Below are 215,133 nucleotides of genomic sequence, written 5' to 3' on the forward strand. Positions count from 1 at the left end.
GAACTCAAGAAATTTTCTACAGAATTCCTTTCTGATAACCGTTCTAGAGAAGAGAAAAAAACCACACTCAGAGGCAATAACCAAAGACAAGAGAATATTTGGAAGACATTTTTGTGGATATACATTAATTCATCAACAAACTTGAATCAGGAGAATAGGGGAGATTTATTTCCAAACAAGATCCCAGATTCTCATATTGAAAACACCAAAATTTACAACCAGTCATAAACCACCATACTAGTGGTTATTTAGAAATTTTGATATTTCTTCTCCGAGTAATACTACGTACACTCCTACCGACATCTCCTTTCTCATATATGTGTCGGCGCCACACATTTAATTGTGAGATGTGTCCCACAGATATGTGAGAGAAAAGTGATCGAGAAGTAGTCGGTAGGAATGTACCTAGACTTATTGTTCTTCTCCCCACCCCCGCGTGGGTGATATAGATCACAGCAGCTATATTCGGAAGTTTGTACTCATGGTAACAGCAGTTTGTACTCATGCTAATAGCCTTATATTCAACACTTATTACACGCACTAAAAATATCTCTAGTGCTTGAGTTTTGATAAATCTTCCAACAAACTGAGCTCGCGAACGACGGGAAAATAAAAGTCTCAAGAGCTGAGGATAGGCAGCGTAGCTCTTAAAAGTCTGCATCTGATTGGTTGCGATTTCCCGTTTAGAACATGTCGACCTTTTCCATTGCGAAATCCTTGAGCGAGCAAAAGTTCGCAACATGAAGCTATCATCTACCCTATAAAACACAAGGGTGTGAGGATCACATATACACAAGTTGAAAGAAAGGCTGAGATTCATTTGATCGAAGGGCTGATATGTGCTCTCCAACTCTTTTGAGAAAACACCCACACTTTTACAAATATATTACCAAAATGTCATCAAATGGTGGGTAGTGCCGTAGGCACGGACAATCTACCTAATAAGCATAAGGGTGTAAACCCCACACAAATACAAGTTGTTAAAGGGCTGAGATTCATTTGATTTAATGGTGGAGGTGTAGTTTATCCCTCTTGAGTAAACTATCCACCTTCTTTAACTTAATTACACTACTACCATCATCAATGTGAAATTACTGAATTCAATTCAAATTTGAAACCCTAACCGTTTACAGCTCTCTTATCCCATCTAGGGCTGCAACGAACAGAGTGAGCGAGCGGCTCGCAGCTCGGCTTGTTAATGGTTTGTTCAAGCTCGGCTCAAAAGTTAAACGAACAAGCTCGAGCCGATTTTTGGTTGATATATACCTTCACAATCAAAATATTTTTGGTTGTATTAGGCTTATGTGACGAAATATATATATTTTTCGTTGGTCCGTTGAGGCTCGTGAACAAGCTCGAGTCAAGCCAAGACCTGCTCGGCTCGAGCTCGACTCGTTAAGTTTTCACTGAGCTCGAGCTCGTGTTCGTTAAAAACTTAATAAACAAGCTTGAACATATATAGTAAAGCTCGGCTCGGCTCGTTTGCAGCCTTGATCCTGTCACCGCCCACAATCATCACCACCATCATTACTCCCACCGCCGTCCACCACCACCTCAATCAGCCTTCCTCAAACCTTTCCTTCAGACCACTGTTCCTTTCAGATCTCCCACTCGCCGATTGACGCCAAGCACCGTTGTCCTTCAATCTCAGGTTAATTAGTGCCCAATTGGGGTGGTGATTATTTGATCAAACTCAACCCCCTCTGTCCTCCACATACACATACATAGGCAGATACGAAATGGTTGTATGCCAAAATCATTTCCTCCTATTTCAATTGGGTTCTGTTGGTTTTTTAATTGGACTTTGTCTGTTGGTAGTTTTTTTGGGTGCTTTTATGGTTCTATTTCAATTGGGTTCTCTTCGGTTCGAAATTTATGCCCTAAAGTTGTCGTCGTTTTTTGTTTTTGTTTTTTTTTGTGCTTTCCATTTCGCCTTTCGAGTGTTCTCCTCTATAGTTTTATCAAAATTGATCAGAACCAGAAGGGGTTCCCGATACCACATAGACCCATGTGGTGAATGGTGGTCTTTGTTGATTGCTGTATTTCAAGACCAAAAATGTAAGATTGGGTCTCTTTTGGTCACCAGTTTTTATATGTGCTCATGGGGATTGTTCTTTTCTATTTTTTGACAGGACACACAAGTGGGTTCCTTCGATACTCGAAAGACATCAAGGTAACGAAAAAAATCCTGTAATCGGCTGTTCAGATTATGTTTTAATCACATCCCTTGCTGTTAATTTCGTTCTTATTTATGCGAGTAACATGCTATTTTTTTGGTCTATTTAATATTTCGTACTCATTCAAGACTTTGATATGACTAGATTTTTATGCTATTACAGTTAGGCTTAGATGGTGGATGTGAATGTAACTTCTCACTTTTTGTGCGCTAACTAGGGTATATTTAGTTTTTACACTTATAAATGATTGATTCCATTCTGCAAGTGCAAAATAAAAGTGCAATTGTGCGCTATGAGGGCTATATATTGGATGCAGCTATGAGGGCTATATATTGGATGCAGAAGCGTGTAAAATAATGTATATTTTTTGGATTGATAATTTGTTGAGATGTTGGATGAATTTATGTATTGTTGGCAGAAGCTTTAAGCCATTCTATGCCATGATTGACTCTATGTTACTATTTATGCATTGTAACTTGATCCTTATCATAGATTAAGCTTGGATTGACCGTAGTGCCGTAGGCACGGACGATGCTATTGACTTTCCAACATAATCTGATTTCATGTTTATCTACATACCCTTGCTTCAACATGTCATAAAGAATCTAGGTGAAATCCATTTTCTTCTCAAACTAATGCCCTTAAAGAAATCAAATTGCACCTGTTCAATCACCCTCCATTTGAAAAGAAACCAACGTAGGCCCTTGAGTGATTCACTTTAGTGATTATGGCGGTAGAGAAATCAACTTAAGCCCTTTGAGTTCTATTTGAAACTATTTCAAGAGAACCAATGTTAGTACCATACCAGGTGGACTTAACAAATGATGATTGTGCTATTAAATTTCTTTATTGCCCGGCGTCAACCTTTGTTCATGCAATCCGATAAGTTCTTACAAAGTTCTGATTTTTGCTTTTGTTTCTTATTCTTCAGGTGTGATTGATTTTCAAGACCATAAGAGCCTCGATGGAATTGTTGGGTCCTAAGTCCAAATTATTGGTTTAGGTTGATGGGGTAAGCTTATGCACAAAGCTCTCTCCCCAAAAATCACCCTCATCCCTGAGCAAAGCTCTCCCCAAATGCTCTCAGCTTATGTATTCAGCAACCAAAGCTCACTCGCCAATGGGTTAGGGGCCTTTGTTAAGGACTGGATTTCATTCACTCTGATACTATTATGGTCAACAATATGTCATCTTTGGTTTTTTGAATTGAATGTTCTTAGGTGGTTGTGCATGTTCTTAATGGCACACTTCAGATGAAGTACATATGTATTGATACAAAGACTTTTTGGAATGTGATAAAGAGAAAATTTCAAAATAGATGAAAGGTGACAGGGACAAGTATTCTTTTGAAAAACCCAACCAATTGGATTATATTTTCAAGTGTTAGTGTGGTTTGGATCATCGTTGGTAGTGCTGTAGGCACGAGCAATGCTCTTTGGACTATATTTTCAAGTGTTATAGTGTGGTTTGGATCATCGTTGATAATGCCGTAGGCACGGGCAATGCTCTAGTAGTAATATATTTAAGGATAGTTGTACCGCTTCTTCTTTTTATACTCTGTATACTCAAAGTTTGTTAGAAATTCATTTAATTTATTGCTTGTGTTATTTGCGTAGTTTCTTATACCTCCACATGCCAAAATTAGTGGGTTCTTATCACTGGATTTTTAAATGATACTGTTTGAAAAGTTGGTCCTCGCCATGATCAAAAAAGAAACAAAAAAGATATAACACATATGTTTGGACATAGATGCACTCGTAGTCGTCAAAGAGCGAGGAACTCACTTGCATGTGTTTGGGATCCACATGCACATCAATCGATTTTGAACACATTTGTGTTTCAATTTTGTTCAATCCGATTGAACAACTATGTAACGTAACACTACCGACTACTCTGATAAACACATGCAGATGTGTTAAGTTGTTCAAAAAAGAATTGGACAGATGGTCTAAATTCGTAAAAATCTTCGTTATAGCATGTAATTGTCTTGTCCAATTTGTGAATCTGAGCCAGAATCAGTAGAACATATGCTTTTTAGATGTAACTGGGCCAAGGCTGTTTGGTTTAGCTTTAACATACGTGCTTTGGGGGACTTGGGAGGTAATGCATCTGTTCTCAAATGGACTGCAGAAATGGTGGACATGAAGCCAAGGTCAGAGGCTATAGATTTCATGGGAAAGGTGGCATTCATTGCTTGGCAGATTTGGAAATCAAGATCGAACTACATTTTCCGCCAGTCTAAGATTGATCCAGCGGCGACCATTGCTGCGATCAATAAGGCCTGGTTTGAAAGCTCAAGTATCTTGGAGATTTCTAATGTCCATATGGATACCCCATCAAACCAAGAGGATCCGTCCACTTGGAGGGCTCCGGACAGAGATTGTTTCAAAGCTAATTGTGATGTTACCATCCCCAAGGGTGGAGGAGACGGCAAGCTGGCTGTGGTTATTAGAAACTGGAAGGGTGAGATTATGGATGGCTTGGTCAGATCTGTGTTTGCTAACTCCAGTCTGCGTGGAGAGCTTCGTGCGATTAGAGCAGCCTGTGACATGTTGATCGAATAAAAAATCAAAGGGGCAACAGTGGAAGCAGATAACAGGCAAGCCATTCTTCTCAGCGTGTCCGAATTGGTGCCCCCTTGGGAAGTGAGTGCTGAAGTTTTGGACATTCGTGACCGTGCTAGAGATGGAGATATTCGTTTCAACTGGGTCAGAAGAACAGCTAACAAGGCAGCACATGAGATAGCAGCACTTGCTAGGAAAAAATGCTTACCTTGTAATTGGGTTGTCCATCCCCCTTTATCTCTTTTTTCTATTCTCTGTAAAGATCTAACTTTGTAAGCTTTTAAGACGTCTTTTGAGGATCAAAAAAAAAAAAAAGCTTGTAATTGTAGATCTGTAGACTTGGAAATTTATCACAAGTAGTAAAAACCATTGATGTAACAGCAGATATCATACTTAGGCTTGATATATTAGGCATATATGCATGTGATCAGTGATTTAATTTTCCATTCCTTACTGAGTTATTGGTCAATCTCTGTTCTTGTTGTACTTACCAAGTTCGGCTAAATAAGCCAACTGGCTTGTTTTTTTATTCTTATTCAAATTTTTTTTGCATTTGTTAGTTTTTTGTCAATTTTTTAGGGATTATTGCATCGTCATGACAAGAGGAATCTAAAAAGTAAAAAATTACGATTGAAACCTAATTTTTTTGAATAAAGACAAAAATAAGCCAATTTTTTCGTCTTTATTTCAAAAAAATTGGATTTCGATCATAATTTTTAATTTCTTAGATTCCACTCGTCATGACGATGCAATAATTTTCTAAAAATTGACGAAAAACTAACAAATACGAAAAAAAAATTGAATAAAAAAAAAAAAAAAGTCAGTTGGCTTATTTTTTAACGGGGCCTTAGGCTTGATATATTAGGCATATATGCATGTAAAAATCAATCCTTTCTCTTATTACAGCGGCCAGGTTTGAAAAAGGAAGAGAAAAGTGAGATCGAGAATACAAACTAGTCAGAGTTGGTGCGCGCGGGACGGGCATAATTCGTTAAAAAAACACACCCACTACGGTTATTTTATTGGTACCATCAGCTTAATTTCTTCTTCGAAAAAACTACTGTACTCCAGTAGGAAAAGAGAAGGCCAAAAGAACAAAAGCTGTCTCCCTCCCCCGCGCGTACACCATGGTTGATCAAATCAATGTATGGGAGTCTAGACTGGACTTATTCGCCCACCAATCACACCCACCGAATTTAGGGAGTCTAGACTGGTACAGTCACCGGACTCAATTAAAGTTGAATGTTTACTAGCAATGACTCAATTAAAATCATCCGCATGAGCTGAATCTAGAAGAGTTAATTGCACTTGCGAGAGTTTCGAATCTCAAACAGTAAAAAAGAAGTTAAACTTCCCAGTCACATGCCTTGAACGCTCGCCGACCCCTTGGCTGACTCACAAAAGCGAGAAATTTTTGGGTGCCAATCGGGTTCCACCACGTGATAGTATCTATCAACGATTCCAACCATCCAAACGTGTGTTTGAACAACCTAGATGTATTCCCTCTCTCTCCTCTTTTTTTTAAGAATTTAGACCGTCAAAAACACGTTTACTGACGAAATTCCCAGCATGCAGAACCCGCTCGACACCCAAAAACTTCTCCGCAAAAGCACGTGCAACTGTCGAGTGTCAACAACTAGCCCGATCAAATTAAACAACTCCATCGACTTTCACTAGTCCACCCCACGATGAATGAATGAACAAAACCTTAAAATTCAATTCTGAAAACACACAACTCCTACTTTTATAGTAGTTTATAGTTATAATCTAATCGGCTAAAAAATAAATTATATTTTTAAATTCGTAATAAATTTTATATCAAATATAAATTTTGTTTGATGGATCTTGATTAGTTCTATAATACAATATTTTCGAAATCACGTAAAATATTATAAATTAAAAGACATAATCGGTTGAAAAATTACACAAATTTCAAAAAATAAACTACTAAATCCGGACGAGAAAGTATAAAATAAAGTACCCCAAGTCACCCACCCCACAGTACAACAGATAACGATTCAGAGACTATCTTTTCTTTCTTCCTCTTCACTTTCGATCTCTGAACAAATGGCGACATGCCACGTAGTAGCCATGCCTTCCCCAGGTAGAGGCCACATCAACCCCATGATGAACCTCTGCAAGTTGCTCTCTTCCCGGCGTAACGACGACATACTCATTACGTTTGTCGTCACGGAGGAGTGGCTCGGCCTAATCGGCTCCGAAACCAAGCCGGATTGCATCCGCTTCGTAACCATCCCCAACGTCCTGCCGTCGGAGCTGGTCCGAGCCAACGACACGGTCAGCTTCATGGAAGCCGTCCTGACTAAAATCGAGGAGCCGTTCGAGGGGATACTCGACCGGCTGGAGGCGCCGGTGGATGTTATTGTGGCTGATACTTTCTTGCCTTGGGCCGTTGATGTCGGGAGGAGAAGGAATATTCCGGTGGCTTCGTTCTGGCCGATGCCGGTGACTGTGTTTTCGATGTTTTACCATTTTGATCTTATCGCTCAAAACCCGCACTTCCCTGCTGAGTTTCCCGGTAAGCATACTGGTTAGATCACACTTTTCGTTTTTCCCTCTCTTTTGCCACAAAATTACCTTTACAAATTACGAAAACATTTGTGGCCTGTTTTTTTCATAAATTTGTTCCAAAGTATATACTTAAAACGATATTCAATCAACATAAATTTTGGTGTAATGTTTCTTACGAATGTTTTCGACGAGATCTATAAGTTAATTAAATGGTTCTGATTATCAAAATGAACCCGAAAAGTACCTAGAAAATGGTCCGAATGAACAGCCAAGTCCAAAGAGGATCTTCCCCCTCGGAAGAAGTTCAAAGTAGTCAAATCAATAAGGAATGCAACCGAGGCTTCAGTTCTCTAGACGGCTATAGAAAGAATCATGATCCTTAAATTTGCTGTTCATCATATGCAAAATATGATCCATTATGGTCTTACTTGTTGATCTGATGTGTTCTTAATTTCGATTGGACATTTTAAACTTTACACAAAAAGTATATTTCTTGCAAGAAAACTAGACAGCAAGACTCCAACTATACATGCCTTTTTGATCGATCAAGTATACGGATACGATCGTTTTTTCTAGGAACCACCGCATTTTATGGACCTAGCTGCTAGCCGTTGGATTGTGTTTTGAATCGTTCAGATTCGCGGATGGTTTATGACCGGTCATAAATGGTCTAAGAATTCGGACGATTCAAAACACGATCCAACGGCCAGCAATCTAGTACGCATTTTAAGCTAAAAAGTGGGGATCCTCAGGGGAAATGCTCTGTTTACGGATATTCGGTCAATTTTTTTTTTCTTTCCATAGTGTAAAATAGGCATATCGAGACCTACAAAATTGAGGATTCAAAATCGTCAAATAGACCCAGCGTGGATTCCATTTTATGTGCCCACATAGAGGATCCGTTCTCATGGGGCTATGTGCCATTTGATCACAACCAAAACAAAAAAAACCAACAATGCACATATGAATTGAAATTGCCACAAACGAACTCTTTTATAGATTAAATTTTAGGAAAATGATGCGATTCATTGAATTCTTTATCAAGTAATTTTTTTTTCTTAAATCACATTGATGAATAATATTGGTTAATGCGTCTTTCTTGCTTGTGCTTGCACAACAGAAAGAGCAGAAGTGACGGTGGACAACATCCCAGGCCTATCTCCATTCCGTTTATCCGACCTTCCTAGCATCTTTCACCTTCTGAACCAACAACTCTTGCAAAGACTCTTTGACGTGATCTCCAAAGTACCCCAAGCACAATATCTCTTGTTCAACTCCGTTTTTGAGCTCGAGCCTTCAGTCATCGACGCTTTGCAAGCCACATTCCTGTTCCCCGTCTACTCTCTTGGCCCCCTCATACCTTACTTCAATCTGCATTACCATAATTCCTCTTGCCTCACCGCCCCAAACAGTGTTGACTACCTCGAATGGCTAGACTCTCAGCCTCAGAGTTCCGTTTTGTACGTTTCGCAAGGAAGTTTCCTTTCCGTATCAAGTGCCCAGATGGATGAAATTATAGCCGGCTTGCTCAGCAGCGGTGTGAAGTACTTGTTGGTGGCGCGTGACAAGGCGTCGAGTGTGAAAGAGTCCTTTTGTGGTGGTTTGGGAATGGTGGTGCCTTGGTGTGACCAATTGAAGGTGCTATGCCATCCGTCGGTTGGAGGATTTTTTACTCACTGCGGGTGGAATTCAATTGTGGAAAGTTTTTTCGCGGGGTTACCGGTACTTGCTTTTCCTATTGGAATGGATCAAGTCCCAATAAGTAAATTGGTTGCGGAAGATTGGAAGATTGGGTGGAAGGCGAAGGGCGCGAATGGTGATTTGGTGAGGAGGGAGGAAATTGCTGAGCTTGTGCGGAGGTTTATGGATTCAGAAAATGTTGGGAGGAAAGAACTGGTGGAAAGAGCAAGAGAAATCCGAGAGACGTGTCGACACGCTATTGGAAAAGGAGGATCATCTGAGAAGAACTTCGAAGCTTTCATGAAAGATATCTCCAAATGAATAGACAATGTATTAGTAACAATTATTTTGTTGAAGGACAAGAATTAATTAGGTTTATGTCATAGACGTTAACTCCCCGTTCTGCTAAGAAAAATAATTATTTATTTTTGTATTTTCTTGAAATAAAGGTAATGTATTGTGAAAAAATAACATGTCTCGTAAAGCAAAAAATAAGCACTTAAAAAATAAAAAAAAATTGACGAAACAGGGGCTCATTCTATTTCATTATGATCCTACATGTAAAGGTGACCTTGAATGTTGATTTTGCGATTACCTTACAGTCTTGGGAACTTTTTAATCATTGTGTAGATAGAGGAATAGATGTCATTGCCTGAAGCAGTGTGCAATATCCAAAAATACAACCAAAAAACATTGAGATTTTTTTAAGTGGAAAACCCAAGAACTGGAAATATTTTTTTCCTAAACAGCTCAATGATCGAAGACAACAGATTGGCGTTGGTTGAAGATATCTAAACTACCAAAAATTACCATCTCATGCTGCAATGCCTCAACGAAAATATTACCGACAAAAATAGAAGTTCAAAAAACAAATGTCTTTAGAAGTGTCTGTTGTGTGTGAATTCCAGCACATTCCCTAATGAAACAAACAGAGCCTTAGCAAAAATAAAAAGATCACCACGATACAATCATTTGTGAAAGGTTACACTTATTTATTTACCCAAAAAAAAAAGGTTACACTTATCGGATAAGAGTAAATATTTCTGTAATTCACAAGCTAATTTTGGATGATGATCACAAGAAATAGTTTCGGAGGTTCATTTTGGGAAATAGGAAAAATAGCATCCTCCTTGAGGGATACAGGTCATTTTGAGTAAATATTTCTATAATATACAAGCTAGTTTTGTCATAAGCAACTATATTATGGGGTTCACAATCGGAACTGAAAAGGCGAACCAGCAAAGCCGTTGTTGAACTCACAGATAAGGCTCCACAACTTGCCCACCAGGCTCCTGGGAATTGTGATTCTAGGACCTGCATTAGAATGGAAAATGCATGAAGAAGGTTAGGGGGTGTTCGGATAAATAAGTCAAAGTTGCTTATTTTTTGTTCTTATTCAAATTTTTTTCGTATCACTTGGCTTATTGTCATTTTTATGAGGATTATTACATCCTCACGACAAGAGGAATTTAAAAAGTAAAAAATTTTGACCAAAATTCAATTTTTTTTGAATAAAGACGAAAAAATTGGCTTATTGATTTTTTTCGTCTTTATTCAAAAAAAATTGGATTTCGGTCAAAAATTTTTACTTTTTAGATTCCTCTTGTCGTGAGGATGCAATAATCTCCAAAAAAATGACAATAAGCCAAGTGATACGAAAAAAATTTGAATAAAGACAAAAAATAAGCCATTTTGGATTATTTGTCCAAACACCCTCTTATAATGAAATGCGTAGATTCGCAGAGTATATGACAACTAACAAAGCAATTACAGCGTTCACCGAAAAAAGAAAAAGCAAGCTTCAACTCAGATACCGGACATAGAGGAAGCCTTCGTGTGTCCACCAATCATGAAATTCCTCTAAAAGCATGTTTATTTCAGTTTTTTCAAAGTTCAATAACTTGGGATCAATTCAAAAAGGCCATTTTTATCACTTGGGATCAGTCAAGCTCAAGCTAAAATCCCAAAGTTTTTTGGCCAGTTCGTCGTCTTTAGTTAGAGCGCTCAATTTCGCTATGTTACGGTCCGAAAAATGGGGCCGGATCTTGTCTCATAAATGATGAAACGGTCAACAATATGGCCACTCTCCCACGGAACAACTTATACTTGTTTCAAGGAATTCCTTTCTGAATTGTACAAGCACAAAAAATCATCACGCCATAACATCAATATATCCTCATTTCTCCAAACCTTTATTGGGATAACCGGTGCATATAACAAGCGTGTTAGATTAGATTCTAACCTGATGACGATCTCTTTCGTCCACGACTCCGACACTCCAGATGATTGAGATCAAAATTTGAGCTATTATCACACACACACACACACACAAAAACGGCCTTCTAATAATCCCAAGCTTTTATAAAGGGTTCCCTGCTAAGACCAAGGACAGAAGAGAATCCTCGAAATGATTCATTCTCAATGCGAAAGCGCATATCAAATACGGACTCTCCATATCACAAATTAGACAATGGATGTTTCTATTCAATGTCACACCGTACAAGCGCAAATCATATCCAAAACGGAACAGTTCCAATGCTTCTCTATTTGTCAGTTTTCAGTGTGTACACCTCACCTAGAGCCGGACCAGAAAACGCTTTTTGGTAAATCTGTACCAGGAGAATTATCATTGATGTGGAAAACTACAAATTTTGAATAAATATATCCCGAAATTTTGAATAAAATATCCCCAAAAAATATAAACAAGTCTTCTATACATAATATTGCTCAATATCTGAGCGTGTGTTCTACCAACTCAAATAATGTATTTTGAAATAATAACATATCTCATAAAAGGAGAAAAGTACTTAAGAAGTAAGAACTTCCTCCCATGTTCTCTCTCCACCCCTCCCCCTATTCTTGCTCTCTCTCAATTCTAATGATAAAAATAAAACATAATTTTATAAATTCAGAATTGGGGATTGTGAAGGCTCAATAGATTAGCATAAAGTAGTGTTTTATAGATAGATGCTCCACTATAGTCATAATTTAGTCACTCCCATGGCCACCTATGTTGTTGGGTTTAACAATGTTCATGTACTATATATATCAATTGTCCAGGTAAACTTGCACAACCGGACATCTCCAGAACTCAAAATGTGTTGCAAAAGTAGGCTCATTAGGCCCCGTTTTCATTAACAAAAATTACTAAAAACTTAACGCATTTTACCATTTCGTTTTCACTAACAAAAAATTTTAAGCATTTTACCATCTCGTTTCCACTAACAAAAAAATTGTCAACAAACACTGTTTTTGCAACAGTAACTCTACTCACAAACCATCAACAACTTATTCACTATTGAAAACAACTTAACATTTATTAATAATTTATTCACTACCGAAAACACCTAATAATTTCTCAACCATAAATAAAAATCTATTAATTTTTTACTACCGAAAACACACCCTAAACTAAACCCTGAAAGCCTACTGTGAAAATTCCAACCGACTGAATTGTTTTTGATTGTCGCAACCTTTTACTTTTATTAAGCGAATTGTTAACCATCTTTACTTTCAAATGGGGGTGGTCGTATGCTTGTATTCTCCTAAGTGCTTATGAAAACAAATACTTCATTCTTGATTTTTTAGATTACCCAACTCTTTTGTTCTTGACGATTAGATGGGGCAACAATTTTGGGGGATCAGATAGAGAAATAAGGACAGAATAAAAAAAAAAAAGAGAAATAAGGACTCTTTTGTTCAGGACCTCAGGTCTCTCTTTTCTCTCTCTAAATTCACTTTCTCTACTCTTTCTTCAATTTCATGTCGTTTGTACGTGTATATTCATCGATAATTGGATTCATTCTTGCCTCTCTATATTCACTTTCTCCACTCTTTCTTCAATTTCATGTCGTTTGTAGTGTATATTCATCGATAATCGGATTCATTCGTGCCTCTCTTTGTGTGCAGCCAAGGAGAGGGAGGTCATCGGTGCTAAAGCTCTTTGACTCACACAGCAAAGAACTTCCCCGGCGTTTTCTTCCACGGGAGGCCTGCAGCAGTTCTACCTCTTACCGGTCGCATACTGCCTTTTTTTGCCGGCCTGCAGTAGTTCTACATTTCCTACATTTGTCTTAACTTCTCTTTTTTTGGGTAAATAATTTGTCTCAACTTCTGCCTCGATTATGAGGACTACATTTCCTAAAGAAGCTTTGCATTTTTCTTTCGCATATGAAATCCCTGTAAATGTGATACTCCCACCTCTACCAGTAAGATTACTTTATCGTTCGTGCGTGTGTGTATCCCATCAATGTTAGTCCAAGCAAACAAACAGGCCCTCAGGTTAGGGATATCCATTATTCCGTTGATGATTGTTGAATCACTAGCTAGTTCACGATTCGACAATCTGATGAATTCAAAGTTTCACCAATGATCTGGTACGGTATATGGGTGCTAAAAATCTTCGTGGATGAAGAGGATTGGGGAGGAACCAAAAGCCTTGAAATTGGTAGATGACATCATTTTTGCCGGATAATGCTTTTGGTAAGGATGGATCCATGTTAGGATTTTGAATCTCCATTAGAGTAAAAACAGCGTTTTATAGGAGGGAGAAAGATGGACACCATGGGTAGAATTTTTTGGTCATGCACAAGTAAGGTGGCATTGAAATAGGAGGGAGAAAGATGGCACGAGGACACCATGATCACCATGGGCAGAAAAAAATTATGTCATGCACAAATAAGGTGGCATTAAAAATAGACCGTTTCTAATTAAGGTGATAGAGTTTTAGGTGGGGAGGACTAGTCGATTGCTTTTTTGTACGTTACAAGTTATCTATCACGGACACGGACACGAATAATTATCACAACACGTGTAAATAGACATATTATTCATTCCAGCCCAAATAAGCGAGCCGAAAGGCTTTTGAAAGGGGTAATGACAATATTGCTCCTCAGTAACCGCTTGGAAACCACAACGCATGGTCATTCTTGAAAGACTTGGCCAAAAAGTGGACGATGTATAGAGTCTAGATACACCTAATGGGCACCCAATAGCAATACGGTAAGACAAAAAAAAGCGGTGGGCCTGTTAAGCAGTACAGTGTATAGCAGGTGTTATATATTTTCTTGAAAAAGTTTCATTTAAATCTAGATCATCCAAAACACAAACGAATGGCTAAGATGGTGCACGACAAGGATGTTGTGCATTGATGCACAGTAGGCCCCAGGGCAGTGCTGACTCATATTTTGGAGGCATGAATCGAATTCCCTATATTGAGCCCGTTACATATTCATGAATTCCTAAAAAAAATGATAAAAGTACAAAAAATAACAAAAAAATCAACAAAGTAACTGAGTAATGTGATTAAGTTTTTTTAATCAAATGTAAGAGCACATCTTTTCTGTAGTTTTGCTGTGGTTTGTTAGCTATAAATTTTCAACAAAGTAATTGAGTAATGTGATTTTTTATAATATTACAAAAACTAACAAAAAGTAATAAATGAAAGAGGAAGAGAAGTGAAAAAATAAACATAGAGTTGCATGGGAATCAAATCATACACTCCCTGTAGCATATATAATAGCATTACATGATCACTGAATCAAGTACTTAGTTTGTGTTTTTATTTAGAAATATTCTAATATTAATATATAAGTTACATTACAGTGAGGCCTCAATTTTGAACCAAAATTCGAAGGCTGAAAGCACTTGTTTCTCTCGTCTCCCCTATGAGCCGGCCCTGCCCCCGAGTTCAAGATAAAGCCTATGAACACAATCAACGTGAGGACAAATTATTCTATGCCTCTAGACTCTCGCGGTGTTTCAAATTCTCTATACCACACATTTGTGTGGTTTTTATTACCAATTGTATGAAATCTACATACATGTGTGGTAAGAAAAATTTGGAGCACTGTCACGTGATGCCCCAGATGCACTAAAAATTGCTCCAACGTGAGACTTCGAATCCTACTACGAAAAAAGTACGTCATCGGCCTTGTTCCCCTTGATTTTTTCTAAAAGTTATTGTTTTGTCCTTATTTAAACAAATTTTGTGTTTATTAATTTTGTGGCAAATTTTTTGAAATTATTGATTTGTGTTAACGAAACGAATAAAGTCAAAAAATTATCCAATATTTTTTTTCTTAAAAATTATTATTTTTCAAAATATTTAGATATTTTTTACGTTTTAGATTCGACACAAAACTAACCGAGACGAATTTCTTTAGGACAAGTACAAAACTGTAACTTTCAGAAAAAGTTGAGGGGAACAAGGCGCGTGTAAAGTACTCCAAGGTACGGAAGAACCTAGGCAAAATCAAACAAGCCATAATTGAGACAGTTTTTTCTGAAAACTCTGTACGTGCTTCATAGATTCCAAACCCCAGTTGTCAAAGAGGGAGTATGGATGCGACGTGGTGGCTATGTTTATGCCCAGTTATATCGCATTTTTTCGTTATTGCGTTTTTCGCATCTCTGTTCTGTGGTCTCGATGATGTAGCCTCACGGTCTCCCGCTGCTTGGAAAAGGATGGAGTTTCTGACCGCAATCTTAGGTACCCATCCTTTCGTTATTGCTCGGGTGTTTCGCCGGAGTATTTATTTCGTTTCTGCTTTCCTTTGTGCTATGACTATAGATATTACGACACCATCTCCTCCCGAGATAGGAAAATTCATCTCCAAAGCTTTAGGTCAACATTACAGAACTCATGTTACGTTTTGTATTTGTGCTTGGATTCATGTGTCGGCCCGCCTAATAGCCGAAGGAAATTGGTTCCTTGTTGGTACTTGATAGGTGCTGAAAAGCACCCATTTACTCCCTCTAATTTACGCCTTGTTTATCCGTTTACCTTGTTACTTGACGCGTTTTAGTATTTCATGGTGTTTGCAGGCCTCACAGACTGATGGGTGCGAAAACGTGCAAATTGGGTTGAGTAGTAAGAAGACTAAAAGAAGCTTGGGGTCATAATGTAGATTGTCTAAAAGTTGCATGATTAATCTATAATTACCAAAAGTCCAAAGGCCTTAATGTAATTCATGGCTTAAAACCCTACACTAAAAAATATAGGGTGCCGCTATTCGCAGCCCTTTATTTTCTCCCGTGGCCCACTACATTTCGGTAAATGGTTGTTGAAAATCATAAATAACATTTCGGTAAATTGCTGTTGAAAACAAGATTATATTTCGGTAACTACATGTCGAAAATATGTTCAATTTTCGGTAAACAACTGCCGAACATGCATTTTCAGTAAACATCTGTTGAAAAAAATATTATATTTCGATAATTGGATGCTGAAAATATATCTCAATTTCGGTAACTAACTGTCGAGTATAATTGAAAATTTTTAACGGGCTATAAGAGTAAATAGAGGGCTGCGAATAGCAGCGCCCAAAATATAATGCTACTGATCAGGCGGAAATTATTCCTCGACATAATCAGGCGTGACTTCTTGCACGGGGGCTGCGGCAGTTCTTGGACGAGTGAATTTTCTAGCATTCCGACCATGATTTCATCAATCCATACATCTACGGTTCCCATTCCCATGGCCGGCTAAATCCCTTGTCTAGGGAAAAGATGAAACTTCGCGCCAAGTAACCTCTTTTATGCATGGGTTTTGGTTTGTTTTTCGGATCGATTGTAAAACTCAGAATCCTTTTCGTTTCAATTGAATGAATTGATTTTAATTCGTTCTATCGATTAAGTATTTGTATTCTAGATTTCAAATACCTAGTTTTGCAATGGTTTTCATTGATTGTGGTTGGAATTCTGAAATAGATTATGCTCGTAAGACGGATCGTGCCGTTAGGTGGCCGAACCGTGCTACTGAGAGACGGTCCGTGCTATGGGATAGTCTATGCCTTTTAATAACCCAATTATTTTCTTGACGATTATTGTTAGGATTTGCAAGTCCTAACGATAATCCCTTTTGATTCGAATAAATAAACTTAACCTATGCATATTGTTGTTACGTGGTTGGGGTGGATTCGAAACCCTAGATATTTTCCTCCATCGTTTCTAAATCTTTTAATTAAATTGTTTTTTAGTTTAATTAGCTCTTTAAAACAAATCAACCAATCAATCTTTACTTCTCCGAATTAATCTAAAAATCAATCGAATTTGTCGTAACTTAGCCATTCAGTCCCCGTTGGAACGATACTCGGTCTTAACCCCTATTCTACGGAGTAGAAGTTAATTCTTGGTTTTTATAAATTTATTTTTGACACGGAACGACGCGGTCAGTATTGTATCATCGTTATCTATGGCCTCCGTCTTTGAATTCATGGTGGTAGCATCTAGCATGGATTCTTTGGTTTTGGCAAGGTTGGTTATGGCTCAATCTACTGTGGTTGCCGTTATTCTCCTTTTTCAAGGCTATTTCCTTCAGGCTGGCGTCTCATTCATTCCTTTCCTCCCAGCAATCTATGCCATGGTGAGTTAGTATATATCTTCTTGTAATCCCTTGCAATGACTTTTGTGCTTGAAATTTGTTTACCTCTCTTAAAGGTGTATAAATCTATGTTCACCTTTTTCCCTTGCGATAGTCTTGTCCCTACTCCCTACCCAACCGGATACTCATTGATGGTTACTAAAGTTGACGCACTTTTAGTCTTTACGTCACTAGATATTTGACGCCATGAATTGTTGATTTTCATGGCCAAGTAAAACTCTAAAACTACCGCACTTTTGTATTTCACTTTTGATTCTGCTTCCTTTTTCTTTGATCTTTTCCTTTCTCCCTTGGACCGTTGTCTTTCAACTGCTAAAATTTCGTTTTGACTGATTAGGGATTCCGTTTCCACCAAAGATTCATTCATCTATGTGCAGATAGTGGTTTACATGCAATGTGTTAGTTTATGATGTTCCAAGTGTAGAGTCTGAGTGTCAGGACAAACCAATGCTGTTTATTTAATTGCGATTCCTACCGACAGAAAGAAGTGGGATATTAGGTGTTGTTTGGCTAAGCGGTTGTTTCTTGTTTTGTAAGATCTTACTAGGGTTTGTCCGTGCCCGAAGGCACAGCTCGAACGATCAGCAAACAATTCAGTTTCCTCCTCCTAACCTCTTAGGTCCAACCTTTCAAGGCTATTTTTAATTCCCTTCCCTTGAACACTAAATGGTATAAGGGTATTGTTTGATGATCAGCAAAATTGGCTACATATGATGTGAGCTCAGGTAGAAGCTATTATGTTGGACCTAAATTCCCTTTCAATTAGATTTAAGATCTTATATGTTGGACCAAAATTGACGATCAGCAAAGCGGTTGTTTCTTGTTTTGTAAGATCTTATAAACAGGCCAAGAAAACATTTTTGGTTTGTTGTTTTGGTTAAAAAATGTAAAATTTCCTGAAAAATTCTGGAATTTGATAAATTTAAATCATAGAAAGGACATTTACCCAAGCTAAAAACATGCAGTACAACCACAACAACAAGCATTTACAGTAATAAGTACTTTAACCCACTGAAGGGCAGTACACAATTACCCTACCTGCATTTTGCCTAACATTACCTTCTCATAACTGTTTACAAATATCACTAAATTCTATCTTGCACATAGAATGATTTGGTTTTTTACTCCGCGGTAATATGTTGTCTCCTTTTCAACTACTGGCTCAGGTGAGATTCAGTGGTCCGTCAGACAATGTAAGTAAGTTAAGCTCGGAAATTTTCAGTCTCAGACTAAATGGGGAAAAATGACTGATGCTGTGGCATATGAGAGTTTAGTAATGGGATACTAAATCTCAAGAGTATATGACTTTGTGGTGTTATAATGAGGTTTGGTCCTTGCAGTATATGCATGATGAGGATAAAATAACACATGCTACAGCTTTTTTTGGTCGTGAGTCATGACCTTCCTCACCCAACAAGAGTGTATGACTTTTGTTGGCATAGTCTGAAAGAGTTTTCAGATAGCTTTCTCACCCAACTGTCCCCACCTTGTCAATCATGCCTTGTCGATCACATTTGTTTTTTTCATCCTAGATCCTCTCAATCAGGTAATCCTCCACCGGTTCTTATGCATAAGGCGATAATACAAAGAATTCCTGTCCACACCACAACTCCATGAGATGCGCATGCCCTAACTGAGACCAAAGCCCCACATGATATGGAGTTTTTCTTGAGTTTTATGTATGCACACTAGTTTAAAATCATTCATCAGGTTGGAGTGCTGTGGTGATGATATAAGCAAATAGTTGGATTATACCTCATTGATGCAAATATGTGCTCCAATTGTAAGGTAATGTTAGTAGCCTATGAAGTCTATCTAAGACAATGTAGATATCGCCAGTGTTACTTTGTATGTTAATGCTCTGTATGACCTGGTATAGTCCAACTGGTAATAAACTTGTTTTAATCCCATTTTTGTTTTCTTTCCTTCCAGCATAATTCGTTGGACAAACTCTATCACTACATGCCGTTAGCCTCTGTTTCTTCATTTGAGGTAGGAACGGAAAAGAGATCAAAAACTGGTGGGCAAAATCAGAATGTTGCTAACACCACGCAAATGGCGATCAAGGTCACAAATACCGTTGACGTGTCTGCTACTGTGGCTGAAAAAGGATTAGCTTCAGTGGAAGATAAGTGTGTGGTTGATTTGAAATACTTTGAGGAAGGTGAAGGATTCTGCGGCAGCAAAAGCAATGCTGGATGTGGAGACTAAATGCTCCCAATTCTGTTGTTTCATCTGCAGCTTACTTTGAAGTTGACTAATTTAAGTGTGGCTTTTGCTTTAAACCATCGGCACCTCTCATACTGCATAATTCAGGTTGTTGAGAAAGATTACAAGTGTGATCTTTGTAAAAGGTCTCTGTTGTTATGCCTGTAGTGAATAGGCTTTCCAGAAAGGAGTTCGATAATTGCTGCTTCTGGATAAGGTTTTCAGAAATTTGCATCTCGTCTGCCATATTCACATCCGAGGTACTTTTCCTCTATCTCTGTTCCCTCTTTCTTTCATTTTACGTTTGGATTTCTGTTATTGTGTGAACTTGAAAATTAAATTGGGATATATCTTTTTGGCTGTATGTGTTGAAGTATTTCATTATTACTGGAATGCTTGTAGGATTAGCTTTGAGTAATTGTTGTTGTTCTGGAAGCCTGTGAAAAATTCACAGTTTAGGCTGACAAAAGAGAGTATCCAAGAAATTTTAAAAAGAGAAGGGAGATCTAAAAGACAAAATTCTATACTGATCAAGGCCTAATGTAAAAGACGAGACTCTCTAAAAGTGAGACTCAGATTACTCATGAGAAGAAACAATGAGCACGGTTCAAGGTTCAAGGAAAGAGAGTCGGAATGAATAAGAGACAATGATTTTAATGTCTTCTCAATAGATAAACAAAAGTAAAACTCCTTGAGCATTACTCTTCTTTACTGTGAGCTAAGAAAAACAGGTTATTCAACATATTTCTTTGCCTCTTTATGTGATATACCAATTGCTTTTATAAACATATCAAATTTGTGGCCTTGGAGCTGCAAATGAAGTGATTCATAACTGATTTTGTTCAAAAAAGTAAGGCTAAATCTTTCTTATTGGAGGAGCAAGAGAATTGTTGAAGTGTGTTTATTGAAGCCGAGTGATTTATAGAAGCTGAGTTATTTGTATGTTCAAAATTTGGAATAACTAAGGTCTTAAATTGCTGAAATTGATTTTTGATTGTTGAAATTCAATGATTAGAAGCTCAAGTATCTTCCCCAAGAGCTGCTTTTGATGTTAAGTTGCTGAAACCAACACTTTAAAGCCGGAATCATATCTTCCATGGTTGATGATGTGAACCAGAAGCCGGAAACTTTATTTTTGTTAGTTTTCTTTTTTATCCTCTTATTTTTGTTAGTTGGGAAAGATGTTTAAAACCATAAACATGTATATTTCACGGTTCATAGCATACTTTGCTCGTCTTGATACAAATAAGGCCCTTTTGGTTTGACCTAAACTGCAAATTGGCAAACGTAACATATGTTTAAAACCGAGAAAGTTATCTTTACCTTTCACGATGTGTATTATGGTAGGAGTAGAGCAAATTGTCCTTTCAAGGTCCATTTTAACAGCTACATTATTCTTGATGTTTTATCTTGATTTCTGCTTTATCCACATCACAGAAGGTAATGTGTTCCTTTCTATACCATGGCAGGTTATAATATGTCTGCAGGCCAGCTAGATCAAACGGAGGATGCTGTCTCATAATTCGTGGGATCTTTCATCCACCAAAGACCCTAAACAATATAGATCGCTTCCACATTGATCCAATCTATTTAGGTGTCTTGCCTGCTTTTTCTTTGTTTATTGACTTTTTAGCAGCAGGATTGCTGCTAGCCTACATCTGTTCTTCAATAGAGTTGTTTTGCAAAAAACTCACGCTTTGTGAGGACATCATTACTTTTTTTTTTTTTTTTTTGAAGAGGAAAACATCATTACTTAGTTCATAGAAAATGCTACATCTGTGCGTAACCAAGGGAATTGACTTCTATTTCTAATTTTTGAAGAGGCTTCTTATGATAAACGAATTTGATTTATGTCCCCTTAAAGTTTCATTTTGAGATGTGAACCAGGAGATTAAAATTTAACGTAAACACCTCACCCCAACCTCCAATGAATTGATTGATCTCAGGTTCCTTGATGTCATCGTCTTGAAATCACCGAGGAAGCCCCAATACTCTTGAACTGTACCCAAATAAACTAGAGATCAGGATGTTCATCAGTCATTAAACCCCTTCTGTTGTCTTCGACAAGAACTTTTCCTCATAATTCATGGTGGGTTTGGTTAGATGGAAATTGGAATGGAATTAAGAAGTGGAATAATGATGATCATTCCAATAATTGAAATTTAAACTCATCCCGATCTTGATGTTCTTGGTACAGATGAAGTACAACTGAACCAAGGTTCCCAGGATAAGGAGTCCACGAACCTAATCCTCCCCTACTGTCTTTCAAACTGCTATTCTTGCCCTTAAACTCATCCAAGGATTTCACCCATTCAACTTTGGAAGAATGCTTGCAAGTGTGCGTGGGTGCAACACAAAGAGCGAGTTGTACTCGCAGTTTGGGAACATAAATAATTTAAACAGACCCCCTAATTGGTAAACAACATCGCCAAAGCTTAACTGATCTCTCGGTGTTAAGCGGTTGACCTCGTTGAACCACAAGCAGCTAAACAAGTTATTCAGTGCCGTGTATGCTCGCGTATAATGATGGCTCCCTCTTGAACATCTGCATTTCACAAAAATCCGTCAAATAAAGCAAGAAATAAGCAGGATATGTGTGATAGGCTGGACTATTAATCAATGACGAAAATGGGAGAAATAGTGCAGGAAGCAGGACTCCGTGATCCAACAATCTATTACTTCTAGGCCATTTGTGGTAGGCTGGATTGCTGATCAATCGGTGGACACAGGCAGACATTGTGAAATCACTAACAAGTTGACTTCAACAACAACCCCAAGGGGTTGGCCTAGTGGTCCAAGCTTGGGACTTAAGGGTTTGCTCTCTACTAAGGTCTCATGATTGAAACCTCTCAGAGTCTTAGGTGTTATCAACTCCTTTGGGGACGGTCCATATGGAGCTTTGTTCCGGTTTTCATTGGGCTCCTTGCAAGTGTGCAATGGGATTGAGCCCCAAGGATTAGTCGATGTGCGTATAAGCTGGTCCGGACACCTAAGTTATCAAAAAAGTTGGTTTCAACAAGATGAGTGATCCTACATTCTTCAATAAAACATGGTGAGATTCTAATTTTGAAACTGAACCACATCCGCTAACATGAAACAGAGTTACTGTGTTAGGTTCATGAGATTGAAAAGATTATCCGTCCGAGTTCTCCTCCACCAAAATAAATACTGCAACAATGAAAGCCAAAAACCAGGATAAGCTTGGATTCCTTTCATTATCACTGATGGTTTTTTTCTTTGGACTCCATGGTTCCATTCCATTTGAAGATCAATAGGAGGTCGAGCATATCGCTTCCTACATTTACTTGCATCAGCCTCCTCATAGATACTGTGATGGTGCTTGTGCTGAGCAATGGCAAATGTGTGCTTCCCGCGCCACAAGTATCTGCAGAATATAACAGAATGGTCTTAACCAATTAGCCAAGGTCAGCTTTATTAGATCATCTCAGAAGCCACTGAATTACTGCAGCCTTTCTTATTAATTTGTCAAGGGCACAAGTTTACTCTAGAGTTCTAAACCAATTAGGTGCATTAAACATTGTTTTCTAGTAATTTCCTTTTCTTATGAAAATGGAGGGGAACTATGCATGTGCACAGAAGCAGCACTGGTCCTGTGCATCGGAATATAGCTGTAAATCGTCTCTAATTGATATTAAAGGGAAAACTAAATTGTTGTGAATCATCTCTAAGCAGCACTGGTCCTGTGCATCGGAATCATCCACATATTTGATGTCTTTGGAAATCATTTCTGCACCACCACCTCAATTGAAACCACACTGCACCTGAAGATAGGCTACATAGCAACTAGGTAAAATCTGGTATAAAATCAAGAAAGGGCAAGAAGGACACAGCATTCTCATAAAACTAAAGTGCACCAGAAGATAGAAACAGAATACGCAGAGACCAAAAAAATCAGATTTAAATTCAGCAGAGAAGGCACAAGTGACATTGGTTATCATTTTGGTTTTACTCATCAAAAGCCACAGCTACATCATCTGCAGGGGCACTTATACAACAGTTTTCCCTTTTAGAAAGGAATATATGCAATGCATCAAAATGAAAAACAAATAAGAATCTAAGATATGGAATCAGGCATCAAGACTTGCTCAATTGATTCGTTCCAATTTGACTGTCACAAAAGTCCTTTTGATTTCTTAAGCCTCCAATTTCCTGGTTTATCCGCTTAAAAAAGAAACACTCTCCCCCTCTCAAAAGTATGTATAGGACCAACTGGTGTATTGGTTCAGGGATTTCATTAGTATCTGGTTCCTCACTTGGCCTCCTTTTCTGCTGCAAATCTTTCAAAACTCTCCAAACACATCCAGACTAGTGGAATTATTTCTCCAGACACTTATCCGGTCTCAATGTAATCTTCAGCTATGTTACATGCACTCATCTAAACGTAACAAATAGTTTGTTACACGAGGAAATCAGATGATGGAAATAAATTATGGAAATCTATAAGTACCATCAACCATGAAAAAAGCATGGGCTAGTGGGACGCTAGCATCCCTGAAAGCATGCATGGGGGTAATTGTCCCCCTGCAGATTGCAATAACATTATTATGTTTTATAGCGGTCAATCACCGTGCAGGTTACAATGAATTAATTCCTCTAAAAAATATATAGGCTGCAATAGCAATGTTACTGGAAACTCGATCATTACAATCATCAATGACGAAAAATTCGTTGGGTCATGCTATTAGCTTAGCACACAACAGTTTTTCACCTTCATGGTTGACTTTAAGTTAAAACTCTCCTGTCTTTGCAACCAGCTTTGATGCCCTCCAAATAGTGGAGGTGAGTCAGGTGACTGAGATCTAGTATTTGTTACGTCATCCTCCGTAATAATGACAAGCCTTGAAGAACTTTTTCAGGCTGGGTCATCCGCAAGGGGAATGGGACAACCTAATTTACTATCTTATCAGAAAATGCAAGTTACGCGAGGCTCCTTTTCACCTTCTCCCTTATTTTTCTATTTTTCTTTATCAATAATGCCTCTATCTTTTGTGTTTAGATGATTCGTTTAGATCCAAAAACAAAACCATTTTACTTGGGAAACTTATAATTTCAACATACAACTATTCTTGTTTTTTTTTTTTTTTCCCTTTCCTGTAGCTATTTTAAGATAATGCGATAGTTAAACACTTTTTAAATGGGGATATGTCTAGTGCAAAAGAAAATCAAGGCATGTTAGGTTCGTCAAAAGAGAGATGATTTTTTGTTTTTCATAGCAAAGTCGCGTGTAGGAATTGTGCACCCATTGGTATAAATTTCTTAGCAAAGTCGAAAGTTTGTACTCATGATAAATTGGTAATAGCCTTTTATTCAACAATTATTACACAAACTCAAAATATCTAGTGCTTGAGTTTTGATAAATCTTCCAACAAACTGAGCTCGGGAACGACAGGAAAATAAAAGTATCAAGAGCTGGGAATAGGCAGGTTAGCTCTTAAAAATCTGCATCTGATTCTTTGTGATTTCTCATTTAGAACATATCGACCTTTTCCATTGCGAAATCCTTGAGCGAGCAAAAGCTTGCGACATGAAGCATCATCTCATAAATGATGAAACGGTCAACAATATGGGCACTCTCCCGCGGAACAACTACTTGTTCCAGGGAATTCCTTTCTGGATTGTACGAGCACAAAAAGTCGTCGCGCCATAACATCAATATATCCCCATTTCTCCAAACCTTTATTGGGGTAACCTGTGCATATAACAAGCATGTTAGATCAGATTCTAACCTGATGACAATCTCTTTCGTCCACGACTCTGACACTCCATACTCCTTCATTACCCTGATGACAAGATCAGAATTTGAGCTATTATCACACACACACAAACGACCTTCTAATAATCCCAAGCTTTTATAAAGGGTTCCCCTGCTAAGACCAGGGACATAAGAGAATCCTCGAAATGATTCATTCTCAATGTCGAAAGCACATATCGAATAAGGACACTCCATATCACAAATTAGCCAGTGGATGTTTCCATTCAATGTCACACTGTACAAGCGCAAATCATATCCAAACGGGACAGTTCCAATGCTTCTCCATTTGCCAGTTCCGAGCGTGTACACCTCCCCTAGATTCTCGTAAGAACAATTCCCTAGAGCCGGATCAGAAAGCGCCTTTTGGTAAATCTGTACCAGCTTGTATTGGCCAGAAATGGAGCTAAATCCAAACCCATAAACGATCATTGAGGGATACCTTGTTTTGTGCTTAGGCTCTGGAACTGTGACATATTGTCTGACCGTTGGGTTGCATATGAAAAGGCACTCGTTTGTGTAATCACAGAAACACAACAACCCGTTGACGGATCCAACCAAGAGGATTTGGCCATCTGGGTAGCAGATTCTGAGATCGAATTTCATGACTGGATCGTAGCGAAGATTCTGGCCGTCGGATTCATCCTGAAATTCGAGTAAGTTGACAATGTCGGAGTCGGACTCAGGAATGTAGGAACCCTTTTGGTGAATGATAAGGGAGGTGGGTGATCTTGAGAGGTGTAAGTTAGCGAAATACGGTTCGAGGAGTAGGTTGCGCCAGGATTTGCAAATGGATTTGCAACCGATGATTGTTTTCGTGGGAAGTCTGGAGAGAATGTCGGAGATGATGGACGCGGGTAAATCATTTATGGAGCTACAAAAATCCATTTTTTCTTCAATCCACTTCGAGGACACAGGTGATGCTTGTCTGTGCTTCTGGGTTATCAGTGGATTGGAATTCATGTGATTTGTGAATCAATTATTTATATAACATTAAGGAAGGAGAGGATTGGTGGCCACGGCAAGTGTTTTGGAATTGGTCAAATATTCACTGCCTGATCTTTCAACTCCATTATGAAAAATGTGGGGACCAAGAAAAAATAAATACTCAAAAAACGATTTGAGACGTTGTCATTTTTTGGAGACAACATGGCATGTTCACTATTTAATTCTTTCTCTACGTAATAATTTTGGAATCTGTTTTGTTACACTAGAATGTATCATCCCCAATTGTCTCGTACGTGGCGTTGACAGCATAATAAAATAAAAAGTTAGATCGACGATTGGGAACGATGGACACTAGTTTAACAAATCAGATTCTAAAGCTATTCAGAAGATAGAGCAAAATAGGGAACCGACAATGCCGTGTCCAGAAACTAAGATGACGATATTTGAAGATTTGAAAGTTCTTTTTCGGGTTATTTATCTTTTCTGGATCCCTCAATCCTCGGAATCGAAAGTTCAAAGAATTTGACGAGAGACCAATTACTCAACGTCCCATTTCAGAACACTCTGCCGTGGCCACCAATCCTCCTAGCTTCCTGAATGTTATGAAGAGTCAAAGACTTGCTTCGCATATTCAACTGAGAAGAAGAGCCAATGAGAAAATTCTCTAACAATACAAACATGTGCCTGGGTATCAAACTTGAGTCTTCATCATCACGTATCACGATTACCACACCCCCTTCAACTGCAGAAAACAAACCAAGATGTTCCAAGCCAAAAATCCTGGTCTACGAGGTTTCAGCCTTTAATTATTCCAGTTGTTCTGAAAATAAGATAAGCAAACATCCTTAAACCGTGCTTGGATCATGGATTTGTAGGGAATTACAGAGGATAAAGAAAATGATACGACAGCAAAGCCATAAAACAAGCTTTTTCACTGCTTCTGTACCATTCCTTTTTCGCAAAATCCCTCTCTACCTATCCCGGACTTAAACACAAACTAACCGAAAATACTTTTGTCCATCAGTATCTGCTGGGAAATCAGTCCAAAAATCTTCCGGAGGGGCACTTGTACACAAGGTGTCCTCTACCCCCACAGTTGTGGCAGATCGTCAAACCCCCATGCAATCCCGGCTCATATGGCCCGGCTGCTGGCAGTTCCGACATATAATATCTCTACAAACATAACCACCGCTGCCCCTCTTCAATAGCGTTGCCTTTTGGGCATTCCCTGGCCACATGCCCAGAAATGTTGCACAAGTTGCAAACAGGTTCATTCCGGCAATCGTGAGCAAGGTGACCAGTCTTCCTACAATTTTTGCACGCCTTGTCATTTGTACAGTCAGCAGCAATATGGCCTTGCTTGAAGCAATTGTTGCACAGCCTCAGGTCACCAGGTGGCATTGGGGGAGTGGTGCAGTCTCTGGCGCAGTGGCCCGCCTAGCCGCAAGTGTGGCAGATGCCCTCATTCGGACAACTCCCGGCCTATGACCAGGCTCTCGGCAGCATAGAGATTTCATGGTGCATTTTGACGCAAGGTGCCGGGTTTATTTTTTCGAAGCGGTTATCCCAACAGAATTGATGGGATGGAAAAAAATGACGATGACTCTATAGTATTAAAACTGAGGTACTATTGGCATTTCTTTGCTCCTCTATGATTCGGTTACTTGTAACCGAGACTCCCTCTGACCTAATCCCTGTCTCACCAACAATTCGGGAAAATGACGGTCAAGACGTGTTTTGATAATTAATACCCGCCAAGGACACGCTGAGAACATTTGTTAATGCTGAAAATGTCTTTGGCAGGTATTAATTATCAAAACATCCTTGGCGGATATTAATTATCAAAACACGTCATTGGCCGTCATTTTCCCCACCAATTCAGATGTACACTCAAGTATTTAGTGTCGAAGGGTTGTCCCATACTACTAGGAATAAACCAAATACTTGTGTACAAAAGTATGCCCCCCAATGAAGGATGCGGTGATGACCAATTCCAGGGCTCAGTATGGTTGGATGCAAAAAAATTACTGCACAGAATAGTTTCCACATACAGATTCCGGATGAAAAAAAACTCGATTTTCATTCCCTTTTCCTTATTTTGGCAAGAGTTCAGACACACACAAACGACCTTCTAACAATCCCAAGTTTTTATAAAAGGTTCCCCTGCTAAGACCAAGGACAGAAGAGAATCCTTGAAATGATTCATTCTCAATGTCAAAAGCACATACTCTCTCTGTCCCAAAATGTTTGTCCGGTCCACAAAACGGAGTCTTAAAAATAATACGATTTTTGCAAGAAAAATTCAAAAGTCTTTTAACAACTTACTAGATATCAATGATTTCGATTAATTTGTGAAATTTTTTTGAATTTTTTCTTTAAAAAATTGTATTATTTTTAAGTTATCGTTTTGCGGACCAGACAAACAATTTGGGACGGAGGGAGTATCGAATAAGGAGTCTCCATATCACAAATTCGCCAATGGATGTTTCCATTCAATGTCACACTATACAAGCGCAAATCATATCCAAACGGGAGAGTCCAATGCTTCTCCATTTGCCATTTCCAACGTGTACACCTCACCTAGATTCTTGTAACAACAATTCCCTAGAGCCGGATCAGAAAGCTCTTTTTGGTAAATCTGTACCAGGAGACTTATCATTAATGTGGAAAACTACAAATTAACACTTTTCTTTCTCCAAAATAACCAAAGCGAAATAACCATCATCACAGCAGTTTGGACAGCAGTCATGAGAGCTAGTCCGGTAGTCATCTCAAGTGAGCCAAACAGAGCATAGTGTGAGATGACGGCCACTAAGATGCACATCGACGCAATGACGACAAATATTCCCCAGACGGCGCGGCGATGTTGTGAGCGGACATAGTGAACAAAACCATCAACACCTCAAGTCTCAGTCCTTGCGCAGCGTGCGCGTTAAGCACGAAGTGATGGATTATATCCCCGTAGTTCACCAGAGTTCCAATCGTGATGTAATAAATGCCCATGCAGGTGATAATTCTGGTAGCCGCATATACGAGTGAGTAATGCTCCAATTTCATTGATACATAAATCCAACCGGTGGTGTGGGGGGAGGCGCGTTGGTGGTGAGGGTGGTGGGGAAGAAGGTGGCGGGGTGGTGAGCGGATAAATCCACGGATTTCAACTGCATTTAAATTCTAGCTAATTACACATTCCACATCGGAACCTCGCTGCCACGCTCCCATGTTAGGAACCTCGCTCCCATTGAGAAGAAACCCACTCCCAACTAGGATAGAATCTCTTAGGCATATATAATAAATTTTAAAAGAACCACTTCTATGATCATCCGCTCCCCATTCCCAACACACCCCCCACTTCGTGCAACTAAGATTTGAACTCAAATTTTTTTTATTTTGGCTTGGTACAAAATGGCTAGAACTCATCCCCATTTTACTACCCCATGGAAGACTCTACTACAAAGATATTTTTATGCAAGATAAACCTTGAGGTAATTCTAGAATTACACATGTGACTAATTCTCACAAAAAAAAAAACTCTGGATATTTCATAAGGATATTCTAGAGCTTCCAAAGCTAAATATTTTGGAGTTTCTAAAAACTAGATAATTATATTTTCTTTAATGATATCTTCTATCTTTGAGCTTTGTCAATTGAACTTGTTTGTCAATCCTCCGACTACTATTGCGAATAACATGCATCCAGTGTGACAGAGAACTCCATGTAAGCAAGTAATAATAGTCAAAAGAAGCCATGCCAATTCTGCTAAAGTAAGGTAGCAAAAGATACCAACAAGTCAACAATACCAGGATACATGAAGGTTGGATAGTCAAAAATCGCATGACAATAATTCTTACTCTGGAAAACCACAATTGTGACAGATTGCCACATTAGGACATTCTCTAGCATAATGACCAGGCCGCTTCCAGTTTTTGCACAAATCGCTCTGGCTGAAATAGATAAACAACAGTTATTCCTCTCAATCGTATGAATGGCACTGTATAACCTTTGTTCAAGGAACAAAATTCTGAAAAGCTGGTCGCTTGATTATTCAGGTGCGGCACAGCAAAGATTTAGAAATAGCATGACAGCAGCAAAATATCAAACTTGATTTCTACCTTTGTGGCAACTAACGAAGTCGAAACAAGTTTATTGCCAAGGACACGACACCGAATTCAGCATATTAAAGAAGTATATGAGACATAGATTAGTAAAGTTTGCGATGAATTCCTGTTTGAAAGTTGTACTGGGTAAATATTCTTAAGGCAAAGACCCTTATAGATCATAAACCATGCAAGTTGTGAGCTCATGCAAAAATGCGATATTCAGACAGGAATCCACATTCTTAGAAATGCAGTGTGGGCATATGAAAATAACCAATTAGTTATCGAAATCCAAACATATTCACCTAATATTTTGTTTTAATTACCAGAATCCGCAAGCAATACTATGAGACATCAGTTTCAAAGGTTGTCCGAGGCATCCATTCAGAAGCCATCATTCACCACACACATACCACATCATTATCCATGTTTGTGTGTACTAGACCTCAAAGCAAACAAGTTATTTCACTTCCAGCTAGCCTTTACACAAAAATAATCAACCACACAAAAGGAACAACTAAAAATAATGCAAACCCAAACAACCTGAAACCCCGGTGGTCCCTTCTGTAAGGTGCATCAAGATTCAGTACGGATCTTGCGACCCACCGGGCTCCTGCTGTCTGAGCTCATCCTCAACACCATCTCCACTGCCACAAGCAACACAAATCTGCAAAAACACTACCACCACCACCACCACTGCCGATGCCTCCTCCCTGTCCACATCACAACCATATCCAAGACCACATCCATGAGTCCAAATAAAACCCCAACTTTTCCATTCATATAAAAAACACCAACACCTCTACATTAAAGGGGACAGTTTCATCATGCAAGCCACCTCACGTCTTCATTATCTCCTCTTAGCTCATCCAGTTCTCCACCACTTGAAGGATCTAGCTCCATGCGAGATGCGTTGCAACAATGTATTCGGGCTGCTGCCATAATGTTGCCTACGCGGGGATCATATCATAATTCATGCATTGTTGTGAAAACAAGTATTGTAACATTATTGGAGGGGGCCTTTTTCCCCCTAAATGCCCCTCCAAGTTAAAGGGAGATTTTTGTGACCCGCTAAAGCTTAATAATTTGACATCTTCTCAAAGTTTCTGGATTTTAAAAGTTTTTGATGTCCTCTAAATATTTTCCCCAGTTGAGGGATTCTTTTGTGGTAGTTTTGGACTTTGTGTATACCTGTAGAAGTCTTAAAAATGTGCGATAAAAACGTTCATGGCTTTCAGTTTTCAGATGCTATGATCTAATTTATGACACTCTTCATTGTTAAGAGAAACACGATGATTTACGCCTGATATTAGTGTTTTAGATTTCCAGCTCAAGCATATTTTCCCCTTCTTTTATTATCAGTCATTGTTGGCATTGTCACCACTGAGGCACTGACTGATTCATGGTGATCAGTGTCATCATTGTTGGTTTAATGTTGTTTTCATCATCGTCTAGTTTTCTCTTTTGATTAATTCAGTCGTTGTTTTGTGATAAAATAGCTTGTGTGAATTGATTAGATTCTTTAGCCTTTGATATACGCCAGTTTCTATAATTTTCCCTTGTTGGGTTCAATTACCTTTTTTTTCACCTTCTGTAGTGTGTAATTTTAAACTTCGTGGTTGTTAATCCAAAGCTTTTGGTAGATTCGTTCAGAGTAGAGGTCTTAAGTAGAATTACTCTCTTATCCTTCCATATTTTTTTAAAAAAAACTTAGCATTGTGTAGCAAATAGGTTAAAATGACGATTTTGCCCTTGTAGTTCCGTTTGTTCCAAATTAACCATTTTAGCCTTCGTTGAAAATCGAGCTGCATGCTTGGGTTTTTGAGTAAATTATGGTTATAGACCAGATTTGACAAGATAACACCTTTCATTGGGCTTGGGTTGGACCAAGTTTAGTGTTGTCTTGGGCCCAACTAAGCTCTCCAACGGTCCGACGAACCAATTTCTGTTACGGGCCAAAAAGTGAAAAAGGAAAAAACAAGGAGGATCAAATTTGCTTGTTGCTATGGCAAAGTTGCTCTCAATCCAAAAAGAAGACCATTCTGATATATCTGACAAAATACAAGTACTGTTCTGTTCTGTTGGTTACTTCACACTTTGCGCCCCATTAATTCCCAGCTAGGAAGGAAGTAAGAAATGATGCGTTATTCTTGAGGTTTTCATCAGAGAATCCACTGATCGATACGATACCCGCTAACTGCTAACTAAAACAGTTGGGAGGGACCAGAAAATCAAGCAAGCAAGCAAAGCTAATTCACACCAATGAGCAAGCAACCTACCTGCATTCACGTGATCTCCCCCTTTATCACATTGCTCAAATTCGAGACTATTTTTTGTCTATTTCTTGCAAATTAATGAACTTTCTCCTCATTTTTTTTATAGGTAATTGGCATGGAGAATAGGGAAAAATAGGAATGGCAATGGAAAGCCGTAATACTGAAAATCAAATACTCCTATCACATTCAGCGGGGAAGGGCCATCTCAAACATACACGTTCAACTTGTGAAGAAAGAAAAAACAGTAAAAATAGTTGTTTTGTCGTTTTACACATGTAGGTAGGGAAGGAAAGTGATACGCCGGGCATCTTTAAGTGAGCTCTCTAAAGGGTGCATTTGTGTAAGTAAATATGAAAATACGTACATATGTGTATTTCTTATACTTTATTTGATACTATAACATATTTCTCAATTACATCGATCACTAAAATACTCATTCACTCTAAATTAAAACATTCGCAACATAGAAAATTGAGAGCCACTTTATATATTTTCTGTGATACAATCAACAGTTAACACAAAAATAACTAGCACGTTACAGATACCTTAAGAACCATTATGATTTTCTGAATAAGTCGCCAACTATATAGAGCCGAAACCTAGGTAAGAAATTCAGGCTTCCCAATAAGTATTCTCATGGAGAGATTTTTTATTGCCGAGCGGGTGTATCCCACTTGATACCCGCAAGGCGCATTCGAGTCATCCGATACACTTTTGGACAGTTCAGATTGAAACACTCTCTCTTCTCTCATCCCAACACTTTCTTTCTCATTTTCTTTCTCCAAATATGAATTGTTTAAAAATGAAATTTACGGCTCGAATACGTGAGCGGACACTACACGTTGTACCTGCTCGGCACTGAAAATTTTACCATATAGGTCAAGAGTAATTCTACCTCAACACTCCTCTTCACACCCATATACACACCCATACACACAAGTATGTGAGCTCCACACACATGAGTATGAGAATGTGTATATGAATGGGTATAAATGGGTGCGGAGGTAGAATAATTGATAGGTCAAACATTACCACACTGACACACTACAAAAAGATTCCGCAAGTGGCTGCTACTTCAAACATAAGAGTAATTACTAGTACTATATGCCTTCGATGAAAAGACAAGAATACCGGCCTTTCCCTCCTTTCCTTCTTTTAGGTGCTTAGCCTTTCCCTCCTTTTCATCTAGGCGGAAACCAATATGCCGATTGCCGCCTATCAAAACCAACCTCACTGAAAGTATTACTTACCGCCACGTGATATTACATATTATCTTAGACTTATATTTAGGAGGGATCCACACATTTGATTGTGAATCCCGAGAAAATGTGTAGTAATTGTATATATAGTGATCCGGAGTACTAAATATTTTTACTCAAAAGTATTAGTGTGCTTGAAAAGAAAATATAAAAGGGTTCATAAAATTGAAATGAATGGTTATGTGAATCTGAGTTCATTCTAATTTTATGAACCTTTTCAGACTTGTTCGTTTGGAATACTCAAAACTCCTGTACACACAGTTTTCAATAAAATTTTTTTATCTATTTCTCTACTCAATATATTTTAAAATCTCTCTTAAAACTCAAACCGAACATATACAAAGTACTGGACTCATATTCTCTTTTCTTTTTTTTGTTAATATTATATATATCAACATAGTTAGCAGAAGGTGATAATATATATTAGTTAATAAAAGATCCGGAGACTGTCCATAACCGTACACCCCAAATTCATCTCCCCTGGAACACAAAACTCTGCCTCCACTGTAGAGGGAGAGGGTGAACTCATGTTCTCTTTTCAATTTCTGTACTCTATCCCTCAATTTCACCTACAGGCTACAGCAGTTACAAGCACAAATTTGGACCCCACCACCGACAAAAAGCCAAACGACTCCATGAATACTTGAACAGGGTAATGGAGTCGTCACATTTGCATTTGCATGTGAATTTTAACTGACACTCTCTCAGTCTCCCATCCCTTCCCCTTCCCAAAATCCTTCTCTCACTCCTTCCTCTCTCTCTCTCTCTCTCTCTCTCTCTCTCTCTCTCTCTTCTCCCGTGATACCTCAAGTGCGGCAAATGCAACCAAAAGCCCCACCACGTCCGTGAAACCTCTGTGCTCATATAAAACCAAACCAAAACCTCACTATCGTCGCAAACAAATCCAAACCATGATGGCTCTTCTTCACCTTATCATCAAGTCCGTACTCGTCCTAATTCTTCTGAAACTTCCTCTGCACCATTCAAGTTACCTAGAGTACGCAGAAGCATTAGCGAAATCCATTCAGTTTTTCGAGGGCCAGAGGTCCGGTTTCTTACCGAATGACCAGAGGACGAACTGGCGGGCGAATTCGGGCCTCGGCGACGGGTCGGAGGTGAACTTGGACTTGACGGGCGGGTACTACGACGCCGGCGACAACGTCAAGTTCGGGTTTCCGATGGCGTTCACGACGACAATGCTGGCGTGGAGTGTGATCGAGTTCGGTGATTCAATGCCGGCAGGGGAGATGAGGAACGCGCTGGTGGCGGTTCGGTGGGCCACGGATTATCTTCTCAAGACGGTTTCTCAGCTTCCCGACCGGATTTTTGTGCAGGTAACGGTATACTATTTAATTTGGAAGTGTTTTTTTTCCCTTCTCATTGGGGAGATTTAATACATTAATTACTTGGTAACTATCAATAACTAGGTAATTAATGGTAATTTGTCAACAACACTTGTACTATTAATATGTAAGTTTTCACCAATGAGTTCATGACAACATGATCAGCAAAGTGGTCACTATAGCATTGTTGATTTGCGAATTATTTAGTCTGTAAATGATTTGTAGTTCTGATTAGAGAATTTCTTTTGTGCCATGCAACGTTACGATAATTTTGTTTGTAATTTGTCGAAAATAGGACTAGGTGCTTATTGGCTAGCTAGAATAATCCCAAGAGCTACAATGGCATTGGTCCTATACGTTGCTTTTGTTGAATTTCTTGATCGCAAGGGACTCCAGAAAGAGATCTGCTTTGGAATCTGCTCTTGGTTAGGTTCGAGGTTCGAAAGCTCTCTGTCAACTCTCTTGCGTTAGTCTAACAAACGATGTAATTGATACCTCAGAAATTAAAAATTGGTTCAGAAGCTCTGTATTATAAATAAATAAAGAGTACTAATTGCTTATTGGTTAAAAGTTAGTGGTGGTTACAAAATTTTGGGGTAGGGATGAGGGTAACCTGGGATGTGGATTACCCGAACGAACCCGTGAGTGAGTGAGTGAGAAGTGGAGTGTGGTTCTGTGGTGTGGAGTCGTTTGAGTCCACCCGTTTTGCTACTTAATTTGACGCTTTTGGATTTTTTTGGTCCCGCGAGTTATCTGCAGTTTTTTTTTTTATCATGTTATCTGCAGATTCCTCACATATCTTGTTGGAAATGTCCTTGCTGGTGCTTACGCACCTCAAAAGTGCGTGCAACCCAATTTCGTACGTAATGGTATTGAGAGTTCATTAATTTGTCTATGTCCAACTGCCCAAACAAATCCGTCAAACATATACTCAAACTTTCTGACTCCGTCCGTCAACATGTCAAATGCATTGATCTTAGTACTTACTTTGTTAATGTGCGTGTAATCTGATTTCGATACTTGAGTTATTAACAAAGAAAGATATTTCATTGTTCTCAAACGTGGTAATCCACAACGTTGAATAAATACTAACCAATGAAGCATCAAGTCCATCTTGAACTTGCAAAATTTCAGATTTATTGCCCTCCCATGGGATGCGAGTGTTAAGGAAAGAAACCAACTGGCTATTGGCCAGAAATCTACATTATAAATTTATAATGTGACCAAAATGTTAGTTATTGTTAGTTGGTGGAGGATTTCAAAATTAGCTGCAACAAACTGCAGGGAAGGACAAAATGTTGACAGGACGTGCTTGTTGGGAGCATGCTACTCTATTATTACTCACAAGACTTCCACAGTCCACAATGGTTTTGATCTATCAGTTCATGTGATGTGATGACATTTGCTTTATTCTTTATAGTCCCACACTACTGCAACCTAGAAGCCCCGTGAGTGAGTCCGATTGATCGATAGGTTTGTTTCTTACACAATTAATAAGAGTTCAATTCTTGAGATCAAATCGTAAAAAAATAATTTTTTATTAATTTTCTAATTTTAACGTTGATGATTTGTCTTTGACTAATCCAGGGAGGGAATCAATCAAGATCTGCACAAAGTGACCTGGACATTTTTAATCGTAAAAAATAAAAACAAAAAACAGCACATCTATAGCTAGTACAACGCTACATGACCACTTTATTGCCCCGTGGTTCTTCGTCAACATTAGTAGTACGTCCCGTGGTCCTTCATCAACATGTTCCTGCCACAAATTTCATTTATCATTTGACTCAATAATCACAAACTATTTTGAGCACCAACTCTCTTTAAAAATGTTAATCTATGGGCAGATAATTTGGGAACTGGTTGAGCTTTTTTAACTAATGCATCACTTTCACAGGTTGGGGACCCACACTCGGACCATAATTGCTGGGAAAGACCTGAAGATATGGACACAGCAAGAACTGTCTACACCGTGAATGCCCCAAACCCCGCCTCGGATGTGGCCGGAGAAACTGCAGCAGCTTTGGCAGCTTCGTCCATGGCCTTTCGTTCGTCGGATCCCGGTTACTCACAAACACTACTGAGAACTGCCGTTAAAGCATTCGAATTCGCAGACAGCAACAGAGGGGCTTACAGCGACAATTCGGATATTAGAGAAGGCGCTTGCCCATATTATTGTGATTTTGATGGATATCAGGCAAGCCTTCATTGAATTACCCTTTCCGTAGCTTCTACTTGATTTTCATAGTGAATTTGAATTCTTTTTTTCCTTTTAAAAATTGATTCGCCTCGTGAGTCAAATGATTAGTTGAGCCAAAATTCAATGGGACATTGGTCCATCTTGTGATTCTATTTTCTGGATTGTTTATTTGTTTGTACTTCAATAATTTAATGGGGTTTCTGTTTTGGCAGGACGAGTTGCTATGGGGTGCTGCGTGGCTGAGGAGGGCGACTCAGGATGATTCTTACCTCAATTACATCCAAAACAATGGCAAAACACTTGGTGCAGATGACAATATCAATGAATTCGGGTGGGATAATAAACATGCTGGCCTCAATGTGCTTGTTTCAAAGGTTAGTGAAATGTTCTACTATATTCTCTCCTCTATTGTCTCGAAACAGTTTTCCATGTAACGGTGATACCCATTGTATCATCACACTAAATGATACATATGTGGTACATAACTGTAACGGAGGTGTTTAAAGATAATTAGATCATAAAAGCATCTTGAAACCCATGTTCTTGAATTCGGCCACGGTCGATCGAGATATGGGTTGATAAGGACACATGTTTCCTTGTGAGATTTGAATTGTTACACATAATCTTAACATTACGGGAACTTAATATGCACTCCTTGGATTTTTTTAATCCACTGATTTTTTAGAATAGTGTGGAATTTTTTATTGTACTGGATATGATTGAATTACAAAATGAATGAATTTCTGTTTGACAAAAAAAAAAAAAAAGACTCGCAAAATCAATGCTCCAATCATTTTCAGATTTAAAAATTGACAGACAAAAACTTTTGTATTATGTATAGAATAACTATTGCAGGTGATGAGTCTCTCTCACAATTCATGCAAAATAGGAGTAGATGTCCATTCCATATCTAGAATAGAGAAGCTATTCGGTCCTACTCTAGTTACTAGATTCTAAAAACAATTTTCAGAACACATAGGTTAGGTACAACGTAATTGACTGTCCATTTCTCCTACATTAATTAATTAACTTGAAAAGGAAAATCAATGCAGGAAGTCCTTGAAAGCAAAACATACTCTCTCCAGTCATACAAATCCTCGGCGGATAGCTTCATGTGCACACTCGTACCCGAATCCGACTCCTCCCACATCGAATACACACCCGGTGGTCTCATCTACAGACCCGGGGGCAGCAATCTCCAACACGCGACCACAATCTCATTCCTCCTACTCGCCTACGCAAATTATCTTGACCGTTCATCACAACTCCTGAACTGTGGCGGCGTCACTGTGGGCCCATCCCGGCTCCACCGATTGGCCAAAAGGCAGGTCGACTACATTTTAGGTGAAAATCCCAAGGGAATTTCCTACATGGTTGGATACAGCAATTATTACCCACAACGCATCCACCACCGCGGGTCATCGATACCGTCCATTAAGGATCATCCGCAGTTCATTGCGTGTAAGGAGGGTTCCATTTATTTTAACTCCTCGGATCCTAACCCGAACGTTTTGGTCGGGGCAGTCGTGGGCGGGCCGGGGGAGGATGATGCTTATGGTGATGATAGGGATGATTTTCGCAAGTCCGAGCCCACGACTTATATCAATGCACCTATTGTTGGTGTCCTTGCTTATTTTGCTGCAAATCCTAACCCTAGTTAGGACTTTTGCATTTATATTTGAGTTGTACATAATTCTTCATTTGAAAGATTGGTGAAGGGTTTAAAAAGGGTCTCTCATCTTGTACTAAAGAAGTCAAGAGGGAAGAGGCTAAATATATTGTAGTCGCAATGGCTAGTTGTGACCTTATAGAAAGTTAAAGGTGAAAGAGGTGAAATGGAGAGGGAACGGATCCTTTTCTTTTTTCAAACAAGTGTAGTCCTCGATTTTCAATTTAATTTGAGAAAAGTTATGAAATTCCTAATCTTCTAGTATCTTTCTACTTCAATCGCCTACCTTCTAGTAAATAAAAGCCTACATGAACATAATGGGATGGGATGTCTTGGCTTTGCTCATCCGGCGAATAAGTTGACGGATTCGGTGCGGCGGTTTCCGGTGACAGAGTCCTCTGTCGGGTGTTTTTTTATTTTCCTGTCTCGTTTGGGTTTTGTTTGTTTTGAATATTGTTGGTTTGGTTCTCTCCCTTTAATGAGAGTTTTTCCTCTCGGTGTGGGGTTCTGGTGTTGTTTTGGTTGTCTTTGCCGCAGTTGAGGTTTGTGTTGTTCTCTCTGTTTGGAGGTCGATCATGGCCAATTAGTTGACAAAGCTCGGTTGCGAGGCTCTAGTGGATGATCTTGGTAGCTAGTCCTCTTATTTGATTATTTACTCCCCTTGGGATGATTTTCAACTTCAATGTATTCAGTTGTTTTCTGATATAATACAACTCCTATTATTTTGACAAAAGAAAAAGAACATAATGCGATGGATTTGTGTTTTTTAATGTGAAATAGATATACAGATAGATTAGTTCACATATCCACTAGAAAAGCACCACGCAGTCATGAGTAAAGATCTCCCCAAACCTATATCGCATTTAAAGTTAATTTTTTTTCCCACCAAGATAAAGAAAACTTGAACTCAAGTATTATGCGAGGAAACGAAGTACTTTACGTATTGAAAGAATTCTTCTCTTTTTTCTTTTGGTCATTACAAAGATTAAAACATATAGACTCTTTATCTTTTGATGATATGGATTTCTTGCTCTTTCTCCAAAAAAAGAGAGGTCGGGACTCGTTTTGTTAAGGGAAATAAGTACTTATTTTTTGAATTAAAAGTAATGTATTATAAAAGAATGATATGTCTCGTAAAACAATAAATAAATACTTAAAAAATAATAACCTTAGCAGAACGATACCTCAGTAGCATTGGATTTTTTGATAGCGAATCAATGCCCCGATCCTTCTTCCTTTTATGTTATCAACCCTCAACCCTCCATGGCTCCATCCATCAAAATGTCAAACAAAGAAATTGGGCGAGGGTAGTTGTGCGATTGGTGGGCGCCCACTTGAAATCTAATTTGACATCATCTTGATCTTGTAGACAATTAAACCATAATGTCAAAAGTTTGTCAACATGGGGGTTGGGCTGGTAAAAAGGAAGGAAATTTTTTACCGAATTTCATAATGCATATTGTATTACATTTACCCGCTTCGCTCTGTATCTTGTTACTAGTACTTTGAAAATGTCCTCGTGAAATTCTACATATATAGTATCATCTAGTGTTTGGTTCGCGCGGTCGGACCGGCTTCCGTTTAATGGCATGGAACAATGAAAATTAGTACAAGAAAATGCAAAGCAATAACCAAAAAGTAGTATCAGTTACATGCCACACTTCTTGTGTTTTAGTGTAAATTTAATAATACATTTTTATAATCATGCTCATCCATATATTGGGCCCTTCATCAAACTAAACACATTTTATTTGGATGTCTTTCTGTATTTTGACACAAAAACTTAGAGGTCATCCACAATCGGTTTAATAACTAGCGTTCTGATTGTGTGTATTAAGACTAACAAACAAAAATGTATTTTTTGTGTCACAATGATTGTATTAGTTGTGTGTTAGAGTGTGGTGACTGGTAAATCTAATAGCGTGCATGTGTGCCAAGTCAGACAAAGAAGATAATAAACAAAAAGTGGGTCTCATCTCTACAAATACAAACATCAACCATAAAACATAAATGTCTATTATTCCTAATACACACTTATGAGATCCATTTTTATCCTAATACACATTTTAACACACAAATATATCAAACTCATTGTTGATGCTTTAACATACTTCTAAGTTAGCAATGTCTAACATACACTAGTGGAACCCATTTTTATCCTAATACATACTTTAACAAACATTTTGACACACTAATATACCAAAACCCATTGCAGATGCTCATTGTCTTACAAACTTTAGCCTTGGCCCTGCATTGAATTGAAACATGGACGGATTAGCGCTTAAAATCCCGTTAAACAAGTGGTCCTATTGAGTATTGATTGAGTTAAACCGTGCTTAATGCCGTTAAAATCCCGTTAAACCGTGCTCAATGCCAATTGTAACGGCAACAAGCCAACAAAGCATACTACAGGATCCCAAAAATGGGTCACGGATCCAGGCGGACAGGGGGTGTGTGCTGTGCAGCTTCGTGCTGCACAGCGTGCTGCACGGCCTCCGGCGAGGCTTTTCCGGCATCGGTCCGACGATCGGAGACGTTCACCGCGTAGAGCTCGTCGAGTTCTACGTGTGCACCAAAAATCAGCTTGATCAAATATCGTTAAGGTCCTCATCCGAACATATATAACTTGAAAAAAATGGATTTAGTGGTTTTGATCCAGTGTTTCGTATCCATTAGGATTCATTTTTTTTCAAGTTATATATGTTCGGATGAGGCCCTTAACGATATTTGATCGAGCTAATTTTTGGTGCACACGTAGAACTCGACGAGCTCTACGCGGTGAACGTCTCCGATCGTCGGACCGATGCCGGAAAAGCCTCGCCGGAGGCCGTGCAGCACGCTGTGCAGCACGAAGCTGCACAGCACACACCCTCTGTCCGATCCAGGCATAATTAAGATTGAAAAAAACGACAAGTACAACACAAGGCGTTGGTTGGCGGTGTATGACACTAGGGATTTGGTCATTCGTAATGTGTTATCTATTCACTCAAGATCAGTCTATACCGAGTTTTACTTCGACTTTAATTGGACTCCCTATAAGTGAGCGGTGAAATTGACCTCCAAAATTAGTTAAGCTGTGCGTGTAAGCTAACCCAGACATCTTAATAAAAACAACAGCTACTTGGGCGGAAGCAAATTAGTATTATGGAACCTCAAATGAACCGACATATCCTAACAAAAAAGTGTATACATTGAATGCACATAATTTTCTTTTCTTTGATCCTACTCAATAGCACTTATGACCAACCGCAACCACTATTTATGTGGGTGGCTTTTCGGGTAAGTATTTATGTGCGTGGTTAGAGAAGCGTCCCAGACATGAATATTGAGCCTAGTCGTGACCTACCAAATTTATTGGTCTCATGTGCTGGGACACCGTCACTCCCTATTTGGGTGCTTAATCTTTTGTTTTGGCATCTAAGTTGTCTCATTGCACACTGGAAAAACTTTGTAGCAATGGTAGGTGGACATTCATGAAAACAAGAACACCGATAAATATATATCTCAATCGAAAACATGACCAATGATGAGAAGTCAGGTAGATGCACGTAGGGCTGCTAAATGAACCAAGCTATTCGAATTTGAGTTCGTGTTCATTCTTTAAAAGCTTGTTTTAAGATTGATTTTTTACATAACACAAACAAAACTTGAACATTTTTTTGATGCTCGTTAAGATTCAAGTCAAACTTGAACAAGCTTAGCACTACTCGGCTTGTTCAGCTTATTATGGATAAAAAAATACAAGCTACTTGCAGAGGCGGCACCAGCCTATTAGCCGTGGGGTCGCCTGACACCATAGGACAAAAAACTAGAACTACAGCTGATGTATATAAGTTATGTCCATTAGTAGTTTGTATGACCCCGTATCCAATACTGCAACCCACCAGATAATTGTTCGCCATGTCATTGTGTGATACTTTAAGTCTCTTCCAATGAATATTTGGTGGATGTGGTTTTTCGTAGCTATCGATCCTATATGTAATTTACGAGCTTAGATTTTCATTTCTTGCCATATGTAGAGACTTCAGACTTGTCTCTCTCTCTCTCTCTCTCTCTCTCTCTCTCTCTTTTTCTTTTTCTTTTTCAAAATCACTTTTTCCACATTTTGCCAACGGCCAATCATTCTGGCATTGTACTCACTGTTCATTGCCTTTGTGCAAAATTGTTTAAGTAACCATTCCATGGTGTTTCAAAAGTTCCCTGCTAGCAAGTCTCGGAAAACACCATTAACCAAACAACTCTTCTGTGCCTTTCAATAGGAATTAGAAATAAATTTTTGGACACCAACTTATCAAATGATGCGTGTTGTTTCAAAAAACAGTGACAATCGTTGGACTTGGATCTTTGATAGATCAAGGATGTCTTGAGCTTAGATTAATAAGAATGTTTCGAAAAAGAATTACTCTAGAGTCTAGACCAATGGAAAGCCCAATTCATCTAGAATTTCCGACAATGCAAAGCCCAAATTTTTTTTCTCAAACAGAAGTATTGTTTCACGGACAAGATTGGGCTTTATTGCACATTTGCTTTGCCAGCAAACTTTCGGTTGGACCAAGAGGGTTTGATTAGGTGGAAAACTCAAAACATAGTTGGACAAGGCCCATGTTCAAATCCTAGTTTTTTATTGGGATTAAATATGCTTCTAGCATCGTCTACATGTGGTCGGATTTTAGCTTCGGTCACGATATAGGCGCACTTGAATTCTCTATAAATAGTGATGTGGTATGACGAAGCATGGACCATGGCATTAGTCTCATTTTCGTAAAAAAAAAAAAGGGGAGGATAATTTACACCAACCTTTCTTGAGAATTTTTGACAAATACATTGTGCCCCAAACCTTTCAACTAATTATGCCGTCTTTCCTTGAATGAGAATAATTAGACCCACCTTATTAGTCTTCTGATAGGTTTGTGGATTCCTAACTTTAAAAAAACCTTTTTTAGCTCCCATTTTTTCTCTTAAGTTTCTTCTTAAATTACTGCGCCCCATTCTACCTTTAAACAAATAATTTCTCTGGTCCCCAAAAGTCAAAGTACAACCAAATTAATTTTCTCTCGAATCAATTTAATCCAGAAAACCCTTAATTCCTTTCATATGGATTCTCCGAGGGATACTTAAAAGAATGGGAGCTACGCAGAGTTTATATAAACTCATTTAACTTGGAATCCTTAGACCTAAATGAGGACTACGGGATCATTCACATTCAAGGGAGGCAGGTGTAATTAGTTAAAGGTAGGGGGACCAATGTATTTGTAAGAAACCTCAAGGGAGATCGGAGTAAATATTAAAAAACTTTCTGCTGGGATTATGAATCCAGAGGCCCCTGCCCTTTCAAGTAGAGAAGAAAACCGTTCTTGCAAACAGACCCTGCAAATCTGGGTTTTCCGTTTGCTCAAAATCAAGGGCTTAATTGCGGAGCTCTACTACGCTGAAGGTGGGCCTTCTATTCTTCTTCCCTTCTTCAATGTCTATCATTAGTTTTCGTGGTTAGGCTTTGTCGCGAGGGCTTGCTTCAGTGTATTTCAGTTTTTTAATTCCTTATTCAAGTGTTTATTTTTATTTTTTTTGGCACATGAGTTTGCTTTTCCTCTGTTGTTTGTTTAAACTTAGTATAAAGGAAAACGGAGTACGTGAACTTAAGTTTTTGCTATATCAATTAGTGGTTTAAATTCCTTAGCCCCTAAAGAAGTTTTTTTTTTTCCCATTATGGACAATTTTCTTAACTTCATGTATTTTTGCCTTCTTTTTTTCCTTTAAGGCTCCGTTTGTTTCAATTATTTTACATGTAAAATTGTTTTGGCAAAAAAGAAAATTTCCATTTTTGTTTTCCGATGTCTGGTTGATTGATAATAAGTATTCGTAGAAATAAAACTTAATAGTCGAAAAGAGAAACTGTAGGAGAGATTTGTATTCATTGCTGTAGGTCGCTACCGTCATGCGGCCAATTAATTGTGTGTGTATTTGCGTGTGTATAAATTGGTGAATTTGAGCTATATAAACTGAATAGAGGTGAGGAGAATGAATGAGAGTGATAGAGGTGCTTGGGTAGTGGGACGGGAGATGCACTGGAAAATGTTTAACGGTATTCTCCGGGGTAAGTCATTTTCCCTCCATAGGCGGAAAAGATTTGACGAGGAAAATATTTTACTTATAATTTGTACAACCAAACACAGGAAAATAGGTAAAATATCTTACAAGAAAAAATATTACGGTGTAAAAAACGGAGCCTAAATTTCATGTTTACCTAGTGAACAAGCCATGCAATTGATACCAGAGGTTTATGTGGGAAACTATCTTTTAACGATTGAACTTTGGAATCTGTGACATAGCTAAAGTCCCTAAGACATATAATTTGCAGAAGGGACACCATATCCGGGTTGGTTTATTAGAAGCACATATAGTGATCATGTGGTTTCCAAGTTTAAAATGACTAATATAACTGTAATACTGGAGAACCTTATCTGCATTTCTTGGATTTTCTCCGTTTTTTCATGGCTAGAACTATGTTCCAAGATAGTGCAAGAATGTGAAGTGATGCTCAATCAACTCTTTGTTAATACATGATGGTCCAAAGAACGAGTCGGCTTCCTTAAGTCCTTTCTTCCTCAGTAGCTCAGTGGAGAGCGGTCGGCTGTTAACTGACTGGTAGGTTCAAAACATAGGGAATGGTTGGCCTATTTATAAAAGAACAACACCATGCCTTGCAACTAAAAGAAGAAGAAGAAGATGGAAACGTGTTTTTGGAGCTCTTGAATGAATAGCAAGTGTTTTTATTTTTTGATCGAGCACGGCTTTTCTTTGATGTAAGTTATGACTCTAGGATAGTGATCAAGGCCAAAGTCTCTCGCAATGAAAGTGTTCATAAGTTAATTTTCTGCTAAGGAATTTAGCGAGGTGAGAGGTCCTGTACTAATGGCATATAGCTAATCGGAGCACTTATAGCGAAGAAGCTAAAGTACAAGATTATGACATTGAAGATGTCATACTTGAAACCTTAATTCAGCTAAAGCTGCCAAATGGACGGTTGTTAGCATGACTATATGTACATCTGTGTGTGTGTGTGTGTTAGAAAATGTTTATGTATGGGAGATAATCATGTTAACTCAAGATTTAGTTGTGAAATTAGTGAAAGAAAATCTCTCTAGTTGTGAAATTAGTGAAAGAAAATCTCTCTCTCTCTCTCTCTCTCTCTCTCTCTCTCTCTCTCTCTCTCTCTCTCTCTCTCTCTCTCTCTCTCTCTCTCTCTCTCTCTCCACCCACTTGTCTTTCTTCCATCACAATCACATGATCTCTTTTACTGTTTTACATTCTGTTCAGAGTCCTGAAAGTTCTTAAATCAGATCTCGCCACAAGAGGTTTAGGTTCTTTATAGTTCATGTAGAATTTTCATGTGCTCGCTAGGCTTACCCAAAATTTGCGTTCTAATTGTATGTTCTTTGTATTTTTTGAACAGCTGATTGTATGTTCTTTTGATAAGGATGAGTCGATCCCAGGACGCTATGGCCCTTAAGCGGAAACGACAAGAACCAAATGCACAACAAACTAAGACACCTGAGAGTGTACTATTAAGTCTTATCAAAAGTAAAGGAGATATGGGAATCTGGAAAGCAGACATGAAACGAGAGACAAATCTTCCTGAACCCGTGGTCAACAAAGCCCTCAAGATACTCCAAGGCAGAAATTTGATAAAAGAGGTCGTTAATGTCAAAAGCAAGGGGAGAAAACATTACATGGCTACTGAGTTCCAGCCCTCAAAGGAAGTCACCGGTGGTTCATGGTATGCGGATGGTGTTCTTGATGTAGAATACATTCGTGTTCTGAGAGAGTCATGCTTAAGAATCGTAAAGAAGTTGAAGGTTGCTACGACAGAAGGAATATCCGAGTTTATCACTAGGAATAAAATCACCAAGGCTGATTGCACAAGACAGCAAATTGAAGAGATACTGAGTTCTATGGTTTTAGACAATGAGATTATTGAGGTTAAGAGCACTGGATTAGGGGAATATCATAGAATTCCTATTGGAACTGACTGTTATAGAGCTGCAAGCGGGATAGGGCTGGCAAAAATTGGCGCTATGGCTTCAATTCCATGTGGCGTTTGTCCCCGGATAAATCAGTGCACACCCGATGGCATTATCTCTCCGAAGACTTGTATCTACTATGAAAATTGGTTGGATAAGTTGGATTTTTGAGTGTTTTTACTTTGTTTTGTTCGAATGATGAGCTTTAGTTCAGATTTCCAACACATATGGGAATTTTTCTTTTAAAATTGTTTATTTACGGTTTTTGTTTTTTACGGGTCTCATAATCTCGTCATTTGTTTTTTATTTGTTATTTTTTGTTTTTTGGGTGATAGAAACGTGATCTGCCCTGTTTGGTTGCTGGTCACCCTGTCTAGTTTGCAGATTGCTTTCTTGAAACTTGTTTGTTTGATGGTGTTCAAAAGTTGCTCTTTTGGAATTATTAGATATATCAACGATGAGGGATTTAATTTTCAAAGCAGTTTCTTAGAAGTGTTTATAACGATAACTAAACAGGGTTTAAGCGTTTTAAACATTTTACTCGGGATTAAGAGGGAGAAGGTGGCGGCGGGGATTGGAATCGCGGTGATTTTGTTGCACACGGATTTTGTTAAAGACTAGTATTTTGTACAAACTATAAATGCTTTTGTGTACATGATTTATTTTTATTTTTTTGAAAAATTGAGTGAAATGTGTGCATATTTTATTCTGTCCAATGCTCACTATATTGCACGAGAAACCCCATGGGTTGCTGATTTTGGCGTTGCTGATTTTGGTGCCTGTTTGGGATGCTGGTGCTGATTTTTAACAGTAGTTACGAACTTTTTGCCAATACAAAGCCCTGACATTTTTTTTCCAAAAATGATAGGACACATGAAACCCGGTGCATAAAAGTGTCCATAAAAGCAAAAGAATAGTCTAGATTCACAGTGCCATAAATTTAGACCATTAATTTTCTTTTATGGACATATTCATTAACTGGATTTCTTGTATTGCACCGATTCTCTTTTTTTATTTTTCACCTAACAGTAGTATTGGCTCCATCTGCCTTCAGCTCACGAAGAAGATTGGGCTTTATTGTACATTTGCCTTGACAACAAACTTTCTGTTGGACCAATAGGGGTTTGGTTCGGTGGAAACTCAAATTTGGTTGGACAATGTTCATGTTCAAGCCCCCGTAGTCTTTTATTGGGAATAAATATCCTTCAAACACCAATCAATTGTGGTGGGATTTTACCTTCGGTCCCGACTATAAGATTCCTACATATGGTAATGGGGTTGATGAGGCATTACTTCGTTACGGGTACCATAGCAGCAATTTCATTTTGGTGTACAAAATAAAAGGGGTAATTTATACCAACCACGCCTGAGGTTTGTGACCAATACACTATGCCCCAAATCTTTCAACTAATTACATTAACCTCCACTGGATGGACATAATGAGATTGGTTAGATCCACTGTGTAAGTCTTCCCTTAGATTTATGGATTCTGAGTAAATGACCTTAAAACACTTCGTGTAGGTCCCATTACGCTCTCAAGTTTGCCCTCATAACTGCACCCCATTTTGTCCTTAAGCAAAATAAATTTCTTTTGTCCCCCAAAGTCAAAGTTACTGTCAAATCAATTTACTCTTCAACAATTAAGTTCCCAGGAGAATTCTTTTGGTATGGATTTTCCCCGAGGGAACTTACACAAAGTTCTTTTTAAGCTCATTAACCAGGAATACTCAAATCTAACCGAAGACCAAGGGAGTGGATCTAACTGATCCACCTTATTCACATCCAAGGGAGGCCGATGTAATTAGTTACTAAAAGGCTGGGAGCCGGTGTATTTGTAAGAAACCTCAAGGGAGGTTGGTGTAAATTACCCAAAAGAAAACTTTCGGCTGGGATTATGATCCACTCCAGATTCCCCTGCCCTTGTCCAGTTGAGAAGAAAATCGTTCATGTAAACACACCCAGCAAATCTAGGGTTCTTCATTTCCTCATAGCCTAGGGTTTAATTGCGGAACTCTGAGACGCCAAAGGTGGGCCTTTTCTTCTTCTTTCCTTCTTCTTTATTTTTTTTTATTTTTATTTTTTGTGGTTAGGCTTTGTCGCGAGGGCTTGCTTGGATGTGTTTCTGTTTTTCATTCCTTATTCAAGAGGTTTTTTCGCTCATGAGCTTGACTTGCTTTGTTTGTAAAGGAAAACGGAGACTTCATCTCAAAATTAGAGAAGACGTGAACTTAAGTTTTAGCTACGTCAATTAGTGGTTTAAATTCTTTAGCCCCTACAGAAGTTGTGTTTTTGTTTTTTTTCTTATACACAATTATCTGCTTCGTGTATTTTTGCCTGTTTTTGTTTTAACTTTCATGTTTACCATGTGAATAAGGGACGGTGGGTTTATGGTTCCCAGGATTAGTCGAGGTGCGCGTAAGCTGGTCCAAACAACTAGTAATAAAATAAAAGAAAAAAATTGATAAACGAGAGGTTTAGGGGAGAAACTATCATTAACCATGGAACTTTGGAATCTGTGAAATGGCTAAAGTCGCTAAGCAATATAATTTGCAGAAGGGACGCGTAACTGGGTTGGGCTATGAGAAGCACATACTGATCACGTGGTTTCCGAGTTTAAAACGAACTAGTAGAACTGTGCTACTGGAGAACCTTATCTGCATTGCGTGGATTTTGCCCCCTTATTAGGGCTAGAAGCCTTGAACTGGTAGTTTGTTTTGTAACTCATGATAAATACTGGTGATAATTCTTTTTAGGGATTAATTGTCTTTTTTTGACGTTCCTATTGGTCATTGGCTCATTGCTTATTAAAGTTGGGGTTATGACCTTTGCCACATGCATAATCTTCTGTATTTGTTGAACACTACATGGCTAAAAACATAACATTTAGCAGACTTAGGGTTACTAAGTTTCTGAAATCTGATTGATACCACTGTTGGGATTTAAACTTTCTGAAGCCAGAATCTTTGTACTAACATTCCAAGTAAGCCACACTACTTGGTTTTTGACTTTTGACTGAAAGCCCTGGGAATAGTAAAACTAGTTGGTCAAAATTGATAGAATGTTGTGGCAGTGTATATGCTTCAAAAATGTCAAGTGATAATCAGCGCCAAGATTTAATACTTGGTATAACATGATAGTGGAGGTGAGTCAGCTTGAGTATTTAACATGTGCAAACAAAAATCTTGAGCTTTTTCAAATCTGAATTGGAATCTTCTGAAAGTTAAACTAATATGCAGCTCTTAGTAGTTCAATATTAATTAATTTTGTTGTTTCTCGTTGAGGTACTCTCTTCATCTGCTGTTACTGTTTTCCTTTTTCTTTTCTTTTTTCATTTTTAATGGTGAGCTTGCTTCTTCTAGTTAAAGTTTGTTCCACCTTTTCTCTAATGAATCGGGATCCCAGTTATCCTGGATTTTTCCTTTACAGTCTCAAAAGAGAGTGTTGCTAATTGCCCTTGGGAAAGAATTCTTGGGACACCATATAATTATCAGTTTCCATCCATTTGATTGAATCTCTTTGTCTATGGGTTGCTTCTCTTCAACCATTAACGATGTGATCTGTTGTAGCCATATATCATCCATAGAGTCAAGACATGTGAAAAAACCTTTCATACTAAGGTGTGTTTGTTATCACTTCTGGAAATATCAATTCTGTTATGGTTTAGGGACACTTTCTTTTCAAATGTAAGGCAAGAAAAACCCCAGACGTTATTGTGCAGAACTAACCTATCAAGAAAATGTATTCATTTAACTGTTATTAAATGGAAAGTGTGGAATTGACTTATTCAAACAAATAGCTTGAGCTCTGTCAAAATTGAATAGAAATTGGCCAAAAAAAATACATTAACATGCATTGGCACCAAAAAAAGGGGGTATTGTTTTTGTAGATCTTCTACTGACATTTGCTATGATACATCACTGGCAGGGAGTCGTTCATGGCTACAGGAGATGAGGCGGTGGAAGGTTCCTTCTATTCCTATATTCTTGATTCTGTGGGGTCCCATCAGAGTGGGGATGTGCTTTCTCCTGAAGATCTAGCCTGGGCGGATTCCTGCCTTATCAAAGATTCTGAAATATCAGATAGTGACTGGGATTCTCTGAAAAATGCCTTACTGCAGATCTTAACTTCGCAGCATGATTCCCCTGAATTATCTGCTGCCGGAAGAGATGGTTTCAAAGAAGGAACTGACTTTGAAAATTTCCGTTTTGGTGAAGAGGCACAAACTCCACCCGATCTGGAGAGGACTGGTGATGATTTTGTTCTCTTTGATGAAGAAGTGGATCAGAACAGTGATGAGGAGAGTGAGATTATCAAGTTAAGAACTAAGTCTCGGTATCCTTTTCTCCCCAACTACACTGAGTACCCGAGAGAAATTGAGGATAGTGATCCTTGGTTGGAATTAGGGAACATACCAGATCCATCAAATGTGGATATCTTCAAAGTCTGGGAGTTGGACAGTGCTGCCGAGGAAGATGAACTCATTAATCAGCTGAACAAGGCACTTGTGGAAGGTTCCCTACAACCTTCCGGAAAACTGAAAGATTTGACGGATGACTCACTTGACGATCTCATTTCTGGCATTTCTGACCTGTCCCTGAATCAAATTTCTGGATGAATCATTTTTGAACATTAGGCTTTTTTTGTTTTCGTACAAACTAACTTGTCTTGTAAACTAGTTCAGTTGTTCAGGTATCGCGGTTATTAACTTTTCTATCACCTGCTGTGTGTAAAGAGTGGTGTATCTACATTCCAGATGGTAACTTTGTCGTTGTACTATTGGCTGTCACAAGAATTTCGCTACCCAAGTTTAAGTTGTGGGGTTAGTTGAGCTAGTTAGATGAATTTCAACATGCCCCAGTTGAGGTAGTTAGTTGTGGGGTTAGTTGAGCTAGTTCTGGTGATTCCTCAACAGAATTTCAACATGCCCCAGTTGTATGAATGTTCAAGTCAAAATTTGTGAGAGTGATGCACTTGCCTATTTGGGAGACCATGATTGCGTGGAGCTGCTGATGTGTCGAGCCATGTTAGCTGCTGATGTGTCGGACTGTCTACCGTTCATGAAACGGTTGTGCCCTCACCTTAAGTACTGAAATATAACCACAACCGTTAAGTAGTAGGAACTAGCAAACAAATGAGAGCGATCACAGCCTCAAATGGTACATTTGTCCATATGAGAAAAATATCCCTCGTTTTTTTTTTCTTCCATGTCTTAATTTAACAAATTTTTACAAGGTGGGCATATACCCATCAATTTCCACCACTTCTACACTGTGCCAAGTAGACAAATTATCATCCACATGGCAACAAAGGATTGGTTAAGTCACGACAGCCTCAAATGAGACATCTTTTTGATGATACACAAACAGACACCAGGACAAGTATAAGTAACTGAGGGAGTGATAGAGTGAGAGAGCATGTGTGGTAAAGAGGCACAGAGAGGTTGCTGATAAGATTTGTATAGCCCTCTGCTTGCTTCTTGATTCCTATCTGTTGTAAGAGAGGAACAAGAGCCTCAAAAGCCAAAAAAACACTGAAACAAATGGCCTCAGCTTCTCTCCTCAAGTCATCCCTTGTTCTTAACAAGTCCGAATGGGTGAAGGGCCCGAGCTTCCGCCAGCCCTCTGTCTCCCACGTCCGCTGCCAACCCGCGCCCTTCACCGTGAAAGCTGTTTCCTCCTACGCCGAGGAGCTTATCAAGACTGCGGTACGTCGCACTTCAAAACTATATAACTAAACAAGAGTTTCATTCTTATTTCACAAATCTGCAATCTATGATGATTGATGCATGGACTTGGATAGGAGGTACGGCTATTATGTAGTCTTTATGATTGAAGTTTCGTGTGTGAGGATACGGAGACAGAACAAAACACTCGTAATTACATGAGAGACTATGCCGAGATTTCCATGCATCACAGCAAAAGTAGTACTAAGAAAATAGCCATAACGCTGTTCAAAAAAAGAAGAAAAGCAATAAAAGCAGAGACAGATAAATGTATGGTGTAGCTTTTCTGAGCTGAACAGATAGCCCTCGGGCAAGTGAATTGTGACTAAGTAGGTCTGGTTCGAGCCCTGGAAACGTCTTCCCCCTCCGGTGGCCCAAAAAAGAAAAGGTGTAGCTTCGGCTTTATTATGGCGTCTCTCACATCCAAATAAGTCTGATTTGTCTATTTTCTTCTCTGCGTACTTCTTTTAAATTCTTGAAACATACGTAATTGGTTAGACGGATATTAGTTGCCCATGACAGACATCTATTTACTTCCATCATCATGTAAGCCATACAGTTATGCAATTCTTGCAAACATGGTGTTAACATCAACTCCCCCAAGAACAAGCTCTAAAGCCTACTCAAAATTCCTAAAGCTGTATCCTTCTTGTGGAAATAGAAAACCGTTGCTTCGCCTGGGCGTGGAATTTTGGCAATGGACGAGTCAAATGCAACCTGTGGGAAGAGACTTGCCTCAATTGGGCTAGAGAACACCGAGGCTAACCGCCAGGCATACCGTACTCTCCTGGTGTCTGCTCCAGGTCTGGGTCAGTACATCTCTGGTGCTATCCTCTTTGAGGAGACACTCTACCAATCCACTGTTGATGGCAAGAAGATGGTCGATGTGCTTGTCGAGCAGGGCATTGTCCCCGGTATCAAAGTCGACAAGGTAATTAATCAAAACCACTGGATGTTTACTTGGTTTTTTCTGGTTTACAACTGCTTCAGTTAGCCTTTATCCTCTCAACTGTTCGTGGTTTTTAGTGATGTAACTCGAGGCTTGATTGTCTAGGATTTTTAGAAATATGCCTTTTTTTCACACACCAATCTTTTAGGCATGTCTTTTAGTTTATAAGTATGTGGGTACTAACATGTGAGTTGGACTTGAAATGAGCAATTCAGGGTTTGGTGCCCTTGGCTGGTTCAAACGATGAGTCGTGGTGCCAAGGTCTCGATGGCCTTGCCTCCCGCACAGCAGCATACTACCAACAGGGAGCTCGTTTCGCCAAATGGTATGTATATACAGGTCTATAGAACTCCATAATATTTGATATTGTCTCTGTTGTTTTCATTTTTGTCCTCATTCTCTGTGTCCAAAAACAAAAGGTAATTCGTCTATGAGAAGTTTAAAAACACGCTTGTCTTGGCGTGAATACAAGTCTTTGAAAAGATAAAACACCTTCATGGTGTTTCTTTAAAAGTGAGTTGTTTCCACAACAAATTTGTGAAAAACTCTTCGACATAAACAAGTTTTCCATGTTTGTTGCAAACGAGTATGAAAATTGAGAAATGAGAAATGATTCAAAACAAGCAATCATCTCAAGTTTGCCATCGATTGAACAAGATGTAACATACCAATTCTTGCCAGGCGTACTGTTGTGAGCATTCCCAACGGCCCATCTGCCTTGGCCGTGAAGGAAGCTGCCTGGGGTCTTGCCCGCTACGCTGCCATTTCTCAGGTAAGCGAAGCACTGATATAGACACATTTAAATACCCATGTGTGACTGTTTAGTGCCAATTTGATGCTCATGAGTTTTTGGTGATTGAAATTGCAGGAAAGTGGATTGTCCCCAATTGTGGAACCAGAGATCTTGCTTGATGGTGAGCATGGAATTGAGAGGACTTTTGAAGTGGCTCTGAAGGTTTGGGCTGAAGTGTTCTTCTACCTTGCTGAAAACAATGTCTTGTTCGAAGGGATCCTCCTCAAGCCAAGCATGGTTACCCCTGGAGCTGAGTGCAAGGAAAGGGCCACCCCCCAACAAGTTGCTGACTACACCCTCAAGCTCCTCAAGAGGAGAATCCCCCCGGCTGTCCCCGGAATCATGGCAAGTGTCTTTTACAATCACCTGAATACAATACTTCATACTATACAAATTACAAACAGAAGTTTTTACCAGAATTCTAACATATATATTTATGGCATTGGATCCCTTTCCCAACACACGATCAATCGTATAGTCGTGTAACGGGATTTGTGTGTGTCGAGACTCTCACCACATCATGTGGTTTGGTGTGAATTGGGATACGCACACGCAAACTTTTTGGGGACAATGGATCCGTGACCCAGAATGATGCTGCCCTGGCGTTGAGAGTCGAAATAATGGATCCTTATCCCAACACACTCTCAGTAGTCAGTAGTAGGATCGTGTATTCGTACAATGATCTCAGAATGACTATTTGGGTATATTATGAGTCCAAATAGTAGGTGTTTACAATCGACGTAATGGATCACTGGAGACCACCACGCTATTCGTTGCGAGTATTCTGCATGAAATTTTACTAGATAACATGAAGGATATTGCCATACAAAGAATACTTTCATGCTACATGACATGACATCTGTGGTCCTTTCAATCCAAGTTAATGCTCCGGATAATTATGCCTCATTGTTCCACTGCCATGGAACTAGATAGTTGTCTGTATAAAAATGTTGTTTTTGAATCATTTTTCTCTATGGATTATGCACTAACATATTCAAATGGCCTACTTTTTGAGCAGTTCTTGTCTGGTGGGCAATCTGAGGTTGAGGCAACCCTGAACTTGAATGCGATGAACCAAGCTCCCAACCCATGGCACGTTTCCTTCTCATATGCCAGAGCCCTCCAAAACACCTGCCTCAAGACATGGGGTGGGCGCCCCGAGAACGTAAAGGCGGCTCAGGACACGTTGCTGACTCGGGCCAAGGCCAACTCTACTGCTCAGCTCGGAAAGTACACCGGCGAGGGAGAGTCAGCTGAAGCAAAAGAAGGAATGTTTGTCAAGGGATATGTGTACTAAACTATAAGCTGGTTTGGATCCCAAGGATGAACGAGAAGGAAGAAAAAGAAGAAGAAGGACGAAGTTTGATAGAAGACTCAGTTTCTCTCTTGATGTGTAATGTTAAATTATAAGCATGGAAACTATTTTTGTTCATTGCGCGCATGTACTCTTTTAGCCTTTTTAATAAATTTGCTGCTGATGACACTAGTTTTTTTTTTTTGGATGAAAATCATCTACACATGAGACGTTAGCTGGTGGTGTCGAGGCTTCATTTGGTGCTCATCCTGCATATAACTTATGCACCTAATACATTGTTTTTGGCGTTCTGTATTACTAGAGTCTCTCAGTGTATGGGTATATCTCAACAATCCACCCATACATAACCCTCTTTGGTGCTATTTGTTGTTCGACAACTTTACAGCCCTTTCAGTGGGGATGGTTGTTGGTCGCATGTCGTGTTCTCATATATATATCAGGCGGACGACAGCCTCCATCGTTCTTGTTTGGCACATTGTGTGCATAGTGCCACCCTCTCGTTAATGTGGACGAATTCTAAACAATACTGGATATCATTCATCTGTCCACACTCAAAAGAGTTTCTACCATGTCTACTTACATATTTAGCAACTGATGGTTGATCTTGCAGTGTGAACTATCAAAATGGTTTGAAAGAATAATTTCGTTTCTAGGTTTTTCTCATCATGTCTTGCCATGTTCTTCTATACATGCTGTCTTAGCCTCTCACCATTGAAACATTACACAATTTTGAAACATAACATCATCATTACGTGAGAGAGAGAGAGAGTCTCTCTTTTTCAGTAAAAATCAATAATAAGTTGATTGAATGCTTTCAGTCATGCTTGAAATCACAGGCTTACAATCTCTTCTTCGATATTTGGCTGATCAATAATAAGTTGATCGAGTGATAAGCACCAAACACTATCTATTTCTCAGGGACATCATCAAGAAACAACGAGTAATACTACAAACTAGAACTAAAACTAGAGAGCGTCTTGTCCAACAAGCGAGCCGTCCAACACCAGAGACGGATTCCTAATCTCCCGATCATACAAGTACTCCGCATCAACTGCCATTACCGTTACAGAGGCCGACCTCTTGAGCTCTTCCTCTGCCACCTTAATCTTACGCAGGATGCCCAGTTTCTTCCTCTACTCCGCGACAAGTTGCCGCTCGAGGTCTTTCACTTTGTCGGTTTCAGTTTTTTGCGCCATGGCAAGTCCGTTGGGCACCGACCCGAGGTTGAACATCTCTTCAGCAGGGATCTCTTCATACCAAAGCTCCTTCTCAGCAGTTGTCACCTTCTTTGCCTCGGATAAGACCTTCTTTGCCTCCTTAAGGTCATTTCTTGAGCTTTGTTATTGTTTCTTCGGATTTAGACTGCATTCTCACACCTATGTTTACCTTGTTAAGAGTGAGGGAGCTCATCTTTTGATATGGAGAGAGAGAGAGAGAGAGAGAGAGAGAGAGAGAGAGAGAGAGAGAGAGAGCATATCTTCTAAAATTCGTAGTTGTTTCTAATTTAATTGTTCCCATGATTGGTGGGAATTCAAGATTTTGGAAAGAAAAAATAAAATCCAAATACAGTCCTCCAATCATTATGGGAACTTTCTTTCTAACAAAAAATACAGTACTTCTTCAACTAGTGTTTGTACCGATTCCATTTCCTTATCCCATGATTTGTGGGGCTGTTTAGCTTTCAAAAGAATATCACTTCTCTTCTAAAAAAAGAAACTTGATAATCAATTAATTCCTTTTTAGCTAATTCTGTCAAGGAGCTAGATAATTACTGGAAATTTAAACTGGATTGGCCAACACACCAACATTTATTTCCCATGAGTTTCGGGATTTGATTTCCTAAGAAAACAAACTTGTGATATACTATTACGAACGAATTTGAAAATTCGCTATCTTTCGATTTAGAAATTTTCAATCTTTCGATTAAGAAAATCACGTAACAAACAAACAAACGTATTGGGGATGGTGTTGTGCAGTGGTGTGCGCAGCATCATGCTGCACACCTCCGAACCGTCGGATCGTGCATCCGACGGCTCGGATCTTGTCTAGGCAATGAACAGTTCTCAATCGTTGATTGCCGAGATGAGATCCGAGCCGTCAGGTGCACGATCCGACACCTCTCCGATGGCTCAGAGGTACGCAGCACAGTACTGTGCACCTCACTGCACAACACCAACCCGAAGTCCCAAACAAACAGCTATCCTAGTGTAACAGGGCATGGATCAATTGAACCATACTGTCATCACTCATCACGTAAGCAAGTAGTAAAATGATAGTGCAAAGCAGTCTCCCAATTAAGCAAGCAGTTCCGTAGTAACTTCAAAATGCAACCAAGAAGAATAAGAAGTGAATCGTAATGCAGAAAAATTGAGGAGACTTGATCAGTTCCAGCCAACCGTAGACAAAGATCCACAAATTTCCCAGCTAGCACAACGGCCGGCTGTTCGTTCGAATAAAACACAAACAGAAGACAGGAATTCCACATCCTCAAACCTGCATACATGTTTGAAATGTTCCGCGGAAGAATTAATACTTAATCGAAAGAGAGAGCGAGAGAGAGAGAAAGAACGCCTTGAAAGATTATTTAGGCCCCAAAGAAAACAACTGGTACTGCCACAATTGATTTGAAAATGATTACAATAAATAGATGCATTCTGTCATGTACCCATCAACTACAAACCAACAGCCGAGCAAAACAAATACGATGTCAATTATTTTGCTATCAATTGAAACCGAAAGCTAACAACAACTGGGGTCCTTGAAAGAAGAAAACTAATTCTAGAGAACCATCTTCAGGTACTTGAGGCATCTATTCTCATCCTTAAAACGTTACGTCAAATGTTACTACATAGGTCCAGTTCAGTTTTTAATGCAACGTGCCGTTCCAACCGTCGAACCCTTGTTTAAAGCTACTGGGTCCGTCTGAATTTGATGTCACACTAACACATTGGTTGCTGGAAATAGATGTAGATTATGACATTCCGTGCGATCACCTTGTAATCATAAAGCTGAAAACCAAAAGCAAGTATAAGTAGTAAAGTAGCGATGAAGGCTATTACGGAGACGCACACCTCTAGTTTCCATTGAAGTCTACTCTCCATCTCCAAGCTTTATATAACCATGAATGATGAAGTAGAAAACACTGGGAAGGTGATCTGCAAATACATTGCACGCATAATTGTATCTGTAGTCGTCATGTTCATCCTCCTATGGACCATCTATATTGGTTACGATTTTGCAACCAAACCGCATAGAGATGGAAAGTATAATCGTTACGCCTTGTCAATAGGAGCTGCGACAATTGTGCTAGGTACAACTTTTGTTACTATTGGGTTAGCAATAGTAGCTGATTTGGTTCTAAATTTAAAAAGTCGGCAGCAGCGAGAGGAGAAGAGAATCGAAATCCAGCAAGGTAAACTAATTCAAATCCTAATTGCCCCTCTTCCCTTCTCGTTTCTTGATCACCAAGACCTGTATAGATATACAAGCAAAATAATTGTACATCGTATTATCTAGTATTCCACGATTATCTATGATTACCTACTCAGAGCACAAAAAGATCGATTGCATTTGCTCGTAATTTCCAAAACACAGGAACCATTGTTCTGGGCTCATAGTTTGCAAATGAAAATGCTGTTTGTATACCAATTATCTCTGCTTTCTCTATGGATTTTCCCTGCAACTATTGAATTTTTATTATCTGCAAAATGTTTTGAGTAACATGTAGATGGAGCAGCAAGAAGGTATACGAAGAGAATTGCTCGCTTCGTTCTGACTGTGATCTCAATGTTGCTGCTAACGTGGGCGATTTACGCTGGAATTAGGCTTGCGACAGCACCCAGACAAGACGGCAAAATTGATTACTTAGCTTTCCCAGTTGGGGTTGTCACTATTGCCTTCGGAACCATATATTTTATCATTGGACTATCAATAGTTGCAGACTTGGCTGTAAATTTGTCAAGCGTACTGAAGCGGCATGAGGACAAGAAGAAGCAAGAAGAAGATATTCACAATAGTTGCCATGACGACAATAACAACTAGATTAATGTTTGAGATATTCCAATACTGTATATAACATCAACAGATTTTGCGTAAAGCATCAACAGCTTAATCAAAATGAGCGGTCTGCTTCAAATTGAAGGTCTCACAACGAAGAGATAAACTGAACTCACCATACCTTCGAAATAGCTACAAGCGATCAAGCTGCCCCAACTATAAACAGCATTACAACTGCTTTGCATGGGTGGATTATCAACTCACACACACACAGAGATCTAAATAACACGTGCATATTTTGTTAACAGCAATGCAAAACGTAAGCACAGAGCATAAGGCACAAACTTGTGATATAGCGTTTGTAATTGCCGAATTTGCATGGCCCTATAAATAAAATGTACTCCAATTTAAATTGACATGTTCTTCATTTTGAAACAAGAACCCACGGTGCCATGTAGGATAGTACAACATGTCGGCTGAATATGATCCTTGAAATTCCCGACATCACAAGCACCAACAAAGAAACAGTTCCAAATTTGAGGGCAGTACAACATCAACCCTTCAGTGAGTACTTCTTCCCTGAAAAAGGCTGGAATTTTGGTTCTTCTTTCTTTGGAGGCTGCTCTTGTTTAGGCTCTTTTGCGGGTTCCTGCGACATATTATAAAGGCTCGTAGGTTGAGATGTATAATTATCAACTTAACAAAGAGCAATTGTAGCCACTTTTGTCGCATGGACTCTTCCAAGCCAATCAAATAGCCCTGTAGGACACTTGACAGAGGGACAAGGGCATGGCCTATGCGCCTAATACTTCACACGAACACTTGCTACATAATTGTATTCAACAGTGTCCCATATGTATATTTGTTGAATAATCACCATAAATGAGATAAGTGACTTTCGAACATCTATGTTATGCAAGACACAACTTTACCCACAAAAGGGATTACAGCATGAAAAACTATCATTTCCTACCAAGTCCGAATACCATTCACAATCAAAGGATGATGGGTCCAACACCTAGTTATGCACTCATACGCCAATCCATTTAATGTAGACAAGCAATATGAAACGAAAGCAAGTGATTCCAATAGTAGTAGATGGATAAACACCAATTGTATGCTCATTTTATAATTTTGCACATGAATATGAAAGAGTCGTAAAGATGAAAGAGTCATACGCCAATCCGTTCAACGTAGACAAGCAATATGGAAAAGTAGGTGTTCGGCATGTGCCGGAAGGTGCAGAGACATAAGAAGGTGGTTCCTACTCCTTGGGAAGTACCAAATAAATGACTACTCTCCCCTAGCCACAAGTCATTGGAAGATCGAAGAACATCGACCACCAAACCCTTCAAGTAGGGATTGAGGGGGCACCCCCTGCCTAACGGTTGGTAGAGGGACTCGGCATACAATAGTAGTAGATGGATAAATACCACGACTCACCACTTGTACGCTCATTTGATAATTTTGCACTAGAAATATGAAAGAGTCATAAAGATGAAAAACAGTACCTTTTGGGGATCTTTGGTGCGGTTTACATTTGAGCCAAACACAAGCTTCCCCTGAGTCTGACGAGTGCTACCTTGTGAACTAGACCCCACAGAAGACTGCCCGCCACCATTGGCAACACTAGGTTGCTTTTCTTTGGACCCAGAAGAAGATACGGGTGAAGGCTGATATTTCAAGGGTTTCCCATCCAAGCGTCTCCCTGCTCCTGTAAATGGGTTGAACTTTGGCTCGGGCTCAGCTGGAACCTCCCCACCTGCACACAGAGAAGTAGTGACACAGCAGTAAAACCAGGGATAGTGATTTTCACACTCCCCCCCTTTTTTTTATAATACCACACTCCATTTTTTATTTTCTTGTGATGTGAATTTACAATGTTGTCCTTCCAAGTATGAAAAAGTAAATAAATGAAAGGTCAATTTTGTAAATTCACACCACAAGAGGACAAAAAGGGAGTGGTAATAAAAAAAGGAGTGCGGAAATCAAATTCCTAAATGTAAGGGTGGGAAAAGGAAGATATATTTAGCAGAAGATGACATTGAAGTATATGTTTTGACGTATTTTGAGTCGTGACCCAAACATTCAAAAGATAGGTGCAATGATTTGAAACATACATAAGCATCATGAATGGGGATATGATGATCGCCTCACGTTTCTAATCTAATACCTTCATAAGAACTACCAAACTTCAATTACAACTGGCTTTTCTAAGATTAATGTTATCATAGCAGAACAATAAATAAATGGCCAAATCGCACATTGAACAGATTCCGTTAACAGAGAGCACAAAGTTCGAGCATCCAAAGGGAAAATGACGGCTACGGACGTGTTTTGATAATTAATACCCGCCAAGGACAAGCTAAGAACATTTGTTAATACTGAAAATGTCTTTGGCGGGTATTAATTATCAAAACACGTCCTTAGTCGTCATTTTCCCGCATCCAAATTACACATGTGAGATGCCAGATTCGAAGCAAATGCAATGTAAACATCCGTAAGCAACTCCTTAAATCATGTGAACCACTACTGCCACAAAGAATCCACAATCATGAGAACTTCAAAAGTACAAGCACCACATAATTCACACAAAAATAACAACTACCTATACCTCTGCAAAAGACCTCTCTTCAGTCAACTACAATGCCAACATTTCTACCAGAAACATCAAGCCATGCGGCATGCATGAAAAGAATCACGTAGATCTTAACCATGTAACTACGTAGATATCATATAAAGCCGGTCCAAGAAAAGATACATCAGATTAGTGACACTTCCATATACATAGGCATGGAAAGAAGTAGAACCCCGAACAGTGGCCCACTAGGTATGCCTTTCATTTTTGACCCACAGTAGTCTTGATACTGAAATTTCTAGAGATGTAGTTGATTGGGTTTCTAGGAACTGAGAGCAAAAGATGGGTAAGAATGGGATTTTGTTTTGTTTCAGTCCTTATGTTTCCAAAGGAATAGAGATCTGAGTTATGAATCCTTTCAAAACTTCTTAAACCCTCAAGGACTTGATTCCGATATTCATCAGAAATGATAAGACTGTTCACCAAGTTTCCATATCAACTTAATTAAGTTAATTACAATCATAAACAAGCTGAATTAATCCCAACTCGTAAAAGGCAATATCTGGATTTGCTAATGTGAGTGGAACAGCAAACGAACAGGTGTTACCAAAAATGTAAATGAGCCAAGAAAGCAGTCTTAGAAGCATGAATTCTTTTGGCTACAATGGGAAATACAAAATCATGCATATATGGGAAAACGATAATCTTCACAGACTCACAAACTTGTTTCAAATGTACATGTTAAATCAAATTCCCACCTGCCGCCAGTGCTTTGCCTGAAGGAACAGTTGCAACAGGTTTTTCAGGCTCCTTGTAATCAAGGGGAGGTGCAAAGTCCACCTCACAATCTGTCTCAATGATACTTATCGCATGAGAAGGCTTTGTTTCAATGATGTCTATATAATACTTTTTGTTATTGTATGCCACCATAATACTATCTCCTGTGGTTAAGCAAGAAAAGTTCCTCAGTGTTGTCTCCAAGCTGCATGAGAAAAAAATAAATGAACCATATCAGTTTTCACCCATAGGAAATAATAGGAAAACAATGCATCAACCACTATACCTGATCTCGCATTACACAGAGACAGGAAACACCAGACCATAAGACAAAAAGAATTTCTTAACCTCTCAGCTTCAAAATATTTTCGAAATCTTGTTACCAACACAATCACCGAGCTACCATCCGCTGCAACTTTTTGGTATCCTTGCCTCTTTTATAGTCTAATAATAATGGGCAGAGAGAAATTTCCGTATATTAAATAGAAATGAGCCTTTTAGATAGTCCATCTGTCTGTTCTACACAAAACGATAATCACACAGAGGTCCCTAGAGGTTTCTGAGCACTACTGAGACCTCTGTTGTGGTTTCCATCTATTGCACCGTGAAATCAACTCATTAGGACTATGTTGCTTTAACTTTTTCAGGTCAAAAAAGAAATTACCTATAGTTTATATTGGTAAACATCAGCTGATAATCTTTCATTATCGGAAGAATCAGTGCAAGAGGCAATTATGAAGAGGTATGACTGAAGAAATCCTCAGTACTAATCTAGATTTTTCTGCTCTTCAACTGACCAAGATGGCAGGATGAGGGACATAAGCTTGTTGTTCACAGACATCTTCTTCAAAGTTCTTCTGTCTTGTCTAACAGGTTAACAAACAAATTCACTCCACAAGATATTTCAGGAGTAAGGACTCGATAGGCAAAGAAGCATATTGTTAAGAATCAACTTTAGCCATCTACACATCACTTGTTGTTTCAACACAAAAGTAGATTAATCTCAAGTATCCCCAGAGTGTTAAGTACTTAACTACCCACCAAAACATTAATAGGACTATTTTGCTAGCAATGCTTCGGAAAATAAGGCAATCAACACTCGAATGTGAACTTCTTTGCTAAAACTCAAAAGGAGGATCATGAACTCACATGGCTTTTGGATTGGAAATATCTAAGAAGTCTTTTGTATGGGGTTGCAATTTAACATAAGTCCCTTTTGGGAGAGTCATATTTTTCACTCGAACAATGTCCCCTTCTTGTAAGAGCAGGTTCTCCATCATCTACGAATGAAAAAATTGGTGTACATCAGTGCAGAACGAATTCATAGAGAATATCTCACAAGAGTTATATACACAAAAGTCACACCAAGCAACTAAGCTTGAATGCACAAACTAGATGCCTACCCAATAAGGCATGTATATCATGCCTTCTTCTGCAATGAACTCCAGAACCCCACAATGAGAGACACGCTCAGTAGCAGCATTGTGAAGTTCAAACAACATAGGATAGTCGATGTGAAGAGATGCTGCAGGATAAAGTCTTAGTATTATCATTTTAGAGGATAGAAGCAAAAATTCTTATAAATAATGGTGGATAGGATGCCATCAGAAATATTTCAAATAAATCAACTTACCAAGGCGATCAAGGGCTGAGGGAGGCATTATAACTGAAAGAACATAGAGTGATACAGAAGTTAAAACATTCATACACACACATTTGAAGTTTAAACTGGTACGAGTCTGATAACTTACTCTTATCACCATTTTCAATTTGTGGCTGCAGGATTGAACAGAAACAGAGAAATTAGTGACAAATATTGGCAGAGGTTTTTCTACTTTTCATTCTATTTTGATTCTTCCTTTAATTTTTCAAGCTGAATGTCTGTTGGTTATCACTCTTTCATTTTATGTGTCCATGGAGTCGTGGACTCGAGAGCATATAAAACAAAGCAGCAGCTTCTTTGATTTCCTGTGTTAAAGTTGGTGACAAAACAGAAATGTGGCAAGATGAGGCAAGCCTTCCAACCTTATCAATAAAAGATGCAGGGTAACATCTGTACGTTTGCTCGAATGTTGTTCCATGATATCCAAACCCGTCGAAATACTGCAATATCCACACCAAGTTGGAAAAAAGAAAAAACATAGAAGTTAACATAAAACCTACACAAACATTACATAGAGATTAAAGACACAAAGACAGTAATTTCGTTCTTTCCCCTTTCCTCTTACTGCAATCAGACTCAAGTCACTCAACAATTGTTTTCCTTTGTTAAAAAAACAAATGCAATGCACCCTACCTCCTTACACTAAAACCAATTCTCGGCCACCAAAGATATCTTAGCCCAATGATCTACTTCAGCAGTTTTCAGATAGCATGTGCCCATAACTTTACTCAACCAACAAATTTCCAGGATTTGTGATGCTTGGGGGGTTCGAATCCCTCTCCATACCTAGTCCATGCAAGCTACAGTCCAATGACCCCCCTCCTGAGGGGGGAAAAAAAACTACAAGCAAATACATTGACACTCAATGAAAAATGAAATGTAGAAGGGGTATCTCTGGCCAGATTGCAAGCGATCATTCCAGGTGTCAGTAGGGATGGAGAGAAAACAGCCAAAAAACTAGAGGATAGAAAGGGTACTAAGACCACCAGAAGGCTGGCTAGTTTGTAGAATTCCGTGTTTGCCTCTCAATCATACACAACAAACCAACAGATTTTGAGTGATAAGACAGGAATATAAAAATGATAGTTAGAAGCTAAATTTTGCTGTTGTTTGGTTGAGCAAAAAAATAACGAGTATACGAATATGCATTACTCCATAAACCTTTATTTCGTGTTCGGTAACCCACAAACCCTAATTCCAAATACAGCAGTAGTATATGTAAGACCAAGTAGAACATCAGTCCAATGAAGGTATATTGACATTTTTGCTGCAAAACAAAACAAAATACATGTACTCCTGCAATTTACCTAAACTGAAATATGCAAGAACCAAAGACTGCAAATTTAAGAACCATTAGACTTAGCACCAGTTAAACCTAAAATAGTCCTCAATAAATCAATCATACACCCCTGAACCTGCTACCGTTGAATCAAATTCAATATATTACTAGAACATACCATAGCTCCTGTGTCTGGATTGTCTAACCACGTAATCAACTTTCTGAGCTCCCTATTCGAACAAGGAAACCATTGTAAGCATGAAATAAAATCAAAATTCACGTGAGAAATGAGAAAATGGATAAACTTGGTGATCTACGATTAGATACAGATCGATACATACAAAGGAATGAATTTGCAGAGACTGTTCGCGAAGTGTTGTACAAGAAACCGGACCTTCGGAGTTTAGAGAGAGAGAGAAAAGAAAGATAATGAAAGAGAAGAAGGCAAAGAAGCGCCAGAGAGCGTTGTGTACACGCCAATTCGGTGACGGACACGTGTAATCCAGATTCTTTGGGCCTTCCAAGAGCCAGGCCCACACGTGCTCTATTGCCCGCCAACTGAGTCCAGCCCAACGGCCCACGTAAAGATGTGAAGGAAAATACCAAAGTGAAACGATTTGAACACTTTCCTTTCCTGGGCTATCCACACGTCGAATTTCGTTGGGTTCGGGTCGGGTTTGACACACAGTGGTGGAACAAATATCAATCTTTACATAAGCTACATACACATTACATACAACTGGATCGACGGGGGGAGAGAGAGAGAGAGAGAGGAGAACCACTATCAACGGAGAGATATTGCCAGAGAGAGTGAACGAGAGAGATCGATTGAGCTCCAATCCTCCCATAGCTAGATCCAAAGAGAGAGAGTTGTCGTTTTTGGGAGGAACTCAAGAGTCACTAAGGTACCGAACGTATCGAAGGAAGGAATATATCGTAATCTTCCAACCGACACTGTACCGATTGTCCTTAGTTATGTGCTCACCAGAAACGAAAGATGGACTTTCGAAATCGAAGTTCTCTACTTCATGTTCACCAATAAATGCACCATTGAAGGCCTTAGGGTTAATAATAAGATGTTCTTCCAACCGGGAAGGGGAAATGGGATGGATACGGGTAGAACTTAGGGGGTTTTTTTTCCTGTTTTATTCATAATTCGGTTCGGTCGGGTGGAAATTAATCATGCACATCCCACACCCGACCGACAATCAGAAATTACTAGATTTTGGGACTCGAACCCGTCCGATATACCCGATCAAAACCGTTTGTTGTGCTTACTTTGCGGTTGGGTTAGATTCATGAACATCTCTACTTTATACATGTACATTCTTTTTTGTGTTTGTTCATATATAAATACATATGTATAACTAGTAGAAATCCATGCTTAAAAGGCACGTCAAAACGTAATATGATCTCTAAGGCCCCATTCCAGAATCATTTCTTAAAAAATAAGTACTTATTTTATATTTTCAAACTAAAAAATAATGTAAATGAAAAATAATTTTTTAATTTTTTTTGCACCCTATTAAAAATCTCAATGAGATCTATCAAACAAGATTCATGTTAATAGCAAAATAATTTGCTTAAGTACATAATTTTTGAGCTTGAAATTATCTTTTAAAAAAATAAATACTTATTTTTCTTTCCGGAACGGAGCCTAAAGTTAAATTAAAGTACTCGCTCTACCCTACTGTGGACAGGATATTAGAGCTTTTGGAGGGATAATTATTGGGTGCAAAAAGGTTCCTCGAGGTATGAGTAGTTCTTGAATCTTTGCTTACAGAATCCCACTGGGAAAAGGAGAAGGTGTAGCAGCAGTAGGACTTCTTTCCGATTAATAAATGATTAATTTTTGGTAAGTAATCATTCAACGAAATAAATTAGAAAAGTATTAAAAATGTGTATCCAAGTTCAATTTCTAATGTACTAGTTTACAAGCTACTAATAGAGATTAAATTTTTTTTACTGGCAGTGGAAAATTTTACTTTTCTATCACTATCTTTTTCGGTCCTATCATGTATTTATGGTTGATTTGAACCGTTCATCTTGTAGACCTCATATAGTAGTGTATCCATGAAAAAAATGAATTTGATCGGACATCAATAGGAGTATCAAAAATTAAATTTTGCTTTTGTAAATGGATAGTTTATCTTTATTATTTTTGACAGAAATTAGGTAGTCTATTTTATAAACCAAAATTCAAATTTTGCTATATTTATCGACTTCTGATTAAATTGATTTTTTTGCATGGCAATACTATATTGCAGATTTTAAAATATGAACGGTTTAAATCACAACAATAAACACTTAGTGGAGCCAATAATAGACAGTGGTGAAAAAGTGAGGTTTTATACCTGCGGCGGATAGAATTTATTATTCTACTAATATCATTATGCTGTCGGTGAACGTTTTCTTCAAATTTTCATCATCAGTGAAGAGAGAGGTTAATTAGAAAGCAAGGATAACTGTTTCATTCTACATCAATGAGGACGAGAGAGAGAGAGAGAGAGTGAGAGAGAGAGGGAGGATAATACTTATTTATTTTCTTCTCATTGTAGTGATCCCTCCAATTTTTTTTTTAATGCAAAAAAATAGTAGGACTGTCACGTAATCAAGTCCAAGGCCCAATTATATGACCCAAGTTAATTCGGGCTGTGCTTGACTTTTTTAATGGACTTACATACGCTTATCCTTGTTTTCCCTTTTTTTTTTTTTTTTTAATCTTCCATATATATTTTCTCAACAAAGGATGAAAGACTACGGGGTGGCCCTCTCCCTACTCAATGAATCACACAATTCAACTTCAGTATAATCATAATGCATTATTCTTAAGCCTTAAGTTATGCTCTCAATAGGCGAATGTGGAACAATGACAGTTTATCACCAACACCCGTATCTTGGTCAGTGATTCTTGTTCAAGCTAGGGGAGAAGTCCTCGCGCGATAGGTCAAATGCATCTAGAAGAAGCCCACCACATTAGATTGGCAGATGGTTCAAACATGTGAAAATATCCGAGCAGGCGAAAGGGAAGGTGCTTCCCGAAAAAGACCAAAAGCAAAGACATGATGACAACTCGAGAAAGAAAAAAGGGGCAATTCCATAAGCATCAATTACCAACTCCTCAAGGCATTTTAGCTCTACAAGAACAAACGACGACTAAATTACAGCGGAATTAACCTCCATCGCAACGATAATACACAACAGTGAAATGTGAAGTACCCTTGGCAAATTTTGATCTATCAGGCTCTACTCCATATATAGAAACTTGTCTATGTCTAGAAATTCTAATACTCCTGTACCCTGAGGGAGTTTAGAGATACCCATACCCTGCCCCCATTTCTTTTGTTTCTTTTTGAGCTTACCCATATCCTGCTTAGGTTAGGCTGCAAAACATCCGCAATCCAGAACATAGAGATGCCCATACACTGTTTAGGATGAGGCTTGCATAAATCATGGGCAACCATACATTAAAAGATAAAATGAAGCTAGTTTGCCAGAAAGAAAAACAAAACTAGTACTAAATTTACAGACTCATTTGACACCTTTACATGGTCCCAAAACTCAATCAAATCTTCACCACAAAACATTTCCAGGCATTTAGACAAACAACAGATAATCCCCAAGCACACAAACTAACGGCTATCAAGTTGCATACTATTTTCCGGTGTTCCTGTGTGACGCTCCAACAATTTTTAAGGAGGGGGGGACGTGTCAAAAGACCATTCCTTCGGTTATGAAGAGAGAATAGGACTCGGAATTACACAAATACAGTCGTTCACATTATACTAGCACCGAATATTCACTACCAAGAATTTCTTGAAAAATAAATCTTGTTACGTAACATGAATTGCACATTGAATCGCTATCACACAACCACTATTGCCAAAAGCTCTGAGAATTCAATCTAAAGGCAGCCTGTAATATCAAAGAAACTAAACTCGTCCACGATACTCTGTTCAAAGAAAGGAAAGGAATTATGCTATTTCTCCTTCATTCCAACAGAATTCCAACTTGGAGTCACAATCACAAATTCACAAAAAAGATTGCTACTTAAGTTTACGCGTTTATAACTGTTCGTCTCCCGAATACACTTCCATCAACGACTCGAGCCAACCTTTGGTCAAAATAAGAAAGCTGGATGGAGAATTGGAGATTACACTACCAGACCCCACATGGAGAAGATTGCAGAATCTAGTATTCTCATCTTTCCAGAGGACCTTGACCCCATTCCGATTGCTTTACTCGAAAAGAGGGATTTACAACCACCAATCATAACTTAAAAGACCCTACCAAAGGATCACAACTTGTCACCAATTAAACATGAGCAACTGCCGGTGTGTGCATACGTTAGTGGACAGATAACGCGTATTCGTAACCGTTCGACGCACGTGGACTAACAAAAAAAAATCTACGTATATTCCATGTTTCCTGATACATCTACGTCCCGTATCTGTGGCCAAACATCTATGCACCTACTGTTGGTGGGGATGCAATTAGCACAAAAGAAAATCAAAGAACTGAATCAAGGAGAAATTGTCATTAATTAAGGGAAAAAAAACATACAGAGAAGGGAATTCGATACCGAATACACAGACAGATTTCGGTCACGTCCCCATTTTCTCCATCAGAAAATGCAAGAGATACTTGTCCTGCTTCTTAACATCTTGTTCATCACCAACTAAAAAGGAGAGAAATGAACAAAACAACTACTAAAACAGAATTTAACAAAAAGACCAAATTAAAAAAACAGACGACCTCCACGACAAACACCACTAAAGACCCCCTAGTCTCAAGCACAGCAATAGGTCCACTGCTCATCCTCACCGGCAGCAGCAGCAGAATCAGCACCACCACCGTACTCATCGCCGTTGCAATAATAATACCCATTTCCACCATTGGCAGCAGCAGTCAAACAGCAGGACGAAGAACCGGCAACAAGGTAAGGCATGTTGTGGAACGAACTAGCAATCCCATTAGCAAGAGCCAACCCATCCTCGTTACTCTGCACAAACTCCTCAATCCGGTGCTTGAGCATCTCAAACATGAGCTCCGGCTCGTGCTGCATCACCCTCAGCACGTCCCCGCACGAAGGCCCAGGCACGGCCCGGGTCACCGCAAAGCTATGCGGCCCATCGCTCTGCGACACGCGGACCACGCTCGGGCCTCCGAACAGGTTATGGACTCCCCCTAGGGCTTCCTGATACGCCCCGCCCAAGAACATCCCCAGATAGTAACCCCCGCTGCCTTCCAAATCGTGCAGCGGCAAGCTCGATTCTCCGCCTATGAACTTGTCAATCTTCCCGTCACTGTCGCAAGTTAAATCCGAGAGGATGCCACGTGCCCCCGGCCTCTGATCCAGCTTGTGAATCGGAACGATAGGGAAAAGCTGCTCAATCCCCCAGAAATCAGGGATGGAAGTGAACACCGATAAGTTAACATTGTACGTGCGGACTGGATCAGCTGCTCCCGCCGCCTTGGACACGAAATCGCACAGGCCGTCGACAGCGGCGAGCTGTTCGATGCCCAAGTTCCCTTCTTTGAACTGCTCAACGCATCTCTGCTTAAGCTGATCGGCGTAGATCAAGCACGTCTCGTTCTCGCCGCGGATGGCCGCAGCGGATAAGTTCCCGTAATCAGCACGTGCCTCCTCCGCGAGTCCCTCGACGAAGTAATGTAAAGTGAGTTGACTCATAACAGGTGCCTCGCGTGAAGTAGCTGACACGGCCTCGAAGACCAAAATCGAGTGGTGAGAGACGATTGCTCGGCCGCTTTCGCTGCAGATCACGGGATGCTTTATCTGTTTACGTCCACAAACAAAACTGACGGCCTTAACAACGGCCGTGGCGTACTCGTCCAGGCCGTAACTGACGGAGATATCGGAGTCGGTCGACTTCGAGCCGTCGTAATCGATTCCTAGGCCTCCTCCGATGTCGATGACTTTCATGGAGGCGCCGAGGCGGACCAGCTCGCAGTAGAGCTGAGCGGCTTCGCCCACGCCGTCGGCGAGCAAGGCCGTCGTAGGTATCTGAGACCCGATGTGGAAATGCAGCAACTGTAAGCAATCTAACATACTGAATTTTTCGAGCTTTTTCACCACACGAAGAATCTGAGTCGTCGTGAGTCCGAATTTGCCTTTCTCGCCCGAAGTTGATCCGAAATGGCCGGAGTGTTTCGTCCGGAGCTTCGCTCGGAGTCCGATTACCGGTCGGACGGCGAGCTTCCTGCTCATGTCGATCACCAGATCAAGCTCTTCCTCTTGCTCAAGCACAATCACTGTGTTCAAGGACAATTTCCTTCCAATCAAAGCAAGAGAAATGTACTCAGCGTCTTTGAAACCGTTGCAGACCAGCAGAGCTTCGGCGCTCCCGTTGCAGAGACAGCTCATGGCTAGGAGTAGCTCCGGTTTGGACCCGGCCTCCAAACCGAACCGGAAGCCGGATCCGAATTTCACGATGTCTTCCACAACAAACCTGTCCTGGTTGCATTTCACGGGGTAAACACCCTGGTAATGAGAATCATAGCCTTGCGATTGGATTGCCAAATCGAAGGCTGTCTGGAGGGATTCGAGGCGGTTTTTGAGGATGTCAGGGAACCGGACGACGAGCGGGAGCTGTAACCCGAGTCCGCCTGAGGAATCCGGATCCGAAGCCTTTTTCACGACCTTTAAGAGGTCGATCTCCTGGTGAGGCAGCGTGGCCGTTCCGTACGGCCTGACGGAGATGTCGCCGGAGTTGTTGACGGCGAAGTAGGGGGCGCCCCATTTGTCGACCTTGTAGAGGGCGGCGGAGTCCGACGGGGACCAGACGGCGCTATCGACGGCGGCGATAGTGGTGTTTGCCGGTGGAGGTACGCCGGAGAATGGCTCCGGCGCGGGAAGAGAGGCGGGGCTGTTATCCCAGGCGAAAGAGTAGCCTGGAGGAGGAGCCACGGCGGCGTCTGCGAAACACGCGACGGCAGGCATGTCTTCTCTCTTTTCTCTCTTCCCCGATCTGTTTTTTTATCTTTGGGAGGAAAAAAAGAATTAAAAAATTGAGGTGTGTATTTTTGTAATTTCTGGTGTAAAGGTGGGGGCTTTAGAACCCGCCGAGGCCGGAGCCCCGGCTACCCCCTCAAAAGAAGCAGAAGAGATCTGAGCAAAAAGAACGAGTCCCTAACTCACCCTTACAAACTACCCAAATCCCCACACCGACCTCTCAGAAGAAGAAGGATCGAAAGAGAGAACGGAAAACGAAGGGAAACCTGACGGAGAACACAAATCTAAGCACCGAAAACAAATGTCACCATACAGATTTTGGTCGAGGAGGAGGAGGAGAGAGAAAGAGGGATGGAGAGAGAGAGATTGGGAGAGGAAGTAGTAACTGAAAAGAACACCAACACCACCAGGTGAAGATGACGAGAGAGAAAGAGCGGAAAATCCGCAGGTAAATGCGGTAATAAAAAACAAGTGATAACAACGAACGAAGGAACGGCGGATGGGAAGTGATAGGGTTTTGTATGTAGTAGTTCAGAAAGAACGGTTTAGCAAATGAAATTGGCGAGAATTGCATGAATGGCGAGGGGTCATTATATAGGAGGAGGGGGGGTTGGGCCGTGGGCCCAGATTTTTTTAATTTTTTGGGCTTAATTTAAGATCTGGTCCTAATTTCTCGTGATTTTGTGTTCGCAATATTTGTGTTTTTTCCTTTTTTTATTTATTGAATTATTCTAATCTCCGTCTTAAGGGGGTAAGGTAATAAATAAAAGATCCATTGATATTTAAGAAAGATGTATTGATATTTATGAAAATGTATGAAAAATTTTAAAATCAAGCCCATGAACTGACAATAATAAATGTGTGAATGTGTATTAAATGATGTAAAAAATATAAAAAAAATAAGTATTTTCTTTATCTTTTAAAATGTTTATCGTTAGTCCACTTGTTAGTCCAATGGACTAACGATAACAAGATCGAAAATATATTAAAATCTATAAAATATATATTGATATCTGAATTTATTTAATTTATGCATACATATTATCTTCCGCCCTGGCAAGCGTATGTTTGTAGAATTTCCGTTTATTTATTTCTTCGTGATTGTGTGGGGGTGAGATTCTCTCGGGGAGGTAATCGGCGTCGGGTTGCCGCGTGGCTGTGGGATGTAGGGCCACCGAAAGAGTGATTCAATCGCGAGGCTTCGTGCTTCATTTCCTCGATTTTGTTTGTGTACGTGGCGATACAGAGGAGGGAGTGGGATTCAATTTAGCGCGATACGATATTATGACAGGATTTTTCGAGACCGGACGATTTTGAAAATCTCCTTTTTGTAACAGCAATTGTTTGATAATAACACTCTAAAAAGTGACGGCGTCCATCATAATCACACTCAAAATTTGTGGAGAGTTAACAAGATGGGAAGTGCCATAATCAATTTCATACCGATTTTTGCAAAAATCAACATCATACAAGGAGAGTACGATTAATAATTTGAAAAGTGCTAAAATCACTATTCTAATTTGTAACTAATATGTTTGCTATGAGGCTCCGTTTTCAAAACTGGAAACAAATTTTTATTTTTTAAAAAGAAAATTTCAAGCTCAAAATAATGAACTTACTGAAATTTAAAAATATGCAATATAAATCTTGTTTGAAAGATCTCATCAGTGAAATTAAATAATAAAAAAATATTTTTTATTTGTATTATTTTGAAATTTTAAAATGTAAAATAAGTACTTATTTTTCAAAAAGATGTTCTAAAACGGGGATAATCACACAAACATAAGGTGTGTGATTATTTTGAAATATATACTAATCAAGGGATGAACCTATTATTTCATCCATGGTCCCTCCAAAGTCCAAATACATTTTTCATTGGAGGATGAAGTTTGATGAAAATATACAAGTAAAATAGTACTTTTTAATGGGGCAAGAGGAATAATACAGGTGGGCATGATGCAAGAGTGTATATATACATACTGTGTCTGTGTATTGTATTGTATGGTATTTATACTCCGTAATTCTTAATCACGAATTATCATATTAAAATTTCACAAGTGACAACCAACTAACGTCAAGTTTGCTATAGGGAAAATGATCACCAGGCATGATTATTGGAAACCTATGTTTCTAGCACTTGCATAAACATTATCTAAACGTAGTGTCGGGAGTAGGGGAAATGATCACCAGGCATGATTATTGGAAACCTATGTTTCTAGCACTTGCATAAACATTATCTAGTGTTGGTTGGGAGTTTGACATGCAGTACTTTTTTTTAACCTTTTATATATAGATATTCAAGTGTCTCATTGAAAAGATTAACGAGTTTGACGAGTTAATATGGTATTTGAGCTTTTTAGAGAGTACTTAATGAAGGTTATCCAAATATCAACGTTAATCACAACATAATTAAGAAGTTTTTTTAAAAAAGTTCGCATTTCTAGTGAGTAATTTAATTAAAAGAATTTGTAGCAGGTCGAGCCGGCGGCTCACACCGTACCAAGCAAGGTTCTGAACCCTTCCTGGTGGTTCACCTGAGTCCAAGTAGGGATGGCAACGGAACGGATCGGAGGTAGATATTGCAATATCTGAATCCGAACCCTCCACCCGCCCTCCCAATCCGACCCGAACTCCGAACGGATTATATTTTTGTCCTTCATCCCCGCTTCGAACGGGGAATGGATATTTGAATCCGAATTTGGAAAAACAAAAAAAACAAATTGGAACTCGATAAAAAAAAACTCAAATTGAAAAAAAAAAACCAAATAAAACTAAACATGGGGAGGGAGTCTCGCAGCTGCGTTCCTGAGAGGAGATTGCCGCATCTCTCCATTGCCGGAGGGTTTTTTTTTTTAGAGAGAGGGAGGGGGGTTGGGGAGGAGAGAGAGAAGGGGGAGAAGTCATGGGCGAGGAGGGTTGTGTGAAGTGAAGTCTATTGGGTAGGAGACTGACTATTGACTAACCCTAAAAATAAGAGGTATTTATATAGTCTGATATTCGAATGTGGATCGGATATCGGATTCGGGGAGGATCGGATCGAAGGCAGACTTACCTCCGAATCCGATCCGATCTCCGAATTTTTTTCGAAAAATAAATCCGAATCCGACCCGATATCCGAAAAATCCGATCCATTCGGGACGGATAACGGATCGGATACGGACGGATCGGCCGAGATGGCCATCCTAAGTCCAAGCCTTCGCCCCGTTACGTTTCGGCAGCCCGATGGTCCCACAGCTGAGGTTCCAACAGAATCAATCAAAGCAATCAGTTCGGGCCACTGACCCTTTTAGGGTTGGGTACCACGTTCGGCCTTGAACGAACGTGGGGTCACGACTCCAACTCACCCACGTGGGAACATCAACCGTGGTTATGATGAAAGTCGTGACGTCATCCAAACGGTTATAAAAAGATAAGGACGGGAGCACGTGAAGGTACTAGCTCATCCTACAAACAGTTACGAAATCCTAATGTGACGCATAAGTGACGTCAACCGACTTCCGACGAGCACATGTGTAGTCTTAGAGGTCTAGTTAGGAGTTCTCTATAAATACTTCATTACCCCATCCTTGGAGAGGTTCACATTCTCTAGCACCCTAAAGTCCTAGCTCTTGACTTCCATCTCTCCTTGTTACTATACTGATTCTTGCACCGGAAGATCATTTCGAAGAACCTCGGGTATGATTTTTAGCCGTGCTTTCCTGTACAGGTTAGGAGAAGATCAAGAGCCACACTCGAACCACGATCAAGAAAGAGCGAACGAAACTCACCGGAGCCTCCACAGAATTAAAAGTTCGTATTTGGGTTCCTATACTGAGTCAACTGACATCACATAATGAAAAAGCGTTTGGATTCCACAATATACGTACAACTTTAGTCACGGGAAATCAGGAATTTCACCCGAGAAAATGAGTCCGTGAATTGGCTTCCCTCCAGTCAACGTTATCCTCGTTGCGGATCAAAAAAAAAACCGTTACCCTCGAGACGAGAAATCTTGCATGAAGGTTTTCCAATTTGCTTTCGTTTTCAATTATCATTTGACGCGTTAGTCACACGTAAACATTAGTACTATTGGTCAACTATAGGCTATAGCAACTTCAACCAACGGTGCTAAAAAATAATAATAATAACAATGAGTCTTTCCAAAATTCCTTCATAAAATTCAAAAAAAATCGAAGAAAATAAGAGATAAATTATACTAAAAAAAATTCCACAATATAGAGATTTGAAGTACTCCAATTGCTCTTACAAGTAAAAAGTTAGTATCTTGAAACATCGCTCCGTTATGGTGTAAGAGCATATTAAACGATAAGTCATATTCCTTGTGGAGTAAAAAAAAAAGAAAAAAAGGAACTTTCAAGTACATATAGTCAAATACAACGTGGAGTTTGCTTCAAATTTGGCAAGAGGTGCCAAATGAATTTTTTTTTCTTTTTTTGACTGTTTGAGCTTTCAAAATTGAACTTTGCTCTTTTAAAATACCCATTCGACACTATAATTGGAGATCGAGGTTTGTTGATATCAAATTTTTAAGTGTCAAATTGCCGCATAAACTTCTGCAAAAATTTAACATCGCAAGATTTGGCATCCGTGGAAAGAGCTCTTTGTCTCTTTTTAATCATACAATAAATTTAGACCTTAGGCTAAAATATGAGAAATAGAGGCTGAGACACCACTTGGTGGTGTTCCAAAACACTGAATGATCTCTTCTTCTTTCCTTTTTTTCAAAAAGAATGATCTCTCCAATCATCAAAGGGACCAAAATGTAAATTCAAACTCACCCATGGTGGCACCTAGGGCAGGCTCATATGGTAGTTTGCGGCTTTACGCCATAGCTTGCGTGTCTTTCTGCCATAAAATTCCAACGTTACCCTTTTATCAAATTTGGTGCTCTCTCCAAAGGCAAAAGCAATCACACTCGGGGCTCTACCTATAGAAAACATGAGTAAAATAAATTAATTAACAAAGACTTTTTGTCAGTGGACAATACTGACCTTTGACAAGTGGGTTGGTGTCAGTAGGGTTTGAATTTGGATGCGACTTCCCAATAACATGTCATGTTTTAGCCTCAACAGCTAGAGGATAAGATTCACGGGCTCCCTTTCAATTATTTTCTGCATAGTTATTAATCAGGATAGTTTTTGAACAGTATTAATCAGGATAGTTGAGAATAAAAATTCAGAAGGGTTTTTTTCCCCTTAAAGTTTTGCTCAGAAAACCTGAAAGATTTGGTCAAGTATAACAAGGTCTAATTTCTTCATTGTGGATAAAAAGATGAGAAATAGTAGGTAAAAGTGAAGTATTAAGAATTAGATATAGAGAAAACGAAGTATATTGAAAAGAAGCTTAGAATTGATTGTGATGTATTAATATTCCGTACATCGTAAGCTACATTGATATTGCAAACCTAGAGTCAAATTGCACGTGAGGAGGGTTGTCAACGAATTTTATAAAGTTTTCCCCTTAAAGTTTTGCTTGGAAAACTTGAAAGATTTGGTCAAGTATAACAAGGTCTAATTTCTTCATTGTGGATAAGAAGATGAGAAATAGTAGGTAAAAGTGAAGTATTAAGAATTAGATATAGAGAAAACGAAGTATATTGAAAAGAAGCTTAGAATTGATTGTGATGTATTAATACTCCGTACATCGTAGGCTACATTGATATCGCAAACCTAGAGTCAAATTGCACGTGAGGAGGGTTGTCAACGAATTTTATAGAGATTTAACATAAGATGAATTATGACTTGAATTATACTTCTGGACAACGATTGGAGTGAAATCAACGTTAATTAACACTCTATGATAGAAAAGTAAGAAATAATTTTTCAAAGGATGTCTTTTTTTTTTCTTCAGAAAAATCGACTCAAGTTCATCCAATCTTCCCAAAAAGATTTCCAAATTTTGGATAACTACATAACCTCAAGAGAATAGCGTAGATACTTCTTTAGCAATTACATGCGACAACACTTTTAATTCTTCTCTTTATAAATTGATTTAAGACGAACAGATAATTATTTTGGCTTTTAGTTTGAAAACAACGATTTTTCACCCGGGTTTTTCAGACGAGTCCGTAAATAGCTAAGAGCAAGTCCATTCTTTAGTGTCAAAATGACATTGCCAAAGTCATTTTTTGACTTGCTATAGCGTCAAAAAAGTTAGAATATAATAATGTTGCTGCACCGATTCAATCTCCTATCGACACAATTTTAAATCTAAACTGTTGGATTAAACTCATCTTTATTCAATGCAAATCAAACGATTCGTATAAAATAAGTTGAAATGACAATGGATGAACTCATTAGATATCATAAAATATGAGCACTTAAATTGTGACAATGGCAAGACAGATGATTACGTTCGGACTGGACTATATAATAAAGAGCAGAGATATATAGAATTGCAGAAATTTTTAAGTTAAGAATCCTGAATTTTCTTACGGTCCGGAACTCTTTGTTTCTGATCGAATTTTGATGATCAAAACCGTTCAATGTGTTTAAAACGTGTTTTTAAGGTTACGGAAGCGAAATCGGAAAAAAATATGAATGGGAATGGCTTGATCTGAAGAGTTTTTCATAAAATGCATTTTTATGAAAAACTGTTCAGATCGAGTCCATTCCAGTCATATTTTTTTCCGATTTCACGAGGACACCCTTAAAAACACGTTTTAAACATATTAAACGGTTCGGATCATCAAAATTTAATTAAAAAAGTGAACTTCAACACAAGATCCGAACCGTAAGAAAAATGCAGAATCCTTAACCGGAAGATGACTGATTTGGGGACGACTGGACCATTGGGTTTGAAAGGTAGAATAGTAGCAAGACCCGAGGTCCATGTGCATGCAGGAAACTGGCTTTCGTAGGAAACTGCTTAGGAGGAGGACAAACAATGGACACTCATCATTCTTTTACCCGCAACCCCCGCTCTCTGACTGAGTCTATTTTGACTAGTTGACTTGACTCATCATGCCTTGGTTTTTTGGCCGGATCTGATCTCATGAAAATGCTTGTGTCTCTGTTTCGAGAGACTTTTCGGCTATACCATGTGTGATTTTTTTTAAATATTTTAAATGTAACGGTCGTAACACCTGTCGGCACAAGGACCGGTTTCCGGCACATATAATTTGAATTTGACTAGTTGACTCAGGCCTTCACATGGAATTTGGATTTGGTCTTTTGCCGACGCAGCCCATTGATCTTTTGTTGCCCCAAGTACGTACAAGGTTTTTTGACAAGCAAACAAATAATCATTTTTTTCTTTCTAAAATACATGTTTTAAACAGTTTCTTGGTGTGACGTTCTCTACAGGATTATGTGCGCCAAATGACTGATACAACCTCGTAACCTTATCTTGTATATCACGCCACGGGATTGGCCAACTTAGGTGTTTCAGGTTTGATTTTTCTTGTCAGCAATCTCTTGTGGCCACGGGCCATCTCACCTCTACGCATAAACGTATTAACCGGCCATGGGAGAGAGACAATCTAGTCACTCTGAGTTACCAAAAAAGAAAAATATAAAACTTTATCTTTGTATCGATCGGCATTTAATTGTCGTTTACCAATCAATCCTTACTTGGTAAATTAATATTGCTCATTTATATAGGTCATGTACACGGAAAACACTACGCACATCATCTTCTGGTTAATTCAAAATCGGCGTACGTGTGGCATGCACTTCTAGAGATGAGCCTCTAATTTGCACAAGTTGGTATCTGGGAGAGGTTACACTTTGGAGAAGTGAAATTACCATTATGATCCCTAATTACTTTTCTAATAGGGTCTAGTCAATAATTGACTGTCATTTGGCGGTGGTTGAGAGACACAAATGTCCAGAACAATCAAAATTCTGATACGCTTCAACATCTCATTGGCGGTGAATATTCTTCGTCACATCTTCTCAACTTTTTATCTTTTTCTTTTTCGGAGAAACAACCCTACTGCAAGGTCACTAAAGACTCGATTGTGCAACCTAAATCTTCGGAGGAACTAGCGTGGTCACACCAGTAATGGCCCCCCACTTACTTTAGGGTACTCACTAGGTATTGGTGTTAATCTAATAATTAAATATATTGGTGTTAATCTTACAAGATCATCAATAATTTATTTGGATCATCTAATATCTATAATATTTGCTGACCTTATACAAATAATGAATACACGAGTCTCAACTCGAGATGCACTCTCTTTTTGTGTATGCGATGTGTGCTTCAATCCAACTCACTCTATCAATAGTATTTCGTATGTCGTGGTGAGATTGGCCTAACTTAAATATCTTGACTTATCTTTGTTTTTTTAAAGCTTTCGTAAATTTTGCATGGAACTATTTAAAACCATTTATTTGTCCTGTACTCGAGAGAAATACAATAATAAAAAAAATAAATCAAAAACTTTGGAAAGGTTCAAAAGAAAGTAATCCTTAAAAAGTGTGTGTTAAACACCTCCCCAGATGGAATTATCCTGTGAGATGGGAATTAATTAGGATCATCCAAAGAATCAACGGTTGGCTGATGAGGAGGAGGAGGAGCGGTTATCACGGAGCTACGACCAATTTGGAGGACCCCCAGCTGCAGCTTGTGATGGGTGGGACCCAAAAACCTTGACAAATTTGGGATATCTTTTCAAAGCGGAATCTAGATTCGATAACAGTGGATGATTTAGATGTAGCCATGCAGGTTACAGGTGGGGGAGCCTCTTTCTAGATTCTTTTGATCCCTTCTCCATGTTCCTTTTGATAGGAAAATTTTAAAATCAGTCCATTAGTAGGTGTGTAAATGTGTATTAAAAACTGTAAAAAGTACACAAAAATACGTATTTTTTTTATCTTTTAGTGTGTTTATCGTCAGCCCAGTGGACTGACAATAGCAAGACCGTTCATTCTTTCCTTCATTTTGTATCAGAAAGGCCCCGTTTTCATTAAAAAAAAAACACTAGAAATTTAACGCATTTTATTATCTCGTTTCTACCAACAAAAAGTTTTTGTTAAAAAGTTGTCAACAAAAACTTTTTTTCTATGGTAACTCTACTCATAAACCCATCAATAACTTATTTTCTATCAAAAACAACTTGACATTTCTTAACAATTTATTCACTACTGAAAACATCTAACAACTTCTCAATCACAAATAAAAATCTAAATTTTTTTCACTACCGGAAACACCCCCAAAGTCTAGTAACACAGATTTTTTTACACAATTTCGAACATAGTTACATTCAAAATCATCCCCAAATTAAAAAACTGGACACCATGACCCCTAAACCATAGGCCCCGTTCCGGAACGTGAAATAAGTACTTATTTTTTAAGAAAACAATTTCAAGTTAAAAAATGATGAGCTTATTGAAATCTAAAAATATGCAATATAGATCTTGTTTGAAAGATCTTATTGAGATCTTTAATGACACAAATTTTCCGTCCAAAACAAATAAACAACTATATACAATACAAATAAACAACTATATACAATACACTTTTCCATGCCTTATGTGTTCAAGCTTATCATAATTCATTTGTATTTCTCCCGGGGAGGCTCATCATAACTTAAAATCGATGCGCGAGTAATTAATTACAGTGTGATGAGAATTAATATCATGGTTTTTCCACCCTCATAGGCTGCTGCGAAAGACTAGTCGCAACCTAAGTCGCATGATTCGCGTGAGCGGTAGCAGGAGCACAAGCGTGAAACCATTTTTGATAAACATCTCAAACTGTTAAAAGACAAAAGAGCGAAAATTAAGAACAAAAACACAATATACACAAAGATTGAACGCGAAGCATTTTGAAGGATTCACATCACAAGGCCCCAACCCACCCACTAAACGTGGGCTGTTTCTTTCTTTAATCTATATAGTGTATCTCCAACAAACCATATATGATACGTACCCAGGAAATGATTAAAAGGCCAAATTTACACATAAAGCCTCCCCATTTAGACAATGATTTTTCCAGATCGCCGAAAAGAGAATTCGCCGAATTTGAATCAACTGGAACACTACTTTGGGATTATTCGAGTGGAGCAACACGATTGGCTTTCTCTCTCCTCGAAAAGTTGCAGCAGTAATAAGACATTAATGGTAGCTCTTGATTGAGAGAGATAAGAAAGGGCAGCAACGTACCAATTAAGCATTTGTTTAATTGCTTTTTGGCTTCAAGATAACAAACCCTTTTTTTTAATTCAAAGTATGTTTAGGTAAGTTGATTGTCACAACCTAATAAGTCCCTTGCTATATTTACTTTGGCGCAACACTTTAAGTTTTTAAAACACCAAAAAGGTTCATATTTTTAATCAGTCCCACAAAAAGCTTTCGATTTCACGTAACTTGGCAATGGAACCTAGCTATCGATAAGGGAATGACGTACGTGTACATATACATCAAATGTGCACATGCATTTCCCAAAATTATGTCAAAAGTATGGTACACCAACTATGTTGAAGATGTCATCAGGAACCACCGATCGGTCTTTTTCCGAGAGTGATTGATGTAGTAATGTACCTACTTACACAGGCTCATCAACCCCTCTCGCGTTCTGGATATCCTTTGCTCCACCTAAAGAAAGATTAAAAAGTGAATCATACTATACTAAAAAATTGTGCATAAAGTGCTATGAAGGGTTTAAAAGTGCAATGTTTTCGTAAATACAAAAACCCATTTGTGGACCACTTTGGTGGAGCATTTTGGGCCATGAGTTACATGCTTCCTTTCTGCAGAGGAAGAAACGAAAGAGAGTTTTCAGTGTTCAAATTAATGGGGCGTTCGTTGGGGGTCAATTTCTTGCAAAAATAATCAACAAAAGGAGCCAGGCTACTTTGTTTGTGTCCAAAACTAAAATTGGGTTGCTACGTAGTGGCGTTCCATGAGGATCCGCAGTGGTCCATGTTACTAGAATAGTAAACGGGTTCTTTTTTTAACAACCGGATGTCTGGGCTAATTTGTGTGCATTTCGACAAATTCGAAAGCCCTGAATTTAACGGACAAATCCTCAAAAGGGCAGCACCATGCTGCCCCACCGAGTGGGGCCCGCTCTGATCTCACTCTGGTTGATCGGAAACGTTCATTTCGTAGAACTCGTCCTGTAGAACAGATATGCAAAAAAAAATCAGCTCGATCGGATATCATGAAATGCTTAATCGAAACACCTTTATATATCCTTTTTTTTTTTTGATAGGCAATAAAATTTTATTAATATCTCGACAAAGGATACATCGAGGAAAGACCAGATACAAATTAAATCACTAAGAAAGAGGTACTGTATAGGCCAGAAGAAAAGGAAAAGAAAAGAAATGAAAATTACATTTAATGGAAATTGAATGGTTACCAACAGTCAGACTAAAACATTTCAGAAGCCGCCTCATTAGTTCATGAACTCAATAAAAGGATCTTCCATAGGACTTTAGTATATATAGCTCATCTCTTCATCCAGCATAATTCCATCAGCATCAAATACATCAAAAGCGATCCCATTGAATCATGAAATCCCAGCAGACTGATTTACAGCGGAATTCATCAATAATGCAGTAATAGTTCAGCTCATTATTCAGCCACGTCTAGCAGCAATTGGAGCATCAGCATTTGGAGTGTAAATAGATCACCTTTATCTTGAAAAGAATGAATCTGAAATACTAGATCAAACCCAGAGAAACCCATTATTTCTAAGTTATATGTGTTCCGATCAAGCACGTAATAATATCTGATTGAGCTAATTTTTGAATGTTTGTTTTACGCGACGAGCTTTACGAAATGAACGTTTTCGATCAATCGGAGTGAAACCCAGAGCAGGCCCCACTCAACGGGGCAGCATGGTGCTGCCTTTTTGAGGGGCAGCACCATCTCTCGATTGACAAAGTGGCTCGATGAAGTCCAATTAGACCATCGCGGACGTTGCACAAATCATTGAGAACATCTGATGTGGCTTATCAAAAACTTGCTCTCCGCAGTCTAATTGAAGATCCGACCTAACTAGATTATGTGCAGAGCCATCAGGCTCACTATGTGAGGGATTTGATGTCTGCTATGGAAGTGTTTTAAATATATGTGTACAAATGTATGCGTCCTTATCATTTTTGTTTTAAATAGGACTTGTAAATGGGTTGAGTCCCTTTTAGACTTTCGATGAATAGTCGTCAATCAGTCACCGACTCGCCAATATATAATAAGTTGAGAATTAAGATCAAGCTTCTCTCTGGTCCCACTTTTTTGGGTCTTTACTTGGCCCACTTTAATGATAGAAACCGTTCATTTTTTAGAACTCGTCAAGATTTATTGACGAGTTAAAAATGGCAGTGATCAGATACTGTGTGATATGTTCTTGGGATTGCAATATATACTGGATCAAAAATATATGGATCGATATTCAATGAACAAGATTTTTGACTTGGTTAATATGTTCTTGGCGTGTTCTAAAAACTAAGACGATTCTGAGCATTGCATGAAATGGGCCCACAAAAGCCTTTAATTCTGCAATTATGTTTATGACTTCAGCTTTCTATTTTACGGGTAACACCTTTCCGATAAATTACTTGCAAACGAGGGCATTTGGCGGAACGGTTGTGCTGCTACATTTAAATGTGGTGGGTGGAGTTGTGAGTTCAAACTTTTTTACTTATAAAACTACGGATTAAAAAATAATAATAATAATTTTACATAAATCAAACAAGAAAACTTTTTTTTTTTTACCATTCGTTAATCTTAATCTACTCTATTTAGGCCGGGGACAAAGGGAGGAGGGATGAGTGCTTATGGGAATCGAATGTTGCTCATGTGCATGAGAGTATAAGCGAGGCGCCAATTGCACTCCACTCCACTTGTGTATGGGTCCGAGTTGGAAGTTGGGTTTTTTTTTTTTTCATCTGCGAGTTGGACAATTTATGCTGAGAGACTCGAACTCACACCAAATGAGAGAGTTTCACGCCGTCCTTTTTGTTATTTCCGTGTACGCTAACCATTTTCTTTCATTATTTTTGGCACTAATTGCGTATCTCAAACAATTATATAGCTTGGCTAAGTAGTCTCAGGCCACATATAATCTGTACAAGTGTTTTTTTATTTGGGAGTCGTCGGGGTTCGTTGTTCGACGAGTAAATGAACACATTGCCCAAAAGATCCGCGCACATCTACATCAAATAATCTGTAAAAGTATTTACCTGTAGTTAATTTCGTCCATCTCACTTGAGACCTTAATTTTTTTAGCTGGAAGAAATCCAAATTAGTTACTAATTTTTTACTATAAGCGTTCGATAACTGTTTACTTATGGTTGTGAGCAAAGGTGGGATCTATATATCCGGACCTTGTGCTCTGATTGGAATTTCTAATTTGATCGGACTTGTCAAGTACGTTATGTATCAAAAAAATTAAATTCATCAGATACCAGTAATTATACAGTTCGAGCACATTTCTATGTCTCCTTATGCTAAAAATCGAAGTATAGGTTTGCAACACCTACCTACCTCCAACCCTAATATCCCCCAGACACAATGTTGGAACGATTGATGTTCACATGGCCGAAATTATAAAGTAGTAATTGCAATTTTAATAATGCATGTCTCGAGCAGTGAAATTCTGTTTTTTTGTATTTTACATTATTCATATCATCAAGATAAGAAAAAGGAAAAAAAAAAGAAAAGATACAAATATCCAAATTGGAGATTCGACCACTTCAATTCGGTATATCTTGGAATCAGATTCATTGTCCCTAATTCGAGTTGACTTACAAATGCCCAAAATATTTACCCTACTGAATTCGTGGGATGCCAATTAAATGAAACAATAATATAATAGTGTGAGTCAAAGATAAAACATACTTTACTAGTTCTTGGAGTCGGAGGGTTGTCTAGACTCAAATCAAAGTAAACAACAAGCATCGATCGGCAAGTGATTGAGGTGGTAATCAAATTCGTAGATACCATATGTTCCCATGTAGAAGACCAGTGGTCAAATCTTACTAACAACAACTAACATTTCTTGCATGTCAAAAAAAAAAAAAACATCGATCGATAGAGAGTTGGCATGGAGACCCATATCGAAAAACAAAACAGAAATATGGTAAAAGAAAAATAAAAACCTCCAAGATCGTAGATCTGGAAGCAAAATGCCGATCTCGTAAGTTTGCGATGGCGTACGTATACCATTAACTCTTGATCTTGAAGGTCCAAACTCCGACAACCAGAATCTCACCTTTTCAAAGGAGAGAAGTGGAAACCCTAGATGAGAAAAGAAAGTAGGGAGAGAGGGAAGTGAAGAAGTCGTACGTATGTATGAATCTATGAGCAATGTTACATGCATGCACAAAGTTTTGTATACAGAAAGTTTATGCTTCGTATTTCTATTTAGTTAATGCGAACTATTATTTTGTCTAACTCTTGGGTTACCTCACCGCCATGCGTAAATGTGTGAAACAACTGTGGTAGAATTAGTTCGAAGTGCGCGCAAACTGGCCCGGGACATCCTGCATTACCAAGAAAAAAAACTATTACTACTATTTTGTTAAAATTCTAAAGACTAACCACTTTTTAATGACATTGTAAGATCACTACTTGAGTAGTATTATTTGAGAAAGTTAGATTAATTTCTCGTTCTGTATCAAAAGAATTGACAGCCATAATACTTTTGGAACACTTTTGAAAATGCTCAAAACATATATAAAGGAACTTTTTTTTTTGGTCGGGAAAAAGATTAATGAAGCAAGAAAAGAAATGATCTCACTTCTCAGCACCCAGGATGTGACCTAAGTTCTGTTGAAAGGGATCATAAAAGACAACAAAAAGAAATATGGAGTAGTAAAAAGAAGATGATCGATAAGTGTATGTCATCCATTCCACCAACAAAAGCAAGAAAAAAAGAAAGGAGAAAAGAATAAATTTTAAAAAAACCGGAGATAATGAGGATATCATAATAAATTCGATCCCGATACGGCAAAGAGAAAATAAAAATGTGTCTTCTAACCTCCGCCCGGTAAGCGTAGGATCCAATAATGCAAATAATGTCAAATAAGTTCGGATTTCAATACATATCTCGTGGATATTCGAAGATATGATCATGACACTTTTTTTTTGAATATCGATGCACCTTTTATATATTATCGATAAAAATACAAGCAAGTGTGTTCTAATGATAGCAATCTTTTGTTTCCATGAGCCAAAAAAAAAAGAATAATAATTTAACGAAACAACAAAATGAATGATCTCAGTACCAGAGTGTGACCTAATTTTATTACGTTGAAAAAGGGCTGATACGGGGGACCAGTGAGAGAGAATCAGAGAACATGCAGCCTAACATGCTGCATGTTGGTGAGCCATGACCTAATTTTTTCAGGTTATGAATGATTCATAATAAGTAACCTAATCCCAAACTAATCATTCTACATATAGATAAACTGTTCCACTACATGCGCCGATTTACGCCCTCTCATGTCACTGTTTTCTTTGTTTGTTTGTTTGTTTTGGGATTTGCACTAACGCGAAATGCGTTAAAATACAGAGGGTAGATAAGACGATAGATGTAACTTTTTTTTGTATTTTATTATGAGGATAAGTAAAGCACCAATGCCTCCCAACATTTTTATCCTCTCATCATTTTTTTTTTTTTGGGTACTTTGGAAATATTTTATCGTCTCATCTGACTTATATTGGACAATCATGTAAACCTTAAGGCCTCGATTGGACGCATGATGAGTTTTGGAGATAGTATTATTTATAGAAGGGATAAGATAGTATGTGTAATAATTTATGAAAGGTGGGCATACATTGATGTGACTTTTATGAATGTTGAATAAAAAAGTACAATAGTTGGCTTAAATAAGATATTACAAAAGAGGAATAAAATAATGTACTTGATTTGGATGAAAAATGAGACAAGTGGATAATATTGTTTTGTAGTTAATTTGTCAGGGGAGGGGGGTGAGAAAGGCCTCATCCACCTTTTTTATAATATAGACACCTCAAAGGATGTCCATAAATGAGGTGTCCCAATAGTGAATTGGGATGATTTAATCCGGGTGCGCTTTTATCTGCCAATCCAAGGCAAAAACATCCCATCATTACTTCATCTCCCTCATTACTTCATCCCTTCCCTTTGACTACTGCATCCAATTGAGCCCTAAGAATGAAAGTGTGCAATAAGACATTTGCATATTGATCCAATCCTGGAGGTTCAAACCATGACCTTCACTTTATGGAAGTTATGAGCCTTATCTCTCTGTCAGGAAAAATTAAGGGCTCTGATCAACCAAAACAACCAAAATGGTTAAATTCTTTCTGGAGGAATATGATGTCCATACCTTTTTCAACAAAAATAAAAAATGATGTCCACACAAAAAAAATGCAAGGATATCGAATTTTATTGCAGACCCTGGGATCCTGTGGTGTACACCTTATAGTGCACCTTGTATTAATGCAATATTCAACCATCCGTTTTTGCAATTGATGGTTCAAATTCGCTGAAGCACATTTACCGGTCAAAGTTAATTCTGCCGATAAGAGTGAACAAACATATATGAATCATTGCTTATAAAAAAAAAAAAAACATATATGAACTATTAATTGCCGAGATGGACGACTCGAATACCGAAGTGATACAAGACCCCGTTTCCCGGTTTTGATAGCCATATCAGTGGGTACACGTACGCATAACGTCAAATGTCTCTAGTTTGATTGGAAGTGAAAACAAGGAGAATCTTTCTCTTGCATTATTGCAGAGTCTCTGAGGCACGGGTCCGAGCTCGGAAAGCATACTTTGCACATGGGCAAGTCTGACTATATACAAATTGCAATAGTTGGTATTCCCATTGTCAAGAATACAAAACAAAACAAAGCCCAGTAAACTTTGTTTTCCCTCCACAAATATAATAATATCCATATATGCAAATACTATAACCAAAAGAAAGACAACAGTGGAACCCACAGTTTCATCAAGAACAAATCATAAAAACAGACCCATGTTACCCCGAACGTGGATTGCACGGGGACGAGGAAAGGTAATGGAAACATGGTACACTACGTGTCTAATCCCCGTGAAACGGAAACGGGAACATGATACACTACGTGTCTAAATTGTAAAACACTAGAGGTAGTGTCTAAATTGTAAAACATTAGAGGTAAGCTTCTATAGATGTATCAAAATCAAATCTTAACCTTCCAAGGAAAAAATATCTAGTAAATTTAAGTATCATTTTCCAAATTATTTGTGCAGAATACATTTCTAAGAAAATAATGACCAAAAATTTTCCATTTTCTCTTGTCCAAATTTCATTTTCTCTAAATTTTTACATCAATAAGTTTAACTTTTTTGGAAAAAAATATTGGGAGATCGCTTTGGATCACCATATTTACCATCTTGGAATGGAAGTGTACCATGTTTCAAGACGTTCGTTATGCAATTCGCTAGGGTGGCAGCATTCTATGGTAAGTTGGTAATATATGGCTTGTTTGATAACCTAAATTCAGTACTTAAAACTGAATCAATTAAATAATAAGTGATTCAATAGATTTGATAACGACATTTTACATTACTTAACAAATTAAGTGCTACTTAAAATGTAGGCTAAAAAGTTGAAAAAAATTAAGTAGCTTTGAGCTGTTTAATTGTGGCTGAATTCTTGTGTATTTACATTTAATCACCACCCCACCACCACCACGTTGCCGCCACCACCACCACCATCACTCCAACCACCACTCCACCACCACCACCACCACTACCACTACCACCGCTCCACCACCATCACCACCACCACTCCCCTATCACTCCATCGCTACCACCACCATTACCACAATGCCACCACCACTATCACACTGTCGCTGCCGCTACCTCCACAATGCCACCATTGCACAACTATCACTCCACCTACACCACTCACTGTCACCATTACACCATCACTCTACCATCACCACCACCACCACCACCACTCATTGCCACCGTTACATCACTATCACTCCACCACCACTATTACACCACTATCGCCAGCACTCCAACACCACCGCCGCTGCTGCCGCCACCACTCCATCACCACCAACACACCACCACCACCACCACAATCACCATTCCATCATTATTAGAAGTAAATTGTACCCATTACTAAATTAAGAGAGAATCGAAACTAAAATTAATTTATCATTTTTTTAATTCAGTACTTAATATGTTTACCAAACAGCTTTTCAACTTAAAAAATTCAGCATTCAGTACTTAATTTTTCAACATTCAGTTTCAGTTTTCAGTTTTATCAAACAGGCAGAAACATACTAGTTCCAAAACTTGAAAAAAGACCATAGTTGCAAAATGACGTGTCTCTACACAGGTCTGAAACTTGTACTGGGCCAATGTTAGATTACATGCATAGATGAAACCATACAGGAATCTTCAAGAGATTTTATTCTGCAGGTAAACTCGAGCCTACTCTACAAACAGCAAGAACAGCCACAAAATAAATGTATCAGGTTCAAATTAATCTCAAGCTGAAGAATGTGATGAAACCCTGTGACAGCTGTTCTGTCTGAGACGATTTAGAACTTCTTTGAGACCACTATACTCAGTCTGCTCTGGATTGACCAGCTCGCGAAGACAATATGATACCAACAATGAGACCATAGAGTGCCAGGGCTTCAGCAAAGATGAGAATGAGGATCATTCCAACGAAAAGTTTTGGCTGCTGCGCGTTAGCTCTGGAAAGCAAAACCATATACGGATAAGGTCGACAATAACAATGATAGAAATTGTGAGTCACAATATAGCATCAAGTCCACAGAAGAGGATTTCCTCTATGCAAAGCATTTGAGAACAAAAAGAAGATACCAAAACTGGGGATAAAAAACAACTTTCATGTCAAGAATTGGCTCGCAACATTTACTCATAGATCCCCCTTCTCCAAAACATTTCAAATTTCCAATCCAAAAAGCATCCAAATTTTGAAACTAACACTTGTTTCAATATCGAGTGAACAAAAATTTGATGAGGTTTTTCTTGAAGAGTAGGAAATTCTATGTGTCGACGGAACCATGCAATGTACTTGATGCAAACTATATTGGCAGTTAGGAGGAAAAAGAAATAAACATGGATCAGGTTCCCCTAAACATCCAGCTGAAAAGTAGTCTTGGGTCCATCAGTTGGTTATGTCATTTTTCTGAAATGCACAAACCGTCTGTCCGTCTTTACAACTAGTGACGTAAAAAATGAGAATCAGGTCTGCCTGTTTGGGAAGCAACGAGTGATGCCAGCAGTACCTCATTTCCCAGTTAAATTGCTGTACCCCAAAGAAGTAAATTTGCCAATGTTACCACATCGGCTATTACCCTTAACTTCCATATACATAAATGTTGACGGATAACCACATAAGCTAACTGCATAAGCAAAGCAATCAATATCAGCCTAATGCAAATCAAGAGCGACAGAGATCTAACCAAGTTCATGGAGTAAGTAGCAGCACAGGACTACCATGACAAGAGTCAAGATTGCATGCACACTAATTAGGGAGAGATTTCCATCCACTGGCCCTGATTTCTCCTTTTTGCACTACAAGTCATTTCTCAACAGCAATTACTTTTTCTCCAACAGGAAATCACTGCATATAAGTTTTTACCATTTCCACTGATAATCTTATTGTCATCATTTGATAAAAGCAACATTAGCTTTCTTAGATGATGAACCTCTCAGAGATTACCACTTGAGGTCGTACTAGAAGGGTCACAACAGATGGTTTCCTGATGTGGCAGCTTAAGTCAATTGAGTAAAACTCACAACATGAAGGACAGGAAAAAGGGAAAACTGCAAGGTCGTTTCACTTGGCCAAAAACTACAAGATCTCTTTGGCTACACCGCGAGGCCTCTTGGCTAGAAAGTAAAACTGATGTTCCTCTAGGCACAAGGCAAAGGGTGGAGTCCACATCAATTGGGTGAAAAGATAAATTTCTTGCATCCACAGTCCACAAAGAATGTTTCACTACATGGAAACAAACTTCAATCACCATGTGAACGTAATGACATAAGCCAGATCATATGATGCAGGTAGTCGTCTCAGTGTGTGAAGTATTGACTCTATATTTGGGGACAGGGTAAGGGAGTTTGGTCCAATGTGGATACATTCACCTAACATGTCTAGCAATTCAACGTTACTAATTTAAGGGTTACGAGTGTACGAGGCTCCTGCTACCGAAGAGTCTGGGGAGGGTGGGCAACCTAACCACCGCACTGAGTGGCCCATGACCTCGTGGTCACATTGGGACAACCTTACTTCATGCATCGGCCGCCCTTCTGTAATTTATCGTTGCTAAAACTACGTTAATATTTACACGTGCACAAACTTCAGTTACATATTGATAACATGAGCTTACTTGCTTCAATATCTAAGGTGCCCGTACTAACACTTTATCTACACAACAATATCCCTAATTATAAATAAAGATAAAACATTAAAAACTAGGACATCTAGTAGTTTCCCTGGATTCCGGACTTACATGATCTTGACACTCGGACAGAAACCACACCTGCCCCAAGTACCCGTTCCATGGATGTAATATAGGTCCTTCTTTTGGATGAGGGTGTCTGGGGCCCAACTAATTACCAGGTCCCAACAGCCCCCATCTTACATATACCAATACATTACCAAACCAACGCCCTAGGTGCTACAGGATCGACCCCACAAAACAACAGAATAAACTCTAAACCATAACCAAATGTTTCGTAACCATAACCAGGAAACCCCAATTTGTTTTGTAACCAAGTCATGCTAATAAGTAATAACATCAAACTTAATTCCAAAGCAACAGAACCGACAAATTGGAAAGCGAAACAACAGAATAAACTCTAAACCATAACCAAATGTTGGCTCTTCCAATCAATCAGTCCTCCAGGCAAGGACATGCCCCTAGTAGAAGGAGCATAAAAATAAATGATGTCACAGGAGAGAGAAGTGCAAGATGCTTATTTCAAAATAAAAAGATAACAGAGGAGAAATAATCAAGGAAACAAAGCTCAACACAACAATTTAGCATTCCCAGGATACTTGAAAGAGTACATCTGCCCTGGTGCTGCCCCAACCGTAACTTTGAAAGCTGACACCCGGATTTAAACTAACCAACAAACTGCAGCAATAAAATGGAGACAACAGAGGAAAACTAACAAACGTCCTTGCTCTATGAATTAGTCAAGACCAACGGGTTGGCCTAATGGCTGAGGTGCTCCTTTACTAGGTGAGATACCTGAATTCGAGGCTTATTGCTGCAAAGTGCATCAAATTCAGTGCTTGGATTAGAGATTTCCCCAACCTTTGCTACCACTTGGCAGAAAAAGGAAAAAATAGAGTACAGAACTAGTCAATTTATTCTTCCTCTTTCTTCTACTTTTGTTCTACTCTTCTAATTTAGCAAAGAAAAAGATTCTCTCGATACACGATTTGACAACTATCATCTCGATAAAATTTTTAAACAACTTGATTCACCACCAACTGAACCAAGTGCGAATAAAAAACTAATCCACAAGAACCAGATGAAGCTATCAATAACTCATTTACTGTGCAGACATGTAGAATCCTCAATGACCTAAATTCCAACTAAATTAAGCAACACAAAATCATCTCATGCAGACAATTAAATAAATCCTGCATGATCGTCCAATGCATGTGATTGTCTGCCCTGACAAGCTTGTGTATGCTTGTGAATACATTTGTGCATGTATATCCCTGATTCTATGAATTGAGTTATGAGCTCTCAATAGTTCAAGAACAAGAAACACGGCATCAATGTGTTCCCTACGTTGCTTTTATAGCTGAGAAAAACACTGATGGGTTGCTCTAGTTTTATCATGATTTATCTGCCTACCCCATCACTCGGACTATGCTAAAAACGAACCAAGCATTACTTCATAAACAGTTCCAAAAATGTGTTACCAATCTAACCATCTCAAATGTGGCAAAAATAAATTCACAAACATGAGATAAACCAACAATCCACCAAGAAATATACCTAACACCAGCATCACCAACGATCCCAATTGCCATTCCAGCAGAAAGACCAGCGAGGCCGCAAGCGAGACCAGAGGAAAGGTGGGCATAACCGTCAAACAGGTAATATGACTTGGCCTTTGGGTTAATACCAGTACTGATGATAACAGCAATGATCAATCCATATATACCCAAAACACCAGCCATAACAACAGGAACAATCGATTTCATCACCAATTCTGGCCTCATCACTCCCATAGACGCCACACCAACACCACTTTTTGCGGTCCCATAGGCAGCTCCCATACCTGGAATCAGGGGCGGCAGCCGGATTTTACCCAGCGGTGACAAAATCATATCAAAAAAAAGTTTGTATACAAATCACAACATAAAATACTCCCTCCGTCATAAAAACATTGCCTGGTCCGCAAAAAAAATAAAAAATAAAAAAAATAATAATCTACTTTTATCACAAGTAACCCTAAATGTTTTGCATAAATTGAAAGAACTCATTGGTATCTAGTAACTTGCGAATAAAAATCTAAACTTATTGACAAAAACACATATTTTAAGTTCTCGTTTTACAGACCGGACAATCGGAGGTCATGTATTTTTATCGGGCCTAAGTTTTATTTTTTTGGATTTAATCGAGCTATGTGATCCACAACTTGTGCGAAGGAGCTACATGATCTCCTTACTAAATAATTTGATTTTTCATCTATTCTGAACTTGTACGGACGATTAAGTGTTAGTACATCTACATATGGACAGCATACAAGGACGTATATCCAAAATTAGAGATCTGGAGTTAGGCAAAGAGTGCGAATTTACATGAGAAGACGAGAGCAGCAGCGGCGCCGAGGAAGCCGAAGAAAGGTGCAGTTTCATCTCCGCTGAACGTCGACATTTCGAATTTTCTTTGAGAAGGAACGTCGATTGGATGGATCTCGAGAGAATTGCGTGGGAATTAGTATGTACGGAAGGGGAGAAATCCCGTGGAGTTTAGATTAGATCCCTTCTCTGTCTAGACTTCTGCGCAAGATTGATGGAGAAGGAAATTATTACTATTAACTAACTGTTCGGTAACGATGATCACACACGTGGCTATGGTCTATGATCGGGAATGGTATTTGGGCCGGGCCGTTTAATTGGGCTACTATGTAAAGTATATTTATTTATTTTTACACCTGAGCCCAATTTCATTTGTGCTAAAATAACTGTCAAAATTATTTTAACATGCTACAGTGCAAATATTTTTTTTAGTAAAAAGAGAGATAGCCATGTGGTTATACAGGTTTGGTCTTATTTTGGCACAATCTTAGATTCAGACCGTTTAACCAAATTTATCTCTTTTTCTTTGGAATAAATCACTTAGCTTTCACGATGTTGGCGAATTTGCAAAATTTAACGCTGTGTTTTTTTTTCTCTCTCTCAATATTATATACATAAGAGGGGGTTAATATATTAGTCAATAGGAGATCTTTAGGTTGTCCATGGCTCTAAACTCCAAATTCGCCTCCTGTAGGGCTCAAACCTTCGTCTCCAAATCAAACTATGGAAGAGAGATTTTTTCTTTTTCATTTTCTTTCTTTCTTTTTTTTTTTTTCCAACAAGTTTTCAAACAAAACCCTGAAGTTGTTCCCAATTTCCGCACAAATATATGATCTTTTTTGTCACAAGATTTGTCATGTTGTGGCTTTGATGTGAATGTATCTGTCATGGCTACAAACCTCGGGGTAGATCAGTATAATTTTAGCCCTTTGTCAAAACTTTGATAACATAATTCTTCAAAATATTATGGAGCGGATATTACCGGCCCAGTATTTTCTCCTTTCGCCTGTTAAAAATTTTCAATTATACTCGATAGTTAATTACCGAAATTGAGATACATTTTCAGTATATAATTACCGAAATATAATACTTTTTTCAACAGTTATTTACTGAAAATGTATGTTCGACAGTTGTTTACCGAAGATTGAACATATTTTCGACATATAATTATCGAAATATAATCTTGTTTTCAACAGCTATTTACCAAAATGTTATATATAATTTTTAACAACTATTTATCGAAATGTAGTGGGCTAAGAAAAAAAATACGAGACTACGAATAGTCGCCCCCAATATCATGGGCTTGCTCGCGATTCCGCTCTTACACGCGCAATCATGTGATATAGATACAAACACGAATGCCGATTTTGTGATTTTCGATTAAAAAAAACAGCATACGTAATGTGTGCCCGGAAAATGGAAAATTCGGTAGCCCCTTACCGGGGGAGCTGTAAATTGGACACCACGAAGACAATCTGAAGAAAACCAAGAGAATCTCTCTCTCTCTCTCTCTCTCTCTCTCTCTCTCTCTGTGTCCATGGAACAGTTAACTGAAAAGAGTTTGGTCGATGCGTTCCGAATCTAGACCCCGCAGATTCTCCCAAATCCGGTAAGTTTTTCTTTCTCGTCCACTCAGAACTCTCTCTTCTTCAGTCGCCTGCTTCTCTGATTCGACTTTCTACAGCTTCATCCAGCGCTAATCGTCAAACGCATACATACACGACTGTAACATTGTATACACATGCTCAAAAAGCCTTAACATTGACACTTATAACCAGCTCAAAACCCTAGATGCTAGTATATTCGAGCTTACTCACTTCACTTTTACGCCTGTTTTATTGATGCTGCTTTTTAAGGCTTTGACTTTGATCCTTGCTGCTGTAACTAATTGTTCTGTGATTGAATATGCAATGTGTCGTTTGTTGCTCCAGATTGGCGCATTCATGTTCGATACTAGTTCTTTTTAGCTGTGTCGGAGTAGCTCCATGAGCAATCACTTAAGTTGTGCGTGTATTTTGGCTTTTGACGAAGGCGACTGATTTTGGATTTGAGAGAGTTTTGTTTTCTGTTAAGTCAGTGAACTGATAACCCAAAACGAGGAGAGTTGTATAAATATTTGGTTCAGAGGTGAGACGATGTAAGGATGATTGTTTGGGATACACGAAAGGAGAGAGAGTCACAACTTTTACGAAAGGTGAGGATTCGAGTGTGCCTGTGTATGTGTTGAATTTATACTCTGGCATCTCTCTTGCTTTTACTTGTTATTCATATTTGGTTTTTGCTAGTATCAGTGGTATTGGAGCTGCCTAGTACAGCAAACTGAACTAGTGGTAGCAATTATGAGGATCGGACCTAGAAAATCCAATATGCATAACCTTGAGGCTTCAGGTTTTATCAATATGAGTATTTTAGATGAAATTGGGGTCATCTAATTCATGAAAGAAATAGTGCACAAAATCGTGGGGTGTTGAGATTAGGGTTATAGTCCATGCATGATTTTGGTTTCTTTTGAAGGATCTTAAAGGTAAGTGACATTCATGGTGAGTGGCTTAATGGAATGGAAGTTCAATGATAGATTTTTATGAACATGACGATATTTATTTAGGCGAATAACCTGTCTTAGTTGAGCTATATCAGAGAATTTGGATTATAAATTGGTTATTACTGTTGTTTTTAAGTACGACATACAGTTGTCAATTAAGTTGTTGAGTTGCTGGTTTGCATTTGGATGATGTTCACAGAAAAATGGTTGTATTTTGAAAAGGTGATAGTTTGGGAAGTGGAGAACCATTTGATTTCTCCTTCTGAAGATGTTGTTTGTTGTGTTCATCATTATTACAGGGAATGTCTTCACATATATCGTTATATTTTGGGCCTCGGGAAAATTTTCATGTATAACAGGTCTATTGTTTGAGCTTCATGTTCTCCTTTAAGATGTATACCAGCATGGAGAGTCCATTAGCTTTTGATTATATTTATAATGGTTGCAGTAATGCTCACTCTTGACTTCTAATGTTGAAAATGCCAACTTAAATTGAAGCTGTCCGTTTGTTTTGTTTTCTGTAGCCTTTATGGGTTGTAGCGTGGGCTTCCACCAACACATTTAAGTGGTGGTAAGTCTCCCCCCCAACTTCCTCCCTGACTCGTGTGTAATCAGGATCCTTGTACACAGGTACGACCTCTTTTACAGCCTTTAGCCTTATTGGTAGCGATATAGGAATAGGAGGGGCCTATTTTAGGCTGCCCAACATCTAGATATAGGGTGGGATGGGGCTTCAGATTAGCCTGATGCTGGGAAATTCAGAGTATAGATTAAAGATACAATCAACTCCAACGGCCAAAGTCTAAGAGGGATCACTTCCTGGATTTCTATAGAGCAGAGGTAAATGAGGGTTGTAAGCATCGAATGGTGTGGTAAAGATGTCTGGGGTCAATAGTTCAGTGTTTATTGATTTAATCAGGTGAAAGAAGGCTGTCATGTGGCAAAGAGGAAAGTACTCACAAAATTTTAGTAACAGATACCTACTTAACTTCGACTGTAAGAAACTACGGGAATTAACAGAATCTCTCTTATCTGAATCGTTGCAAAAAAGGTAGTTCAAAAAATCTGACTTCTGTTGGGTAAAGGTTTTTATATCCATTTGGCTGTTCCAAACCCCTCAGAGATAATTTTTCGAGTCATGTGACGCCAATGGAGGGTCTCTATTTGGGGGCCGTATGGATGTTCCTCTTTTCTTTCCAAGCATATGCTTTCAAGGGTTCTGTCAGATCATCAAGTTGCCTCACTGGGGAATCAATTTTCTATATACTCCACAAATCCAGGTGGTAAGTAGAGCTGTAGCATCAAAATGTCAACAAATTTAGAGTACAATGCGGCATTTGAGTTTGTCCACTTGTGCTTGAAGCAGTACCCCCTCTGGAGTTCTCATTTCTTGCAGCATTCACGGGCTTTATGCAGTTATTCCCCTTTGCTTTCTGTTCCTTTTGTGAAACATGTAGCCTAACAGCAAAAAAACAAGAAGATAAGAAGTCTGATAGAACTTACCTACCTGCTTTCATGCTTGTAGAATGAAGGTGACTTGGTACCATAGATTTATCAATCCTGACAAAAATGTAAGGTGGTGCTTTGATTAGGTGCTATGTTGCTTTGTTTGCACTTGTACGATGAAAAGATTGAACTCTTTGTGTTTTACATCGGCATGCCCATTATGAGATGGCAATTCTTCTTTTTCATCTGGCAAAGAGCATACCGATTTTGTGGGAAATTTCCTCATTGCTATCACATTTGCTTGAGTTCTATTGCAGCTGAAGTGTGTTTTCCCTATACAAGTAAAAGATTAAATAAAATTATTGACCAGGCTTGATTTGTTGGGCAGTAGATGTTGTCTGGGGAATTTTTGCTTGTTTCTGTGGCTGCATTCCCAAAAATCAGTCGAAGTGTTTTCAGCACCATCGCCTGTTATTACTTGTTAGTTTCTCACTATTCCTCTTCTTGTTTAATTCAGGGAAATCCTCCAGCTGGAAACCTGGAATACTTAGCGAACAATAGAGCTGCTGCTTTCCAATTGACCTCTTCTTTACCGCCTATCCGTGAACGTAAGATGGATGACCGTGGGCAACATGATAATGGGAGGCATAGGGTGGATTTCTACCATGGTGTGCACTCTCCGGTAATAATGATGTGCCAAAATATTTTGAAACGAATAACTGAACAGTAGATAAACAACTGTAATGAATGTAGAGGGGGAATGATAAAAAGAGAAGAAAAGAAACACAATTTCTTGCCAAACCTTCATCTTGCTTTGGAAATAAGTGAATTTTCTGCTGCCCTTCCATTTATGAATAGAAAATAAACCAATATTGATATAGAAGACGTGGATAAAAAAAAAAAAGAATAGAGAAGAAACACAATTTGTTGATAAATCTTTGTCTTGCTTTTGGTAACGATTGAATTTTGTGCTGCCATTCCGTTTATGATTACAGTGGAACATGATGCCCCAGTATCAGATGAACGAAGCAAATGCCTTATTCATGAATAAGAAGATTATGCACATCACTGCAGAGAAAGATGCTGCTATTGATGAACTGAACAGGGCAGTATGTGACAAGAATGCAGCCCTAGAGGAGCTAAACGGGGCAATCAGACAGAGAGATGAAGCAATTGCTGCTAGGGATACTGCACTCAGGGAGCGAGACAGTGCAATTGCAGCCCTTCGATTCCAGGAAAACTCCATGAATGGTAACCTGGGTTATTCAAACCAACGCGGAACAAAGCGCACAAACCATCCTGTCAGAGCCTCTGAAGCTGATTATAATGCAAAGGAAGCACAAATAACTAATGCCATCCCAATATCAGTTGTGTCGTCGGAAGATGTCAAGGCGAAAAGACCAAAGGAGAAAAAACCAGTTTCATCACCCAAGAAACCTAAATATCACAAGAAAGGAAAGAAAGTGGGTGACGATTTGAAGGATTTGAATAGGCATGTCACTACAGATGGGTCAAAAGCCGAATGGGAAGCTCAGGATTTAGGGTTAATCAAACAGGTTGATTTTGACGAGTCTAGTATGGCACCACCTGTTTGTTCATGCACCGGAGTGCTTCGGCAGTGCTACAAGTGGGGGAATGGGGGTTGGCAGTCATCTTGTTGCACCACCACGCTGTCGGAATATCCGCTCCCTCAGATGCCAAACAAACGTCACGCGCGAATGGGAGGCAGGAAGATGAGCGGAAGTGTCTTCACCAGATTGCTTAGCCGGTTGGCAGCAGACGGCCATGATTTGTCATTCCCGGTAGATCTCAAGAACTACTGGGCCAAACATGGAACAAATCGCTATATTACCATCAAGTGACTCATCAACGTCGTTAATTGTCCTTAGGGTTATGAAATTTGTATTGCTTGCTGAGCCCACTTTAGTGATGTTGCCTACAACTTCATAAAATGAATGATGGAGATCCAGTACAAGGGTCAGTTTTCAAAGCAGCTTTGGTTGACGTAGGAACACTTTGAATCATGTGATTGAAAACGTGTATCCCCATCTTAAAGGAAATTTGTGGGCAGTTGGAATTTATGTAAATTGCTGACTGGTTTGCTAGATGAAGGTAATTCTTTTGTTTTTGCAGCATACCAGAGGCCTTTGATTCCCTTATTGAAGAAGTTTGCAGGGTTTTCTAGCTGCGGTGAATACTATTTTTGCGTATTTGTTGCTTCCTTATGGATCGACTGAATGAACTTTATTAAGCCTGTGTTTGGATCAATATTGTGGAAGGATTTGTGAGGTTCATTTGTTGCAATTGATTATACCAACGGACGGTCACGATGTGGGCTGTGGCACTCTGCAATTGCCAACTAGACATATTGGCTTTGTTTGTTTGGACGTAAAATGTTTTCCGGTAAAATATTTTTTCTTTTTTCTGGTGTTTGGTTGTGTAAAAAATGAGAAAAATATTTTACATGAATTAGATGAAAATGACTTACCCTTAAATTTTTCGTTAGTTGTTTTTCAAAATGAACCCGTTGTCTTCTACTACAATTCTCACTACTCAGTTTTCTTTACATTCAATTTTAATATTTTCAGATCCCTCCACCGTTTAAGCCCCCCTTTCTCTCTACACTATTTTGTCGATTTTTGAAAAATATTTTTCGAGTGCCAACTAAACACCAGAAATTAAAACTTTGAAGTTTGTTTTCTGAAAAAACATTTTACAGCGAAACAAACGGAGCCTACAGAAATGAAGGGTGAATTTGAAATTTGAAAAACAAAATGATAAGTGAAAATTGAAATTTGAAAACAAAGGTCAGAAACTAACTACTAAAATTTTGCAAACCTTGCATATGTCAGGATAAAAGTTTTTTGAACTGTTACATCTGGATAGATTACTCATGAAATCCTAGCTCAACTTAAATTCTCTAGGAATTTATCTCCTTACCTTTTCAAATTCTTCTTTTCTACCAACCTTATTCTCTCTCTGATTTCTCCACCCTCCTCCCTCACTTTCCATTAGCCTCCTCACCCGTTTTTTCCTCCCTATACCTCCACGGCTCCACTCTAGACGTCATTCCAAGATGGGTGAAGCACCACCTCCCAGAATAATCACTTCGTGCCTTTCGAATATCAATGCTTTCTTTCGCGTTTCCAACCCGAAAATATTTCACCTCTTCATCATAAGCAGCACTGCCACTTTCTTGTTGGGCACCGCAATGATAATCGAGTGGTTCTACCACGGCCAATACCATCCGGGCTACCGTTGGATCGTATACTTCGCTCCATCGATCGTAGTTTTCCCCATCATTATGTTGATCATTTGTCTCGTATCCGCACAAATTCTCGTAAAGAAGGGTGAAGACAAGCACAGTCCGCCAGTCGTTGATCATCGATCGAATTCAGGGCAATCATCATCATCATCAGAAACTAAAAAAACAAAGCGTTTGAAAATACAGGATGGGGAAGTGCTTTTTGAATTGGTTGACACATCAACTGATGAAGAAGCAATAGTGCAAGTTGGAGAACAAGGGTGCATGGGTAGGTACACCAATTTGGATTTAACAAGATCTCTTTCTTGTCAATTTTCCACTAGTGTTGGCCCAAATATTAAGAAGAGCAAAATGAAGCGATGGATGAGCTTTTGATATAATGGAATGTAGATACATGGGCGATAAACTTCTAGTCTTGTATGTTTTGTTTGTGATTACTTTACGATTTGAACAGAGATCACTATCGTTTGAATGGGCATACTTGTGCCATGTTTTCAAATTTCAAGTCTCGTGATTCAATCAAAATCCTCCATTTTGTTGAGTAGATAACTTACTTACTGGAGGTCGATTAGATATCCACGAGTACTCAATAATGGTGTTTCAATAAATGGGTGGTGAATGGAAAGCATGAAGGTTGGTTAAGAAGAATAATAATCTTTTCAAATCATGGATCTTGTGCAAATAAAAAGGGAATGACAATCAATGAAAACTCAAGCACCCATTGCAATCCTCAACGAAGAAACACAGTTTTGGCATTCCACATTTTTACAAATATACTTCAAAACTTATTCTTAATGTTCCAAAATTATACGTAGTTTAATTCTCAACACACACCCATAGAAAAAAATAAAAAATCTCAACACACACTTAAAAATAAGGGAAAATGACGGCCAAGGACGTGTTTGATAATTAATACCTTTCAAGGACATTTTCAGCATTAACAAATGTACTCAAATGTTCTCAGCATGTCCTTGGCGGGTATTAATTATCAAAACACGTCCTGGGCCGTCATTTTCCCTAAAAATAAATTTAAGATATATTTACTACACAATGGAGTGGCAAAATTGTTTTTCCATGGTGTTAATTATACTTAAAACTATACGGCTCGAACTAATGAAAGAAGAGTAGGGGTTTTTTCCTGGTGAGAGGCAAGATTAGGATTATGTTAGTAGTTTTGTAGGAGTAATAAATTATTGTGCTTACTAGGAACACAACGTCAGGATGGCCGAGTGGTCTAAGGCGCCAGACTCAAGTTCTGGTCTTCGAGAGAGGGCGTGGGTTCAAATCCCACTTCTGACATTTCCCCTTTATTATTTTTTTCCCACTCTCTCTCATTATTCTTTTGCAACACAATATGGTCAAGCTGTTCTTTTCACGCAAAAAGAAACCTTAGATCCCGTTCATTTTGAGATTTTATATTTGGATTTATAAGTAATAAGTGTAAAGAGAAATATAGTAATGATTGAAGAGAAAAAAAGAGAAAAATAAAAGTAATAACCGGAAGAAAATATGATAATGATTAAAATTCAAAATCCTTAAATAAATTGGGTCTTCTACCACAGTACTTCAAAATTTTAAACATCTAACCAAATTCACTTTGGGAATGACTCACAAAACAACAATAACATACTACCTGTTTTCTCAACTTTTGTGTATTTTAATTCACAATATGTAAAGTAATTTTCTTAGTAATTTCCTTTTATTATTTAGTAATTCCTTGTGAAAGATTGGATCTCGAAAAAGAGAACAAAAAATCAAAAAGGGTATGAAAAGCTTAAAAATTTGGGTATTAATTTTGCACTCTCCATTTTTATCGGCGCCCTTTTATTTTATTTAATTTAAATTACTATTTTACCTTTTCATTAGTTCACTTTCTCGCACATCATGATATAATATAGTAAATTCGCATCAACAAAAAAAGAAGAAGAGGAATTTGAATGTTAAAAAGGGGATGGCAAAAATCAACATCCTAAAAATTTGTGTTAAATTTACCACGTAGGAACGAAGGCAATTGTTTTTTTTGTTTGAGTGAGCTTTAGACGTAAACAAATCCTTGGCCATCATTTTTCTTAGGGGAAATGACGGTCCAGAACGTATTTTGATAATTAATACCCGTTATTAAAAAATGCTAAGAATATCCTTAAAAAATATTATTTATCAAACTCGTCCTTAGCCGTCATTTTCCTTTTTCCCTGTCTACAAGTACTTCAATTCGGCCTGATCTTTGGGTCCAACAAAGCCCACTCCATGCTTCGTCAGGCTAAACGACGCCGAGTCGTCGATCGAGTCCCTCGTCTTCTTCTACAACTGATAGTACAGTAGTAGGAACAACAAACCCTACGAAAACTTCTCTGAACCGAACAGCGTAACCGCACAAAGAGAGGCCTTTCGGTCACTAGAGACTAGAGGTCCGACCCGAATGGACACGGACGGTGCACCGGTGGAGCTCGACGTCGAAGAACCAAAAGTACCGGAAGATGCGCCACCGTCGGGTGGCGGCGGAGGCGGAATTGCTGAGAAAACACCGGAGGAGCTGATAGCCAAAGCCATAGCCCCCGTGAAGAGAGAGTTTCTCCGTCCTCCGCCTATCAGACCTTGCAGTAACAGTAACGAAACGAACGACGCGGCTTCTGGTACCAAGTCTGCTCCATCTTCAAGCCTTCTGAAGGAGAAGAAATCTAAACGGCAACTCAAAAGAGAGCGCCTTCAGGTCCTCTATCTCTATCTCATTAACATACTTATGTAGTTATATGTGTATTTGTGTGGGTGTAAGTAATATATCTATCTATGTAGGGAGGAAAATGGTTCATTTTGCTTGTAGGCTTCATAAGAATCAACTAATTAGGCCCTGTTTGGATTGGTTAAATTCATGGATCGATTCATTGTAGTAGGCGTAATCTGTTTATAGCTGTATATTGCTCTCTCTCTATGCAGGACCTTCGTTCATTAGAGGGCTTCTTGTCGTCTGTTGAATTACTGTAATTATCCTGGATTTGTAAGCAAATGGGACTCTGGAATGCCATCTCTGTCCCTTTACTCACGTGTTTACCTTATTTGAAATTTTGAATAGAATTCGCCTTAAACCTTCATTTGATATGAAATACTCCAATGTGCAAGCTGAAATTTATGCACAAACTTGAATAAAAGATGGTGAATTTGGAAGCCGTGAAGGTTCCAAAAATTCAGCAAAGAAAGAGTCTCTCTTGGTTTGAGTAAAACTCGTGAGTGAAGGAAGGAATTCAGAGGGATTTGTATGTGTTTATTTAAACTGAAATATAAGTATGCGGTGGTGTTTCCAGTGGGTTCCTTGTTCCATTTTGAAATCCAGATTGGAAGTCATTTCATGCCCCTCAAGCATGAATATCTTGTTCTCTGATTTTTCGTAAACCATTTTTATGAATGTAATTATACAAAATACTCTGTAATATCACAGGAAAAGAAATCTGCGCTACATCTATGTCCAGAGGTAGCAAGAAGTGGGGATGCTAGCTCATGTCGTTACAATGAGAAGTGCCGCTTCAGCCATGATGTAGAAGCATTTAAGGCTCAGGTAGAAATAGGGCAACTCTGTAAGGACCATTTTATCACTTCTGAATGATCCTTTTGTCTTATCAAGAGAAAAAAAAAGAATGATCCTTTTGTGCTTTTTGTGTAATTGAACTCTAATGGTCACCTGATGTTATTAAATGCAGAAACCAGATGATCTAGAGGGAGTGTGTCCTTTCATGAGTGCTGAAGTTCCATGTCCTTATGGTTTGGCATGTAGGTTTTCAGGTACTCATAAAGATGGCTTCTCTGCTGATTTGAATGGTCGGAAGGAAAACCCTGAAATGAATGGTTTGAAAAAAGATGTGCAGCATCTTCTTTGGAAAAACAAAATGAGGTTCCCAAAGGCAGACGCTCAACTAAAACTTCTTGGCCTTATGGTATGAGCAAGCAGCTATGGACACTTGTTCTGATTTTATTCTTTTACTGTCTTCCCTTTCCTTCCCTTTTGTGATTTGGTAGTGGTTATTCAGTCATTCAATTGTTTTGTCTCATGGCGTTTCCCAGGAAAACCAGTCCGGATTATGTGAATACACAGCATAACCAAAGAATTTCCTATGTCTAATGACTCTAATCGAATAATCTACTGGTAGATGCTTCCTCACTGCAGTTTCAATTTCAGATAACTAAATATTCTACATTTAACCGCAGGGAAAGATCAATTCAAAAAGCAAAACGTCCTCAGATAAAGAGGAAGGTGAAAAAGCTACTTCAAATGGGTCATCCGTTAATGATAAGAATGGTTCTGATGTAGTGGCATGCGACTCAAATATTCAAACTGATGACAATCCGCAACTACCCAAGGAAGAGGATTACGCTGCTCCGACATTTGCATCTGATGAGCTTAGTAGACCAATGAAGAAAGTGAAATCTTGTGCAGATGAAGATTATTGTCCTGAGGAATTAGACAATGGTTGGTTTATTTTCCATGGAACATATTATTGTGTGCATCTAATATTGTTCATCCAAGATACTTGCAACTTACCAGGTTGATACTGATCAGGTCACATTGTGCTGGAGAAAGATCTTGAGAAAAGCTGTTCTCAAACAGAATCAGGAACTACGACTGAGTGTATTTCGACAGAAACCGATGGAAGCCTAAAGTCACACCCCCGAGAGAAGAAGCTTATTGATTTCAGAGAAAAGCTCTATCTTGCACCCCTGACCACAGTTGGGAATCTTCCTTTCCGTAGGGTTTGCAAGGTTTTAGGAGCTGATGTGACATGCGGTGAGATGGCAATGTGCACAAATCTTTTGCAGGTTCGTAATCTGTTGGGCCGATGAAGTTTTGGTTCAATATGAGGAATATCTTCACGTTTGATGCCAAACTCTTCGGTTTCAATGTTTTAATACTCTCTCCATCCCCAAAAGATTGTCTAGTCCACAAAATGAGAATATAATAAAAATTCATTTTTATGAAGAAAAATTCAAACTTTTTCTCATAAATATTAAAAAAACTCAGTTGATATTTAGTTACTAGTGGCAAAAGGCTTTGAATTTTCCTAAAAAGGTGCATCATTTTTAAGTCATCGTTTTGCATGCTATGAAGTGGACAAGTCATGTTCATATTTATTTGCACGCATCTTTTTTACGGATTGCTAGGACTGTTTCTTGTGTTCAATTTATGTTTTTCTTTCTGGCTAGTAGTGACTTCTGTCCTTTCTAGATCTTATTCATCTCCAAATGCAAGGTTTTTCTTGTCCGTCTCTTTTTGGGTCCACATAGTAAAAGGGACATAAGTTTGTCTGTGTATATATAAAGATCTTGTGGCCAACTTTTGTTTTCTTTCTTCCTTTGTAAAAACCATATTGTCAGGAATAGGACAAGATTTTGCAAGTGTTCTGCCCCTAATCTTGAATGGTAATAAATCCTATTCTAATGCAGATAAGATACTGTGTCGGATTTGGAGGGCCATGGGATTTGGTCTGTTTTGGAATAGTCTGTCCTTCTCCCGCGTTTGGGGTGCAGTTTATTGTGTAGAATTCTATCCCCAACAATTATCTTTATGCAGATATGGGGGCCTATTACAATCCAACGGGGGATATGTGGCATATTGCATTCTTCTTTGCCCTTGTCAAAGTGTTTGCTGTAGTTTTCCTTTCCATCTACCATGCAATACTTTGTGAGCACATGTGTCATAGACTCATAGTTTAACTCATTTCTGATGCATGTACAGGGTCAAGCTTCAGAATGGGCGCTGTTGAGACGTCATTCCTCTGAGGATTTATTTGGGGTTCAAATATGTGGGGCATATCCTGACACAGTCACACGAACTGTTGAACTTATAGACCAGGAATGTACAGTGGACTTCATTGATATCAACATGGGGTGCCCGATTGATATTGTTGTCAATAAGGGTGCTGGATCAGCTCTCCTCATGAAACCAATGAGGATGAAAAGCATTGTACAAGCAACTTCTGCCACAGTTGACAGACCTATCACTATCAAGGTACAAAATACCATTGTTATAGATGATGCCCATCTAAACGTGTTGCCGTTTTTAATCCTTGGATTATTTATTGTTTGTGACTTAAATTTCTACTGTCCTTACCAAAAAAAATTCTAATGTCCTTTCCTCATTGAGCTTGTCTAAGATTTTTGTGGTACTGTAGGTACGAACAGCTTATTTTGAGGGAAAAAACCGCATCGATTCATTAATTGAAGATATTGGACAATGGGGAGCCAATGCTGTAACAATACATGGGCGATCGCGCCAGCAACGCTATAGTAAGCTTGCTGATTGGGAATACATCTACCAGTGTGCAAGAAAGGCTCCCAATGCTTTGCAAGTCCTGGGAAACGGTGATGTCTTTTCATATTTAGACTGGAATAAGCACAAGTTTGACTGCCCAGAGCTTTCTACATGCATGGTTGCTCGAGGAGCGTTAGTTAAGGTTCTGTTTGTAGCTTTGACTTCCATTGATTCTTTCATTCTATTTTGTTTTGAGTATATATCTGACTAATGTATTTTTGTCATTTGGAACTCTGCTATTTGAGACTGGCTAATGAATTCAGTTTATCTTCTTTTCTTTGCAGCCTTGGATATTTACTGAAATCAAAGAACAGAGGCACTGGGACATAAGTTCCGGAGAACGGTTAAGTATTTTGAAGGATTATGCTCGCTTTGGGCTAGAACATTGGGGTTCTGATGCTAAAGGTATGTGATATGCAGTTGGTGTGGTCATACAGTTGAGTTACGATCCTTTCCATTTGTTTTTGGATAATGCTTATTGCTTAGTGCTGTCTCCGCTTCTGGAGAAATAAAATGTGAATGACCCATCTACCATGTTTTACAGCCTATAAGTGCACATATTTTAGTTATTTGGTGGCATCACTAGATTTGGAAGTTTACGTGATGCCTGGGCACTTGAGCACCTGGGGTTCACATAAGAAGCCCGTAGTCTGATGGCTTATACTAAAAGTTTAAAACTAGTATTTAGAGTCAGTAATATGTTTTGTCAAGCATTCGTATAAAACTTGTCATCACACGCCAAGTCCACTAAGCCTGTGTTTACTACCTGGGACAGCCCTGTCTAAGGTGTTAATCTGTTGTGTGTTTATTTTTTTGAACGGCTAATCTGCTGCATGTTTAACCACCTGGTACATGTAAGGATTACTTTCGTCTTCCTAATTTTCGAGAGACGGCCGAAGATATGATAGTTATTTTGCATACAACCCTAAATAAATTTGAGGTGATGCTGCCTCTTCATAATGCATTTTTGCTGAAATTCCATGAATCAATGTGAGGCTTTCCTGCCTCTTCATAATGCCTGTAATATCACTTGTTCTTGTGTCAAATCCTTGTCCTGAATCAGCCACATTTTTCTCTGGCTTTCGCTATTCCTGCATCCGCAAGTTCTGCTGCAGAATTTTCTAATGGTCCTTCAGCGAACTGCAATGACTCAGTAAGGGGTAGTCAAGTTCTGCTACATTATTTGCACAAGATCACGGTCAACCTCATTGGCAACATCAGAAATCCTTGTTTTTCCACGTTTGAAGGTGGTTTGAATCAGCTACAGGTAGTTTCGTTAAAGGGTGGCGTTAATGCCACGACATGGTATTTTAGTGCCACGACTGTGAACAGCATTCTGACGCTTTTGCCCTCTCTCTCTCTCTCTCTCTCTCTCTCTCTCTCTCTCTCTCTCTCTCTCTCTCACACACACACACACACACACCCGATGCTTACAGAGTACTTGGCGAGTCTGATCCACCCTTGAATACTGGATTCAAAGACGAAAGGTGAAGTAATACATTTCTCTTTGGCTTTTGCCTTGTCGAATTTATACACTTACAGCAACAATGAATGTAAAGAACCCAAATTTGGTGAATGTTGAAACCTTTGACAAGGCCCATCCAAACAACCATTTCAACGGAATGCAATATGCGGGGCGGATCTGACTGTAAGAATGTGGGCAAGCTAGAGAAATCGAAACAGTAACGGCTCTATCTGCGCGCAACTATCACCGACAAAGGAGAGACCAACTGTTGTCAGAACTGGGCAATTAAGAACTTCAGACCCAGCACTTGTGGCTTGAGGTCGTGGTGGTCGGAGGTAGCATATTAGTTTGGTTCATGGTTTGGTTGCCATGGCGGTAGAAGAGAGAGAAGACACTCAGTACCTCAATCACTTTCCTTTGATTTTTTAGTGCGAGGGAAAAAAAGAGTTGAAGAATGTAGCAACAGCCGATTAAAGAGTAGATGGAGAGCCCAGAGGGCAAAGATGTCAGACATTATCAATTTTCGTGGCACTAACAAAATGAATCGTGGCATTATAGCCATAAGGGTCTTTCGTTTTCTTTTCTTTCCTCTTTTGGGCTACAGAGGAAAAGAAAATACTCTCTCCGTATGGTTAACGGAACATAATTTGAGGGTCTTGGGGGCAGAAACATCATTTGAGACAATAGCCCTGTTCTACCTTTTATATTTATCAATATGTACAGATCAAATTAATTGTCCAGAACCCATTGATTTGTGTGCTCCTGTAAGACAGGACTAAACGTATATATTATGATATTCCTATTTTGATTGCAGGAGTGGAGACAACTAGGCACTTCTTGTTAGAATGGCTTAGCTACACATGCAGGTACATTCCTGTTGGTCTTCTGGATGTCATCCCACAACGAATGAACTGGCGGCCACCCTCGTACTTCGGTCGTGACGATCTTGAAACACTAATGGCTTCTGATTCTGCGTCTGACTGGGTATGCAATTTCATTGTGTTTTGACTGGTTAATAAAACTCAAAACATTCGTAAATTTCTGTCAATGTTGGTATTAGATTTTAACTTACTCTATTTCTTCTACAGATTAAGATATCTGAGATGTTACTTGGCAAGGTTCCTGATGGCTTTACATTCGCACCAAAGCATAAATCAAATTCTTATGACAGAGCAGAAAATGGGTGATTTGAAGCAGCTAATGTGGCAGTTCTCATTTCAAGGAAATAGTTGTTGGAGCATATCGCCCGATATGCAATGGAGCAAGCTTGTTTTCAGCCCGCTCTATCCAACAGTTTTAGTGTGGTTGCTCACTGCCGGGTTTAAAGAGATTAAGGGAGTAAGCTTATTTGAATGACTTGTTTGACATTGACATTAAATGGCTGATTTGATGATCTCCAAGCCGTGTATTTTAGTGGTTAAGGCACCATTTGTGGAAAACTCTACCAATAAATAACTAAATTCAGATGAATTTATTTCTCAGGTTTACAATACTTCTGTCAATTTTGATTCCGAAATGTAGTTTTCTCTTAAAACAGTTAAATCGTGTAAAATCCAATGCTTGGCCTCCAGGTGCTCAAACACTGAGGCTCCGTTTGTTTCGATGTAAAATGTTTTACAATGTAAAATATTTTCTATGTAAAATGTTTTTTCTGGTGTTTGGTTTGGCACTTGAAAATATTTTCAGAAATCAACAAAATAGTGTAGACGGAGGGGGGGGGGGGCCTTAAATGGTGGAGGGATCTGAAAATATTAGAATTGAACGTGGGTCAAGATTGACGATCCAGAAAATTGAGCAGTGAGAAATGCAATAGAAGGCAACGGATTCATTTTGGAAAATAACTTATGGAAGATTTAAGAGTAAGTTATTTTATCAAATTGATGGAACATGTTTTACATGTATAATGTTTTCCTAGTTTTTTACACAACCAAACACCGGAAAATAGGAAAAATATTTTACAAGAAAACATTTTATGTCCAAACAAACAGAACCTGAGTAGTTATTATTTTGACCCTTGCTGCCGTCGCAAAAGGGTTCTCCAGTATCTGGGAAATGATCTACAAGCAAAAAACTTTGATATAGTAATTTTTCTTAATCGGTGAAATAGTAAAATTTCATCTAAACAAAATAACACCTCAAAGACATAACAAGTCTTGATCCAATAGCTCCAAAGCATGATATTCCAACTTCATATCAACTGATTGCTATCAAAGCTAGCAAAATTAAGCGAATGTCATACAAGCAGAAGCCCATGATCTGAGTCAATTCCAGTCTTGAGTACACAAGATGAATACCAACATTGTCGTAGTCCTATGTTTTATACCCAAAAAAAAAAAAAAAGTGCTTTCCCTTTCCATTTGCCCTATTCTTGCGGCAATCTTCTCGTGTGTGGACCGAGTCTTTTCGTTGGTTTCCTACTTTCGTACAGGGAGCTATTGACTTGACTCAGTTGGCTGCCGTAGCTGTCGCCATAACCTTGGCAATGGAGAAATTCTAATCCCCCTCATTTTACGTCAAGTAGCAGGTACAAGTTTCCAGCTTGATGCCTAATTTTTTTTTTTTTTTAAATGATGCCTAAAAAAAAATGTTTCCAGCTATGAGAGAGAGAGAGAGAGAGAGAGAGGATTATGATTATGCGTTTCGAATCTTTCGATCATTATTTTGTTTTGAACAAAAAAAAAAAAAAATTGGGGAGCCAAGTGACTTTCTTTTTTTTTTTTTTTGCAAAAATAGGCCTAGATTGTTTATCAAATTTCGGAAGAAAAGTACTTCAAAAGTGTTTTAAGGTAAAAAGATTCTCACAATAATATTTCCCCTATTGTCATTAAGACAACATTATCGTTATTCATTCAGTATGGAGCACATGCCAAGGTTGATGACCTTTCCCAGTCTGTGCTTTGCCTTGGTAATTCCTATAGAATAATCTTCAACAGTTCATTTGATAATGGTGGTGCAATCAGTCAAGTGTAACCGATGGCATCGACAAGCAATAACCTTAACCTGTGAAGCTGAGACAATTTTACGACTTGTTCAGATGTTTAAAATCCATTCGCCTTGTCGGATATATCAACTAACAAAATAATAGTTCAAAGACATAACAATTCTTGATCCAATAGCTCCAAAAGTATGATACCCCAACTTCAATTCGAGAGATTGATATCAAAGCTAGCAAAATTAAGGGAATTCCATACAAGTAGAAGCTATGATCCGAGTCGATTACAGTCTCGGTACACGAGATACATACAGAGCAAACCAACTCCGTACGGCCAATTTCTAACTATTGAATCAAATCACTCTTGCCATAAAAATGCATTGATTGGACAATATCGAACACGATAAACTGGAATTTAGTAATTTTCCCTAACTTTGTCCTCCCACTAGTGTGACAGTGTCACATTTAGATACTGAAAATTCCATCCACTTGATTACTGCACATTGTACCACTTACCAACAATGTAGCTTTCATCCACTTCAACCCAAAGGCAGAAATTACTGTAAGTACTTGACCGCTTATAGCTTGAGCCTTGATGGCAAAACCATAATCCACCAGCGTGCCTGTTCTGTATTTTTTCAGTCCATAAATTTGTGCTTTCAAAGCCTCTATGTATCAAAGCTAGAACATTTTATGCTTCTGCATTGAATATCAGAAGCAGCACGAGAACTATTACAAAGTGACGCAGATCTAGTTAATACTGTCCCCTCACGAGAGCCAGTTTTTCTACGGTTAAGGACACAATAATATATCCATCGTATCCAAACCATAGTTTCTTCTCTAGCAAACTGAAACAGTGACTTTGGCACATCATACGGGTACTTAAAGCGAGAACCACACAATTTCATTTCCAGAAGATACACACACAGGAGCTAAACCAGCTGTGTAAACAAGTGGAATCCACAATATGCTAAATCAAGGACCCTTTATTTATAATCTTTATAAGTTAGCTAAAACATCACAAAAGATTACCAAAACAGAAGATGTGACCAAAATTGGAAGATAATCGTTAGCTTCAACCCCTAAGGTTATCTCAGCAACAAATATGAAAATACTTCGAGAAATGACACTCACCACAAAACCTTTAAGATGCCTCTGAAAACAATAAAAGCACAATATATAGCAAACCTGAGGAACCCTGATCACTAAATTCAGCAGAAAGGTGATTTCTATATTGGAACTTTCTCCTCCTCCTCCTCGAGTTTCTGTTTTGAATCTCTATTCCCCTCCTGGATTCTTGTTCCTTGAACCCAACCCCCATCAATTGATCCTATGCTTCCATTCAACCCATCATCCACAAAATCGCCAACTCGTTTCACTTTACCCGTTGGCTCCACTGGATACTTCCCAGAAAAGCAAGCATAACAGTAGTTAGGAGAATCACTGCCAAGCAACTTCTTCAAGCTGTCAATTTCCAAAAACGCAAGTGAATCCGACCCAATAAACTCCCTAATTTCCTCCACATTCATCCTATTCGAAATCAACTCCTCCGGACTAGGAGTGTCCACTCCATAATAACACGAAGCAATAATAGGCGGACTCGCAATCCTCATGTGAACTTCCTTGGCCCCTGCTTCCTTAATCAACCGAACGATTTTTGAAGAGGTAGTCCCTCTCACAATTGAATCGTCCACAACCACAACCCTCTTCCCTTCCAATACCGCCTTAACCGGTGACAACTTCAGCTTCACTCCAAAATCCCTAATCTTCTGTGACGGCTCGATAAAAGTCCTCCCCACATAATGTGACCTAATCAACCCTTGTTGAAAGGGCACGCCTGCTTTCGCAGCATAACCAAGTGCAGCAACTACCCCAGAATCAGGCACAGCTATCACCACATCGCAATCAACCGGTGCCTCAGTAGCGAGCATTTCACCAAACGCACGACGCGATTCATACACCGATCTACCGAAAACCACCGAATTAGGCAAAGCAAAATAAATATGCTCAAAGATACAAGATTTTGTTTCAGGGTGAGGCATTTGGCAAAGGGATTGAACCCCATCTTTATCCACCACTAAAACCTCGCCCGGATAAACCTCTCTCTCATAAGTAGCCTCAATTAAGTCAAGAGCACAAGTCTCAGAGGCAAAAACCACAGCCCCATTGCTCCTCCTACCCATAACCAATGGGCGAAACCCGAACGGGTCACGAACCGCAACTAACTTATCCTCAGTCAAAAACACCATAGAATAAGCCCCTTCAAGCTGTTCACAAGCCTGAACTATTCTCAAGGACAAAGGCCTAGCCTTTGATATAGCCATGAGATGTAAAACAACTTCTGTATCAGAACTAGTATTGAAAATGGACCCGTTGTCTTCGAGCATGATACGTAGGGCGTGGTAATTTACCAGGTTTCCATTGTGGGCGACACCGACGGAGCCGAAGCGGTAGCCGGCGACGAAGGGCTGGACGTTCTTGAGCATGGAGGCGCCGGCGGTGGAGTAGCGGACGTGGCCGATGGCGGAGTCGCCGGGGAGCTGGTCGAGCTTGTGCTCGGTGAAGACGTCGGAGACGAGGCCGACGCCGGTGACGGAGTGGAGGATGTTGTCACTGTCGACGGTGACGATCCCGGCGCCTTCCTGGCCGCGGTGCTGGAGGGCGTGGAGGGCCAGGTAGGCGAGGCGGGAGGCCTCCGGGTCGCCGTATATACCCACCACGCCGCACTCCTCCCGAGGCTTTTCGTCGTCATCGTCGAAGAAAGAATCATAATTGTTATCTGGGTTTGGTTTGTTCGAGGAGATTACGCCGGCGATGGGGTTTTTGGAGGCGGTGGCGATGAGGGCTTTGTGGGAGTGTGAGAGGGAGGGGGGTTTTCGGAAGAGAGAGGAGGTGGGTTTGGGAGAAGAAGGGGTTTTGGAGGAGGAGGAGGAGGAGGAGAGAGGAGAGAGAGTGGGGGTGGTGGAGGCGGTGTAGTTGGCCATGGTTGAAGAAATGTTGAGATAGCTATAGAAGGGTTTAGGTTTGGCCTTTGGGGGGTTTTGGAGTTTGAGTTTGAGAGAGTCACGGAGGGTGGACCCGTGATTTTGGTTTCCTTTGGTCTTTCACGCAACCCCACACCTGGAGAAATTGGGATGGTTATTTATGAGATATTTTTGGGTGCCAAATCGGCATCACGTGATGCTTGAGTAACGCATTCGGATTATACATTTTGGTTTTAGATGACTTGGATTTAAAAAAAAAAAAGAAAAAGAAAGAGGAGACATGGAGTTTCAATTTGACCTGTTCAACATATTTTTGGATGACCTTAATGGAGTGCTCGGACACCACACGAGCACTTCCGCACCCAAAAATCTCTCGTTAATTATTGTCGACTTTTCGAGAACAAGCAACTCATATTACTTTCGGCTGGTCAACAAAAGAATACTTTGACGACCAACTTGCATATCTTGTTCAAAGAATCAAATGCATGGTGTGGACTAGAGTAAGGCTCGCTAGAAGAATTAGATCCTTATTTCGTAAATTATAGGTGATGTAGTGAAAAACAATAACTTCTTTCATAAAATAAAAAATAAATATTTAAAAAATAAAAATTTTAACGAAGCATAACCTAATTATTCTTACCACCTAAGGTCACCACCAAAGGTCGAAGACCTGCATTCTTCTTCGGTATATAATAGTTCGTTTGCCGATGAAAATGTAGGATGCGAATATGTTATCATCTCAGACACTATATTTGAGATACTTATATTCAACGTTTGCCACCTAGATAAGGATCAAGGATATCCGCCCTCTTTAATTATAAAAATGCTACCGACCTCTTTTAATTCTATAATTACCTACTCATATTCACCCCAAAATAAATCAAGCATATATTTTTTCTTTTATCATATCTCCCCTCATATTATATACACTCAAAACTAATTTGGTTGGCAAACGACCTATAAGTGTATAAACACTGCAAAAATGTGCGACAAATATTTTCATGAGACATTATGTGGCGGTATTCCAAGACCACTGAATAATTACTTTGAATCACCACTTGAGTTTTTTTTATATTTATTTTTTAATTATGCATCGATTTTTTGATAAATCGTTGATTTATTTCGACCAGAGGAATCAATAAATAAAAAATTATGATCAACACTCAAAAAAAAAAAATAAAGACAAAAAATAATTGAAAAAGATGTAATTTTTTTTACTCTTCTAAATCACCTCGTCAAGACAAAACCTATAATCGTAAAAGACGAACAAGAAAATAAGTCAAAGCCAAACCTGGCCGACTTCTTTCGGGTCTGGGCCAGCAAGGGGGAACCAAGAGGAAACAGTCCCAATTTAAAGTCGGTTTGGCCCATGATTTTGGGCTAAAACCCAAAAGACCCGACCCATTTATCATCTGAACGAACGAACACGAGTAGAAGTCTACCGCTAATCCCATATCCTCGAGCCCACACAATCACACCCCAATTTATAAGCGGAAAATTGACTGCAAAATTTTCTAGGGCTGGTATAGAGAGATCTCTCCAGTTCAAGGTTTTCGAAGACTACTCCCCTTCTCTCTCTCTCTCTCTCTCTCTCTCTCTCTCTCTCTCTCTCTCTTCTCTTCTCTTTCCTCTCACACGCACAGTTCGAATCGAAGAAAAATACTCCTAATGGCGCCGCTTCCTGGCCCTTACTCCGGCACCAGCACTCTTGCTCTGGTAACCCCTCTCTCTCTCTCTCTAGATATTTATGTGTGTGTGTGTATGTATACAATTTGAATATACACATACGAATGCACGGTTGCGATTCGGGCAATTTATGAAGTATTTTCTCCGATTTGGTGTGGATTTACTTAGGTGGCTCGTGCTTCCGCCTTCTCTGTTGGACTCGTTTACGGAAGTATCAAGCTCAAGTATCTCCAGGTACTCTCGGAATTCTTACCCCCTTTTTTTTTTCGTAATTTAAAATTGTTTCCAATTAGGAATAATTTCCTCTCGCATTGAGCTTTTATTTCTTGATGTATATCTGCACTCGCTTATGTTCATACCTGCACGTCTGTAGATTTTTCGTCCGGTTCTTTTGGTGCGTTACATTATGCAGGGATATGTGTGTAGTCCCTAGTGGTCAATCGTAATTTGTTGAATGCTGTTAAACGTTTCATTTGGGTCATGGTTTGATTTGAATCAAACTTGCTTGCTAACTTGTTAATCAGGTAGAGTTTGTATGTGACTTTTCCATGGAAATGCGTATATTATAGTTCTAGTATACATGATCCCATACGTTGAGAGTTAAGAATCTTCATAATTTTATGTACGGGGACATGACTTGTACAAGTGCGAACTGACGAGAATAGATCGAGTAAATTGGATTAACCTTAGGCAATTGAAGATCGTTAGATCATTTGCTACTCTGAATTATACATATTGCATGAAAAAACTAGTGGTTCCATGTAGAACAAGGACTGGCCAAGCTGCATAATTTGTACTGGTCATAGTAGGCTACTGGTCTTAAATTTGCTCCTAAGATGAGAATCTAGTCAACTAGTTAGCCCGTGTATTTCTCTCGCTACCCCAAAGTCCTTTTTTTGGATATACGTGTAAACCATTGTTCTGTTGCCAAACAGCCCTTAATTTGCTGGAAACTTGGAGTTGTTTGCATTTATGATTTGAGTAGTTTTTGTGCTAAATCATTTGTGATCTGATGATGTCTAGAAAGACAAAGCATACACCGAATTGGGTTATTAGTTTCTTGGATCCCTTCAAGTAATAAAATGTATTTATTCTGTTTTGAGAGAATCAATAGGTAGGATTGTTTGGTTGGCCTATCACAAATTAATGTTAACTTCCTGCGAGATGTGGGAGGCTGAGAGCTACTGCATAAGCATTTCATGAAAAGTTTACCCATCGCAAGCTATAGTGGTTATTTTCTGCCAATTCAGGAAAATTGAGCATGAGATGTCAAGCTTTAGGATTGCTCGAAAGAAGGTTGTGTTTAACATTACTTCAGGACCATGTTGGTTGCTGGAGTGAAGTACATTTTGCATTGGCTTTTTCATACCAATTTGACGCAATATTGTTGTCCTCTTGTTGTTTAATCCAATGGTTTGACATAATTGAGAAAGGAATCCTTACTCTTTGTGTCGTTTCTTTCCCCCATAACCCTTTGATAGAACTACACTACACTTGAAATCTTTTTCTTGGTGAAAAGGGTAGGATGGGGTGGCCGTAAAATGAACCTTTAATCTTTATGGGTGTGACCAAAGAAGCCCCTACCTACCGAGGTGCTTGAGAAGATAATGTTGTCTTTTTGCCTCCTGTCACGGTGCATATGAGTCATTGGCGCCTTTTGCATGGAACATCACAATTTTTCACACACGTAAATCCAATGCCAATGGTACTTGCCTACTTTGTGGCTTGTGCTTAGTTGTGCTCTTATTCAAGCTTTGCTTTGGTTTTGCGAGTAATGATGTTGTGCTGGTTCAGACTTCCATCCCCCTGCCCCCCTAAAAGAAGTCACTAAGGAATAGTATCTTTTGTGTAATTGTCTACAAAAAGGAATGCCACACCTGCATACAAGAAAGGAACAGACCTAACTCTCCATCACCAAAACTGGGGAGAAGACAAAAAGGCCACTCTACTCAGAGTGGGGGATCGGCACAATCTTCAAAAGTATCAAGATTCAAGACTAGGATTCACAGACCGACCCACAATACAATTTAGTAAACATTCTAGTTGCTTCGTTTCCTCCTCTTTGACAGTGTTTATTTTGGATATACTGATTTCTGAATGCATTCCAGTTGTAAGCAGTATATGCCTTGTTGCCTTGTCAGATAGACAAAATAAATTGTTCCGGAAATGGCCCTCAGGGCATATGGACAACATGCAATACTTATTGTGGTTTTGTCTTCTTTCTCAGGCAAAGGCTAAATCTCATAAGAAGGCTGAAGCGGTGGCACATCACTAAATGGAGCGGCTTTGTTTTTTGGGTTTCCGATGAAAAAAATGATGAAAAAATAATGCATGATGATAGAACCTTACAGTGTTTCATCTCTTCCTAAACTATTTTTGGACCATTGTTCTCGTCAATTTTGAGTATTGATTCACTTATTATGACCTAAGCAACTGCTATGGCACTTCAGTTCTTGGTTTTTGGTTGAATTAAGTGGGGATCATGAGTTTTTTTTTTTATCATCTGCATTAACGACATTGCATTGGATTTTTTTAGTTGTGTGATCTGTCAGCATGCCTTTGTCACTTGTTCCAGTTTTAGTTGAATGGTCGTACTATTGATTAATGGCTAACCCCAGTTTTTGCAAGTGGATCCAACTACGCCTGCTTGTGGGGTTGGACAATACCGTCCAGCCCTTTGCCTGTCGGTTGTGGGGGTACTAGAAGATGGCACACAAGCGGTTGTTGAACCCCACATATTATGCGAGGAAAAGATCCATCAAGGAGGAAAAGATCCATCAAGGCCACAATGGGCTTGGACAGGATCATCCTGTCACACATTTGTGCACATGATCTGTCAGCATCTTTGTTACATGTTCTGCCTTTAGTTGAATGATGGTACTCTTCGTTAGGGCTGCAAACGAGCCGAGCCGAGCTAAGTTTTAGAGTGTTCGAGCTCGGCTCGGCAAAAATTTAGTTGGCTCGAGCTCGGCTCGAGCTCGTGACGAGCTGCAGGACTCGAGCTCGAGCTCGGCTCGATATGTATTTACGGAGCTCGAGCTCGGCTCGTTCGGCTCGTTTATGAAACAAATATATATAAATATATATATAAATAAATATAAATATGTAAAAATATATATATAAATATATATAATATAATCGAGCTCGCGAGCCAATTCGAGCCGAGTTTCGACTAGCTCGAGCTCGGCTCGTTTATGAAACGAGCCCAGGACTCGAGTTCGAGCTCGTTCGTTTTTGTCTTGAATCGAGCCGAGCTCCGAGCCGCTCGCGAGCGGCTCGGATCGTTTGCAGCCCTACTCTTCGTAAATGGCTCTCTCCTGTGTTTGCAAGTGGATCCTTCATGGATCCAACCTGCCCTCCCCGTGGGGTTGGACAGGACGGTTTAGCCCTTAGAGCATCGGCAATGATAATAATCAAAATTAATAATCAAAATGTGTTATGTAAGCATTTGATTATCTATTTAGTCTATAATCAAATTTTAACTTCTACCTTTACATTGGTTATTTTTCCATTTCTAACAAAAAAATCACCACAATACACAATGCACATTTGTTCAATTGCAAACAAGTTTTAATCACGCACCCGACCACACCAAAATGAATAACCAAAATGAGACGATTTCAACGTAGGGTGTTTTTGATTTTTGATTATTGAAAAAAGTTGTTAAGTTTGGTTATGAAATAAGTAGAATTTGATTATTTGCTAAAAAATTTACTTATTATAATGGGGATGCTCTTTGCCTTTGCCTTCGCTTCTGGGCTACCAAAAAAGGGCACACAAGCGGTCGTTGAACCCCGAACCCAACGGATTGGGAGAAAGAATCCATGAAGGAAGGGCCCACAATGGGCTTGGACGGGATCGTCTAGTCGCACATTTATCGACTCTATTTCTCATAGGTTTTACTGGAGTTCAATGATGTATAGCCAGATGGCGAAGCATGTGGGTTAGTCTCCTCCCTCACACACGGTCGCACACACGGTCGTGGGTTCGAATTCCACTTGCGGTAGTAGTCCCGAAAGGGTGTGGGTTAGTCCCCTCCCTCCCACACGGTCACAGGCTCGAATCCCGCTTGTGTATAATAATCCCGTGAACTAGGTGTTGTATGGGACCCATTCTAGTACTTTGATGGTATTAAGAAAGGCGAAAGATGTATTATTGATAGTGTTCAAATCATAATCCTAGCTAGCACGCCTTTATATAGGGTACAATTCGCATAATAAGAAAACTTAGACTAACTAGAAAACATAAATACTCAATAATCTGCCTAAACTGGAAAGAAAGGCGAAAGATGTATTATTGATGGTGTTCAAATCATAATCCTAGCTAGCACGCCTTTATATAGGGCACAATACGCATAATAAGGAAACTTAGACTAACTAGAAAACATAAATACTCAATAATCTGCCTAAACTAGAAACGTAATAATAAAGCTTAGAAAATATGACAACATAATATTTTCTAATAGGAAATTGATATTCGCGCTTCCAAAATTACTGATAGCGCTCCACTTATAACTTGAAGTTATGAACATAAGTGAAGCACCATCAGTAATTATGCGAGCACAAATATCAATTTCCTTCCTAATATTATATTAACACCCCCCCCCTCAAACTTAAGTAGGTCTACCAACTTGAGTTTGAAAAAGCCAAAAGAGACCAGGAGTAACCATGCCATGCCATGCCAAGCCAGGAGAAGCCGGGAAAGAGAAACGGCTAAGGAGAGCCAAAAACAACCATGAGCGAGAGATGCTATGACAATAGAGATTTGAGATGAAATCCGAGTGCACGAGCCGGTTACATATTACTATGAGTGCCCAACGGACGGCGACAAAGTTTAGGTCACCTGTTGAGAGCGAAAATTCATAAGGCCTAAATCTTATAGCTCTAATACCATGTTAAGAAAGACGAAAGATGTATTATTGATTGTGTTCAAACCATAACCCTAGCACGCTTTTATATAGACTACAAGACGCATAACAAGAAAATATGCATAATAAAGAAATCTAAACTAACTAGAAAACATAAATAATACATAACCCTAGCACGCTTTTATATAGACTACAAGACGCATAACAAGAAAATATGCATAATAAGGAAATCTAAACTAACTAGAAAACATAAATAATAATTTGCCTAAACTGGAAACGTAATAATAAAACTTAGAAAATATGGCAACATAATATTTCCTAATATTATGTTAACAGATGGATTGTGGTGAGAGACTCGCCTTTCAGGGCAATAACTATGGCTTAAACCGAATATTGCATAGCGGGTGGGAACCCCTATGGTCACACCCAATGGGGGTTGCTAAACTAGTTGGCCCTTGCCATCCTTTTTCTTGGCAAAAAAATTTAAAGGTTCCCCATCCAGTAAACATGGTTTTAGTTTGGATTCGTGTTCTCGCTCATAGTGGGAACCGTACATATTTGGAGGGGAACGATCAATTTAAGCGCGAATAGTTCCAATAGGCGAACCAAATTTGGATCAGAGAGGAAAGTCAACACATTGCTTGAAATTGGATATTGCAACTCAATTCAGAATTTTATACAATTTCTAAGTGAAAAGAAGGAAATAACCAGCAAGTTACATAGGATTCCCGTTCTCCATGAGAAATGTCATCCAAGATTAAACATTTCTGTGTCAGATGAGAGCAGAAATTTGGAGAAGATACTTCAAATCGTGTTTGTAACCTGCATAAACAAGGCACTGTAATACTTAACAGATTGATTTTGCTCCGAAACAAGTATTATATAGTACCTGCAAAGTGACAACTGAAAACCACCAAATAATAAAAAAATTCGTTGGAGAAATACCAAAAATCTTTTTAGACATTATTACTTCCCTTGCGGAAATGAAAGGCAACCCAGGCCGCCCATAATTGGTCAGAAAATTCCTGCATTCTATACTCCTATGAACCATTACAATAGATATGGTTTAGAATGAAGTATAACTCCACATTTGAAACAATTCCACTTCTTTAAATATCCAAATTATTCCTCAAAGTATCAGATTGGTACATCATGTAGCGCTGAAATATGTGAACTGATCCAAGGATGCAGCTGAAGATAAGGTACAGATTTAGTTTCAGAACCCCCGAGAGATAAAGGTTGCTTAAGCAAAGATTTTGACGTCTGGGCCATATATTGACAATACCAGGAAATTGTTGAATAAGCAAATAGATACTCCAAACTCGATGGGATGAAAATCGCTGCATAATTCATAATTACGTTCTCTAAGAAAGAAAAGAAAAGCAAAATGGCGACACCTATCTATGAGACTGAGGGAAAAACAAACCTGTGAAGAAGTGAAACATTTTGCCAACATAGGGCAGAAGCAAATGCTGAGCAAATAAGGGAGCAACTACTTTACATAAATGATGCCTTCATCTTCAGGGTCATCATCATCCCAATCACTGTCATCATCGGGTAGATCAGAATCGTATTGGTCATCGTCCTGACCTTCTGCATTCATCCTCTCCTTTTTCAACTTATCGAGAATCTCAATCACCTGATAGGGTCAAAAATCAACATATCAGCGTCGGCTAATAATGCAGAGTGCACGCACAGTTAAACTTCAAGTTTTATGCCCACTAGAGAATACAAAGGGGAAAAACAACATAAGCAAAAACTAAACAACAGGGAGGCAAGAACACATTCATTGTCAGACAGTCAAACTTGGTTCATGAAAAATTGTTCCAGATTGGGATCACTCTTTCTTTCGATCATGAGTCTGTTAGTTCTAAACCCTTTATTGGTTGTTTAGGGCAACTCCAAGCGTCAGTTTACCTTTCTAAGCAAAGAACAAAAGGTGTGCATGCAGAGAACTGAGAAGTATCTCTGTTGAATTTTCAATTGAGGGACAATGTTTGTCACATAGTTAACACTGACTTTTAACAAGAAATACGACATTAAAAGCAAAAACTTTTACCACTATATTGAAAAAGAGAATAGAAAGGGAGTTTTCCAACCATCAGAGCATACCCAGTAAAACATGAGTAAAAGATGATATTTTGACACACAAGGGGCACATGAGCTGAACATCAAGGAAACCCAAAGTTATCAGCACTTCATCATTCGTGATATTCCATTCCACTCATTAGTTGAAATCGTACAGATGGAGACCAAGTCCGTTTACATGGCTAAGTAATTAGAACTTGTATTCCTACAACTCCATATTCATAATAAAACCCCTTGAGGGTGTGGAATTAAAATCAATCAGTTGGCATCACATGGCTAGAGAGCATTGTTGAGTGCAACATTTAGTAAATTACTCATCCATATAACAAACCCCTGAATTTGCTGGAGGCATGTGTATAAGCATCTTGCCTGTTTCTTACGCTACGAGATAAATTGGACATGGTATGACCACAGGGATCCTATGCATTTTTAGGGCAAATGAGAGAAAAAGGCTTTGAATTGTTTTTTTTAACATCAAAATAGACACGGAGATGTAGGAAGTCAGGAACCCTGTAAAGGAAAAACCAGATGACAAGTGTTACCCTGCTTCCTCGCTCTATAGAGTCGTCTTCTATAAAGCGTATCTCAGGAGTCAGCCGCAACTTCATACGCCTCGCTAATGCGCTGCGAACATACTTAACCTTTGATTTTAACCCAGATATGGCGACCTTCTTACCTCTTTCATCCCCAAAGACAGATACATACACTTTAACCACCTATTAAAATGAAGAAAACAGTGTCTTAGAAACAGAAAACCATTTATCCTCACATCATATGATATCATCCCAAGTGAAACACCATTATGTGAGACACCATATGATCGTAAACATTGAAGAAAAGAACCCTGTCAGGGAAGAGATCAAATCTCCTGCTAGTGTTAAGAGTTGCACACGTGTTGCTGAGCAAAAAAAAAAAGAGTTGCACACATGTTGGTTGTCATAACCATGACTCTTTGACACCTCAAACCAGAGAAAAGGAATGGGATTAAATCTAATCCATCACATACAACTGACCGGTTTGACAAGAAGTATCAAACTTTTCGAGAAGGAAATTCGAAAATAAATAGCTATAGCATCCCAAAGTGGATATTTTTCCTGTAAGGTTTTCTGAGTGTCAACTGTCAAATTCAAAGTTATTTAATTTTAGGGTAGTGATTTTCACTCTCCTTTTTGTTAACCACACTCCCTTTTTGTCTTCTTGTGATGTGAATTTACAATATTGTCCTCCCATGTATGAAAGAGAATACAAATGAAAGGTTAATTTTGTAAATTCACATCACAAGAGGACAAAAATGGAGTGTGGTTATAAAAAAAAAAGGAAGTGTGAAAATCAATGACCTATTTTAACCTTCTGCAGGTGTTAATTGTTTGCATGGAAAAACTTACCATTCATTTCAAGATGTGAAGCGTTCAAGAAAGGTCTACGTCAAGACTGCCTGGTCATGTAACTCACTGCAATTCGTTAAGGCAAAACTGCCAATTAGCATCCACAATAACAATTTGCGGACAATCTTTTAGTTCTTTGCTATCCTATACCCAGCCTTCCTCATTGTCAACAATGCTGTTTTAGAGTTCCATAAAGTCTGCAACCTCGTGGGATTTCAGCTTGGATCTATACCTGTCAAGTACTTGGGGCTGCCTCTCATTTCTACGAAACCTACTGCTGATGACTGCGAAGGCCTTCTTGACAAGATTTTATAAAAGGGGCTGGGACAACAAATCTCTATCTTATGCTGATAGGCTTCTATTCATTAGGTCCGTATCCAAGTTTTGACTGAACAATGCACTTTGTCTTTAGTTTGCTTGCACATGAAAAGCTGCTCAGATATGTCCTTTCAACTGGGATTGATTTTACAACTCCGCCTGTGCCGTGCTTAGAGTCTTGTCCTTTTTAATAGCCTGCCCCAAGCCCGGATAAAGGAGGAGGGTAGTGTGTCAGGTAGCTGACAACTAGTAGCACGTAAAAGCCCTGTTAGATCTCTATGACATGAATCCTAATATTGGAAAGGGGAAATTACATTAAACTCCCTCCAACTATACCTCAGTAGACTTGGATACTTAACCTCTTCATCTATTATCGCGTGACACTTAACCACCTCCCGTTAGTGAGCCGTTATGAATTTAAACGGAAGGTCATGTGACCAGCACATAACCTTATTAATGACTAGTGATGCCCTAATAAATACGTACATATGTATCATCTTCTACAACGGTACTCTCTCTCTCTCTCTCTCTCTCTCTCTCTCTCTCTCTCTCCATCTCTATCACCCAACGGTACTCTGCATCCTCTCTCTCTCTGAAGGTAGCACTAGATCTTGCGAAGGGGATCCAAATGTGCTGTGCAACTGTGGCATCAGAGCACCATTGAGGTCTACAAGAGGCGGAATCAACGCAGGGAGAAGGTTTTATGGCTGCGGAATAAACCCATTGATTTGCTTCGTTATTAGAATTACTCTAAAATCACTGTATGAGTAGTTGTAGACAAAATTTGGTTGTGGGTTTTTCTTCTGGGCCGACCCACCAAATTCTGAGAGCACCCATTTGAACATAGAGAGCACCCAAAATTTGCAAATCCGCAATTTGGAGTTGCAGAGAAAGGTTGATGAATTGGGAAGCAATAATTGCAGCATATAGTCTGAAAGCTATTAGACCCAATTCCCCTATTGTAACTTGCCATAGGCATAAGCTAATTTGTTTCCCTAAGTGCATTCCTATGCCTGACATCATTCTTTGGTGGCTATAAGAGGAAAGCTTAAACTAGGACACGCTTAAAAGCTGGGGGGCCGTGGACTCAGCTATCCCTTCTTTGCCAGGAATGTGATAAATCTCTTTTTCACTTGTTATTTGACTGCCTTCTTTCAAGAATAATTTGGAAACAGATTTATTGTCTCTGTAATGGATACTCTTCGTTAGTTGGAAACCTTGGTGGGAAAACCATTCACAAGTCTACTCTGACGATTCCTTGGGCTGCAAGGGTGTATCGCAATTCATGAGAAATCATCGATAGGGTATTCAAGAAAATCCAGAGGTCTGCCACGAATATTGTAAACTGCAGTTTTGGTTTTAAACTAAAGGGTATCAGTTCATTTATGTCAAGCACACCACTCCTCAAATGCTGATATGCCAGCACTGGCAGATTCGTTCAAGGATCTATACGGCACATTGGCTTGTAGATTTGATTCTTGCCATTTGCCTTTTGTTCTGCTTCTATCAGCATTTTGTTCGGCTTCTGTTGTCGTCATTGTTTCGAATTTATGCCTCACTTGACTCTCGTAAGATATGATCTTTCAAATGAATTTCTCTTTTACCACGTCAACCATCATCATGTCCAGAAAAAATACGCAAACAAGGCTAAGCAAACCAACAACTTTACGCTCAATATTTTTTTTTTATAATTTATAATTTGTAAGCTGTTTAGGCTCAAGTTATAGGAAAACAACAATAGAAATACAATGGAGTAACACAAAGTATATAAACCAATTCTCCGACTTCGCCCTATTGGCACCTAATAACAATACCAACCATTGCAAGCAGCATTTACGCTTACCCAATTAGCAAGAAAAATCTAGCTTCGAGTATAATCATATGCTGATGAGGAATAGGATAGAACTAGGGCTGTCAACGAATCAAATGAGCCGAAGAGATTCTTCAAGCTTGATTTGAAAACAGAAATGAGCTTTAAAAATGTGTTCAAGCTAGGCTTGAATACGAGACACAATGATGTCAAACGAGCTTTAATCAAGCCAAGCACAAATCGATCTCAAAGTAGCTTGAAATTTTCAAACATCCTAAGTCGAAAGCAGCCACGCAGTAGCTTGCTTGAGCTTGATTTGAAAGCTAAATGAGTCAAACGAGCCCAGTAGTAATAGCTTGCTTGAGCTTGGTTTGAAAGCTTAACAAGCTTTAAAAATTATTCAAGCGACGTCATTTTAACGAGTTCTATGTTCTAACTCGAGCGGGTAGGTCCGTTCAATGTACAAAATTCTCTAGTGATAACAACGAATTACCTGCAAATCAGAGGAGACTTCGACGTCGCTGATGGTGGTGAGGGAGGAGATATAACGATCCGCGCCAAGCGCCGCCTCAGGGAGGACGGCGGACTGGATGACCTTATCAGTGAGGAGCATATCGGAGAGCTCCCTCAATATCTGCTTCCCCACCATCTGCACTCTCCTCGGATTCGCCATACACTTCACAACCCTCGCATTTCTGTTCAGCTGCGGCGTAGGAGGGCGCAGAACGACGCCGCATAGGGGATGCGGTTTTCCGGTGAGCGAGCGTCTTTGGAGTATACTGGTGGTGGAAGGCGGTCGTGGTAGAGGACTGCGGTGGTGGTGGTGAGGTGTTAACGGTGCGTGATGCAGGTGCGGATGGTGGAGTAGAAGGTGCGGCATCACAGAATCTTTCCTCTATCTTCTTCTTCTTCGCCTTTTTTTTTTCCAAATTAAAGTGCGAAATTTGTTCTGTAGCTTTCTTCTTAGACGAATTTGGGGCTCTTTCTGAGATGGCAGAGAGAGAAGAGGAGAAGATGATGGGATCGTTGGGATGGGTGGTTCGGTATGGACTTAGCTCCCGTCCAGTGTGGACCAAGTTCGGTCCGTTCATTTTCGGTCCTTTGTGGGCTTTTTCTGGGCCCATAATAATGATCTGAATCGTTCATTTTTTAAAACTTGTTGATGACATTGATCATGCTAAAAATTACGATAATTAAATATCGTTTGATAGAATTTTTTAAATACATTAAATGTCATATAAATGTGCTAAAATGGTTGCAATATTGTGTTGCACACCTTTTTGTTGTACAGAAGATTAATGCATGTTGAAATACTATCAAACAGTATCTAATCGATTTTATTTTTGATGTGGTCAATTTTCTCGGCGATTCCAACGGTTCCAATCAATCATTGTTGTAGACTTAGAAAAGACCCACAAAAGACCGAAACTGGACGGGACTAGACTAGATTGAGTCCACATTAGACGGGAGCTCAATCGGGTTCGATATATTCCTTGTCTCTGTGAGGGCCGATTCTGCTAACTAAAATTACTTATTTTTTAATTAAAAATCATATATTATGAGAGAATAAATTACCTCGTAAAATAAATATCATTTAAAAAATAAAAACTTCGGCGCAACGGACCTAAGGTAGATTGCAAAACAGGTGTTCGATAGGACATCTGTGGTCTGTGGGTATAAATTGGGCTCTCTCTCTCGGGTTGGGCTATCAATGCCATCTAGTTTCAAGAGCCCAATCAACCCGGCTCTAAAACCAAAGGGAAGACAGGCTGGACTTGGCTCGATGTTAAAATTGGGCCGATTTTGTCAAGCGCAATCCTCACTCTCTCTGCTCCTGCTCGTAATTTTCGTGCTCTCGATTTTTTCTCATACGAATTTTTCTAGTTTTGAATGTTTTTAAAGGACGTTTTCAAGCTCACACCCCTGCTCATACACGTGTAAATGCAAATGCGTCGCGCGACTTTAGGACTCTAGGCCATAATTGTTTTGTAGGCCCACTGGTGACCGGCCCGCCCATCGTACCCAATATGCAATTGGTTTCGGATCGAGAGAATTCTGTGCATTTTTGTCGGGCTTAAACGTAGATAAGCACATACCTGACGTACAAGGGATTTACAGTCGCAATTCACCAATGTACGTAGTTGTGCTCTGGCTACATTCTGTAGATTGTCGCTAAGCTAGCTAGAGGATTTTGGGATTCTTGAGTTGTCATCAGTGGCGCAGTCAGTAACGAATACGAATCAATGGGGTACTATAAACCACAGGCACAACGAAAATTTTCTGTAATTAACGATATACAACAATAAGATTTTCTTCTGATAGAAATACTAAGTAAACTAGCATAGTACTCAATGAAAGTAAAGAAAAATAAAAAAGGCGAGTTTCTACAATAGAGCATGGCAAGTTTTGATGTTTTTTTTTTCCTTATCCAAAAAAAATAGTTTTTGATGTTTTGAAAGCTTTTGCACTATAACTTTATTTTCAATGCTTTCAAATAAATTCTTCAAGTATATAGGCAAACATGGTATAACTCATCAATTCTTCACCTCTTCGGTTGCATTACATGCATGATTTGTAGCCGGAAAACACCCTCTCAATAGTCAATAATAGTAGGTTTTAAAACGGGTAAAGTTAAAGTCAATCAAGAGCAAGTAACAGGGCCGGCCCTAGGCACAGGCCCACCAGGCGGCCGCCTAGGGCCTCCCTCTTTGTGGGGCCCCCAAATAGTAGAATAGGTTAAATATTATGTATGTATATCTCATTGAAAGAAGTTTGGTGTAGCACCAGTGGCTAGTGCGTGAGCAAATAGAGATACGGGGACGCAGGTTCGATTCTCCCCGTTTCAGTTTTTAAGCATCAATTTTTGAACCTTTACAAAAAAAGATTTGAAATGATACTTGCAAAGTTCGAACTCATGTCCTGCTGCTCTAAAGAAGCAACTAAAAACCGCTCTGCCACACTTTGTTTTGTTGCATATACCGAAAAGTTTTTTAATATACTAAAAATGGGAGGCCCCATTTTCGACCACCGCCTAGGGCCTCACTAATCTCAGGGCCGGGCCTGAGTAAGGATAAACCTAATCTCTTTCCATCAAGAGCAAGTAAGCTTGTAAGGGATAAACCTAATCTCTTCCAATTTCCACCATTATAAATGCTAGCAAGTATTTGGGTAACACTTTTTAAAAAACTTGAACCACAAAGAAAACTACAAAATTACATTGGTTGTCATTACTGGTACGGTATCAGGAATCTTGACAAAAACTGTCATATATTCTCAATTCTACTAACACAACAACACTTTGCACAACAATATATACGACATACTTATGCGGGCACTATAAGAGTGGACATTGGATGAGATGCCGTTTTATATTGTCCTATGATACAGTGCCACACAAACATGTTATATATACCGTGCGTTGTGTTAATAAATTTTCCCTTTTTTTCCTCTCTGATCACCAAAAACTGTAATGCTCCATCTAGCTGTGCGTGTGTCTGTCTGTCTTCCTCAAACACTCCCGTAACTAAATTAATCAATCTAATCACCTTTGTGAGACGGAGGCCCCAGCATATATTCCCCAAATCTTAGTGTATTACCTACTACTAATGAGGATTACTGTTTTGAAAGATGCTGGGGAGACAAGAGATCATGCTTGGGAATTAATGGGAGGAAAACTAAAGAGTGCATACAAATCAAGTTTTGTCTTTTTTGCTCCATTAGTTGAAACATCTGTTAATGACATGTTGATCGAGCACCATCAATATATATTTTTTGATTTGGAAGGTGTCATCTGTTAATTTGCTTAGGCCACAAGAGCTGATAATTGTGCTTAAAATAGTAGTATTGTAACATATGAAATTGGTAAAGTTAAGAGTGACTATATATATAGCTAATGAATCTTGTTTGGACATCAAATCGTTTTTTATGCAAGCGAAGTTTTCTTTTTGCACTTTGGGAATTGATCCCGCCAATTGAAACCTTACTTCCGTGCATGGTCGTATCATAAATCACGATCTCCTTCTAGAGCTATTTCACACAAGTATTCGCTGCGGAGAAAAGTAGCCGTACGTAAGAACCTTAATTTTGGCAAGGATCGACCTGGAGACTTATGCTTGCAAGACACTTCCCTCGGGTCTTTTTAGCTTGGGGAGTTACTAATATTTAGAAAAGCAAAGCCACACATTGCGCAAATCATGCGGCGCTACATATATTTTAAACTGTAGGGGTCTTTCATTTCTTGTTGCAGTGACTATATATAGTCATTTTAATCTTTTACTTGACAAGAGGTGAAAGTTAAGCAAACTTAGAAATGATGTGAAAGTTGTTCCCTACCAGATAAGAAGGTGAGAGATATGAGGCTGGAAAAAGACAGTGATTGAAGCAAATAGCAGCCCTTGTAATAGCAACCCTTGTGAGGAAGCCAAAATCGTCTTTAATTTGGTGCTACGACGATGTGCATTTTCCTTTTTGTTTGGATCCACGGAATAATTTAAAAGCCAATACATTTCGTCGTCGTGCCATCACCATTATCCGGAAATAAAAAGTTGTAATCCACTTATTTTGGTTGTCGAAGAGAAATGTTGAAAGAATTATAAACTTCGGATGTCCGAATCAGTTTACGCGCATCTTAACTAATTCATGGAAATCAAACCGTCCACTAGTGGAAAGTCGATTAAAGGGAACAAAGTCTCATATCAACAGGCATCGTAATAGCAATTATTCTTTCTTTGCGATTGTACTAGTAAAATTTGAGTAAAATTCAATCTTAGCATGAATTTGACTCAAGAACTGGACTTGATTTAGAGGAATTTTACTCATAATTTGATTTTGAATCAATTGAAAGAGTAAGTGCCGGAAATGCTCTAAGACCCCTTTCGGTTGCAAGGAAAAGATGAAAAATGATGGAAAAATCAACTTTCATATAACATTTTATTTTTTCAGTTACGATGAAAGTTATACGACCCACAGTTTTAATACTCCTACAATAAGGCCAAACATGCCCTTATTGGAGTAGTAGAATCTGCTCACCGTACGGCCTTGACGGTATCAAAAACAACAGACGTACAATTTCGTAAAAATCGCAACGACCAAGGGCATTATAATAATTCAGTCTGCCGTATAAAAGCCCCTCTCTCACTCCATGCACCCTGAGGATCATCTCAAACTCAAAACAAACACAAGTGTCACCCCAACTCCCTCCCTCTCTCTCTCTCTCTCTCCCCCTCCCAACAACGGCAATGTCATCGGCGACAGAAAAATACAACAAGATCCGTCACATTGTCAGAATCCGTCAGATGCTCAAGCGGTGGCGGAGGAAGGCGGCCTCCTCCTCCTCATCCACCCGCGTCGCCGCCGGGTGGGTCCCGCCGGACGTCCCGTCGGGACACGTGGCGATCTGCGTCGGGACCGACTGCAAGAGGTTCGTGGTGCGCGCGACGTACCTGAACCACCCCATCTTCAAGCGGCTGTTGGCCCAGGCCGAGGAGGAGTACGGGTTCGCCAACCCCGGCCCCCTGGCCCTTCCCTGCGACGAGTCGCTCTTCGAAGAGATCCTCCGAGTCGTGTCCCGCTCCGACTCGGGCGACTCGGGCCGGTTCCTCGATCTGGAGGATTTTCAGAGGTGTTGCCACGTGGATCGCAGGAGTAGTCTCGATGGTCGCGGTGAATCTGGACCGTTGCTTCCCGGGATTGCTGACAAATCAGTCTGTTAAAAGCAAGTAGTAAAACTATGCTTTATCGTTGGCCCGACTCAGTACTGGAGCGAGTTTTCTGAGTCAACTCGGTCATTCTAACTAACTTTCTGAGTGCAGTTAGTGCTCCTTTTTTTAAAAAAAAGCTTTTAATTCTTTATTTTAAATTCTGGGCAATGACTCAATGTTTTGTGCTAGTATATTTTTTTGTTATGGTTTTTGGCTCTGGAGATGGCAAATATGGGTTTGTAACAATGGCCGAGTCATCCCGAGTTTGAGTTGGAGCAAACAGGTTATTAAAGATTGTTTGTTTTGGAATTGGGCACACTACCTTGTAATCTCTCTAGTTTATTGCTCTTTTGTGGTTGGCCCTTGGGATTGCAGATATGTTTACCTCTGAAATTTTTATGAATGCTGATTTTGACGCTTTACTTTTATATGCAGGCATTTCATCTTTAACGGGAAGTTACTAGTAACATATACAAAGTGGAGCACTTAAGCGCAAAAATCAATTTCCAATTTTTACTTTGAATCTCCGATACATCTAAGAAAAGATACTCCATTATCATTATCCAGAAGCTGTTTTGATCTAGATTTGTTTACTTGAGAGACAGAAATGATTAACGAAGAAATATTATGAGATAGCATGGCAATTGAGAGAAAAAAAAATGAAATAATTCAAAATATATTAACAAGGCATTTTCTTATCGCAATGTACACATAAATCAAGATAAGATAGCTATATAGGTAAATAGATTTGACTGATCCCTAATCAATTGCGTTTTCCAATTTTTTTGTCGCACGTTGACAAAGTTGTAACTACTCTTACACAATTTTAGTGGGCCAAACCATTGTCACAAAATTGATGCATTTAATAAGGTCTCGTTTTATCAAGAAAGTACTTATTTTTTGAATTAAAAGTGATGTATTATAAGAGAATAATTTGTCTTGTAAAGTAAAAAATAAATACTTAAAAAATAGTAAGAATCTTTATGAAACGAAGCCTTAGTACGCATTACAGTTTACAACCGAAAGAGATTCTGTATGCATAGATAATCAAGTAAGAACATTAACTAGAATTAAACTATATGCGTGGAAAGTACTCTTTGGGCGTGTTTGATAGGAGGTTTGGAGGGGAGGATTGGATTAATAATCCCATGGGGTTGTTAATACCTTGTTTGGTTAGGTTTTTGTAGGGGGGATTAGTTATCCCATGGTATTATTAATCCCCCAAAATGGGGGTATTAGCAATACCATGGGAGGGGTGTTACTAATAATCCCATCCCCATGGGATTGAGCAATACATGTTTAAAAACCCACTTCAATCCCAATCCCAATCCTAATCCTAGCCAAAACAAACATGTTATTTACAATTCCTTTCCATTCTCAATCGAATCCCAATCTTAATCCCGTGCAAAACAAACATGAATAAATAATTCATCTCCTCATTAATAATCCCACCTCATTCTCAATCCCAATCCTAATCCCATATCATTACGAATCCCCTCAAAACGAAATCTGCAATCAAACACGCCCTTTACGTCCTAAATTCCTTCTACACCACACACCACAACAAATGGAATAAAATAAAGAGAAATTTATATAAGTGGTCTTTTTAGTTTCATCCGAGTCTCATTTTTGTACTCTAAGTATCAATTACAACTCTTTTAATTTTCAAGTTTGGTTTTCATACTAAATTGGTCTAATTGATAACTTCTATCAGACAAGCTAGACGAAAAAAATCAGAGTGATGGCAGTTTAGACGTCGCAGTTTGTAGCAAGTTAGTCCAATTGATAATATTTGCCCTCAATCTGATTTTTTCTGTTTAGTTTGGCTAACAGAGGTTATTAATTGGACCAATTTGGTACGAAAATTAAATTTGAAGATCAAAAGAGTTGTAATTGATACTTGAAGAATAAAAATGAGACTCGGATAAAATTATAAGCAAAAATGCTACTTGCACAACCGTTCTGTTGGTTGTGTGTGTAATTCTGACCGTCCAGATGTATTTGGACGGTTTAGATTTTAAAAAAACTCTTCCATGGATAAGTTTAACTTTTATGAGGAAGAGTTTGAGCGAATCCTGACAATTCATTACAGCCACGGATGGCTAGAGATTGATTGTGTGTTGTATTTTACACAACCGTTGTGTGTATCACTTTTGAATTATAAGAACCATTTCTATAAATTTTCCTAAAATAAACGAAAGCTTGACGAAGACAGGTCAAGACGTGGAAAGGAGCCGATATCTTTTTTGACTATTGGGTGCTTTTTTATTTTTTTCTTAAAGGGAAAAAATTAATCATGTTGTGGTGGATCCTAACACCAATCTGGGTTAAAAAATGGAGGGAGAAAAAGAAAAAGTGTTTTGGGCCAACTTTATAGTATTCTTTTGTGGGTACAAAAGTTGCGACAATTATTTTCGTTCTTCTCGGACTCATGATTTGCAAGTGTGCGCCCTCTCAATCATTATGAAAGTCATTAGTATTTTTTTTAGTAATGTAGCGTGTCATGTGTCAACTTGAGCGCAAATCGATATGATCCTTACGACTTCTTCCATAGCCTTTTGTAGCAACCTTTTTTTAATGAAAATTTAAAGCCGTTTTATCTCAGTTCGATCAATTTGTTGGCAAATAAACAGGACGTGTAAGATGATGATTCAAAATACATGACACGAAGAGAAGTTCTACGTTTAATTTGCACAAGCAAAGAGCAAAGATATGGCGGTCCAATTAATTACATTGATCAAAAGGAAAGAGGCGACAAAATCATTGAATGTGTGAGTTGATAGTATGAAAAAGTATATGACAAGAAAATGAATTTTGCGTTTAGCACAAGCAAAGATATGGGCCAATTAGTTGTGCAGATTAAAGAAAGAGATAACTTAATGTGTTTTGAGAAGCAAAACTGATATAGCGATACAATATTGATTTAACGTTTTCATTTTTTTCTAAAAGTTGGATAACATTCATATTTTTCTTGTAGTGATGGGGATTCGAATCCAGACATGTATATATTCCACAATCGATCGTTCGCGCTTAACTTGACGTACAATTTTGTCGCGTTTCAACAATAATTCAATCAAAATTCCTTTAGTCTCGCCGTTACATGTTACTTCTATCATAAATAACATGTCATTTCAGTAGTTAGCATGCAAGATGGAACTCTACTCTGAACTTCGTTATCTCCATTTATTATTACTTCTATCAGCCGCCAATAATACGTGAGCTTTAAGCCGTGAAAACAATGCTAATCTTTATGTTACTTATGTAGTAGTATAGTATATATTAATGTCAGAAGTCTGGGCTACCAGTCACTGGAATTGACTAAGAAAGACAAAATGCCCCAGTATTTCGATCAAAATTTTATACTTTTATGATTCCTCTCACCGAGACGAATAAATAAATAACAAAATTTGACACAAAATTAACAAATGCAAGTTTTTTTTTAAATAAAGACAAAAAAATAAATTACTATTTGACTTTTAAAGCCAAATCCAGTTCCTTATGAGTTTTAATGACCGAGGTATTGCATGCAAATCACAGGGCGGACTGATAGTCACCATACTGACAAATTTTTGTTGCACAAAATTGGCAAAGAAAGCGAAAAGCCATCTTTCTGCAAGATAATCAAAGTTGAGCGCAAGGATGTTTATCAGGCCCATCGGCTAGAAAAACAAGTCCTGATGTCTTTTGTTCGCTATCCAGATACAGGAGATCGACACTTTTGTAATAAAGCTAGGATTTCATTCCCATAATTGTTGCTCTATTTGTTGATTATTAACTCTTGTATACTGTTTATCATCTACGAGTATATATTTCTTGCTCCCCCCCCCCCCCAAGAAAAAAAAAACAAGCGCAGTACCCGCACTATGCACGGGGCTACATGAATAACTCAGAATAATGAAGAAGCAAAAAGGACATGCTTTGCTTGGAGAATTCCTATGAAATGGCCTCGGCTGCCTAGGTAGTTGTCTGTCTTTCTTAGATATTGTTATTTCTTTTGTTTGGTGTTGTGTCTGTTTGGTTGCTCTACCTGAAGTGTTCCTTTGGGTAGGGCCTGTGTCTTTATAGGTGCCTGTGTCTTTATAGCGCCGGTTCGGTGCTGGCTTTGTTGTTCTGTCTTTGTTTCCTTCTGTTTTTTGGTTCTGGAATTGATTTCAGAGTGTGAGTGCATGTCTTGTAAGAATTTTGTGATACTTTTTTTTTTGACAAGTAAACTTTCATTTGCTTCGCATTTTTGTTAATTACTTATCCAAATAGAGAGAATTAATTTAGCTTCGCAAATTTTTCTCCTTTCCTTCTCTCTTCGCGATCCCATGGTCCAACTTCAATTATACACTCAAAGTCTCCTAGCCATAAGAGGGTACGAGTGGGAATCACGACACTCCAAAACTATGGAATAATTTTTTATTGTTATACCTATATGTCTCTATTTGCAATAAAATTTAGTGTTCTGGTCCCCCAGACTCAGAATATTTTTGTATCTAGTTCCCTCGTTATCAAAGTTCTTGGTCCGCCTCCACCAGTACCACCATATATAGCTCCGGTATGATTGTCAGTATTTAGTGGTCTTGGAGCACCTCTACTCGGTTCCCCAAATGGTGAGATATGGTTGTTCATCTATTGGCGAGCAGAGGTATATTTGATATGGAGTTTTGTCTTTAGATTGATTCTTCACTGTCGTGATTACTTGATCACTTAATTAGGAACGAGTTCTATTCTTGATGTAATGATTTTCTTCGTGGTTATGATATCTGTTATCGGTTGGCAAAAGAAGAAAGTGGTAAGATAATTGGGTCAATATATTTTGCTAAATTCGATGGAAACAAGATGAGAATGACAGAGTTGTCCTCGAGGAAAACATACAGAAGTGGGTTTTGCTTTAATATGCTTGTATGGAATATTTCAATGTCTCGTAAGGTTCTGAGAAAAGATGCATGAAAGATTCCTTCTGATAACTATAAACGAAAATTGATGGGTCTCTGCAAGTGGAAAGTATGCACAAGACTATTGCATGTCATCGTCTAAAATGAAAGAAACATTGATATTACGTGGGAGTGTCAAATGGGCGGACGCAAGTTATCAGAAAATTGATGGGTCTCTCTGCAAGTGGAAAGTATGCACAAGACTATTGCAAGTCATCGTCTAAAATGAAAGAAACATTGATATTACGTAGGAGTGTCAAATGGGCGGACACGAGGAGTGTCAAATGGGCGGACACGGGGGCTCTGCTGTTCACCATGGGCAGCAGCCCCAACCCATACCTCACACGGCACCGTTTTGATAAGAGAAAAAAAACAAACTCTTCCGCTTGCAATCCTATGGAGCAGAAACGTAATTATGAGAGCCCTATAGTTAAAATTTAATTATGTCTCTTTCGAATAATATGATCAGAATAATAAGATATTCACGTCAATTCCAACGGATTGAAAATTGGAGCACTTAATTTTTTAATCATATTTTTTAATATATAAACGGTCTAAAAAATTAAGTGTGCCACTTTTTAATTCATTTGAACAAATACGAAAATTTTATTATTTTAATCATATTATTCTAAAGAGATATAATTAACTTTTGTCTATAGGACTCTCATAATCACGTTTCTGATTTACAGGATCCTAAATAAAGAGCAGATACTTAATTATGAGAGCCCTAGAGACAAAAATTAATTATGATACTTTAGAATAATATGATTAGAATAATAAGATATTCGTACTTGTTCAAACGAATTAAAAATTGGCGTATTTAATTTTTTTAGACAGTTTATATACTCCCTCCGTCCCTTTTTTTGTGTCCAGTATTTCATTTTGGGCTGTCCCTTAATAAGTGTCCATTTTGTAAAGTTAGGGGGATAAAAATTGGTGTATTGTCTATTTTGTCCCTAAAAGTAGATTTTATTTTGAAAAGTTAGTGAGTAAAAGTGTAATGATGATGGATAAGTAGGGAAAGTGGAGGAAAAAGTTGATGTGAAAGGTGTAATGATGATGTCTTTTTAATAAGTTGGAGTTACGAAGCAGGACACTTAAAAATGGACGGAAGGAGTATTAAAAAATATGATTAAAAAATTTAAGTGTTCAATTTTCAATCCGTTTGAATTGACTCGTAGGTCTTATTATTATGATCATATTGTTCTAAAGAGACATAATTAAATTTTAACTCTAGGGCTCTTATAATCACGTTTCTGCTCCATAGGATTGCAAGCGGAAGAGTTTGTTTTTTTTTCTTTTATCAAAACGGTGCCATGTGAGGTGTGGGTTGGGGCTGCTGCCCATGGTGGGCAGCAGAGCCCCTGCGTCCCAAATAGGCGGGTTTGGGCCAAAATGAGTAAGTTGTAAGTGAGTTGGGTCTTTAATAGGTCATTGACCCATTAATTATGAGTCTAATTACCCATACAGAAAAGCTACGTGCACAGCATGCTGTGCACAGCAGCTGTGCACAACGGTTGTTTTCTCCCGTCTCGGGTCGCACAAAGATGATCGGAGCCGCTCATTTTGTTCAAAATGTGTTGTTTAAGGTCTCTGTAAAAAATGAGCTTCATTTGATATCGTTAGAGGCGTTAACAAAACACCCAAAATCACTTCAGAATTTAGGCCTAAATTCTGAAGTGATTTTGGGTGTTTTGTTAACGCCTCTAACGATATCGAATGAAGCTCATTTTTTACAGAGACCTTAAACAACACATTTTGAACAAAATGAGCGGCTCCGATCATCTTTGCGTGACCCGAGGCGGGAGAAAACGGGATCTGTGCACAGCTGCTGTGCACAGCCTGCTGTGCACGTAGCACAGCTCTTACCCATATCCAACCCAACCTATTTATTTAAAAGCACACCCGACCCGCCCATTAACCCAATTACATACTATATACTAAAATGACTAAAATACATATGTATACTAAAATGACCATATTACCCCTGTAAATTTAAAGAACTAAAATACCATGTACACTAAAATTACCATACTATCCCCACCCGTGTACACTTAATTACCATATTGGTCGCTCTTAATTACCGAATCGCAGCATATCCAAGTGGCTTCTTTTTTGTCTTTATTCAAATATTTTTCGCATTTGTTAGTTTTTTGTTAAATTTTTGAGGATTATTGCTTTTTCATGATGAGAAGAATCTAAAAAGTAAAAAATTATGATCAAAATTAATATTTTTTTAAATAAAGATAAAAAAACTTGGCTTATTTTTGTCTTCATTCAAAAAATTTAGGTTTCGCTCATAATTTTTTATTCTGTCATGTCGAAACAATAATCCACAAAAAATTAATGAAAAACAAAAAAATTCGAAAAAAATTAAATAAGGACAAAAAAATAAGCCACGAACAAGCCAACTTTCTATTCATAAGTTGAATTTTCTATTCGATCAGAATCAAAACTAGCCCATTGAGAGATGTATATATCTTTTTTTTTTGTTTTTATTCAATTTTTTTTTTGTATTTGATAGTTTTGCCTCAAACTTTTGTGATTTAGTGATTGGTCTCGTCGAGAAAAATCAAAAAAGTAAAAAATTATGATCGAAACTCATAAATTTTTTCAAAAAGACAAGAATAATTAATTTTTTTTTCGTCTTATTGACTTATTTTTATCTTTATTCAAAAAATTGTAAGTTTCTATCAATTTTTTTAACTTTTCCGATTCCTCTCGTCGAAATGAATCAATAAGTCACAAAAGTTTGATGTAAAACAAAAAAATGCAAAAAAATTTGAATAAGGACAAAAAAATAAGTCACTTAACTTTTTAATCCACACTCTATGCGAGACTACCATGAAAAAAACTTAGTCACGGCAGAGCGTAATTTCATCAGTCCATTCGCGCAATCGATGGATGAGATGTGTTTTCAATTTTGACTGGTCAAAATAATTATTACCGGTCACAATTGATTTTTAATTCGGATCGTTCAAAATATTTTTGGACACGTGTAATTTAGCACTGAAGAATTGAGAGAGAGAGAGAGAGAGAACTGAAGAATTGAGAGAGAGAGAGAGAGAGAGAGAGAGAGAGAGAGAGAGAGACCTGGTACCTTCATTCCCAGTGAAATTTGGTACCTTCATTCCCAGTGAAGTTCGGTAAAAAGATGAGAATTTTTGGCGGGTTACTTTCATGACCAATTGGGTCATTTAAGTTGACCCAATTGATGTCCAATTAAGACTCAACTAATAATAGGTTAGTTGGGTTTAGACCCATTCTTACCCAACTAATAAATGAGTTGGGTTGGGTGTATTTTTTAGTTGATAGGTCTGGATTCAAATTGCCAACCCTAATATTATGTAATCCCTAGTCTCAAAAGAGATTGTTCGGTTTGCAAAATGAAAATTTTAAAATTGTGTACATTTAAAAAAAAAAATCCTAACATTTTTGTAAATTTAGAGAACTCGTTGATATTTAATGTAACGAACCGACCCGACTGATCATGGACTGCCTTTCGGCCCAAACACTTGGCCTGAAAAGATATACCTAAGAGGATACCAAGTAACTCTAGGTGGGTATTAATATATCACATGAAGTTTTAGCTCTCAATCAATACGAGACTAATAGCTCTCAAACCCCCAAATCTGCAGTATTACATCTAATAACTTGTGGAAAAAAAATTAAATTTTTCTTGACAAAGATCCAATATCTTTAAATAGATCCAATATCTTTAAATTTCCGTTTTGTGGATAGAAGAATACTCTTTTTGTACCGGTCCGAACATAGGTAGTACTTAATTATTTGTAGGTTTGAAACAATTATTCTATAACCACACTCATTTACACTCATACACTCACAAAAGTGTCGGCTCCACTCATATTAAATGTGTGTAAATGAGTATATAAATGAGTGTGGTTCTAACATTTTTAATTTGGGTTTGAAATGTGATATCTGTACTTGCTTGTCTTTCGATACAACACCTCCAATCAGGAAAAAAAAGGAAAAGAAAAAGAAAAAGAAAAAGGTAGGATAAGATTCGATTAGCCCTTTTTTTCATTTCGCTTGATTTTGATAGTGAAAAAGGTTAGCTGTGATAAATCACTTTTAAGATAAGTGATGATGAGAAAGTTACCGATGATCAAGTTTGTGCATAGAGAATAACTTATTCACGGAAACGCTCAATTTTAATGGTTTAAAAGTGTTTTGGATGATTCGGATTAAAAACAATCTATTACCGCTACTAGATTATTTTTAATTCGAATCATCCAAAATATTTTTAGCCGTTAAGATTGAGCTCCGGTCCGTAATAACTTATTTACAAAACTCTGTGAGTAGGTTATTCTCTCTTGTGCATATATAGTACGCAACTCAAAGGCTCACGTGGAGTTTGCATCGGCCAGTTTGGTTCGATTTCAAATCATTGTGGGTTAACCGGTTCATCGTTACCCAACAACGGCATAAAGCTTGACAAGAGCAGCCTCACCCCATGACACACTGTGTTTGGTTTGTAATTTTGAAATTTATTTTTAAGATAAAAAAGTTTTATAAATTTGCGTATTTTTTCATCTTTAGTAAATTTTTTTAATATTTTAACAAACTCTTTTACTTTTTGAATAGATGTATGCTATGTACATTCAAAAAGTATAAAATAAGTAAAGAATTTGACAAAAAATCACTAAAGACGAAAAAACACAGATGACGAAACAGTCAAAAGTTTTAAAGAGATTATTTTTGAGAGAAGAACCAAACGAAATAATTTATATTTTGTGTTTCGCCAAGGAGTCCTATGAGGAGCGTATGCAGGTAATTAAATGGATTATCACCACCGCACTTTCGCTCGGTTACCATAAGAAGCAAATTACTTGGGTTATAAAGGAGACTCAACAAGCTTTAAAAAGATTCAAACTTTGCGAAAATCTGAGTTTGGGAGTGTTCGGGACAAAATCACAAAGTTTGAGCGATTGCAGCAGTGTCTTAGTGAGCCCCGGGCGCATCCTCAAAGTTTCGAAACTGACCAAACTTTGCGGTCTTGCCATGAACACTCCCAAAATTCGATTTTTGCGTGATTTGGAACCATTGAAAAGTTTGTCTAGACTACTTTCTAACCAAATTAGTTTGACTAAGGTATTCTCTCATTTCTTAAAAGTTCGAGAGAGTTCATAGGACTTTCTACACTTCATCAAAGCACAAAAAACTTATTACGGTATAAATGAATGCGGAGGTTGTTGGGTTGTGTGACACCAATTAATGGTGGTAGCAGAGCGAAAGTGCGGTGGTAGTGTTGGTGAAGTGAAGTTGGTGTAGGTGGTAAAGTGATAGTGGAGGAGGAGTTGTGTTACGGTGGTAGTGTTTATGGTGAAGGGATGATAGTGCTCCGATCATCTTGGAGTGGTATGCTTACCACCCACTTTCATAAACCAATTATTTGATTGGATTCTAAAACCTTGTAATACTTTGAAATTCATCTTTATCAATATATAATAGGCCTTTATACAATTTAAGATGAGGGAGATGCGAGCTTAATTTTTACCGAAATGATTGCTTTTCGACTCATTGAGGGTAAATTGGTCTTTTGATGTGCAACCAATTTTAGATTCAAACTACTTGGGTTATAAAAAAGACTCAACAAACTTTTAATTAAACGGTTCAAACCTTGTGAAGATCAAAGTTCGGGACAAAACCGCAAAATTTGAGCAACTGTGAAGTCTTAGTGCGCCTCAGGCTCAATTCCATGCACCCCAGGCGCATCCTCGAAGTTTCAAAATCGACCAAACTTTGTGGTCTTGCCACAGACACTCCTAAACTTCAATTTTTACGTAGTTTGAACTGTTAAAAAACTTATCTAGACTATTTTCTAACCAAATTAGTTTGGCTTCAAAATTATATATTCGATCATCAGGCGTCAACAGGTTGAAAAAAAAGTTATTTTGTAAAAATATTTGAATCACACTAACTTTAAACCGGATCAGAACCTATTTTATATCGTTAAAGAGGGTATTCAAATTACTTAAATATGGTGGGATCTAACAATAAGGATAATATGGGCTCAACACATGTTGAATGTGTGTATTGTGTGTAGGGCCTACACAATTATGAGTGTAAGTGTGTAAATAAGTTTAAGTGAACGTGGTGCTAGCATTGTTTTTGGTGTGAATTGGGTCTGTACTTGCTTGTCCTTAGACACAACACCTCTAATCCGAAAAAAAGTTAGGATAAGATTCGATTAGCCTTCTTTTTCATTTCAATAAGACAATAAGTCTAGGAACACTCCTACCAATCACTCTTCAACCACCCTCTCTCACATATGTGTGGAATTCATCCCACAATTATATGTGAGAGATGTGTGATTGGAGAGTGGTTAATAGGAGTGTATGTAATATTGTTTTTCATCTTGCTTCATTCCTTTTTTTTTCTTTCTTTCTCCGCTTCATTTCGAGATAGTGAAAAAGTTACTGATGATCAAGTTTGTGCATATAGTACGCAATCCAAAGGCTCCTGTGGAGTTTGCATCGGCCAGATTGGTTCAATTTCAAACCATCGTGAGTTCACCAAATTAACCGCTGCGGGTTCATCCTTACCCAACAACGGCATAAAGCTTGACAAGAACTGCCTCTCCCCATGAGTACATTACATTTTGTGCTTCACCAAGGAGTCCTACGTTCGAGGAGCGTATGCGGGCAATTAAATGGAGATTATGAAAGTCCTAAGAACAAAGGAAAGTCGACAAACGCAACAACATAAATAGTAACATTTTGTATAACGTATTACATTTGTAGCAGTGTTTCATCGGCAACTGGATGAATTGCTGCCGCATAAGCAAGTGTAAAATATTGTACTTGTTGTGTTCCGAGACCTCTTCCAAATCGAACGATCCCATCTCCTACAAGCACTCCTTCAGAAGCCCATTTCACATGCAGGATAGGCCCATTCTCCCGCAACAGGTAGAGCCATGATCCCATGACATGGAGCTTTGGTGATCAGCTTAGGGCCTTTAGAACCAAGATCATCACATAATAACCACTTTGTGAACATGAAAAATCTAGCACTAAAGTTACACCAGCATCCATGTAGGGGCCAAGGACTTTTCTTAGGTCCCGGCCACATGCATTATTGTGGACAAAGCGTTTTAATCAATCAAAACTTATGGTTGGAGAACCACATCGCTCACTCAGTGATAAAGTTCCGTTACGTGTGTGGGATAGGACTAAAAGTCACCTTATGTGCGCCACGTTAGGCAAAATATGAGTGAAAGCGTGTTTCGAAAACATCTCGTCCTACTAAAACTTGTGAAATTTGTGAAGTGAGGATTGAAAATTAAGCATAGAGACGTTAGTAGAAAGTTATGTGACCTTGATTAGGACATTGAAAATTGATCTTATTTACTGTATATAATTGACCGCAACTTGCCACGTGGCTGCAGATGATTAGTCTAAGCATTGCCCTGCATCCGGCGGAAGAAACGCTTAATTATTTGGAAAATGGTTTTAGGCAATATTGTGCTGCCACGTAAACTAATGTTCCTCTCAGTAGACATCGGCCAATACGTTTCTAATTTGTCATATACTATCAGTCTTGGATGCGTTCAAAATGGATTGGGCCAGCCAAGCTTCAAATCAAATCAATCCAGCTAAGTGAAGATGGAATACCCTTAACTTTCAACTTCTGGACTTTCAAAGTCCTCATGCTGACAAAGGAAAGTGTTTTAGTGTCGAGCAAGTACCACGTAGTAGTACTTATCGACAATCTGGACCGTCCAAATGTGATTTAAACGGCTCGGATGGTTCGGATTGCCGACAGGTACCACGTGGACAATATCCTACCGACACCCAAAAATTTCTCATATGTTAGGGTCCAACTTCTGTCCAAAAAGGATGCCTTTCATGGGAAACATTATTGGGTGGTCAAGGGTCCCTCAAGGTCACCTCAAGAAAACGTATGCATTGATTTTCTAGATAGCATAATGGCCGTTTGGTCCCCGGCTTGTTGCTTGAGGAAATGAAGAAAATATAGAAGAACTTGCAGTAACGAACACAAAATTTCACAACATGGCCTGGACGAATAAAGTGGAGAAGGATGTGGGATTGCTCATTCTCCTGCTATTGGTCGGACTACTAACCGAGTAATGGACGTATGATTTTGTAGGATGAGCGACTCCATCAGACTAACAGCAGCCGAATGATCAATATCCCACATCCCAAAATCGGGATGTACATCTTGTAGGATGAGGAATTGCTTCTCCATAAAATACTTAGTAATTCCTCCACCAATTGTTGCAATCAGACACTAAAAGATCCGTACATATAACTCCACTAGCTTTAATCGGTTCTGCTAACCTCTGCCAATTAGGCGGAAGATAATATACCAATAATTTCAAGCAAGTTTGGATATCGATTCATATCTCACGAATTTTAGTACATTTTCACAGATATTCAATGCAACTTTTTGTACTTCAAGTGTCCCTCAAATTGGATGAGAATGGGCCAATTGTGCGGTACCATTCACATGCAGTAGGTCCATTGAGAGATCATTCACACAATTATAAGAAGACCCCACAACTAGCTAGTAATTAATATGTCCAACCCTTTCACCAACGAATTATGTAGCTAACAAACATATATATTATTTGCAGTTTTATCCAAAACAAAATTGTTTGGTCGAGATTCACTTGGATCCCCTATAATATTGATGCTATTTATACCGCACCCTCCACTTTTTTGGCGTCTAAAATCAAAATTGCTCATAAAATTACTTACATTGGATTCAACGAGTTACAACTATCGATCGCTATGCATCGTATTGACCATATGTAACGGGAATTTTTACTATCCACAACTTTCAAGGGAATTGATTTTCGCACTCACCAAATTACAATAAGTGCACTCCAAAAGGAGAGAGTGAAAATCAATCTCTATATGAACTTGATTTTTGCAGTCCTTTTTTTGAATAGATAAAGGTAGATATAGATTCCGATGCAGCTATTTAGGACCTTTGATTTAGGCTGAGTTTTTCCAATTGTCCAAATGGACTAAAACTCAAGAACAATACGAATTTCGAGACAGATTATTCTCTTCACATACATCAATTAAAACTCATTCAGCGAAAATAATTTGTCTAAAATTTTTAAGCTATAGACAAACCTTTTAGGAGAAACCCACCATTTGTTTTCAATTTTTCATAATTAGCAATCAACAAAAGGCCAAAATTCCAATTTTACCCCTTTAGTTTTGAGGTGGAGGAAATACTAAATTTAACACACAAGCAAGCAAAAGGGTTTTTGTGGAGATTTAAATACTTTTCAACTCAAAAACTATTAGTCAATAAAAAAAAAAAGAATTTTCTTAATGAGCAAACAAATTCGGGCAAAGAGTAGTATAAATGGAGATACCTCCACCGATTTCATGATTTGGTGCTTTGCTTCTACCCATGTGACATTTCACACAAGTTACGTGTTGAAATTCTCTATTCCCACCAACATTGTCTTCCCATATGGAATGAATTGAATGTGTTAAAAAAAAAAAAAAAAAAAAATCTTCCCATATGGACAAATTGGGATTTGTGCAAAGGATGGATCACCACACATGTACAGTACGTATCGTTCCTTTCGTTTGGGGTATTTTTTGGGGTCCCCATGCACATACTCTTGTCTCTTGAGTCTTGGCTTCAGGCCCTTGAATGATCCCTCCTAGGCTAGTGTCTCAAATTGCTCGCCTCTTATTTAAAGTCGTTCAATTTTCAAATAAAAGAATAAAGTACTTTCAAGCATAATTTTTTAAAAGTTTCTTTACACCAAATTAAAGTACTTCATGAGCTCTTTAATATGGTGCAAAGAAAATTTGAAAATTATGTGCGGAAGTATTTTATTTTTTACTATCAAAATTGCACGTCTTTTCGTCGGGGGTCAATAATTTGGGATAGAGAGAGTATTAGTTAGTGCTTTAGAGCACACCACATAGTGCTTCAAGAGTCTTCTACACCGTGCTTTTGTGTGAGAGCTGCACTCTTTGAATTCCACACAAATATGTGGTGGAAAAGAAACTATTTCCCCTTGTGTACGTATAGTATTTCCCAACGGAAGTTTGGGCAGCTAATTGTCTCTCTAGACTCTCCCATTAACAGATGTCAATGATGCTCCGTACACTATATATAAATATATAAATAAATAAATAAATAAATAAATAAATATATATATATATATATATATATATATTTGTTAATTCATTTATTGTTATACGCACATATATTCTTTTTCCAGACAAACAGCGTCCATAAATAATTTGAGAGAGAGAGAGAGAGAGAGAGAGAGAGAGAGAGAGAGAGAGAGGAGACAACAATGGGAGGAAGATATTTTTAGTTGTGAGGTGGGATAAGTCTCTACCAGTTGTAAGTAGAAGAGATACGATTAATATTCCTTTGAAGGGACAAGGGAAGAGTTGTGAGTGTCTGGCCGGATGAAATACTCATCTGTGATGTGTGCGTGTGTTAATGGTAATTTTGTTGGGCGGTTCTGCCGGGGAGAGAGAGAGAGAGATGCATGCAACTTGCGACCGATGCAAAAGTAGATTGGATCTCAACAGTTCCTTATACGAATGTTAATAGATATGCATGGGCTAGTAGATTGCTCATATGATAATAGGCGGCTTCCGCACGGTACCTAATTCTTATTTCATGATTTGTTTGCAAATTTGTTCCCTTTTTTTCGAAGATATTCATCCGTAAATCAAAGTATCAAGCTCAAACAGTCACACAGGGGCGGAGGTATGTAAGGGCCTAGGGGGCACCAGCCCCGATTCTCCAAGCGTCTGAGTTTTAAAATTTTATTTTATATACTTGATTTTAAATATTATTGATAATTATTTGTGTATAGTTACTTATAATCTTAATAATTTTGCTTCGATTTGATGAAAAACTGGTTATTTTACATTCTCATTTTTCAATTTTTTTCATAAATAAAAAATTAGCGCGTGACAGTTGAAATAGACTAAAGAATCAATTCAATGTACAAATGTAATGAACTAAAAAGCAAACACCTTATGATATAATAATTATACGTTCCGATAAAAATATATATGTCTATTAAGCCGGCCCCACCGGTAACAAAATCCTAGCTCTGTGTCACAAAATCTAAAATTAAAGCAAACGAAGTCACTCAATTTTAGTCGCAACTAATTCGAGCCCGCTCAAAAAAATTCCACCATTCCCGGCCCTTATGTCAACTATTGGATTGGGTCACCCGATTCAGTTTCGGCCGGCGGCCCTTGAGACATGCCTTGGGAGGAGATTTCTCCGTTTCGCTTGTATTATGTTGTTGTCATGATTACATCTGTGCTTTTTGTCTAATGGTTTGTACTGGCATTCTGTTTGGTTTCTCTCTGCCTAGTCCCGGATGGGACTTCTATGTTAACACTTGTGTCGGCTGCTTTTGCAGGGTGTTCTTGAGTCTGTAACCTGGTGTGCTTTGGGCAATAATTCGTGTCTCGGGTTTAGGTAGTTTGGTACATTCCTGTATATTGCGATGTAATCTTTGCCTTCATGTATGAATGAATGTATTGCCAGTTTAAAAAAAAAAAAACTATATCAAGACACTATACAATACAACCCTATTTGGTTGTCTATGGGAAGAACTCCCCTCAAATTACCTTAAATTCATATAGTATGTACACAATAAAAAAAATGGACAAGAAATTCTTATTTGCCTGTGAATTCATTTTCATACCATCATAGAGGATTCGTTACAGAAAATCAGTTAGATCGACATATATAATATCATCCATCTACAAAGAAAGTTATAGACAACCACTTCTTTTTTTATGACTGTTCAAACAATCATATGCATATCTTGACCAATAATTAGAGAGTTGTATACAATTAATTAACCATTGCTACATCTATATGGCAGTGTTAGCACGGTAGCTACCATACCCTGCATGTAGCATACAAGGTATGGTAGAGAAACATCAATAGCAAAAAATTGAACCCACTATCTGATGCTTCTTTGGAGTCGGGATATTCCGATCCCACTATATTTTTATGCCGTGTAACATGCTGTAGACTGTAGAGCAAACTAGTTATTAGCCTGTTTGATTCTCTAGTTCTATAATTCTCCTTTTCATGGAGTACTGGATTAATTAGCTACTGTATTCAATTTCACCCGTCACAAGTTTCAAGCCATGAGAGAGAGAGAGAGAGAGAGAGAGAGAGAGAGAGAGAGAGAGAGAGAGAGAGAGAGAGAGAGAGAGAGAGAGAGAGAGAGAGAGAGAGAGAGATCACAGTTGCTTAAAAATTAAGGTCTCTCACGGGGTGTAACACTTACGAGTGACATCACACCTCTATGAGGAAAATATAAAACTTTACACAAATCTAACCCACAAAATATTGATGGTTTTGGGTTAGATAGTCATAATCAACACATTAAAAGCCAAAAGGGCTTGAAAAAAACACTAATAAGTGAAAGAAAGATGTTTAAAAAAAGAGAAGCAGTACTAAAACTGCTTCATCTTAAAGTCATCTCTCTCAAAACAAATCATCAGGCACACGCACGCACTCTCTCTCTCATCTGATCGTCGATGTTAGAGAGTGAAAAACCACTTCTTCGCAAGGAATCGTGAGTCCCATCTCATGATCGAACCCGAATTCTTCTTCAGAGCGTCGAAGCAGGCATTGGAATTGAGGATGGGTCAAGAACGAGATCGGGACGATGTATCTGCTCCGGTTTTCTCCGACGTAGACTGCAAAATGACCCTTTGGCACGTCGAGAGGGAGGCTATCATGGTCATGGTCGTAGCCGCCGTGTCTCTTTCCCAAGCTGGAGCATCTCTTGAGGATTTGCTTGAGGACTGCTGCTTGTGGTAGTTTGTTTGATTTTCTAATGGCCATTTTTTGGGCTTTCAGAGAGTACTATTTGGGTTATGAAACTTGGGGAGACTATTGAGAAGAGAGTACTAGAGAGCGGTGGTGAGGGGATACCCGGGATAGAGGGTTGTGAAGGGTATTTATGAGGAAAGTTGAGAGGGAGAGGGTCATGTGGGGAGCAAAGGACAGACCACGGTTGTTTTTTGAGTGCCAGGACAATTGTGGGGGCCAACCCCACTGGTTTACCGCCCCTCTGTTGGCCCTCCGAAGGGCAACATGGACCCTCCCTCCCACACTTTGCCCTTCATATTGGTCAAGACCCACATGTATACCCCAATGGGAGATGCTACTAAGAGGAGGTGCTTGGCAGCAGTGTCGACGACCGGCCGATCTGATCGTTCATCTTGACAATTAACGATCGAATCTTGACCGAGTAATAGACGGTTTAGATTGTTATGTGTTCAGATTCAATTCGATCTGTCGGTGGCGCTGCTTGGAAGGGGTGCTTGGCAGCACCCTCGATACCATGCATTTTATGTCACTTTAATTGTTAGTACTATATAAGTACTTTGCAGTATATGTTGAGCCCCCTTAATGATTCTGGTTACTGGTTAATTAGATAGTTCTAAACGTCATGCAGTTTCCCAAACTGACAGTTTAAAGGGATTATTAATACTTAACTACCGAATGTGATAAACAATACTGTACATAGTACAATTTGAAGGATGTCAGATGAGAAAGAAATTTAATTTCCAGAGAGCAAAAGTTTTGAAGAAATCTACGAAGTGTGGTAATCTGATACTCTGATATTAGCAAATTAGTAACATACGATACTTGAGAGTTTTCGGTTTCACGAAGACGTTTCATTTGCCTCTTTCGGCTTGGTTCACAAATTTACCTCAAATTGCAACATCACTTTTGATAAGTATAATCAGTTCAAAAAAAAAAAAAAAAACTCTTGATAAGTATACTCGTTAGTTTTAATGAGAACATTTTTTTGTCGCAAGGTATAACTGTACAAGAATTTGGGCTATCCTTTTTTTTTTTTTTGGGTAACTGGTGGATATCCGGACCAGCTTGCATGCATCTCGACTAATTTCGGGACCCAGAAAGTACTGACCAAGCATAACCCCCAGTGGCCCCAAGGTTTAGAATATTTGACCTCCATGAAAATAAAATTTTTGACCTCATGCTCATAGAGGAACACTTATTGCTTTGTCACAACTCCACTTGGCCAAACCTCTTAGGTTTAATTTGTGCCATCCTTACCCGAACCAATCCGTGAATAAGGGTATCAACTCTCTTTGTAGGAGTTGTCCCCATTACTTCACCGTACTTAAATGCAACTACAAAGCCCTTGGATCAACTGCCATGTTTCATCAAGGATCCGGCTTCTTTACAATGGGACTGCAAAGAAGCCTCCGCAGTTTCATATCATCCGTGCATTTCAGCAATCAATAGTTTAGATTTTAAAAAGACTTTTCGCGGAAAGAATGGTGAGTAGTCTTTCAACAAAAGCTAACCATGAAAAACAATATTAGACGACTATAATTGCATAGACCGCTCTCTGCGGTCCAAACACATACGACACAGGAAGCCATTTCCTTTCATCAGAACATTCTGTCCCTGAACAATATGTATTCCTTAGTCCGAGGACTACTTTTGTACTAACATCACTCTCTATTCTTATACTATCCTCCACTTCAGATAATCTAGTTTATTCCACCAACTGCATTTATTAGTTAACTCCCTTGTTATTTGGATATATCTCGAATCTGTTCTCTGTTTTGATTGTCAGTTTCACTTCAGTTCGGTTCTGCATGGGAAAGACAATTATACAACCATTTATATAACATGGCCACGTGGCAATATTTCATAGCTGAATGAGTTTAAACAAAAGAATTGCAAATTATTTACTCACCAATGATAGCATGCCACATATGCACGTACAAATGGTTGTGTTATATAGTATAATAGATTTTCCCGTAGCTCATTTGTCTTGTTTTTCTAATGGCCACGATTACCTATGACGAACATTGACTCAAAAATTAATTTGCTTCATGGGACGCAATTTTGTTCACAAATACGCCTAGTTACCAGCACAGGGTATGTTCAAGAGACCGAGGGCGAGACCTGTATGCTATACCAAACACTTTGGCATATATATACAATATTTGCCCATGAATTGCGCATAAAGATACAATCAAAAAGGAAAATATATCTCGCACACAATAAACCGATAACAGAAAAGGTCACAAAATGTAATGGACTAGTTCATGGGATTTTCAAACAATGCAGACTATGCAGTGTTATTTGATGTTACCATAGAAATAACAGATTGTTTTTCTCCAGAATAAGGGGACTCCCCATGTGTTCCTCCAGTGGCAAACACCCCATCACCTCCACCACCAAGTTGAAGAGTTACAATCAGGACATAATTGATTCCACCAATCCAAATAAGCACCGCAAAAGGTACATCACTAGTCTGGATCCATACTCAAGAAAAGTTTTTGCCTCCATGTTCTGAGGCTCAGAAAGCGATCTGCCATGGCTAAACATTAAGAGCTTGATACGGATATGTCCGGCATATTTATGTATTCTCCTTTTGTTTTTACCCAAAACACTGAATAGGTCCTATTCAGGACATATATCCCCATAATATCCCCAGCCATACATGTTGCGTCAACGAATCAATTACTATACTGGATACATGCGAGTTGGTGATATGTAGACACATCCTAAAAGGTTATTTATATTGCATCCTACGGAGTTGTAAATCATTCAGATATTTACTTTTAGCCAAATGGGATTGGAGAATTGTAAGAAATATGTATCTCACTTCCATGTGGAAGTTAGAAATGTTAATTTCTATTCACTCATGTGAGCTTCTTTTGTCTGCAAATATGAGGATCCAAGTGTCTAAGTTGGGTACGTAATTACGTATCGAAAATACTTCTCATAGCCTTATATAAGTCCTATCCACTGGACATGTCTATTGGGCATGTTCGCCCAACCCTTGGAGCCCTAGGGGCTGTTATGCCAAATGCGAGAGAAACCCCCTTCTCATAGCCTTATCTACATCCCATCCACCGGACACATATTTTGGGCGGGAAAAGGAGAGGTCACATAACACTTACACTGGTAAACAGACAAGCACTTGTAGTAATATCTGAAAGCACATCATCATCATTCTTCTATATCGTTCATTCTAACGTTGTATTTGATGTTAGAAAGGATAAAACAGGGGAACTTGAATGAATTGTCCTGTCCATGAGAATTGTTGTGAGAACAAAGGATAAACACAGGGGAATCAAAACTGGGCCCGGTGCATTCTCAATGAAATGCAGTGATTCGCATAGCTGCCATCAGCGAAATGCATTTTCTATATGCTGATGGTGACGCAGCCTCTGTATGGCACATCGAAGGCCATGTTACTCTTCCCCCAAACCCCCTTGAAACTGTAATGTATCACAAGAATAACATTACCCATATAATCCTCAATATTCCATGGGGTATGGGCGAGGAGGACTAGTGACAGAGCCAACAGTTGGCAATATATGCAAAAAGTTAATGGTCTTCGAAAGTTTTACCGCAAAATGATTACATGTTAGCCAGACTAGAAATCTTCTGGTCCTGAATTCTGTTACTTGAACAGTTTCCGAAGCTACTTTCCTACAGACATGGATTTGTAATAACATGCACAGTTTTGCATCAACAGACAAGCAGAAAATCAGAAGAGATCGACGGGGTTTGATTTCACTGGGGATTTAAATGAGCAAACACTGAATTTTTTTTCCTTCTGGGTAGTAAGGAATTAAAATGGTGAATAAAAAGCCCAAACAAAGGGAATTAGCATATAAAAGAAAAACAAACAATACTAAATGTCTAGGTATCATGGGCAATTTCAAGATAGAGGAAAAAGAAAGAGCAAATGACAGTTGGGTGAAAAATTGCTCCTTAAATTGAAACCTTGAGCAAACTAAGGCTGGCTAGATACGGTTAAAAGCAATATGCAGTTTATGATAATACTAGATTGGAATATACTGAAAAAGATTTGAGGATAATGATTCAAATCTGGTATCCGAGAAACAGAAACACTCAGCTAGCTCATCAGAAAGATAACATTGAGCTGACTAATGAACAGCACATTCCTTATCACCTCCTACATCTGGATCAACTACCATACAGTTCACAACTACCTGAGACTGACTTCTATTTAGAGAACCAAATAGAAAAGAACCAAGTGTTATTAATACATTTGAGCCAGGTGCAATGGAGGCAGGTTAGTATCAATAGTTGATGAGAAACATTAGAAGGCTAACACTTAATCAACTACCTGGTGCTCCCTTTCATTGGATGAATAGAGCACCTCAATGTTTACTATGTGAATCTCCAACTACGAACTTAAGCACTATTCCAATGGTTGAAATCTCCAATTCCTATGCCCTAGCAGTTTTCTACCAACGACAAATTGAGTTTTATGACGTCTGCCCAAACTGAAGAACAAACACAGCTACAGTCTCTGGTTTGACATGCAGTTTTAGGACATTAGGGATCTCTTGCCAATGATTTCTTGACGATAACCATCAAGGTCTGAGAGACTATGGAAAGTTTCAACAGGATTAATGACATAGGTATTAGTGCAGTCTCATTTCAGGTTTATGTTCTATGTATTCAGCAATACTTCCGGGCTCAAGCATGTTCCAACTTTTTTTTTAGCCCACTTGGAACAATAGCAAACTCAAAGCATCTCTCTTTATTGCTGTCCTTGGTTAATTCAGCTTTCTACTTCATATACTTGTAACACATAAACATGGTTATCGAGGCAATTGGAACAAGAAAAATCACCTCATCCACTTGAAACTGCACATATCATTTTGGCTTGTCCCCGACTACCCACTTGGGCAACAGATAGTTCAGCACCTGCTCGTAAAGTATCCAATAAGGTCTAATTAACTCAAGTTTAAGATGGGAAACTTCTGAACTAGTTCAACTTTCTCACCATGCAATTTAGCCTCAATAAAACCTGAAAGTTAAGTATTTGCACCTACTTTGATGAATTATCTTAGCGCTTACAAACTATAATGATCTCTTTTTTTTCATTTTCCCTTTTTCCTCTTTTTTTTTCTTTTCTTCTCAGCCCTCTTCTACAATCACAATCAACTCGATCCAAAATTGTGAGAGTTCTGGTGTGTCTTGTGTATGGACAAGAGACTTTTGGGACAAGATCCAATGGTTAGAAAACCTCATAAACTCATTTGATCATCTCACCATTTGGAAATTGGTTTAGGGACAGCGGTAGGACATCCAATTGATACAAAGAAACTTAATCTAGCAATATAAATTCAAAACTAGGAGTGCAAATTTAATTCCAATTTCCCAAAATAACACACATGACAATAAGATTACATGAAACAAACATGGCATTTGTTTTCCTTTATTGCAATTACAAGAACACAAAGAAAGCATGAAAAAACACTCATTCAACCATTCAAGAGTAATAAAGAGAGTCTGCCGAAGTTTAAGGTACAAAAGGTAGGAGCAGGCAGTCCTCCTGGCGATTCCATCTCAACGAAACCATCCTGGAATAGGTAGATCCAATTTCAAATTGTTAAGATGCCTTTTTAATATAGAATACCTGAAACTTTTTGGCCTCTGCGGCTGTCATCATCGGAATAAAGGAAAACCTGGTATCAGAAATTTGAAAGTGAGGGAGTTTAGAAAAGCACGGGCAACCTGAGGAATCGAGAGAGAGAGAGAGTAACAACTAAGCATGGGGCAATCCTTCTCCGTCAATTTTGATGGAATGCACGTGCTGGATTTTGGAGAAGTCCTCTCCCCCTTCTCGAAGCCTGTCTTTGAGTTTCTGAGATCCGCCCCATAGCTCCAATTCCCGGAGGGTAGTGATAAACCTCAATCCGTTCGGAATCCCCTTCCAGCCGTGTCCGTTAAATATTTTTAAATGCAAGAGGCTGGGCATGGCTCCTCGTTCCACCCTCCACTCACAATCAATCAAAGGTGCCAAGTCGAGTTCCAAGTATATGAGTTGAAGAAAACCACCAACAGAACAGACCATCTCCTTGAATTCCCCACAAACCAAGGTGAGGCTCCTTAAGTTGGGCAATTTCTCCAATGTTGGCATTGCGTCTTCCTTTAGTCTAGGCAACTTTAAGCGGGTGAGGTTTGGAGGGAATGTGTCTGGTAATTCAGTCAGGGATCCATACAACTCCAATTTATGAAGATGGCGAAACCCTAAAACTTGCCTTAAAAGGCTTTGTTCTTCTCGTGTTTGAAAATCTCCACGAATCGAGAAAGATGAATATCTTAGAAGACGGTTTGAATTGCTAAGACTGGGGGATTCAAGAATTACAGCCAAGTTTTTTAGGCCAACATAAATTCTAAGTTTTCGAAGATTCGTGAGCGTGGAAAAGCTTCTAACATCACATGTATATGTCGTAAAGCCTTCGAGTGTCTCGAGGTTACTTAAGCCATCCAATCGCAACTTGACTCTGAAAGGCCCGTGACGCCCGTCTGTACTTATAGGAAGATATAGATGTCTCAATTCCTCCAACCTCCACAGCACATTGGGTATTTTTTTTGCACCATACCAGCGGTTCCGTAAATCTAAGGTTTCAAGGAATCTCAAGTTGCCTATAGAAGAAGGCAAGCCATCAATTTCAGAATCTCGCGTGCTTAGATATCTCAAGTGGATTAGGTTCCCTATTGCTTTCGGCAATATCTTGGTTTTACCGGTGAACTTAGTATTTTCGAGATCCAAAAATGTAAGCAATTTGAAGCCCTTGAAGATTGATTTTACATGTCGCCAATCAGAATCTTCCAATCCGTCGCCAAAGAAGTAAAACTGGCATGACCTAACCTGGTGGAGGTTACATGTTTCATCTATTCGGAAAGGTTTAACATATCCTTTTCTTCTACTATCACCAACATTTCGATTAGCCATGCAATACACACCAAGCCTGCGAATTGTAGTGGAAGACGACGAATATGAAGATGCAGTGGCCGAGTCTTCCCCCATGAGTACAACCCTGATGAAATTCTCCTCTCGGGCCTTCAACAAGCACAAGTCTCGCACGAGATCGTGGAGTCGATAAAATTTAACCCTTCCACTCAACCTTGTTAATTGACCGACTTGAATCATGCATCGCTGACGTAGCTCATCCAAGTAACTCATCCCAACATCCAACATTGTCACATCTTCTGCTTCTCCCACTCGTGGCCGTACGGGTAAAGACACAAAGCCTTCAGCCATCCATCTTTGGATCAATTTTATGGGGCGTATATCTTCATCTTCCGGAAGGTCACTCAAACACAAAAAGCATGCCTTGAGATGGTATGGCAAGTCATTGTAGCTTAATTCTAAAACGATTTTCACAGGGACTCCTCCTTGGCCTTTGCCCTTCATTAAGTAGTCTACGTTTCTACTCAACATTTCCCACTCACCTAGTGTGCGTTTTGTAGCGAGAAGACCTCCTAATACCACAATGGCCAACGGCAGTCCCCCACAGTGCTTGACCATTTTTTCCCCTAACACCGTCATTTCTGCGCTTAATCTGAACTCTGCAAATTAAAGGGAAAAATAGTAAACTCAGCTGACAAGTATCCACTAATCTACTTACATATTATTGACATAATAACATATATAGACTTTAGTAGTACAGTGTAACTACCTCTCCCTCTCCCTAATAAAACTGGTGTCCCTGTGCAATGATACATTTGCTGCATGCCTTCATTATTGTATATGGTGTGGGTTCCAATTCAAAAGAATGCCAATTAAAAGATACAGTTGCCTACACATCGACTAAACGTCTTAAATCTTGCTGCAATAAACAGTCTTGTCCTATATGTTACATAGCATCTTGTAATGTACACTGACTATGTGATTGGGATAACCTCTTCAAGTAGTGTGACTAAATCTCCATTTCATATGATCAAATCGAACTTTTCCCCACTGAATTCCACTTTCAACAAAAAGACGTGTCTAATATTCATTTGCAAATAGCTGATTTAAACAAATTCATTTGCAAATCTTTGACCTCCTTAAACGCTGCCCAAAAAATAACAGTAAAATGGGATTTAGGCGGATATGACTTTTCTACATAATATGAAGAATGGTTGGCAATTATGTCATTAAAAGCTATAAGTGTGGTCGACAACTCTATTTTCGAGAGTAAGCCATACAACTTAATTACAACTATAACATAGTTAATAATATAGTTAAGGGTGTTGATAATTACCTGTGACATCACTCTTCAAACATGCCTTTTTTTGAAACAGCTCCCAACTTTCTGATTCTGTTAAATGCCTCAATTCATGAAGGCATCGTTCATCAGCAAATGAAGCCACTTCTCTAATGCGAGTTGTTAACAAAATTTTACTACCTGCCTTTTTGTGGGGGAAGGCAGGACTCAAACTATTCCAAGTTTCAACGTCCCATATGTCATCCAGAATCACGAGACATTTCATTCGACTTTGAGCTTGATAAAGCTCGCCAACTAGCTCACCATGCATCATTCTCCTGATTTTCTCTCTCCTTTCTAGTGATGGAGATGTAAGTTGGATAAGAATCTCTTCCAAAACTTCCCTTGTTTTGCATTGCTGAGATATGTAAGCCCAGGCAAAACAATCAAAATGATGTCTAACATCAATGTGATTGTAAACCATCTTGGCAAGGGTGGTCTTGCCAAGACCACCCATTCCCCAAATGGAAATGACCCTACAGTTTGTCATCTCGTTAACCAAATGATCCATGACTGCTTTTACATCTTCATCTAAGCAGATGATATCCTCCTCAACGACATGGGGATAAGACCGCCTTAGTTGTTGCACCCTCTCGGTTCTAAAAGTTGAGCTTTCTCCCAAGGCGATTGTAGGTTGGATACCATATGTTTGTAAACTTCTTGTGAGGTCATTGATCTTTCTATTAATACACTTGATCTCCAATCCAACCGTATGACGGGCTCTAGACTCATTAATAATACAGAAGTACCTCTTGAGCATAGGATGAATCCTACCTCTCCTCACGAGTGCAACTTTGACGACAAAAGTTGCAATAACATCTTCAGCATCTAATGATAATTCCCGGATCTCAGAGATGCAATTTCTCACAAGCTCGTCCCCTTCTTCTCGTCTTGCATCTGCAGCTTTCAAGAAGCACTGCATACGGCTAAGTTCCCTTTGCATTTGATCAACTTGGTCCCCGTGCAAGAACCTCTCTTCTTGGATGAGCAAGTTACCCAGCCGTTCCACCACAAACGAAATGAAAGGCCCAACTACAAGTTCAGCCATAATAATCAAGTGTTCTTCTTTCAGCAAGACCTACAAAATCAAGCTTCAAGCACTTTCTTTCTTAGCAGCTAGCTGTCGTGACAGAGTCACTATTTTTGGTAAGGGATCATCATTTTATATTATCGCTTAGGTAGATGGTTATTAGTGATTTTCTACTCAAAAAATATAATGAGAAAAAAGGAAGGAGAATCATATCATATCTCGACACGTGAAATTAAAACTGTCATTTATTAGTGGTACATAATAATCCCCGCTAATATGTCCTCGAAGACGAAAAAATTTCAAAGTACAATTTGGAATATAGCTGAAATTACAAGGAAATTGTCAGTGCAATATACCATTTCACTATCGAGAAGTGCTACATACACTATACGTTACACTACTTTTTTTGTGGGCACACAAAAATCCAGAATTCTAAAATATTATTTTATGAGACCCTGTTAAAAATTCAACTCCAACGGATATTAGTAAGTATTATTTCTCGATTCGAGATTTTTGTAGGACCCGAAATAGGCCCCACATAAGATGTAGAGTAACTATGCAGTGTAAAAAAGTAGTGTACCTAGCATTTTTGGTCTCGTTCTCTAAATAACTCTATCAACATTGAGATGTAACTAATTAACTGTGTTATAAAAACAGAATGCCTTCAATACAGACCCCTTTAAGATGTGTACAATATACACCTATTGTGTTGTTCATATTATGTCACCTTATAAAAAATTATAAAAAACTATAAAAAATTACTTGTAGGATCGGTCATTCATAACATTTTATTTCGTATCGTAACTTTTATACTAAAAATTCGTAACTTTTCATCAATATGATTCATAACTTTTTAGCAATAGATTCATACTCCATCCGTCCCTTTTTAAGTGTTCTGCTTCGTAACTCCAACTTATTAAAAAGACATCATCATTACACATTTCACATCAACTTTTTCTTCAACTTTTTCTATTTCCTTATCATCATTACACTTTTACTCACTAACTTTTCAAAATAAAATTTACTTTTAGGGACAAAATAGACAATACACCAACTTTTACCTCCCTAACTTTACAAAATGGACACTTATTAAGGGACAGCCCAAAATGAAATACTGGACACAAAAAAAGGGAACGGAGGGAGTAATATTTTAGGAATAACAACATTTTGGTGTGTTTCATTAAGGGTACATATGATACACACCTAAATAAAGTGTGTATTGTAGTACTTCCCTGAAAGAAAAAAAACTCTCTATCGCTATTTTCTGTTCAACATTATCAATAAAGGGAAAATCAAGAGCTCTTTATGTTTACCTTTTGGGGCACGGTAGAATTTGACCAACGGCACCAATTTAAACGGCTTTTGCTCGGATTTAGTCCGCAGATCGCAGCTAATACCAGAGCTTGGATAATGATCTGGCTGTGTTTAGAGAAAGACAAGAGTCAAGTTGAGAGGAAACGCATGGAGAATGAGCTGAAGACGCATTAGCCGGTAGGTAGGACAATGAAAAACTAAAAGAGAAAGAGAGAGAGAGAGAGAGAGAGAGAGAGAGAGAGAGAGAGACTTGAAGAAAACAAGTCGTTGGCACTGCATGCTTTGTTGAATTGCAGAACGTTTTATAGCCGTTCATATCCTGGGTTATTAGTCAAGACTAGTGGCGTTTAATTAGTCAAGACTAGTCGCGATCGGGACCAAGGGACTGGGGCCGTCGAGTTATTGTGATTGATTCCCGTGGTCCTACCAACTCTCCAAGTCTTTCTACACCGCGTGGGGAAAGACTTGTGGGATACGTTGAAGTTTGAACTCGTATGATTTACTGTGCTCCTTTATGATGAACAGATGTAATGGGAAAAACCTGAAGCATCTTGGGCGGGGAAAAAACAAGGGCAACAGAAAATACTAATTTAGAAGGGAATTTTGAGGAAAGAGTGTGGAAAAGTTTAATGTGTTCTTTGGACCGCATTCTGCCTTCCTTTTGGTTGGGTCTTATCTTAGGTGGCATTTTGTTAGGGTGTCTTTGTCCCTTTTAATCTTCTAACATTATTTAAAGATAAATACAGTAAAGTATTTTTTTGCCGATCGAGAAAAAAAATGTAATGTGTTTGATTTTTTAGTTTTTTATTTTACTACCTGTTTTCTCTGAAATGAAACATGTTCCATTAAGCCTTCTTAAAAAATATTTATTTTCAATTTTCAAACTTAAAAATAATGTATTTACGAAAATAATTTTTGATTTTTTTTGGCACCGTTTCAAAAGATCTTATCGAGATTTATTAAACAAGATTTATATTATACAAAAAAATTATTTTAGTAAGTCCATCATTTTAAAGCTTTTTTTATACGAGTCTTATTTTTAAACTTAAAAATTACAAATAAGTGGAGTACTTTTTTTAAAAACAGTGGAACACCCGTCTTTCGCCCTTCGCGGCTGTCGGCACTCCAGCCACGCGTTTTGAGAAAAGGGTATCTCTTTGTTACAATGGAATCGTGGTGACTTTAAACTCTTCCCTTCTTTTTCTTCTTCTTCTTTTTTTTAACTCTTCCCTACCTGATGGATGGATTCTCCTTATAATATTTCAATTACAGAATTATTTTTGAGTAACTTCATTCAGTAAATAGAAAAGTTTAACTAAGTAATAATCATATCAAACCTCCATCGCTTGAGGATTGCCCCAGTACTGTTGTTGTTGTAACTGAGAGTACGGCCTACTCTCCCAAAAAAAGAGAGAGTCAATTTTGCCTTTTGTTTTATTTTTACTCCTTTTTTTTGAAATTTTTCAAAATTAATTTGATAAATGTCATCATTTTTTTACTCTTCTGATTCCTCTAGTCGAGACGGATCAATAATCCACAAAAGTTTAACGCACAATTTAAAAATAAGAAATTTTTTTGAACAAGGGCAAAACCCAAACATCCAAGTGGCATTTTTTATTTTTTATTTTGAGAAACTGACCCTAATATCCTAATTATTGATAAGTATATCATAAAAATATAAGTTTCATTACTTTTTTTTTTAATTTGAGTATTAGATCGATATTTGCCACCTCCTAAGGTCTCAAGTTTGAAAGTTGAAACCTCCAAAGTTTACTATCAACTAGTATTGACAATCTATACGAAACTTTTAGAGAGGTATCAACTAGTTTGTTGGCTCAATAAAGTTCCTTGCTCGTATCACACCTGATTAAAAATAAATTAATAAAATTATATATAGTGTTAACTATTATTATGCAAAATAGTGGTTTGGATTAATGAGTATCATTCTTTAGAATGCTAAGTTAGTTAAATTCTATTTAAATTCTAAATTAATTATAGCAAAGTGGTTTGTTTTTAAAAGCTATAATTAGATGAAATAAAAGAAAAAGAGTGATGAAAATCTAAGAAAGAAAAATCGAAGTTTTGAATTTACGACCACCACATAACAAGTTGCGTATAAAATCCAGTTTACTATTCAAATCAATTATGAGCTGGCAAGTCTTATCAATAATCGCTGAGGAGATCATTGCGCATCATCAATCTGTCGTAGACTATTGTTTTTTTCTCAACGAAAGTTTGAATATTTTTTTTTATCCGGAAAGTTTAAATAATTAGATAAGCACCTTTTAGGGAAAAAAATCGTGGAGCACCAAGTGAAGTAAAATAAATAAATAAATAAAACTTTTGGGGCTGTCGGCACTCCAGCCGCTCCTTTTGAGAAACGGGAATCTCTTCTTTCTTTTCTTTTCTTTTTTTTCCCTCCTTTTAGGAAAACGGAAATCTCAAAGAGCTTGTTCGTTTTTTGTATTTCGGGTTTTGAATTCTCTCTCCACGCACGAGTTTTAATAATTTTTTTTAATTATTAATTTTATTTTTCTCCACTCATTATCCAAAATTCAAATACTATAACGAAAAAGCTCTTTGTCATTGGGATCGTGATTTAATTTTAGGTTTTCCTTGGGTAGGAGCAGTCAATCCTCCTGGCAATTCCATCTCAATGAAGCCGTGAGATCCTTGTCCGACCCCCTTCCGGACAGGTGCATGTTCTATCCTTTTCGGGTCTCGGTCTTTGATCTCGCAAATCAACGACTGAGATGAACAAAGCACTTTTTGCTCCAAACGAGGCCATTGATCTCGCAAATTAATGGCTGAGATGAGCCGAGCACTTTTTGCTCCAAAACGTTTTAGAGCAAAAAGTGTTCGGCTCATCTCAGCTGTTGATTTGCGAGATCAATGGCCGAGAGAGGGTCAGCCCATGTCCGAAAGGGGGTCGGACAGGGTATCCGATTCCCTCAATGAAACCATCCTGGACTGCGAAAATCTTTATTTACGAAGGTTCTGAAAATAAAGTTTACGGAGGCCAATCTCAGCCGTCTAAAAATATTTTGAACGATGCAAATTAAAGACAAATTATTAACAATAATAGATATTTATAACCAGTCAAAGATTAAAAACATATCTTAACCGTTGATTGCCGAAACAGACGGGTGAGATTGCACGTTTTCCGTGAACTCATTCACGGCCCCTTCGTGAATAAGTTTCTCTCTCCTTTGGAATAGGTAGATCCAACGAGGCAGTTGGCGGTCAGCGGTTGTGATCGCAGTTGTCCTAACATTCGCCCCCCGCACGCGGTTAACTAACTACTAATGTTCACACGGTCTTATAGAATGTCGCGTGTGCTCACCCGCCACTTATGCCACCTTTGTGCCAAATAGTAATAAGAAGAGGTGAGGTGCCAAAATGCCAAGTGCGAAATGAGCCGACCACAAGACCCACAGCCACAACCTTATGTGGGGAAAAAAAACAGACGTATAAGGAATGATCATTCTCAAAGGAACAAGGAAGCTTTTCAAAACCCGAAACAAAAAACTATTTATTTTGAAAACCTTGAACGCATGATTGCTATGTTACTCTTTCACCCAAATCCGTTATCAAAGACAATATATCAAAGCTCTTGTGAGATAAATTTCTAAATCCAACTATCTGAAACGGCTACCCTTTGTTATATGTCCAGATATCATCACTATGAGACCAAGATTGGAAATATTCTTTCAGTCTTTAAATTTGTTGCGAATACAGATCCTAAGCTACGTTATTCCAGACATGGTTTTATCATGCATGACTTTATATATAGTCATCTGCACATCGTCAGACAAGCAGAAATCAGAAGCTATTTTTGGGGTTTGATGTCACTCGAAATAGGGTTTTTTCCCTTGCGGGTGACAAGGAATATGGTGAATAGAAAAAACACCTTGGGAATGAGGCTTTGCATCGGAAATAAACAGTAAGAAAATGCACAGGTTTCTTGGGCAATTTCAATAAAGTCGAACCAAAAAGAGCATAACATATGTTGGCAAAAACTGCTCATAAAATTGAAACCTTGAGAACATTAAGGGTAGATACAGATAAAACATAAAGCAGTTTATCATAATACAACATCGTATAACCACTAGACCTACTTAAAAATAGTCAAATATAGTATCAAACCTGGTATGTGGCAAACGGAAATACTCAACCTAGCATCATGAGAAAAATAACATCGAGGTGACTAATGAACAGCACATGGAGGGCCCATGAGAAATTGAGAACCCTACATCTGGATCATCCAAGGACTTTTTATAGATGAGGTTCTTGAGATTGGATTCTACCTCTGTTCACTATTACCATATGCTAGAACTTCTTATGTAGAGAAACAAACAGAAAAGATGTGGAGATTGGCTCACAAATTTGATGGGGCTTCTAGAATTTGATTTCGCTGGTCTAACAGCAGCAAATCAAAAATCTTGGTTGCAGCTACAGAGCATTCAGAAATCTTTGTTTTGAGTGCCTAATCACCTAGCCGTTGAGCATCTCAACCAAGCTCCTCCATTTGTGCCTATACATACAGTTGTCTATTGCTCTTGTATGGTGTGGGAACAATATAGAGAGTTGAGAGAGAAATTGTACTGAGTGTTTGTGACGTTGAGTGTGATTGTAATCCTCCCTACAAATAGTGAATCCGCTGCCTCCGTGGATGTACCTGATTTTGGGGAACCAAGTAAATTTCTAGTGTCGATCTCTTTGTGATTGTTTGACTCCATTGTGTGTGTGTGTTTGGTTCACGATCTTGTTGCATAACAAAAGAACCCAGGGTTATCAACAGATTTGAGCCAGGTGAAACTGAAGCAGGTTGGCATCACTAGTTGCTGAGAAACGTTACACTGAATCAACGTCCACACATGGTCGACTTTTTGAATTTACCTGGTGCTCCCTTTTGTTGGAGGAATAGAGCACCTCAACGTTTACTACGCTGAGTCTCCAACTATGAACTTGAGCATTATTCCAATGGTTGGAATCTCCAACTCCTACGCCCTCACATTTTTTTAACAATAAGAGATTGAGCTTTATCTATTCCCAAATTGAAGAACCCATACAACTATGGGCTCTGGTTTGACATGCAGTTTTAGGACATTAGGGATCTCTTGCAGTCTTGCCAATCATTTCTAGACCTTCACCATTAAGGTTTTTGAGCGACTATGGAAAGTTTCAACATGATTAATGAAGGAGGTTCAGCATAGTCTCTATGTTGGAATATGAATAGCTATATTTCTGGGCTCAATAAAGTTCCAACAAGCTGCTTTTTAGACCACTCGGACAACAGTAAAATCAAAGCATGTTGATCTCATGTCACTACTTCGTCAATTCATTTACTTGTAACTCATAAAAACGTTTAACAAGGAAATTGAAATAAGAAGAATCACTTCATTCATAATTAGGATCTGCACGAATCATTTTCGAATTTTCCTGTCTACCCACTTGGGACAACAGATAGCAAATGAAGTATACGAAGGTCAAATTGACTAAACTTTGAGATGGGAATTCCTGATTCAACTCCCTCAGTATAACCTGAAGAAAAAAAAAAAGTATTTGCCCCTACCTTGGCTTACAAACTATAATGGTCCTTTTTTCCATTTTCCCCTTTCCCTTTTCCCGCTTTTATTTCCGGAGATTTATCCCTCTTCTACAACCACAGTCAACTCGATCCAGAATTAAGAGAATTGTAGTGTGTCGGGTGTATGAGGCACATGGGACTAAGAGGATAGCCAAAGAATCCAACGGGTAGAAATTAAAACCTCATATACTCGTATGTTCATCTAAAACCAAAAATAGGAGTGCAAATTGATACAAGAGAAACTTAATCCAGCAATATAAAACCAAAAATAGGAGTGCAAATTTAATTCCAATTTTCCATTTAAACACACATGACCATAAGATTACATAAAGCACACATCGTATTTGTTTTTCTTTATTGCAGTCCTAAGCATAATTCCCACACAAATTACAAGAACACAAAGAAAGCATTCAAAAACACTCACTCACCACTCAACATTAATAAAGAGAGTATGCTTAAGTTCAAGGTTCTAACAGAAGGTAGGAGCAGCAAGTCCTCCTGGCAATTCCATCTCAACGAAACCATCCTGGAATAGGTAGATCCAATGTCAACTTTTAAAGATCCCTTTTTGATAGAATACCCGAAACTTTTTGGCCTCTGCAATTGTCGTCATTGGAATAAGGGAAAACCTGGTATCAGAAATTTGAAAATGATGGAGTTAGGAAAAGCATGGGCAACGAGAGAGAGAGAGAGAGAGAGAGTAACAACCAAGATTGGGGCAAACCTTGTCAGTTATTAATGGAATGCACGTGCTGGATTTTGGAGAAGTCCTCTCCCCATTCTCGAAGCCTGTCTCTGAGTTCCTGAGATGCTTCATGGGTCACCAATTGCCGGAGGGTAGTGACAAACCTCAATCCGTCCGGAATCTCCTTCAATTTTTTGCATCCCCTAATTGTTAAATCCAAGAGACTGGGCATGGCTCCTCGTTCCACCCTCCACTCCTCCACGTCGTCATTATCCCGGAGTTCCAAGAATATAAGTTGAGGAAAACCACCAGCAGAACAAACCATCTTCTTCCATTCCCCTCCTTCCAAATCGAGTCTCCTTAAGTTGGGCAATTTCTCCAATGTCGGCATTGGGTCTTCCTTTAGACCAGGTTTTTTTGAACGCAACCGTAAGCGGGTGAGGTTTGGAGAGAGTGCGTCTGGTAATTCAGTCAGGGATCCTGTAAAGAACAATCTATGAAGATGGCGATACCCAAAAACTTGCCTTAAAAGGCTTTCTTCTTCTCGTGTTTGATAAGACCCATAAATGAAGAAGGTTGAATATCTTACAAGACCGTTTGAATTGCTAAAACTGGGGGATTCAAGAATCACAGCCAAGTGTTTTAGGTCGTACACAATAATTTCAAGTTTTCGAAGATTCATGAGCGTGGAAAAGCTTCTAACATCACATGTTTCTGAGTGAAAGCCATGGAGTGTCTCGAGTTTGCTTAAGCCATCCAATCGCAACTTCACCCAGGAAGGCACGCAACAAATACCCCACGGTCCCCATCCAGGAAGATATAGATGTCTCAATTGCTCCAACCTCCACAACACATTGGGTATTTTTGTAATTTTCCCACCATATTTATGCATAGCGTACCGTAAATCTAAGGTTTCAAGGAATTGCAAGTTGCCTATAGCAGAAGGCAAGCTTGTAATTTCAGAATCTCGTATACTTAAATATCTCAAGTGGATTAGGTTTCCTATTGCTTTCGGCAATTTCTTTCCTTTAAGCAATTCGAAGTCTTTGTACTTAGTACCGTGGAACTTAGTTTTTTCGAGATCCAAAAATGTAAGCAATTTGAAGCCCTTGAAGATTGATTTTACGTGTCGCCAATCAGAATCTTCCAATGTGTTTCCAAAGGAATAAAGTTGGCATGACCTAACATGGTGGAGGTTACATGTTTCGTCTATACGGAGGGCTTTAACAGTTCCTCTTCTTCTATTATCACCAACATTTCGATTAGCTTTGCAGTACACACCAAGCCTACGAATTGTAATTGAAGACGACGCAGATGAAGATGTAGTGGCCGAGTCTTCCCCCATGAGTACAACCTCGACGAAATTCTCCTCTTTGGCCTTCAACAAGCACAAGTCTCGCACGAGATCGTGGAGGAGATAAAGTTTAACCCTTCCACTGTACCTTGTTAATTGACCAACTTGAATCATGCATCGATAACGTAGCTCATCCAAGTAACTCATCCCAATATCCAACATTGTCAAATCTTCTACTTCTCCTACTCGTGCGCGTACGGGTAAAGACACAAAGCCTTCAGCCATCCATCTTTGGATCAATTTTATAGGACGTATATCTTCATCTTCCGGAAGGTCGCTCAAACACAAAAAGCATGCCTTGAGATGGTATGGCAAGTCATTGTAGCTTAACTCTAAAACAATTTTCACAGGGACTCCTCCTTGGCCTTTGCCCTTCATTAAGTAGTCTACGTTTCTACTCACCATTTCCCACTCACCAAGTGTGCGTTTTGTAGCGAGAAGACCTCCTAACACCACAATGGCCAACGGCAGGCCCCCGCAGTGCTTGACCATTTTTTCCCCTAACACCGTCATTTCTGTGCTTAATCTGAACTCTGCAAATTAAAGGGAAAAATAGTATCCTCAGCTGACAAGTATCCACTAATCTACTTACATATTATTGACATAATAACATAAATAGACTTTAGTAGTACAGTGTAACTACCTCTCCCGCTCCCTAATAAAACTGGTGTCTCTGTGCAATGATGCATTTGTTGCATGCCTTCATTGTTATATATGGTGTGGGTTCCAATTCAAAAGAATGCCAATTAAAAGATACGGTTGCCTACATATCGACTAAACGTCTTAAACCTTGCTGCAATAAACAGTATTGTCTGTATATATCAAATTTCCTGTATGTTCCATAGAATCTTGTAATTTACACTGACTATGCGATTGGGATAACCTGTTGGAGAGGATGAAAGTAAATTCAAGTATTGTGACTAAATCTCCATTTCATATGATCAATTCGAACGTTTCCCCACTGAGTTCCAACTTTCAACAAAAAGATCTATAATATTCACTTGCAAATCTTTGACCTCCTTAATCATAAGCTGCCCGAAAAATAACAGTAAAATGGGAGTTAATTAGCAGATATGACTATTCTACATAATATGAAGAATGGTTGGCAATTATGTCATTAAAAGCTATAAGTGTGGTCGACAACTCTATTTTCGAGTAAGTCATACATATCACTCGTGTGGTTTGGTGAATCCAATGTACCAAGCATTTTATTTTCATGTTACACATAAATACATAATCCAGTCAAGTTTTTATTTCTTTTATTTCTTTTTGACAACTCAGGTGTTTGAATCAGCTTTCGCACACTTTGACTAATCATGGGGACCAATCCCACCGCCCATTTGCGGAAGTGGCGTAATGTGAGAGTTCGGTATAAGTGCAAGGATAGTAAAGTGTAATAATTGGGATTGTTTGATAAATTCAACACTTAAAACTGAATCAATTAAGTAATAAGTGATTCAGTAGATTTGATAACGACATTATACAATGCTTAACAAATTAAGTGCTATTTAAAATGTAGGCTAAAAAGTTGAAAAAAATTAAGTAGCTTAGCTGAATTCTTGTGTACTTGTATTTAATCACCATATCACCACCACAACCACTTCCACCACCACCACCACCACCACCACCACCACTACCACTTTGCCACCACCACCACCACCACTTCGCCACCATCACCACCACTCCACCACCACCCCCACCACTACACCACCACTTTACCACCACCCCCACCACCACCACCCCAATCACTCCATCACCACCACCACCATTACCAAATTGCCACCACCACACCATCGCCGCCGCCACCACCACCACAATGCCACTATTACACAACTATCAATCCACCGACAACACTCACTATCACCATTACACCATCACTCCACCACCACCACCACCACCACTCACTGCCACTGTTACATCACCATCACTCCGCCACCACCATTACACCACTATCGCCAGCACTCCAACACCACTACTGTTACAGCCTAACATTTTTATTTATTTAATTAATTATATTGCCATTTTAGTAATTGGATATTGTGGTCAGATCGTAATTATTTATTTTGCACGCACTATGGGTACAATTGTCGTTATTATAATTTTGAGGGTATAGGTCTAATTAATTTTTAGTAATAGTTTAGTTCCTCGTTTAAATACTTTAATAAATTAGTTAGCTACAAATTAGGGGTTTTGAGGGTTAGACGTCAGTTCTATAAAGATAGAGATAATCAGAACAGACTAGGGTTATATTTTTTGAGTACTGCTATTGGTACCGATGGTACCGTAGAGAAAATGCACCAACGGCCACTGGACGGCCGATCCGAGCCATCCAAAAATTTTAAAAAACAAAACCAAGTGGGCCTACGCGAGAATCAATGGCATCCGAGGTGCGTAGGGTACTTGATCCGAGCACCCCTTTTTCATCTATATATGTATATACCTGTATATACACGAAAAAGAGGTGCTCGGATCAAGTACCCTACACACCTCGGATGCCATTGATTCTCGCATAGGCCCACTCGGTTTTATTTTTTAAATTTTTTGGACGGCTCGGATCAGCCGTCCGGTGGCCGTCGGTGCATTTTTCCTACGGTACCATCGGTACCAATAGGATTTTCGGATATTTTTTAGAGAACGTTGAGAAGGAAAGAACTGCGCAGTCAAAGGTTCGAGATCGTCTTCGCACTCATCTTCAATCATGGTAAGTTGAATAAATCTTATTGTTTCACTACCCTGAGTCCGTTCAGTAGCAAGTTAATTGGGCGGAAAATTAATTGATGGGGGTCGGAGAGAAAGAGAGAGGTGAGTGAATGTGTGCTGTGGTGTTTTGTGTGTGTGTGACGTGGTGTGCATGTGCTGCAAACGGTGGTTATGCTTTTGATTTGGTTGGGAGAGAACAAGTGGAATGCATAGGGAGCAAATCACTTGACTTTTGGGTGTACGTGGAAGAACGGAAGGCTATGGCAGTGGGAATGGAAATTGGGTAATTGTTTTGGTAGGATTAGTCTCTTGAATCATTCTTAGGTTTAGAAAAGTATAGTTTTAGGTAGCTTTAAACTACCGTGAGTAATAATCGAAATATTATACTTGGTTTAGTTAGTGATAATATTGTTATATGATTATTGTTCAGGTTAGGCTCGTTCTGCATTGTTCGATTGCATTAGCTTTGGACCCAGGTGACTGGTTAAGCATGTTATGTACTTTCAAACTTCCATGTGTCCTTTAAATTGTTGTTTTGAAAAATTTATGATTGAAATTGGAAACACATTGTTATATTTGATTATATTAAATTGGCATGCGGTATTGGTGAAATCATTTGTTGATCGAATAATCTTTTGATGAGAACTTTGTGGATATTGATGTGAACATATTTTGGAAGTCTAGGGAAATTAATCCTCTGTGTGCGGGTGACTCTGGCCATTAGAGAAGAGACCGGAATAGGCCGGTGACCCTAATGCTCAACGGTTGTTATTGACCGGATCGTTCATAGGGAAAAGTTCCACGGGCTGCCTACTCGTGGTGACTCTATGATTCGATATTGGATCCAATTTTAAAATATTTATTCACTGGCATTTGGTACTATTGGTTTTGGTTTTGGTTCTCCATTATTGTTGGAGATTGGATTGAGATCATCATTAAGATTTATCGGATGAATCGTTCATTGGATTGATTGATGATTATTTTATTGTTCACCTGTATGCCAAATTTATGTTGACATGGTAAATTATTTTGATCCTTATTTTGAAATTGTATTTAATATACATGTTTTGCCATTCACTGAGCTCGTCAGCTGACGGATTTATTCCAACTTCTTTTTCAAGCTAGTCGGGGATTTAGGCAAGGACCCTAGCAACATCTCGGGGACTTCTTTTAGTTTGACCTCCTTAAGGTGTCTCATCATATTTTTATTTTATTAATTGCTTCTGCATTTGAAACATTTTGTCAGACATCTGGATTCTTTTATTATTGTTGGCTCACTGGATTTTATTTGGTTCATAGAATGTTTGTGCCCCATTCTTTTTGTGGAATTTATTGGTTGGGGATGTTCTGAATAAAAAAAATGGTTGATTGTTTTGTGGATCTTTGCTTGGGAGTTTTTATAAATTTCTTTTTAAGCTGCATGTTCTACAAGCTTTGGTCTTGTGGTTCATGGCCAGTCACTTCTCATTTTGGGGTGTGACAACCACCGCCACAACCACCATTCCACCATTATTATGAGTACATTGTGACCATTAGTAAATTAAGAGAGAATCGAAATTAAAATTAATTTATCATTTTTTTAATTTAGTATTTAATATGTTTACTAAACAGTTTTTCAACTTAAAAAATTCAGCATTCAGTTTTCAGTACTTAATTTTTCAGCATTCAGTTTCAATTTTCAATTTTATCAAACAGGCCAGCCTACGACTCTGATAGTATATTTGATTCTTAGGATGACCTATCTATAAGATTAACTTTGTTTTTTTTTTTTTCTAATCGTAACAATGGGTAACTGTAATATTTCAGCACTTATCTCGTAAATTATGGAACATCTTGATCCACTTCATGGGCGTTTCATTAGTTGTACTCAATGTTTTCAAATCGGGATACGTATCGTGTATCGTTTATTTCGTTTTATGATTCGTATTGGAATACGTATCGCGTATCGTAAGATACGTTAACAGAAGCTAATAGGCAATAAAATAATAATTATACTTAATTATAGTATAAAAATCTGGTGTATATTTGAAAAATAAGTGTTTTATATATGAAAAAAATGCTTTTACGATAAAAAAATCCAAGTCTCTAAGGGAAGAGAAAAAATGCCATTATCTAATTCACGTAAAACATGATCGAAATACGTTCTTTCTTTTATTTGAGCTTTGAGTTTGGGTTTTCTTTAAATGATTTAGATATGACCATATAACTAGGTGAAAAGATCAGTACGCATTTGGTGTTCCATTTCTTAAAATATGGTATGATTTGTTCTCTGTAAGTAATCGTAGGATACGCTGTGAATCGGGATACGCAATAATATCGTAGGATACGCCGCAGTATCGTAAGATTTTTATACAAAAAGGATATGGGGTGTGATACGTATTGTTTTTGGAAGGAGACGATACGAATCATAGGATACGTATCCCGTATCGTAAGATTTTAACAACTATGGTTGTACTAGGCAGCTCAATGGAGTCTATGGAGAGAAGCCTCTTTCTAAATAGAAAAAGCACAACTATTCCACTTCAATTTAAGTGGAGAGAACATATATCGAGAAGGGAAAAACTTTTTTAACGCGGAGCCGTGACGATAATTTACGGCGCTCAATCACGCGCCTTCAAATGTATTTTGGATGGTCCGAATTTTAAAAAAATTATTCGCTAGAAGAGTTTAACTCTTCGCGCGAATAGTTTTTTTTTTTAAATCCGGACTATTGATTACTGAAACGGACGAGTTTATGAGATTTAGAGAATATAACCCAATATTGAACTTGAAATTCGAAAAGCACAACTTACAACTACAATATAGTTAAGGGTGTTGATGATTACCTGTGACATCACTCTTCAAACATGTTTTTTTCTGAAACAGCTCCCAACTTTCCGGTTCCGTTAAATGCCTCAATTCATGAAGGCACTGTTCATCAGCAAATGAAGCCACTTCTCTAATGCGAGTTGTTAACAAAATTTTACTACTTGCCTTTTCGTGGGGGAAGGCAGGACTCAGACTATTCCAAGTTACCACGTCCCATATGTCATCCAGAATCACGAGACATTTCCTTCGACTTTGAGCTTGATAAAGCTCGCCAACTAGCTCACCATGCATCATTCTCCTGATTTTCTCTCTCCCTTCTAGTTCTGGAGATGTAAGTTGGATAAGAATCTCTTCCAAAACTTCCCTTGTTTTGCATTGTTGAGATATGTAAGCCCAAGCAAAACAATCAAAATGATGCCTAACATCAATGTGATTGTAAACCATCTTAGCAAGGGTGGTCTTGCCAAGACCACCCATTCCCCAAATGGAAATGACCCTACAGTTTATCATCTCGTTAACCAAATGATCCACAACTGCATTTACATCTTCATCTAAGCAGATGATATCCTCCTCAACGACATGGGGATAAGACCGCCTTAGTTGTTGCACCCTCTCAGTTCTAGAAGTTGAGCTTTCTCCCAAGGCGATTGTAGGTTGGATACCATATGTTTGTAAACTTCTTGTGAGGTCATTGATCTTTTTATTAATATACTTGATCTCCAATCCAACCGTATAACGGGCTCTAGACTCATTAATAATACGGAAGTACATCTTGAGCATAGGATGAATCCTACCTCTCCTCATGAGTGCAACTTTGACGACAAAAGTTGCAATGACATCTTCAGCATCTAATGATAATTCCCGGATCTCAGAGATGCAATTTCTCACAAGCTCCTCCCCTTCTTCTCGCCTTGCATCTGCAGCTTTCAAAAAGCACTGCATACGGCTAAGTTCCCTTTGCATTTGATCAACTTGGGCCCCGTGCAAGAACCTTTCTTCTTGGATGAGCAAGTTACCCAGCCGTTCCACCACAAACGAAATGAAAGGCCCAACTACAAGTTCAGCCATAATAATCAAGTGTTCTTCTTTCAGCAAGACCTACAAAATCAAGCTTCAAGCACTTTCTTTCTTAGCAGCTAGCTGCCGTGACAGAGTCAATATTTTTGGCAAGGGATCATCATTTTATATTATCGCTTAGGTAGATGGTTATTAGTGATTTTCTACTCAAAAAATATAATGAGAAAAAAGGAAGGAGAATCATATCATATCTCCACACGTGAAATTAAAACTGTCATGTATGAGTGGTACATAATAATCCTCGCTAATATATCCTCGTCTCTTCGAAAAAACTTCAAAGTACAATTTGGAATATAGCTGAAATTACAAGGAAATTGTCGGTGCATATATACCATTTCTCTATCGAGAAGTGCTACATACTCTATACGTTAGACTACATTTTTTATGGGGTCAACAAAAATTCAGAAAAATGTCCATAAATTCTAAAATATTATTTTATGGGACCCTGTAAAAAATTCAACTCCAACGGATATCGGTAATTATTATTTATCGATACGTAATTTTTGTATGACCCGAAATAGGCCCCACATAAGATGTAGTGTAACTATGCAGCGTAAAAAAGTAGTGTACCGAGCATTTTGGCTCTCGTTCTCTAAATAACTCTATCGACGTTGAGATGTAACTAATTAACTGTGTTATTAAAAAAAAATACTCTCTATCGCTATTTTCTGTTCAACATTATCAATAAAGGGAAAATCAAGAGCTCTTTATGTTTACCTTTTGGGGCACACTAGAATTTGATAAACGGCACCAATTTAAACGGCTTTTGCTCGGATTTACTCCGCAGATCGCAGCTAATACCAGAGCTTGGATGATGATCTGGCTGTGTTTAGAGAAAGACAAGAGTCAAGTTGAGAGGAAACGCATGGAGAATGAGCTGAAGACGCAGTAGCCAATAGGTAGCTAGGACAAAGAAAAACTAAAAGAGGAGAGAGAGAGAGAGAGACTTGAAGAAAACAAGTCGTTGGCACTGCATGCTTTGTTGAATTGCAGGACGTTTTATAGCCATTCATATCCTGGGCTCGCGTTTAGTCAAGACTAGTACGGCCTCTTTGGATGGCGGAGATGAGGGGGATATGTGAGCCGGCCGGATTTGTAGTCTCGGTCCCCCTCAAATCCGGTGTTTAGTTGAGTTTTGAGGAAGACGGAGATAAATACTGAAGCGGATTCATCTCCGTCTAAGAGAAAAAAAAATTAAGAAAAATGGTTACACAGAGAGACGAAGACAAAAAAGATTACCGTTCGTCTCCGGAGCCTCCCTCGTCACCGGAGCTGCTCGTTTTTCAGTTTGGTTGGTTCTAATTCATAGATTTGGCCTCCAGTTTGGCAGGTTGCTTGATGGAGAGAGAGAGAGAGAAATGGGGGAGAAATCTGTTGGTGATTGTCAGTGGCGGTTTTGATCTTGGAATGCATATTAGGATTTAATCCCATACAATTCTCTCACTGTGTTCGGAAGCCCATTTGGAATTTTTGTTTCAAAAAGTTGTTTTTAGTGCCATTTACATGTGGGGCCAAAAAGTAACTTCCAAGGCGCCGAAAGACTGCCTTTTGACTTTAAAATTTGACTATTGTAGGTTTGGAAAGAATTTTCGAGAGAGAGAGATGAGTCGTGGTCGAAAATGATATGTGTACCGTCGGGTCTTTTTCGGCACTGGACAGCCGATCCGAACCGTCCAAAAATTCAAAAAAAAAAAACCAAGTGGGCTTATGCAAGAATCAACGACATCTGAGGTGTATAGGGTGCTTGATCGGAGCACCCATTTTTCATGTATATATGTACATATGTGTATATACACGAAAAATGGGTGCTCGGATCAAATACCCTACACACCTTGGATGGCATTTATTCTCAGGTAAGCCCACTTGGTTTTTTTTATATAATTTTTTGACGGCTCGGATCGGCCGTCCGGTGGCTGGAGAAGGCCCGGTGCGGCTGATCGGTACGAATTCTCTACACTCACATAGCAATACTGGTTATGGAGAGAGGGAGTAATTGAAGAGAGAGAGAGAAACGGAAGACTTTTGTCCAACTTGTCTTTTATCCATCAGTTTTTCTTTTTACTTTTGTCCAACTTGTCTTTTATCCATAAGTTTTTCTTTTTTCCTTTTCTGTCGGTCTCAGCAAGGGATCCCACATATATTTGAAATAACTCATCCAATTATATATTTTTATATTTTAACTCAAAACTTTTAATTCAAAATTGCGAACCAAACACAGCGTCTATCTTTCTTTTTTTGATCAGAGGGCTTTGATCCAATACGTAGGATGCCACCCCTTTTTTCTTTTCTGGATCCAATGGGTGGGATGCCCCCCTTGACACGTACAGTTGTTTTCTTTTTCTTCTCTCTTTTTTATTCTTTTTTTTCTCTCTATTAAAATTGAACTTCTTTTTATAGTATTCTAGAGTCTTCTCACAAATTAAAAAAAAAAAAGTTAATGGTATGAAATGAGAGTCATATGACAAAAAATTCCAATAAAAAAAGGTTTAAACATTTTAAAGATTTAATGAATTTATTTTATCTCCCAATTAATAATAAATATGTATTTACTCTAATTATAATGAAATTAATCTAATTTCTCTCTATTAAAATAAGAAAACTGGGGGCAATTAAGTCATTTGACACCTTTTTTTTTTTGGAGAAAGGCATAAATTTATAAAGGGGACCAAACCCAGAACCTCAAGGAAAACCTCGAGAAAGAAAACAAACAAATCCAACTGGATACAACAAGAAAAGCAACAGCCTAGCCATTACAAAGAAAACAAAAAATTACAAGAAAATAGAATCTGAAATTTTCCACTCGCAACAAACTCTGAAATTGTCAGGGTTTTTGAGCTCACGTTTCCAGGAACTAGCACAACTCTTGACCTCATCCAGAATTAATTTCTCAACTCCTGTAGTTTCATGACCTACTTGAAGAAAAATCCGACCATTCCGTTCTTTCCAAAGATAGTAAACTGAAGCAGCTAAACATAGTTTAAACAGGGTGACCCTCATAGAACCTCTCTTGCCATATAAACAACCCCACTGAACTTCAGAATTAAGATCCCAAGCATAGGCTGAAAGACCACAACAAGTTCTGACCCGTAACCAAACAGAAGAAGAGAAAGGGCAATCAAAAAACAAGTGGGAATGTGATTCCACTCCGCCACTACACGGCACACAGTAACTATCATTTATAATCCCCCAATTATGCAACCTATCCTTGGTAGAGAGTCTCCCAAGAAAAGCTAGCCATAAAATAAAGGACCACCTTGGGACATGTTTTTTATACCAAACCATGGGCCACCAACCAACATCAGGAGCTTTGGAACGAAGGGCTTCCCAAGCTGACTTAGTAGAATAGGTACCAGCAGTAGACAAAGTCCAGATAACTGAATCTTCTATGTTTTTTCATTTGACACCTTATCCCATCATATCCACCTTCCAAATCTCCCTTTCCAAAAAAATCATCCAAACACCTCATTACAAATCCATCATTCTTAAGAGGCGGGGTCACCCTTTTTAACATATCACCTAATTACATATCTACCTTCAAATCCCCCTTTATTCTATATCCATCCAAAACAAATCCTTCATTCAAACGGGCCGGTAGGGACCGGGGCCGTCGAGTTATTGTGATTGACTCCTCCCAACTCCAAGTCTTTCTACACCGCGTGGAAAGATTTGTGGGATACGTTTAAGTTTGAACTCATATGATTTATACTCCTTTATGATGACTCTGTAATGGGAAAAACCTGAAGCATCTTCGAAGTTAGGGGGAAAAAAAAGGGCAACAGAAAATACTAATTTATAGAAGGGAATTTTGAGTAAAGAGCGTAGAAAAAATTTATGTGTTCTTTGGACCGCGTCATGCCTCCCTCCCTTTTGGTTGGGTCTTGTCTTAAGTGGCATTTTATTAATGTATCCTTGTTGCCTTTAATCTTTCTAACATTATTTAAAGATAAATATAGTAAAATGTTTTTTTGCCGATCGAGAAAAAAAATTTAATGTGTTTGATTTTTTAGTTTTTTTATTTTACTATCTGTTTTTTTCTGAAATCAAACATGTTCCACTATGTCTTCTTAAAAAATAAATACTTATTTTTCAATTTTCAAACTTAAAAATAATGTATTTACGAAAATAATTTTTGATTTTTTTTGTACCATTAAGAAGATCTCATCGAGATCTATTAAATAAGATTCATATTTGTCACGATCCTGACCCATCCCTGTAGGTCTTAGCCATAACAAAGCGCCCGTGAAACCATCACCAAGGCCATATCAAAGATACGACAACTCATAATCATATAATTTATAGGAACAAAAGTGCATAATCAACGGAAGCATGTCCCATGCACTCCAATATATAGGGACAAAAGTGCATTTAGCCCACTCAAGCATTCCTATTAGCCCACCCAAGCATTCCTATTACTTAAAAATAATAAATTTCTTATTTTTAAATTGTGAGTTAAAATTTCTTATTTTTAAATTGTGAGCTAAAAGTGCATAATCAACGGAAGCATGTCCCATGCACTCCAATATATAGGGACAATGCTCCTATCTGTTCTTTTAGCCCACTCAGAACAACAGTAAACTCAAAGCATGTTTCTCTCTTTGATGTAGGGCATGTGAATACTCAATTTCATGATCAATTGGACCTCGACTGACACACCGGTACCTCACAACCTCCGGCTGCTTCTGCTCTCTCTTTTTCTTTCACCCAAAGTTCTCTCAACTTCTTTTCTCAAACGCTCTGCCCAAATAAAAACCCTATACCGTGAAACATCTCCTAACTTTCTAAAATTACCCACTACTCCCTATATTATAGTTAATTCGACTAAGATAGAACGTAACACAATTAATAAAATTTCCATTCAGTACCACCATTTTATCCAAAATTAATCTCATACCCCAAATATTACATTCGTGACATCAATATTCATAGCGCTCACAAAAATAATTAATTGGGTGTGATATGGATGGAGTGAGTCGGTGGGTGAGAGTGTGTGTCGTGTGTGCGGCAACGGGTTAAAATTATAATAGATGTCGTGTGCGGTGCTGATCTCTGTTGTCGTGGTATGGGAATTGCTAGAGTTGGGAATACTCCTGAGGAATGATTTTAATAATTTATGGTGGCAGTAGACTTGGATGGTTTTGATTTTATACGAGTTTCGCTGGAAGTTATTTTCTTTTAATGTTATTGGACAGTGGTATGTGCTCATGGTTGGAGGCATGGAGTTTGGTTTTAGCGGTAGTGATTACAGAGGGCAGTAGTTAGGATTAGGCTAAGTTTTATTTTGATAGGAAGTGGCATTCTGTATCTTCAAGTGTATAGATGTATAGTTAGTCATTTTGTTCTTTGTTCTTTTATTCAGGTTAACATATTTTTGCGCGTTCGATTGCATTACTTTTGGATTCAGGTGAGTAGTTAAGTTTGTTACGTATTTTCGAAAAATCCCTGTGTCTCTTAAAAGTATTTCCTTTAGAAATTTATATGAATGTTATTCGGAGACTCAAAACTGTTTATAAGTTGTTTTATAAATTGGCATGCGATGAATTTTTTGAGATCAATTGTTAATATTCTTTTTGGTGAGAACTTGGTGGATATTAATGGGAACATTTATTTCGGAAGTCCAGGGAACTTATTCCTTCTCGTGTTGGTGACCCTGGCCATTGGGGAAAAGACCGTGTTAGGCCGGTGACCCTAATGCTCAACGGCTTTCTTTTGCCGGATCGTCTTAGGGAAAAGTACCACGGGCTGCCAACCCTGGTGACTCTAAGTTCGATATTGGATCCAATTTTGATGAGATTTATTTTGGCCATGGTACTATTTGATTGTGGTTCCCCATTGTTGATGGAGTTAATGTTGTGATCACCACCAAGAATATTTATTGGTTAAATATTTCATTGATTAATTTGTTATTTTGCCGGACACCTCGTATGCCAAATTAAGTTTAATGGTGAATTATTTTAATCCCCGCTTTCAACTTTATTTATTATACATACTTGCTATTCACTGAGCTCGTCAGCTGACGGATTTATTCCAACTTCTCTTTCAGGCAAGTTGGGGAGTTAGGCAAGGACTCTGGCGGCACCTCGGGGATTCTTTTGTTTGACCTCCTTAGGGTGTCTCATCTTAGTTTTATTTTAATAAATCGCTTCCGCATTCAAAGCAATTGTCAAATAATGATTTTTTTTTATTATTGTTGAATTACTGGTTATTGTTTAGTTCATGGGATGGTTTGTACCCCATGTTTATGATTGAGACACATTTGGCTTTTGACTTGATTAATAACGAAAAAGGGATCATTTGATTTTCAGTTACTTTGATTTAATCAGGCTGCGTGTTCCATGGATTGGCCTCATGGTTCATGGCCGGTCACTTCTCATTTTTGGGGTGTGACAAATTGGACCGATTGAAGCCTCTGAAAACCAAACGTTACGCACCTGGTCGAATCAGACCATGGGATCAAATCCCATAGTGTAGGATAAATGACTACACCGAACAGTGTGTTGACTATACACATCCATCCGACTTCAATCCTGTCCATCCAATGAGGCAGTTGGCGGTCAGCAGTTGTGATCGCAACTGTCCTAACATTCGCACCCTGCGCGCGGTTAACTAACTACTAATGGTCACACAGTCTTATAGAATGTCGCGTGTGCTCACCCGCCACGTATGCCACCTTTGTGCCAAATAGTAATAATAAGAAGAGGTGAGGCACCAACATGCTAAGTGTGAAATGAGCCGACCACAAGACCCACTGCCACAACCGTATGTGGAAAAAATAGACGTATAAGGAATGAACATTCTCAAAGGAACAAGGAAGCTTTTCAAAACCCCAAACAAAAAACCATTTATTTTGAAAATCTTGGACGCATGATTGCTATGTTACTCTTTCACCCAAACCCATTATCAAAGACAATATATCAAAGCTCTTGTGAGATAAATTTCCAAATCCAACTATCTGAAACGGCTACCCTTTGTTATATGTCCAGATATCATCACTATGAGACCTAGACTAGAAATATTCTTTCAGTCTTTAATTTTGTTGCGAATACAGATCCTAAGCTACGTTATTCCAGACGTGGTTTTATCATGCATGACTTTATATATAAACATCTGCACATCGTCAGACAAGCAGAAATCCGAAGAAGCTATTTTTGGGGTTTGATGTCACTCAAAACAGGGTTTTTTCCCTTGCGGGTGATAGGGAAAATGGTGAATAGAAAAAATACCTAGGGAATGAGGCTTTGCATCTGAAATAAACAGTAAGAAAATGCATAGGTTTCTTGGGCAATTTCAATATAGTCGAACCAAAAAGAGCAAAACATATGTTGGCAAAAATTGCTCATAAAATTGAAACCTTGAAAACATTAAAGGTAGATACAGATAAAACATAAAGCAATTTATCATAATACAACATCGCATATATAACCACTAGACCTACTTAAAAATAGTCAAATATAGTATCAAACCTGGTATGTGGCAAACAGAAACACTCAACCTAGCATCATGAGAAAAATAACATCGAGGTGACTAATGAACAGCACATGGAGGGCCCATGAGAAATTGAGAACCCCCCATCTGGATCATCCAAGGACTTTTTGTAGATGAGGTTCTTGAGACTGGATTCTACCTCTGTTCACTGTTACCATATGCTAGAACTTCTTATGTAGAGAAACAAACAGAAAAAATGTGGAGATTGGCTCACAAATTTGATGGGGCTTCTAGAATCTGATTTCGCTGGTCTAACAGCAGCAAATCAGAAATCTTGGTTGCAGCTGCAGAGCATTCAGAAATCTTTGGTTTGAGTGCCTAATCACCTAGCCGTTGAGCATCTCAACCGAGCTCCTCCATTTGTGCCTACACATACAGTTGTCTATTGCTCTTGTATGGTGTGGGAACAATATAGAGAGTTGAGAGAGAAATTGTACCGAGTGTTTGTGAGGTTGAGTGTGATTGTAATCTTCCCCACAAATAGTGAATCCGCTGCCCCCGTGGATGTACCCGATTTTGAGGAACCAAGTAAATTTCTAGTGTCGATCTCTTTGTGATTGTTTGACTCCATTGTGTGTGTGTTTGGTTCACGATCTTGTTGCATAACAAAAGAACCCAGGGTTATCAACAAATTTGAGACAGGTGAAACTGAAGCAGGTTAGCATCACTAGTTGCTAAGAAACGTTACACTGAATCAACGTCCACACATGGTCGACTTTTTGAATTTACCTGGTGCTCCCTTTTGTTGGAGGAATAGAGCACCTCAACATTTACTACGCTGAGTCTCCAACTATGAACTTGAGTATTATTCCAATGGTTGGAATCTCCAACTCCTACACCCTCAAGTTTTTCTTACAATAAGAGATTGAGCTTAATCTATTCCCTAATTGAAGAACCAATAAAACTATGGGCTCTGGTTTGACATGCAGTTTTAGGACATTAGGGATCTCTTGCAGTCTTGCCAATGATTTTTAGATCTTCACCAGTAAGGTTTTAGAGCGACTATGGAAAGTTTCAATGTGATTAATGACAGGTTCAGCATAGTCTCCATGTTGGATGTAATCAGCTATATTTCTGGGCTCAATAAATTAAGTTCCAACAAGCTGCTTTTTAGATCACTCGGACAACAGTAAAATCAAAGCATGTTGATCTCATGTCACTGCTTTGTCAATTCATATACTTGTAACTTATAAAAACATTTAACAAGGAAATTGAAATAAGAAGAATCACTTCATTCATTAGGATCTGTACGTATCATTTTCGAATTTTCCTGTATACCCATTTGGACAATAGATAGCAAACAAAGTATACGAAGGTCAAATTGACTCAACTTTGAGATGGGAATTTATGATTCAACTCCCTCACCATGCAATTAGCCTCAGTATAACCTAGAGAAAAAAAATGTATTTGCCCCTACCTTGGCTTACAAACTATAATGGTCCCTTTTTCCATTTTCCCTTTTCCGGAGATTTATCCATCTTTTACAACCACAGTCAACTCGATCCAGAATTAAGAGATTTGTGTTGTGTCGGTTGTATGAAGCACATGGGACTTGGAGGATAGCCAAAGAATCCAATGGGTAGAAAACCTCATATACTCATATGATCATCTCATCATTTGGAAATTGGTTGAGGAACAGCAGTAGGACATCCAATTGATACAAAGAAACTTAATCCAACAATATATAAAACCAAAAATAGCGGCGCAAATTTAATTCCAATTTCCCATTTTAACACACATGACAATAAGATTACATAAAGCACACATTGTATTTGTTTTTCTTTATTGCAGTCCTAAGATATATAATTCCCACACAAATTACAAGAACACAAAGAAAGCATTCAAAAACACTCACTCACCACTCAACATTAATAAAGAGAGTATGCTTAAGTTCAAGGTTCTAACAGAAGGTAGGAGCAGCAAGTCCTCCTAGCAATTCCATCTCAACGAAACCATCCTAGAATAGGTAGATCCAATGTCAACTTTTAAAGATGTCTTTTTGATAGAATACTCGAAACTTTTTGGCCTCTGCAATTGTCGTCATTGGAATAAGGGAAAACCTGGTATCAGAAATTTGAAAATGATGGAAAAGCATGGGCAACCTGAGAGAGAGAGAGAGAGAGAGAGAGAGAGAGAGAGAGAGAGAGAGAGAGAGAGAGAGAGAGAGTAACAACTAAGATTGGGGCAAACCTTGTCAGTAGTTACGAATGGAATGCACGTGCTGGAGTTTGGAGAAGTCTTCTCCCCCTTCTCGAACCCTGTCTTTGAGTTCCTGAGATGCGTCATAGGTCACCAATTCCCGGAGGGTAGTGACAAACCTCAATCCGTCCGGAATCCCCTTCAATTTTTTGCATCCCCTAATTTCTAAACCCAACAGACTGGGCATGGCTCCTCGTTCCACCCTCCACTCCTCCACATTAGGAATGTTCCAAAGGTCTAAGTGTATGAGTTGAGGGAAACCACCAGCAGAACAAACCATCTCCTTCCATTCCCCCTTTTCCACGTGGAGTTTTCTTAAGTTGGGCAATTTCTCCAATGTCGGCATTGGGTCTTCCTTTAGTCCAGGAGAATTTGTACTCAAACTTAAGTAGGTGAGGTTTGGAGAGAGTGCGTCTGGTAATTCAGTCAGGGATCCTGTAAAGAACAATCTATGAAGATGGCGGTACCCAAAAACTTGCCTTAAAAGGCTTTCTTCTTCTCGTGTTTGGTAAGACCCCCCAGTGAAGAAGGTTGAATATCTTAAAAGACCGTTTGAATTGCTAAAACTGGGGCATTCAAGAATCACAGCCAAGTGTTCTAGGTCGTACACAATAATTCCAAGTTTTCGAAGATTCGTGAGCGTGGAAAAGCTTCTAACATCACATGTTTTTGTGTTAAAGCCTTGGAGTGTCTCGAGTTTGCTTAAGCCATCCAATCGCAACTTCACCCAGAAAGGCACGCAACAAATATCCCATCCAGGAAGATATAGATGTCTCAATTGCTCCAACCTCCACAACACATTGGGTATTTTTGTAATTTTCACCCCATATTTATGCCTAGCATACCGTAAATCTAAGGTTTCAAGGAATAGCAAGTTGCCTATTGAAGAAGGCAAGCTTGTAATTTCAGAATCTCGTATACTGAAATATCTCAAGTGGATTAGGTTTCCTATTGCTTTTGGCAATTTCTTTCCCTCAAGAAATTCGGAGGCCTTGTACTTACTACCGTGGAACTTAGTTTTTTCGAGATCCAAATATGTAAGCAATTTGAAGCCTTTGAAGATTGATTTTACGTGTCGCCAATCGGAATCTTCCAATGTGTTTCCAAAGGAATAAAATTGGCATGACCTAACATGGTGGAGGTTACATGTTTTGTCTCTACGGAGGGCTTTAACATGTCCTCTTCTTCTATTATCACCAACATTTCGATTAGCTTTGCAGTACACACCAAGCCTACGAATTGTAATTGAAGACGACGAAGATGAAGATGTAGTGGCCAAGTCTTCCCCCATGCATACAACCTTGATGAAATTCTCCTCTCGGGCCTTCAACAAGCACAAGTCTCGCACGAGATCGTGGAGGCGATAAAATTTAACCCTTCCACTATACCTTGTTAATTGACCAACTTGAATCATGCATCGATGACGTAGCTCATCCAAGTAACTCATCCCAACATCCAACATTGTCACATCTTCTACTTCTCCTACTCGTGCGCATACGGGTAAAGACACAAAGCCTTCAGCCATCCATCTTTGGATCAATTTTATAGGGCGTATATCTTCATCTTCCGGAAGGTCACTCAAACACAAAAAGCATGCCTTGAGATGGTATGGCAAGTCATTGTAGCTTAACTCTAAAACGATTTTCACAGGGACTCCTCCTTGGCCTTTGCCCTTCATTAAGTAGTCTACGTTTCTACTCACCATTTCCCACTCACCTAGTGTGCGTTTTGTAGCGAGAAGACCTCCTAATACCACAATGGCCAACGGCAGGCCCCCACAGTGCTTGACCATTTTTTCCCCTAACACCGTCATTTCTGTGCTTAATCTGAACTCTGCAAATTAAAGGAAAAAATAGTGTCCTCAATTGACAAGTATCCACTAATCTACTTACATATTACTGACATAATTACATAAATAAAACTGGTGTCCCTGTGCAATGATACATTTGCTGCATGCCTTCATTGTTATATATGGTGTGGGTTCCAATTCAAAAGAATGCCAATTAAAAGATACGGTTGCCTACATATCGACTAAACATCTTAAATCTTGCTGCAATAAACAGTCTTGTCCGTACACCAAAAGATGTCTAATATTCACTTGCAAATCTTTGACCTCCTTAATCATAAGCTGCCCGAAAAATAACAGTAAAATGGGAGTTAATTAGCAGATATGACTATTCTACATAATATGAGGAATGGTTGGCAATTATGTCATTAAAAGCTATAAGTGTGGTCGACAACTCTATTTTCGAGAGTAAGTCATACATATCACTCATGTGGTTTGGTGAATCCAATGTACCAAGCATTTTATTTTCATGTTACACATAAATACGTAATCCAGTCAAGTTTTTTTTTTCTTTTCGATAACTCAAGTGTTTGAACCAGCTTTCGCACATTTTGACTAATCATGGGGACCAATCTCACCGCCCACTTGCGGAAGTGGTGTAACGCGAGTGTTCGGTATAAGTGAAAGGATAGTAAAGTATAATAATTTAGCCTACGACTCTGATAGTATATTTGATTCTTAGGATGACCTATCTATAAGATTAACTTTTTTTTTTTTTTTTAGCGTAACAATGGATAAGTTATATCTCAGCACTTATCTCGTAAATTATGGAACATCTTGATCCACTTCATGGGCGTTTCATTAGTTGTACTAGGCAGCTCAATGGAGTCTATGGATAGAAGCCTCTTTCTAAATAGAAAAAGCACAATTATTCCACTTCAATTTAAGTGGAGAGAACATATATTGAGAGAAGAAAAACTTTTTTATGGCGGAGCCATGACGATAATTTACGGCGTTCAAATGTATTTTGGACGGTCCGAATTTTTAAAAAACTATTTGCTAGAAGAGTTTAACTCTTCGCACGAATAGTTTTTTTTTTTTAAATCTGAACCATTAATTGCTGAAATGGACGGCTGAGATTGCGTGGAGCTGTGAATAACTTATTCCGACGCGAATAAGTTTAGAGAATATAACCCAATATTGAAATAAGTTTAGAGAATATAACCCAATATTGAACTTGAAATTCGAAAAGCACAACTTACAACTATAATTTATAGTTAATAATATAGTTAAGGGCGTTGATAATTACCTGTGACATCACTCTTCAAACATGCCTTTTTCTGAAACAGCTCCCAACTTTCCGGTTTTGTTAAATGCCTCAATTCATGAAGGCATTGTTTATCAGCAAATGAAGCCACTTCTCTAGTGCGAGTTGTTAACAAAATTTTACTACCTGCCTTTTTGCGGGGGAAGGCAGGACTCAGCCTATTCCAAGCTTTAACGTCCCATATGTCATCCAGAATCACAAGACATTTCATTCGACTTTGAGCTTGATAAAGCTCGCCAACTAGCTCACCATGCCTCATTCTCCTTATTTTCTCTCTCCCTTCTAGTTCTGGAGATGTAAGTTGGATAAGAATCTCTTCCAAAACTTCCCTTGTTTTGCATTGCTGAGATATGTAAGCCCAGGCAAAACAATCAAAATGATGTCTAACATCAATGTGATTGTAAACCATCTTAGCAAGGGTGGTCTTGCCAAGACCACCCATTCCCCAAATGGAAATGACCCTACAGTTTGTCATCTCGTTAACCAAATGATCCACGACTGCTTTTACATCTTCATTTAAGCAGATGATATCCTCCTCAACGACATTGGGATAAGACTGCCTTAGTTGTTGCACCCTCTCAGTTCTAGAAGTTGAGCTTTCTCCCAAGGCGATTGTAGGTTGGATACCATATGTTTGTAAACTTCTTGTGAGGTCGGTGATCTTTTTATTAATATGCTCGATCTCCAATCCAACCTCATGACGGGCTCTAGACTCACTGAATATCTTACCTCTTCTCATGAGCGCAACTTTGATGACAAAAGTTGCAATGACATCTTCAGCATCTAATGATAATTCCCGGATCTCAGAGATGCAATTGCTCACAAGCTCGTCCCCTTCTCCTCGTCTTGCATCTGCAGCTTTCAAGAAGCACTGCATTCGACTTAGTTGCTTTTGCATTTGCTCAACTTGGGCCCTCACCCCGTGCAACAACCTATATTCTTGGATGAGCAAGTTACCCAGCCGTTCCACCACAAACGAAACAAAAGGCTCAACTACAATTTCAGCCATAATAACCAATTAAGCGTTCTTCTTTCAGCAAGACCTACAAAAAAACCAAGTTTCAAGCACTTCATTTCTTAGCAACCATCTGCCGCGACACAATCAATATTTCTTTGTAAGGGATCGTCATTTTATATTATCGCTTTGGTAGATAGATGGTTATTAGTGATTATATACTTTAAAAAATATGATAAGAAAAAGTAAGGAGAATCATATCACATCTCAACACGTGAAATTAAAACTGTCATGTATCAGTGGTAGTACATAATAATCCTCGCTAGTCGCTAATATGTCCTTTGTCTTCTCTCTTTAAAAAAAACTTCAAAGTATACTGTGGAATATACATAGTTGAAATTACGATGAAATTGTCAGTGCAATATACCATTTCACTAACAATAGTAACTTAATTTGTCGAAAAATGAGATGTAACTAATTAACTGTGTTCTAAGAAATACAGTAACTCTCTGCCACTATTTACTGTTCAACATGATCAATGAAGGTAAACAGAAGAGCTCTTTATGTTTACCTCTTTGGGCACACAAGAATTTGATAAACGCAGCCAATTTCGACGACTTTCGCTCTGACTTGGTCCGCAGATCGTAGCTAATACCAGAGCTTGGACGATGAGCTGAATGTATTTACAGAAAGATAAGTTGACAGGAGACGCATGGAGAGTGAGTTGAAGGCCCAGTAGGACAGAACGAGAAGTTTTTTAGTGCGGAGCGGGTCCTGACCCATGGATTTAGTTACATAATGCAATTCTTTGCGACCACTCTAAAAACATACTTGCGGGTGATGTTGAGTGTCATAAAAGACTTAATTGAAACATTCGCTAACACCAATTAATTTTAGGAGATATGGTAAAAAAGCGGTCCGACAATTTTGGACGGCTCATATTTAAAGAAAGAAAAATGAGAAAGTGTGATAGAGTGAAAGGAAAGAGAGTGTTTAAATCTAAGTCATTTAACATATTTTTGGACGGCTCAAATACACTGTTCGGACTATGTGTGGGCACCCAAAAATTTCTCAGAGCAGTAGACTTGCAGAAAACAAGTCGTTGGCACTGCCTTTATTGAAAGGGATAACATTTTAGCCATTCATTTGCTGGGCTCGCGTCGCACTGACCCGGACCCGGGGGTCTGGGGCTGTGGAGTGATTCACGTGGTCCTCCAAGTCTTGGTCTTTGTACACCACGTAGAAAGACGTTGATCATGATGAAGAATGGACCCATATGCTTTAAGGTGGAGTCTAAAATGGGAAAAACTAAGGCCTGTTTGAAACTTAGGTGAAAAAAGGAAAAGAAACATAAAATAATTTAGAAAAAAATTTTAAGAAATAAGTGTAGAAAAATTTAAAGCTTTTTAAATTTTTAATTTGGTTGTTTTATTACCTGTTTTCTCTAAAATCAAACAAAGAAAGAGGCAAATTAGTAAGTTTTCTTTTCTCAGGCCGGTTTGAAAGAAACCCTAAATAATCTTTCGCGGCTGTCGGCCACTCCTTTTGAGAAAAGGAAATCTTAACCTCTTTTTTTTTTTCCTCTTCCTAAAGGTACTTTTTCTTTTCTATGTTGCATTGGGATAGTGGTGACTTTTACCTCTTCCCTACCTCCTTTTTTTTTCTTTTTTTTTCTTTAACTCTTAACCCTACCTGATGGATGGATTTTCCTTGTAATATTTCAATGAGAGAATTAAAAAAATGAAAGAATTCGTGCCGATGAAAAAACAAGGAGAGAATTCGCATCCCAATTTTTCCGAGTAACTTATTCATTCGTAAATACAAAAATATAATAAAAAATTAATATTCATATCATACCTCCATCGCTTGCGGATTGCATGAGTAATTTTGTTGTTGTAACTGAGTAATTTTCCCAAATAAAGTAAATTTGGCTTTTCATTTTGCTCTTATTCAATTTTTTTTGGACTGTTTGGGTTTTTTCTTGGATATTTTCAAAAATAATTGGATAAAATTAATTATTTTTTACTTTTCCAATTTCTCTAGTTGAGACAAATTGATAATCCATAAAAATTTGATGCAAAATTAAGCAAAATTTTTCTTGAATAAGGACAAGAAAAAAAACGATATATGTAAGAAGGTTCTTATCGCGATTTACATACACGCAAATCAAGATATCTATATACATGTATAGATAGATACCCAGATAGGTAAATAAATTTGACGAATCCCTAATCAATTGCTTCTTTCAATTCCTTTTTTCCTAACTGCTACAAGATTCTCCCTCTCTAAAATTTTCCTAACCCTAGCCGCTGCTTTCACTATTCTCCTCCTCCTCTCCCTCCACCCCTAGGCTTCCACCCTAAATGGAGCTATGGGAGGGGGGCTTTCCTCCCCTTTCTAGCGTTCTCTCCGTCGTCTCGGCTAGAGATTTATCCCCTCCCTTCATCACCTTTTACCATCGTCCTTTCGCTATGCCTCCAACCGCCGCACCTCCTCTGCCTTCTCCTTTGTGTAGCCGTCAAGGTTTCATCACTGTAGTGTGTCCTGGGTTGCGGTTTTGGTTTGCGGATGTGGTTCCTGGTGTCCGTTTGGTGCGTCTTGGTTCGCTGGAATAGGAGCATTGGTGGTGTTTTGATTGTGAGATTTTCCTTTTCTTCTTAGTTTTTCTGGGGTTTTTTTCTCTAATTTTCATTTAGTTTCTTTTCTCACCGGTCAGGCTTTAGTCCCCGGAGTCACCAGATCCGATTATTTGGACTAGATGGTTGACGTGGGCTCTATTTGTGAATACCTTCTCTCTTTTGTGGGATCGCCGTAGTGGTTTGTGAGGCTCTGGAGTGAAAACTTGTGAATCTAGACCTCATGGTTATTGTCTCTGTTTTGAGATTGATAACCCAATTTGATTGTATGTTTATTTCGTATGAATGAAATCTCCTAGTATCATTTTGGCACAAAAACAAAAACAAAAAACAAAAAGAAGCGATAATTCTACTGGTACCGACAGGTTTATACCAATTGGGAACAAAGAGTGCTGCTACCAGTATAGCAACTGGGGCACAAAGAGTGCTGCTCCTTTAATAAGTAAGCATTACATGTATACAAAGAGTGCTGCTACTGGTACAGCAGCTAGGGCACAGACAGTGCGTACAACGCTCGTTTGGGCCCGTCTCTGGTCTAATAAAGATAATCGAAATCGCTCATTTTGTTCAATAAATTTTGCTTAAGGTCCTAGAAAAAAACAATCAACTCTATCGGACATCGATAAGAGCGTTTACAATTTTGGACCATTTAGAAATGTCCTTACCGATGTCGGATGAAGCTGACTTTTTACGGAAACCTGAAGCAAAATATATTGAACAAAATGAGCAGTTTCGATTATCTTTGTTGGACCCGAGACGGGTCCAAACGCGCGTTGTACCAGTAGCATTTCTGGTACAGAAACAAAAGCTAGAGTGTCTATATGCATGGATTATTAAGTGAGAACATTTTAATTAGCATTAAACTATCGCAAATGCTATAAGGTGCCCCTTGGACATAAGTTTGGGGCACAAGATTAGAGTTTATTAAATGCTTTAATAACATTTTTTACACTCATTCCAACATCTACTAATAATGACATTGAAAATATAAACCACTCCAATAAAAGAAGTCAAACAATATTTTTAAGGGAAAAAAACTGAAATAGTCCCTGTAGTTAAGTATTTGTATCAATTTGGTCCCTGTAGTTGTAATTGGCTCGATTTACACTCTGTACTTTTCATTTTGTTTCAATTTGGTCAAATTACTAACTTCCATTAGTCCGCCGTTAGTCCTTTAAACAACAAAATCATATGGCCCCTTTTTTTAGGGTTAAAATAGACTCGTTCGGCTAAATAAGCCAATTGGCTTATTTTTTTATCCTTATTGAAATTTTTTTCGTATTTATAAGTTTTTCGTCAATTTTTTTGGGGTTATTGCATCGTCATAACGAGATGAATGTAAAAAGTAAAAAATTATGATCAAAATTCAATTTTTTTTTGAATAAAGACGAAAAAATTGGCTTATTGGCTTATTTTTGTCTTTATTCAAAAAAATTAGGTTTCGATCGTAATTTTTTACTTTTTAGATTCCTTTTGTTATGACGATGCAATAATTCCCAAAAAAATAACGAAAAACTAACAAATACGAAAAAAAATTGAATAAACACAAAAAAATAAGTCAGTTGGCTTATTTAGCTGAATGGGGTTACTCATTCCCCTCTTGCCCTAATATATCTCTAAACCAAAACACAGCTCATTCTTCCATTCTCCATTGATAAGGAGGCATTTGGGAAGAAATTTGGTTATAATTTTCTACAAAAAGTTACCATCGAATTCAGCATTTTCATGATCAGCCATGAGGCATCATAACCATTGATATTGTCTACATGTTCAACTTGTAGACAAATACTGAGATGCCTTATTTTTCTGCATAGTACTGAAAATGCATATAGAATCATGTCCAAAAGTCAGAACATGATATAAATTCAAAAGTCACAACATGATAAATAACTATGTCCAAAAGTCAGAATATTATATAAACTCAGTTCCAAATTTACTATGTCATAACCTAATACATAGACATAACAAACCACTCAACTAGGTTACAATAAACCTAACTTAATAGCCCAAGTGGTTACAAAAAATAGTGCCATGTCATTCCATTCATTTTCCTACCCTTGGCCCATGTACTGATTCCTGACTAGGAATGTTGAAAAATAAACCTAAGCCAATTTTTTCGTCTTTATTCAAAAAAAATTGAATTTTGATAATAACTTTTTACTTTTTAGATTCTTCTCGTCATGACGATGCAATAACCCCCAAAAAATTAACGAAAAACTTACAAATACGAAAAAAAAATTTGAATAAGGACAAAAAATAAGAAAGTTGGCTTATTTAGCCGAACAGGTCTGTTTTAATCCCAAAAATGGGGGCCATATGATTTTTCTATTTAAAGGACTAACGGTGGACTAACGGAAGTTAGTAATTGGACCGAATTGAAACAAAATGGAAAGTACAGAGTGTAAATCGAGCCAATTATAACTACAGGGACCAAATTGACACGAACACTTAACTACAAGGACTATTACAGTTTTTTTCCCTATTTTTAATGACAAAAGTGATCTTATAACTCTTCATATTCTTCACTCTTTAAGCTGAGAAAATCAACTATTGTTTTGGAGGGAAATCTTAGTTGACCATACGACATGATTCTTCATATGGAAATTTTTACTGGCGCCAGTTTCTTTTCCTTAAAGAGACAAAGGCAAATGCTCAACAGAGCAGTTCGTCTGACCTCTGTTTCAAAGGGGGAAAAAATAAAATAATACGAGTGAGTAATAAGTGTATCCCTCCGACCTTCTGTTACAAAGGTATGAACTTTTTCTTTTGTTCATTTTCACTTTTTTTTTTTAGTTATTTGGAAAGAATTTTTATATTATTTTTCTGGATAAAGATTTCTTTTTTTCTTTTTTCTTTTTTTTTCTATTTTCACCAGATATTGGTATTTTAATTTGTAGGATAATGGATGATGAATGTTTGGATTGTGAGTTAACCCAAATGAAAAGAAGAAATACTTTTTGACTTGAATGATATTCCTCAAGAAGACGAAAATATAGAATCAGGTGAAAGTGTGGAAGAGATGAACAATTTCGTGGAAAATGATTGGGAGAAGATTTCCAAGTTTCGGGAGAGGAATTGGTTAGCAAAATAAGAAGAAAATCACTTCGAGCGACATAGGATTGAATCTTATATTTTGTGTGTGTGAAGTATTAGAAATTAGAGTTTTGATCAATTTTTATTTTTGTTATCTCACCTGAGTTTTGTACAGTTGTTATACCACTGTAATTTTTTTCCCTCTTTTTTAGACGTTTAAAATTGAAACTCTTGAATTTTTATTTGATTGTTTGTGGTAGTATTATCCAATTGAAATTCTTATGTTTGTTAGTTTTTTTTTTTTTCGAGTATTGCTTTGTTTGAAAATTAGGTGTCGTCAAGCATTGTGTCAAAGGAAAACCTTTCATCTACCTAATTTGGATGATACTGGAAGAAGGAACAATCCTCGTAACAAGAAGAAGAAGCTAGGAACCAGCCGACTAAATTTTTTAAAGGAAAACCTTTCATCTACCTAATTTTTAAAAGAAAATGAGGGTAGTATTTGTAGGGGGCCAAATTTTCCTCAGTTCATAAGGTCCAAAAGGGGTACCGTCATATCTCGGAAGGACCATAAGATGTTATCTTTGTTCTTATTTTTGGGACTTTCATTTATTATCTTGCCAAAGCCACATCATTATAGCCCCACAATTTCAACAAGTAAAGTATTATTCCACAAGTATTGCCGAACATTTGTCTTAAGTACGCTCGGGGGTTCTTCATATCACTCGGCAGTTATCGCTCGGTAGTTCTTTGTATCGTTCGGCAGTTATCGCTCGGTAGCTCTTTGTATCGTTTGGCAGCTCTTTGTATCGCTCAAAGGTTCTTTATGTTATTCAGCTAGTACTTCACCAGCTCGACAGACATCTTTATCTTTCGGTAAAATATACGGTTGCTCGCTATTGCTCGGTATATGGACGCGGTAAGTTGTGACCTTTTAGAAGTTTCTAGAAGCTTCCTATGCACTTTTTACCTAACTTACTCCCTAAGTCTCCAAACTTTCCATTTATAGTAATTTTCTATTAATAGTCTTTACTTAGTCATTAAGTTTCACTCACATTTTCTCTATATAAGCAAAGCTCTCCCTCATCTAAGGTACACAACTCTCCTCTCCTACATAAACGGCTTATATTCCTCGCTTTATGTTTCGATTTATCTTCCCCGGGTACTAACTAGCTCGTCGAAGGCTCTACCCGGAGGAAACCCCCTCCGGTTTACAGGTACTAGGCTCGGCGCCAACCACCCCAAGCTTGGTAGGAATCTTTCCAGACTCGGCGAGCCCCCACACCGTCCAACAGAAGGAGGAAAGGATTTAAGTGGAATTCACCCCCACAGTATTGTCATTAAAAAAAGTATTACAAACATTTATGGGTAGTTTAGAAAATAGTGGTAAAAAGTAATACTTTGTGAATACCCATAAATACAACTCATAGATTTAGGTATATTTATTGCACCTAAAGTATTTAAGGAATCATAAACATGTGTCCCAAACTAATGCCCCAGGGGCACCTATTAGCGGGATCGTTAAACTATATACGCGAAAAGTAGTCGTTATGTTCTAAATTCCTTCTAAACCACACACCATATATAACAAATGAAATAAAATAAACGAAAGCTTGACGAAGACAAGTCAAGACGTACGTGGAAAGGAGCTGATATCTTTTTTTGACTATAGGGTAGAGAAATTAATCATGTTGTGGTGGATCCTACCAAGCTGGGGTAAAAAAAGGGGGGAGAAAAAGAAAAAGTGTTTATGGGCAAACTTTTCCCGATTGGATCCGGTATTAGATGGGTGTATTGGCTTATACCCCGGATAAGGGCTTTGAGGTGACAGATTTTGCAAGGTTTTGATGTCAATTGTTGTCCTGTATTAGCTAATTCCGGTGTTATTTTATCCCGGGTTGGGGGGATAAATTATTAACACCCTCTGGGGGTAGCAATAGATAGATTATCCGGCCTAATACACCCGGAATTTGACCATTCTACCCTTCCTCATCTCCCTCTTCATCTGACCTCTTCACACACACACAGAGTCGATTTTGGCCGGAGTTGGCCGATTTACAGATTATGTACAAACATCCATTCACAGTTCTATCAAACCCCAACTTATAGATTCTTGATAAACTGCATTTTGCACAAAATAAACTAATCCCAAACCTGAACATCGTCTTCATAATCTGTTGTCCTCAAAAATCCCATCCGATCGTCGCCATCGTCTTCAAAATCTGACCTTTGTCATCGTCGTGTGCTATGGGAAAAGGTGCAGAGGTGGGTCGGTGGGGGTGGGTCAATCGGATATAGAGAGAGAGAGAGAGAGGTGGGTCAGTGGGTTTTGTTAAATGGTGGAGAGGTGGGTTGTGTGCTATGGGAAAATGTGAGTTTTGATTTTTAAAGAAATTTTTGAGTTTTGATTTTTTAAATTATTAAATTAATTAATTTATAAGTACATGTATGTGTTGTAGTTAAATGGTTATATGTGGTTACAATAAAGCACTTGAAAAAAAAAATTTATTTTTTTAATATTAAATTAATTCAATTATTATTAAAAATTATTATTGCTTAATCGTGAAAAAGTAATTAATTTAATTAGATTTTGCAATTTGCATGTTTAATGTAACGAATAATCAAATTAAACACTGCACAGGGGCAAATGAGTCATTTGTCAATTTTTTACATCATACACCCTTCCTTATACACCCATTTATCCTCCATCCAAACGGCATATTATTTTATCCCCCTTCTCTAATACATCATTCAAACCATTTACTTTTTAATACACTCTATATAAATGTCACATCAATGTGAGTCCTCCCTTTTTAATTAATACCCCTTATGGCCCGTTTGGATCCCGGCTTATGAAGGGGGATAACTAATACCCCCCATTTATACCTGGGCCCACAGCTTATCCCTCGTTTGGGAAGCCATTTGAGGTTGGGTATTGTTTTATTCCGTTCTTGTGCAATACCGGAGAAAGGGGTATTAGGGGGTCTTACCTATGGACAGGGTCTGAGGTATCCATAACTTATACCCCCTAATCCCCCTCAAAAATTGACGATTTCACCCCTCCTTATCCCCCTCCCCAACCCCTACACCGTTTTTTTTTGTTTTCTAGAGCAATAAACAAAAAATAGGAAGAAGAAGAACAGTAGCAACAAGAACAGATCGGAGAAAGGACAGATCAGAGAGAGGAGGGATCGAACCAGTCAAAGCTGTTGTTGCTGCTGCTTCTTCATTTTCTTCTTCTTCTGCCGCCGGTGTTGCTGCCGCCGTAGTTCTCTCGCTCTTTCTCTCCCTCTCTCCCTCTTTCTCTGTTAAACGGTGAAAAGAAAAGTTAACGTGATAAGAAAGGAAGAAAAGAATAAGGAAAATGATTGTGTGCATATGAGACCATGTGCTATCAAACACCCTCACTAATAATTAATTAAAATGAACACATTTTCACCAAATAATATTGTTATGCACATGAGAATTGACTTAACTAGTTTGATGGACACATTTCCAACTACCAAACAATGTGTTTTTTTTTTAAAAAAAATTCTAGAATTTAAAAAAAAAAAACCCTCGATTTTTTTTTTAAAAAAACCGAATTTTATATATAATTTTTTAAATAATAATAATACTAAATTAATTAATTTGTTAGTACAAATAAATATTACGGCTTAAATTGTGAAAGAATAATTAAATTTGCAATTATATATAAAACGTAATACATAATGAATTTAGGCATTGCACAAGGACAAAAGGGTCATTTGACAGTTTTTTACATCATCCATCCTTTCTTATACCCCATATTAATCCTTCATTCAAACGAAGTACTATTTAATCACCCTTCTCTAATACCTCATCCAAACAACCTACTATTTAATCTCTCATTCATAAACATCACATCAATGTGGACCCTCTCTTATTAACTAATACCCCCTACTATCTTATCCCCCTTATTAACTTATAATACCCACAATTCTTTACCCGCATCCAAACGGGCCGTTACTATCTTATCCCCCTTCAAAAATAATACACCCAAAACTCATATGGCATCCAATCGGGCCCTTAATGGGTATAAAATTAACGAGAATTATTTTCGTTCTTCTCAGACTCATGATTTTCAGGTGTCATGCGCCCTCTCAATCATTATGAAAGTCACTAGTATTTAATTTTCCAATTTCAAAAATTTTGGAGTGTCTTTCGTTTGGTAATATAAGGTGTCTTGGGTTAACTTGCGCGCGCTTCAATCTAATCCATACAGCTTCTCTCATAGCGTGGAGTGAGAGAAGAAACTCACACGGAATTGATCGAGGTCCTCCTTGAGCAAGAGCTGGTTCACAATAGGAAGCGCTTCAGTCTGCATAGCTAGGTAATTCAAGAACAAAAAATGCGTCAATATACTTGCACCTCGATCAAGTCCTCAACTGATAGATACGTGGAGTTATGTATGTGTGCACCTACACAGAAACAAATTAAGAGATAGTTAGTAGAGAGAGAGAGAGAGAGAAGAGAGAGAGAAGAAGTACCAACTACTATAATGATGGTGGAAATTGGATGCTTCTTGGTTTCGGAAGCCATAGCCATTCTTTCCAAGTTCACCGGAATTGCCGATTAAAAAAAAAGGTTCACCGGAATTGCTACAAGGAGAGAGAATAGTTTGTTGTGAACCGACCCTATCATCTTTTTTTCCATTTTTCTAAGCCAAAAGGTTGGGAGGCGGAGAACAGAGTCGCAAATATGACGATGTCAATCACCATATCATTGTTAGTGAGCCAATACCATCCAAATTAACTCCATTAGGCGTACTTTCAAAATAATTTTTACCAATGAGAGAGTAGGCCGTCACCACATCCACCAAATATTATTTAACCCGTCTTAGCTCTTATGATTAGTGCTGCTATATATGTTTCATGTTGCCTTGTTGGGATTTTTGAAACACATCCCAAAAGCAATCAAAACAGAAAATAAGAAAACAACACACAATTTACGTGGTTTGGTATAAACATGCGTACATCCATGAGGAGAGAATTTCACTATATTGACCGAGTTAGGTATGTGGAAGATTACAAAGAAACCCAAAGCCAAACCACTGATCACGTTTATGTTTATGAGTTTCTCTCTCCTTCCTATTCCGTTTTGCACCCTCTTGTTCCCCATATGCTTCTCAAAGCATCATGTCATCCCTCAAAATTGGGTACCCAAGTTCAGGTTCAGCTAGCCCGTGATGGATTTTTACATACCATACATGAGAGAATTGACTAAGAAGAGGGAACCAAAAGCCATGTGATAACTTTCCTTTTAGAAGAAATACATTTCCTGCCTCATTAAAAGAAAGGACCACAACATCCCGATTTGATCAGATTGAGCCCTTTCCGGTAATATTTTTTTACCGATTTCTCGAGAGTACTCTTAAATATCACGTTCTGAAGACATTGAGCGGCTCGGATCATCAAAATATGATCGGAAAAGGGGAGGTCCTCATCTTAACAAGTTAAGGGTGTACTTATAAGAAGTTTTTTTTGTGTGTGTGTGTGTGTATATATATATATATATATATATATATGAGGGGCGGTTCCGGAGACCCCTAAAAAAATCTCAAAAAAATCCATCAAATCTTAATCTCATAATTTTCGATCAAATTTTGATGATCCGAGCCGCTCAATGTGTTCAAAACCTTATTTTAAGGGTACCCTCAAGAAATTGGCAAAAAATATAACCGGAAAGGACTTGATTTGAGCAGTTTTTTATTGAACCGTTCAATAAAGTTCAATAAAAAACTGTTTGGATAAAGTCCTTCCCGGTCATTTGTTTTTGCTTGTTTCTTACGGAGACCCTTAAAATCATGTTCTAATTACATTGAGCGACTCGGATCATCAAAATTCGATCGAAAACTTGGAGGGTTTTTTTAGAAATCCCCTGGTATGTAATAAAGTACAAGAACACGCTTTTCTTCCCTTTCATAATTCCTCTGTCCGACGACTAGTTTTGTGCCATCCTCCACTTCAGATCGATAATGTAGTTTATTCCACCACTGCATTTAGTTTTTTATTTTTATTTTGGCAAAGTACGAACTACCTCTTTACGATTTAAGTCTTTGACGTATCACCTCCTTGATCTTTACGATTTAAGTCTTTGATGTATCACCTCCCTGACTTTTCCAAATGACAAATTTATCTTGTGGTTTTGGACTAAAGTACTATCGTCAAGTTTTCCTTCCAAATTACCGGAAGGTGTGCTACACATGCCAATTTTGAGAGTTGAAATAAAAATAAGATTAAATTGAACACAATTTTTTGCTGTAATTTTTCGTTTCTCCATGGATTAGGGATCTCTCTCTCTGGGTAGGAATAGGTTCAGGGATGGCTGTGGGATAAGCCTAGATGGTAGGTGGTGGGTTGCCGATGGCGGTGGCGGGTGAAAGGTGTAGTTGTGGACGTGTGGTTGTTTGCAGTGGTGGTGAATGGAAGGTGGTGGAGGAGGTATACGGTCAGAGCTGGCTCATAAATTTTAGAGGTCGGAAGTGAACCTCTTGCATGAGGCCTCAAGAAATTTTATATGCAAATATTTGCCATCCATGGTCATCGGTCGTTGTCTTCCCTTCCCTTCGACTCCTTAAGCGTGAAGCATGAAGCGTTTGCAGCATGCTGCGTTTCTTTCTTCTTCTTTTTTTGATCCGCCGCGCAATATATCTTCTTCCCGTTCCTTTTTTTTTTTAAACGCCTTAGTGTTTCTAATGAATAATTCCATCATTTGGGGCTATTTTGTGGCTCCTAAATTTCAATTGAGCCTATTTTGTGTAAATGAGGCTAGTGCAATTTTTTTTTTAGACACCCCCCCATACACACACATTCTAAAATTTTGGGGGTCCTCGTTTTAAACTTTTTTGTGGGGCCGGAAGCGCAGGTTTTTCCTGCCTTGGCCATAAGCCGGCTCTGTATACGGTGGTGTGAGAGGAAGAGATTGAGATTCGAGAGGGAACTGAGCGCACTAGGTAGCAGCAGCTACGGCTTCTGTGCGCGCAGTAGTGCCGCGTGTCGGCGGCGGCGGCGGGTCGACCATGGCTGCCGTGTTGCTCTTCCTCGTTCTCTTTATTTCACTTGTAGAGGAAGAGAAGAGAGAGAGTATGGGTGTATATCACACACACAGAGAATGCATTGACAGAAATTTAAAAAGAAATTTGGAAACTACAATTCAAATTTTAGGAGTTAAAATTCTGGTTATCACAAAAGCAAAAATCAATTTTTGTCCAGTCTGTTTTTGAATATCGGAAAAGTAATTGTTCTCAACTTAGCTATGTTGATAGAGAAGGCAGAGGGGTTTCACAATCATTTTCACGTCTGCCGTTAACGGTATTAGCATAGCACTTTAGTCCGAAATTATGAGGAGGTTAATTGATCATTTCGAAAAGTCAGGGAGGTGATGCGCCAAATGCCCAAACCATAGAGAGATAATTCGTACTTTGTCTTTTTTTTTTCTACCAATATTGTATATATCAACGGTGGTTAGTATGTTAGTTAACAGGGGATTCATAAGCTATCTATAACCCTGAACCCCAAACCCGCCCCTCGGGGGCTTGAACTCAGGCCTTCACCAAGCTTGATTTCTCCACGGTTGTTAGTTAACTCCCTTGATATTTGGATGTCTAGAATACGTCATCTGTTTTGGTTGTCACTTTCACTTCACTCTGTTTGTTCAGTTCTGTTCAGCATTTGTCTTGTTTTTCTAATGGCTACAATTACCTGTGACAGCCATTGACTCACAAATTAATTCGCTTCATCGGACACAATTTTATTCATAAATACGCCTAACAGCACTGTGGGTATGTTCAAGAGGCCGAGGGCGAGACCTGTATGCTATGTCAAACAGTTCGGCATATACAATGTGTCCCCATGAACTGCAGATAAAGATAGAATAGAAAGGAAAATATATCTCGCATCCAACGAACGGAGCGAATAACAAAGAAAGTAACGAAGGAACAAAAATGTCGCAAAATGTAACGGACTAGTTCCATACTAATAAAAGTTTATGCCTCCATGTTCTAAGGCTCAGATAGTGATCTGCCGTAGCTAAACATTATGACCTTGATATGGATATGTCCGGCACCGGCATTTATGTATTCTCCTTTTGTTTTCACTCACAACACTGAATAGGTCCTATCCAGGACATATATCCCCATAGTATTCCCAGCCACACATGTTGCATCAACGGATCAATTAATATACTGGATACAGGTGAGTCGGTGACACATGGACGCATCCTAAAGTTACTCGTATTGCAAGTTACAAATGTTGAAAATAACTCGGCTATTTAACTTCAGTCAAATGGGATTCACGAATCGTAAAAATATACATCTCATGTCCAAGTGAAAGCTAAAAATGTATTGAAAATGTTTCTTTGTCAAAAACCTGAGCAGCTTTTTTCTGCAAATACAAGGATCTAAGTGTCTAAAGTTGGTACGGCCGTACGTGTATTGAAAATATACCTCATAGCATTACCGAGGTCCTATCCACCGGAAACGTTTATTGGGCGGAGAAAGAATAGGTCATGTAACACTTACACCAGCAAACACACAAGCAAATATACTAACATTTGAATGCACATCATCACGTACCGTTCTTTATATAGTCGAAACATAAGTGTCCATCATTCCCATGTTTTATTTGATGTTAGAAAGGATAAAAACTGGGGAAACCTCAGTGAATTGTGTTGTGCATGGGAATTGTTATAAGAATATATGGTATAAACAGGGATATAAAGTGGGCCCCGGTGCATTCTCTATGAAATGCGGTGATCAACGTAGCTGCTATTAGCAAAATGCATTTTCTAGCTATATGACTTATGGATGAGGAACCTGGGACTGACTTCTACCTCAATTCACAATTACCATATGATGAGTAACAGAAATACTGATGCTAGAACTTCATTTTTAGAGAACCAAATAGAAAAGAGCCAAGCGTTATTAACACATTTGAGCCAGTTGCAATGGAGGCGGGTTAGTATCAATAGTTGACGAGAAACATTAAAAGGCTAACACTTAATCAACTAACTGGTGCTCCCTTTCATTGGATGAATAGAGCACCTCAGTGTTTTACTACGTGAACCTCCAACTACGCACTTAAGCACTATTCCAATGGTTGAAATCTCCAATTCCTATGCCCCAGCAGTTTTCTACCAACAAGAAATTGAGTTTAATGTCTACCCAAACTGAAGAACAAACACAAGCTCCAGGCTCTGGTTTGACATGCAGTTTTAGGACATTAGGGTTCTCTTGGTAATGATTTTTTGAAGTTAACCATCAAGGTCAGAGAGACTATGGAAAGTTTCAACAGGATTAATGACATAGGTATTAGTGCAGTCTCCTTTCAAATTTATGTTTCATGTATTCAGCAATACTTCTGGGCTCGACAATGTTCCAACTATCTGTTTTTTTAGCCCACTCGGAACAAGCAGTAAACTCAAAGCATATTTTGAAAATCTTGAACGCATGATTGCTATGTTACTCTTTCACCCAAACCCGTTATCAAAGACAATATATCAAAGCTCTTGTGAGATAAATTTCCAAACCCAACTATCTGAAACGGCTACGCTTTGTTATATGTCCAGATATCATCACTATGAGACCTAGACTGGAAATATTCTTTTAGTTTTTAATTTTGTTGCGAATACAGATCCTAAGCTACGTTATTTCAGACATGGTTTTATCATGCATGACTTTATATATAGTCATCTGCACATTGTCAGACAAGCAGAAATCAGAAGCTATTTTCAGGGTTTGATGTCACTCGAAACAGGGTTTTTCCCTTTGCGGGTGATAAGGAAAATGGTGAATAGAAAAAGCACCTAGGGAATGAGGCTTTGCATCGGAAATAAACAGTAAGAAAATGCACAGGTTTCTTGGGCAATTTCAATATAGTCGAACCAGAAAGAGCATAACATATGTTGGCAAAAACTGCTCATAAAATTAAAACCTGGAGAACATTATTGATTGCAGATTTCGTTTTGAGGGGATTCGTAATGACGTGGGATTAGGATTGGGATTGAGAATGAGGTGGGATTATTAATGAGAATATGAATTATTTATTCATGTTTGTTTTACACGGGATTAGGATTGGGATTCGGATTGAGAATGGGAAAGGATTGTAAATAACATGTTTGTTTTGGTTAGAATTAGGATTGGGATTGGGATTGAAGTGTGTTTTTAAACATGTATTGCTCAATCCCATGGGGATGGGATTACTGGTAACAACCCCCCCCCCCCCCCCCCCCCCCCCCCCATGGTATTGCTAATACCCCCATTTTGGGGGATTAACAATCCCATGGGACAACCAGTCCCCCCTCCAAAAACCTAACCAAACAAGGAATTAATAGCCCCATGGGATTATTAATCCAATCCTCCCCTCCCAAACCTCCTATCAAACACGCCCTAAGGGTAGATACAGATAAAATATAAAGCAGTTTATCATAATACAACATCGTATAACCACTAGACCTACATAAAAAATAGTCAAATATAGTATCAAACCTGGTATGTGGCAAACAGAAACACTCAACCTAGCATCATGAGAAAAATAACATCGAGGTTGTTGTGCCGTACACGAAATTGAGAATATAACAAATCAACAAGCGATAAATAAGAACACAAGGATTTATGTGGTTCCGCTCAAGCACAAAACAAGAACGTACTCCACGGGAAAAAGAGCAAGAGGATTCACTATAAACAGGGAGAGAACGCAAAGAGCCGACTATACCTATAACTCTACTTGAAGTACCAAGCGATATCTAGGGACAAATCTCTGGTATAATCCAAAAGGGAGACAAACTCTTGGTGGAACCCTAAGAGATGAACAAAACCCTAATATCTAAACCCTTGAACAAAAGACCATAATACTAGTAGCCCCCAAACCCCTTATTTATAGTATGATACAAAAATGGGAACAACATAATTAACCAATGTGGGACAAAATATTCAAGGCATTCCCAATAGAGGTGACTAATGAACAGCACATGGAGGGCCCATGAGAAATGGAGAACCCTACATCTGGATCATCCAAGGACTTTTTATAGATGAGGTTCTTGAGACTGGATTCTACCTCTGTTCACTGTTACCATATACTAGAACTTTTTAAGTAGGAAACAAACAGAATAGATGTGGAGATTGGCTCTCAAATTTGATGGGGCTTCTAGAATTTGATTTCGCTGGTCTAACAGCAGCAAATCAGAAATCTTGGTTGCAGCTACAGAGTATTCAAAAATCTTTATTTTGAGTGCCTACTCACCTAGCCGTTGAGCATCTCAACCGAGCTCCTCCATTTGTGCCTATTCATACAGTTGTCTATTGCTCTTGTATGGTGTGGGAACAATATAGAGAGTTGAGAGAGAAATTGTACTGAGTGTTTGTGAGGTTGAGTGTGATTGTAATCCTCCCTACAAATAGTAAATCTGCTGCCCCCGTGGATGTACCTGATTTTGGGGAACTAAGTAAATTTTTAGTGTCGATCTCTGTGATTGTTTGACTCCATTGTGTGTGTATTTGGTTCATGATCTTGTTGCATAACAAAAGAACCCAGGGTTATCAACAGATTTGAGCCAGGTGAAACTGAAGTAGGTTAGTATCACTAGTTGCTGCGAAACATTACACTGAATCAACGTCCACACATGGTCGACTTTTTGAATTTACCTGGTGCTCCCTTTTGTTGAGGAATAGAGCACCTCAACGTTTACTACGCTAAGTCTCCAACTATGAACTTGAGCATTATTCCAATGCTCCAACTTCTACGCCCTCACGTTTTTCTAACAATAAGAGATTGAGCTTTTATCTATTCCCAAATTGAAGAACCGATAAAACTATGGGCTCTGGTTTGACATGCAATTTTAGGACATTAGGGATCTCTTGCAGTCTTGCCTATGATTTCTAGATCTTCACCAAAGGTTTTTGAGCGACTATGGAAAAGTTTCAATGTGATTAATGACAGGTTCAACATAGTCTCTATGTTGGATATAATCAGCTATATTTCTGGGCTCAATAAATTAAGTTCCAACAAGCTGTTTTTTAGACCACTCGGACAACAGTAAAATCAAAGCATGTTGATCTCATGTCACTGATTCGTCAATTCATTTACTTGTAACTTATAAAAACGCTTAACAAGGATATTGGAATAAGAAGAATCACTTCATTCATTAGGATCTGCACGTATCATTTTCAAATTTTCCAGTATACCCGCTTGGACTACAGATAGCAAACAAAGTATACGAAGGTCAAATTGACTCAACTTTGAGATGGGAATTTCTGATTCAACTCCCTCACCATGCAATTAGCCTTAGTATAACCTGGGGAAAAAAAAGAAGAAGAAGAAGTATTTGCCCCTACCTTGGCTAACAAACTATAATGGTCCTTTTTTCCATTTTCCCTTTTCTGGAGATTTATCCCTCTTCTACAACCACAGTCAACTCGATCCAGAATTAAGAGATCCAGAATTAAGAGATTTGTGGTGTGTTGGGTGTATGAAGCACATGGGACTCGGAGGATAGCCAAAGAATCCAATGGGTAGAAACCTCATAAACTCATATGATCATCTCACCATTTGGAAATTGGTTTAGGAACAGCAGTAGGACATCCAATTGATACAAAAAAACTTAATCCAACAATATATAAAACCAAAAATACCAGCGCAAATTTAATTCCAATTTCCCATTTTAACACACATGACCATAAGATTACATAAAGCACACATCGTATTTGTTTTTCTTTATTGCAGTCCTAAGATATATAATTCCCACACAAATTACAAGAACACAAAGAAAGCATTCAAAAACACTCACTCACCACTCAAGATTAATAAAGAGAGTCTGCTTAAGTTCAAGGTTCTAACAGAAGGTGGGAGCAGCAAGTCCTCCTGGCAATTCCATCTCAACGAATCCATCCTGGAATAGGTAGATCCAATGTCAACTTTTAAAGATGCCTTTTTGATAGAATACCCGAAACTTTTTAGCCTCTGCAATTGTCGTCATTGGAATAAGGGAAAACATGGCATCAAAAATTTGAAAATGATGGAGTTAGGAAAAGCATGGGCAACCTGAGAGAGAGAGAGAGAGAGAGTAACAACTAAGATTGGGGCAAACTTTGCTTATCCAAAAAAAAAAAGATTGGGGCAAACCTTGTCAGTAGTTACGAATGGAATGCACGTGCTGGAGTTTGGAGAAGTCCTCTCCCCCTTCTCGAACCCTGTCTTTGAGTTCCTGAGATGCCCCATAGGTCACCAATTCCCGGAGGGTAGTGACAAACCTCAATCCGTCCGGAATCTCCTTCAATTTTTTGCATTCCCTAATTTCTAAACCCAACAGACTGGGCATGGCTCCTCGTTCCACCCTCCACTCCACCACATTAGGAATGTTCCAAAGGTCTAAGTGTATGAGTTGAGGGAAACCACCAGCAGAACAAACCATCTCCTTCCATTCCCCCTTGTCCACGTTTAGTTTTCTTAAGTTGGGCAATTTCTCCAATGTCGGCATTGGGTCTTCCTTTAGTCCAGGAGAATTTGTACTCAAACTTAAGTAGGTGAGGTTTGGAGAGAGTGCGTCTGGTAATTCAGTCAGGGATCCTGTAAAGAACAATCTATGAAGATGGCGATACCCAAAAACTTGCCTTAAAAGGCTTTCTTCTTCTCGTGTTTGATAAGACCCATAAATGAAGAAGGTTGAATATCTTAAAAGACCGTTTGATTCGCTAAAACTGGGGGATTCAAGAATTACAGCCAAGTATTTTGGGTCGGACACAATAATTTCAAGTTTTCGAAGATTCGTGAGCGTGGAAAAGCTTCTAACATCACATGTACTTGTGCTAAACCCTTGGAGTGTCTCGAGTTTGCTTAAGCCATCCAATCGCAACTTCACCCAGAAAGGCACGCAACAAATATCCCATCCAGGAAGATATAGATGTCTCAATTGCTCCAACCTCCACAACACATTGGGTATTTTTGTAATTTTCCCACCATATTTATGCATAGCGTACCCTAAATCTAAGGTTTCGAGGAATTGCAAGTTGCCTATAGAAGAAGGCAAGCTTGTAATTTCAGAATCTCGTATACTTAAATATCTCAAGTGGATTAGGTTTCCTATTGCTTTCGGCAATTTCTTTCCTTTAAGCAATTCGAAGTCCTTGTACTTGGTACCGTGGAACTTAGTTTTTTCGAGATCCAAAAATGTAAGCAATTTGAAGCCCTTGAAAATTGATTTTACGTATGGCCAATCAGAATCCTCCAATGTGTTTCCAAAGGAATAAAATTGGCATGACCTAACATGGTGGAGGTTACATGTTTCGTCTATACGAAGGGCTTTAACATGTCCTCTTCTTCTATTATCACCAACATTTCGATTAGCTTTGCAGTACACACCAAGTCTACGAATTGTAATTGAAGATGACAGAGATGAAGATGTAGTGGCCAAGTCTTCCCCCATGAGTACAACCTTGATGAAATTCTCCTCTCGGGCCTTCAACAAGCACAAGTCTCGCACGAGATCGTGGAGGCGATAAAATTTAACCCTTCCACTGTACCTTGTTAATTGACCAACTTGAATCATGCATCGATGACGTAGCTCATCCAAGTAACCCATCCCAACATCCAACATTGTCTCATCTTCTACTTCTCCTACTCGTGCCCGTACGGGTAAAGACACAAAGCCTTCAGCCATCCATCTTTGGATCAATTTTGTAGGACGTATATCTTCATCTTCCGGAAGGTCGCTCAAACACAAAAAGCATGCCTTGAGATGGTATGGCAAGTCATTGTAGCTTAACTCTAAAACGATTTTCACAGGGACTCCTCCTTGGCCTTTGCCCTTCATTAAGTAGTCTACGTTTCTACTCACCTTTTCCCACTCACCTAGCGCGCGTTTTGTAGCGAGAAGACCCCCTAATACCACAATGGCCAACGGCAGGCCCCCACAGTGCTTGACCATTTTTTCCCCTAACACCGTCATTTCTGTGCTTAATCTGAACTCTGCAAATTAAAGGGAAAAATAGTATCCTCAACTGACAAGTATCCACTAATCTAATTACATATTACTAACACAACTACATAAATAGACTGATGTCCCTGTGCAATGATACATTTGATGCATGCCTTCATTGTTATATATGGTGTGGGTTCCAATTCAAAAGAATGCCAATTAAAAGATATGGTTGCCTACATATGGACTAAATGTCTTAAATCTTGCTGCAATAAACAGTCTTGTCCATACATAAATACTATATCAAATTTCCTGTAAGTTCCATAGAATCTTGTAAATGTACACGGACTATGTGATTGGGATAACCTGTTGGAGAGGATGAAAGTAAATTCAAGTATTGTGACTAAATCTCCATTTCATATGATCAATTCGAACGTTTCCCCACTGAATTCCACTTTCAACCAAACGATGTCTAATATTCACTTGCAAATCTTTTACCTCCTTAAACATAAGCCGCCCGAAAAATAACAGTAAATTAAATGGGAGTTAAGCGGATAAGACTATTCTACATAATATGAAGAATGGTTGGCGATTATGGAACATCTTGATCCACTTCATGGGTGTTTCATTAGTTGTACTAATTAAGCAGCTCAATGGAGAGAAGCCTCTTTCTAAATAGAAAAAGCACAACTATTCCACTTCAATTTAAGTGGAGAGAACATATATCAAGAAGAGAAACTTTTTTACAGCTGAGCCGTGACAATAATTTACGGCACTCAATCGCGCGCGTTCAAATGTGTTTAGAACGGCCCGAGTTTTAAAACAACTATTCGCTAAAACAATTAGTCGGGAAAATTAAACATATGCCGACTAAATTATTTTTAGTCGGTAATTACCTTTGCCGACCGCAATTCCCCGACTAAATTGCCGACCAAATTTTTTAGTCGGGGAATACTATTGCCGACTAAATTCCTACCTTTTGCCGACTAAACTGTTAGTCGGGAATGGTGTAATTTCTTGTTGTGAGAGTTTAAATCTTCGCACAAATAGTTTTTTTTAAATCCAGACCATTGATTGTCAAAACGGATGGCTGAAATCGCGGAGCCGTGAATAAGTTTAGAGAATATAACCCAATATTGAACTTGAAATTTGAAAAGCACAACTTACAACTATAATATAGTTAATAATATAGTTAAGGGTGTTGATAATTACCTGTGACATCACTCTTCAAACATGCCTTTTTCTGAAACAGCTCCCAACTTTCCGGTTCTGTTAAATGCCTCGATTCATGAAGGCATTGTTCATCAGCAAATGAAGCCACTTCTCTAATGCGAGTTGTTAACAAAATTTTACTACCTGCCTTTTTGTGGGGGAAGGCAGGACTCAGACTATTCCAAGCTTCAACGTCCCATATGTCATCCAGAATCACAAGACATTTCATTCGACTTTGAGCTTGATAAAGCTCGCCAACTAGCTCACCATGCATCATTCTTCTGATTTTCTCTCTCCCTTCTACTGATGGAGATGTAAGTTGGATAAGAATCTCTTCCAAAACTTCCCTTGTTTTGCATTGTTGAGATATGTAAGCCCAGGCAAAACAATCAAAATGATGCCTAACATCAATGTGATTGTAAACCATCTTAGCAAGGGTGGTCTTGCCAAGACCACCCATTCCCCAAATGGAAATGACCCTACAGTTTGCCATCTCGTTGACCAAATGATCCACGACTGCTTTTACATCATCATCTAAGCAAATGATATCCTCCTCAACGACATGTGGATAAGACCGCCTTAGTTGTTGCACCCTCTCAGTTCTAGAAGTTGAGCTTTCTCCCAAGGCGATTGTAGGTTGGATACCATATGTTTGTAAACTTCTTGTGAGGTCGGTGATCTTTTTATTAATATGCTCGATCTCCAATCCAACCTCATGACGGGCTCTAGACTCACTGAATATCTTACCTCTCCCCGTGAGCACAACTTTGATGACAAAAGTTGCAATGACATCTTCAGCATCTAATGATAATTCCCGGATCTCAGAGATGCAATTGCTCACAAGCTCGTCCCCTTCTCCTCGTCTTGCATCTGCAGCTTTCAAGAAGCACTGCATTCGACTTAGTTCCTTTTGCATTTGCTCAACTTGGGCCCTCACCCCGTGCAAGAGCTTATATTCTTGGATGAGCAAGTTACCCAGCCGTTCCACCACAAACGAAACGAAAGGCTCAACTACAATTTCAGCCATAATAACCAAGCATTCTTCTTTCAGCAAGACCTACAAAAAACCAAGCTTCAAGCACTTCATTTCCTAGAAGCCATCTGCCGTGACACAATCAATATTTTTTTGTAAGGGATCGTCATTTTTATATTATCGCTTAGGTAGATAGATGGTTATTAGTGATTATATATACTTAAAAAAAATATGATAAGAAAAAGTAAGGAGAATCATATCACATCTCAACGCGTGAAATTAAAACTGTCATGTATCAGTGGTAGTACATAATAATCCTCGCTAGTCGCTAATATGTCCTCTGTCTTCTCTTAAAAAAAAAAACTTCAAAGTATGCTTTGGAATATATATAGTTGAAATTACGATGAAATTGTCAGTGAAATATACCGTTGCACTAACTTTGTCGAAATTGAGATGTAACTAATTAACTGTGTTCTAAAAATTAAAATAATTCTCTACTGCTATATTTTCCTTTCCTGTCAATGAAGGCAAATATAAGAGCTAGCTCTTTATGTTTACCTCTTTGGGCACACAAGAATTTGAAAAACGCAGCCAATTTCGATGGCTTTCGCTCCAATAATTTATTCTGCAGATCGCAGCTAATACCAGAGCTTGGACGATTGTCTGAATGTATTTAGAGAAAGATAAGTGGAGAGGAAACGCATGGAGAATGAGTTGAAGACGCAGTAGGACAAAGAACAAGCATCTTTTATTCCATTTTTGGAAATGGATTGTAGTAATGCCTGAGTAAAATAAAAGACAAAAAAGATATACGAGTACTTGCAGAAAACAAGTCGTTATTGGCAGCCTGCCAGCCTTTATTGAATTGGATGACCTTTTATAGCCATTCATTTGCTGGGCCAATAATTCTAGGTACACCAATAGCCTCTAACCCAATTGGTATTTTTTTTTTGGACAAAACTATGGTACACAGGGTATATCGTATGTCTAAATTATGACAATTTGTGATTTTCATTATGACGATTTTTGGTTTTCTAATGCATATTTTTTATGCTAGTTACGACTTCTACTTTAAAATTTACCTGTTGAACAGGTCATTAGCAGATTACCCATATTTAAAAAATATTGTTATTTTGTAACCATAATTATTCGTACCAGAAACCATAATACTTGTACCCCAACCAAATATATGTGTACAATATCACAAATTAAATAATGCTACTCACAAATGTTATGACAACACCATAAATTGGCATTATCTTACCACAATGAGTCGTACCAAAAATTCTTTGACACGTGTGATATTCCATAGTAAAATCAAAATAT

The 215,133-nt window shown here is 38.5% G+C and overlaps 19 protein-coding genes, 1 long non-coding RNA gene and 1 other non-coding gene across 40 annotated transcripts; 11 read left to right on the plus strand and 10 right to left on the minus strand.

Moving 5' to 3' along the window:
• The first annotated feature begins 6,750 nt into the window (after positions 1-6,750).
• On the plus strand, positions 6,751-9,402 carry LOC131308000 (UDP-glycosyltransferase 87A1-like). Its single transcript, XM_058334784.1, has 2 exons — positions 6,751-7,280; positions 8,394-9,402. Exons 1-2 carry the CDS (start codon positions 6,809-6,811, stop codon positions 9,272-9,274), a joined length of 1,353 nt encoding a protein of 450 aa, XP_058190767.1. The 5' UTR covers positions 6,751-6,808; the 3' UTR covers positions 9,275-9,402.
• Positions 9,403-15,292: 5,890 nt separating this feature from the next.
• On the plus strand, positions 15,293-20,037 carry LOC131308001 (uncharacterized). Of its 2 annotated transcripts, XM_058334786.1 has the most exons (4): positions 15,293-15,443; positions 15,648-15,675; positions 17,132-17,318; positions 19,269-20,037. In XM_058334786.1, exons 1-4 carry the CDS (start codon positions 15,293-15,295, stop codon positions 19,545-19,547), a joined length of 645 nt encoding a protein of 214 aa, XP_058190769.1. In that variant the 3' UTR covers positions 19,548-20,037. The 2 variants fall into 2 exon arrangements, with proteins under 2 accessions (XP_058190769.1, XP_058190768.1); XM_058334785.1 differs by having other exon boundaries at positions 15,293-15,675; positions 19,269-20,034.
• A 4,995-nt stretch (positions 20,038-25,032) lies between these two features.
• LOC131307185 (F-box protein At3g07870-like) lies at positions 25,033-26,202 on the minus strand. Its single transcript, XM_058333595.1, has one exon. The coding sequence runs from the start codon at positions 26,200-26,202 to the stop codon at positions 25,033-25,035; it is 1,170 nt and encodes a 389-aa protein (XP_058189578.1).
• A 1,098-nt stretch (positions 26,203-27,300) lies between these two features.
• LOC131307187 (uncharacterized) lies at positions 27,301-31,301 on the minus strand. Its single transcript, XM_058333596.1, is given in 9 exon segments — positions 27,301-27,377; positions 27,380-27,459; positions 27,461-27,746; positions 27,749-27,802; positions 30,115-30,206; positions 30,903-30,938; positions 30,940-31,006; positions 31,042-31,072; positions 31,203-31,301. Coding segments are annotated over 9 exon segments (822 nt in total).
• A 3,265-nt stretch (positions 31,302-34,566) lies between these two features.
• On the plus strand, positions 34,567-39,370 carry LOC131308002 (endoglucanase 24-like). Its single transcript, XM_058334787.1, has 4 exons — positions 34,567-35,228; positions 37,135-37,434; positions 37,650-37,811; positions 38,490-39,370. Exons 1-4 carry the CDS (start codon positions 34,806-34,808, stop codon positions 39,096-39,098), a joined length of 1,494 nt encoding a protein of 497 aa, XP_058190770.1. The 5' UTR covers positions 34,567-34,805; the 3' UTR covers positions 39,099-39,370.
• A 5,021-nt stretch (positions 39,371-44,391) lies between these two features.
• LOC131308003 (uncharacterized) lies at positions 44,392-47,402 on the plus strand. Of its 2 annotated transcripts, none has more exons than XM_058334788.1 (2): positions 44,392-44,540; positions 46,560-47,402. In XM_058334788.1, exon 2 carries the CDS (start codon positions 46,585-46,587, stop codon positions 47,296-47,298), a length of 714 nt encoding a protein of 237 aa, XP_058190771.1. In that variant the 5' UTR covers positions 44,392-44,540; positions 46,560-46,584; the 3' UTR covers positions 47,299-47,402. The 2 variants fall into 2 exon arrangements, with proteins under 2 accessions (XP_058190771.1, XP_058190772.1); XM_058334789.1 differs by having other exon boundaries at positions 44,409-44,540; positions 46,584-47,402.
• Positions 47,403-52,503: 5,101 nt separating this feature from the next.
• Positions 52,504-56,077, plus strand: LOC131308004 (fructose-bisphosphate aldolase 2, chloroplastic). The gene is made up of 6 exons (XM_058334790.1): positions 52,504-52,831; positions 53,511-53,780; positions 54,014-54,123; positions 54,480-54,570; positions 54,667-54,936; positions 55,610-56,077. The coding sequence occupies exons 1-6, from the start codon at positions 52,667-52,669 to the stop codon at positions 55,886-55,888; spliced, it is 1,185 nt and encodes a 394-aa protein (XP_058190773.1). The 5' UTR covers positions 52,504-52,666; the 3' UTR covers positions 55,889-56,077.
• Positions 56,078-58,891: 2,814 nt separating this feature from the next.
• On the plus strand, positions 58,892-60,421 carry LOC131308007 (uncharacterized). Its single transcript, XM_058334792.1, has 2 exons — positions 58,892-59,318; positions 59,634-60,421. The coding sequence occupies exons 1-2, from the start codon at positions 59,027-59,029 to the stop codon at positions 59,945-59,947; spliced, it is 606 nt and encodes a 201-aa protein (XP_058190775.1). The 5' UTR covers positions 58,892-59,026; the 3' UTR covers positions 59,948-60,421.
• On the minus strand, positions 59,913-66,801 carry LOC131308006 (uncharacterized). Its single transcript, XM_058334791.1, has 10 exons — positions 66,541-66,801; positions 66,378-66,429; positions 65,283-65,360; positions 65,009-65,033; positions 64,891-64,923; positions 64,661-64,782; positions 64,407-64,537; positions 63,239-63,462; positions 61,414-61,664; positions 59,913-60,551 (listed from the first exon to the last, which is right to left on the minus strand). The coding sequence occupies exons 2-10, from the start codon at positions 66,378-66,380 to the stop codon at positions 60,456-60,458; spliced, it is 963 nt and encodes a 320-aa protein (XP_058190774.1). The 5' UTR covers positions 66,381-66,429; positions 66,541-66,801; the 3' UTR covers positions 59,913-60,455.
• A 3,916-nt stretch (positions 66,802-70,717) lies between these two features.
• Positions 70,718-73,751, minus strand: LOC131308008 (arginine decarboxylase-like). The gene has a single exon (XM_058334793.1). It carries the CDS (start codon positions 73,158-73,160, stop codon positions 70,989-70,991), a length of 2,172 nt encoding a protein of 723 aa, XP_058190776.1. The 5' UTR covers positions 73,161-73,751; the 3' UTR covers positions 70,718-70,988.
• A 17,658-nt stretch (positions 73,752-91,409) lies between these two features.
• LOC131308009 (V-type proton ATPase subunit c1) lies at positions 91,410-96,170 on the minus strand. Of its 2 annotated transcripts, none has more exons than XM_058334795.1 (3): positions 95,920-96,170; positions 95,111-95,396; positions 91,410-91,816 (listed from the first exon to the last, which is right to left on the minus strand). In XM_058334795.1, the coding sequence occupies exons 1-3, from the start codon at positions 95,993-95,995 to the stop codon at positions 91,684-91,686; spliced, it is 495 nt and encodes a 164-aa protein (XP_058190778.1). In that variant the 5' UTR covers positions 95,996-96,170; the 3' UTR covers positions 91,410-91,683. The 2 variants fall into 2 exon arrangements, with proteins under 2 accessions (XP_058190778.1, XP_058190779.1); XM_058334796.1 differs by lacking the exon at positions 91,410-91,816 and adding an exon at positions 91,959-92,491 and having other exon boundaries at positions 95,920-96,167.
• A 1,107-nt stretch (positions 96,171-97,277) lies between these two features.
• LOC131308010 (protein BASIC PENTACYSTEINE5-like) lies at positions 97,278-102,042 on the plus strand. Of its 4 annotated transcripts, none has more exons than XM_058334800.1 (4): positions 97,278-97,528; positions 98,986-99,091; positions 100,425-100,575; positions 100,903-102,042. In XM_058334800.1, the coding sequence occupies exons 3-4, from the start codon at positions 100,525-100,527 to the stop codon at positions 101,767-101,769; spliced, it is 918 nt and encodes a 305-aa protein (XP_058190783.1). In that variant the 5' UTR covers positions 97,278-97,528; positions 98,986-99,091; positions 100,425-100,524; the 3' UTR covers positions 101,770-102,042. The 4 variants fall into 4 exon arrangements, with proteins under 4 accessions (XP_058190783.1, XP_058190782.1, XP_058190781.1 ...); XM_058334798.1 differs by having other exon boundaries at positions 97,281-97,528; positions 100,425-100,589; XM_058334799.1 differs by lacking the exon at positions 98,986-99,091 and having other exon boundaries at positions 97,279-97,528.
• Positions 102,043-104,387: 2,345 nt separating this feature from the next.
• On the plus strand, positions 104,388-104,471 carry TRNAL-CAA (transfer RNA leucine (anticodon CAA)). The gene has a single exon. It is a non-coding gene; the product is annotated as a tRNA-Leu (tRNA).
• Positions 104,472-105,394: 923 nt separating this feature from the next.
• On the plus strand, positions 105,395-112,425 carry LOC131308011 (tRNA-dihydrouridine(47) synthase [NAD(P)(+)]-like). Of its 2 annotated transcripts, none has more exons than XR_009194271.1 (10): positions 105,395-105,882; positions 106,606-106,722; positions 106,865-107,098; positions 107,370-107,631; positions 107,722-107,978; positions 108,895-109,167; positions 109,331-109,612; positions 109,755-109,875; positions 110,575-110,957; positions 111,750-111,881. XR_009194271.1 is itself a non-coding variant. In XM_058334801.1 (10 exons), the coding sequence occupies exons 1-10, from the start codon at positions 105,592-105,594 to the stop codon at positions 112,120-112,122; spliced, it is 2,106 nt and encodes a 701-aa protein (XP_058190784.1). In that variant the 5' UTR covers positions 105,395-105,591; the 3' UTR covers positions 112,123-112,425. The 2 variants fall into 2 exon arrangements, 1 of the variants encoding a protein (XP_058190784.1); XM_058334801.1 differs by lacking the exon at positions 110,575-110,957 and adding an exon at positions 112,024-112,425 and having other exon boundaries at positions 111,750-111,919.
• A 2,410-nt stretch (positions 112,426-114,835) lies between these two features.
• Positions 114,836-116,978, minus strand: LOC131308012 (amidophosphoribosyltransferase, chloroplastic-like). Its single transcript, XM_058334802.1, has one exon. It carries the CDS (start codon positions 116,849-116,851, stop codon positions 115,097-115,099), a length of 1,755 nt encoding a protein of 584 aa, XP_058190785.1. The 5' UTR covers positions 116,852-116,978; the 3' UTR covers positions 114,836-115,096.
• A 1,344-nt stretch (positions 116,979-118,322) lies between these two features.
• On the plus strand, positions 118,323-121,033 carry LOC131308014 (uncharacterized). Its single transcript, XR_009194272.1, has 3 exons — positions 118,323-118,567; positions 118,706-118,771; positions 120,765-121,033. It is a non-coding gene; the product is annotated as an uncharacterized LOC131308014 (long non-coding RNA).
• A 2,995-nt stretch (positions 121,034-124,028) lies between these two features.
• Positions 124,029-130,047, minus strand: LOC131308015 (probable ribosome-binding factor A, chloroplastic). Of its 2 annotated transcripts, XR_009194273.1 has the most exons (4): positions 129,499-130,045; positions 126,035-126,208; positions 124,831-125,043; positions 124,029-124,226 (listed from the first exon to the last, which is right to left on the minus strand). XR_009194273.1 is itself a non-coding variant. In XM_058334803.1 (3 exons), the coding sequence occupies exons 1-3, from the start codon at positions 129,883-129,885 to the stop codon at positions 124,897-124,899; spliced, it is 708 nt and encodes a 235-aa protein (XP_058190786.1). In that variant the 5' UTR covers positions 129,886-130,047; the 3' UTR covers positions 124,029-124,896. The 2 variants fall into 2 exon arrangements, 1 of the variants encoding a protein (XP_058190786.1); XM_058334803.1 differs by having other exon boundaries at positions 124,029-125,043; positions 129,499-130,047.
• Positions 130,048-134,137: 4,090 nt separating this feature from the next.
• On the plus strand, positions 134,138-135,126 carry LOC131308016 (protein SMALL AUXIN UP-REGULATED RNA 12-like). The gene has a single exon (XM_058334804.1). It carries the CDS (start codon positions 134,243-134,245, stop codon positions 134,714-134,716), a length of 474 nt encoding a protein of 157 aa, XP_058190787.1. The 5' UTR covers positions 134,138-134,242; the 3' UTR covers positions 134,717-135,126.
• Positions 135,127-151,880: 16,754 nt separating this feature from the next.
• On the minus strand, positions 151,881-152,586 carry LOC131308017 (auxin-responsive protein SAUR50-like). Its single transcript, XM_058334806.1, has one exon. The coding sequence runs from the start codon at positions 152,482-152,484 to the stop codon at positions 152,161-152,163; it is 324 nt and encodes a 107-aa protein (XP_058190789.1). The 5' UTR covers positions 152,485-152,586; the 3' UTR covers positions 151,881-152,160.
• A 5,217-nt stretch (positions 152,587-157,803) lies between these two features.
• Positions 157,804-214,650, minus strand: LOC131308018 (probable disease resistance protein At1g58602). 12 transcript variants are annotated; one of them, XM_058334813.1, is made up of 6 exons: positions 214,366-214,638; positions 191,597-191,698; positions 177,994-178,095; positions 163,062-163,163; positions 160,716-161,796; positions 157,804-160,038 (listed from the first exon to the last, which is right to left on the minus strand). In XM_058334813.1, the coding sequence occupies exons 5-6, from the start codon at positions 161,764-161,766 to the stop codon at positions 158,228-158,230; spliced, it is 2,862 nt and encodes a 953-aa protein (XP_058190796.1). In that variant the 5' UTR covers positions 161,767-161,796; positions 163,062-163,163; positions 177,994-178,095; positions 191,597-191,698; positions 214,366-214,638; the 3' UTR covers positions 157,804-158,227. The 12 variants fall into 12 exon arrangements, with proteins under 12 accessions (XP_058190796.1, XP_058190802.1, XP_058190799.1 ...); XM_058334816.1 differs by lacking the exons at positions 157,804-160,038; positions 160,716-161,796; positions 163,062-163,163; positions 177,994-178,095; positions 191,597-191,698 and adding exons at positions 168,908-169,281; positions 209,831-211,672; positions 212,835-213,891 and having other exon boundaries at positions 214,366-214,628; XM_058334818.1 differs by lacking the exons at positions 157,804-160,038; positions 160,716-161,796; positions 163,062-163,163; positions 177,994-178,095; positions 191,597-191,698 and adding exons at positions 168,908-169,281; positions 209,831-211,672; positions 212,835-213,906 and having other exon boundaries at positions 214,366-214,628.
• On the minus strand, positions 186,442-191,126 carry LOC131308019 (probable disease resistance protein RF9). Its single transcript, XM_058334820.1, has 3 exons — positions 190,053-191,126; positions 186,949-188,790; positions 186,442-186,818 (listed from the first exon to the last, which is right to left on the minus strand). Exons 1-2 carry the CDS (start codon positions 191,077-191,079, stop codon positions 186,953-186,955), a joined length of 2,865 nt encoding a protein of 954 aa, XP_058190803.1. The 5' UTR covers positions 191,080-191,126; the 3' UTR covers positions 186,442-186,818; positions 186,949-186,952.
• Positions 214,651-215,133: the final 483 nt, after the last annotated feature.

Source organism: Rhododendron vialii, chromosome 11a (assembly GCF_030253575.1).
Source record: "Rhododendron vialii isolate Sample 1 chromosome 11a, ASM3025357v1".
Taxonomy (NCBI): domain Eukaryota; kingdom Viridiplantae; phylum Streptophyta; class Magnoliopsida; order Ericales; family Ericaceae; genus Rhododendron; species Rhododendron vialii.

Coding starts and splice junctions, on each gene's coding strand:
- LOC131308000 (XM_058334784.1), top strand. CDS start 6,809: ATGGCGACATGCCACGTAGTAGCCATGCCTTCCCCAGGTAGAGGCCAC. Junction 7,281..8,393: donor CTTCCCTGCTGAGTTTCCCG/GTAAGCATACTG, acceptor CTTGCACAACAG/AAAGAGCAGAAGTGACGGTG.
- LOC131308001 (XM_058334785.1), top strand. CDS start 15,293: ATGGATGCGACGTGGTGGCTATGTTTATGCCCAGTTATATCGCATTTT. Junction 15,676..17,131: donor AATTGGTTCCTTGTTGGTAC/TTGATAGGTGCT, acceptor CGCGGTCAGTAT/TGTATCATCGTTATCTATGG. Junction 17,319..19,268: donor TCCCAGCAATCTATGCCATG/GTGAGTTAGTAT, acceptor CTTTCCTTCCAG/CATAATTCGTTGGACAAACT.
- LOC131307185 (XM_058333595.1), bottom strand. CDS start 26,202: ATGGATTTTTGTAGCTCCATAAATGATTTACCCGCGTCCATCATCTCC.
- LOC131308002 (XM_058334787.1), top strand. CDS start 34,806: ATGATGGCTCTTCTTCACCTTATCATCAAGTCCGTACTCGTCCTAATT. Junction 35,229..37,134: donor CCGACCGGATTTTTGTGCAG/GTAACGGTATAC, acceptor TCACTTTCACAG/GTTGGGGACCCACACTCGGA. Junction 37,812..38,489: donor TCAATGTGCTTGTTTCAAAG/GTTAGTGAAATG, acceptor AAATCAATGCAG/GAAGTCCTTGAAAGCAAAAC.
- LOC131308003 (XM_058334788.1), top strand. CDS start 46,585: ATGAGTCGATCCCAGGACGCTATGGCCCTTAAGCGGAAACGACAAGAA.
- LOC131308004 (XM_058334790.1), top strand. CDS start 52,667: ATGGCCTCAGCTTCTCTCCTCAAGTCATCCCTTGTTCTTAACAAGTCC. Junction 54,124..54,479: donor GGAGCTCGTTTCGCCAAATG/GTATGTATATAC, acceptor AATTCTTGCCAG/GCGTACTGTTGTGAGCATTC. Junction 54,937..55,609: donor CGGCTGTCCCCGGAATCATG/GCAAGTGTCTTT, acceptor CTTTTTGAGCAG/TTCTTGTCTGGTGGGCAATC.
- LOC131308007 (XM_058334792.1), top strand. CDS start 59,027: ATGAATGATGAAGTAGAAAACACTGGGAAGGTGATCTGCAAATACATT. Junction 59,319..59,633: donor GAGAATCGAAATCCAGCAAG/GTAAACTAATTC, acceptor AGTAACATGTAG/ATGGAGCAGCAAGAAGGTAT.
- LOC131308006 (XM_058334791.1), bottom strand. Junction 64,783..64,890: donor CTCAGCCCTTGATCGCCTTG/GTAAGTTGATTT, acceptor TTTATCCTGCAG/CATCTCTTCACATCGACTAT. Junction 64,538..64,660: donor TGATATACATGCCTTATTGG/GTAGGCATCTAG, acceptor TTTCATTCGTAG/ATGATGGAGAACCTGCTCTT.
- LOC131308008 (XM_058334793.1), bottom strand. CDS start 73,160: ATGCCTGCCGTCGCGTGTTTCGCAGACGCCGCCGTGGCTCCTCCTCCA.
- LOC131308009 (XM_058334795.1), bottom strand. CDS start 95,995: ATGTCGACGTTCAGCGGAGATGAAACTGCACCTTTCTTCGGCTTCCTC. Junction 95,397..95,919: donor TGCTGCTCTCGTCTTCTCAT/GTAAATTCGCAC, acceptor CCCTGATTCCAG/GTATGGGAGCTGCCTATGGG. Junction 91,817..95,110: donor GTTGGTGATGCTGGTGTTAG/GTATATTTCTTG, acceptor TTTGCTTTCCAG/AGCTAACGCGCAGCAGCCAA.
- LOC131308010 (XM_058334798.1), top strand. CDS start 100,521: ATGGATGACCGTGGGCAACATGATAATGGGAGGCATAGGGTGGATTTC. Junction 100,590..100,902: donor ACCATGGTGTGCACTCTCCG/GTAATAATGATG, acceptor TTATGATTACAG/TGGAACATGATGCCCCAGTA.
- LOC131308011 (XM_058334801.1), top strand. CDS start 105,592: ATGGACACGGACGGTGCACCGGTGGAGCTCGACGTCGAAGAACCAAAA. Junction 109,168..109,330: donor ACAGACCTATCACTATCAAG/GTACAAAATACC, acceptor GTGGTACTGTAG/GTACGAACAGCTTATTTTGA. Junction 111,920..112,023: donor CTGATTCTGCGTCTGACTGG/GTATGCAATTTC, acceptor TTTCTTCTACAG/ATTAAGATATCTGAGATGTT.
- LOC131308012 (XM_058334802.1), bottom strand. CDS start 116,851: ATGGCCAACTACACCGCCTCCACCACCCCCACTCTCTCTCCTCTCTCC.
- LOC131308015 (XM_058334803.1), bottom strand. CDS start 129,885: ATGCCGCACCTTCTACTCCACCATCCGCACCTGCATCACGCACCGTTA. Junction 126,209..129,498: donor AAGTCTCCTCTGATTTGCAG/GTAATTCGTTGT, acceptor TCATTTTAATAG/GTGGTTAAAGTGTATGTATC. Junction 125,044..126,034: donor CTATAGAGCGAGGAAGCAGG/GTAACACTTGTC, acceptor TGACCCTATCAG/GTGATTGAGATTCTCGATAA.
- LOC131308016 (XM_058334804.1), top strand. CDS start 134,243: ATGTCATCGGCGACAGAAAAATACAACAAGATCCGTCACATTGTCAGA.
- LOC131308017 (XM_058334806.1), bottom strand. CDS start 152,484: ATGGCCATTAGAAAATCAAACAAACTACCACAAGCAGCAGTCCTCAAG.
- LOC131308018 (XM_058334811.1), bottom strand. CDS start 177,267: ATGGCTGAACTTGTAGTTGGGCCTTTCATTTCGTTTGTGGTGGAACGG. Junction 171,225..176,216: donor TTTGAAGAGTGATGTCACAG/GTAATCATCAAC, acceptor TTTAATTTGCAG/AGTTCAGATTAAGCACAGAA.
- LOC131308019 (XM_058334820.1), bottom strand. CDS start 191,079: ATGGCTGAAATTGTAGTTGAGCCTTTTGTTTCGTTTGTGGTGGAACGG. Junction 188,791..190,052: donor TTTGAAGAGTGATGTCACAG/GTAATTATCAAC, acceptor TTTAATTTGCAG/AGTTCAGATTAAGCACAGAA.